The sequence below is a fragment of the Leuciscus leuciscus genome, assembly GCF_965113295.1.
Source record: "Leuciscus leuciscus genome assembly, chromosome: 21".
NCBI classification, from domain to species: Eukaryota; Metazoa; Chordata; class Actinopteri; order Cypriniformes; family Leuciscidae; genus Leuciscus; species Leuciscus leuciscus.
In genome coordinates, this window is record NC_138745.1 from 19,055,607 (window position 1) to 19,343,964 (window position 288,358).

Below are 288,358 nucleotides of genomic sequence, written 5' to 3' on the forward strand. Positions count from 1 at the left end.
TTGGCAGTAAAAATCCATTGTTTTGGTCTTGTTTGAGCTTGTGTGTAAAAGAAGTTCAAGCATTTTAAATTTGTGTTAATTGTATGCATTTTGTGTTAAAGCAACAAGAAATGTGTTAATAGTATAGCTTACACAGACGGATGTAGTGCTAACTGTGTTAAGAGTTTTGGAAAATTGTTCAAAGTATTGAAAAATCTGTCATACAGTAGCAATCGTAAAAAACTGTAAAACAGGCAACGTTATTTATTAAGTTACATGTTTAAATATACAGAGAGTAGAATGGAATATAGAAAACTTAGTTGTAACAAATAATGCACTGCTGTGCAGAAGAAGGTTACGCACCAGTGTGCGGGAGTGGCGGGGTTAAAGCCTTTCTCAAAGATCAACAGTTACCTTTCCTTCTTATACCCAGAGCAAAGCATTGTTAGACATGAGTGGAATACCAAAACCAAAACCAACTGACAGGAAACCAAAAGATGAGGCAAATGGATGGTGATCAAGAGGGGGAGAAGAACATTAACATTCTCCTCAATGTATGTTTAAGCAATGGTACCTAGATTGTACATTAGGATACTGTAATATCTCTATTAAGTTCACCACCATTCAGTTCAGTTTATAAGCTGGCAGATAAGACCAAACATGACATAGTTACATGTTACAACACACTAGTTGATAAATATGTAGAGGAAAGCACATGTGTCCTGTGAAGCAAATGGTACAGATGTATGATTGAGGTGTAAATGACTCCATTCTGTGCCTGGAGTTTCCCAACTGTCCTCAATCAGCATATTGATGAATACCTTGCACTAGATTAGCATACTGTGATGATGAAAGCCATTTTTATTTCTCTCCACATTGTAAAATCAGTCAATACATCCATGCATTTCCAAAGGTTGCATTTTGCACTGAAAATCAGCCCAGCCCTGCATCAATTAGGTCACAGGCCTTCATGGATTGAATGAAGGGTATCCTGACATAGGGCTGGAGATTGTAAACCTTCCACCGCCATGCCGAAAAAACTCCTCAATGGGGTTAAGGAAGGGAGAGTGGCAGGAGGGCCAGAGCAGATCGGTGGAAAGATATGACTATGTGGGCTGTGTTGTAAGGACCTTATTTGGAATGTCAGGTGGAGGACCCCATTCTGTGAGATTGCAGCACACATTGTGATGTTACCTCTATGTTGGCCCAGGACATTCAAAATAGCTCTGTGGCCAATTATATTTCTCCCTCTTCTTCTTACTTTTCTCAGGTTAAACCCAGCCACATATCTAAAATACATTCATGTGGAATTGAATCAGCATTGTAAAGGGATTTACAGTGAACCAGAAATGATTCATTACAGTTTTTCTCGATTGCTTAAACACTATAACCAGGCTTTTGAACTAAAATTTCAAAACCATAATGCCATTTATCAAAAAGCACACCTATTTCCCTAAACTATAAACACTATTCCCTGTTTTGACACATGAGTCAGATTTGTTGAACTGTCACTGCAAAACTCTACACACAAATCCCTTAATTTCTCATTGCCTAGACCATGTTGTCATTTAGAAAGCACTAGCATTCAATACTGTCCACTCAAGTCAGCACAGCTTCAGCTCAGTTAGCACACAATTACAAGTGGAAACACCAAGAGTCAAAATTTAACACACATCAATCAGATCCATCAAAGATAGATAAAAGGGCCCAAATCAGTTTATTGGGTTTTGGAACAATGGATCCAGAAAGACATGAAGGAAGAGATCAAGGAGGGATAAGAAGGAGGAGGAATAAGGGCAAAAAGACAAGCAGTCTCAGATGAAATTCAAGCCACTCGCCCATGTCTTTATCAATGGTATGACTATGAGGGAGGCTGGGCTACGAGTAAGGCCAAATTTGAGTCGCTTTACCGTCGCCTCGAGAACCTTCAGGGAGGTGTGGTGGCAAACAAAATTCTATCACTGAATAAGAGACAAACATTTCCAATAGTCTTTGATGAGGTTTATTTTCTTGCAAGAAAAGGCCAGCAGTCGTACAGTCACACAGAGTGGCTACAGAGTGTGACAGTGAAGGGAGGGCATCCTTTCTCCTTTATAGTCTTGACTCCCAGAATGTTATCTTTCTAGGCAAATTATGGTATTTTCAACTATATGTGGAACATTCTTAGACTTGTTCATCATATTGACAGGAGTGGAGGCCCTCCTGTCACGTACCAACATTCTTTACCATTCCAATACAATTCCATATTAGAATAAGGTTTGTGTGTGCTCTTTTACTGTCATATGATGGTCACACACATCTTACTGTAAGTACTGTAAATATAAAAAAAATTAGAGGAGAGAGTAAAAAAAAAGTAAAACAGTAAAAAAAAATTGTGTGTGCGTTGTACTGTGTAGTACATGAATGAATAAAAATGTGCCAATGTATCCATTGGTTGTGTCTTTTGTGTTCATCATGTGAAAAGGTTTGTGAGGGGGCCACAAGCAACATAACTTACCAGTTTTGGAAATGTTGTTTTGAATTTATTGCACCAGTGTGTTAGACTATGTTGTAGTGTGTGTGATTTTGAGGGATTGTGTGTCCTGTCTGAGGGCAAAGTTTGGTTTTTCAGCAAGAGTGAATGGTTTTGAGTGTAGAGCTTCATTTTGACCTGAAATAGGATGTTTGGGGAATTGGGTGAGACGTTATGGATTTGTGTTTAAAGTTTTGAGAATACGAGGCATAGTTTCAAGAAATGTGTTTAAGCAATCGAGAAAAACTGTAAGACAAAAGTCAGAATTATAATAAATTAAATAAAAGTTTTACTGAATATAGTTTGCAGTTTCATCAGCAGAAGTCAGCTTCAAGACTCAATGGTGTTCGTAGGACGTCCCGCTTACAGTTACAAAGATCACAGCAATTATTCCCTTCACCAAGGTCTAAGCTACGTCATTGCTTAGGTTGAATGATTCTCATTGGCTAAGAAATAGATAAACATAGTAATTTTCCACACATATACAGATAGACTGAAACATATCTCCATCGATTATGCAGCTGACACTCAGACTCTGAAGTTAGGCACGTCGTGACCTTCCAGGTCGCAGATCTGGGTTCCTGGGCGCCAGCACGTCCCGAACAACAACTCAGTCAAATACAATAATGCCAGTGGTTCCTTAACCTGTAACCAAGAAGACTAACACACACACCGACACACAGCTTTTCAAAGGTTGGATTTGGCCAGGCTCTAACTATAAACAGGAGAGTCGTCTCAAAACATCAAGATAATACGTTCTTTCTCTCAAGGCAATGGACACTTCAGTCAAATTGGAAAGTAAGGCTTTAACTGAGAAATGGTCCTAACGGTCCTAATGGTCCTAATGGACCTAACCCTGAGGTCTACGGTATCGCCGGCGATACCAGCTCGCTTTTTTTTTATTAGTGTAAAAGAAACTCATAAATACTCTGTTGACTTTGATTTTCCATAGGAGTTTCATACATCAATCGATTCTGTTAAATGTGTATTATTTTTGTGTATACTCACAATAAAAACAAAGTGTTGTGCTTTTTGCCAAATAAAGAAAAATAAACACGAAGCGAGTTCTGCCTTCTCTCTGCCAGTGTAGTCCATTCTGAAACGCGTCCGAAAATTAACAATAACTCAGCGAATACTCAGTCAAACAGACATTCAGACACACAGGCATGAAGATTGAATTCTCTTCTTTTAAATGAAGTAATTTATATAAAAAAACAATTATTCTCATCTTGTGAAATCTGTATTAAAAGAGAGCGATTCCAGTCGAGCTCATCTCATCTCATTACGTTATAATCGGCCCCGCCCACGGAGAGCGCGCGCTATTCAAACGCAAATGGCTGAGGCAATCCTGTGAACGCCCCCATCAGCTCGAGAAAACACACAAGTTTATTTAGATCATTGTTTACACCGTCTTGCAGCGCTGTGAGGAATAATACTAATGGAAAATGTCCCTCAGAAGTGCGGGTATATCGAGGAGCGAGCTGAGGAATACAAGTAAGTTTTTTCCTTCTCACGTGAATTTCTTCACGTGGGTTTCTGTTTATGAATGAATAAACGGCAGAGATGCGCGCTGTTTACCACAGCTGGCAAAGACAGTTTAAATTTAAATCGCGTGTGTGAATGAATGATGATGTTTTAGCAAACTGTATTGCTATACTGAGATAAGTAAACATCGACTGAATGTTGAAATAAAATGTAGGCTATTTGTATAAGCAACGTATTAAACTGCAAATTAACAATATGCCCTAATATTTCATGAAAACAACGTTACAGTCAGACGAAATATGAAAGACAACATTTTGTTGACCAGATTTGGGTACAGTTTTTACTGTAGAATATACTGCCACATCAAATAAGCTTTTGTTTAGCCATTTCTATATATAAAATACTATTTTTGTCAAAAATAAAGTCATCAACTAAGATGTTAGCTGTTCCAATGTTGGTTATATTCAAACTAATGAATACATAGATTAAATGTAGGGCCTATAATCATTTTTTTTTACAAAGAAAGAGTACACTTGAAATATTGTTGAAATTGTAATTATTGTTGTAATTGTAACCGTTTTAATAAAATAGCAAAACATATTTAAAAGATAGATGTAAGCAAAATCTTAAATGGTCAATATAAGTCTTCTTCTAAATATATCTTTTGTCCTTTCATTGTGGCTCAGTCAGTGTCACACCTGAGTGAATGGCTCATCATTATGCAGAGTGGGTGTATTCTAAGGTGTAAACCACTCCTCGTTCACGCCCCCTCGCATATTGGCTTTCCAAGCAAAACCTGTTTTACATCAATTTAAATCAATGTATGGTTTTATGTGAACGATAAAGCAAGACTATTTTCACATAATTTTGAAGAAAAAACTATAGGCGACGACATCCATAAGTCAAAAGTCTTATTGCCACATATTTAGTATGTGTTTTGTGGCCTTATTTCAAATTTTTTAATTTTTAGTTTTTTCGATAACCACGCATAAACATTATTCTCTCAAAAATGAAAACATGTACATACATGTGGCTCACATATTATTGTAGTCCTGTTTGTGCTATATAGAGTGAATTTACACCTTTGCCATTAATATGTTTATAAGCAACTGAAAAAAGCACAAATGTCAGAGCATGTCAGAACACCCCCAGGGCCCAAAAAAACGCTCAGACTCCAGAGGGTTAAACTATTATAGACTTCAATGACCATAGTTGTCAGGGTACCCTAGAAAAGCAGATGGATGTATTGACACATGTTAAAGAAGTCTATACTTCATTTCTGGAAGCCCAGCTAAATGAGCAAGCATTGTTACTGCAATCCTGACATCAGCTTCAGTCACATCTCAGATGTTTAATACAGACATTAGAGAATACATGAAAAGAACATTTCAGTAATCACACTGGTAACGTCTATAACAAAGTAAAATCTCATAAGCCTAGAGAAGTCATTCAACTCATTTGATATTTAGAAGGAAAAATATTGATTAATACCTTGATTATAATCACTAATGAGATAAACACATGATTTGTGCATTGTTTGTTTGGGAGCGGAGCATGCACAGTCAGCTCTCGAGGGGGCTGACTGTGTTCATTGAGCAGCTATTACTGCATTCGCAAATCTTCAAAGAGAGTGCCCAAGCTTGTGGGCCTCGTTTAGATTGTGGGCCTTTTCTCTGTCTTCACCTACTGGATCTAGCACTCTCTTTCTCTGGGTGTTAGTCCGGTGTAGCTGCTATCCCATGCCGGGGTCATGTTAAATGAAAAAGTCAGTTACATGTCAGTTAAAAACTGGCCGACCGAGAGGCAGGCCTACCATTTCTTCTCGATCTCCACACTGAGGTGTCGAGATCGTGGAAGAAACCCTTTTGCAGCAGGTCAGGCCGGTGCGTGTCTGCATACTATGTTTCTTTTGAAGGTGTACCAGGCCGACCTGCTTCGAGACCTGAATGAGGGCGAGTCAAAAGAGTCAAAGAGTTGCGCCGGGCCACAGATTTGTCTCTCCGGGCCGCCAAGGAGACGGCCACAGCCATCAGTCATTCTATGGCAGCCCTGGGGGCTATGGAGAGGCATTTCTGGCTCAATTTATCTGATCTGAAAATGAGAAAGATAAATCTTTTTTGTTAGATGCTCTGCTATCCTCTACCTTCTGGCCTCTTCGGTAACTCCATAAATACTGTCGTCGAGAGGTTTTAGGAGGCTAAAAAGCAAGCGGCAGCGTTTCAACGCTACTTCATTGCCAAGCTAAGCTCAGAACTCTGGGTTGCTGGTCGGGAGCAGCACCAGCCATCTCCTCGTATAGAGAACAACAAAAAGAGAGTGTTGCATGGTGCTTCGGGGCGCAGTGGTTAAAGCAAGTTCAAGTCCACCTGGGTTGAACTCACTTGAGCTGAATAATGACACTATTGGCTTGTTGCTGCTTTTCAGGAGAATTTGAATTTGTTACGGTGGCAAGCAGGGAACAGTGGGAACAAAGCGAGGCCAATGGCGTGAGTGCTAAAGTCTTTAGTCTCACAGAGGAGCTCCAGAAGGATAAAAGGAGGAGTGACGACAGTGCAAGATAAGAGAGGATCACGCCTGGACTATTTATGTTGTGTTTTATTATGTTTGTATGCAGCAGTCGTCCGTGAAGGGCTGCTGCTTTACTTTCATTCTGTTGTTTGTTTACCGTATTGTTATGAATATAAGACAATGTTTTTTTCTTGGAAATACATCTGAAAAAATGGGGGCGGTTCAGCGAAAAGAGGAGGCGTGTTCCGGCGCAAAAGTATTTTGTAGGTTTAGAAAACTATTCCGCCACTGACCAGGAAAAACCTAGTCTAAAGTCAGTGGCGCGTTGCGCATGTTATTCATATGCAATTTTAACGGTGCATGCTTGGCCATTACCAATGTGTGCCAATGCACAACGCGCATACACTTTGCTTATCTCATCTACACATAGACGCAGCAGTTCTCATTTTTAGAAAACCATACATGTCCATGAAGATGTGAAAAAATAGGCATAAATCTAGCTTACACATTTTCCCAAATTATTATACACCTGTTTAACCGAAGCTAATTTGGGTGGGTTTCTCCCATCCCCAATGTCACTTCTCTGTCTTTTACGGCCCTGACGAGAACGTCGGTCTCCTCAGCTGTGAACCGCTCCTGCCGTGCGCCTGGCAAATCTGCCGTTATAATATCAATCCGCCATGGAACAACCTGCTCTTAAAGGGAATGTGAGATGACGCTCTGATTGGTTTATTTCACGTTACGCCCAAACCACACCTATGAATAACGAACCTACTTCAGACCAACCCATTTTAGATTTGCGTCGGGCGCAAGAGTCATTTATCCTGCCGGTATAATAGCAACTGCGCCCAAGACCCGCCCACAAAGTTACTTGCGTTTTGCTCTTGATACTTGCGTTTCAGATCGTTAAAATAGGGCCCAGTGTGTCAGAGAGTAATGTTAGAAGCCCAAAAAGACAGTCTTAAAAATGCTAACAGTCAAAGAAAAGCATACCACGGTACTAAAAGCGGCTGCTTCGAAGAAACTGACAGGCAAGTGTGCCAGTATGTAGCCGAAAAAAGAAGCGAGGGGCTGCCCATAACCAGAGCTATCCAGCTGAAGGCACTGGAAATTGCCAAAGAGCTGAACATACCCACCAGCGAGGCAACTCATTTCTTATTGATTAAGAAATTTCTACACACATGCCTGTCATCTCTAGGTCGAACAATGCTACTCTCCTCGAAGGAGGCAGTGCAGCCTAATTTTCATCCCCAGAGGACCCTAGCCTGCTCTCCGATGCAGCGATCGACATCTGGTTCTCCGCGGGAACCCTGAATGAGATGCTGGGACCTCCATGAGAAAGCCCAACCCCAGCCAGAAGCTCCACAGCCTGCGATGGAAAAGAGGAGTGGGAGGGCCACAGGGATTCACTCGGCAGGGGAGCTCCCACCGTAATGGTCACCCTGTGTATTAACTGAAGTGGCCTTCTGTTGTGCAGAAGAACAAGATCGGAGCACAACAGAGGGGACTCCACCTCTTTTGAGGTATCTCAGTCTCGACCTCAACATCGCGATGGTCATCTTGCCGCAGTGGGTGCATGATTTATCAACCACCTCAGCATGCTTCCGGCCCAGACACGTCAAGCAGAGATTGTGGCCGTCAGACGGGGCCAGGAAACGACCGCATCCAGAAACACACATGTGGAATGACATATTTAAGAGATTTATTCTCTTTTAGAGAAATTGCTCTTTCGATGTTGAAGCGCTCAGGTGAACAGCCGCTGCACTTGACCATGCACACACTCAGCAACCGCGACCTCCACTGGAACACATAAACAGGCTTCCCTCTTGTTCCGTAGACACACTGAACATTGATTGAGAGCAGAGTGAAGACAAACCGAAGCGAAGGCTTAATGCGAGTATTCGCACGCTGCCTTATATACCCGAAAGCGGGGGAGCGACTTGCAATGCAAATCTCACTCTCCAATGTGCATTGGCTTGTTCTGTTACCACTCGAAGGAGACTGGGCTCTCAGGCGAGATCCCAATTTGTCAGTTCAGTTCTGACGTAACGTCGAACATGACTGACTGAAAAGGAACCTTTAAATCATGCAAAATTATGTTTTAGTTTTTTTATGTAAAAATGCTAAAAGTTTTCTGTGATGGTTAGGTTTAGGGTAGGGTTAGGATGTACAGACGCTGCTGAGAGGGATTTTGAGCCATTCCTCTTCCAGAGCAGTTCACTATGTGATGCTGGTGGAGGAAAATGTTTTCTAACTCACATTTACATTTATGCCTTTGGCAGACGCTTTTATCCAAAGCGACTTAAATTGCATTTCAAGGTACACATTTACATTGGCTTGCTCCTCCAAAATACCAAAAAGTTGGCTATGACAGTTACTCCTGTTGAATAGGTTCGTCTTACATGGTGGTAAACCGACATTACCCTGGATACCATAGCTCTCTCGCTACACCACCAAGACTTGCTGTCCTGTTCACAGATGAGCCAGAGACGCACACCAACATTTTTTTCCTCTTTTGAATTGTGATATTTCTCATTATGTTGTGTGGATTGCAATATCTTACAGCTGTGCCATTGCTCTGCTAATGCAACCTTCACACCCTGTTCTTACTGATGGAATGGAATCAGTTAAGATTGGCCAACACTATATTACAACATTATATTATTTCAGTTTCATTGTCCAACCCCTGTATAAACAGCATTTATTAGACACCACATAAAAATGGAGAACACAGCATCCAGAGCATATATTTACACACAAGATTTACTATATCCCTCTTCCCTGAAACTTACACCTGCTCTCAATGTCTGTACCTTTTGTGCCTATACTTAGTCTGCTTTACATTTGAACTCCCTTGTTTTAAGGCTTTGATTTCATCTAGGATTTAGACAAGAATGTATGCTATATACAGTAAAAAAAAAAAAAGTATAGTAATTGCAACTTAGTAAAGTGAGTATATTGTATATGTACTGCAAGTATTTTATTGAATATTGTATAGTATTGTATGTCTGTATAGTAAGCACTTGCATACTGTAAAAATACAGTAGTCCAACTGCAAAAGGCCAAAAGATCAAAGAAAACGCTAAATGAAAAGCATGTTACAGAACACTCAAAAATGTTGTGCAACTGCAAAATCAAAGTCAGTGAGAGATTCATTCTGCCTCAGCATCACGTCTTCATGTTGGGTTCGGCCTGAGGACTCTGTCCACATCACAGACAATGTTGTCTCTTGTCAAGCAAAGGGAAAACACTCTGGTGTGCCGGATCCTGCCTTGACAATACTTCACACCTTACTCTTTCTTGTCCTCATCCTTACACATACTCTTCGTTCTCTCCCTCTCAGATTGTTTATCAATTCTTGGTATCAACATTCAGTGACCTGTGCCAACATGTGCACTCTGAACTGACTTATATTTTGTACATACTGTATGGCTGAATAGACAAAATAACTATTAAATACATGTACTTGAAGTGTAGCAATGTGTAGAAATCAGAGTGTTTAGTGGCATACAGTTTGGTATGTATCCTTTATTATCCTTTCCATTGTAACATCAAAATTGTGTTTACAGATTAAGCCTAACTAAGATATGTTACACACTACGGTATACATTAAATATATAACTTGAAACCAATAGTCATACTTTTACTGTGAAAGGATATTGTTTTCTTTTTAAAATGTACCCCCAGTTACATGAGCCCACAGTACCTCAGCAAAAATGTTGCGTGTTGGTTCAGTATAACACACAAGTCCAGTGGTTACAGATATTGACAGATTATAAATGTTATATTTAAACATGTGACCTCTTGCTGAATAATATGGATAAGCTTTGTAGTATAATTGCTGTATAAGCTCTCCCATTAGGTGTATGTTAAATCTTACATGTTGGGCCAAGCAGAGTGGGATTATTTCAGTGGAGCTGATGCTATTAAGGCACATGTTTGCCTGGTTCATTTTGGTCTCTGGCTTCAGTGCAGAAAGGGGATAATCAGAAGCTAGGATTGATGCGGCATTTTCAATTCCATTGTTCTAATGGGCTAAGCGGTAACCTGAGCGGGATATCCTTGTCATTCAGTATTGAGAGGCCCTCTTCACTGAAACGTACACCTGCTCTCAACGTCTGTACCTTTTGTGCCTACTTAGTCTGCTTTACATTTGAACTCCCTTGTTTTAAGGCTTTGGTTACATCTAGGATTTAAAGGTTTATCTTTTGGAGTGAACTATATAGTATTGTATGTATATCTTGTATTGGACCAAATTATAGATAAGATGCTATGCCATCTCCATCCACACTAGTAGAACCAGATGTTTGTGAAACATTGTGAGTTCTGTTCACAAATGATTGAATATTAATTTATTCTGTTTTATTGTTTTATTTTATTACAAGTCAAAGGTTTGCTGAGAACATCACAACAGCGTAACAATCTGAAGTAAGTCAAGAAGCCTTCTTTTGGATTTTACCTATACTGAGGACATTGAAAGTATACTGTACAAACAATTATCATTCATATTTTTAAACAACAATCTTTCACGGCCCAAATCTCTATACACCACTGTAGGCATATAATTGTCATATAATTGCAAAATAGCAATGCTGAAACGTGTATGGTTAAACTTGCTTTCTGAAATGATCTGACTCAAGGAGACTATCAAGAATGACTTTACCTGGTTGTTTGTACCAATTAGTTATAAGGTTGATAAGTTCTGTTTGATGTAATAGAGCTCACTTTTTTTCAGATGCACTGTGTATATTACAAAAGTAAAAGTGCATTTTCTTTGTTTTGTGGTGCACAGATGAATAAACTGTCGGTCAAAGCTTAACATGATAAATGTCTCACAGAGTTAAAAGTTCATGCACAGTCACACGCTGATGGTTGTCTTGTATCGAAAAGTTAACTTGTAAGTGAATATCAGAATCCACAACATAAGTATATCTTAAATAAGCAGATTTAAAACACAGTAAACAAGATGCATTAGTTTAGTGACTTTATTTTATTTTCCCTGAACAGGTTTGTCATTGGTCATTTGGGGTGAATCGGACAACAAAACAGACACACGTATGCAAAAGTCAAGTACATTTATTTTATGTGCTGATTTTTATTTTTGAAAAGAAATCAAGTGTAAAAAGTCAAATGAAAGAGGAGGCTGCAGTGCTTATAGCCGAGGGCTCCAGTCATCTTTCAGGATAACACCATAGTCTGGAACTCTGTAGAGGAGGAGGAACATCAGGATTTAGATTTAGACAATTACTTTAGTTTAATTAGACAATGATATTATAATAGACTGATTTAACAGGGAATTTCCAAACTAAATCTGCATGTGTCCCTAGTTTCAGCATGACCTAAAGAGGTGATATGAACACTAATTAATGAATAAAGCTAAAACAAGAAGAATATTTTACTCTGAACTCTCTTTCTCAGTAATTTGCAATGCAAATAAATAATTTGCAATGCTGCTTTTAGACTTTGTATTGTCTCAGAGCGTGTATGACCGCTACTCAGGCTTGAAATAATAATTGGAGGTGACCCTGATCTTTGATCCTCTTATGCAATGCAGTGCTAGATTGTTTTTCACTAAATTTTCCATGATCTAACACAGTTATTCAATCTTAGCACTTGCTGTCGCAGTAATGATCTGAGATATGACATAATAGACGTCAAGCAAAGGATATAATATAACAGAAACAGATGCAATGTAAAATAAAATACTCACTTTTTCTTTTTCCATCATTTTAAAGTGCATTCAAAATGGTAAAACATGTAGATGCATAAAGCGAATTAAATCAAAGAAACAATCTTATGAGAAAACAATACCGTCTACTCCAATCTTGCCGTCGCTATCATCATCTGCAGCTGTAAGGAGGCTCTTGATCTCCTTTTCTGTAAGGGTTCGTGCCCCCGGGAAAAATCGTTGGAGAAAGAACCTGATGTGCACAAATCCATTTATGAGAAGAACAAAGTGATACGTGTAGTCACTGAACTCTGACTCTCCTACTGCAGGCAGCTCTGCATTCTAGCATTTATGCAGTCACATAGCTAAACTCATGAATCAAATGATTAAATATGATCTCTTTCACCTTTTCTGGCTAAAATGTGAGCTAAAAATGAAAGCCTCAAAGGACTGTTGTGAATGTCATCCCTCTAGCCCTGAGTTCGAGTTCTGCTGATGTCATTACATAATGCAGATAAATCACATAAAGCAGGGACAGAAAAAAAACGTAATGACAGCATCTCCATGGATTACATTAGAAAAGGACTTAGTTTAAATGGAACTCTGGTATTATCAGGTAAGACATGGTCATTTAATGTAAAGCTTAAACGAAAGTAATTCTCTTTATGCACCGGATTTCATGTCTATTGCGAGCATATTATTTTTTAGCATTAAAAGTGCTTTGTCTGATCACACGGAAAAATGAGGGAGCATATTGAAGCAATAAAACGGTGTCTCGAGTAACATAAAATAGCAACAACATTGTCTATGGCTTTGCATAGCTTTACACATGAATTCAGTACCAGCCAAAATGACATACTTGAGCTCAGCCTCCTCAATAAATCCACTGTTATCCTCATCTATGATGCGGAAGACATCCTTCACCTCTTGGGGACTTTTCTGACTCAGGCCACAAAGCTGGAAGAACTTTTTATAACAAAAGGACTCTGGAGCTGTTGGAGAAAAGCATGTGATCATCTCAACAATTTATTGTATTATTGTTCTTATTATTATGATTATTACATTATTCAGTGCATTTGGTTAATCTTTGCCATACCTTGGCAGTCTTTGACAGCATTTTCAATGGCTTCAGCCGAGAGGATGGAAGTAAGTGACATATTCAAACTGTTGGAGAGAGAAAAAAAAAGTATTCGCCTATTATTCTTATATATATTTTGTACTCTTTATGAATGTATTACTAATTTGATTATATTTATATAATTGTACAGTTTATGAACACACACACACACACACACACACACACACACACATAAATTAAATAGAATTTAAAGAATTAACTTATTCAAAATGGATAGAAATAAGAGCCTAAGAAACATAAAGGGCAAATATTTGTAACATTTTAAAATCATCATCATTCACTTTCTAAAATAGTTTGTCTAAATGCCCATTACACGACAATATCCTATTTATTGTAGTCTACTTTCTGTAAATCTCATCTATTTGCTGAAATATATCACTTGAAACCTTACATGAAATAAGTAAAAAAATAAAATAAAATAAAAATAATAATAAAAACCATATAAATAAACATAAACATATGGTCCGTTTCTATGTGCTATTTGATGGTAAGCGGAAAGCAGCATCTGACCTGTGAAGATTTCTCCTCGCGCTGATCCAGAGGTAAGGCTGTGTGTGATAGCGCCTCTCATCCACTGACAACTTATATATATATGTATATGCTAATGGGACGGACAATGAGAGATGCTTGGGTTACCTGTCCGTGTATCAAATTCGTGTTGCACTGCTCGACTTGAATTTCTTGCCTAACTAATTATCCTTTACTATTTAAATGAGCCTCAGACCGAATGCACACACTTGCACTTCGCCCTAATAGTGCATACTTGGAAAGAAACGCTCCGTGCGTGTGTGTGTGTGTGTGTGTGTGTGTGTGTGTGTCTGTTACTCACACTGTTATCACAACCGTGCCTGTTATTTTCTTTAATGAAAACAATTAAACAGTTCTTTAAACAATTACTTAAACAATTAAATGTTTTTCCCACTTTTGCTGTGACTTTTTCTGTAAACATATTACGTGTCATTCTCATTGGACACACGTAAATAAATAAATAAAAATTAATAATTTCATTAATAAAAATTAAATATATAAATATACTATATTAGGCTATATATATATATATATATATATATATTATTATTCTGTATATATAGCCTATGCATATATGTTTTTAATATTTATACTGGACCTAAAATGTATAAAGACATTAAAATATGTAAACAATGTCAATGTTAATTAAATGTTTACATCTTTTGCTGTATGTTAGACATTTTTTGTAAACACATTTACATTCATAGGCTATTGCGTATGCTATATGTATAATGGACATATCTGTCACCCTGGTTATCATGATATCATTAAAATTATGTACTTTTTTTTACTTTATAGTGACATATATTGGAATCGTGGTACACAAACATGCATTCCCTGGGATTCAAACCCATCACTTTGGTGTTGCTAGCACTGTTGAGCTACTGGAAAATTTGTCATAGTAAGTTAGGTTTTTCATTAATGGATGACTTCATATAGTCAACCCTGTTATCATTTTGTACTGTAAAAATAAAAGTATTGAACACTGGATTTTTGTATGATTTATCAGCATTCCACTGTTAAGCTGTTAAATATCACAACAACATATTTTAAAATTTTCACAATAAGCCTGAGATGGTGAATGTGATTTATTTACACTTAAATATTTATTTTTTTTTGTCTGACAGAATGTTCTTTTTTTTTACTTGAAAAATGGAAAAGGTCGCCCTTAGGAATGACCCATGCACAGGCATAGCTTATGAACTGTTTGACCTCTGTTATGTGAATCACCCTTGATCTGTTTCACAAGATTTAGTTAACATAATCACCTACTTTTTGCTACCAGTTAATTAATAACAATACTGTAAGATACAGTATTTGATGCTGATGTTTTGCTGTTTCACACTTATCACTCAGGTTCTTATGCTTGATTTATTGCCAGGTTTGTTTGGCGACTTAAATGTAGCTTTACATTTAATGAGATTAATTTTGTCTAAGCTTTAAATGAGTAGTCAGGAGTCCAATCCACTTAGGTAGACACTGAGACTAATCATCTACTCATGCAACTTGACACTTTTCTCTTACTTTCTCACTAATCGGACTGACATCCGCCAGAGTAATGATTGATCTTACAGACAAAGAATTTTCTGAGTCGTTTGCTGTTCAGGAAAATCAGTTAGAATTCAAAGTAAAAAGTATATGTACAGCAAAGATAGGCTAATTGACAACTTACTGAATCTTATATGTGAGAACTAAATAATATCAGTGTCCATATAAAACAATCTGTGTCAAAATCCACCACACTATATACCTATTTTAATGTAATGCATCAGATATAAAAAAAGAGCTTCATGCTTTTTAGCTTAAAGATGTTTTATGATAATTGGGTATAATCTACTGGAAAGTGAGGGAAAAAATGCCATTACAAAGTGACTAGCCTATGGCCTGACATGGAAATGGGAAGACAAGACATTGGAGCCACTGGGCCAACAAACCAATACACTCTAATGCACTGAACTGACTGGTAGTGTTACGGTATAGAGATCTATCCATTTACATTCTCTAATTTGTTGGTACAGTACAGCCAACATGCCTTCTGCTGTGTTTTGTTGAGTCTGCAGTTGACATTAATGACATATTAAAAATGAATCAAATTACAAATGTTAAAAAACAAATCCTAAATAAACTGCACACTTTTTGCCTTAGATCACTTTGGTGTTAAAATAAGTAAAAAAGTTGATACAGTAGTGAGGCTCTGGCGTGTGTAAGGAATATAAAATGTGGCACCAGACACCACCTAATGGCGGCCACATTGTACTACCATATGAGACATCAGTTTGGTTCACACAGTGCATGCTTTTGAAAGTCACCTAATCAAAATAGACTATTCTTATTTTTTAAGGAATATAACAGTATTTATTATAAATGCTTTATCTGTGTACTTTTATTTATTCATGTGCCCTCTAAATCTTCAATCAAATTCTATTCAATTCTCTTCTCACATGAGATAGTTATAGCAAACCACAATGATCCAATGATCCACTGAATTCATGATGGACAAAATCAAGTCCCGCCTAACATTTTTTCTGGTTTGTGAAGCTGTTCATGCGGATATAAGTCACCATAGGTAAGAAAAGACTATCGCAACTTCTGTTTCATGCCAGCTGTAAAATATGCTACACAGTACTAAATCTTTATATTCTATAGTATTTACAAATCCATCCTTTTGTTTGTCTGATCCCCACAAAGTCATTGCAGATGTGCACCTCTTATAATCGCTAAGCTAAGCTCCAATGGCAGTGAATAGAGCACTGTAGGGATGACATCAGAACATCGAAGGTTACCTCGAGATTTTCCTATGGGTTTTTATAATGGTGTTTTTCAATTTATGAGTGAAATAAAGTCTGTGGTAAACACAACTTGACAATACTTGAACGTTTTGCTCTACAATGTAAATTATTACACACCCATATCAAAAATGCGTACTTTGAAACTGTTATGTTTATTTATTTTTAAACGTATGTTTCTAATAAGTAACTAAATAAGAACGTTTGGGGTGCGAGTGTATGTTGTTCACGTTGTAGAGAACAATTTTCAAGTATCCTCAAGTTATGGGAAAAATCTCGAGGGAACCAGTGGCGAATTAGTCTTTGATGTGATTCTTGCTGCATTCTATTGTAATATATTCAAACAATAAAAAGACAAGACTCAAAATTGAAAAATAGTATTTATTTTCTCATTTTCCTTTCCCAAAAACGGGATCAAAGATTTTCCAGGAACCAACGTTCATATCTATAATGCAAAAGACCTTGTGGCGTTGACAGTCAGTTGACGGAGTGCAGCATGGGAGTGAACAGTCAGAATTGTGTATAAAAATCAGCCACCAAGATAAAAAAGTGGCGATCTCAGGCTACGATACTGGTTGTCAGCAAGATGTTGGTCAGGTGCCATTTATGCCTTGACCAAGGCGGCAAACTCTGTAAAATTAAGCAGAAACAAATAATCAGAAGATGATGTAGAGTGGCTGGTATTATATTTTACAGGGTTCATACAGATTCTGTCAAATGAAATTCCAGGACTTTCAAGTACTTTTCAAGCACTACTTTTTTGGATTTCAAGGACTTCAATCAGCACTTATCAAACAATATCTTTTTATTTTTATTTATGTTTTTACTCAAATTACATATATATGGTATCTGATGTTTCACTTCATAGAGATCAATCCATTGACCAGTGCTGTCAGATATGGGAGATCCCCTTAACCATTGAAAGGATATTGAAACTGATTTTTTTCCATGAATATATGATTGACCTAAAGAATGAAAGTTGTATTATATACTTATTATAAATTTAATATCATGCTCATAGCCATGTGAAATAGCTCTATAGCTCAGACAGACTGCAGCGTTAAATTTGCGTGAAATGATTGTATTTTCTCGAAAAAATTCAAGCACTTTTCAACCTCCTATTCAAAAATGTGGCTGTTTTCAAGGATTTTCCAGGACTTCAATTTCAAAAAGTAAAATTCAAGTACTTCAAGCACTTTAAGCATCTTGTGCGAACCCTGATTTTAGCAATTATGTTTTTATATATTCAACAAGGAGTAAATTCCTCACCATCAACTCCAATCATGCCATCACCATCAGCGTCTCCAGCTTTCAGGAAGGCCTTTGTCTCTGCATCACTGAGCGCTCTGGCACCAGCGGAGAAGTTCTGCAGGAACAGTCTGAAGGGCACAAACAATCAACCTCAAGCATTGTTCCAGGGTTTGAACCAGTAGACACCAGGTCATTTTATTATGAAAACGTGATTTAAGACTGGACTTACTTGAGCTCATCCTCCTCAATGAAGCCGCTCTTGTCCTGGTCGATGATGTAGAAGGCCTTCTTGATGTCATCAGGAGTCTTGGCGGTGAGGCCAACCTTGGCGAAGAAGCTCTTGTAGTTGAAGGAGTCAGCAGCTGAAAGGTAATTTAATCAGGTTTCTTAGCATGATGGTGGAGATAAATGGCCTACATGTAGGACTTAGAATAACATTTGATTTAAGGGTCTTAAAAAACATGACAAGCTCTAACAAATTATATTTACAACTTTAAATGAAAATACTGTCATCATTTACACACCCTCATGTTGTTTCAAATCCACACAACTTTCTTCCGTGGAGCACAGAAGGGGATGTTAGGCAGAATGACAGTCTCAGTCTTTGTCCATACATGAAAATGAATAGTGACTGAGACTTTCAGAGCATAACATTCTGCCTTTTGTTCCACGCAAAAAAAGAAAGTCAAGTGGGTTTGGGACGAGATGAAATTGATGTTCTCGCTTTAGGTTGTGGGTCAATAGGACGGTCCAGAAACATGCAGGTTACCTTGACAGGCCTGCAGGGCTGCAGTGACGTCAGCATCAGACAGAATACCAGCGAATGCCATGATTAGCCTAAAAAAAATGGCAGAGGGTTTAATTTTACTTGTATATATTAATTAGAATTTGTATAATTTCAGCCTTATAATAAGCCTACTCCAGACACCCAGGTCATCAGAAACTATTTGCTCCCACATATGCTTGGCAAATGATCAACGGCAGTCATTGCTTGTCTTTAACACTATAGTGTGTTATGATTAGGGATGCACCGATATGAAAATTTTGGCCGATACCAATAATCGATAATTCTTTACATTTGAAAGAGGATAACCAATATATTGGCCGATAAATCTAAATTCTAATTTTGATATACTTTGAGAGCCTGATTACAAAACAAAAAACTTACCATTAAAAGACATGTCCCAAACACTTCAACATAAATCATACACATTCAGTTTGAACCTGAGTAAGATTCCTTAAAGGGTTAGTTCACCCCAAAATGAAAATTCTGTCAGGAATCACTCATCCTCATGTTGTTCCAACGTAAGGCTTTCGTTCATCTTAGAAACACAAATTAAGATATTTTTGATGAAATCTGAGAGCTGTCTCACTTCTCCATAGGCTTCTTAGGGATCGAAACTTGCCGGCTCAGAAAAGTTATTAAAGACATCGTTAAAATAGTCCAAGTGACTACAGTGGCTCAACCACAAGTGTATCAAGCGACGAGAATACTTTTTGTGGGCAGAAAACAATAAAAATAAAACTTGTGGTTGAGCCACTGTAGTCACTTGGACTATTTTAACGATGTCTTTAATAACTTTTCTGAGCCGGCAAGTTTCGATCCCTAAGAAGCCTATGGAGAAGTGAGACAGCTCTCAGATTTCATCAAAAATATCTTAATTTGTGTTTCTAAGATGAACCAAAGCCTTACGGAGTTGGAACAACATGAGGGTGAGTAATTACTGACAGAATTTTCATTTTTGGGTGAACTAACCCTTTCACTTTTAAAATGTATTTTACACTGCTATGGCCAACTTTCTTTATAAAAAAAATGGTAACACTTTATAATAAGGTTTCATTTAGTTAACATTACTTAACATGAACCAAAAAAATTATTAACAATACTTCTACAGCATTTATTAATCTTAGTTAATGTTAATCTCAACATTTTCTAAGACATTTTAAGATCCAAAGTTGTATCTTTAACATTAGTTAATGCACTGTCAACTAACATGAACACAAATATTTTATTAACTAACGTTAACAAAGGTTATTGCTCTATGTTAGTTAATGTTAGTTAATGCATTAACATATGAGACCTTATTGTAAAGTGTTCCCAAAAAATCAATTGCCCAACAAAAAAAGATAAATTTAAATTAAATAAAATAATTTACTTAAATAATGCAAACAAGTCATTGGATAACATTGGCCTCCATATATAAAAAAGAAAACAAAATGCATGTGCCATGGATAAATAAAATGAAATAGTCTTAGAATGATACATTATAAATCTCACCCATCAAACCGATTAATAAAGAGAAATAGAAATAAAGAAAATAAATCTAAACACGTCCAAACTCCAAGACAAAATTATTCCCACTCCATGTGGCCGAGATTTAAGTCAACCCATCCTCTCCGGATCAGCCCGAAGTCGTATGGCCGTTGTTGCTCGTTGCAAGATATTGTGACCTGAGAAGACACTCACTCACCTCTAGTTGTCTTTAGGGTTTGGATTCGCAAAGATGAAACTGGTTCCTGCAGTGATCAACAACTCCATGGCTTCCACCTTATATACTACTACTCAACCGAAATAGGAGAAAAGGCATAATGTAATGGACACCGCATGGGGGGCAGTTGGTTGAAAAATTTGTCCAGTAGTCAGGGTATTCTATTTATATGCTCTTAAATGAAGATGCTTGAAATGTAGGCTACGTATAAGTCCTTAATATCGCGCCGGCTAATAATACGATGCCAACATAATATACGAGGACGAAAGCCCTCTGTAGTAGATATTCTGAAAATCAAGGGCAATAGTTACACCGTACCCTAACCAGACGCGATGCGATCAAATTCCAGCGACAAATAATTTGTCTGTCCACACTAGACGCGACGCGACCGCGAGATGCCTCAAAATCAATCAAAACTCACAGCCAATCAGAACAGCGTGTGGGCGGAGTCTCGCGGCAAGTGCACAGCACCAAAGAGTAATCTTGACGGCACTCGCAAGGAAATGGACAAGTATGCTATAATACATAATCAAATTAACAAATATTACACCATTTAAACAATATTAAAAATACATAGGCTAAACAATCTTTGTCAATGAATACTATTGTGTGATCACAGTTTGAACGTTCTTGTTTCCATTTGTTTAATTTCAAGATCTGAGGTGAATTATCCATTGTTGCTTTTACAGTTACAACTGGGAGCACTAAATGATATTCAAAGTCACATTGCATGCTTTTAACATTAAATAAAGCACATAGACAGTACCTAGATTATCATTGCCACACTTTGTGTTTGTTGTTCCAGCCGCGACGTCGCAGAAAAAATAGAAACCGTTTCTAAAATAGAATCGTTGCATGCGTGTAGCAGTGGCGGTTGGTTAGGACAAAAACTCTGATTAACATGGAAAAGAAACATGGAAGATAACATGGAAGGTCATTTTGCCTGAGAGAATTAAACCAAGGTTTGCTGTACAGATCGTGCAAATAGCAAATCATCTCACAAGCTTTGGAGTCTATAGGAAGCGCATGAATCACAAATGCACCATATCTGGCGGATGAGGTGGCCATCATAGTATTTTCAGTCGATACTATGTGCTTTGGAAATGTAAGTTAAATGCAAACTCACAGATCATCGTTGATCAGTGATTTCAGCTTTCGGTTCGCGTTTCTCAAGCGTCTACCGTATGGATGCTTCTCTGAGCACCTCTTAACAACGTCACGTTTGATTTTAAAGTCATAAAACATACAGCTATTGACTGAATCAGGCCTATGATAAAAATGTGACTAAAATTCGGACGTTGTTTAGAGAGAGACTTTTTATTGATGGTTAGGCTATTTGATTTGATTAAGACTATCAAGTTATAATATGCAAAAACATTTGTTCGACAATAAAGATGATTATGTAATTTTTTGCTGTTGTGTGATAATTACATGTTTCAGTTTTTGTAGAAAACGTCCATAAGCCATATCTACTTAGGCTATCCTAAATCCTCGTGACTACGGTGGCCGAGAGAGCTCAACGCGCTGCAACTGAAGAAAACGCATGCAAATAGAAAAACACCTGCAAATTAAGAAAACATCTTCATCAGTTTCACAACACATGTGTGCTCCAAATACTCACAACACAACCAAATACAGAAACGCGCTGCAAAAGTTCACAACACAACCAAATACAGAAACGCGCTACAAAAGTTCACAACACAAACAAATACAGAAACGCGAATAGAACAGAACACAACGGAAATGTTTCCGGGGAACCCAATAAGTGACGGACCCGGGGCCTGTACCATGAAGGTAGCTGAACAAACTCGGGGTTACAAGATTAGTTTTGAGTTGACAAAACCAAACCGATGCAATCAGGCTTTATTGGTACCATGATGCACCTCATCAACTTTCTTTGTCAACTCAGGCTTTGATCCTCAAGCTATGATTACTCCACGCGCGCGTGCACATAAAAGAGTGACGTCGACACTGAACAACCAATCGCGGGTAGAGCGAGAGCGATATATTTTTCCGCGGAGGAGCAAGAGATAATCATTCATAATTACGATTAATTTAAATATGTATTTCAAGCTCGAAACAATACGGTCTCTGCTGCCAAAGCAAGAGAAGACTGTTGGAGAAAGATTGTTAATGTGTAAGTTAAACAAATACGTTCTATATTTATGTAAAATTATGTATGTATGTATGTATGTGTAGCCTATTTATGTGTAATATAGCCTATAGGCTATTTTTATATTATATAAAAAATGTGCATGTATGTACTAAGAAAGATTAATATTCATTGATTTTTAGATGCAACCCCAACTCCAAATGTTCTTGGCAGCAGATAAAGACAAAATATAATTTAAAGTGGTGAGTATTTACCACAACCTTTTATTACTTTTGTGAACATTTTATCACAAACACTTGTTTGCAGCAAACAGAAATAAAGAATTAAATTCAGTAAACCAGAATACACTGTGGCGGAGGAGTTGGCTCTGAGTAGGCAATAAGGGACGGCCGATTATGGATGTGATTACAGGTGCTGTACAATCTGACCCTGGTGCTGGCTCCTCTAAGCAAGTAACACTGGGTATGTGTGCAATACATTACTACTTTTTTAAGTTGTAAATATAGCTGACTATGTTCTGCAGTAGAGGGAAATACAGTGTCCCTGTTGAAGCCAGCACACATACACACAGTCTCCCACACAGAGGTCAGTATGCAGCAGACAGAACACCAAACATAACCTGCTTTACAACAGTTATGCTTTACATTGGCCTATTTTTATTTATTAGGGTGGAGGAAATGAAGACACTCTGTGTGTTCTCAGACAGTTGCTGATGTGAATGCAATGGGCTTTTTTACTATGGCAAACATTTGAATGTGTCGCATAAAAAAGGGACTGGCCCTTACACATCTCTTTTATTGTAGGATTTTTCACAACCTGCCCCAGAAACTGAGGCCTCTACCTCAATGGCCTTCAGAAGAAATGTGTAAGAATTTAAAACCCTTGACATAAATTACAGTCAGTCCTGTGTTTGTAGGAAGTCAAGGAACTTTTTGTGATTTTGATGAGCCTCCAGAAAACTTGTAATGATCATGTTTGTGGTGGAATTATGTTTCAGGTGGAAACCGACTCAGTCAGGGCCCTGTACAAAAGGAGACTTGAACTAGACTGTTCACTAAAGGAGACTTGAACTAGACTGTTCACTAAAGGAGCTGACTGTGAGCTGAGGAGGCTCCAAACAAAATCAAACAGCTTGATAAAACTGATCTCAGTATGTATGTATATAGTTATATTTTATATATATATATTAGTATAACTTATTTAACCAAGTAACACTTTAGTATGAATATTTATTAATGCAACTTTCTCTTGCTCTTTCTCCCTCCCATCCCACAAAACCAATAAAACAGTTTGAGACCTATCTGCAGTTTCAGTGTGCTTTTATTAAGTGAAATATTGTATGGTGATTGCATCTACACTGCATACATGTTGCAATGACTTGGGAATCCTATCAAAAGATTAACAGAATAATAATAAAAAAAGATTCAAAATAATTCTTAACATGTATTATATTGTATAGCCTAGGCTACATTTGTGAAATTTGCTTTTTGAAAAAAAACAAACAAGTGTTCATGTGATGTCACCCTATCAGTATATCTTACTGGCAATTTGATAAAAGCCCTCTTTTATGGACATGGTCGATAAATGTCCGGGGAACACTATTAATGAAACTATTCATGTACTCCTGCAGGACCACCTTACGAATGGTTCGACAAACATATGTTTTCCCCGAGCTTCTGTGCGTCACCCACCGTGCAAGTATGTACCACTTGCAAAAAAACAAACAAACAAAAAAACGCAACGCAATACCATTTGCGGTACAGTAAGTGCATGAATTCGACGTGTTATTCTTTATGTGTGGCTCAAGAAGTTCGCAAAGATAAGACATTCCTTCCGCGGAAAATCTGTATCTTTCATACAAGTAACTATCAGGAAAGGCAAGGGGATTTTGTCTGGCTAAAAACTCTTTCTCTACGAAGTGCTCGTCAAACAATTTGCGCTGAGATGTCACAGGATTTGGAAGAAAAGGTGAAGTCATTGTAACAGACACTGGGAATAAGTTGCGTCACCTATATGTTTCTTTGCTCTCAGCTGATTGGTCAAACTTCAGTCTGAGATCTTGAATCCAGAACATAACCTGCCCCGGAGCAGGTTAGCCGTGCAGCGTAAGATACCATGGCAACGAACACCGATTAAAGCCAAGCTACTTTCATAGTACCTAAAACCCAGGGTTGGCGGAAACTAAGCTGAAACATAGCTGGCTAGCCACCTAATCCGGCTTCATGGTACAGGCCCCCGGCTGGGACGCGCTTACAGCTGTCTACTTTTATTATTATAATTTTTTTTTTGCAAAACATACAGAGATGACACGTTTATGACATACAACTTTGTATACGATATACAAAATGTATTTACAATATGTTCAATGTCATAAGAATACTAAAAAGAACAATGAGCTGAAGACTAAAATAAATAAATAAATAAATAAAGATAGAGAAAAAGAGGGAAAGACATTAATCTATATATCAGTTACATTGTACACATTTTGTCATGTTATGTTAAAATAAGTTTCATAAGAAATGTTAGAATGCAGCTAGGGTCCAAATATGAGACGGCAAGTTTTAAAGTTGAGACACTCACACACAGATATAACACATATTTTAAAAAATGTGTTGTATAAAATGTATATTTATTTGCAACAGTTATGTTAACAGCAATAATACTATATTTCTGGTAAGAACAGCTATTCAGCTGATGGACACGCGCTGCGTTGTCATGGGAACATCCCAGGTGAAAATAATGAGGAAATTACGTTGTCTTTCGTTGCTCCCTTCATCAACATAATGGCACACAAGTGCCCCGCTCCCTCCAAAGTGCCCAATTCAAGGGCTCTGCCGTCTGCCCTTTTAAGAGAGTAGGGCATAGGTAAAGCTCACGAGCAATAAGCACGTCCCAGCCGTCCGTCCGTCACTTATTGGGTTCCCTCGGAAACATTTCCGTTGTGTTCTGTCCTATTTGCAGCGCGTTTCTGTATTTGGTTGTGTTGTGAGTATTTGGAGCACACATGTGTTGTGAAACTGATGAAGATGTTTTCTTAATTTGCGGGTGTTTTTTCTATTTGCATGTGTTTTCTTCAGTTGCAGCGCGTTGAGCTCTCTCGGCCACCGTACGTGACAGCTCCTCCCTGGCCCATTCCTCTGAGAGAGGACCTGCTCTCTCAGAGACGTGGCACCCTATGGCACCCGCGTCCGTAAATCCTAAATCCTAAAATCAATCAGCTACGTTCATCACTTATTTCTAAATTTCACATTATTTTATTTATTTCTAATGAAATATCACTACTCATACAGTTACTTTATTTGACAAATTAAAATTACATGATCGAAACAATCATACAAAAAATACATTGAGTGTGTTAAAAAATATTTACATTGCTCTACTTGCTGCACATTGCAGTAAGCTAGATTGACATTAGAATATCATATTAATATATGCGGGATGAGTTGCTAAATGGCATGCAATTAATTTTAAAATATAGGCATATTGCATGGAAGAGCAAATGCTGTATTGCTTTTACTACAAATAAATCTCTTTGTGATTAGCCACTTGAAATGTTACACTTGTAAAAATTGCTGCCCAGTAAACAATTACCGTCTTTCAACGTTGAAATATGGTTGAAAATAAGTCGGTCCGCCTCGGACTGGTTTACGACGTGATTTCAACTGCTAGTTTAGGCTGGACTGTTTGACTACGTGTTTTCAACTGACCATGTTTTCAACTCATAATCTAAACAGCTGTTATGCTAAAACAACGGAGAAAACAAATTACCAAACCATTCATATTATCTTAAATAAATGTAAAGAGTTTTACATATTCCGTCAAAGTTATAAAAAAAATACATGCGATTGAGGTACAATGAGGATTCATACATTGCTATAATTACCCCACCCCACCAGGTGGCGGTAATGCACAATTAGAGATAGTTGCCAACCGCCACAAAACCGAATGAAGAAGAAGCGGAGAGGCTCGCGCGCGAAACTGTTTTTCCCAGCCAACCGTCAGATTACAGAAGCTCTTCACGACTCAGAAAGAAGCCGTGTAAAGTAAGTAGCTATGACAAAATAATTAGATATGATAGCAAAATAAGTGTTATAAACGTTTACCTAAGTGTTATAAGCGTTTATAATTTCAACCAAACTTGACTTTTTTATTGTAAACGTAACTTAACGAGTGTCCACAGCCACCACACCGATGGACAGTTGCTAATAAATGACCCAAATGCGGATATTAATAAGCCATGAGGTTTAACTGTTTGTGATTAATTTGTAACTTAGTTATGTTATCGAGGTAGATATCCAGATTCATTGATTTTAGCTTTGTTTAGGCTATTTATAAACTTCCTTACAACGTTTACCTCAGCTAGGTTGCCTAACTTAACTGATAGAATTTAGCTGTACGGCTAAGTGTTTAGTTTTGTGTTTTTTTCTTCAAACTAGCAAGCACAAAACCCCATTGTTAGCTAGATGGTGAAGTTCAAGATTGAGAATGGGACGTCACGCGTTTCACTCCGCGAAGGTGCCGCCATTTTAGGTGGCTATCCGTCGCCATCAGAGTCCTGCAACGGGTCGGGTAACGTTACGTTAACGTTACCCTTATAAAAGTGGATAAATCGGTGGTGACATTCCTAAAATTCACGGGCGAAGTTGCGGGCAGATAATGAACTCCTTGCAGGCGGGTAGTAGATGAAAAATATGTGCTTGAAGAGCTCTTTTCTAAAACGCCATAAAAAAACATTGTAATTTAATATAATTTTTGCTCCAACGTTTCATTCCAAATCCTTGTTTAAAATGTAGGCTACTGCAAGATTTCTTTTTAAGCCTACATGGATAAATCCTCTCAACTAATCAGAATTCGGTGAACTGTTATGTTTGTTCATATAACTTTAATTCCTCAAAATGATTCAAACAAATCTTGTCTCTTTTTCTTGTTTTCAGTGCTGATGTAGTGACGCATTCAAAAGTAATGGATATGAATAAAATATTGCAATGAGAAATTCATCATCTGTAATAGAGAATGGTCACATTATTTTCGCATTGAGGAAAAGACAAAGACATTTTTTAAAAGACAAACATATAGGCCTACATTTTTTGTAAAAACAAAAGGATTTATAGCGGGGGTTTTTTAAGTATGGATTTATAGCGTTTTGAAAAAAAAATAGGCTACTTTGATCATTTAAACGATATTGTTTGATTTAATAATCATTGTTCAACATGTTCAGACTGAGTCAACAAACAACAACAACATTTTAACTGGATAAATAAATAAAAATAGCACTTTTATTGGATTTTGTATGGGTCAGGTAACGGGTGGGTGCGGATTTAAATATCACAGGTGACGGGTTGGATCTGGTGCTGAACTTTGCGGGGGCGGGTCTCCAAAAATGGACCTGTGCAGGACTCTGGTCGCCATGGTTGTGTGACAGAGCAGCTTGATATGTGTTTGCATTTTCTCTACAGTACACACTCTAAAAAATATTCAGTGGCTTAGAAAATATCTCAGTAATAATTAACTTTATGAAATTAAGAAAATCTCTGAATATCATTTGTTTGAGTTGAACATATACATTTATCTAAAATGTAGTTATATCAAAAAATCACAAAGAAATTGTGTATTTGACTAACCAATTATTTATACAATTGATATATTTGTGAAATTTCTATCAAAATATTTGAGAATGGAGAATTAAACTTATCTCAAGAACTAGGCTACAAATATTACTTAATATTATTACAAGAAAGATATCCTTACAAAACGTTGGCAGTCCTTGAGAGAATCCAGGATTACACTATTTAAATTGAAGCAAGCATCATGATGTCTGCACATAAATGTACCTCCTATAATTAGCAAACACTATAAAACTTTGTTTATAATGTTTAAAAATCAAATCAATTTAAAAAATTTACAATGTCAACATATATTACTGTTGCAGATATGACATACTTAAGAAGTTGGAGAAAAAGAAAAGCAGAAGTAAATGCCATTGCTCAGTTGGATAGTGATGACAGCCTTGATATTCATTCGCTACCAAGTGATAGAAGTGATGGTGATGGACTTCAAGAAGTTGTAGAAGATAACGAATCTGATTATGGATACACAGAGCATGTAGAATCCTCGGACTCTGAGCCTGAAATCCTGAGTTTACACCCTGACAGTGATACACCAGATATTGCCTGTGATTTAAGGACTTGGTCAACAAGTAATTCAATCACTCAAACGTCATTGAATGAGCTACTAGGCATCCTTCGTAAACATGGGCACCAGCTGCCAAAGGATGCACGCACCCTCCTTTCAACCCCCAAAACCGTTGAATGTCTTTCTAGATGTAATGGGCAGTACATATATTATGGATTAGAACAAGGCATTAAACTAAAGATTGCACAGTGCCAATCCTTTTCACAAAACATTGAGTTGTGTGTAAACATTGATGGCGTACCACTTTTTAAATCAAACAGTGTTCAATTTTGGCCCATATTGGCACAGTTTCACAATTTTGATCCTTTCATTGTTGCACTTTTCTGTGGAACAGCAAAGCCAAGTCCTTTGGATGATTTTGTCAAAGACCTTTTGGAAGAGTTTCAGCATCTCAAAGCTGTTGGGATGGAGTATGAAGGTCAACTTTATGCTATCAGCCTTAAGGCCTTTATATGTGATGCACCAGCAAGATCATTTTTAAAGTGCATAAAAAACCACAATGGGTACTCCAGCTGTGAAAGGTGTTTGGCCAAAGGATCGTGGGAAGGTAGAGTGGTTTTTAACAGTCCTGAGACCTTTAGAGCAAGAACAGACGAGGAGTTCAGTCAAGTACTGTATGAAGATCACCAGACTATAAAAAGCCCACTTATTGATGCAGGCATACCTTGCGTGAGCTCTTTTGTGTTAGACTATATGCATTTGATTTGTTTAGGAGTAGTAAAACGTGTTCTAGTCTTTTTGTCTCGGGGTCCAAAATTGTGCCGGCTATCTGCAAGACAAAAAGATGAGATCTCAGAAAAACTAAACAAGCTGAATGGATCCATGCCAAGTGAGTTTGCAAGGCAGCCCAGGGGTTTGAGGGAACTAGATAGATGGAAAGCCACTGAATTTCGACAGTTTGTTTTATATACTGGACCAATTGTTCTTCGAAATGTAGTTTCACGTGAAGTGTATACTCACTTTTTGACATTGACAGTGGCTCTGTCAATCCTGCTGAGCTCTGATGAGAACACACGACGTTCATATATTGCATATGCCGAGGAGCTTCTAAAATACTTTGTTAAAGGGTGTGATGACCTTTATGGAAAAACATTTGCAGTCTACAATGTGCACTGCCTGTTGCATCTGCATGAAGATGCTTCTCACTTCAACTGTTCACTAAATGACATCTCATGTTTCCCATTCGAAAATCATCTGCAAGTAATTAAAAGATTGGTCAAAAATAGCCACAATCCAATCGCTCAAGTAACAAAGCGGATGACTGAGATCGAAAATGTTAAGAAAGGCATCAACAAGCCTCAAGAGACAAGGTCGTGTTTTTATATATCAACTAAAGATAAAGACTACTGCTTTATGCTTCACAATGAAAATTTTGCATTTGTGAAGGAAAAAAGGCAGGATGGAACTTTGGTATGTGATGTGCTGAGCCAAAAGGACACAAAAGACTTTTTTAAGAAGCCATGTGAGTCAAGGCTATTCAATATAGTCTATGTTCAAAGAAAACGGACAAAGACAAAGTTATTGCAAACCGAAGACCTTTACCGGAAGGTTGCTTGCCTCCCTTGTGAACAAGGGCATGTCCTTTTTCCTCTCCTCCATGGAATGGAGCACAGGAAATGAACACAAATAACGTATGTAATATTTACTATTATTCAAAATAGTAGTGCACTGTTAGCATCATGTAGAAAAGGAAATGTGTAGTTCTAAATTAAATAATCTAATTGTGTTTCAGGCAATGGTATACGCACGGGCTGTTTGGGTGGAGAATGGGAAGCAGATGGAAGGAGTTTTGCCATTGAACTGGATTGACACAGAGACCAAAGTGGTGCGATGGCCTCTAAAAAACGTGTCTGTGGCACATAAGCGCCTTTTACAACCACAAGAGGACTGGTTAAGCTTTGAATTTGTTAAAGTCAAAGTGACATCAGGTGAAACAAATATATATTTTGAATGTTATTTCTGGCTTTTTTTATTTTTTTATTTTTTTTTTAGTTAAAATACTATAATACTTGAATACGTATTACTATCGTTAGTAGTGTTTGTTTTCATTCCTGATTTTTAGTAAGCCGACAGGAGTGTGAAAAATATAATTACACCTCAGCTCAAACCGAAGAGGAGGACACAGTCTGTCAAAAGAGAATGAAGAAAAGAAGGAAATTTGAAGATTATGTTCAAGGTAATTTATTTGGTCCTATTTAAGGACATGCATTAAACAATGAGCGTATAATGTAAACAATCACATATCATAAATGACAAATATAATATTGGCAGGGTCAGATTTGTCTCCTGAGGAGGATGAGCCCTTGCCAGACAAGAAAAAGGGTGAGTACAGTTTAAGTTGTGTAAACTGTATTAGTATTCATCGTTATCTTACTGTGATTAATTTCATTGTGCATGTTCTTGCCTAGAGGATACAGTGTTGCTTCCGGTTCCTCCGCCAAAGATTAAGCTCTCACAAAAGGGTGAGTAAAATAGCTGGGCTAGTCCAGTGGTATAATTCAGTCATCAAACTTCAGGGAATGGTTGGCAATATGAGTTTTTCTGTCATTTAAGTTGCTGATGCTTCTGGTTTTGGAATTTCTTTTAGCAACCACAGGACAAAAAAAAACTATGCTGCTTGAGTTACCTGCACCCCCAGAACTGGCTAACACCACCGTTAGACAACCAGAGAGTCCTGCATATTCAGAAAGTAATTTCATGTTTTTATTTATTCTACTTGCTCACAATGCAAATTGAATATAAAGTATTTTTAAGTCTGGGTTCAAAACAAAGTATTTCACACTTCCTGTTCCTTTTTCAGTTTCTGGATGTTCTCGTCCAACGCCTCACCGTTCACCCACAAGGTCTGAATCATCAGAAGCATTTAGTCCAGAGTCAGCCAGTAAGTCAGTAAAATTTTTATTTAAATTGGCTAGTACATTGTTTTTTCATGTCCATGATCAGTTGCATTCTTCAAAGTTGTCAATTCTCCTACCTCACTTATTGACATTATTGCAGGAGCAAAAAAAATATTTCAATGAGCTTCAACGCTTTTTTTTTTTTGTTGTTGTTAAGGGTCTAGGCGTTCTCGCACACCTCAGCGTGGAGTTCGAAAGCCATCACAGTCCGGGAGCAGAAAAAGTCGAGCGTCCTCATCCAGTGAGTCTTTAAAAAGGATAGCTGTCTTTAAAAAAGATTTCAATAGCCGCGTTTCCACTGTCGGGCCAGGGCCGGGCCGTGCTAGTGCGTGCCAGGGCCAGTCGCGTTTCCACTGTCATTTCCGGGGCTTGATCGGGGCTTACTCTGGGCCAACGGCCAGGATTTCTGGCCCGTCGAATACCTTGGGCCAATGCGGGCTAGAGGAGTGGTTACCAACAGAGGCAGAGTTCACCTGAGTCGGGAGACGGCAGCGCCGGATGATTCTGTCAGCATTAAAGATTTTAAAATAATTTAACTCGCGTTCATGTTTGAATGCCTTCTGTTTGTGATACAAAAGACTATGCGCGCTAATCATTACCATAGTAAACATAGTAAACGCTTGAAGATACGCATAGTAAAAAAACATCGTGAGCGCTTGAAGAAATCAGACCAATCATAAAGGATCACAGTCATGTTTTTATTTTATCTGTCAGTAGCCTACGTCTCGTCTCTTTATACCGGACTATCATAAAATAAAGCAACTTTTTTTTCGGGAGCTTCCTCTGTTTCTCTGACTGAAAATATCTGAATGGAAGTCGAGAGAGTGCTAAAGCTCATCAGGTCGTATTTTTGTTGGCATATATTTGTAGAAATTATCATTCTTTCTAAATGTGATGTAATGTCCTGTAACTAGCCTACCATAAACAGAAACGGTACAGAAGAAGTAAGTGTGATAGACCTAACATTAGAGTGACTAATGTGCAATTTTGACATAAATTAATTCATTATGATCAATCTATCACTTTTTATTGTAAACCTGTGGTAAAACATAAATGCTTGGGTTTTAAATATTCAAGTAAACAACAAAAATGCCAGCAAACGGCTGCTTTTATCATGTTTGTTTTCAACGCTGTTTCCAGTGATTTCTGATTCGTTTTCTGATAAAACTTCCATCTGTTGGTGAAATGATGGGTTAGTGTGACGTTGTTCCAGAGAGGCGTGTTACGGGTGTGTTTTAGGGCCAATCCCAATTCACCCCTTGACCCTACCCCTCCGTTTTGCGTGTGCACGTGAAGGGGTAGGGCTGTCTCAATTCTCTTTTGGTTGGAGGGGTAGGGGTAAGGGGAAGGCCCAGATGGCCCTTGAAACGAAGATTTTTCGGGACCACACTTCAAACGAAGGGGTATGAGAAATGTACCTGCATACACCGGCTACAGAGGCAACATGACTGCCAATAATCATTTTCTTTGTCACATTAAATCTCGTGTTCATATTTACGGTCATGTTCTTCAAAGAAACGGGTTGCAAAAAAAATCATTAAAGTTCGCTTCAGCAAAAGTTTGAAGCGAAGTGGACGCGCGAATGAGGCGAATTCGCGTCCACCGCGCCGCACTAAACGCCTCATTCGTGCCGCAAGACCTCCAGACGCGCGTAAACGCATTGAAATCACTCGCGCCTGACGCGCTATTCACGTCCGGTGTGAACACACCATTAGGCGTTGAAGATATCTTCATCTCCGTTTCTTTCTGCAAACTTCACAAGAAAAATACAAAAAATAGCTGTAACTCACGCAAGACTACAGCTGACGACGGCATCTTGGAAGTTTGTGATAAACATTGGCGCGTCTCCTGTGACTTAGGCGCTAGCGACGATGTATAATGACATGTAATGGTGTAGTAGTGGTGTCCCATTTCTTAGGGGAATATTTTCACCCCTACACCTTGCCCCTCTGTTTCAAGGGGTAAGGGTTAGGGGTAGGCGAAGGGGTATAAAATAGAATTGGGATTGGGCCTTAGTGAAGCCCTGGCTCGCACTGGCCCGACAGTGGAAACGCAGGCCCGGTGCTATTAGCCCGGCACGGCCCGTTTAAAGCCCTGGCTCGCACTGGCCCGACAGTGGAAACGCGGCTAATGAGCTTCAATGCTGTTTTTTTATTTTATAATTTTTTTAGGATCTATGGGTTCTTGCACGCCTCAGCGTGGAGTTCGAAACCCATCACACTCCGAGAGCAGAAAAGGTCGGGCATCCTCATCCAGTGAGTCCATGACCAGTTGCAATCTTCATAGTTGTCAAATCTCCTACCTTATTTATTGACATCATTGCAGGAGCAGCTGTCTTTAAAAACAATTTCAATGAGCTTCAATGCTGTTTTTTATTTTTCAGGTTCTAGGCGTTCTCGCACGCCTCAGCGTGGAGTTCGAAACCCATCACACTCCGGGAGCAGAAAAGGTCGGCCATCCTCATCTAGTGAGTCCATGATCAGTTGCATTCTTCATAGTTGTCAATTCTCCTACCTCACTTATTGACATCATTGCAGGAGCAGCTGTCTTTAAAAACAATTTCAATGAGCTTCAATGCTGTTTTTTTATTTAATAATTTTTTTCAGGTTCTAGGCATTCTCGCACGCCTCAGCGTGGAGTTCGAAACCCATCACACTCCGGGAGCAGAAAAGGACGGGCATCCTCATCTAGTGAGTCCATGATCAGTTGCATTCTTCATAGTTGTCAATTCTCCTACCTCACTTACTGACATTATTGCAGGAGCAGCTGTCTTTAAAAAAGGATTTTAATGAGCTTCACCCTTTTTTCCTTTTCTTTTTTTTCAGGATCTAGGCGTTCTCGCACGCCTCAGCGTGGAGTTCGAAACCCATCACACTCCGGGAGCAGAAAAGGACGGGCATCCTCATCTAGTGAGTCCATGATCAGTTGCATTCTTCATAGTTGTCAATTCTCCTACCTCACTTACTGACATTATTGCAGGAGCAGCTGTCTTTAAAAAAGGATTTTAATGAGCTTCACCCTTTTTTCCTTTTCTTTTTTTTCAGGATCTAGGCGTTCTCGCACGCCTCAGCGTGGAGTTCGAAACCCATCACAGTCCGAGAGAGGCTTATTCCCCATGTCTCAAGCTAGTACGTCCATGGTCAATATTTATTGTATGATTCTTTAATAATCAAAGTAACAAAAATAAATGAATTAATATATTTTCTTCCACAGAATACCAGAAGTCAGTGCTTGGAAAGCTAGTTGAACTTCTTGATGAGATAAAAAGAGTCGGAAGGCACTATGAGCCGCTGAATTCTGCTGTCCATGTTGCTAGACTAGAAACCTTAGAAGATTTTGCTGAAGAAGAGGCACGTCTCAAGGACCGCAACCTCTGGAAACAAAGGGTATGATTTCTACAGAAATTGGACTAAACTGTGTCAATAAGACTAGACTAGAGGTCTGCGCGGGACTGTTTTTTAAGTCCCGCTCCCGCCCGCTCCCGCTGGGGTTATATCCCGCACCCACCCGTTCCCGCTATATATACACTATTTGTTCACCCGCTGTCTGCTTAGAATAATTTTCTTCCCGACCCGACCATCCCGCTTTAATATAGATCTCCCAGAATTTCACATGTACATTTTCACAGAGAAAATAAAAATGTAGTCTGCACAAACATTTTTTTATTATTATTTTATTCGCCTTGTCAATATACAAAATTTAACATTTTGCTGCAGACAGTAGGGGAAAAAATATCGCAGCGAAAAAAAAGAAAGAAGTGTAGGCTATTATTTTTATTCGTATTATCAAAATTCGTAACATTTTGCTGTTAAGCAAATGCAATCAATGCATGACAGAAAGAACCGTTACTGGTCCGTGCGTGCAGCGCGTGCATAACGGTCCTGAGTAGCCTACAGGGCAGACCCTGTTGGTCGATAAGATTAAGATTAGGTAAAGCGAAGATATGCTGTTCTGAAAGAACGTCGGCGTCGGGAACGTGATATTGAATGACCGACCGCTCCCGTTCAAATTACACCAGAGTTACCGACCGCTACCGTTTTTTAGTCGGAAATTTAATCCCGCGGCGCAAAATATCTGGTCGGATCCCGCGGGACAGCCGCGGGAATGCAGACCTCTAGACTAGACCTCCAAGTGTCCAAAACGTCTAAATTATCGCAGCATCTGTTAACATGCACACAGCTTTATAGAATGTGTTATTGTATGGATGAGTCAACATGACTAGTTCCGATTTAAGCCCAATCTGGCAACAATCAGTATATTTCCAACACCATTGGTTTATTCATAATGTATTGAGTGGCTTTTCATGTATCATGTACAGGTGTCCCAGCTCTCAAAGGTGGGAGGGAGGAATAACAAAGACTGCGTCCATAAAGTAATGGACAGGTATTAAACAACTGTCACATGATCAGAATATAGAATGTAATTATGCAGTTAAATTTTTACTAATTTCCTTCTATTTGCCCTCCTCTTAGCACATAGAAAAGCAAAAATGCAGAAAGAGATGATTCATTAGGAATAATGAAAGCATAAAGGAATATTTGTAGAATGTAGGTGTTGACCTCACTATATGATTTTCTGCATGTTTTCTCAGGCTTTTCACCAACAGCCTAATGGCTGCTTTCAACATGAAGGGGCGGGGTCGCAGTGAGAAAAAAGCCTTCCAGGATACCGTTTTTTACTCTGTTGTAAAAGGTAACTGCATTTTTCATGTTTATACATGTGCTTCTCAAATTAGAATAGTGGAAAAGTCAATTCATTTTAGCAATTCAACTTAAAGGTCCAAAATGTAAATTTCTTCGCCGCTAGGGCTTGCTAACCTCTTACAATAACAAAGGTGCAAATTTGATGTCGCAAAATTTGCTAAGAATTATGGAGCTTGTCGTCAACTGTAACCGATAAATCTAATGATTAAGGGTATCACGATTTCGATTTTAAATTGAAATCGATCGAAATTAATGCTCAATCTCGATCATCGAATCAAAAAATGGAATCGTCGATGCTGCCACGCCCCATATGTCAAGTCAGCTCGGCTTGCCTGTAATAGTTAAAACTCCTTTTTTCGAGAATATTGAAGCCTTTATTTTAAAATGCATTGCAGCTGCATAGCGAGAGCATCATAGCTCGTCTGAGCGAGCTGGCTCAGCTGTGCTGCGACAACTGCACAAACCTATGGCGAGTTAGCAGTGGTGTGCGGTCCAATGGGAGCGCTTGGCGCCCTGCCAACCTCGAGCGTGCCAATTTGGAAGCGGCTGAAGTAAACATTCAGAGAAAACTCGCCATAGGACTTTAGGTTTAAATCGACTGAAGCGAACCTGAAGTACCTGATATGAGCGAAATAGCACGGCAAGGCAATGCAGTACTCGTTCCCTTATCTCTAAGGGAACCGAGGTTATGCGAGGAACCAAGCGTTCCCTTACGAGAACGTTCTCTCGTACTGCGTTGCAAACGCTGTGGAAACCCAATTTAAAACGCCGTGCTATAGACCCTTTTACTGTTTGTACACAATGATGACGTATGCGTGCGCATATTGGCAACGGAAGTATGGCGAGAATCAGCAGCGTGTCAAGCTACGCGAGCGGATTAAACAACAGACGTGAGCATTTTTTATTATGTCCTCGCTCCAATCAACACGTTTAATCGCCTGCAGCCACTCTTCTGAAACGGCCGTGATCCTGTCGGAATCCTATAAATCTTAAGCCCCTTGGTGGAATATCGATTAGTGCAACCGTAAACGCAACAACCAGACATTTTGATGCTGGGAAACCGTTTTGATCAACTTTCGGAGGTGCTAACACGTTAGAGCCAGTGGGGAAAAACACCACTTCCGTTGCCAAAATGCGCACGCAACTATTTGATCACGTGGGCTGTAAAAGGGTCTAGTCAAGTCAAGTCATCTTCATTTATATAGCGCTTTTAACAATGTAGATTGTCTCAAAGCAGCTTTACAGAGATAAATGCATAATTTAACGTAAGATTGTTTTGGCTTTATAGCGGTTCTTTAATAAAGTTATTTTCCAGCTAAAGTTGGTTTTGATTGATTCGCTTCCGTCGCAATGATCATTAGTTATTAAATTAGGGGCCGCCAAGACGACACCATTCCCTCTACACAGACTTTAAACGCGATCCTGTGAGAAACGCTGATGGCATTCAGATATTTTCCAGCTAAAGTTGGTTTTGATTGATTCACTTCCGTCGCAACGATCATTTGTTATTAAATTAGGGGCCGCCAAGACGACACCATTCCCTCTACACAGACTTTAAACGCGAACATGTGAGAAACACTGATGGCGTTCAGATGCTAATTAAGAACGGGTTCAATAGTTATGTGCGTTTGAATATATGTGTGCAGCTTTGGAATTCCCTGAGCAGTTACAGTCTATTCGCCTGTAACTGCTCTGAGGAGTCCTGGGAGCCCCAGGACTGTAATAGGTTATATTGTTTAAGTTTCCAATTGACTTAAGATATAAGTTATTGTAACATTATGTTGTTAATAAACGTTTTAAATTTGACAATGTAGTGTGTGGTACATTGCGAACAAAGGTCAGATATTATTATATTGCATAAAAGTAAAAAAATGGCATAGCTTGTGCTTTCATTTTTTTTTATCGAGAATCGAATCGAGTCAAACCGTGAGTTTAGATTCGAAAATGTAATCGAATCGAGGATTTGGAGAATCATGACACCCTTACTAATGATGTTTATGGATGAGTGAATACATGGATGTTTTTATCATGACTGATATGAAGCAGGTCGTGAGTGCTAAGAGACACACGCGACGCAAGTCCCGCGAATATAAAGGAATATTGACAATTCTACCGAAATACACGGAAGTGTTGAATTACTACTCACAGGTCAGTTTATTAGACGAATGAAACTTGCAGCGCTGTTTCACTTGCTCAAACTAAACTAGTGTATTGTTAGTTATGTTATTCTATGTGTAGTTTGTCTGTATGAGATAGCAGTAATTTCAACATCAGAATACAGATCATATTCTAACATTTAATCATGTAAACTATATAACATTGATTAGTTTTACGTACATTTTCTTACTGGTGTAATAAAGTACATAAGAGCAACATCAATTGGAAGTTAGTCTCGGACATAGAGCTCTCGACATCTCGAAAACACCGCGCTGATGTTGTTCTCCTTTTTTTATTTTAAAGTCTGCTTGCCATGGTCCATAATGTTTGAACAAAACAACAAGCGTGCAGATAGACATTTCGAACTACACAGTTGTCCATGTCTGTTGCCTTGGTTACAATCAGAGGGCTCTGGTTACCATACAGCGGAAACCAGGGAGAACCGGATATTACGTCAGTGACAGGCGACAAGTGAAAAAAAATTCCGGGACGGACAATTATTTAAAATTAAAATTTCTCTGAAATTAAAAATCTTTGGGGACTTTTGGGATATTGTAAGCACACAACTGAAGGAAATATATAACACTGTTCAAGTGATTTGGGAATATTTTATTACAAAATTCCTACATATTGGACCTTTAACAGGTGAAAGTAATTTATTATATAGACTCATTACATGCAAAGTGAGAGATTTCAAGGTTTTATTTTTGTTATAATTTTGAAATCGTGCTTATTTTCTAAATAAATTATTTCCAGTTTAATTTTCTAATTTCCCATGGGCCCCCCCTCACTGGTTCTCTTGGTCCCCCCATTTATTAAATCCTGTAATCGCCCCTGCTGAGTACATATGCATGATTATACTTTTCAGAGGGCCAACATTTCTGTATTAACAATCTTTTTTTTTTTTTATGTAATATTACATTTTTCTGAGATTTTGAAATTGGGGGTTTCATAAGCTGTAAGCCAATAATCATCAAAATTATAAAGGATTGAAATATCTCACTTTGCATGTAATGAGTCTATATAATATATTAGTTTCACCTGTTAAGTTGAATTCCTGACATTGACTTTTTCATGACATTCTAATTTGAGAAGCAACTGTATATATCTAATTTAGCTTACCAATTGTATTTTTTTTGGGAAGGTATGCAAATCCATGCAATTGTTAATTGATAAAATGTAAATACAATGTGTAGTAGGGGCCTTAATGATGTAAGACGTTTATTCATGTACCATCTAATATATTTTCTTTTGCAGCCGCAGTAATGAAGTGGAGTAAAACTGCCACAGAAGTGGAAATCAGGGCTGCCATGGCTGAGACACTTAAACATGCTCCAGGGAGAGCTGGAGGTGGAGGTCGCAATAAAGTTTGACATTTAATGTACATTTTCTTTCTTAGAGTTGTTTTGACTCTTGGAAAGTGAACTGTGTTGGTTACTGGACCAACGTTTATTGCACTGACTCTTGTGAAATCTGTGTTGGTTACTGGACCGATATGCACTCTGAAATCTGTGTTGGTTACTGGACCGATATGCACTCTGAAATCTGTGTTGGTTACTGGACCGATATGCACTCTGAAATCTGTGTTGGTTACTGGAACAACCTATGTGTATTGCACTTTGAAATCTGTGTTGGTTACTGGACCGATAATGCACTCTGAAATCTGTGTTGGTTACTGGAACAACCTATGTGTATTGCACTTTGAAATCTGTGTTGGTTACTGGACCGATATGCACTTTGAAATCTGTGTTGGTTACTGGACCGATATGCACTTTGAAATCTGTGTTGGTTACTGGACCGATATGCACTCTGAAATCTGTGTTGGTTACTGGAACAACCTATGTGTATTGCACTTTGAAATCTGTGTTGGTTACTGGACCGATAATGCACTCTGAAATCTGTGTTGGTTACTGGAACAACCTATGTGTATTGCACTTTGAAATCTGTGTTGGTTACTGGACCGATATGCACTTTGAAATCTGTGTTGGTTACTGGACCGATATGCACTCTGAAATCTGTGTTGGTTACTGGAACAACCTATGTGTATTGCACTCTGAAATCTGTGTTGGTTACTGGACCGACCTATGTGTAATTTGCACTCTGAAATCTGTGTTGGTTACTGGACCAATGTTATTGCAGACTCTAATGTGAAATCTGTTGGTTACTTGACTGTTTGCACTATTTAAAATGTGCTGTTTAATTAAAGTTATTATAACCCTTTAAAGCTTTGTTTCATTCATATGTTATGGCATGTTAATGTGGACCTGTTTTCAACGTTGAAAAGTTGGACAAATTTGACGTCTTTTCAATTTTCATTTTCAACCATCAGTGGACCGAAATTAGACGTTGAAGATCGACCTGTTTTCAACGTTGAAAATTCGGACAAATTTGACGTCTTTTCAATTTTCATTTTCAACCTTCTGTGGACCGTAATTAGACGTTGAAGATTTACGTCTATTCAACGTCTAATAGACGACTTTTTGCTAGCTGGGTGATTATTCTGAATTTAAACTTTGTTTGAAACATGGGGGAAACTGCAAGTACACAAGTCAAAATATAATGTCTCGGTTACTAATGTAACCCTCCTTTGTTCCCTAAAGGAGGGAACGGGAGACAATGTAATTGGGATCGCCTTGAGAGACCAATCTACTTAGAGAGTATTAAAACGAGCCAATGCACATTGGCATGCTATAATTGCATCAGCTGCTCTGCTTGCACCGCAATAACGAGCAGCAGGTGCGTCACATTTTGTTTTACGCTGAGGAGCCGAGACGTGTTTGGCCATACAGCGATGGTCAGGAACCGTGGCGACGGGACGTTACGTCTCCCGTTCCTTCCTTCAGGGAACGAGGGTTACGTTAGTAACTGAGTCGGTCCCTTTCCGTCGCTCACGTTCAACGTAACGTCGACGTGACGACGTAATTGGGATCACATGGAAAGACTGTCAGATCCCCAACTTGCTGGGGCGGAAGGCCTGCGTAGAGGAGTTTGAACTGCCGTTCCGTTATACCCCACACAGTGGAACTCTTGGATAACGCTGGGAAAGCAAGCCTTTTCAGGGGAGAGGGACGCTGCGGAAGCCACATCCTGTCCGAAGGGGGGTACCATGTGGAGAATACACATATGAACTGGCCGAAGGGGCAGGGCAACATATGGAATGTCACTGGGGTAGCTCCAGCCTGAGAAGGGGGAGGCAGCACTGGACAATGATGGCAGAGTGGACTCTGCCAAGGGAAAGACACAGGCTCACCGCAGGGAGCTGGTCGTGGAAGAAAATGCATATGGGATCGCCGCAGGGATCACTACATATGGAACCCAGTCTAGCACAAGTTACACAAGCATATGAGCACTAGGCCTGGCGTTGGATGCTCCGCAACGTCCGACTGCCAAAGGGGTGCGGAGGAACTCACAGGGTTTGCCTGAGTGAGGAACTCGACTGGAGCAAAAAGCGTATGTATCCGTTCCAGTGGAAGGGAGTGGCGCAGCAAGCCGACACTAGAGCGGGAACTTCGGTGTTACCGGCTGGTTGAAGCGAGCACACAGGAAGAAACCATCTCAACACATAGGCTATAACACCTTGCGAACGTGTTAGGTGTCGCCCAGCCCGCAGCTCTAAAGATGTCTGTCAGCGAGGTGCCCGCTGTCAGGTTTCACTTCAACGCATAGAGGCACCTCGTAGAGGGAGCTTTAGCGGAAGTGATGGTGTCAACTACCGCTTGGGGTAGGTCACCTAGAACCTCCGCGTCCCATCCAGGGACCAGACATGGAGTTTCAAAAGGTCCGGACGCGAGTGCCATAGGGTGCCACGTCTCTGAGAGAGCAGGTCCTCTCTCAGAGGAATGGGCCAGGGAGGAGTTGTCACGAGGAGCACTAGTTCCAGGAACCAGGTCCAGTTGGGCCAATACGGCGTAACAAGCAAGACCTGCTCCTCGTCCTTCCTGACTTTGCACAAGGTCTGTGCAAGAAGGCTCAATGGGGGAAACGCATACTTGCGTAGGCCCCGGGGCCAGCTGTGTGCCAGAGCATCCGTGCCGAGGGTCCCGTCGGTCAGGGAATAGAATAACTGGCAGTGAGACGTGTCCGGGGCGGCAAACAGATCTACCTGTGTGGTCCCGAAGCGCCTGAAAATCAGCTGGACCACCTGGGGATGGAGTCGGCATTCTCCCGGCAGCACCAGGGTTGAGCAGGCCCGGAATGTAAACGGCACGAAGCGACCTCAGATGCTTCTGACTCCAGAGGAGGAGACGGCGGGTGAGTTGTGACATGCAGCGGGAGCATAGACCACCTTGGCGGTTGATATACGCAACAGTCGCAGTGCTGTCCGTACGGACCAGTAAATGCTTGCCTAGTAGCTGCGTTTTGAAGCGGCTCAGTGCAAGATGTTCTGCTAATAACTCGAGGCAGTTGATGTTCCAATGCAGTTGAGGCCCAGTTGAAGCTGCATGCCCGTTGTATGTTTCCCCCCAGCCGGTGGCAGAGGCATCCATGGAGACCACAGAATAGACCACTTGTTCTAGGGGAACACCTGCCTGCAGGAACGAAGGGTCTGACCACAAGCTGAGAGGTTGGTGATAGTGCGGGGTCACTTGGACCCGGCACAAGCTACTCTGCCACGCCCATCTCTGGGCTCGATCATAGAGCCAGTTTTGGTGCGGCCTCATATGAAGCAATCCGAGTGGCGTTACCGCGGCTGCAGATGCCATATCCCCCAGGAGCCTCTGAAACAATTTCAGTGGTGCTGCTGTCCTGCGTCTGAGCGAGCTCACGCAGTTGAACATTGTCTGGACACGGGCCTCTGTGAGGCACGCTGTCATGTTGATCGAGTCCAACTCCATATCGAGAAAAAACGTCGGGCTAACTGAATCGCATAGCCGAGTCTGATGGTACGAATGAGCCAGCGAGACGGGCTGGGAAGTGCTAGCCAGGCTCCCAGACACCGTACAAACAGACGCACCCGAGGTGGGGCAGCATGCCGGAATGCAATGTGCCGACGTGGTCATGCTTTCAGAGAGAACATAAGCCACCCACGAGCACAGTTTTGTTCTCAACCGTGTATGTTCTTTTAGGAAAAACTGCTCTCTCTGGTGCTGAAGCACCCAGGGATGACCGTGGCTACACAAACAGGACGATAGTGCAAGCCTGATGTGAGCACTCACATTCTCATTGAAGGCGCAACACTCTGAGCTTTGAAAACAGCTGTTTTGCTCGCTGTGAAATCGCGACCAGCGCTGTCTGCGCTGTGACACCAACACCAGCTTGAAGAGGCGCTCTCCTGAAGAAGCAGACTCATTTTCTTCTTAGAACCGCTCGGCTCCGAAGCAAAAGACAATATGCGATGCACCTGCTGCTCGTTATATGCTTGCGCTGCAAGCAAAGCAGCTGATGCAATTATCGCATGCCAATGTTCATCGGCTCGTTTTAATACTCTCGAAGTAGATTGGTCTCTCAAGGCGATCCCAATTACGTCGTCACGTCGATGTTACGTTGAACGTGAGTGACTGAAAGGGAACATTGTTTTAGTGTATTTTAATTGTGCCATTAAAAGAGTTATTAAAGTGCTTTAACTTTTGACTGTACTAAGGGCGCTTTCACACTAGCACTTTTGGTGCGCACTTGGGTTCGAATGACGTCAGAGTTCGGTTTGTTTGGATGATGTGAACGCTGTCTTCCAAACTCGGGTGTGCACCCGCGAACCGTACTCGAGTCCGCTTAAAAAGGGTGGTCTGGGGTACGGTTCATGTGAACTCCAGTATGGTTCGCTGCTGATATGAACGCAATCGTACCAAATCGTGGAAGTGAACCGCTATTGATGACGTATAATGTCGTGTGTGTGTATGTGTGTGTATACACTTACCTTGGCGAAAAGCGGGATTGACACACTGCAAGCAGAGAGATGATTCATAGTTCACATACTTGTTTCTCTGAAAACAATGCTACAGCCAGTTATTCTACTTTGAATTGTGTGACCCTGGACAAGGGTAATTTTTTTTAAATGAGATGTATACATAATCTGAAATCTAAACATTGAGAAAATGGCCTTTAAAGTTGTCCATTTATGTTTGCGATTTTGCTGCATAATCCTGCATTCACTCACAAAAATAATTGTTTCATATGTTTACGGTTGGAAATTTACAAAATATCTTCATGGAACATGATCTTTACTTAATTTCCTAATGATTTTTGGCATAAAAGAAAAATCGATCATTTTGACCCATACAATGTATTGTTGGCCATTGCCACAAATATACCTGTGCCACTTATGACTGGTTTTGTGGTCCAGGGTCACATATGTGTTCCGTGTCGGAATGTCCGTTTTTGTTTTGGTCTGTGTGATCCCGCCTGCTGCCAATTTACCCAATAGTATTTCGACACCTCAGGTTGCCAGCTGGCAGAAAACACAGTGTATTGCAGCCAGCAAACAAACTAGGTCAGAGATCGCAGATTCTACCTGACCTAAGCCTCGGCATCCATCTAAAAAGTTCTATGTCCAGAGGTATATTAAAATGCGGATAAATCAACTCATCAACTTACAGTGTAAGTGCTTGTTGCCTTCCGTTGTCCATTAAGCTCGTTCACAGGGCGGTGCACAGACCTTTTGATGGGCATGTGCTGAAACTGAAAAAGGTTGTTTGTTTTTTTACGGTTCAAAACGCCTCAGACAGTGCGCAAATATTGAGTTCACTTTCAAGTCTTGTGCTGGAATGGACAAATTCACACAAAAATTGTCAACATGTCTGTCTTGATGAGTATCCTTTTGCAGACATAGTCTGTTATGCCTTAAGTGAACTTATACGGTTGAGAAAGACAACGCATGTGTGCAGTAACAACTGAATCTGTGCATTATGTCTTAAAGTGACAGCAGGAATATTAGGCTCACACTCACACACAAATCTTTTTTTGCGCGAGTTCTCTTTCGCATCCCTTGAATGTTTAAATTCAAGAACCTGCTAGCCCTCTCTCTCCGGTCCCACATGTCTCCGAACTCAAATAAAATATGAGCCTTAATAGACATAGTGTTTCTTGCGTAAAGAAAATGCTGTACTTATTTAAACAAGATTTCTGTCAGGACCACTACCGTCAAGTACGATTGACAATTAGCATACAGTTTGGATTGGTTGTATGGTTCCGTTCTGGGCGAGAACTCCCTGCGTATCCATGCAGCCTAGCATGGATAAGAGCAGGGAGAGCACAGCAGCAATAACCCCCCTTGGGGTAAACAGAACAGAACCAACATGAATGTTTGCAAATATATTTAATTCAAGATTTTAAGTACAACATAATTCGAGAATTTATTCTGATTCAAAGGGAATCAGAATGCCAAATCCTGACTGGGCGAGAGGAGGAGCTGGGGATGGAGGAGGGTAATTAGCTCCTGAGAAACGCGATAGCTGCTGATAATACTGAAGAAGCTTATATATGTATACCGTGATAGGCGTCGTATTCCTATAGGTAGATGTGGATCAGCTGAGAGTCAGCTGATGCGAGCTTGACTAACGTGACCTGCCAGAACTAACGCTACGCTTGATTTTTATTTTCTCTTGGTCACCCTTTACGTCTGTCTGTTTTACAAATATTTAGACAATGAAAATAGCTTGTGACTAAATCTTGAAATAGCTTGTGACTAAATCTTGTTAGATCCTCAAACTGTTAGTAATCCTCATAACAAATTTGTTCAACTGCTCTCAGTCTGCTGCGGAACTTCAGTTTTAGTCAAGATAGAGGGGTGGAGTTATGAGGATTACTGACAGTTTGAGAATCCAACAAGATTTAGTCACGAGCTATTTTTAATAACTTTCATTGGCTAAATATTTGTAAAACAGACAGACAGACGTAAAGGTTGACCAATAGCATTGATTTATAAAAAAAATTATAAAAAAAAACACAACCAAAAAAAGGGCACTTCGGAGTGTAAGGCAAAAAGGGCATGTGCTCTGCACAGGTTGAGCCCTACCTGTGCACATGCCTGCTCGTTCATGTTGCGTGTTCTCAAACCTCAAAAAGGCAACCTGCGTCAGCATTGTGTCTGATGAGCTGGGGGTGGGAGAAACAACCCTCTCCAATATTTCGAATTTGGACTGCAGTAGGCTACCCAATTCAACCGCTAGATGTCTATATTACATATAGGTAGCCTACTGCACCTTTAAAGGGATACTCCACCGAAAAATGAAAATTCTGTCATCATATACTCACCCTCATGTTGTTTCAAACCTGTATGAATTTCTTTCTTTTGCTGAACAGAAAGGAAGATATCTAGAAGAATGTCAGTAACCAGACAGTTTTAGATACCATTGACTTCCATAGTAGGAAAAAAATATACTATGGAAGTCAATGGTATCAAAAACTGTCTGGTTACTGACATTCTTCTAGATATCTTCCTTTCTGTTCAGCAAAAGAAAGAAATTCATACAGGTTTGAAACAACATGAGGGTGAGTATATGATGACAGAATTTTCATTTTTCGGTGGAGTATCCCTTTAAAGACTAAAAAGATTTTTAGGAAATATTAGTAACACTACTATATATAGTTTGAATTCAGAATTATTACTTAGCCTACTTTTTCTATAAGATCTGATTCAGAAAAGAAGTGCATTGATGTAGGTTAGATTAGAGGATAAACTATAACTTTCTTTCTTTGGCAAAGAGAGGCAAATATTTTAATTAGTATAGTATAACAATTATACAGAACTGTGGTGTTAAAAGTACACTCAAAAAGAGAAAGTGAGATTCTCCTCCTTTGCTTCAGTCATGTTGTGTCATGTGTGATATGCCTTTGGGATCTGAGTATAAAGTGACACTCTCACTCAGTCACTTAGAGCTGTAAGTGATGACTGCGCAAGGCTCATTAGCTCACTTCCTGAATGTGTTAGACAGGAGTCACACTTACCCATTCCCTGTTTACATTCAAAAACTGCTAATTCCTCTGTCAGTTCAACTAAATGCCTATAGGCCTACTCATTCACACTGCTTGCTAAAATGTTAATGCCTGTGCTTCTTACATGTATCGGTTGTGCCAATGAACCATTGTCCAAAGACACTTTTATCTTTTCATTGTAACAGTTTTAACTCTTAAAATAAAATTAAAAAAGGATTTCTTCCCACATGCGAAATTCAGAGATATTGAGCCAAGAATGTTGTTTTACATCAAATGTATTTTTATTTCCTTAAAGTGCAAAAGAGGTTGTAAGCTTGCACACAGTAGGTTTTTACAGAAACAATACAATGCAATGAAACAATATTAATTATAAATAGCTTTTCAAGACATTGAGCGTGCGTTCTTTGCAAGGAGGAGTTCATAAATAAATATAAAAAAGATGATAGGTAAGCAGAGCTCTGGTTCCAAAGACAAGGGTCAATGAATGCTTAGGCCTTTACAAGCAAAGCAAACTCTGTGGAAAGAAAATGATAAAGATAACAATTACAGTCTGAAATTAATCATTTTAACATCTCATTCATATCAGTAAGAACTGCTTAAAGCTTAGAGGTACAACCTTATAACTTGACCAATATCATCCAAAATGTATATGAGATTATTACAGAACTAAATAGTTGAAGTTTTACTGCAGGTCTATTATTGGTTTATCTAGTTGGTTAGCCGCATATACTGTAGCAGGCCTGCTTTAAATATAAAACTAGCAACAAAGTCAAGAGCTAAAAATGTAAGATGGAAAAATATGTTTTGTAACAAAGATTTTTTTTAAGCTTCATTGGAATTCATAGGTTTAATCATGTCGTATAATGCTTTGACACCTCAGTACTGTAAAGTCATAAAAAAATTATGAATATGAGATTAAGTAACCCAGGCTTACCATCAACTCCAATCATGCCATCACCATCAGCATCTCCAGCTTTCAGGAAGGCCTTTGTCTCTGCATCACTGAGCGCTCTGGCACCAGCGGAGAAGTTCTGCAGGAACAGTCTGAAGGGCACAAACAATCAACCTCAAGCATTGTTCCAGGGTTTGAACCAGTAGACACCAGGTCATTTTATTATGAAAACGTGATTTAAGACTGGACTTACTTGAGCTCATCCTCCTCAATGAAGCCACTCTTGTCCTGGTCGATGATGTAGAAGGCCTTCTTGATGTCGTCGGGGGTCTTTGCGCTCAGGCCAACCTTGGCGAAGAAGGTCTTGTAGTTGAAGGAGTCAGCAGCTGGGATTACACATGAAAATACATAAAAAATCAGCGAATTTATCAATAGTCTATTGTTTTTCTGTGGAGAGTTATTGCAGATGTGTCTTACCAGCGCAATCCTTAAGGGCTGCAGCCACATCAGCGTCCTTGAGAATACCAGCAAATGCCATTTTGATTTTTCTGGAAATAAGACCCACATAAGATGATGATAAATTAAGATGCAAGGTTTTCGACACTCAATTTTGTCAAATCTGAAAAACCAATTATGAAAAATTAACATTTAGCCCCTTTATTCCTAAAACCCCCCACAAAGCCACCAAAACACAAATTAACCGTCAATTCTCCCATTACAGTTAAACTTCTTCCTACAGTCAAAATATGATCTCTGTTAGGTCATGCGAGAATGCCAGATAATTGGATAATTGGATAAAAAAAATGGATAATTGCAAGCTCATCCAAAATCTCAGAAAGTATAGCAGGTCCTTGGTTTGGTTAAGTAAAGAGAGTGGTGTATCATCGCGTTTTCAGTCCTGCTGCAAGTCCGTTTACATCCTCATTTTTGTTCCTCCATTTTTCGTTAATCATATTCCATGGTGATTAGAGCAATTCACAGAGCCCTGGTGTATGATCCTCATGGCCTATCATCCGGTAAACTCACCTTTGCGCTGAGCTGACAACTGTTCCACAGATGTTCGACGACTACCGACGGCACCCATGGGCCCGGCTTTTATACGTTTGTCACTGGGGTTGTAACGGACACCATTTGCTTCTGTTGGGTAAGGTTTCGAAAAAAATGTGTCCACTAGTCATTATAGCTCTATTTTTATCCTTTCAAACGGCAATGCTCTGATTCCTTATGGGAAGCATAGAAGGGACCTCCTAACACACATCAGTGTTTGCATTTGGGCAATGCCATTGAGTGCTGTAATTCTCATATTAAAAAAATTATCATTTTCTTTTATTACTTTCCAACCACTTTAATTTGGAACCACTTGTTTCGGTCGGTCAAATAGAAAATTCCTTTAGAAAGAGGCACATAAGTTCCTGCTGGATAAAATTAAATTACTATTTTGCTATCTATCTATTTATTTGTTTATAAAGTTCAGTAGCCTACATTAGGATTTAATTATTTATTCTTGTATATGTGTTGTTCTCATTTTGTGTTTTTATTTATTGCATTTTTTATTTAATTCCATTATTATTCCCTTTCAGATATGTTTCACCCTTCAGGAAATGTGTAAGAATAATTTTTAATGTTGTTTTTTTCTTTTTCTTGGGATGGGTGGGTGGGGGGTGTGACCCATTTACAGTCTCTTTACTATATTTATATTCTACATGCAAGATGATGCTTTGCAGATTCTGGGACAGCTGGGGGATTGGACAGAAGCAAACGTTTCAGAGTGTCAGATTACTTTCAAATATGATAAAACACTTAAGGTTTTATGTGTATTCAACACTGATAACCAATGCACAAAATAATGCAAAACAAGACAAACTTGCTACTCCAGTACTTTACATGTCATTGTGATTTTTTTATTGTGTTCGCTTGTTTACTCAACAGCTGCAACAAAACTATTTAAGTTTGGATGATAACAAATATTCTAATCAAAGATTCAAAATACATTTTTAGTTACTAAATGTTTGTCACCAGCATGCAAAATCACTTCTGAAGAATTCTCTTTATAGGCTATACATACACTGAACAAAATTATAAACGCAACACTTATGTTTTTGCCCCCATTTTTCATGTGCTGAACTCAAAGAATTAGGACTTTTTGTATTTACACAAATTTCTCTCAAATATTGTTCACAAATCTGTCTAAATCTGTGTTAGTGAGCACTTCTCCTTTGCCAAGATAATCCATCCACCTCACAGGTGTGGTATATCAAAATGCTGATTAGACAGCATGATTATTGCACAGGTTTGCCTTAGGCTGGCCACAATAAAAGGCCACTCTAAAATGTGCAGTTTTTCTTGTATTGGGGGGTCCGAAAATCAGTCAGTATCTGGTGTGACCACCATTTGTCTCACGCAGTGCAACACATCTCCTTCGCATAGAGTTGATCAGGTTGTTGATTGTGGCCTGTGGAATGTTGGTCCACTCCTCTTCAATGGCTGTGGGAAGTTACTGGATATGTGGAGGTTCTGGGCTGGTGTGGTTACACGTGGTCTGCGGTTGTGAGGCCGGTTGGATGTACTGCCAAATTCTCCGAAACGACTTTGGAGACAGCTTATGGTAGAGAAATGAACATTCAATTCACGGGCAACAGCTCTGGTGGAAATTCCTGCAGTCAGCATGCCAATTGCACGCTCCCTCAAAACTTGCGACATCTGTGGCATTGTGCTGTGTGATAAAACTGCACATTTTAGAGTGGCCTTTTATTGTGGCCAGCCTAAGGCACACCTGTGCATTAAACATGCTGTCTAATCTAATCTTGATATGCCACACCTATGAGGTGTGTGGATTATCTCGGCAAAGGAGAAGTGCTCACTAACACAGATTTAGACAGATTTGTGAACAATATTTGAGAGAAATCGGCCTTTTGTGTACATAGAAAAAGTCTTAGTTCAGCTCATGAAAAATGGGGGCAAAAACAAAAGTGTTGCGTTTATAATTTTGTTCAGTGAATATTCAAGATGACTTATTTACAACAAATACACAATGACTATGCAAGAAATATTGTTTAAACATGTTTATTTTGTATTAGGCTACATTTTCTTGTAGAAATTCCAAGCTCAAACAATAACAGTACAGTAAAACATACAAGACAAGCCTGCACAAATCATCTTTGAAAACTGCTATACTGACAAGATCCCAGTGGAAAAATGCAGCTTTTTTTCTTTGCCATGTTTGACCGTCACAACTGGTCTCAGGAAGCATTAACAAGGGCTGAAAATTCTACAAGAAAGGTGAAGAAGGTATAGGAGATGTAGATTAATCGCTAACATTTAGCCCACACATTACATGTCATATTTATAAAGTATCTGAGGATAGATACCAACCTTCCAAGCTGATCCTCCCATCCCCATTCATGTCTCCAGCCATGAGGAAGGCCTTGGTTTAAGCTGCTGTAAGCACACAAGCCCCTTTTGAGAAGTTCTGTAGAAACAACCTGGAAAGTGACCTGAGTCACAATATAGGGATACAAATTGAAATTGAATTGAAATGTCTTTGTTTTTTAGTTAGGGAATAAAAACGTCACATGTTATTATTACACGGCTCTTGATTCTGATTGGTTAATCATAATATTTTCTCATTTTCGCTTTCGTCCATGGCAACACTGTATATAAGTGCGCTCATCCAGGTAACTAAAAACAGTGCTACTTTCATGCATTTCAGTTATCGGTGGTATTGAAAATGAAGTCTTAGGACTATTAAAGGGATAGTTCACCCAAAAAGGGTTTGTTCCAAACCTGTATCAATTTATTTATTCTGCTGAGCACAAAAGAGGATATTTTGAAGAATATAAAGTTTCCACCCTTCCAGAGTCTCGTCCCGTCAAGACCACCCTTCTAGAGCTTCTTCACGTCATGCCTATCAAGCCAGAATGTCATCACGTCATGCCTGTCGAGCCCTCAGCAAAGATGGCTGCCGCCTCGCCGCCTGAGCCCTCGGCAAAGATGGCCGCTGCCTCGCCGCCTGAGTCTTCAGCCAGGATGGCCGCTGCCACTTCAGAGCCTGTATCGTTTCCTGAGCCTGTATCTGTTCCTGAGTCTGTTCCCAAACCTGAATCTGTTCCAGAACCTGAGCCTGAGATGGTTCCTGAGCCTGTTCCTGAACTCCCACCCAGCATCACTCTCTCACCTCCTCCTATCATAATCTCCTCCACGCCTCTGCTGCTTCCTGTCAGCCCCTCAGCTTACCCTTATTCCACCATCAGTGATGTGGGGTCGGCGCGGGTCTGCCAGTCTCCAGTTCCATCATGGTCGGTGGATCCCCGGTCTCCGCCTCCGGCCTCCACGACCAGGACTCTACCTCGGCCCGTCGGTCCATTAACTCTACCTTGGCTCCCACCTCCCTCATCTTCACCGTGGCCCATCAGTCCACCAGCTCCACCGGGCTCCTTCGTCCCTCCGGCTTCGACTTGGTCGTTCGTCGGCCTGCCCTCGCCTCGGGACTACACTCCTCTGGCTTCGCCTCATCCCTTCGTCCCTCTGGCTCCGTCGGGCTCCTCACTCCCTCCAGCTCCACCTAGGTCCTCTGTCGCTCCGGCTCCACCGCGGGCTTCTGGATCCCCGCCTGCGCCTCGGTCGCCAGAGCCGTCGGCATCGCCATGTCCCTCCAGATCCTCAGCATCGCCTTGGCTCGTCGGCTCTCTGTCTACACCCTGGTCTCCACTTCCACTTCCACCTGCTCCGCCTCCATCAGTCGGCCCCCTGGAGTCGTCAGCCCTTTCTCCACCAAGGCTCCTCCCTCCATCGGTTCTACCATGGGCTGCCTACCTGGCTGCAGTCTGGATTCCTACTTTTCCCTCCTGCTCCAAGTCCTTCCTGTGTCCTCCTTGGCTCCTCCCACCATTAGCTCCGCCCTGGCCGCCTGCACAGCCTGCTCGGCCCTGGTCTCCTGAGCTGCCGGCATCGCCCTGGAGTCTACATACCCTGCTCACCCTCTGGATTAAGACTCCAGGATGCCTCCGGGGGAGTACTGTCACGTGTCAGTGCTTGTTTGGACTTTCAGTTTGTGTTTTGATTGGTTCCTGTTTTCCTTTGTTCTTTTCCCGCCACTCCTTCGTTTCTATGGTTACTGTAATTATCAGTTCAGTTGTATCACCTGTTTAGTCAATCATCGTCATCTGTATCACCTGTGTTCTGTTAATCAGTGTCATCTGTGTTTGTATTTAAGTTCCATCTGTTTAGTCAGTCATTGTCCGATCGCCGTTGTATTTAGTGTGTGTTGCTACCTGTTCTGCTGTCCTGTGTTTAATTACATTAAATCTTCGTTTTTGGAAATATATCCTTGTCTCCGTCTGCCTTCCTGCAACCCACCGTGACAGCTGTAAACATACAGAGAGCCCTATCAGCTGGTAGTATTATTTAAGGTTAAAAATAACTAGTTTTTTTATTATAATAACTTTATTTGATATAGTTAAAATATAATATGTAATAGTACACATACTTAGCAAAATATAGCTCTTTTTTTTCTAGCCAACTAACGTGCTATATATGTGATGAATCACATGGTGAAATTTTACCTATTAGGCCTACAGATTTTGATACCATATTAAAGCTGGTTTCAAGCCCTTTCCAAATCTGTTTTTATTTATTTCATCGTTTGTCAGTAACAATATCTGAAGTCGGCTGATTGCTATGATTTTCAGGAACGGAATTTTGAGAAAAACAGGTTTAATTAATTGTCATGTCCTGCTAGCGGGACGATTGGTGCTCTTTTTTTTTTTATTGCCTTTTTTTTCATATCACATATTTTAGTAATCATCATAGATTAGGTATCATTCGAAAGCTTACGAACTCAAAATTCATCCTGTGAAAACCGTTTAGAAATTGGAGAGCAAGATCTTTTAAGTGAACAGCTAGCTACTTCAGACTCCGTTGTTGTGCTCCGCATCTCACGATACACAGGCTCTGATATTAAAGGCGTGAAAAGGTGAGAGCTGCACCATTTAAATATAATATAATTGCTGGAATTTATGTTTTTTATATTTTGTTTCACAAAAAGTCTCTCTCTGCAGATAAGTTGAGTGAGTTTCTGATATTAAAGGTGTGGTGAAAAGGTGAGAGTTGCACCATTTAAAGATAAAATAATTGCTGGAATTAGTTTTTTTACGTTTTGTTTGTCACAAAAATGTACAGATCCCTTCTCTTGTGTATATGAATAACAAGAAGGGCCAAATCATTGGTAATAGCCACAGCACCACTTTCAGTGATGCAGTTGAGTTTGCCTCCTACAACTGCCTGAACATCTCGTATCCAGCAGGCCAAGGAGCAACGCTGGAGTTCTTGAAGAGGTACGAAACCAGCAGTTATTTTCATAGATCAAAACAGTAATGAAACTCTCTAGCTACATCTACATTAATCAGACACATTTGAAAACATTGTTTTAATTTTAAGATGTTCTCAGACCACACTATTGTTCCAGCATTTTCCAAAAGTTTATCGTTCACACTGAATTCAAAAGTATCTGGATTAGTGTAGCCCCTGTCGCATACACACTACCACTCATAACATCCTCACACTGTCTCTCTTGAAAACTCCCTCCACAAACATGCTTTGTTTGTGCCAATTTCCACTATTCTGATATTTTTACTGTTTTTACTGTATTTTTTTTTTTTTTTACTGTAGCTCCTTTTACTGTAGCTCCAACCAGCTCCAACACACCTGCCTGGAAGTTTCTAGCAATCCTGAAGACATTGATTAGCTGGTTCAGGTGTTTTTAACTGGAGGGCCACTGTCCTGCAGAGTTTAGCTTCAACCCTGAGTTTGACACCTGTGTTTGTTCGAAAGGTTCTTTCTCTCTGAACCAAAATTACAGACTATGAATAGAAAGCATACATTGCAACATTCTTTCAGAAGAGAGTTCAATCTCCCTCCATTCACTTGCACAGAGATTTTCATCAGTTATATTAAGTATACTGCTGCAATTGTTTTAAAACCATTGCTAGTTTTAAAACTGTTATACTGTTTTTATTAAATACTGTAAAAACTAATAATAAATATTATTTTGTGATTAAGAGACTGGTTATTTGTTTAGCAGTGTTTAAACTTTACAGATCAGTTTATTGTTTTTATACAAGTAAATATGATCCTACATTAAAAAGCTAAAGAATTTTTGAAAAATAAAGATTTTAAAGAAAGATTTTATGTAAAATTACAGTTATAAACTGTATTTTTACAATGTCTATTTTACGGTTTTTCTCTGGCACCCTAGCTGCCGGAAAATTCAGTTTTTTTATTTTTTTATTTTGTACAGTATATTGTCGCAAAAAAATGTATTTTGGCTGAAAGAATCCTTTGCTGTGGGAGTAAAAAAGGCTGAATATCAGTGCAGAAAAATTCTGACTAAAAACAAACAACTTTGCAATAAGGAAATCTTGCAGCAATGTTAAATTCAAACAAATTCACAGAGGTGAATCTTAAGTATTGTTCACTGGAACATCATTCATACACTACCTTTACATGCATTAATGGCAGTTGAAATATCAGAGGTAGCCAAGACGTCTGTGGTGGCCATGTCCCGAAGGATCAGATGAATTTATGAGGCCTGTACTTGCAACAATGTCTTTGCTGATTATAACAGCAAAGCCTGCAGTCTGAACGTCCCAAAAACCAGCAGTGTTTGTATGTCATCTGCAGCTGTGTCCTTTACACCACCTGACCTGTCCACAACACAGAAGGACAAGCCATTGCAATAAGGTAGTTACTCGAGTAAAGCACCTCACAATCTACTGAATTAAACAAACAAACACAAAAAAACTCATGATTTATATTAGATTTATATGTCGCTTAATATCAGCAGGTTTTGGTTCATTCACTTGAAGTGAATATCTTTTGTAAGCATCCTGTTATTGCTTCACTGTCATTATTGGACGTGTGCCTACACAATATGATTTAAAGGCAGCGGCCGTATATGGAGAATTTTGCGCAGAGAAATGTTTATTTTCCACACAGATCAAAGGTCTAAGGCTCGATCACAGTGTTAAAACACAATAAGATGAAGTCCAGCTGTTTTCATGTGTTTACGCGACTCTACAGTTAGCTTTGTCTTTGTGCACGTGCTGATCTACAGTGCGCTGATGTGACGTCAGCTTCACTTCCTCCACAGGCTCTTTTCCTGAGGATGGACGTCTGCCTGCTTGTGTGTGTTGCCAACCAGGGGCCAAAGCAATGACAAAAACATCCTTCCAGCCCACTACCTGCCCTTGAGGCCTTGTCCCGTTCCATACTACCTCTTGTTTGCAGGAAGGCCATGTTTCCTGAATGACAGGGATTTGTGGGGGATCGGGGCTGGACTTTTCATATTCTCAATAACACCTTTTTTCTTTGTCCTTGCTTATACATTACATCAGGTGCATCAAGAGCGTTTGGAGCCATATCACATTAAATGCTTTTTAAAGGGACAGAGAAAAGATTTGAGCTGGTGAGTGAAGGTGATTTAGAATATAACATTATTTGGCATAATATTGATTTAAATCTGTACAATTTAACAAAAAAGAATGAAATATTAATTATTTTGCTTCTCTTTGAGTGTTTATTGTTTTAAGAACAGTGTTAATGACTATGTAACATCTATATTTAATGACAAGTTAAAGTGCTAGTGTGAGTGGACAAACCAAACTTAATGGTTGTTCATTATTGATGAGTGTTAATTGCATCTTTCTATGACTGAATGTATGGCAGCTATTTTTAGCAAAAGAACATGTTGAGCTCAGAATTTTGTTTTTGCCTCAGGGGTACAACAGCTTACCCAAAAAGGATGACTTTGTACCTTATCTACAGCTAATGTAGTAGTAATATGCATCCTTAAAGCACTATAATAGTACAATTAAATATTTAGGGGAAAATAAGGTATAACAATTTCAGTTTGAGGGTATTGCCCCAGTGACAAGCTGTTGTACCCCTAAAGTAAAATTTAAGAGTGTTGGTATTTCTGGGGGAAATGTCATGCTTTGTGATTTAAAACAGCAATTTCTTTTATAATTATTTTGCCTGCATCTCAGATTTTATGAGCTTTTATGTAATATTTGTACTTTTAAAAATGTATGTCACACGGAAGGATCATTTAATAAGGCAAAATAACGATGATGGATGCACGCTGTAAACAAAACAAAATGAAAATTATGTTATCATGTACTCAAAATAAGAACAATAAAGAAGAAATAAGGTCATAAGGTCATACAGGTTTGGAAAGACATGAGGGTTAGTAAATGATGGCAGTTTTTTTGTGTGTGTGTGAGAAATAACACTTTACAAGTTTCACATTTGTTTAGTTAACATGAACTAACAATGAATAATACTTCTATAGCATTTATTAATAGATAATGTTAATCTCAACATTTATTAATTGAGTTTTTAAGATCAAAAGTAATATTAACATTAGTTGTGTACTGTGTACATGTACTGTGAACTAGCATGAACATTTTAATAAATACGATTATCAAAGGTTATAAATGCTATAAGAATACATTGCACATTGTTAGTTCATGTTAACAAATGTTACCAATATCCTTTTTAAATCTTGATGTTGACTTTATTCATCAATTACCCATGCATTCATTCCTGTGGTTATTTTCATAAATACTTGTTACATTTTTCAGCCAGGAGGTAGTTAAAATAAATGATTAATAAGTTGATAAGTGAGAAATGTGTTGCAATTACTGTATTTAAATCATTACATGTCTGGAACACGGCCTGTTTTATTTTGAGATGCTTTTTTCCAAGCCAAGGTTCTCAGTAACAGACTGAGATTTCTCTCTAAGCCTCTCTTGATAGATTTACAACTCGTTCTGTGTATCATCAGTTGTTCTCGATCTGCCAACAGCATCGTGGACATTAAACAATTACAATAAGGGATTCTCATGATGGGAATGCCTTTCAAAAGCTGTCCCTAATTAAAGCTGATCATGTCTTTCTTAAACGAGGGCATAGAGAGATTGCGCTGTTCCCTGTCTCTCGGGTTTAGTTGCATCTATATCTATTTCCAGCTGACCAGCTGTGATGGAAGCATGCCGATGGGACTCTCAGATTTAGCCAAGACGGCCGCCTCAGTTTCAGTTCCCGCCCCTCCTCTTCCCCGACATTAATCACTCAACACCAAGTGTGTGTAGTTGGAATGTTTGTGTGTGCATGTAGGACACCCTGAAGTGACCTCGGCCCAGATCACATCATTAGCCGTAAATCTGAAGGCACACACAAAACAAACATGTTTAGAGCACATTTGGAAGAAGAAGAAGAAGAAGAAGAAGAATCTTTTCCGTACATTTCCGTAGCTCAAGGTCGCTTTACATTGTACATTACAATACATTTACACACCCGCACATACATTAAAATCACATAAGGACACATATAGTCACATTATCCAAAACACATGTTAAATATGTTTTTAGCTGAGTCTTGAATGTAGCCACAGATGAGATATTCGTAGTGTAAGGGGTAGTGAATTCCATAATTTAGGATCATTAACACTAAATGACCTTCCACCTACAGTAGACAACCGGAAACGAGGGATGGACAATAAACCAAGTTCAGCTGATGTAAGGGCAGGGCGGTAAGAGTAAAGTAGATCAGACAGATATGGTGGTGCAAGACCATTTAATGCCTTAAACGTTAGAAGTAATACCTTAAAGTGAATACGTGATGCCACGGGTAGAGAATGAAGGGCATTCTTCCTCATAGCCTGATTTACACGCTGATGAAATGAGGCCTTACGCAACACCTGTCCCACGATTCCCCCCGCACGAGAGGGATGTAGCCATAGACCGCTCCACTTCCATGTCTGTGAAATACATGAAGGCGCTAATTGAGCAGCCTATCTTGCCAGGCTGCGAATTCCCCTTGTGCTGATCGTTGATGCGCCCCTTGGGGACCTGTAAAAAGTGGCAAGAGGCCAGAGAGAGTCCTGGACCTCCACAATGAGATCACCAAAAGTTGGATCAGTTGAGTAATGCCACTCATGTGCCATGCCACAGAGTTGGACTCTTGGATCTCATGTCATGTCCAACAAAGCCTGTAAGCAGTTGATTTCGTGGTGCCCCCCAGGAGCTCCAGGTCTTTCCCAATGCCATGCTGACATGCAAAAATAGGCCTTTTCATCTGGTTTTTGTGGGCTGTGACTAACTTAAAGGTATAGTTCACTCAAAAATAAGAATTCTGTCATAATTTACTCACCCTCATGTCCTTACAAACCTGTACGACTTCCGTTTTTTGGGGGAACACAGACAAAAAAGGTGTTTTAAATTTGTCCATTTTAAAGTCAATAGTATCCAAAACAACTTTGGTCTCCATTGACTTTTATTGTATGGAAAAAAACAATTCTTCAAAATATTCCATAATATTCCATTAAGTTTAATGGTTCGGATTAGTATTCAGACTGATAATGGTTATGATGCCATAAGTGATATTCGGAAAACCTGAATTTAGTGTTACCTCTGTTTTACCTTTAAAAATGCAAAAACAAGCTTCTCAATAGCAGCTGATAAGGATTTTTAAGGCACACAAATGAGCTAACTGACTGTCAACATAACAATATTAACAATGTTTGTCTCCTTTTAGGTTCACCAAACAGACTGCATTCACGTGGCATTATGGGAATGGATGTTTGTGTGTAAAATCACACCAGCCTTTCTTGGTTTTTAATCATGCAAAGAATGCTATAGTGCTTAGCATAGCGCTAACTGTGAAATGCGCTAAAGCTCAGTGTGCATGTGCATAGCCACACATTTGATCATTCCTGCGGTCAGTCTTACAGTCCCAAGTAGTAGACCTGTCTTTCATTCAATGAGTTTTGGACCGAAATGTAGTCAGCCATGCAACAGGAGGAGGGAATGCCAGTTGCACAACGACTTGGTGACTGTCCCTCTGCTTGTACAGTACCTTTGGGGTTTCCCTGAGCCGGCACAGGCCTGGCTCTTGTTTTTATGAGTATGACAGTATCTCTTGGATGGACTTCACACTTAGCAGAATAGCAGTACACAGCCATGACACTGGATACAAACCTGGCATCGCATTTTTATAGCATTTTATATCGTAAAAGTTTTTTCCTTTCTCTATTTTGAGATCACGTACATGTTCTCAGCCTGGAACAGATCTCATGTGGCAGTTGCTCAGTGATCCAATGAGTGAGACGTCTGCCAGACTTAAAACAGGTGGCTTTTTACTTAACATCAACTCTATCTTGTAAACAGAGTAAAGAGGGGTAAATACAAGGCAAGGGGTCCCATGTAAGTAAACATGCTAGTGTTACAGTTTATAGTGCAAAGGTTGCAGATGTGTGATTCAACACTTTAGACCCACTAGACTTGCCATTAAAGTTTGTCAAATACATTTTTTTTAATCTTTATTTAAAATAATATGTTTAAAAAACTGAATTACATGAAAATTAATATGGACTTTAGTTTAGAGAAACAGACCAAAAATATTTGTATTGCTTTTAATCTCATTTCAGTTCATAAACGACATGAAACTAATGATCTGATCAGCATCATGTAGTAATGTGGGAACTGAAAGTTCTTAATGAAACTCACAAGATAAAGTTGGATCCAGATTGTTTTAAGAATTTCTGGATGCCTTCCAAAATAACTCATTTGTTTAGCAGATGGTTCTCTGTATTTACCCTCCTCTTATCTAATTTCTTGTGCATAAAAGCGGCTCAACATAATGCATAACATCTTGTATAAGTCTTCCTAAAAAACTGATTTAAGGAATATATATATAAAAAATATATAAAAAAATGTCTCTATAGAGTATGTCCTCTCACTCACAGTACCCTAAACCTGATCCATGACTGCAGAGCAAAGGCAGGCAGGCTGCCGAGACTGACAGAGCTTTTTTTATTTTTAAATTATAGTGACACAGCATACAGCAAAATCTACTGAACATCCCTGACCTTATATAGCATCCGTACAGGATTAGATTAAGGATGTAAAGCCGACAACTGAGAATAAAGAATGCTACACTTTGATATGTTCCTTGTAAAAACTAATATGGATCTTGATCTGATTGCTAATCTAACTCTCTAATAAAATATAATCATCTACTTGATGCTCACTTCAAATGAGTATTTTGGCATATCGCTAAAATAATAGGCTACTTCATTCCATTTAATTCTCAAAATCTCACCAGATCACTTGGCAATATTCTTTATAGATAAATAATAATCTAAAATAGCCTGTATCCTCAATCCACTGTCAATGTGACAGAAAAACTGAGGTTTAATGGAAACCTTTGAGCCAAATATGAAGACACTTCACCTCAGGATTCACTAGAGCAGTGGTTCTCAAAGTTTGGGGCGCGCCCCCTGGGGTGGCGCAAGGATACTGCATGGGGGGCGCGGGAGATCAGCAAAAAACAAAACAAAAAAAAACAGCCGTTGCACCGGCGTTCAAGTGCGTGAATAGCGGTTAGCGCTCTGCCTTAATAAAGCGGCATTGAGCGGCAATTACACTGAATCGTTGTTCTTCAGACCGTTGACTTGTCACCATTGGAACAAGCCTAACATAGAATAGACCGAATCACAAGCTGCTATTGCGAACGCGCAAGCAAGTTCCGGTGAGAAGACGAACTGAGCTCGTGATGTGAGGCGCTGTCAAAAGCAGTCATACATTTGCGCATTTATATAGTTATATAGTATAGGGATATAAAATCCAAAGCATCACTGAAATATTTAAATATTTTTGTTTATTTAAATTAAAAGTTCAGTTCTGTATTATTCTCTCTTATTGTTATATGAAATAATGACATTACAAAGTGAAACTATTGCAGGTGTTTTTCATCTTTCCGTTTTTATTTATTTTAGTTTTATCATCTCCTTCAAGCTGATGTTTGTCTTTATCGAGATAAGATAGGAAACATATTGCAAATTATGTAGCATTACTGTCATTGTTTTACAGTGTTTTCATCAACAGAGTCCAACTTTAGAGTCCAACTTTATTATAGAGAATATATAAAGTTTGGTGTTTTGGGTTTTGATAACATTATGTCAGATAACATGTTCATCCTTTTGCATCCTCAGTCATGTCATACCAAGTGGACTGTAAATAGTTAAGTGGAATTAGCCTCAACTGATGGCCTCTCTGTTACAGCTATCGCTAATATGGCTAACAGTCAACTTCCTGCCACTCTAATTCTGTTCAGTAGTTCACACCTAAAGCCAAACCAGCCCAGCCTCAGATCAGGGATAGCCTATTATTGGTAACTAAAACCATACAATAAACATTAAACTGAAATTAAATAAATAAATAAACCTTAACTTTTTTTATTTCAACAAGTTAACTAAATAAACAATATAAACATAAAACTGTATATGTAAAAAAAAAAAAAAAAAAACTCAACAAATTACCAAAAATGTAATAAAAACTTTAAATAAAATGAAAACAGAAAATATATAAAACATGACATTTTAACAGAAATTATAATAGTATATCAGTCTGCCGCAGATTAAACAGCCTTTCTGGCCGAACATTGCAGATGTCCAGATTCTTTCCATATATTTTATGTTTGTTTGCATAAATATTAATACAATTTTATTATTTACTTTAAAACGGGTAACACTTTATTGTACAGTGCCTGTTACATACTAACTATATTAATAACAGTCAATTATGCGTAAATACTTAAAGTACTTAAATGAATAATTACATTGTAACTAAGACACCTTAAACTAAAGTGTTACCAATAATTGTATATTATAGCATATAAAATATTTATACAATTAAAATAGTTTTATTTTTAAACAATATATATAATCCTACTAAAAATATAATTTTTAACATTAATTATAAAATAATGTAGGGGTATTCAAAGTTTACATTTCAAAAGCTTGAAATGTTATTGGCAGGTCACTGGGCTGATTTATAAACACATAAATGAATGAAGCAATGTAAAGCACCGTTTTAATTTAAGCAGAAGGTGATAATATATTTGTGTTTACAAATCCATCTTGAATTACTCTCACTATTCAGACCGTCTGTACACCAGAGCTGCTGTACGAGGCACTTCCCAACTTTTCCAAAAAAGGTTACGACAGCCAAGGCTGACATTTCATTTTTGTCCCTACCCAGAATGCAACGGGGCACCAGACGAATAGAGTTGATGTTGTAGTGGGACATGTAACTCTCAGCGCCACTGGCTCTGATTTGCATGCTCAGAATAAGCCCAAAGGTATCCAATTACACAGCTCTCATGGATTGTTCGGTGTCACTTATCGTCTGTTTGAGGGATATGATGATTCTGCTCTCCGCGTGTAAAAGGATAGCGTGAGGTTCTGGGCCCCTTTTTTTGTGAAGTGTTACCACTCAATTGGTGGGAAGATCAGCACAAACTCACTTAAAATAGTGAACCTCCTCCCTTTTTGGTGTGCTATAGGCTTCGGGACCCCTACAAGGCTATTACCATAGTGCAACTTCTTTCGGGATGAGCACATTCCCCTCAGTGATTTATAAGGCTGAGACACAGAAGCACTTTTTCTGAGAGTGAAACATGATCCCAAGGGATTTATATAAAAACTTTAGTGTCAGAACTGTACTGGTATTCATGATATTTTATATTTTATAAAAGTTGCATGAGGTAGCATAATGTTTTGATTCACAGCACTGGTCATAGTCTCTTTAAAAAAAAAACATCCTGGTTATTTTCCTCATTAGAAACATATAAACATTGAGAACCTGTGGTTTAGCAAATATACCATTCTAATCTGCTCCGATAGCGGCCCTCTCTCTACCTCAGCACTTTCAGCTGCTCATTTTAATGGTAGCTGTGGGGTCTTCTTTAGTTTCAGAAGCTTGGAGCAAAACTATGACAAGTACGAAACTCCCGGTGAAGAAACCCGAGGCTCCCTGTACCTTCTTGTCACGCATCTGATTGAACTACCAGCTGGATGTTTGCTCCTCCCCACGCTCGGGCCCGATGGAAGTGTGTGCATGCGTGTATCTGTTACCAGCTGGGAACAATATCCTGATGCTGAATGAGTGTGTTGAGTAAAACTCCAGCATCAGTGATTTTGTTGCCAGAGGAGCACCTTGGGCATCCTGTGCATGTGTCCTCAGAGATGGGGCTTCCCTTATCCTGATCTGCAGTGCAAAGAAGCCTTAGAATGTGTGGTATTAGGCTAAATTCATGTCTTGTATCTGTATAATCTAAATATTCCACTCTTATTAGTATACACCCAGACAGCAACATAGTGTCGGCCCAGATCCGGGCAACATCTGGTACATGTGGATTCAATGCGTACCAGATGTGGGCCGGATCTGGACCGACACTATGTTGCTATCTGGGCAACAATAAATGGGTGATATATTAGGCAATTGGGTTCTGCTCTGCAAGGCACGTAATATGCCTTACAACATTACTTTACTGACTCTGAAATATATTATTTATATAAATAAAGTCTTCTTATATATTTAAATATGCACAAAAATACACAAACACATCATAGAGAAAGCCAGTGTAGGACTACATTAGTATTCTTCATAAGATTGTGTTGAAGGAAAAGTTGTGTTCATGATAGGCCACTGGGTGTACTTAAGTTCAAATTGAGGTTGTGTTTTCTATAATGTCCAGCAGAGGACGCCACGCCCTGATCTGTTTTTGTCACATGTGTGAAAAAGAGCAGAAAGTCATGAGGTGAATCTGGAGTCTTTGTGGAATTTAGTTTGAGCCAATGCTGTTATTTTGTTTCTGATTGCTGTTTAGTGTTTCCTGCTTACTGGAGGTGGACCAAAAAACTTCTACACTACTACTACTACTACAGTGAGTGGTTAATTATTAGGCAAGTCCATATTCTGATCATATATATTTTGCAAACACAATTTACCAATTCCAAACCACATCAGTCTTAACAATTACTATTAGGATTGTGACTGTTAATGAGGGAAAGTGTTTCTTAAAGTGAAAAACGCCTTATAGGCTATTCAGATGTATTAGACATTTTTTTCTACAGGTAAAATTGGTCAAAAAAAGAGAGATTTTACTGTCAATGAAAAGTCCAAAATGATGAAATGCCCATGATAAGGATACACTACTCTAATTAAAGGGTTAGTTCACCCAAAAATGAATATTCTGTCAGTAATTAGGCTACTCACCCTCATGTTGTTCCAACCCCATAAGACGTTCGTTCATCTTCGGAATACAAATTAAAACATTTTTGATGAAATCTGAGAGCTGGCTCACTCCTTCAGGCTGCTAGACTGTAATTGCATCTGCCGGCCCAGAATAGTTAGTAAAAACATCGTTAAAATAGTCCAAGTGACTACAGTAGCTTAACCTTAAGCTTATCAAGCGAATAGAATACTTTTTGTGCAAAAAAATAAAATAAAATACATATTTATTCAACTATTCATTTTCTTCTGTGTGTGCCTCTGACGTGAGTTCATGAGAGCGCCACAAAGCATACGCGAGAACTGAGAAGATGATTTGACATCTTTGACAATTATGGAACTTGTCGTCATGCGGATTGATCTAATTATGTTTATGGATGAGTGAATACATTGATGTTTTTAACATGACTGTGGTATGAAGAAGCAGGCCGCGATTACTAATGAGAGACAGATATCAGCGACACACGCAAGTCCCGCGGATATAAAGGAATAAGGACATTTCATTCTCCCGAACTACCTGTAGGCCTAAGCGCTGTATTACTATTCATACAGGTCAGTTTATTAGACGAATGAAACTTGTGAGGTAACGCAGCTGTTTCACTTGGTCTACATCACACTAAACTGCAGTTGAGTGTGTTGAAAGTTATAATGTTATTCTGTGTGTTAGTTTGTTGGCTGTATGAGACTAGCAGTAAGCTAGATCAACATTAGAATAGCAGTGTCTCTGTCAAGTCGAAGTTAGTCGCGGACGTCGAGCTCTCGGCATCTCAAAAACGCCACGCTGATATTGATGCTCGTTTTAGTTCTCCTTTAGTCGCAAGGTCTGTTTGCCATGGTCCATAATGTTTTAATGAAACAACAACAGCGTGAGCGTGCCGCTAGACGTAAGTTACGCAGTTGTCCACGTCTGTCGCCATGGTTACTTTGTGGCAGCGGAAACCAGGGATAACGCGGATATTACGTCATTGACAGGCGACAATGACCAGGGACGAGCCATTATCTAAAATTGGAATTTCTCTGAAATTAAAAATCTTTGGGAACTTCTTTGGGATATTGTAAGTACACAACTGCAGGAAATATATCACACTGTGCAAGTGATTGTTGGATATTTCATTACAAAATTCTTACATATTGTACCTTTAATAACACTCAGCAGGGTCTCAAAAATAGGTTAAGAAGATAATTTGCATATTAACTCTCCAGCAGGGAATTTAGCACCACCCTTGTTCCTTCGACAAAATTCCTGCAAGATTTGTCCTACAGCTTTTGGGTTATTGCAGAAAATAAGCTCTTTTGAAAGTTTATGATTCATTTTGGTAATCTTAATCAATGATAATCTTCACAAAGAAATATAACTTGACATTTGTCCCCTTCAACCTCTGTAGTCCTATATAGCCACTTACTAAACCACCTTTTTCAAGACAAAATAAAAGGTCGTCGACATGAAACAGAAGTTGCAATAGCCTAGTCTTTTCTTCCCTATTGTGTGTGCATGTCCAAACGGCTTCTCAAACAAGAAAAGATGTAGGGTAGGACTTGATTTTGTCAATCATGAATTGTTTGGATAGTTGTGGTTTGCTACAGAGTGCAACAATTGGGTTCTGGAAGTAAAAACTCTATTCATTTTCTTCACAGGGAAATTGATTTTCAACGATAACTTATGAACATTTAATAATAGTGTTTAACAGTGGAATTCATGGTGAAAAACAACATTACCTGTATCGAAAATTCCACCAATCAGAGAGTCGAAACAAGCAAAACGAGGCAAAATAACTCTTTAGCTCCGCACACTCCCGTGAAGCACTGTAAATTACGTAATCAAGTTGGTTTCCCTATGCTCTCAAAATACTTAAACATTTGAATATATATGTATTTATTGCAATAAAACCTAAAATATATTATTTTATATACAGTATATATATATATATATATATATAATCAACATTTTTAAATGAGTAGTTTTATATTTCTCCATAGTTTTTCATCTGATTATGCTGTTCACGATGCTGTTTCCATCACTAAAGCCACACAGTCTTGTACCCTTTGTATTTTTTGTTCAGATTTTTTTTTAAATAACTTTTTTCTTTGTTATGTTATGATTCACCTCATAGCTGATTGATTTGCTTCATGGCTTATTACACTTTAATGAAGACTTTTTTGAAATCCCTATGGGAGAAGGGCACTGTTGCACTCTATTGCTGTGACATCATGTGAGAGACAGATTGTCCAGCTCTCACGTCTGTAAACACGTCATCAGAGAAGAGAAGAGATATTGCTGCAAGTGAAAGGGGAAGTTATTTTGATTAAATATTAAGAGGGCATGTGAATTATTATAAAATAAATAATTTATAATAGGCCTAAATACTGCAATATTCCATTTAAAAATATATAAATTTTGGTTTCGTAGTGACATGGTGGAATTTATGCATTTTATATCGTAGAATAAAACGTGAAATGCTAGTCTGCAGGGTTAGCCACCCTCAAAGTTTTTTGGGAAAATACATATTTTATTTAACAGCTACTTTGAAAATAATAGTTTGATTTCAGTCATTTACAATCAAAACTTGCAATGAAAATGATCTATGCATTTCTGCAATTCTTTAACTGCATGCTGATGATGAGGCGATATACATCTTTATTAAATGAGCTAAAATGCTTACCTAATTAATGTAGGATGTTTATTTGCAAAGTAATTGTTTCAACAAAGTGTTGGAGTAAGTGCATGTTTGTATTTATTTACAGGGTGTGGAGAAGGCTGGGTGGAGGCTGTCAGAAGATATCAACACAGAGGTGTTTAGCCAGTAGGTAAAGAAGCAGGGATTAGTTCTCTACCTCAACTGAGAGATTTCCTCTATGCATACAGATGGTGAGTGTATGAGTGTGTGTGTTTCTTGATTGACTTCGTCACAGTACCTATTGAGTCAGCTCTCTGAGTCATCCGTTTCAAGGTTGCCTAGTGACAGCGGCGGGGAAATGTTTCCTATTGCGCATTCGCTGATGCATGGCTTCGATATTTATTCAAGCACTGCAGTAAGAAGCCAAGAGAACATAATTGATGCATTTCACATGATTGCATGGATGTTCAGCCATCCGTAAAAAATGTTTACCTGAGGATTCTGATCTTCCCTTGTTTTTCATGCTTACCGAATCAACTTCCTAATAAAACTGATGTATGGTGGGAATCAGTGTTTCCAAAGCTTTCTTGTGTCACTTACCTCAACAGCCCAGTGAGGCTCAAGTATCTCTTAATGGACACCAAACCATAAAGGTACTGCTTTTGATTCATATTAAACTGGATATAATTCAGCATATTTTATTAATATTATTAAAATGGCCTTTTTTGAGATTATATTTTTTTCACGTTCAAGCTAAAATGATTGATAGTAGGGATGCACTGATATGAAAACTTTGGCCAATACCGATAACCGATAATTCTTTATATTTGAAAGCCGATTACCGATATATTGGCCGACAAATCTAAATCCAAATTTTTATTAATAAAAATCAGCTTAATCCCAAACCGCTTAAGATTTGTTATTTTATAACTCCATTTAGTTTGATATTGGTTTTGATTGGCTGAGGCATGAGACACGAAAATAGGAAAAAGAGATGTATTGTACACAAATAAACAAAGTATTTTCTATCATCCATTTCAAATTCACACATAGTTTGTTCTCTAATCATTTTACTTTAATCATCATTTTTATAAATATTTTAACATTTTCAAATGCAACTATTTCAGCCAGTTCGATTTTTCGACAGCCCTTTAAGTCCTAATATTTCCTAATAGTTCTAATATTAAGTAAGTTAAAAAGTTATTTTATAGGTTTAACAAGCAAATCCAAAATCTAAAGTCTCTAAAAACCGGAGTTTGCTTAAGAGGTTGGGAATGACTGCTCTAATTGAAAACATTGTTCCTTCTCAGTAATTCAAATTGAGAACAAATCTGGTTTCGAGGTTGTTTCACCCTCTACACTGAGGCATCATTTAGTAGCATCCCAGCTAAAACATTAGCCATTTTCATTTCCCCTCTGTGTCAGGAGGACAGTACGGCTTGATGCTCCTCCTACAGACCAGCACCTCCTCTCCTCTCAAAGAAGCAAGTTACCCATATTAACCTCAGATGCACTATACATTTGAATTCAGGCGTTCATGTCAAAGACGAAGCGGAAACCAACACACATTAATGTTATTTCCACTGAGCACCACTTACAACTGAACTTTAGGAATATTGTGTAAAGCCTGTTTGGTTCCAACAGTGTGCTGCATGATAGATCAAGAAGTGGTTTTACAGGTTTCCTGTGAAAAGAAGCGTCTTAACAGAGGATCTTGTGTTGCTATACAAATATTTACCGCTACCAAGTAATGCACAGAGGCTAGCGTGTGTACAGCTGAAGACAATATTTCCTGTTTTGACACCATCCACGTTAACAAGAAAACAACCAACTCTACAAAGCAGGTGGAGACACCTACTGCACAAATGCATGCCTTCTGAAGCTGTGAGGCATCCCCTTACAGCTGCAGGATTAGTCAGTGTTTAACAGCTTTTCTCTCAAAGGCATGGTTTATTATGATTCATTATTAGTGGATATTAATGGTTTGCATGGTCGGCAAAATTTGCAAGTGATCTTCATCGGAAAAGTGAAAATAATTTATTAAAGCATTATTTGCTTTGTTATTAAGTTATTTAAGAAATTATTATTATATACTAATGATTTATTATGTATTAATTATATACTAATATAGATAGATAGATAGATAGATAGATAGATAGATAGATAGATATATGTGCATTATAAAGATGTGGACTGATGCAGCATTTCCTTAGCATCTGCTCAAGCCAAAAACGGACATAACAGGCTGTACTTTTCCCCCTCTCTTGTCTGACCGGCTTTTGGGTCATGGAAAAACTGACTTGTCCCCCAATCTACCCTTTTATGATGCTGCGTGAGTCAGGCTTTAATGCGTTGGTTCCTGGCTGCTATTCTGGCCAGTCAGATCACGTGTGATGACATAAGTATGACATCAATGGGTGATAGATAAAAAAAACCCTATTTATTTGCTCACATTTCAGAGGAGATTAGGATATCAAAAATGTGTTTAAGCACTGAAAGTGGTCTGTTTTTTTAATAGTAATGGAATTGTGAGGAAGCAAAACAAAGAACATTATTAGCACAATGTAATTAGATGAAGCACGCCAGATAATTTTTGGAATAGTTCACACCATCAATTTCAATTCTGTCATTATGTGCTCACCCTCGTGTTGTTCCAAACTCCTGTGATGCAGTAGATACAGTATAGGATGAATGTTCACGTTGCTCTTTTCAATACAATGAAAGTGAATGGTGACCAAGTCTTTAGGTCTTTTTTCCTCACAGATATCTATATGTAATATAGCCTATTTTAATGTTGTGTTTTGCCATTTAATAATTAACAGTAATTACCATTCATTTTTGTTATATGATAAAGAGCAGTGTTAACATTCAGCTAAATATCTCCTTTTGTGATCTACGAGTAGATGAAAACAACATCATACATATGGAAACAACATGAGGGTGAGTAAATGACAAAACTTTCATTTTGATGAAGGGTCCCTTTAATTAATCAGTAGTTTTCAGAGCTAACATCATATAACCCTTCAAATCAGCATTCATTCAGAGCAAAAATGTACCTTTGGCTTCATTTAAACACGTTCTGTGTGAAGAAACATCAGGTGTGCAGAGCAGCAGAGAAAGCCTCCATGTTTAAACAGCTATTTTTACATTTAGCCTTGAAGTCAGCCAGCTGTAAGCTTTGGGCCTTGGTTGAGCAATGAAACATTTGTTTACTAATCAAAATAGTTTGTGTGCATGGTTCCTTATCACCTTAAGTTCTCATCAAACACCCCATTAGGTTTTTGACAATGTTTTCATTTGTCATTTACATCTCACAAGCTCCCCTGACTAGAATGTAGCGCTTAGCATGTGGTTGCTAATGAGTGACTTATTTACTCAAGGGAAATGTGAGCAGGACTTTAAAGTTACCTCTGTGTGGAGTATGCAAATCAAAGAGTTATCTTGAAATATAACACAATGGTGTACAGTTGTAAACTATACAAGTTGCGGTATATATATCAGTACTACCAAGTGCTGATAAACCAACCTACTACTAAAGTGAATACCTGGGTGGATTTGCATGAATGAATGTTCAGGTGTTCTTTAGTTGTGTTTATATAGCCTAGTTTTTATGCCTTGTTGTGAGCATGGTTTTGTATGAGGCTGTCTCCTAAGCTCTTTGCTTTCAGGCAGATTGTTATCAGTGTAAGTGGCGTATACCGGAGGTTCCACACTAAATAAACTGAGGGTTGGGATAGAAACTGTTTCCATAGCCTCGGCATTGAGCCCTTAGACCGAAGCAGGGAGTCAGTCTTGCCCAGCCTGTGTCCAAACGCTGCTTGACCAAGGCCATCAGTGATGTGGGGGAGGGATCATTTGAGCTGATAGCTGCTGTGAGTTAAACAGGTGTCAAATGTACTTGTTCCCAGAAACTGTGAGAATGTCCTGTTTGCTCCACACCACGTGTAATACTGTATGTTTAGAATGTCTTTATATTATGTGACAAGATCAACAGTCCATATCCTATAATCAAAATGGTGACTGGTTTCTATTTGTGCTTCATGCAACTCCGGAAAAACAATTAAAAACACAATCTATGATTTGAATAAGAGCAAAATGGACTGATCTTAATGCTGATGCACTTAGAACAGGTTTGCTGTACTCAGGTACAAAATAAACAAGTCTATGTTTGATCTGTCTGATGCTACAGTTTATGAAAAGGGTGGTTCTCTGCACACATCTACACTTGTACAAATAAAGGAGTTTATAAGTTTCACAAAGGACTTCATTTTCAAACATTTTGTTCTTTAAATAACAATGGTTCTGGTGCTTTAAACCAGTTTATTTCTTGTTATTTATCCTCAAAAAATAATATATATATATATATATATATATAGAGAGAGAGAGAGAGAGAGAGAGAGAGAGAGAGAGAGCTAAGTAAGATTAATCAAATCAATTTATAATCTATAATTTTTCTGCCAAAAAAAAAAAAAAAAGTACAAGCGACTCCTGTAATATATGTTCCCTTGGTTTAGAATAATTGAATTGAATAAAATAATGCAAAAACCTATACTGGATGTTAAGATGTTCCCAAAAAGGGAAATAAATACAAGAAAAGTACAATGATATAATAATATTAATAGTCTCCAAATAGCACAAGAAGACATCGCAGTAAAATAAAGCTCTGAAAAGTGCCTAATGATATGTATGCAAGGCCCGTTTGACATGCAAATGTTTAGGCAAATATTACACTGTGTTTTAACTTGATAAAGTGCCATGGAAATAGCAAAACCTATCAATTCAACCATGTGCAGGAAACACACCATTGCAATGTCTCCATTATTTCTTTCTTGCAAAATAATATCATAATATAAGCTAAATGTATTAATGTTTATAAATAGAAAGTCTCCTAATGCAATGCACCAGAGTATGTGATTTGCATTGGCTTTAAAATAAAAGCATGCAGTGCATATAGCACCTGCAGTATCACAGACCGCTTTTATCATCATCTGAAAGCGTGAACTCAGTTTCAGATCGCTACTTCCGATGCTTGTGCCAGCTCATGGGTGAATCGAGAAGAAACAGATCCCTCCTTTGATTGGCCACAAAAGCGCTACGTGGACATCGAGCAGCAACAGGTAGAGCGCGTGACCGTTATCATTTCATTCTGACTGCGGCTGCCAGGACGACAACAGCGCTTCACATCAACGATTTATCGCTCTTCGCAAGGCTCTTATCGCGCAAACATCATCTCGAGTTTGGTGGAAATTTATTTTGAGGTAAGCAAAACTTTTTTTCTCCACCCGAAAGCAGGGATGATTGATTGACAGCTTATAAGACAGCAGCGACAACGTGTAGTGACGATGATGTTGCTCACTTGATGAATCTAGTATACCAGCATGGCTTAATATGATCAATTTAATTTTCAGTTTATATTTTTTTAACTATTGAACAGAGCTTGTATGAATAATATGCTATCAATAGGGATAAATATTACACATTATCCAAAAGTATATCTTCAAATCTCATGCTAAAACAATTTTAAGCTTATCAACAGAGAGCACTTGAGACATTATTCTTCATATAGGCTAGCAGCATATCATTTTCAGTGTCCACATTATTCAAGCCATTTATTCTGATAAATGATTTTATTTTTTTGCATGTTCATTTCCTCAAATCAAATGTGAATTATAATATTCTAGGGCCTACACCAGGGTGTGGGGGAGTCAAGCATGAAGTCCAAAGGAAAGGGGTCAAAGCGGGGCAGACAGTCTTGGGAAGAGCAGGACGACCCAGACTTTACACTGGAAACAGAGCCAGGTTCCAGCGAGCAGGAGGGTTCAGAGGCGTCCGTGAGGCTGGGTGGGACGTGGAGAACATTGAGGGACGAGGGGCATGGTCGTACCCGCGTGGGCACGCGCCGCAGGCGGCAGCACGGCAACGCTAAGGAACGCAACGTCCGCAGACTGGAGAGTAACGAGAGAGAGAGGCAGAGGATGCACAAACTCAACAACGCCTTTCAGGCCCTACGGGAGACCATTCCTCATGTCAAAACAGACAAGAAACTTTCCAAGATCGAGACTCTCACGCTGGCCAAGAATTACATCAAGGCCTTAACCACCATCATCTTGGGCATGTCGAATGCCTGCATGCCTCACGCCGAGAGTCACATGGAGACTAACGCCTCCCGGATCCTCCAGTGCTATCAGCAGCATCTACAAGAGGAGGGAGAGGAAGACCTGTCCAACTATCTGAGCCAAATCCACAGCTTCAGTCAGGGCAGCTAACACACACTGCCACAGAACAGACTCAGTGAGCACTAAATGACAGGTGTAAATTTGTGCACGCTACATGGATGATGATGAATACCAGCTCTTTAGACTCACGAAAAGGTCCATTCGAGTTTACAAGCTAAAGCTGGCCCATAAATAGACTCATTTATGTATAAAATATGCAGAGTTTATAACAACATGTTGCCCACAAACAATGTGGATGTTATTTGCCATCATCTAGCTTTATTGTTAGCTAGTGACCCTTTGGATTATGAAGAGACATAATCTACTGGTTCTTAATGTAGTTCACCCAAAATGACACAAAAGATGTCCATAGTGAAATTGAATGGGGTCCAAAACAACACCGGACCCCCTGATTTTCATTGTATGGACAAATATCTTCTTTTGTGTTCTGCAAAATAGTCATAAAGCTCCAACAGCTTTGAAACAGATGACATAATTTTCATTTTGGGGTGAACTATCCTTTTAAAAGGGTAAGCTTTTCATATTAAAAATGCAAAGCTGTGGAACAGATTTCATATTTATTGAGAGGACACGAACCATGCACATATGACACTGAGAGGACTCCACTGTCCTTACCCTGTTATTTGTCTACATTTAATAATTTAAAACTATATTATCATTTTCTTTTTCCAGTAGTTTCTCTCATGTCTGCATATCATTTCTTTATCTGTACAGAAGCAACCTTAAATAATGCCCATAAAGGATGTCACACAACTGACGCAGTTTCACATTAGGACCATTATTACTCATAAATAATCCAAATTTATACATCTACATAATACAACATAACAGTAGAATTGGAATAAAACTAACTATTCATCCTGATAAAAACCATTTGGAAAGATTTAGTATAAATACTGTTACTTTCTGAAATTTGTGCTGCCTTTTAACAGAATTATACCACATACACGTCTATGAATGAAATATGCAGACATCCTGAGAAAAGAAATGTTTCACAAAAATGACTTCACATTGCCAAGCCAAAACTAAATACAGCTAAAGTGTCCGAACTTGCACTACCATTCAAAACTTTGGGGTGGGTAGAATTTGTTTTCTATTTTAATATATTTTAAAATGTAATTTATTCCTGTGATGGTGAAAATGAAGCAGCCTTCAGATCCAGTCTTCAGTGTCACAAGATCTTTCAGAAATCATTCTTAAAATGCTGATTTGGTGCTCAAGTGACATTGTTTCATATTATCAATGTTGTGCTGCTTAATGTTTTGTAGAAACCCTGAAACATATTTCTTTCAGGATTCTTCAATGAAGAGCATTTATTTGAAATAGAAATCTTTAGAAAGTCTTTACTCTCTCCTTTGGCCAATTTAATGCATCCTTGCTGAATGAAAGCATATATTTATTTCCCCAAAAAAATTCTTACTGACCCCGAACTTTGGAAATGTGGTGTATGTGTACAGTATCACTTGTGCTGTCTCAGCTTTGAGTAAGAACCATAAATAACCAATAACCTGATACAAGCAGCTGATGAAAGTATTACAGAATCTTTACGACACTGGAGCCGAGCTGCAAAATCCCAGACGCAGCTGTTTGTTTAAAACTGTTTTGTGTGTGATGTTCAATATAAAATGCTTGTAGATGACCTTCAGCAGCTTACACTGTGACATTTTTGTATTTAATGCCCCTGATTTCAAATAAAGAATTAAAAAAATAAAAGCTAATGGGCATTCTTGATGTGACCACAGACAAACATTATATTGAGATCATCTGACCAAAAGTGCCATGTAATAAAACCTAATGACGAATGATGGGAGTTTTAAAAAGGAGAGGGCATTAATGGAAGTGGCCTCATTATCCAAGAGAGCCCTCAAAACAAGAAAAACAAATTGCTCAAGCTAACTGGAGAATGTGAATTCAAAATACACAGTCATCTACATGTGCGGGTACTTGAGACGAATGATTTTTTTTTGAGTGGAAATAATTAACTCCGCTCTATACAACAGAAGCGCTACAGCAAGGAAACAATTTATGGCTACAGTAGAGACACGTTTGCATGAAGAGCTCAGCTGTTTGACTAACAGCCCACTGGGTTTCCGTTCATCTCTGACCGGTCACTGGTTTGCAGTGGACTGCGTGTGGCCGTTCGGTTGCTTCCATTGTCAGTCAGGGATGGCATCAGGATACGAGGTGCCTCCATGGCATTTCCTCTAACTGTTATGTGATCCCATCCACCCTGATAGAAACAGATCATTTCTTATTTTCTATCCGTTCTGTTCTACTTAGAGAACATAAACATGACATCAGCAGTGCTCACCCCAATGCCATAGTCCCACGAGTGTCCTTTTGGTTCCATCGGCAGCACCCCCAGCCGGCGACACACAGTGCCACAGCTCAAACTGTGACTGCCCTGCACTTTATCTGCAATGATCCACACCTTAGGAAAGACACACACATCTGGCATTTAGCGGAGCAGAAAACCTAGAATAGTTAGGCTGCAACAACTAGTTACAAGGAAATGGTCAAGACCTGGTCCAGAGGTCCAACGGACACTTTGCGCACGTTATTGGAGATGTGCTCCCATGATGATCCCTGAGGGTAACTGGGGGTCACACCATGTCTGTACCACAGGTTACCTGCTCATACAAAACCACACATATAATAACTACTATAGCAATTATTGCCATTTTTATTTGACAGTTTTAAATAAAGATCATGTATAGCACTGCCAATTGCTTTAGACTGCACAGTAAGCATGGTTTCTTCTAGATTATTATTATTATAATTTTTTGGCAATGATGATTATCTATGTCCTAATATTTTCAGTATTATATTATATTATCATAATAACTATATGCATTACTATTTAAAAGTACATTTAAAAAAAAAAAAACTCACCAAGGCTACATTAATTTTGATGAAAAAACAGTAAAAACAGTAATAATGTGAAATATTACTTATCATTTAAAGAAGTCAATTTATATTAATATATATTAAAAAAAATAATGTATTCCTCTAATGGCATAGAAACCATGATACAATTCTTTCAAGATTATTTGATGAATAGAACATTAAAATGAACAGCATTTATTTGAAATATAAATCTTTTGTAACATTATAAATGTTGTTGCTGTCAGTTTGGATAAATTGAATGCGTCCTTGCTGAATAAAAGTAAAAAAAATTAAATGTGTGTGTGTGTATATATATATATAAAGCCTTTATGTATAATGCATAATAAAGGTTTTCATTATGTATATCTATCATATATGACTTAACCAAAGTTTCCTTGTTACATCAGAAATTAATTGTTCGTGTTTTAATGCATTATATTCTCTAAAGGTGTAAATAGATAAGTATTAAAAGCCTGGTTTAACAGACAGGGCTTAGATTAAGCCAGGATTAGGCCTTAGTTTAACCAGGACATTTAAGTAGCTTTTATAAACCTGCCTTAGAAACAAAACAATGGCACTGACATATTTTAAGATAGACAGACACAGACATGCCTTGTCAGTGAAACCGGGGGATAATGTTTTATATCTGTGGTTACAATTATTCATAGACCATTCAATAAGATGCATTAAAAGGCATAATTACGCATTAAAAATACTTTTATGATAAAGTGTTACCACTATATTCCAGTCGCCACTATAGTATTAACACCTTTTTATCAGTATGATGTGTATAGGTATACCATTTTCATCCACTGTGTATACAGACGTCCTGCCCACTGACACCTGTTTAAGCTTCTGTCCGGTTGGAGAGGGGATGTGGTACCAGCAATCTCCTGCAAACAGATCAAACCTTTCTAATGCTGCTGCAGAAATACCACAGGCAATGCTGTGAAATCAGCATGACAGGAATGACTTGCATTTAAATGTTGTATATTGCATATTCATGGGGTTTGTGATAGGTTATTCCCTCACCTGCCAGGTTCTGAGCGGACACAGAGCCCCTATAGAACGCAGAGCCATCCTTAGCGATGGCCCAAACCTGGTGAACGCCACCTATGGAAATCGACTTGAAAGGCTGGTCAGTTCCCACATGCAACCACGAGGACCCCTGCGAGCAAGCCACATCATCAGTCAGGATTACATCATTCCAGGAAACTTCTCACAGTGATAATGCTAAATAAGTTTGTACAGTATTTGTACAACATTTGCATGGAAATTACTGAGTGCTAAACCAAATAGCGGTTGTCTAGAAAATCAGGAACTTGGCCCTTACCCCAGGTGTCAGTGAGGTGACACCCAAGCGGCACAAGACGTCTCCTTTGTTGCTGATGGCCCATAATGGCACCTGTTCCACTGTGCTCTTCGGCCCACAAGGCAGGATTGTTATGTCACTCAACGCTATAGGCGGGACTTCCTGCCAGGGGCCGGTTGTTGTGAGTTTACACTTTCTAAGGTGAAAGAAGAACTTATGAGATTTGGCGATGGGAATTGAATTTAACCAAGACAAAAATTGTTCCTTTACGATTACAAAAAAACTATCTTTTAGTAATTTTGAGGAAGTGCACCAAACCATATTTTTGGTTATTTATTTATTTATTGTCTGTTTCTTTTTTTTACCACTTATTATATAACATTTTTACTAAAGAATAACTAAATTAATTCTTCCAAATTTGAGTACGCTGGTACTGCACAGGCAAAACGCAGATGTTCAAAAACCTTTAACAGAATCGTATGTCATAAAAATCCTTCACTTATAGTACTTAAAATAACAATAAATAACAAAAGTTGCACAATTAACAAAAAACTATGTAAGACATTTAAATCGATACATAAAAAAAAAAAAAAGATAAAATTCCCAACACTAAGGACAATAGATACCATGATGAACAGAGCTGGAGAGAGCTGACTAAAAAATCTAAATGGACAAATCTTGTTTTTTAATGGAACATTGCAATATTTATTATAAATGATTTATCCGTGCACATAATATATATATTTTTTTATTCATGTGCCCACGCAATCTTTAGTCAAAATAACTTCCTGCGATCACATCTTTTCTCTTCTCTGATGATGCGTTCACTGGCATGAGGGCGGGACAACCTGTCACTCACATGATGTCACATGATGTTCGTGAAGCCATTTCACTTGGATATACAGTACATCATAGTAGGGAAGAAAAGACTATCGCAACTTCTGTTTTATGTCATTCACTTAAACAGCGCTACATACCTTGCCCAACGCCTGCGGCGAACAAAGTCCTTCAATGTTTTATTTCCGTGGTATGACCTAGAACGGCGAATGTTACATTCACAAAAAAAAAAAAAAAGGAGTTAGCTCGCTAATATTACGTGGTAATACTAAACCTGCTGCGTTTACATGCCTAGGTAATAAAAGAGACCAGCAATGCTTATGGCCAACATAACTTACGCAGGAAAGTCAGCTGCATACTGCCAGCCCTCTCTGTCTGTCCCTCCTGCCACAGCATAGTCAACAGTCCAGTCTGACACCTGCAACGTATCAACACATACAAACATTTGCTGCTATAAAGCAACTAGACAACATTCCTTGTCAATTTCAATGACAACTTATTTATGTTTTGGGAGAAAATGGATAATGGCACAAACCCAAGTCCAGTGGGGGGAGGGTGGTTTAGTGTTGTTTTTAGTGCACTCCTTCAGACCGGAGGCATCGCTCCACATGTAACGGTCAGTAGGGAGACCCCTGGAGGAGAAACAGTGAGGCACAGCACTGAGCATACTGAACATTTCTGGATTACAAACATGCTTTAGTCTATATTAACCTGTTAGTGTAACCAGAGACAGGATTCCAGCGCTGGTTCTCATAGATGTAAACACTCTTCATGTCAGTCTGTGTGTAGATGTTATCTGTGCTGCTTGTCAAACCTGTATGTGTGAGATAAACATGTAATATTACTAAAATACACGAAAAATTATTGGTTTAGAAAGAGAAGTGATGCATTTACCCTGAAAGAAGCCTCCTCCATAGCCTCCTGTGTGGACCCAGGCGGTGTGGTCATAGCCGATCCCCCACACCACACCAAGACTGTTGGACTCAATAACACGCAAATGTCCTCCGACTTGACGCCAGAACCTGTCCATGATAACTAAGATTTTGATTTCCTTTTTTTCTGAGAGCAGTCTTTTTTGCCTATTCATGAATTCATTGCTATATGGCAACAGCGAGACAATGGACAGACGTAACAGGTTGATGAATATACACTATTGTTCAAAAGTTTGGAGTTAGTAATTTTTTTTTTTAAAGCACACTTTTATTCGGTAAGGATGTATTAAATTAAGTGTGTCAGACTTTTACATTGTGACAAAGGATTTCTACTTAAAATAAATGCTTTTTAACTTTTTATTCATCAAATAATACTGGAAAAAAATATTTTTGATAAGAATGATAAGAAAGAATTAACTGATAAGAATGATAAGATGCGTTTCATGAGCACCAAATAGACTAATTGATTTCTGAAGGATCATGTGACACTAAAGACTGGAGTAATGATGCTGAAAATTCAGCTATGCCATCACAGGAATAGATAACGTTTTAAGATATATATTAATATAAAAATCTTTTAAATTGTAAATGCATAACTGGTGAGCATTAGAGACTTTAAAAACATCTCACAGATCCCAAACTTTTGAATGGTAGTGTATGATTAATTCTCTTTTGACAACTTCAAAATATGTTTCATCTATGTTCAACATTTAGCAAATGGCTTTTTGTCAAACTCTAAGTGCTGTATGATGTTGTATGATGGTAATTATTATTATTATTTTTCCATTTGTCATAAATTTGGCTTGGTGTGCTGGTAATAACAGCAGTATTAGTGACAATATTCTTAGGAAAAAGTGCATTAGAGATTTGCTTGATTTTAACACTTCTTAGATAGATAAATAGTTAAAAGTTTACATTGGAGACAAGCCCAAAAAATTTAATTCTGGCAATGGAACATTTGAAGACTTTAAAATTAAGTTTAAAGCTATTGTAATCCTTTAAAGTAGGAAGTTTGTTAAAAACAAAACAAAACAAAAACATACAGATGTGGTCCTCTATTTGAAGAATCTCGCATATACACTTCTTCACATACACTCAATCCATCATTTGATTCTTACATCTGATCACATGGTGTAGGGTAGGGAGATGCCTCTAGTTCTTTCGTTGGTTCGCTCACAAAGATGTCACCTTTACAGGTGACTGACCAGATGGCTTGTTTCGAGGGAGGGCCCAGAACACCTCTAGAGTCACAGCAGGACACACTGAGCAGAGCCAGCTGATAGGATGAACAAACTGTCAGTCAAACAGCAAGGAAATCACAAGTTGTTGGAATTACATTTTTTTCCAATGATTCATGCTCTCTCCTCACCCAGTCATACATCTCCAGCTCTGTGGCAGCAGCCAGGCGGATGGGCCATCTCTGTTTGGTTCGCTCTGCTGTATAGATAGCAAATGTGTGTTTGGAGTCATTCAATACTGGCACCAGGATTGTCACTTCGTTTATGAACACGTGGAGATACTGGACAAAGAATCAAAGCAAAATAGAGGTTGAATTGATCAAATGTGTCAATCTATACTACATGAAATCACTTTACAAGCACAGCTATCTTTCCTGTGTAGATGCACCACTGTTCAAAAGTTTGAGGTTGGTAAGATTCTTTAATGTTTTCGAAAGAAGTGAAGTACAGCAGGGGGCGCAGGAGATCAGCAGAATAAATAAATAAACAGAAAATAGTGCGTGAATAGCGGTTGGAACTCTGGCTTTATAAAGCGGCCCGAACGCCAATTCCACTACATAGTTCATCTTCAGACCGTTGACTTGTCACCGTCTGAGAAAGCTCGACATAGAAGCTCCTCGCCATAAGCACCTCTTCAGCGGACGGAAGACGAACAAGAATGAGGCGGCGTCAGAAGAGCTCACTGCAGCCACTGATTATATATTGTTCATCTAAAGCATCACTGAAATATTGATTTGTTATTTCAATTAAAAATTATGTTCTGGTCTATTATTCTTTATTACTGTTATATTTTTCAACAATTCAACAACATTACAAAGTGAAACTATTGCAGGCTTTTTTTTATTTAAAAAATCTTTCTGGTATATTCCATATGATTTTCAGTGAAATTAGTTAGAAATTTGTCATTTTTAAAAGTTTATAAGGGGGTGTGACCAAAAAACTTAAGAACCACTTGTTTAATGCATCCATACTGAATAAAAGTGTTACTGTCTTTAATTTTTTTTATAAAATATAAAACCCCACATTTTTTAACAGTGGTATATTTCCCATTGAAACATGAAGATGGGTGGGACATATCAAGGGCTTGTACCTTTGTGGCATTCATATTTTTTTTGTACGTTTTCTCAGAAGAGAAAAAGCATATGTACATTTTAAATAACTATGTGCTAAAATAGATCTTTTAGTCAGAATGAATGCCATCAAAATGAATAAACATGGATTTTTATTCCATAAGTGTCTTCTCCTGTATGTAAGATTACCTTCTTCTCATCATTAAAGGTGTAGTAGATAAACAGAATTCCATCCTTGTTGCCCTCTGCTCCAGAGAACTGCTCCAATGCAAACTGAACATCCACCCATTTATGAGGCTTCCAGTCTCTCCACCACTGCATGGTGCCTTTCTTCACCCACACAGACTAGAAAGGACAGGAATCAGGGTGAATTATTAAAATGATACATTTTCTAGGGGTAACTATTCAGTTCTACCTAGCTGAGGGCCACTGTGACAGTAACTGACTGCTTTGACTACTATCAACTATTTTTACTATTCCGATTTCCGACTAACTCTCGGAGCACTTGTATGAACACTTACTGTTGCTATATCAATGACGGTCTGGATATAATAAAAAAAGATACATGACAAAACTGGTTAGTATTGATGCAAAGTTCAGATGAGGTGAACCGTTTGGTGTGTGAGCACTACCTGTTCAATGGCCTGCTCATAATGCATGAAATTCTCCATTTCTCTCTTGGAGCGCTCGCTGAGCTGCTCGAATATCTGTTTACGCCATGCTGCAGTTTGAGCAGGTGTGATGGAGAGAGACATGGCCTGCATGGAGGAGTTCAGGGCTGAGGAGAAAATCACATTTGACACGGTCAGGGACAAAGTGAATCATCCAATTCCATTACACAGATTATACACAAATGACCAAGCTGACCTGTGGATGTAGATGAGTGGAACCAGTTGAGCTGTAAGTGACAGTCGACCAAACATCCCCCGCCACTGACCCAGGCCCATTTTGGATGCTCATCTGGCCCATAAGGCTCCTCTAGGGCCAAGTTATAGGTTGCTACAGAGGACAGGCTGCAGGTATCAGCTGCGTCTACTCCAGGTCCAGGTGAGAGGTGCGTCTGGGCTTCCTCCAGGTCCACATTGCTCCATTGAGGGTTCAGCCCACCCGATTGGCTAGGAGACAGAACCTGGGCTGGGGAAGCCCTGTCCTCTACCTCTTTTTCTGGGTGATCCTCCTCGGGAATAGATGGGCCAGCTGGGGGGACGTCACGACGACTGATCTGGCCTTCACGATCAGACACAAGCTCAGAGATGAAGCTGTCACTGGTCACTTTGGGGATGCGTGGTTTAGGGCTGTCTCCCATTTCAGGAGTTGGGACAACTGCACCCACAGCTTTTTCAGTCTCAGGGTCCGCATCACTCAACACTGATGCCTGGGACTCCAAACGCACCTCACCACCAAAGAAACAACCAGCGCTGCGAGGTGTAGTGTCACAGAATGTTAACATGTACAGTACCATAAGTTTGGAATTATTGAGACACGTTTATATAACTGATACTTTTGTATCATTTGATTGATCAAAAATAGTCAAAAGCATTCAATAATTGTACATTTTAACCTGTGATGCCAAAGCCCTTTTCAATATCCATCAATCCAGTTTAGAGTCCAGAGAACATCTAATGAAATGATCTAATCCTTCTTAATAAATAAATAAATATGTAAATAAATCTTTCTAGCCCCTCTAATAAGAAATCAATGGAAAAAAAATGTCATTATAACACTTTTAAAAATACCTATCATTTAATGAAAAAATGTAAATATTATTTTCTATTTAAAAAAAGAATACCTGACATGTAATGACAAATATAAATATTATTTCTGTCACATATGACAATACATTTAGTGAAATGTCACATACTGTCACATACTGCATGACAACGCATACTTAATACATTGTCTTTTTCAATTACTGAATTATTGGACTGTAGTTGCATTACTGAAGTCCACTTTTGGTGGTAAAAGACCAAAAAGAAACATCTTTCTCAAGAAATTTGTCAGTTTATTGTTATTTTCAGAGATAAAGGCTGGTCAGTGCTTAAGTGTGCAGTACTGTTTTAAAGAAAGAAAGCAAACTGCAAAGTGTACTAACTGCAAATAGTCCTCCTTGAATGATTTACACCACCTGGTGGTGACTTTTTTTAAATGCAACACATTTTGCACATTATACACATGTCTATTCTACACAGGCAAAAGACTGAAGCTAACTAACCTCTGAAGGCTGCTAGCGCTGGCGCTTGAATGGGAACGGTCACTATCTCTGGGTACAGACACAACCTTCCAGGCCTTCCCGCTCAGCTCGCTGGCAGTCACACCCTGACGGAAATACACCGCCCGGTCTTCAAAACCAATACCCCACACCTGAACACAGAGACACATCGGCCTTCAGAGATCTCAGTGTAATAACTGCTGAAATGGGTTCAGCACTTATAATTCTCACTAGAAACACATATTCAGATGAATACATGAATATAGCAGAATATCTGTTATTTTAACAGACCAATATTTGTACATTTTTGAGTTTCCATTTTCATATAATGTTTTCATTTAATCAATACATTGACCCATATGAAAGTTTTTTATTCTGTTATTTTCTGGCTACGATTTTTCATGACATGAACCCAATTTACCTTGGTCTTTGAACCATTAAAACATCCTGCAGGTTTCATAGCTTAAAACTCCAGTGCAAGACATTGATGCACCGTATGCCTCTCCCACTGGCATTCAGTCGCTTAACGGCTGACGCCTGCCTACACTGGATGCGAGTGTCATGTCAAAAACAAATAGAACCCATTATAATCACTGTCGCCGTCTACACGGAATACAGTATACAGATGTGTGTTTCTGACATACTCCATGCACTTGAGTCTGCCGACAACAGGACAAATGGATGAGTGAAAGAACGTTCGTTTTGACGTGTCCAGTTTAAACGCCCGTTTGTGTCTCTGTACAGACTTCAGAAGGATCCCAGCGTTGAAAACAAGTGGATGTTTGATTTTAATGGCATAGAAACATTTGTTGAAAAATTAAGCAGCCAACTGTACTGGATCTGACAGCAGCTGCATCACAAACCATAAGTAAATTATTCATAATACTTTATGTGTAAATTATGGTTTTATATGGATAAAAACGTACTCATGTGCAGTAGCGAGTGGGCATTGATACTGTTTCCTATGCAATGACGTTAACCAATCATAACAGTGGCCGTTTACTGATAAGCCTTAAAGTGCCTCTGTGGTGAACATCAAGCTTTTAATGATGTTTATATGTCTGTGTGGTGTTTTTAATATGTTTTAAGACAAACCATGTACAAATGCAAGTCAACACGATTGCTGAGTATTTTCTCCTAAAAACTGCAGTGAACCAAAGACAGTCTCAAAAAAGAGGTTTGAAATCACTGGTGTTTCTGAAGTCACAAACTACCTTGTAATGTAACCAATCACGTCAACGTTAAATATGTCATTTTGGTGATGAGTTTTAAGGGATACAATTACGGGCTACAGGGGGGCTTTAAAAGGAGCCGCCCCTTAAAAACGGATCTTTTCAGATGGTCAGAATGAGGGTTGAAAATAATACAAAAATAATTCTGCATAATATATACATATATATAGCTGACAACGGGCAATGCATCTAAAGCGACTACCTCAAAATTGTTTGAATATGCCACATTTACTGCAGCAGCTGGTGCCACTTTGACCATAAACTACAACAGCCACATCCATGACATCACTTACATTTAGATGAATTTTTTAAGTTATCTTTTGCAGCTCAAAATTGTGTAAGTTCATAAGTATTTATCTCTTTATTTTAATTGTAAGTTTTTTAAAAATATTTTTATTAACCTTATTATTAAACTAGGATCTGTTTCTATCAGTTTTAATTACAAAAATAAAGGCATTGAACCAGATTATTTGTAGTGCACTGACAATATAGTTTTATATAATTAGTTTAATAATAAGGTTAATAAAAAATCAAATTAAAATAAAAACTTCAGATAAATAATGACCGATGATTCCACTGTGTGTGCAAAGTTTCAAGAGTTGAGCATGTTAAGGGCCCTAAAAGTTCCTGAAAATTTGAACATATTTTTTTTTACCTTAGGAAAACAATTAAGCCGTTTGCCCTGATGGCATGGGCACTAGTAAAAAAAAAAATCCATGTCATGACCCCTTTAAGGGTGAACCACCCATATGCTTATTCAATGGAAAAAGTACATTAGAGTCAGGAATTAATGAGGTAAACCATAGACAGAACATTACTAATCTCTGACCTGGTCATTGAGACCCACGTTGATCATGACCATCTCTCCAACCATACCTATCCAACCAGAGCCACAAGGATTATGGGAATTCACACCCCGTCTAAACCAGACCTATTAGAAATGAGAAGATGAGGAAAAACAAACTAAGTAACAACAAAAGAAATAATCAAAACAAAAAAATATGTCCAAACCAGTTCAAAATTTGAGGTTGGTGAGATTTTTTTAAAGTTTTTGAAAGAAGTCTCTTATGCTCACCACGGCTGCATTTATTTGATCAAAAATACAGCAAAAACACTAATATGGTGAAATATTATTACAACTGTTTCTATTTTTATATGCATTTAAAAATTGATTTATTCCTGTGATGGCAAAGCTAATTTTTCAGGAACTATATCTGCAGTCTTCAGTGTCACATGATCCATCAGAAATAATGAGAAACCTTATTATCATCAATGCTGAAATATTTCTGTGGAAACAGTCATTTTTATTTCAGGATTCTTTGGTGGATAAAACAATTAAAAAGAACAGCATTTATTTGACCCACAAATCTTTCGTAACATTTCGTATAAATGTATTTACTGTCACTCTAGATATTTAATCTTGATATCTAATTTGATATCTAATATTTAAGATTTTGCTAAATTTCTAGTATGGATAACACAATATGAATGAATAATATACTTTTTATAATACAAAAAAAAAAACTAAGTTGGAAAAGTGGTCTCAGATTTTGGACCCAACTCTATGTGCAAGGACTTACTTTATGATCTTTAGTGACAGCCCACACTACATTCACACCAACAGCTACGTGTACGGCTCCCGCTTCAGGGCTTGGCGGCTCCACTGTGACCCATGATGACCCTTTGATTATAATATTATTAAATTTAGACAGGGGATAGAAATACTTTATCTACTCAAAAACATTTATTAAGGTTACAAATAGTAACTTGGCAAAAGTGAATATACTGCACCACAGCACTCACCATTGAGGCAATCTCTGCCGATGCCCTCTCTGACCATCAGATTACCCTCCCACAGGACGGCCCACACCAGGTCACCCGGCCCACAGCTGATCTGCACCACCTCCCCTGGTACGGGCACCTCCTCCCAAAAGGAGCCCTCAGGATTATGGTGGTTGATGTCACACCGGAACCACACCTGCTCGAATGTACAAACAAACATTTTGGATCACCTTTTTGTGGATAAATGGATTCAACTTTTTATCGTTGTTCCAAGAACCAATAATGCATACTGTACCCTCTGTATGGAATTGAAAAATGAATAAATTACAGGAGCACAGGGTGTTGTTGGACATGATACAGTATGTAAGCCTGGAATGAACTGAATTCTGACCTTTCCCTGCAGAGAGACCGCCCACAGTGCCAAACAACCTCTGGGCTCCTCGGTGATCTCCCAACCACCACAAGTGATGTCATTAAACGGGTCAGGAAGAGACTCCGTCTGCTCCGAGGGGATCTGCTCTCACATATAAAATTCACAGACACATAGAGACAAGTTTTTCATCAACGTTAAAGACAGCCAATGAAGATAAGATATATAATTGCTCTTTGTACTGGTACACACCTTGACCCATGTTTCCTGTGCCTTGTACCTTCTGTATCGTATCCATCTGCGGCGACGCACGCAAGAGTTCCACTTTTTGTCTTTTGTATAAGTGGCTGGAAAATCAATGGCATATGTCCATCCCTGAAAACACACAGAAGATCAGTTATGGCTTAAAGCAAGTGAGAGCTCTCTTTTAGGTTTAAGGGGGCTTTCAGACTGCCAGTTTAGTTCGAAACACAGTGAAAGCTGTCATGCACATTGTGGTACCGAACCTGAGACTACCTGAAGTTGTTCAGCAAGAAAAATAACATGTGCATGTTTTTTAGACAATTTTAATACATTAATTTTAGTGCTGTAAAAGCAATGTATGAATAAATTATATAAAAGTATATATATATATATATATATATGTGTGTGTGTGTGTGCGTGAAGTATATACACACACACACACATATATATATATATATATATAATATAAAAATATATCTACACAAACATATATAATGTAAACAAAAACTTTTATGTTAGATATCGCTTTGACAGCACTAATTAATTTACAATTCCACCTTATACTGTCAGTGAGAGAGCACTCAACCCATATATTGGCTATCCAATCATGTTTAAAGCATCAATAAAGAAGAAAAAAGAAAAGAAAGAAAAGTTAAAAGGACGGGGAAAAGAAAAAGGAGTAGCAATAGGAAAAGGAAGGAGAGGGAAAGAAAGAAAAAGTAAAAAAGGAAGATGAAAAAAGAAAGGGAGGGGAAAAAGGAGGAAAAGAAAGAAAAAATATTTTCAAGAACTGACTGACTACCCTAAAACACTCCAAACTGACATCATTTTGTTTGTCTGTATGTGTGATTTGTATACTCTTTGTAAGAATACCACATTTGTAATAATAATAATAATAAAATAAAAATAAATATATATATATATATATATATATATTGTTATGTATGTATATATATATTATGAATGCATTTTCTTCATAAATTAAATTAAATCGACAAGGGGGAAGACAGTGGTGACAAGTTTAGTCATTCTGCTGAACATAATAGCACTAAATTAATAATAATAATAATTTAAAAAAACAATATATTGACCCCAAAACCCTCTTAAAGGCATCAATACTGACCCCTTTTTCAGTGGTCTCTCCTCCAAAGTTTTCATCCACGTACCAGTCCGCCTCCCACTCCCAGTTGTCAGAGGGCAGCTGAAAGTCACCCAGAGGCTGGTGCTTCAGCCCTGTGACATCACTCCACTGCCAGCGGTCACTGGGCAACAGCCGGTCCGAGAATCCATCCACAGGGTTCCACCTCTGAGAGGGAACAGGAAACACAGTGAGTCTTATTCACTATCAGGTGCTCTAGGGTCAGTGACAAATAAAAAGTGTTTACAATAAAGTCTAGTTTAAAACATGTGCAAAGTTCGGTTACACTTAATATATTTAAGTACTGAGTAATATTAAGTAACTCCATGTACTTACTATAGGGTTAGGGTAGGATTAGGATTTGGTTGAGGGTTAGTTGCATGTAATTATGCATAATTTACTGTTATTACTACGCCTACGGTAAGTAAAGTGTTACCCAAAGTTCAAAGAATATACTCTTTGTATTCATGTTGGTTTCGAGAAACATTTTTCAATTGAATGACTTAAAGACTGTAATGTGGCGTAAACATCAAATAAAAAGTAACAACATTTTCATATACCTTGAGTGAACAAATCGTAATATTTAAAAAATATAATATATATATTTTTTCAACATATACTTTAATTCAGTAAGGACACTGGTCAAAAAGTGACAGTAAAAACATTAGAAATGTTACAAAAGATTTCTACTTCAAATAAATGCTTTTCTTTTGAACTTTCTAGTCATCAAAGTTTCCTAAAGTTTCTACAAAATTATTAGGCAGCACAACTGTTTTCAATGTTTCTTGAGCACCAAATCAGAATGATTAGAATAATTTCTGAGGAATTTCATAATATTACAACTTTTTCCTGTATTTCTGATCAAATAAATGCAGCCTTTGGGAGCATAAGACACTTCTTTCAAAAAACATTTTTAAAACTCTTACTGACCCCAAACTTTTGAATGGTAGTATGTGTGTACATATTGACCTACATGTCAGTCTGTATATTGCTATTGAGCACACCTGGTTTTCAAACGTCTCCTCTTGGTAGCGGGTGGGCACATCACTGGCATGGACATTCAGGTAGATGTTGTTGTCACATGCGATGCTCCAGCAGCACTGCTGCACAGCTGTGATGCGCTTGAACTCCAAGTGGGCATCGCGGCAATGTTCCCACTGCTGTCCAGCTGTGGAAAGGCAATAAACCCTCCCGTACACATCAACAGCCCACAGGAGGGAGCTCGGCATGATGCACCCTGCTGCAACAGACAAGAGAAAGAGATCTGCAGATAAACAAACGCCTCAGCATCAGTTTGTGGCTACAAAAAGTGTTTAGAATGAAACAAGGGCTCTAAGTTAATTACTCTCAAATGAAGCAGAATTTCCTCCCTACTCTTTCCTCTGCTTTGAAAGCAGATCTGCAGTCTGCTGATTCTCATTACTGATCCGCAAGCTGCCAAAACACTGAAGGAGACCTGTTGAACACTGTTATTTTGTTCCCTCCTAAGCTATAAATGAAACCCACGATCCCAAAAATACACAATAAACTCCATAAATCTCGAATTAAATCACAGACCAATCTTACAAGCCAATGTGGTGGTTATAGTATTATATTGTAATACCATGGAACTGAATGATTGATTGCCATATTCAATTACTACATCAACATAGCACTACAAGGTACTTCAAAAAATACAATCATTCTGTAAAATACAAATACAATCAAACTGTAACTGAGCAAGTAGTAATTTGACAGATCCTATAGTATAAATTTAATTAATATGGTACCATGTAAAAAATGGTAAAACCATTGTATTTTTGTACTTTGTTAGTTTAGTTCAATATGTTGAAAAAAAAAAAAAAAAACGTTACTGAAGCAAATTATCTAATAAGGAACAATAAGATATTGAGAGTTCATGTTGTTGATGCAGGTAAGTTAACGTTAACGTAATACCGGTTACTAGCACGCTAGCTAGCAATGACAGCACGTAAGAGATAAACATGTAGAGTAACGTTACTTCACAGCAACATATTATATGGGGGGGAAAAGAATACGATTAGGATACAGTAAGAATAGAAACATATTAAAATGAACGACTGCACCTGCCTGTCTTCCGCAGTGACAGGTCCATGTACATTAGAATAGGAAATGTACATATCCTAACAGTTTTGCATTCACAGTGTAGTGACAGCTGCTGTCCAGCGTAACGTTACATACCTTATCTATGTCAGGGTGTAAGCACTGTGCTTATGTTGTCATTTTGAGACCATTCTGCTTTGCAAAATCGGGTTTGTGATTTGCCCGATGTAGACTCAGAGATCCCAAACAGGAAGTGGTAAGAATGGTGTTGTGTTGCACTGGCTTATTGGCCCGGCAGAGGATGCCATTAACTCATGTTCAAAGATGATGGGATGGTTAAGGTTGTTACTGTGGTTCCCTTAAAGCGTAACGTTACACCACTTCACATTGTTTCGCTTTCCCACCCAATGAACCTCTAAATGTAAACACGTACTTAAAAGATATAGTCCCTGTCACAACAGAATGTTGCGAGGAAACAAAAGTTCTATCGGTTGGTGCGCAATAATATAAAAGCTATTAGGCCTTAAATATATATTTTTTAAAATCATATATATACATGCATACATATACACACATATATATCCTAGAGTTAAAATCTGAATCTGAATAAATAGGCCTATTTATATTGTATTCATATTTTAACTCTAGGACGTGTGTGTGTGTGTGTGTGTGTGTGTGTGTGTGTGTGTGTGTGTAGGTGAATGTCTGATTAACAGAAACATCCAACACAAATGTGGCTGTACTCTTTTTAGTCTCAGCCTTGACTACAGCACTGAAGGAAAAGGGCAAAATTAAGTAACTGTTCTGCCATGTTATATGGTCACCGTATCTTTGCAAGATACACACACCTCATATAAACCAATTTATGACAGATTCAGACCATCATAAAAACACCTAAGTTTTACAAGGTGAACAGTGCTTTGGATAGTAGCCACTGTAGCCAATACTGTAGAGCTGTAATAAAAATCCAAGGCATTTTCATACATATATGCATATATCTTTATTTCTGAGTAATATGATATGACAGGAAATGGGGCAATGAATCAATATCGCAACACAAAAAAGAAAAAGGTCTGAAATAAACTGTTTCCCCTACATAAAAACATGCTTGCAAAGGCATAACATGGTACATGACCTTACAAGACTTATTTTTTTATTTTTTTTGAATAAATAAAAAAAAATTGTATTTATTTAGTTAGGACCAAAGCATTTCTATTCCATGGTGAAAAATGCTCAAGTCTGAGATGATGTCCAGATAAAGCCTATAAGCCAACAATCAGCTGTGCAGCTAGTAGGAATGTTATCACCACACATTGCACTCATCTTTAACATGAGGAATACACAATTTAACTAAGTGTCTTTACATTTCTCTCTTTTAAACGTGGAAAAGGTGTGAAGGATAAGGAACATATCAGAATTTTAAAACAATGAAATCATGATATTATATAACAAAAAACAGGCTAAAATTAATAAATTCCAACCAGAACAATTTGGCAACTGGCAAATCTAACACTACTTCACTGGATTTTGAAATGAAATATGATTTGGGCATGTGTCCTGTTTCTAATTAGGGGCTCCAATACTTAAAATATACATTTGGGATTTCAGTTTACCTTCACAAGTCCCCAGACACAGGACCAATATGGTCAGAAAATATCTATTTAAGAGTCTGTTTGGTGCTGTGCGTTTTCTTGGAAACACAAGTGTATGAATCCAGAAACAATTTAAAATAATAATTTAATCAAAGTCTAAAATTCTTATAAATAATGCCTCCTGTAGATATGCTGGTTTGTATTTTTAGAAAATGTAAGGATTAAAATTGTTGCTGTAACAGAATCCTTTCATTTGGTTCTTCTGCCATAACTGCAATGCATCAATATAGACACAACTTCACATCGGGGCAGGGGCTGAATGAACTATTATCATATGAGCGGTGCAGATCTGTCATTTGTGATGGTGGGTCGTAGTCTGACCGTGGAAAATGGATTCCCACCCCTGAGGAGGAAAACAAGCATTGTGATTGCAGAGAATGCGTTAAATTCTAGAGTGCTGTAGTAATATAGGGAATTAATTCTGTTATAAGACACTCACCCAAGGAACGGAGGCACTGAATTACCATTTGGCAAAGACACCTGTTGCAAACACAGAAATAAGAATTAAAAGTGATTCCATTCTTTAGAACATGCAAGAGCAGAGTTGATTTTCCCTGTCAGACTGGTTCGATTAGGACGTCAACACATAATTCTGTTGTTTCACCAGCCGACTAAGTACCTGGAACAATCAATGTGTCCTATGACCTCAGCATATGCGTCAGGAATCTTGATAATCTTGAAAAGCTTCCTTTCTCTGCCTTAGTGTTGACAATCTGATCATAACTACTTTAAGAGACAATGAACTGTAAACAATCAGGGAAGATGCACATAACTTTATATGAGAGAAGGATGGAGTATCTTGGAGTTCAAATCTGATGAGTTTTGATCAAGGCAAGCCTTATTCAATATTAATAGAGTAGTTCACTCAAAAATGAACATTGTCACAATTTACTCATGTCATTCCAATGTCATTTTTCTGAACAACAAAGCAACCACAGGCTGTCAAGCTAAACAAAAAGATGACATCTGTTCAGTATCAGTAGATACTGCTATCTGCTAATTCTGTTACATGACACAGGTCACATTTAATGCCAGATATCAAACTTCACCTAACTATTAAATCAGTCTACATGACACAGGTCCATGACATTTACAAAACTATAAACATACATAGCTTAACGTTATAGGCTAGTGTGCAGAAAACTGTTCATGCAATCCAGGCTTTCAAGTTTAATCTAACAGAAAGGGATGATAAAGGATGACTTCACCTGATATGAAATGAGCACTACAAACACAAGCCTCTTTGATCGTAGCATTGTCCCAGTCTGCCCGTTTATAAAACAAAACAAAACGATTAACAGTTTTCTGTACACTAGCCAATAACGTTAAGCTATGCAGGTTAATAGTTTTGTAAATGTCATGGACCTGTGTCATGCTACAGACGTAGCCAGCTGCTAATAGTTAGCCACAGGCTAGAGCCAACTGTGACAACAACAGTAGAGTTAAGCCATGGTAAGTAAACAAATGTTTCCTGTAAACTGTATACTGATTTAATAGTTAGGTGAAGTTTGATATCTGGCATTAATTGAGACCCGAGTCATGCTACAGACTTAGCAGATAGCAGTATCTATCTGAATTGATAGCAGTACCAGTGAATATCTGGCCACTTGCTAACGTTGTCTACCCATTCTGTCAGGAGCTCGGGATCAAGCAGACAATCGCCATTAGCTAAAACAAGTTCATTATGGTACTGTTCCCGTTCCTGTGGTGGCAAAGACAGTGCATACCATGACACAATATGCCAGTCTATTAGCCGCGCCAATTTTCTGACCCCATGCTGCGCGCGCACCCAACATAGGCTTTCGATGTTTACAAACATTGAAGGGGTCTATAGGCTGTCAAACTTCAAAAAGGAAAAAAAAAAGGGAAAAAAAAGACCATTCATTTTAAGCCATACCATGGTTTTAGGGAACAGATTGACAGAATTTTTGTTTTATGGAAAGTTGAACGAAAATCCTTAAAAAGAATGTCCTGTAGTGTTCCATAGCAAAAAGTAAAATGAAGTAGAACAGTGGTTTTCAATCCTGGTCCTGGGGACCCACTGCTCTGCACATTTTATATGAGCCAGATACTCACATACAGTTTGCCATCAGTTAATATAGTGCAATAGTCTCCACTCTCCCTCACAATGAGAAAACCAGGTAGGGAGCATTTTTCAGATGTCTTTTTAGTTTTCAAACTGATAGCAATGCAGAGCATTCATGTACCACTCCCTAGGCCCCCTGGCAAAGAACAAAGGTTACATTATTGCAGGTCTTATAAGTAACTTGTAACTTATGTAGATCTAATTTGTACAATTTAAAGCCTATTGTATAACTGAACAAATACAGTGGGGTCCAAAATAAACTACTAGAGAAAATACTTGCAAATAAATTGAATTGTAAATTGAATCGATTTTTTCTTTACAAATTATATTAGCAGCAAAAATGTTATAGAAAAGTTTAATTTGAAAATTGTACATGCATTTCTGAATATCTTAAAATTAGTTAAGCAATTTTGCTTTAATGACAGCAGCACTCAAGCTGCACAAACTCCATATATAACCATGTTCTTCAGCATGATGAGATGATCCAAAGAGTATCTTGAGCTTCAATGGAAGAACATCTGACTGTATGTACGAAGAGTTCCCAAGGTCAGTGTCACAAATTTACTTGTGTCTCAGAAATGGTAGAGTCTTAATTTGAACTTTTATGGGCATGTTTACACCTGGTCACTTCATGCGTTTTCTCTGATTGCACAGCTATCCGATCTTGAAAAGACCAGGTGTAAATGCCCTCCGAAACGTATTTGAGAGTGATTTAAATCGATCATTCAAACCACTTACGGAGGTGGTTTGAGACGCATTCCAAATGAAACTGGGCAAGTGTAAATGCATCTGTATTTACTCCTCCCAAAATGAAAAAATAAAAATAAAACGCAAATAAACTGCCGAAAATTAAAGTTCGCCGTTGCATCCTGAAGCTCAACACACAGTGATCTTCATTAATAGTGTGACTAAATCAAACTAACTTAGACTAAATTATCACACTAGTGTTAGCGCTGCTCTCTCTCCTATTGCGGTCTTTGAGCTTTAAACTAGCTGATGATAAATAAAATGCAGCGCATATCTGTTGCTTTCGTCTTGAAGATCGGATTTATATTCATTTTGCAGAGACACATTAATGTAGCCAATTGTAAATGGAACAGTTTTAACAAATTTGATGGTCATCCGATCAGTAAAAATGCATAAAGTGAACAGGTGTAAAGAGACATATGTTGTACAGTTTAATACAATACTACTTACAAAAAATTTTTTTTAAATTAATTTTAAAATGTAATTTATTCATGTGATGGCAATGCTTAATTTTCAGTAGCCATTTTGCCAGTGTCACATGATCCTTTCTTATCAATGTTAAAAACATGTTCTGCTTGAAAAACATGTCTGGGAGCACAAAAACCGGTCACCGTGATTTTGCCATAAGCCTCAACTTGACAAACTGTAAACTTGCCCCTTAAATCTTATTGGTTGACTGGAAAGTTGTTCCAGAATCAACAAAGATGTTTTATTTTTGCCCAAGAAGAAAACCTGACTCAATCAGGTGACAACCTCCCAGAATGACTTTGCCTTCTTTATTTCATCCACAAAAGGATAAGACGCTCATATATTTCCCTGTGTCTCTCGTTCCAGAAAATGGCTCCTTTTCAAACTAACTTTGCTCTCGGCATTCCTATTTGCCACCGCACTGTGTTTACCGTGTTCTGTGGAGAGGGGGTGGAGTGCTTGATGGGTCTGTCCCTAGATGAGTCACTGTAGTCAGGCGGGGGCAGCAGCACGGGTTCCTCCACCTCCTCGTCTTCCTCCGGCTGCTCTGGAAGATCAGTCACACTCTCGACTCTGCTGAACAAAGTACATAAATTGATTTGGTCATTTGTTAATGGTTAGATAAGCATTATTTTCAGTGGAAAATCCCATCATTTTTTCTCTCAAATGAAAGAAATAGCAGACTCACCTGTTTGCGATTACTGGCTCGTTGTACGTCCGGCAATAAGATGAGGGAAACCAGCCCCGCCTGCAATTGAAAGCAAAAAAATATCCATAATGTGCATCATGATTTTCTAACAAAAATGGGTGCCAGCCCCATTTCCATATGCATTAAGACAATTTTTTGTTCTCTGCCGTTGTATGACTAATCAGAAACCACTGTAGTGGTACAAATGTACAGCGAAACACCATGTAGTATGAAGAGTTCATTTGGTTTCGGTTGCTTAGGAACTGTCACACCGCCAGCTGTGGATAACTTTGAACTGAGCCTTCAAGAGTGCGTCAGTGCATTAAGACATTTTTAACTCTCAAAATAGTGGTGACAGCATAATGGGTAGTGAGAGAAAATCTGTGGACCTCAGACCTCTGAAATGGCAGATCTGGTCAGGGATAACAGAGCTGCTCATTAAATTATACAAAATAAACAAGTGTAAGACCACACAAAGCACAGACACTGATGCTTTCACTGCAGTAGGATCATTTTGCTTTGGTTTGTATGTCACTATGAATAAATGATTGCATGTAAATATTGATATAACAAACAGATTCACCTGTTAGTTTTAAAATTATGTTTTTAATAAGCCACCAGCATCACCCAATCAAATTGCAACAACTGTCGTTTTCAAAAAGGCAAAGAAAAACAATCAGATAGATTAACTCAGGGGTTCCCAAACTTTTCCATGACAAGGCCCCCCAAATACTACTAGGTTCTGGCCAAGGCCCCCCTTTTGCAGGATGTGTTATTGAACCCATCGACAATACTGCGGCAAATGTAGAAATAAATAAACAAAACAAGGTGAACATCAGATTATGTGATGGTGTTTGATACCAGCCAATCAGAAAGATTATAGAGATGAACCGATTACAATTTTCAAGACCGATTCCGATTTGTCATTGAGTTTGACCTGCCGATACAGATTTTAGCCGATTCTGATTTCATTTTTTCTAACCACTTTACAGCACACACAAATATTTATTTTCTATAAATATATATTTTTTTTAATAAAACACCACTTTTACCCAAACTGATTAATAAAAACAAGTTTAAATGGGTACATTTTCTATAAATATTTTTGAGTCTTCATTTTCTTTTCTGACATAGCCTACTCCAGTTCTTGTTAAAACACACTATAGCCTACATGCAAATGATGTGCATTTTTGGTACTTTTTGTGTGAAATCATATTTATTTTGTCCATCAAAAGTGTGCTTTCGCTTTAATTGAGCGTGAGCAGCGCAGCAAAAATAGACAGCGCCGAAACCCTCCGCTTCATACTGCTCACGGCACGCGACGCTCCTGCTTGACGCTCACGCGCTGCTCCTGCTCGCGGTGTGAATGCACTCACATGCACGCCGAAAAAATTTTTGCGCCGCTCGCGGTCTGAAACGGCCGTAATTCACAAGGTTTCCTACATGTGCGTTCTGTGTGCACGTGTGATGCTGATGTTACGCAATGTTAATCATGCGGCGCCCGAGTGCATTTGAATCGGCATATGTCAGACTGAAAATCGCCCGAAAATCTGCCAATTCTGGTCACCAGCCGATCAATCAGTTAATCTCTAAAAGATTAGCATTAAAAGTATAATGTTCAGATAGGCTATGCAACAAATTTATTATAATGTTATTTCATAACAATATTCATATTAACACTTTTTTTTGTGTGACGTTTTTTAACTTTTTTTTCCGCTTTTTTTTTCCAACTTGCTGCGGCCCCCCTGGCGCCCCCTGGCGGCCCCCCAGGGGGCCGCGGCCCCCAGTTTGAAAACCCCTGGATTAACTAATCTAATCAAAAATCGGCTTCACCCTAAAGAACAGTTCAACATAAATTTAGAACTTTATAAAATGTGCATCAAGAAATCGATCGAGTTTTTTATGATAAAGCAGAGCTGTGTGACATTTTTCTGTGGATTAACCTCCATGAAATAATTCTTCAAGACTAGTACTATTCGCTTACAAACTAAATAGTGTCCATTTTGATTTCATGCAAACTTTAAAAACTACTTAATGTAAAAACAAAACTCAATTCATTTGAAGTTTCATGCCAAAACTGAAAAGCTTAATCAACTCTTGTCTGTGTCGCATCTCGCTAAGCGAGAATCTACATTCTCATTTACAAATAATTCCTTACTCAAACTCACTCTAAACGTGTCAGGTCAAATGTCAAATCGCCCCGTTGTTACACCACCCAAATTGGAAGCACATTGCCAGGTCAAGAAAACTTTCATTTGGAAATAATAAAAGACTGTGATAAGAGGAGAAAGAATGCCCCTTATCATGTCTAACTGAAGGAACCACTTTTGTTTGGGCCAATAAACCTACTGCCCTGCAAAGGTTTACGCCAGTATGCTTGATCCCTCGTGATGACTTATGTAAGCATCTCGAACATGTTTGACATGTTGAACATGCCTTAGCAAATTGTGCAAATTAGGACAGTAAATCTGACAAACAGAATCATGGAGCCAGTATTTCCAGCTCAGAAAAGCTAATGCTGCTATCACCCAAGTGCCAAAGGGGTACCATGGACAAAGGAAATATAAATGAAAAGTTGCAGTGTCTTTAATGAGCCTCATATTGTTCCAAACCTATATCAGTGTTTCCCCTACCATTGTTTTGAGGGGACAACACGTAGTTTAATTTACCTCACACACACACACACACACACACACACACACACACACACACACACACACACACACACACACACACACACTGAAGCGCATCGCACTGTTTTTTGCCTATATGAGGACACGAATGCTTGAACTTTATCTCCAGACTCTAGATCCACTCTGAAAGTCACTCTGTGAGCATTTAACCGCTTCATTTGAGAAAGACTATGGTCATGTCATAAACACACAGAAACTCAAAAGGTCTTCACGGCAACCTGTCAAAATAAAAGTTTGTTTTAACTTGACAGAAATATATTACTGTTGTACATTAGAATTTAGATATGTCTCAATGTAATAATAATACTAACACTAATACAAATAAATTATCATCAAAACTTTATTAAACTTTATTTATAAGGAATAATCACAAGTTTTCTTCCATGTTTTAATTTTAACAGTAAAGCTCATTGTGCAGCAAGTTGTTTGAAAAAATTTTGTTTACTTTCATATGATTCAAATAAATTAAATTAATGTTTTATGTCTTCATTTGATGAACAGAAAAACAACAAGACAAAACTTGTGTGAAAAAAAACCCATTTCATTTTGTTGTGTAAAAAATTTGTGTTTATATTTATTTACCAAATTTCAGCTCACTCTAGAAATGCACCGATACAAACAACCGCCTACTGCACTGCGTCTATGACAGCACCACGTGTTCATAACATGCCCGCTCTGCGACACTAGTAGTTTTGGGGTCTACCAACCCCCTGAAAAAAATCCTAGGGGAAACACTGTATATGACTTACTTATTAAGCAGAACAGAAAATATATTTTAAAGAATGTTTTAACTTGTTTGTTCCTATTTAAAGTCCATGGAAACTTTTTTTTGTTTTCCACAGAAAAAAGAAAGTCATTTAGGTTTGGAACATCATGAGGGTGAGGGTGAGTAGTATCCTTTAAAGGATGAAAAGCAATTTTGAATTGAATGAATGTCTTTTTTAGCACTTACTGTCCAGTATGTTCTAGTTCTCCATATAGCCATCCATCTCGCTCCTCTTGGATAAGCAGCGTGATAATGTCTCCATCATCAAAGCTCAGCAGGGTCTCGTTATTTCCCGCGGTGTGGGGGAAGATAGTTTGCACCCTGTTCTTTTTGGCCACATCCATCCCGCTAGACACAGACGTAGACCTAGAAAGGCTGTGTCCATCTAGACTGTCTAGATCTGTTGATTTCAAAGCAAGAACAACTTAAGTGACATTAACTAAAGATATTTAGAGGCAGTAATCAACTAAATTAGTAATCACAGTGATGTTTCAAGGACTGCCTCATCAACACAAAGACTACTGCACTTGATTGTTGAGAGCAGAAGTGATGAAGTCTGATTAGATCGAAGTGCGAGGGAGCCGTCAGCTTGCCTGAGTACTGCTCTGATGAGATGGGGGTTTTGGGAATGTCCTGGGAGAACATGCTGGCCAGTGGGCTTGTGTGGGCTTTGAGTGAAGGGGCTGGGGGTGGAACAATCGAACTGGAATTGGTCTGAAAAAAAAAAAAGTCAGTATGCCTTTTTTCAATAAAAGTTAACAACTCAACACGTTGATGTTCTGGCTTAAACATGTGAATGCTATGTGGTTCTCAAACAAACAAACAAAAAGAAAATAGCATTTAAGCAGTCATATGTAAATTTAATGGTGGTACACCATGTTCTAACATTAGACTAACCCTCTCACGGTGTTCCAATGTAGGCGAGGACTCGGGTATGACTGACATTGAAGTCTGCAGACCCTCAATCATGGATATCACCGTGTCTGGTACCTTGGTGACATCGGTACACTTATCTTGCCAGCTGGGCAGTTTGACGGTCAGTATCTCCTTGGCCTGTGGGTGCAAGTGCACATACAGTTTGAAGAAAGAAATGCAAACATGGTACACTACCATTCAAAATGTTAGGGTCATTTTTTTTTTTTTTTACTTACAGTTAAGGCATTTATAATGTTACAAAAGATTTCTATTTCAAATTAATCATGTTCTTTTCATCAACTAATCCTAAAAAAAATAATTTAAAAAAGTATCATGGATTTGATTTTTTCTCTCTAAATCAGCATACTAGAATGATTTCTGAAGGATCATGTGACACAGAAGACTGGAGTAATGGCTACTGAAAAAATCAGCTTTGCATCACAGGAATGAATTACATTTTATAATACTTTTTTTTAAATGTTTTTTTTTTTTAAAGGCATTTAAATGTTTTTTTTTAAAAGGCATTAAAACTATTGTACTAAACCAAAACTCTTCAAAAGTAGTGAACTTGTACCATTTTCATTTCTTGTTGTTCCCAAAGTCTAACAACAATATTAACTGGAAAATTAGCAAGTTTAAAATTTGACTCTAAAAAGCTGAATATTTTCAGTGGGTCACCTTGTCATGGAAGGCTGCTAGCTGATAGGAGAAGGCACAGTGTTTGTCCACTAGGAAACAGAACCTCCTTTTCTCTTCCATCAGAGCCTCCTTACATCCTTCAGCAATAAAGCTCTGCATGTCTGTCTGCCGGGATGAGATGGTCTCCATACACTAGAGATGAAATCAATCATATGATATAGGCTGCATCACATGATACACTCATAATATTCAGCTAGAGTGGGACAGATATCCTTGATTTCTTGCTTGAAATGCATATTTTTGGGACATATTACATTGAGAAATAAACATCACATTTAACAAAATGAGATACATCAACATATTTAAGAAGTCCACACAGTCAACACCTCATGCTAATGTTGTCATTTTCTTATGAGTAACTCTTTTTCCAGACTGATGAGTCTATGCTTTTATAGAACAGAGCTGTTACCCAGCAGACCTGTGAAAATGACACTAGAAACAGAGCTCTGTTCTTCTTCACAGGAATCCCCTCGCTATTATACAGTAGTTCTGTGCAAGTTGTCATAGTGACCGTGAACGTTGCTTGTTTCCTTGGAGTTGTTTTCAGAATCGTTCGCAGATCATGCCTGGACACGCAAGTCCCACACAACAAGTATTGTCTCTGAGTGCAATATGAATGTATGATGACGACTTCATCGCTATATGAAAATGATTCGGTTGGTTTTTGTCAGGGACATGATCTAACATGTTTTTGGATAAGATTCTAGTCACTACTGAGGTGAATGACATTTCATCAACTCAAGATGTACATACTTGCATGATACAAGTTTTTAAATATGTACTGCCCCCACACAAAAATATTTTTTGCTTTTATGTAATATAGGACAGGAGGAGGACAGAAAGGAAATCACGGGAGAGGGGAATTGGACAAGGAAAGGACCTCAAGTCAGGACTCAAACTCTGGTTGCCCGAAGTACAACCACACCAAATGTCTTAGCTTTAAGTTTGATACTGTGTTTACAATGGCAATTTCAAGTTTCAGATTTATTGTGACTAAAAAGCATTTTAATGCTAATGTTTAACTCAATTAAAACAATTTACATGATTGTGGGTGATGCTTTGTTAAACTCAGCAGCAGCTTAGTTCAATTTTCCTTCAGACATCTGTCAAAAAAGACACTCAGAAGCAAACACATTACATAGAAAAAAGGTTTCCATTGCTAACCGTTCAAAGAAACAGTACGGCTTTGATAGGAGGAACACAATGGTGAGCTATTAAAACTGCAAATTAATAGAGCCCACCCAAGTAGATTGTATTAAGTGTCAAATCATGTTCCTGATATTGAGTCAGAAACTGAATTGAATAGAGCCGTTCCCTTTGTCATGTAGAGCCAGCCCTTTGTCATTGGTTCCCTTGAGAAATTCCTTTTGGCTTTTAGATTTTGGATTTATAAGTAAAATATTGTCTGAAATGAATACTACTTGAAAATATGTGGTTGACTGTTTGAAGTAAAATTTAATCTGTTTTCTAAATGCATATTTTAGATATTGTGAACAAATCCCACAGTAAAGGCACAGTAGCTGCAAAATTCATGATTGATGTATGACTCTGTAATTTTTCTCGAGAGCATGTCTATTCAAGTAATATTAAATCACAGACATTATTAATCATAAATTGTTGCCACTAGCCTAAAAACCCAGAGGGAAACCATGGCTCAAAAATGCTAATTCTCATCCATATATCAGGACTACAAAAGGAACAGCTTTGTTGTATGATCAGACAGAAAAGACTGCCAGATAGATAGATTTCATAGCAAAAATACAATAAATGCTTACCTCATTTTCTTTGATCTCATACTTGGACAAATGCTTCCCTTGACTTTTCCGGCGCAGTTTCTTCAGGTCAGCCTGTGATTTGTCCAAGAAGTCTTGCTTAACTTTGTGTTCTGACTGGTATCTTTTGAATGTGGCCTAGAGGGAATGTAATACCACAGTATTATGTTAAGTGCAATATGGGAAGTATGACGAGGAGAAAAACACACAATACTCACATTCATGTACTTGATATCCATATCAGTTTTCTTTTCAAGTTCAGCAATGAGCTCTCTGTGGAACTTCATGAACTGTAACAACAATGTTAATGGCAATAAATCATCATCACACAGCGATAAAAAATCAATATCAGTGAAATTGCATGAAATCATTCCAATACTATGATAACATGACTATGTAGAAAATTCTAACAAAAAAGGGTTTTCATATCAGCTTCAGTGGTTAAATATCCATAACGCTGCGAGTTTGAATACCTAAGATCATTTGATAAAAAACGGTTTTGGAGGAAGAAATGCTCTGAAAGTCAAGAGACCAAAAGGTCAGCAGCCCTCAATACAGTCACATACCACAGATAAGTTCAGCACACACTATCCCTAAGGCAAAATATGACTGTATGATTTATAATGTCAAATCATGTGACTACAAAAATGTTTGAAGTTACAAATTCACAAAGCTCATGCCCTAAAGGTTTCCTCCAATTGCATTGCCTGCTACAGTTCTGCTCATAGGTTTGAACACTTGAAGATGCCTTTCATAAAATTTTTATTTTTTTATTTTTTTTATTACAGCCCTACAACACTGTAACATTTACATTTAATTGATTTAAAATTCCTGTTTTTATTTAATATATTATATAATGTATTTTATTCCTGTGATGGCAAAGCTGTATTTTCAGCAGCCATAACTCCAGTCTTCAGTGTCACATGATCCTTTAGAAATCATTCTAAAATGCTGATTTAGTGCTCAAGAAACATTTACTATCATCAGTGTTGTACAGGTGATACATTTTTTTAGGATTCTTTGATGAATAGAAAATTCAAAAGTTAAAAACTTTTGTGACATTATAAATGTCTTTACACTCACTTTTGATCAACTTAATGAATCCTTGTTGAACAAAAGTATTAATAAGATCTTATTGACCCCAAACTTTTGAACAGTAGTGTATACATTCCACAAGGCAATATAATAATAATTCTGAATTTACAAAAATTATCCTGTTGAAAAAACACAAAAGGCTCCAAGCAGTCACTAATGAAGGCAACACACAATAAGAAGAATCATGGGTATGCTAAATTTTGAAAAGAAAAATGTATTAATTTATCATTTTAACTTGTGGAATATCCAGAATATGTGTTCTTCAGTTTCTTCTGGAGTTGGAGAGGAATAAAAAAAAAAAAAGTGATATATCAAGATCATAAACCATATGAAGAACCTTGCATACTTACAGACTCCTCCAGCTCCAGTTGGACCTTCTTGTGCACTTCTGAAATCTCCATCAACACCACGCCTGAGAAGAAAAATGAAACATTATTGCTACATTACTGATTTTTTACATTACAGAGTTTTGTTTCCATTTCAACTGGATAAACAGTTCAAAGTTGCCTTCAGAGAGGTATCAAGTTGTATTTTAGACTTGAACTTCTCTTTTCATGTGTATTCTTTTATGACTACACCTTTAGCATGCATCTCTCCTACTCTGTATGCACAGTATCATTTCATCTTGCTAGGGCTCCATTAGTGCTGCTCATAAAAACAAACCCCAGAACAAACAAACTGAGGTGAGCAGCATCATTATTACTCATCTAGCAGTTATAAAAGCATCATTAGCATGGTGAGGTCAGTGGAGTGAGTCAGTAAATGTAGTCTTTGTGCTGAGAGTGTCAGCACCTGCTCTGTGTTTTCACAACCCCAGAGATGTAGCAAAAAGCTACTCAACCTTACAGAGGTTACAGGGCATCCCTGCCAATGGAAATAGTCTAAATGGAGAATTTTTATCAGTAAAATCAACTTTTAAATGTATAAAAGCTAAATTATCAAAATGTACCCCTTGTAAATGTAATTTCTGCCTCCCCAACTTTTTTCTTGATCAAATCAGTTCCCATCCTGCAATTTTTTACAAAGATTATACCATTTCACAAATATGTCATATTACAGATAAAATGAGATTTGAAAGATGCATCATGTTGATTTAAGATTATTTACAATGCGGGCTTGACATGAACTTTTTTGCTCACCACCCACTGTGGCTAGTGGTTTTCCAAAGTTAGCCACTAAGTATTTTCACTGGCAACAATTTTGACATCGATACCATGGGGCAAAATTGCCATTAGATATTTATATCATCTCATATTTTGGCAGCAGGTATATTAGGCTGCTGTCACTTTAAGACCTGATGCACTGATCCATTATAGGATATATACATGTGGGTTTTTTTTTTTCAACTGTTTAGATTCACTTAAAACATAAAGGACTGTGTTTACATGAATACCATTTTTACATTATTTTGTGTGTATTTGACTGTTTAAGCAAAGTTAGCAATGAGAACTCAGCAGAACAACAAAAATAACTCAGTTTAGTACTGAGAGGAGGCTTTATGTGCGCACGCTGTAGGTGTGAGATCAAAATCTGAGAAAAATTATGCCACTTTGAGCCCTGTAACACGAAAATATTAATCAGGAGCAAATTAAGAGAGAGAGAGAGAGAGAGAGAGAGAGAGAGAGAGAGAGAGAGAGAGAGAGAGAGAGAGAGAGAGAGAGAGAGAGAGAGAGAGAGAGAGAGAGGCGCAGCTGGTATCTAGCGTGTATCTTTTCTGTGGAAAATTAGTATTGGAAGCGTTTCAGATATTTCAGTATCAATATGTATCGGAAAATTTATATTTTTAACACTACAAAAGTCTGCTAAATGAATAAATGTAAATGTACAACATTGCATTTAGTTTATTATTTTAGATGCCTTTTTAAAAGACAATTGAAAAATGTCAATATAAAATTCAACCCGCCAAAGTGGCTAGTAGGAATGACTACATTACACGCCACTGCTGAAATCCACCCGCATTTGGCGGGTGTTAAAGGGATAGTTCACTCAAAAATTTAAATTGTGTCATCCCTTACTCAACCTCGTGTTGTTCTAAACCTGTATGGGTCTCTCTGTTCTGTTGAACACAAAAGAAGATATTTTGAAGAATGCCGGTAACCAAACAGTTGATGGACCTAAACTTCACAAATGCATTCTGGGGACACCCAAGAAGACCAATATTACATCTTGTAAAAAGGGGCATAATAGGTGCCCTTTAAAGCTATTAAAGAGCAGTGAATCCTTTTCTCTTTTTCTTTTGTTTTTTGATTAATATTAAGGGCAGACGGCATTAGGTTTATTACGCAATGACACTTTAAGACATTGGATCATGTCCAATGACATGCGGATCCAATTGCACTGATGCACATGTGATATTCTTCTCACAACTGTTTACGTTCTGTAAAGACATAACCGACTGCGTTTATGTGAATACTCTCCAAAACAGGACATTTAGACATAATTGTGTGTATTTGTCCATGTAGACGCGAAAGAGAGCTCAGTTCAGTACTCGTGTGATGTACAGATTTATGTCCATGGCTGCATGCTTTGGGTGTAAAAAAAAAAGAAAAAAAGCCAATGACAACAAAGGTGAAAAAAGGCGACAAAGGTGAAAAGAGTGACCAAAACTCCATCAGGTGACAGAATGGGGAGAAACCAGTCTCGGTTGGGGGGCCAGTTCTCCTCTGGCCAACAAACGAACAGTGTATGATGATAATGATTCAGGCAGCATTATAGGTCAGAACAGAAGTCAGATTGGATTGGAACAATCAGAATATTATCCAGTTCCATCTGTTCCATTCCTTACATGTAAGAGTATAGAATATCGGAATATCAACGTTTAGTGTTGATGCGATTTTAACGTACATGTTGCCGCATACTCATAATAAAAGATCATTACGACTGCCAGTCTGCCACTAGGTGGCGAATTTCCGAGAGTCCGAATGTCATGTGCAGTGGAAAGGCGGCTTTACATTGATTTAAAGGGATAGTTCACCCAAAAAATTTAATTAGCCCATGATTTACTCACTCTGAAGCCATCCTAGGTGTATATGACATTCTTCTTTCAGACGAATACAATCGGAGTTATATAAAAAAATATCCTGGCTCTTCCAAGCTTTATAATGGGAGTGAATTTGTGTATGTCTTTGGAAGTCCATCAAAGCACATCCATTCATGATTAAAGTGCTCCATGCGTCTCCAGGGGTTAATAAAGGCCTTATGAAGTGAAGCGATGCATTCGTGTAAGAAAAATATCCATATTTAAAACTTTATCGACAAAAATTATAGCTTCCGGCAGATGGCCGTATGCATCGATTTACGCCAAAAGAGTAACCCTTGAATTTGACGCACAACGTAATGACGAACACGGTTGACCAGCCCTGTTTGTTTGAACGGCAAGAGGCGTCAAAGCTCACGCTACTCCTACATCGTCAAGTGTTACTCTTTTGGCGCAAGTCAACTTGCGTATGGCCGTCTGCCGGAAGCTAGTTATTTTAGTCTACTGAGAATCACTGCACACCTCTCATATACCTGCATACAAGCAGGTGTTGACCTAGAGTATTTCTGTCAATCCTAGGGCTGGGCAAAAAAATCGATTTTTCGATTAATCGTTTTTTAAAATGTGGTCGATTCAAAATCGATTCTCAAACGCCAAGAATCGATTTTTTTCCATCTTTATGTATTAGTTTTCCTCCACTGTTCATAGGCTTGCAAACTCAATTTTATAGCTAATGCTGTGAGATTTTATGGTAGTTTTATCTAAATCATAAAATAACCTCAATTAGTGCTGCACGTTTAATCATATCGCAATCGCTATGACAAGCCTATACGGAATTAGGCTATATGACCAAAATGCTGCCAAAATGCTGTCGTGACTGTGACAGAAAAACTTGCGATGATATCGTGCGTGCGCACAAGACAGCACAGAATAGAATTATCTTTCGCGCTTGAACGAAGAACACACACAATTATGCCAAAATGTATTTTTGTCGAGTATCTTTATAACATAAGAGCAGTCTTATGACGAACGTGAAGAGTTGTGCCTCGTGAGAGAATGAGTCCGCGTGTGAGTTCCGCGTCTCTGTCAACAGCGGCTGGTCTTAAAGGGACAGTACACTGTAGCCACTAATTATCTCTGTCATTTAAGTTAATCAAAGAACAAAGAGAACAGAGAAAAACACTCACTGCTCTTGAATAAAGAACTTTTGTAACTTTGATTAGTCAATATATAATTTATAATTAATGCAACACAGACTGTTTGATAATTTTATTCAATTTCTGTATGGCCTAGCTGTTAGACAGGAAGGGCACATATTATATTATATGCAACGTTTTTATATGTGGGTTTATGTGAGGATTGTTAACCTGTTTGATCAAGACATGCGACTGTTCTGACTTGTCCAATTTTCAGCATAAATTTTTCATCTTGCATCAAAATCCTGTCTATTCATTGTATGCATTTGAAATATAGAGTTGGGTTCTGTTTTAATGTACCCAAGTGTACCTAAAATAAAAAGAGTTTAATATACAGGTTTGTAGCTCTTAATTTCTTTTTATTAATTAAACACTTGAAAACTTGTTCACTTTTTTTTCTTTTCTTTTTCTTTTTTTAATAAATATAGGATTTGTATTTAATATTCATTGAGTGAGTCGAATCAAAATTAATTTAGAATCGAAATTGGAAAAATCGAATCGAGAATCGAAATCGAAAATCGAATCGAGAATCGAAATCGAATCGAATTAGAGCTTGCGAATCGAAATCGAATCGAATTGTAACATCTGAATCGATACCCAGCCCTAGTCAATCCCCACATGGCACGCAGAAATCGCGGCAAGATAACCCTTTATTGTAGAAAAGAATCAAGGGCAGTCTAAAAGCTCCAGCAGAAAGCATAACACATCCGCAACAGATAAAAGGCACGATGTGTCTGTCTGTGGTACTATTAAGCCTGGTGATGAAAGTTAATATATGCGAAATAAAATGATATATTTAAATAAGTATTTTAAATACAAATTACAGTCCCTAAAAGTATTTAATTACAAATTACATAATACTCAAAAAGTTATTAAATACGTATTTCAAATACATTTAATTAAGCTAGTACTGCCCATCTCTGCATGCATAAAGTGCATGCCAACTCATGTACAGGTATGTCCTGCCTGGTAGATCAGCACGTTACAATTCAAATGTGTGTATCTAACACTAACGCAGGATATCAGTTCTGACTGGAACTCTTCCCAAATCGTCCCTAACTAACATTTTCGTCTAGTTTTTATAAAGGTAGCATGAGATGTCAAATTCTCCATACAAATTTTTAACATGCATGTTATTCATCTTATTTTGAAATATATAATATATACACCACTCTCTGGTGGTGTATGCCAGACTCCATCCAATCAACAACCGGTAGATTGAACCAAGACCCTGCCCCCTATTTCTTTCGATAATCCATTTCACTCGAATGTACGTCACAATATGGAGGAAAAAAGATCTGTCACTCACTACTTCTGTTACTTCGCAACCCTAAATATCATCTAATTTATGGCAACTGGTTGTGTTTGTTGTCCTCTAATGTCTAAGTGCTTTCCTAGAGTTCATATGAAAACTACTAGAAGCATCAAAGTGACTAACAGAAAAATAAATATTTAAACTACATTAGAGGAAAAATCCAGACAATTGTTTAAAGCCTTAATGCTTTTTGAGAAGGCTGAAAGAGTTTAAAAGGCATTAATGTGCGACAGCGGTATTCTATTGCCAACCACTGTAAAGATCTCAAATCGCTAGTACCAATGCTGTAGGTGTTGATAAATAGACCTATTCTCACCAAATACAGCCAAAAAAACATGTTCAAGTTCACATCATCAAGCACCTAAACCAAACAGTTTTTGACAAGTTAGAAATTCACTATGATCTTACCAAACATTCTGGTTTCTATTTGTGCAGTGAGATAATGTCTGTCACACACAATTCCACCATAAGATGACAAACATCTTGACACTAAGGAACTTGTTTTGTTAAAACAAAAGAACTCCTGCAGTTGAATGTTCATGGTCTAAATTTTAGAAGAGTGTCAGCAAGAGAAAAAGGGAGGGTGACTAAACTGAGCACTTCTTACATTCCAGTCATACAGCCTCAATTGGATGTTTAAATTCCCTAGATCAATGTTTAAGAACTAAATGGAGAGTTACAATGGTTATTCACTATATAGCTTCATTTGATGGCACGTGTGGCCCAGACATGCAGTCTAGAGTTCTAATTAAGTTTAATTAATAAGTCATTAATTCAATTGTGTTAACCTACATTTATTTGGAACTATTCTGGAACTTTCTTGCAGGTGTGTTGATGTTGACACAATGCTCACTTAATCAAGTCCTTGTGTCAATCAGGTGCCACAAGCAATCCATTCCATATACGGAACAGGTTGACATAGAAGGCAGCACCAGTAATCACTACAGCATTAGATGTTGATATGATGCATCGTCTTATGACTGCACTAAATGTTAATATAGATGGAAAGCACTTTGAGTTTGCATGTTCCTTTGGAACATTTGAGCTATGATCCTTTTTGGAAGGGGTTCAGGGGCGGAAAGGTTTGCAGAAAAAGTCTCAAAGAGTAACTGTTTGCTTTGTGTGTTTGCTGCCGGCATGTGCAGAGAATTCACACTGTCTGGTGGTCATCCGAGCTGTCTGAAAGGGATTCCAGCAAGAACAAGGAATGACAAAGCCAAAGGAGCTCAGTCATTCACAAAAGCACACACCACTGAAGAGCAAAACCTCATTTACAGTAAGTAGAAAAGTTAGGGATGCACAGATATAAAAAATTTGGCCGATACGTCTTTATTTTTGAAAGCCGATAACCGATATATTGGCCAATAAATGTAAATTCAAGTTTTTATATAATTTGAGAGCCTGATTACAAAAACAAAAGTCTCACCGTTAAAATCCATGTCCCAAGCACACAATTATAATGATGTTCTCATTATAATTGTATGTAGCCTATATGACAGACTTGCGCTGCACGTTAACTGTACTTATACTTAAACTGTACGGTCGCTGCAGCCCTTGTGTGAAGCCCTCATCATGTGAAGACCGAAGAGTGTAAAGAGTGCCTTTGACACAGTTAACCACCAGATCCTCCTGTCAATCCTAAAGACAAAGGGCATCTAGAGAACCGCACTCCAATGGTTCAAGTCTTACCTCTCAGGTAGGTCCCTTTAGCGTGTCGTGGAGGGGTGAGGTATCTAAGACCCAACATCTAGCTACTGGGGTGCCTCAGGGCTCAGTGCCTGGACCAGTTCTCTTCTCCATCTACATGACATCACTAGGATCTGTGATTCAGAAACATGTCTTTTCCTATCACTGCTACGCTGATGACACACAACTCTACCTCTCATTCCAGTCTGATGATCCGACGGTAACTGCTCGCATCTCAGCCTGCCTGACAGACATTTCTGGCTGGATGAAGGACCACCACCTTCAACTTAACCTTGCGAAGACAGAGCTGCTCGTGGTCCCGGCCAACCCAACACTACACCACAACTTCTTGTGATTCCAATCATACTTCAAGCAATACAAAACCACCATGGTGAACAGTGAGCATCTGAAGGGTGTCAGCTGAAGGAAATAGGCTAATCCATTATTTATCAGCTTTAATATACCTGTGAGCCGATAACGATAAAATGAAAACATACCGAACATATATCGGCAGATACCGATATGGTGGCCGATATATCGTGCATCCCTAAAAATGTATTTGCAATAAGGACATTGTGTACAATTTTTTTATTAAATTAAAAGATGAATGTGAAGGCAAAGCCATTAATCTTTGTAATTTGCACAAAAAACCCCAAACCTGCAGTGGTGGTGAGTATGAAAACTTGGCATGAAACAGATGGTAATTTATGAATCACAGTAAAGCTCTGTCATTATTTCCAGACAATATGAATTAAACTGATGCTGAGTCACAAAAAGTCAACAAGAACCAAACCTGTCTGCGGCTTAAAGCAGATGCAAACGTAGAACTGCCTTTTGACAAAATGAGGAAATAACTGCCATTGGATATTCAAAGACATGTTGAGTGCAATGAATCATCTACAAGGAAATGTTAAGCCGCTCTGAGCACATAGCACATCCATTGAGGCGAAGACCAGATTAGGACCTCTGGGTGATGATTTAAAGAGTAATACTCACCCAGCTCCCTAGAAACCGGCGATACGGCAGCATTTTCCCCAATCTTTGAGACTGCATCGAAATATGCCTTTCCAGCAAAGGTCATTGCTGCAGGAGAGTGAATAACTCATATTGATTAAAAGGAACTGAAATCCAAGCTGCGTGTATGATCACAACAATTTTTTGAGAAATATTGAGTTTATTTGAGCAGAAATGCCTAAGTATGGTGCATATTTATTTTTATGTAAATTAAGTGATGTGATTACCTGTCACTGATTTCTCATAGCTCTTTCCCAGGTTAACCAGATTCCGCAGTCCTGGGTTGAACTGCTCCATCACATTCTGGGAGAGCAGAACAAAGCTCATGTTTCAAAGTTACATGGAAAACAGCTTGCTGCTGAATGAAACTTAAGATCTTCAAAAACTGACTCAAATGAATGTGCCTACAACTGGGCAGACATTTTTAAAAATGTCTGGGGGGGGGGTTCTTTCTTTTTTTTCTCGATAGAAGTCAGTGGGGTTAAAGGTTTGGAACATGATGATGGTATATAAATGGTATTTTCATTTGCACTATCCCTTTTTCCACATTTCAAAGACAAATTTTTCCCATTCAATGTTAACCACATTTTATTGTCCATGCAATAAAAAGAGATTTACAGTAACTTTACTTTCTAAAAATACCTCTACTGTAGTTAAATATAGCATTGTTTAAACATTGACTTATAATTATATTGCCTGTGAGATCAAAGTCCTGCCTATCTCAAGGGCCCTCCTCTAGGTCTCTATTGAAATGCCCTTCTGTAATGTAATTCTAGTCAGTTCCTCTGCTCATTCCCAGGAACACACCCTTGGCAAAACAATGAACAGTCAAGTATGCAATAACAGAAACAGTCCAGCACAAACAGGTTTCTTAACTCAACCCAGAAACCCAACTGAAGCACTTTAAAATGCACTCATGACTCATTGCACAACTTAGACGTACCTTGATGACAAAAAATGTAAGAGTGCCATAAAATAGCACTTCATTATTTAACTTAGCAACACAACTTTCAAGAGGCTGTATGTAGCCTACTGGGTTTAATAACAGGTGGTCCGTGACAAATACGATACATACACGCAGTTTAAAGCGACTTTTACCTTATATGTGCTCTCGGTGAGTTTGTTCACCTCCTCCGGAGCTCGATACATTTTAGCAGGTATTCCTCAAACGTCCTTGGTGACAATGTGTTTGTTTTAACTTTCCCCGTTCAAATCGTAAATCTGTGTTTTCGTCCCACCTGTTAACGCGTGTGAAGCGGCAGAGAAGAGAACAGAGCGCTCGGGCGCTCTTGAGGAGAACACGATACTGCACTGATGTATCGAAGGAGGATGAAACCTTTCCGCGCGACCTCATGCCACACGTGGAAAGGTGGGATCCGTGACGTCATATATTTCTAAGCTCAAACAGAAATGTCTAATTATCTATCCTTTTTTTCGGTTTCATTTTTGTTTCTCATTGTTGTTGCTTGTTGCTTTTGTATATTGTTTTGAGCATTTTATTTTTTACACACACACACACTTACACTTTTACAATTAGCCTACACACTTCATTTCCAAAGTACGGATTTTTTTTTAAAGAAAAAAAAAATACAATAGCCTACATTAGGCTAATAGTCGTAAAGTTGTTAAGTCAAAGGCGAAATAATGTAATAGCCTTGTAAAAAAAAAGTCTTTATCATTAGGTCTATTATTTTGGCCTAGCCTATATTATGCAGACTGTCAGTTTTCGTTTGTGGATTGAGCAAAAACAAAAACTCTTAAAATCTTGATATTTGAGTAATTTAAGCTCATTTCTGTGACAGGTAGAATCTGTGATAAACATTTCAGTTTTTACAGCGCCGCTTTGTGGACGTTTGTGTTGTAGCCTACTATATTTAGAGTGGCCTACCTGAGAAATACATAGTGAAAGGTGTGACTCGGCCTAGGCTGTCACTAGCCTACATAATATTAAAGATTTGGGATAATATAGAGACTTTTGCACGTTCTCTAGAAATCCATCCAGAGAAATGGGCTTGTGAATTCGTCACGTTTCTGCATGAATTATGTTCTCTTTGGCAGCACAACGCACATCATTATTCAAATAAGCATAAGGATTCAACACGCGAATATGATTTCAAGCCTTTACCAAACAGCCGGAAAGACATAAAAGCTTGAAAGTCTCAGTCTACTCTCACAAGTCACAAGCTGCACAGATTTGGAGGCCACATGAACTGGTAAATATAGTTCTAAATAATAGATATAAACATATATTTCTCTCAGTTTGTTATCTAATCATTTAGTTTTATGTTGAATGTTTATTTCAAACTGTGAACTGATTTCCATCAGGATCCGGAGTGTTCTGGTTCACACTTTTCTCTCGCTGATTTCCTCTCTTGCTTTTGGGATACCAGACGAGTTATCCCATCAGTTATCTGGTAAGCTGACTAGTCCTCTTATCCATTTTGACTTGGTTGTCACTGGTGTAGGTTTTGATGATACATAGTTTCTATTTCACCATAGGAAATGTCAGAGGAAAGATCATTTTTCATCAAATGGAAGGGAATTCAACATACTTGCGGGATAGTGGGAAGCTGGCATCTTGCATACCCACCATGGTTTCATTTGAGCTGTCTGACCCGAGACATAACCTGCACTCTGTCACATTTATATACACATGGGACTTGGGCAATGGGTAATTTTTATTTGATCATCCATTTCAATAAATATATATTTGAACTATAAAATGGTTTTCTTTACAGTTGTCTTTGTTTTTTAGGGAAGTGCGTAAAGGCTCGGCACCTTTTCTGAAGTATTACTACACCTTACCAGGGAACTACACGTTTAAATTGAGCATTGGAACCAATAACCCCCAACATTCCAGAATGACTGGGCTGTACTCTGTAGATTTGACTGTGTTAGGTGGGCGCATAGTCATTATCGCTTATCATCAATGTTCTGATTTGACTATTTATATATTACCAGTGGTGTTAACATGTCAAAGATTCTTTTGTTTTTCAGATGCCGTAAGGAGCATTGAATTGAGAGGACCTTTAATTTATAACGTGGACGAAAGCAGCAGTCTGTCCTTTCTTGTTGGAGGAAGGTAAACATGTACTTCAACAAAGTTTAAAAAAAATATATTTGGAAAGTCAATTGATTTCTTCATATAGTGTTTTAATTCTAAAATAATCCTTTAAAAAATTCCATTATTTCTTTTCTATCACATGTGATGTGTGTAGTCCTCCTGTTTGGATGTGCTGGAGAGTTTTGTCTGACTGCCAAACTCCTAGTCCAGCTTCCTGCAATTTAGTCAGGCTCTACGGGAACATATTCAATCTGAACTACACCTTCACATCAGTAGGAACATATTGCTTAGACCTGAGTGTGAGGAATAATATCAGCAACCTCCAGACATCCTACGACATCTATGTCCAGAGCAGCCGTAAGTATAGTACAATTCTCTACAACATTTTTTTTAATCAACTGGAAACTATAAGTAGTGAATAATTCCTATAAGTGGAAATCCTTGTTTATAGAGTGGCATAATTGGAACATTGTGGCACAAATGAAAATTCTGTTATCATTTTCTTACCCTTATGTCGTTCCAAACCTCTGTGACTTGTGGAACACAATATGATTTAGCATAATGTCCAAGCTTTTCCTTTGCATTCAGTGAAAGTGAATGAGGACCAGAGACACTATCAAACATAATGATGACAGAATTTTTTATTTTGGGTGAACTGTCCCTTTTAATACATGGAAAGCTTAGCCACGTGAATGAGCATGACCCATTAAAAATCAGTTTGCATCCAGATACTGTGACTGACCACATTTGACGCACAACAGCATGGTCTCCAGCATATACCTTCAGGCCACTTATTGTCCATTCATGATTCATTCATCTTCAGCATAGAGAAGTCTGAATTACCCAATATTACAACACAATGACATTCATGTTTTAAAGAAAGCTTTATGACTTTTTAACTTGTTGAAAATGAAAATGATAGCCTGAAAATTAAGTAATCATTTACTCTCCCTGGTGTTGTTCTAATGCCGTATGCTCTTCTTTCTTTTATCGACCACAAAAGGATCATTTTTTGTCCTGCGAATAGCGACCAGCACCAATATTTTTTTTAAAAAAAGAAGCAAAAGTATCACAGAATGATCCCATGCGACACATGCCTTATATTCCAAGTGTTCTGGGGGTATACGATAAGGTTTAGTAAATGCCTAGAAATCTCTCTCTAGCTTGAGGCTAGCCTCTTTTCACTGTCATAATATGGACAGTTATATTTAAATTTTTGTGGTCCATAAAAGAACAAAGGGCATACAGTAATAGAACAACACCAGGGTGAGTAAATTATTTTTAGGGTGAACTATCCTTTTAAAGTGGCATGCATTAATTAGCTCTAAAACAACATAGAAACAACATCTTTGTTCCAGAAATCGAATCTGATTGGTCGAGCAGCATTCCAGCAACACTGGGACTTTTTACTGTTTGTGTCACTAAGCTTATCTGTGTTTGCATATTCCAGACAGACTGTCACTTTATGTATCAGTTGTGGGGATTTAGGTGCGTTCATGCTATGTTGGAATAACCGTAATTACGAGATTCTGACATGTAAAACGCAATCACTTCCTCGTAGAACTTGACCACTGCAATATTCTATTCTAAAAAACAAAACAAAAAAACAATTTTGATTTCATGGTGGCATTGCATCGTTAAGACATGCTGCATTCACGCCATGTCATAATTACCATTATTAGGAGATGACAACCCATGATGTTCTACTCTGAGCTTTTCACGTCCTCGGACTCAGAATTATGTGTTTCTAAGTGCAACACTATTAATGCCACAATGGCTGTGTCCGAAAACGTAAAAATTCTGCCTTCAGAGATTGCATTCCAAGTCCAGAGACTGCAATCCGTATCCAATGTTAGCTTCACTTCTTGTCTCCTGAGATACCTTCATCTGATCGATTTTTGAAGGCTGCATAGATGTATCCTTCGCTGCCTTTGATGTCCCACAACCTTGTGTTTTCCATTATGTCACAATTGAGCTAAAAAAAAAAAGATTGCATCTGAAAGTTGCAATTGCTGGTCAGTTTGTGTGTAAATGTAAGTTTTTTTAGCTGAGGCTGACACAGTCACTCCTCTTGTTTACTGGATAACGGGTGAGCCAGGGGATAGCACTAGCTCGATATTATAGCCTACATAAACATCTAAAATCTCTATGCAGTAATGAGTGTGAAGTCAATGAGTGAGAGTAAACACTATGAATGAAACGAGTGCAAATCAAAGCCGCATTGGTATTATTGTTTTAATTAGAAGATAATTAAACATTTATTTATCAGATCACAAAAGGTCCTCAAGCCAGGACTCGAACTTGTCGCCCGGAGTACAACGGCATTACACCTCAATTACTCAGCATTGCACTCCATTTAAAAGTGACAGTTAGAAGATATTTAAATAAATGTTATAATCATAATTTTTTAAAAATCAGTGAGCGAGAGCTGCAGCGGACCGCTCACTGCTCATGTGGAGAGTTGCCGTGCATGTACAATACACCCTTGGGTTTTATCCACAATAAAATGGGGTTATTGTCTGCAGTTGCTGTAAAACGACTACTTTTCAAACCAACAGTGTGTTAATGTCAGCAGCAGAAGGGGGAGTCACTTCATATTTTATAGGAAGAAATAGCCTCTTTATTGAGCAAATGAGCAATTTGCATTGTGCCGCCAGAGGACAGCCATCATTTTACTCCCGTTACTTTGTCATTCCCAAAAGAGGAGGGGGTCTCCAGCCCATTCTGGATTTATGGAACCTCAACAAACACCTCAGAAAATACAAGTTCAAAATGTTGACGTTAAAGATGTTATCACAATTTATTTGTCCCAAAGACTGGCTTACGACTGCAAGGATGTGAAGGATGCATATTTTCATATAGGCAATCTACCTGGCACACAGAAAATTCCTCAGGTTTGCCTATCGGGGCACAGCCTATGAAGTTTTGAAAGTTCCCTTCGGGCTGTCATTTGCCCCGAGGGTGTTCAGCAAGTGTGTGGAAGCAGTGCTCACACTCCTGAGAAGTGTCAGCATATTTAGACAATCTACTGCTGTGCGCTCCATCATGGCAGCAGGCAGAGAGAGAGAGAGAGAGAGAGAGAGAGAGAGAGAGAGACACAAAAATGCTTGTGTCTCTTGTAGAGAACTTAGGGTTCAAAATAAACGGGACGAAGAGCTTCTTGGTGCCCACTCAAGAGATAATCTACCTGGGACTCCGACTTAACTCAGACCTGTTTCAAGCGTTTCTGTTAGAGGGGCACATCAGGTCAATTCGCGACTGTTTATCCCTTTTTCAGAAAGGGAAGAAGATCCCATTCAGACTACGTTTATGTCTGCTAGGACTGATGGCCTCCACTGTCTTGGTTATTCCACTGGGACTGTTGTGAATGAGAGAGTTTCACCACTGGACAATGGTGCAGCACTTGTGTCCAAAACTCCAGCTCAACCGCAAAGTGATAGTGACGCCACTCTGCATGCCCGCTCTCTGTCACTGGAGGGATCACGCGTTTCTTGACTCGGGGACTCTGTTGGGGTCAGTTTCTCTGAGGAAGGTGGTTACAACGGATGTGTCACTCACAGGTTGAGGTGCAGTGTGCGAGGGCAGAATAGCGAAAGGGAAAGAAAGGGCCTGTCTTGCTAGAGAACGCACACATAAACTTCCTAGAATTGTTAATTGTGTTTCTGGAATTGAAATATTTTGTGCAGTTCCTAAGGAACCACCACATTTTGATCAGAACACAACGGCGGTGGCATACATAAATCGCCAGGGAGGCACATGTTCTTCTCAGCTTCTCAGTCTGGCACGAAAGCTGATTGTGTGGGGCATGAAGCATTTTCATTCATTACGGTCAATGCATGTCCTGGGAATAATGAATGTGGGGGTGGATCTCTTGTCAAGGGGAAACCCCCTGTACGGAGTGGACTCTCCACCCTCAGGTAGTGAGCCAGTTGTGGGAGTGGTTCGGCTGAGCTGCCGTAGATCTCTCCGCCTTGCATGAAAATGTTCATTGCCCTCTATTCTTCTCTCTGGCGAGAGACAGTGCACCAATGGGTGTGGATGCTCTGGCGCACACGTAGCCAAACGCACTACTGTTTCCTCCATAGTCTGATCGTACCAACACTAAAAAGAGAAAGGAAATGCAGTCACTCAGTCACACTAATCTCCCCGAACCGAAGTTGTGGCTGACGGAGATAGTACGGAGAATTCAACTCCTATGCGACCAGCCCTGGCCTCTCCCGCTGTGCAGGGACTTCTTCTTTCCAGCCCGCGGGGAGATTATGGAGTGTTACGGGTTTGCCTGTGAAGGCGATTGAGACTATTCAGAATGCGAGAGCGGCCTCAGCGTACCCTGCATATGATTGGAAATGGAATGTGTTTGAGCGATGGTGCGCACACAGGCACATCGTCCCTTTTCTCTGTTCTCTGGAACTTTTGGATGAGGGTTTATCTTGCCGCAATTTCTGCGTGTCATGTGTGGATTGACAGAAATAACATAGGTCAACACCCCCTCGTATGTAGGTTTATGAGAGGTGCGCGGCGTTTGCAAAGGGTTTCAAAGCCATTGATTCTGCTATGGAACCTGTCTGTGGTCCTTAATGCACAATCTCAACCCCCTTTTAAACCTATAGATAGTATTGATTTAAAGCTCCTTTTGCTAAAGACTGCTTTATTATTGGCTCTTTTGACCACAAAGCGGGTTAGTGAAATGTATGCTTTGTCGGTTCATAACTCCTGCATGCGGTTTGCTATGGATTATTCGAGGGTGATTCTTACAACTAATCCAGCGTTTGTGCCTAAAGTAAGCGAGTCAGCTCTCCCCTGTAAACAGGTGGATTTACTGGCTTTCCATCCGCAGCCTTTTTCCTCATCAAAAGATGAGCGGCTTCATTGCTTGTGCCCTGTCTGTGTATTATATTGGGTTATAATAGCATGGGTCTCTGTCCTCTGGTCCGGAAGGGCTAAGGGCTCATTCTACCAGAGGTATGGTTACCTCATGGGCACTATTTAAGAGCGTTTCGGTTCAGGACATATGTGCGGCAGCAATAATAAGACATTTCTGTCTTGAGAACAGCTGATGGACACCAAGCTGCGTTGTCATGGGAACATCCCAGGTTAAGATAATGAGGACATTTTATTGTCTTTCATTGCTCCCTTCCCCAAGTGCGTTCCAAACGGCTACATAATGGCACGCAAGTGCCGTGCTCGCTCCAAAGTCCCCAATTCAAGGGCTCTGCCCTCCTTCAAAGGGAGTAAGACATAGGGATGATCACTTTCTTTTTGGAATTTGCCCAAATGTCAGCTGCTTAAGTTTTCAGATGTAGCCAATGGATCTGCAGAGGTCAGGTGGTATTGTAGTCACAAGTCAGTGAATGAACCTCCAGTAGTGATTGGATCATTGAATCATTAATCAACTGGTGTTGTGGGACATCAAAGGCAGCGAAGGATACATCTACGCTGCCTTCAAAAATCGATCAGATGAAGGTTTTTTATTTTTTTATTTAACCTTTATTTATCCAGGTAAACTGTTTGAGAACCACTTCTCATTTACAAACATGACCTTTGTTCAAAAAACCCATTTATTCAATAATGAAACACTTTTGTTGGTTGGAAACATATTGACTGTTTCAAATTCTTTAACTTTGTTTAGAACTTAGTACAGCACATACAACGTAACTGGCAATATTGTGTCTAAAATGTAAGTTACAAAATATTAGCTTCTTGTTTATTTGACTATTTGCTGTATACAAGTGTTATCACTATTGATTTTGCTGTTGGCTGAATAGGCTGTGACTCGGCCGTCCAGTCCCATTTACTGCATATATTGTTTGTTATTTTTCTGTTCTACATTCAATCTCACATGTAAATATATTTTCCCCCTCAGCTGTGAGTCTTCTCTTCATTTTGCCCTGCGCTGCAGTGATTGTTGCTACCCTCATATTCATCTCTGTGTCAGTGTGTCGTCCACGGCAGCAATCCCTCATGTCTAAAGCACTGGTGAGTGATTCACATCAGGAAAGAGAACAAGAACAGAGAATAATGTGAAGATGTTTATATTTTTTGCACTTTTTTTGTGTAAATAGCTTTAATTAAGTGTAACATTCAGGTTTGTCCACTAGAGGTTGTCATACACCAGAAAGTATGTAAGCCTTTGTTAGAGGATGCTAAATTATCCTTCAAGTAACTAGTCCATGCTTCTTTCTTCCTTTTGTGGGGGTGAAGTTGTATAATGTGTTCTCTTAAAAATAAGCTATGAGTTAAAATATTATTTTTAAATTAGAAAAACATTTCTGTCTCCTAGGAGTTTTTAAAAAACATTTATAAATTAATTTAGTTTTAAAGGTTAGATTAAATAGTTGTGGTTTTTTTTATTATAATTTCTCTATTAGTTACCTTTACTTAATTAGTTCAAATAAGTGTTAAGAAATAATTAAGACTGATTACCCCTTGACTAACTGCTAGTTGTTCAGACTAGTTCTTACACACTCTTAAAAATAAAGTTCCAAAAGTGGGTTTTCCACAGAGATGCCATACAAGAACCATTTTGGGTTCCCCAAAGAACCTTTCGGTGAACAGTTTTTAAGAGAATTATTGTTTTCTTAGTGTAAAGACCATTTTAATAAAGAACCTCTTTCCATAATATAATCCAATGGAAAGGTTCCATGGATATTAAAGGTTCTTTGTGGAACCATTGTTGCCAAATTTTTAAGAATGTAAGACACATAGTGGCTGTTCATGCAACTGGCCAGGAACAAAAAACCTAATTGACACTGTTCAGAATCATATTTTCATATTTTAAAAAATATAATCATATTTACTTTTAGTAGTTTTTATTATTATTTTATACTTTTCCAATGAAGGTTTTTGTTATGCAGGTCAGGAAATAAAAAGTGACAGGTGAGCACAGCCAAAACAGCAGAGTGATAGTTTGTAATTATGCGATTTTTAGAGTAGATGTATTTAGGTGTTGTTAGCAAATATAATAATTGTAATTTTTCTTTTTGTCTGTCTTCAGGTGGCAGATAGGAATTATCTCTCCTTCACAGACATCGAGCTGCGTGTCAAGGATGCAACCATCCCTTTATAGGGCAATTCTCCTGCTTCTAAGACAAATGAAGCCCTGCCCCTTCTTCATCAGCCTGGGGCTTCCCACAACACCCAACCCTGTTAGTCTCACTGTGACCGCCCCAAACTGAAATTACATTTGAAGTATTCCTTTCCTTTTGATCCATCTTTCATTGTATGAATTTCATTATTTTGCTACATTGTCAATCTATTTACATTTGAAGCTAAGATCCTATGAATAACCCAAAACAGAACCCATGAAAGCTTTTCATTTTGCTCATCTGAATCACTCTTCTGTAGCGACGTGAACACACTATTTATCCTTCCTGTTTTCTCTGCTCTTTTAGTTACTTGAGTAGGTTTCAAAGTTCCACTTCATGAAGGTTCCATTTGTTAATGCAAAACTCCTCAAGATCCTAATGGATGTTGACATTGGTGATGAACCTTTTAAAGTAGGAAAGTACATAAGGTTAGAGGTACATCATATTTCTATGAGTGAGAGTTTCCTTGTATAAGACCTAGAGCTCTTTCTGCTGGAATGAATGAGTCTGACCTGTATATTCCTGCTGTGATGATCAATGACATTTGCCATCTGCACTGTGTGGTACCAGGAAGACAAGAATTACAGCTCCACAAGGGACTGCACAATATCTCTGTAGGTTAAAGGCTACAGATGAGCAATGCATCATACGTCTAGTAATAACTGTGCCCTTCAGCTCAAAAGTAGCCAAGGCATTATTCTTGCCCTTGGAAGTGTAACGGGAGTCATATGTATGTGGAAGGACTTGAAAATGTTTCTTTACAAAAGTTGTCTCATTTTATTTATTTTTTCATGAGGACACAATCGACCAATTAGTACAACCTGTCGCCTACACACTGATTTATCATAACTTGCACTACGGTTCAAAATATTAGGGTCAGTAAGATTTTTTTATATATATTGAAAGAAGTCTATTATGTTCACAAAGGCTTTATTTATTGGAAAACTGCAATACTGTAAAAACAGTAATCCAGTGAAAGCAGTAATTTATTTAAATACAAAAATACAGTAAAAGTAATATTGTGAAATATTATTACTATTTTAAATAACTTTTCAATATTTTAAAATGCAATTTATTTCTGTGCTGGCAAAGCTCAATTTTCAGAAGCCATTCTTCCTTCAGTCTTTGTGTCACGTGAGCCTTGAGACATGATTCTGTTGTGGTGATCAAGAAACATTTTCTTTTTCAAAAGAGTTCAAATTTGTTGAATTTTTGCAGGATTGTTTGATTAATAGAGAGTTCCAAAGACGACTATTTATTTAAAATGTTGAAAAAGGTTGTCGCATTATTAAATGTCTTTCACTTTTGATAAATTGAATGCATCTTTGCTGAATATAAGTATTAATTTCTTAAGTAAAAAAATGTCTGAACGAGTGTAATTATCTTGAGGTGTGCTGTATTTTAGGAAATGAGACCGTTGTGGAACGCTTTAGATCTAGCTATTGGAGATAATAAAGTCATCAATAAATTCAAACCTTTGATGTGTCATAATTTTACCTCTTTTTTTTTTTTTTTCTCAGAGAATGAATTTATTTTTAACCAAGGTGCTTCTAACATATATGTTTTGTATTATTAATAATTTATGACTGAATTTTAAAATTATTGAATTTTACATTTTAAATAGATTTTAAACAGCTACGCCTTTGAGACCTCATCAGTATTTTCACATAAAACCAATAATTAAATGTAGAAAATTCAATAAACACAGTGTCCACCTTTATGTTATTAAAAAATCTAATAGTGACAACCACAAACTGTGCCTCTCAAAAAAACAAACAAAAAAAAACATTTACAATCCTTTGAAATTATTATTATAATACTTTTAGCGGTAATGTTTTAAATGATCCAATTATGTGTTTATAATTCTAAACAAATACTAAATATGTCACTCTTCCTTATTCAGATTAATGCTGTTTTGCTAATTATAAATCACGCAGCCAGTAGTATAATCCGTTATCTACTTCCCTTCAAAGCTCATAATGTTGATGTGTGACTGAAATGCATTTGGCAGAGCATGAGTAAACAGAATTATTTAAAGTGTTAATCATCTCAGGGATGAGAGCTGTGAGGAAGCTGGAGATTTTCTCTCCCTATAGGTGAAGGTCACAGAGATGCAGCTGTTTTCTTTCTAGAACCCAGAGACCTTCTCAATATCCCCGGATAAAAACTGTATGCGCTGACCTCTTACACCACCCATTAACTTTTTAATGTTATGTCCACCTCTCTAAAGGTCATTTTCTTTTTTGAAATAGTTTTGTTTGTCCAGTCTTGTGAAATGTCCCTCTGTGACACGAGCTTTGGCTTGGGACTGATCTTATCCCTTAAGACAGGCTAATGCCCTCTGAGCCACCTGTCCATCAGAACGGTGTGATTACATGCTTTCCTTCCACTTTTTGACCTCAACCACAGCTATATCTTCAGAGGTTTGATTCTCATTACATACTTTTCTACAGTATATTTGGGTAAATTTGGTAAAAACAAATTTGCCACTGGCACAAACAAGCAGGGCTAATGAACAATGTCTGTTGTATAGAAAATTGCTGCCTATTCCAATATTATATGTATTTATTGGTGTTGAGAAAAAAAGAGATTAAACCACAATAGAAAATATAGCAGAAGAACAAAAAGATTTCAACGCTATTTTATTTTTCATTGGCAATTACAGGTTAGCAGTGTCAAGCAAACCTTGAATAATTGGCACAGTAAACAAAAAAGGCTTTTCATTAAACAAAATATGTGTATCTTGACATTGCATAAACAAAACAACACTAAATGACATATCTGATATAAAAGCAGGGTATAAAAATATGACAATATATTCAAAGAAACAGACCTTGCAACATAATTCACAGTTCATTCATTGTCTTCAAAATATCTGACAGTGATAAAGCATTTATAATCTTCTTTGGACGATGGGTAATTCACTCAGCGAAAATGGAGATGGGCTTTAGACTCTAAAAAGATAAATATGTATTTATAAGAACCTATGACAGATTTTAAAAAGATTGATGGTGCTTTAACCACATTATTTGCTCTGATGGTTTGTGCTAATGCTAAACAGGCTAACTGTAAAAGTAATCTCAAATGTGGTCTCCCTCACCAAAGTCTAAATTTCAGTGTAAAGCACTAGATCTTCTAATACGTGACCTTGTTCTTCAAATCAAAAACTTAGTAATGAAACGTGACTTAGGCTTAACGCAGCTATATTCTAACAGGATAAGCAAGTGTGTGTGCTTTTCTGTAAACCAACAAGGTGACATGGTAATTTACCATGGAGTATTATGTAAATACATGGTTCATAAACATGATGATCATTCATTTAAATGGTATTTATCATAGTGCCATGGTAGTACCATCTGATACAATACTTTCTGTAATGCCAATTTCCTTTAGCCACAAATTTGTCAACTGAATATATTAACTGAATCTTTATCTGTATGTTGCAATCTCTCCAAAAATATTTTAATATATTATTGATTATTCTTAGAACTATTAGCTCCTTCTTGTTTGAGAGATGAAGATAAATCTTTTTGAGGATGAAAAGGATATCATATTGCTCACAAATATCCACAAACACTTTTAATTGTCAAACAGCCGGTCTTCACATAGCTCCAGCGGCCACTTAGAGGCTCCTCCGAACACCTCGATGTTACTGTCGGTCCAGGCCACCACATTCCCAGGCATGTAGGATGAGCAGTTTGACATGGCGATGATATCCGCGGAGCGCAGGACCCGATCCCAGATATTAAAGTGGCTCAGCTCCCCCACAAAGGCCTGGGTGGCATCAAAGCGCCCCCCTACTACATCCTGTTGAGGCCATAAACGACAGGCCTCGTTAAGACAACAACAATATCCCCTTTTATTCACTCTTAGAGCATGTGCATGCTAACTCTATGACATTGTTTGCTGCCTGAGGTCAAGTTTTATTTAAAATGTAAAGTTCATGAGTCAGTAACACTATTGTGCAGGGATGGCATAATATTACAGCTACAGTGCGGCTGGGTCTGGGAACTGCTGTATCAGCTCTGCTTATGTTCTCACCTGCTCTTGGCCCAGGATGAGGACTCCTCCAGGCTTGATAGGGTGCCAGGGGGCCAGATTGTCTCCTGAACCCAATCTTTGGCCATCCTGGTAGGCTTCCCAAAGCCCATCCCTGGTAGTCCAAGTGATGCAGACATGGTGCCACCTCCCATCGCTCAGTGATAGAGGTAGTTGCACAACCTATTTGACAACAGGAGGTAATAAAAATAGTAATAGTTTATCAATAATAGAGTATCAATAGATCTTATGTTTCTGTTTTCCACACAAGGAAAATGGATGGTGATTTACACTGTCAAGCAACAAAAGTAGTCATATGAAGCTGTACAATTGCTTTTTTTGGCAAACAGACTGAAATGTAAAAGGATAGTTCAACCAAAAATTTAATTCTTTCATCATTTACTACTCTTAAGTCATTCTACTGTAGAACGCAAAAAAAAAAAGAAGATATTTTGAAGAATGTTGGTAAACAAACCATGTTGCCATGTAACCAGACCAAGAATGTTGTTTTTTAAACTTCTAAAAAAAAAGAGAGAGAGAGATTTTTTCAAAATAATCTTCTTTTATGTTTTACAGAAGAAAGTCAGTCATATATGACATATATATATATGACATATGTCATATGAATGCCAAGAGAGTAAGTAAATGATGATACTTTAAGTCATTGTACACGGATAATCTTCCTCTCAAATCGCATTTGCAGTAGTGTTTTTTAAACTTTCCATGTCTTGTTTCCAAGTCACGTGGCTCCACCTCATGCAACACATCTAGACAGTACTTTTTTTTACACAATTGGGAATGGGATAGAGAGATTAACAGTAAAACTTTATTTGAATTTAATCTGTTTTTCAAACTAAGCTCATCTGGCTTCAGAATAACAACTTTAATTATATGCTTTTTTTTTTTTTGGAGCTTGGCGATATAAATCACCATCCACTTTCATCAAATCTTTTGTGTTTCACAGAAAAACGAAATGATGAATGAGCAAATTATAACAAGATATTAATTTTCAGTGAACTGATTGTACAAAATAAGAAATAAATTTCTATTTTTCATTTTTCATATTTACATTATAGCACTTATCTATGCTGATGATTAAATGATGACTAATAATCTGCAATCATCAGTGTCCTCACAACATTCAATGCCAAGCTTTCTTTTCTTAATACGTCATTTCTTTACCTTGTCATTGATGAGCAGTTCTATGGGGTTATGGCCCCATTCGATCAGTACGATCTCATTTGCCTGTCCAGGCACTCCATAGGAAAACGGGGTTCCAATGCCCGGGCTCGAACCGGACTTGAGCCACATGCAGACAGTGAAGGCGTACATTTCTGGTAGGCTTTTCTTTACTTGTCCAAAAAGGTAATTTGTGCGAAGAGGAAGAGAGATTTTGAAATCCTCTGGTGATTTGAAACCAGCTCCTCCTAAAAGCCAAAAAGAGTGATTTATTATTGCATCATCTCTGGAATAATGCAGAAATATGCTGACTGACCACAAAACAACCTGATTACCCCTCGGCCCTCACTCTTTCAGATCAAACATTAAGAAAAATGATGTGGCCAGCTATTATCAAGACTAGATTTTAATGTAGAAGAAATAAAGAAGCGAACTGTATCACTATACCATATAAATATGGTTATATACAGTAGCCAACATTTGAAGTGGATCAAAAAAGTGAATCAAAGTTGTCCTAAGACAAGAACAGGTATTGTTAAAAATTCATGTATAACTTTGATAAAAGGTTTTGATCCACTTCAAATGTTGACTACTGTATATCGGATATATATATATATTATTGGATAGAACAGTGTAGAGATCAGACAGGAAAGCATGGGGTGGAGAAAGAGGAACGCGATCGGCAAAGGACCTCGAGCCGGGATAAAACTCAGGTCGCTGGATATGTATGTCTCTATATGTCGGACGTATAGACCCACAAGGCTATCAGGCTTGAATTTTAGCCATTTTTGAAGCACAAGCACACAGTGCTAAACAGTTTTAAACATTTGAAATAAAATGTTACAACACTTTCCAGTCTCTTGTCCTTTGGAAATAAGAGTAGAGAACGTTGGAGTGTTTTGTGCAAACCTTTCTCCAGTTCAGAGATCCTGTTCATGAGAGAGTTGAGGGTATTGTCCGTGCGCTGGCGATGAGCGACCGTCTCATTGTATAGCTGGGACTTCTCATCCTCAAGCTCATTGACCTTCTTCAGCAGTTGATTCTCCAAGTCCTCCAGTCTACGCTGCAGAAGATTTCTCAGCTCATTAGGGAAAGAGACACCAGAGATGTTGGCTCGCATTTGCTGTTGCTTTGGAAAGAAAAGACAAAAAACGACAAGCATTGGATTTCTATTATTCAAAGTTTCTGTATTCTGTACAATTATATAGAATTATACAAAGGCTTTTTCTTTGCTTGATAGAACCTATTCCGTTCAGAACTAAGAACAATACAAGGAAGTAAAACTCTTTTGTACATAATCCAGTTCATTTTCTTTCTTTTTTTGTACGCATTATTCTTCTTCTTTTTTTTTTTACATCAATATAATATTTTATGTCCAGGACCTTGGCCTGGAAAAAAATGTATTTATGAATTATCATGTTTTTCCATTCACAAATCAAATTCAAAGAAATCAAAGAAATCAATGTCATTCTTGGAAGAAAAGTCATACTGTGCTTTGTAATCTCACAAATTTTTTGTTTCTTAAAATTAATTAAATGCTCATGATAATTACAAAAAAAATTTACCTATTATTACTCTTTTCATATTTTTTTAAAACAAAAAGAAGATGCTTTCATGGCCACACCATCACATTTTTTGCATCTCTGTAAATGCCTTCTTGAAGATACACCATGTAGGATAAATACAAATAAACAATAAAAACATGTACAAATTGGACAAAAATAAATTGCTAGGTGTCGTGAGCATATATCTGTATGGTTTTGGATATTTTTAGTGACACAGGGAAACTGTAAAAAGATCTAACCTGTCCTGCAATTGTTACTTTAAAGAGATATTTTGGTCACTCTTTAGATTAGGGGTAAAATTCTCACTATAACTAACTATTAACTATGACTTTTGACTCAATAAACTTCTAATTACTGCTTATTAATAGTTAGTAAGGTAGTTGTTAAGTTTAGGTATTGGGTAGGAATAGGGATGTAGAATATGGTCTTGCAGAATTTAAGGCATTAATATGTGCTTTATAATTACTAAACAGCCAATACACTAGTAATATATATGCTAATAAGCAACTGGTTAATAGTGAGAATTGGACCCTAACTAAAGTGTTACTGCTAGGCCATTTCTACCTGATTTAATTAGTTCTGTTGATATTTATATAAATTAATATTGGTTCATTTAATTATATGTTGGTACAGTGATGTTAAATAATAGTTTTAACTTGATAACTTGAATAAAACCAGTTAATTGAGATGTAACCATTAGTAGGTTACCATTTATTCAGTGTAAGTAAATACAAATATTTTTAAGTAATTTTAAGGCATTTTAATGGAAATGGAATACATAGTTTTGCTAATTTCTGCCTTATATCAAAAATGGCTTCACAGGTAAAAGATTTGATTAAGCAATTAACCCTAAAACACAAACTAACTAAATTAGTTAGGGAATTACTTCCCCCAAAACTGCAGTTTGTTAACAAAAACTCATTCAGTGCCAGATAAGACCACTTCATGTGAAAAAATATCGAGTTAGGGTTAGCTCCATCATTTCACACAGTCAGATTAACACCTAACATTTAAGTGGCATTGACACGTTCCAGACATTTTGTCGCGTGGGGCATCATAAGTAACTTTGCCGTTTGTGGTTAAGGGATAGATGCGTACTAACTAATGAGATAATCCCTGTAAATCTTCAACGCCTCCACATAATTACCAAAATAGTCGTGGCAGAGAAACATCCAGCACAACTGCTTTTAGTCATTTAATCTCGTTGTTTACACATTTATAACACGGCAAAGCGTCAAATGTACATGTTCCTTAAACTTATATATGATTCTCTTACCTCTAGGTTTTCCAGTCGATCCTTCAGACCTTGCATGGTTTTTCCAAGAACGTCAATGGTGTCATTTGGATCTTTAGGCACATCATCCATTGTGTCCTTATTAATTTTCCTAAATGTTTCAGAGTCAGACTCGCATCGTGACAGTTTAGACGTCAACTCTTTAATTGTTCCTAACTGATTGACAATTGTCTCCTTCTGTTGTAAAATGATCTCGCGAAGTTGCATGACCGTGTTTCTCAATTCCTCCTCTTGGACCGATGAGCTTTGAAAAGGCAGAGACTGCACGGGGCAACTTGTATCCTTGTCAATGGGGACTGCAGTGCATAGAAAACGCTCACCTTTTTCATTTTGTCCATAGACAATTTTTACACACGTCAGTGCATAGACGCATATGAGTCCGGCGATCAGATGAAGCATTTTGTAGTGATGTAACAGGCGCGCGGAGAGGTTTAATAATCTGTATAAGAACGTATTGTATTGAATCGCAAAACTTACCTTAAACTACACATACCGAGTAAAAGATTTCCATCGGTGGATATTATTAATGATCCCCTGCCCTTTGAACTACTGACTCCGCGCTTCAAGCGCTGGTGCTGCTGACAAGAAGAGCGACACAGTCAACAAATGAACTTCAGCGATTGGAGGAATCGGATTGGCTGTAGTATTAACGTCACTGGCTCGTGTAGCTATAAAATAACCTTCTTAAAAAAATAAAAACAAATCAAGCAGCTTTAATCCAACAAGTTAGCGAGAGAGTTTCTTAACAAAGGGCACATCTCTCTCCAAAAGTCCTCTTTAATCGGTGGCCAGTAGCAAAGATAAAAGGTCTTAAATATAAGTCTGTTTAACACATGGATAATTTGAGTAGCCTATTACTTAGGGCTTTGTGTAGCCCAATATACTAGCCTACTCTATAACCTTTAAGTTATAAATTGTATTTATAGGGGGATGGTGACCGTGCACAGTTGATTGTTTTAACGTCTGTCATGTTAATATAATATGTGCATATAAATTGCTTGTCTAAAATAAATTAAAGTAGGTGAATTTTAAAAATTGTCCTTAAACTGTGTAAATTATTTTCATATGGGCTACAAAAAGTGGCATTGTTAGAGCGTAGCCCACAACCTGTTGTAAAACTAATTGAAAACATGGACATTTAACATTTTGAGCATGAATTAACTGCAGTAATAAAATTATGTTTGATATAATAATTACCATTTAACACCCCATGCTAAATTTTTTTGTCCCCTTGAGGAAAACAGCTTATAAATCATACTAAATTATGTTTTTTTTAGAAAATGTAAAAATGCAGAAAGTTTTCTGTTTGGGTTGTATTTAGGGTTAAGGGATAGAATTAAAGTAATGTTATGCTTGAAATAGAAAATTACATTTCTATATATATATATATATATATATATATATATATATTTGACATTTAGATTAAAATCTTGTGTGAATAATATATATCAAATTATATTGCAAATTACAACAATAATGAGGATGGCTGATGCCTGTTCTGTTATTTAAAATCCATAAACGCAAATCAGATTTGACTTTCTTGCACAAAAATTAGGCTATTTTTTTACTGTAAATGTTTTTTGTTTTTTTATAGCCTACTTATACAACTTCTACTGTCTAGGGTGATGGTGGTCATGTATGATTGCACCTCTGCTCATTTCTAATTGGTTAAACTAATTTTAATCTGAACACTTTCCGGTGTCCCCTTTTGCTTACATATGTTCTGTAACTACGGATGTGGACAAGATGAAGTTAAATGAGATTAAGATTAGTTTTACAGGTCACTGTGAGGGGTCAGGTGCCATCTGCAGTAAAATGGAAATCAAAACAGCCAGTGCTTCATTATAAGCTTATAAGCAGGTCACAATAGCTTTTGTGTTAGCTTTTGCCAGGTTACTCAATGGTCATCACTGTCAAACTATTAAAATAATTTATTTTCAAATGTATAGCCTACAAATATTCATAATTATATAAACAATAAAACTAAAATACTATAATTATATTATACTATAATTCTATAGCTATACATAGAAGAAAAAATATTAGGCTATAATGTTTTATGTAGTAGGCTACTTTATGAAGTACTTTCAAGGCTTTTCATCAAGAGCATGGCGCTAGCAAGGTCATTGGTAAATCACTTTGGATAAAAATAATCTGCCAAATGCATAATGTATAAGAATAAAATGCAAAGATATATGTGTGTGTGTGTGTGTGTGTGTGTGTGTGTGTGTGTGTGTGTGTGTGTGTGTGTGTGTGTGTGTGTGTGTGTGTGTGTGTGTGTGTGTGTGTGTGTGTGTGTGTGTGTGTGTGTGTGTGTGTGTGTGTGTGTGTGTGTGTGTGTGTGTGTGTGTGTGTGTGTGTGTGTGTGTGTGTGTGTGTGTGTGTGTGTGTGTGTGTGTGTGTGTGTGTGTGTGTGTGTGTGTGTGTGTGTGTGTGTGTGTGTAACTAAACGTGCTGTGCCTTTGGACTGGATCAGAGGTTTAACAGGATCATGATCAGAACTTGGCTTTTCACCAGAGCCACTGCAGAGAAAACTGATGCCGGGAGCAGCCCAACCAAGCGTATTGCTGAGCCTGGCAGAACTTTGACACCTCCCCAACGGTGGTAAGAACATACTGACAAACGGACACTGCACAATTAATAGTACTATGTGTTAGAATGTGTTTGTGTGCAATCAGGACAAGTTACTATCAAGACAGAGATCTTGAGTGGTATTGGAAATAAAGCAAATACCAGTCAAAAATTAATAATTTAGTAATTTTTTTATAATTTTTAAAACTGACCATTTTAATAAAGGGTTAGTTCACCCATGAAATGAAATTTCTGTCATTAATTTGGTTACTCACCCTAATTTCCTTCCAAACCCGTAAGACCTTCGTTCATCATCGGAACACAAATGACGATATTTTTTTATGAAATCTGAGAGATTTCTGAATGAATTGATAATGAATGTATACATGGCTCACTTACTGAACGGCAAGTCCCATAATTGTTTGGGTACAATGGGCCATTATTGAAAAATGTTTAACCTGCTATTGTAATATACTAATATTTGTAATAAACTAACTATATTTCTATCTGGTTTAACCCATAAAAATAAATAAGTGAATGTATATTCCGGTAGTTTAGTATAAGGTTAAATTATATTTTGAACCTGAATAAAAACAGTTAATAATAATTAAAAAAAATTAGGTTACCATTTTTGTCAATGTACTTTCAAGGCTTTTCATCAAGAGCATGGCGCTAGCAAGGTCATTGGTAAATCACTTTGGATAAAAAAAATCTGCCATACACATAATGTATATGTGTAATTCACTGAATGAACTCCAATAAAAACATTACTGGAAAGTTCAATATCATAATTTCTTCACTATATCCATTAAGCTCATCAGATCATTAGAGTTCACATGTATTAAACAAGGTATCCTATGCAGTGTTGAGGGCCCTCTGTATGACCAGGGTTGGGAACCACTGCTTAGGTGATTTACCCAAAAGTAGCAGGACATCACCCCATGGTACACAAATATAACTGAAAAGTGAATCAATAACATTTCAGTAAGAAACACATTAGTCCTTGCCCTTGAATAGAGCACTTATATGACTAATAACATCTCATTCAATCATGTTTCTGAGAGATGGAAAGCCAGTGAATAAACAAGGCCCTTCACAAAACTAAATGAGTTGATGCACTCTGGAGAGAAAAATGTTATCCAGATATTGTGTTTTGAGCCTGATACCCTACACTCATTAAACAGAATAGATGAGAGCTCTGTTTACAGTGGCAACACATTTGCGCTGTGAACCTGTGACCCTCTTTACAGCAGAATGTGAGTCATCAGGTGTTCAGGGAACATCGCTGTGTTCTTACCGCCTCACACATTAAATACTCTAAATTTTAGATTTCAATTTATTTTCTAGTTTGAATTTCTTTCCTTAGGCTACTTACCATAATTATGCATAGTCATTTTTAAAGTATAATTTACCCTATTTATTTCTAAATGCATGTTATTGGTCTTAGAGAGAATGATTAATCCATGCATATTATTTTCTTTATTTGTTTTGACCTTATAATATTTCATCTTTAATCAAAACCTTTCATTCTTTCATTTCACTTTGTATGTCAAAATATGGGAAGCATATGTTAAAGTTGCAACTTTAATATTTAAACTGGTCAAAAAAACAATCAGGACCCTATATTCACAAACTGTGATAATGTTTTAACATTGTAAATCTAGCAACATCTTTATTTTAATGTTTTTAATTTAAAATAGGTTTATAACACTATGTTGTGTTTTATTACCTTGGCATTAAATTACAGAAAACTGGTTAGCACTGCTGTGTGAGTGTTTCTAATACAACAGCCGAGGAAGTGACTGCAAATTTAACATTTAACTTGTTTGACCAACGTAATTGTCACAATTTCCCCTGTGTTTTGTGTGTTCTGTGTTCTAGGACTCTTATTTTGAAGTGCATTTTATGTCTCCATTGTTTCCTGTGTCCTCTTCCTGTGGTTTGTTCCTGTTTACCTTTGTTTCTATAGCTACCTTGTTTGTTACCATGCCAATACGCTGATTTCACGCAGCCGTTATTTTGAAATCGAAAGCGAGGCTCCGGTGGGAAGAAAACCGGAAGTGTCGCCTTTAATCACAGGAGAGTCGTGAATGCGATGGCATATTGCTGTGTTTAATGATGTTGTGTCAATTCTAAAAATGTACATACATTTCTTTCATACTTTAGACTATATACAGTGAAATTCATTGATAAAGAAAATATTTTTTTTATACATAATTCAGAAGGTAAAAAAAGAAGCAGGAATGAACTATATACATATCCTATATTGAATATTAACATCCAATAGTGTAAATCGCGGCAGCAGCTTCAGGTTGGTAATCCAAGGCATTGTTGTTTATCTTTACTTCCGGGGTTCTTCCCACCGGAGCCTCACTTTCGATTTCAAAATGGCGGCTGCGTGAAATCAGCGTATTCATTGCACATCTGTTCCTTGTTAGCCACTTGTTTTCCAGTGTATACACTTAAAGTCCCTGTAAAGTCCAAATTAAGTATGTATTCTGAGTTTGTCACACCACAGAAAAATGTGTTATTAGCCACCCAGCCAAATTTGAATGAAAAAAAAAGCCGGCAAGTACATCAAATAAGCTATCAAAATCTTGAAAAAATGAGCAGGAGTCTCTGCTCTCAAACGCTGGGGGCGTGTCCGCTGGCTGCGCTGAAACCACGCCCACTCGCTACAGCCGGAATGGATGCTCCTAGCAGCTTAATTGTTTTTACAAAGCCATACATGTTCGAGCCTGGACTACCTACTATAATTATAACATAAGCACACAAGGCAACAACTTACACTTTGGTGGGCACGCACTGCCAACGATGGCACCAGTTGTCGGCGCGACGGGATGATGAAGGCCGAGGCGAGAGATAGTCGGCTCGGCCCCATTCACCAGTAACAGCGGACTATCAGTGAATCCCAGTTGTCTCCGACGAAAGTTTATAAAACTATCCCGTGTAAAATGATCACTACAGAGGCAGGTTTTGGCGGTGATCCTCAGCTCTCCATCAAGGTGGCTCTTCACAAAATGAATCCACCTCTTGTTGATGTGATACGTTCGTTTTTCGGAAATTTAAATAAGGACACTGATCTGTTTTGTACGTGATCGCATCCAGGTTATATGCATTTCCGTGATGAGGCATAGCTAGCTAGCAAACTGTAGGCTGTAGTAACCATAGATATCATATAAACTCGCGATCGGCAAACTGATTGTGAATGTGCTCTATTTATATTGTTAGGGGAGGGGACAGCGTCAGGGGCTCCAGTGCGTCATCAAGTAGGGGCGTGTCCAGGAGCTCAGGGGCTTCAGTGCGTCATCGAGCCCCCGTTTTAGCCCCGCCCAAAAAATCCGGAACACAGCAATGGTGAAAAACTGTTTAACGGTCTAACTCCACAATTCAGTACTTCACAGTTCACAGTCTTTGTAATATGTTTTAGCAAAACATTTCTAACAATTCTAATGTGTTTAGATTTTTTTTTTAGAATTGCCTTTACAGGGACTTTAAAAATAAAACTTCCAAAAGGGTTTGTTTTGCAACGATGCCATAGAAGATCCAATTTGGGTTCCCCAAAGAACCTTTCAGTGAACTGTTCTGAGTGTAAAGAACATTTAAATGATCTACAGAACCTTTTTCTACTATAAAGAACCCGTTTGACCAATGGAAAGATTCCATTGATGGTTCTTCATGGAACCATCAATGCCAATAAAGAACCTTTATTTTTAAGAGTCAGTCGATGTATTTACATCCCTACTGTAAATCTTTTGCGGTTTCGTTTACCGTTAGGTTTTATGTTTCTTGTCTGGACCTCGCCATACCTTTTTGGATTTGGATTTTTCATGTTTGTATTATCTTTGTTTGTGTGAATTCATCAATAAACTGCTAAAAATATCATCACCTCTCCTCTCCCCTGTGTTACCGTAACAGTAATAATTCTTACAATATTTTTTTTCCTCTATTGGAAAGTTAAGGAAATGCTATTGTGGATTTTCTCTTTTGCTATTGGGGCAAACGGGAGTGCAAAAATTATATTAGTTGTGTCTGTTCGCCTGACAGCTTCTGCTTCTGTATTACTTACATTACTTTTATATTTTATTTTAGGTGTGATATATATATTTTTTAGTTCATGTAAAACTATTACATGAATCACAGGTTCAGTGAGAGCAGGGTCCTGTTCCTGCTTTTATACGCCCAGTACAACAGAGGGGCTATTGAAATGATAATGTGACCTTTCTCCATCTGGGCTGTTGAAGCTCCACCAGGATTACATCTGCTACCACCGCTGTGATTGTACTCAATTAGTATGATTGGTAATAGACAGCTGTAACGAAGCGAAAAATTAAAAAAACATAAATATTTGTGGATTTCTTATTAATGTCAAATCATAAGTCTCAACATGCTGTCTACTGCTTTCATTGTCATGTAATTTATAGTGACCCCAAAAGCATTTGAACACATATATGAATGTCATTACATTTCAGAAAATATTCAACCAACTGACATTTATCACAATAAATGTTATTAGCACATTTTTAATGCAAAATATTGTTCATTGAAATTAAAACAAAAGTATTCTGGTTGTTAAATATGACAGAAAGATGTCCATTGTGATAAACAGCTACATAGGACATCTGTGTGAACTTGAGGGGAACTGATTTTTATACATCCACTATTTCAGTCCTTAAGGTCAGTTGTCAAAATCAAAACAGAATCCCAAACATGGGAAATGAAAATAGAAAGAAAATAGAAAGTTCTTAAATTAGAATGTGTTTGTTTTAAAATGTGTTTGTTTGACATGCCGTTATCTCTACCAGTGCCACGAAATTCTGATGTTTTATGAGTGACTTTAATGGTCGTTTTGGATATTAATACACCTGGATGAGTTTCGATGAGGATCCAGCTTGTCTGTCGCCTCCAAGTGGTCACATATGTACCTGCATGTTATTTGCCGTTAGATATTTATTTAGCATCCTTATCAATGTCATAATTATTATGGATCCAGTAAAAAGCAGCACATCAGTGCAGCTGATCTATGAAGCATTTATCCAATAATATTATCTATAAATGTGATTCAACCTAAACGTATCGATAAATAATGTATAAATAAATGTGTTATTTCGAAATCTCCCTGAATCGATTATTAAAATGATTATTATTTTGTTTACTGGGGTGCAGTAACGTTAAATTAAACATTTTATATACCAGTTTATTGAAAACTGGAAGACCATCGCTTTCGATGGTCTTCACACGCCTGCCTTCTCTGTTGTATCCGTCCGCGTGGAACTATATTACTGTCTAAATTTGAAAATCACTGCTTGAAACACACCTCGGACACCCAAATCCACTTGAGAAACACTAGTAGAAAAGCATACAATTCGCTTTATACGGTTTACAAAATATAATAATTTACAAAATTAGTAAACAGAACAACGGCGGATTGTTTTCAGCCCTTACACTAAATTTCATTCGGTGTAACGGAAGTTCATTTACAACTCCTTCCGGTCCCCTTGCTGGTAAGTTGGTGCTGTTTTTTGGGAGTAATTTTGTAATTTATATACATAACGAGTGCAGAAGTCTCTCATTAGCATTTGTCTGAAAGAAATTCGCACCAGATATTTGCACCAATTAAGGTAAAAAGTGAAAATCTTGAGTTCTGCATGTGAAAAATGTCTTGGACTTGGTATTGGGTTAGCAGCCGGCTAGCCAGTTAGCGACAGTAGGCTCTTTCTTCTGTAAATGGCCTGGTTGTGTTGCTAGCTTATTCTATACTATTATAAACAAAATAATTTTCAGAAAGCGTAAAAGTGTCTGTGTTCGAGGCAGCTCTGTGATAGACAGTTCGTTTAGTTTTTAATATTAGCGCATCATGTCATGTCAGTGAGCGTGACTGCAGTAGGCGTGTTGTTGCAGTTTGGCGCGCCCATCGCTTCCCCTAAACTAGAGGTGAACTTCACTAAAACACTTCTAAGTAATTATGCTGGATGAGATGTTATTTTTGTTTTAGATTATTATTGTTTGCATTTGACAGTTGATATAAATACATCGTCACGTCACGTTTGTTTGTATGTTTACATAGCGCTTTAAACAACAGATTTCTTCAAAGCAGCCTTGCAGTAATAAACAGGAAAAAGCGTCAATGTTGGAAAATTATAAAACTATAAAACTGTTCTGCAGAAGACGATGTAGTATCATTATTCAGCTCAAACTCAAACCCCAATTTTAAAATTTAAAAGGCAGCTGTTTTATTTTCATATACAAACCCAATTTTGTTCTGAAAAATGACCATTAAAATGTGTAAAAGAAATGTACAAATATTTTCTATTAAGTTAAATTATTATTATTTTTCTACTCACTGTTGTACTGTACTGTTGGATGTGTTTATTTATATAAAATGTATATTACTTCATTTTAAAATCACTATGTAATATTTTTGGATTTAAAATATCCAAAAACCACTAGAACAATGTTATATTTTGTTGGCTTGTGTAACATTATCCCAAGTGTTTCAAACAAAGTTTAAATCCAGAGAAATCAGCTATTTTAATCAGTGTAACAGGCCGTGTCATTACGTCGCCTTTCAATGAAATCATATCTGCGCTACCCTTTCCTTCAGTAGAAACCATGGAAACACCAAATCTTTCATATATTATGTGCTTTATTAGACAGGAGAGCAACTGTTTGGATATGTTTATCGACAGAAAACTGATAATTGTTATAGTCTTATTGTTTGAATCTCTAATTTACTGTGAGTAACATGTTTGTACCATGCTTCAGAGGCAACACTATTTTGTCAAGTGGATAACAAAGCATAATCAGAAAGATCTAGCCTCTATTTTTTAGAAAATAGGAAGTAGCATTTTCTCCACCATACAATATGTTTTAAAATGTACTGCATGCCATTTAGCAACACGTCGAGTCATCCAGCTTTTATTTATTTGATATTCTAATATTGATCTAGCTCACTGCAATGTGCAACACGTAGAGTAACGTTATAACATAACTTTCAGTTCAACACACTCAAATGCATTTTTACTATGATTGTTTTGACCAAGTCAAACAGCGCTGCATTACCCCACGATTTTTATACGTCAGATAAAGTGACCTGTATGAGTAGTGATTCAGCACTTGCTGCTGTTTTATTAGAATGAAATGTGAATTTAAGTGATCACACATAACTAACAAAGTTCAGGGAAGAGGGAAGCAGACGTTAAACGTAACTTAAACATAAACAACAAAGGGAAGGGAGTGTCAGTGGCTGACTGCGGGATAATAAAAACAGCAGCGTAAAATGTCCTTCTTCATACCACAGGAACGTTAATAAAACCTGAATACATTAGCTCAGCCATGAACATGATTCCCGTCAGATTGCTTTCCATCAGCTGTGGAGGTGAAGACGACAACTCCCATGATTCCACGCTTATTCACAGCGTCATCATCAAGATACACCTTAGTTATTGTTATAAGCGACCTCTAGCAGTGAAACTTACATAATGTGCCTTTAATGTTTCTTATTTATTTTAATCAAGTTTATTTACTTATTTATTTTATAATTTTATTTATTCTATTTTATTATTATTTTAATAACTTTTTTTATAGACCCCCTAGAACCCCATTTTGCTGTAGAAAAGGTGTTTACTTACAAAGCACCATGGTAATACTGTTTTCTGTGTGTAGATACTATATGCTTTTTTGACCTGTAGTATCTTGTAAATACCATGGTACGTGAATTTGGTAATAATTCAATACCACTGCATTTGTAGAATACTGATTTTGTGCTAAAGTATCATTACTGTTCTTGATTGTGCAAGGCTGTATAGTAAAACTGACCGTTCCTCTTGTTTACTCACCTAAAGATTACATGAACTTCTACTGAGACGAGCGCAGACACTAGTCTGCCCCTTTACAGCGCAATCCTGTCTATCCCGGCCGCCACCATGTCTTTCGTCCCCACCCCTAGCCCCACCGTGGTGGATCAGACCACCCTCATGAAGAAATACCTGCAGTTTGTGGCAGCACTCACTGACAACAACACGCGTGAGTCTATTTCCTTCTGCTTCAGTTGTTACTATGTTAGATGAAAGCGCTGTCTCTGCTTACTGGTGTGTTTTTCCTTCATTTAAACATCAGCGGATGAAACCAAACTGAAGATGATGCAGGAAGTCAGTGAGAATTTCGAGGTAAACTCTTCTATTTTGCTTCTGAAAAGCTTGAAATGAAAGTTGCTTTCACGTAGTAATTGATGTTAGTCTCTTCCTTCGCAGAATGTCACATCCTCACCACAGTATTCTACTTTCTTGGAGCATATCATCCCTCGTTTCCTAACATTTCTGCAGGATGGAGAAGTGCAATTCCTTCAGGAGAAACCAACACAGGTGTGCTTTTTGATAAAAATCATTTTGCTCTAGTCATCATAAATGCCTCGTTCCTGGCATTGAAGTAAACTTGGGGTGTCTTTGAATTTTATTATAGCAATTAAGGAAACTCGTCCTGGAGATCATCCACCGAATCCCAACTAATGAACATCTGCGGCCCCATGCCAAAAACATCCTCTCTGTCATGTTCCGCTTCCTTGAGGTCAGTCTTTACCTGAATGTCACACTTCAACTGATATAATGAGATTCTATAAAATAGCTGTAGAATTCTCATTTTACAGAGCATTTTATTGGACAAAAGTTTGTAAATGCCACTACCTGCAAGAGGGACATCATTTTTGTTCTGTTTTTACATAAACATGATCAGCAGAGACACAATGATGAGAGCGATGTGCTTTAGTCCGGGGAATGGTACTGTGTGTGTGTGAGTGTGTGAGTGAGTGTGTGTGTCTGTCTGTGTGTGAACTGTAAAGTACCAATAAGCCTGGGCGCTGAAAGTAAAACTGATAAGATCTGAGTGTCCAAATGCTGATCTGTGTGGATTTTGAATTAGAATACACTAACATATAGAATACAGTTCAGTTTGGGGTCCGTAATTTTTTTTAAAGGGAAATTAATATGTTTATTCAACAAGGATGCACTAAATTGATAAAGTGTCAATACAGGCTTACATTGTTTAGATTTATTGTTCCAAACAAATGCTGTTCTTTTGAATATTGAAAGAGTATATCTTGATTTCCACAAAATTAAAAGCAGCACAACTGATTTCAATATTGATACTAATGAAAAATGCTTCTTGAGCAGCAAATCAGCATATTAAAATGATTTCTGAAGGATCATGTGACACTAAAGACTGGAGTAATGACGCTGAATATTCAGCTTTGTCATCACAACTTTGTGAAAATAGAATATAGTTCTTTATAATATCATGATATTTTACAATATTCATGTTTTACTGTATAGTTGATTAAATAAATGGTGAGCCTAAGGGGCTCCTTTCAAAAACATAAAAAACGTACTGACCCAAACTTTTGAACGGGATTTTAGATGGTATCAAAGCTTTTATAAATGCACTAAAAGCCACACAACTCTATATTTGATTTTATTAAGTCATTAAAGGGTAATTACTTTAAAGTGGATTATTTCACTTAATTCATTTAGCAGGCACTTTTGTCTAAAGTTACTTAGAAATGAATCAGTGGTTATAGTAAACAGTTTATTTTACATTTGTTTACAATGCATCATATTGTGGGTATTTTTTTAATATTGACTCTGACTGGTTCTTGCCTCTGTGTTTCATCATTTAGATTGAAAGTGAAGAGAATGTGCTCATTTGTTTACGCATCATCATTGAACTGCATAAACAGTTTCGCCCGCCGATCTCTCAAGAGGTGAGATGCAGCCTTCTGGCACTCTGATGTTGACTAGCATTTGCATTTCCTGTGTTTCAATAAATGTTATTAAATAAACATCTCTCTGCCCACTCTTACAGATTCATCATTTTTTGGACTTTGTGAAGCAAATTTACAAAGAACTGCCAAAAGTTGTGGTAAGCTGTAACAAGAATCGGATTTGTAGTATTTGTTTGTGTGAAAGTATCTGTTTTCTAAACCTGTGTCTCTGTCTGTCAGACAAGGTATTTTGAGAATCCTCAGGTTATAGCAGAAAACACTGTGCCTTCTCCAGAAATGGTGGGCATGATTACCTCAGTATTGGTGAAGACCGCACCGGAGCGTGAGGACAGCGAGACCCGGACGGTCAGTACACATGCTCTCTAACTGCAGCAGACCTCTACACAATCCTCATTATCTCAATAGTTTTGACAAATATGATCAGCAGAGACACAATGATGTGAGCGATATGCTTTAGTCCAGAGAATGGTACTGTATGTAAGAGTGTGTGTGTGTGTGTGTGTGTGAGAGAGAGAGAGAAATGTAAAGTACCAATGGGCGCTGAAAGTAAAACTGATAAGATCTGAGTGTCCAACTGCTGATCTGTGTAGATTTTGACTTGATCACTAATGCTGGGTTAAATGGATCAAGTGTTTCTGATAGTTCAAATTGTAATAATTCTCACACCGATCTGATTGAAATACATTGGAATACATCACATCTGGTCAGCGTGCCGCATATGTAGTAGCACAAGTAAAAAAAAAAGTAATGCATCCAAAGCTTAAATCGGATCCGAAAATTCTGGTCGGCACCCCACACAGTCCCTGTGTGACTCTCCATAGCAAATGAATGACTTCTGGTTAGGGATGCACAATATATCAGCCGATATATGTTCATTTTTAATGCTATCGTTATCGGTCCGATAAGAAAATTTGGCCAATATATTTAAGCCGATAATTAATGGATTATTTCCTTCAGCTGAGACACTTCAGATGCTCACTGTTCGCCATGATGGTTTTGAATTGCTTGAAATATGATTGGAATCACTTCAAAAAAGGAAAATACAGTTTAGTGCAACATGTTCTGTCATATAGGCTGTCATATAGGCTACATACATTTATAATGGTAACATTATAATTATGTGCTTGAGACATGGCTTTTAATGGTGAGACTTTTGTTCTTGTAATCAGGCTCTCCAACAATTTGGATTTAGATTTATCGGTCAATATATTGGTTATCGGCTTTCAAATATAAAGAATTATAGGTTATCGGTACAGGCCAAAAAATTAAAATCGGTGCATCCCTACTTCCGGTCTATTGGCTGTCGTTTGTGGTGTGCAGTGGAAAGGCGGCTTTAGAGTTAGATACTACAAATACAATGTTGCCACATGCGTTTGTGACCACCACAATATGTGCATTCAGTCACAAAATGTTTTGAACCCTGATTGCACATGTATTTTTAGCCAAGTCTGCCAACATTTGTAAAGTGTTTACATTCCTGGAGTTCCTAATCATAGACTGATTCTAATGCGAATGATAGTTTGTTTATGTTGACACTAGAGGGCACCAAATTCCTGCTTATGAACTGTGCAAAGAGGTGCTAAAATGCAGTTGCAGTTCAGCTCTTCTGAAACAAACATTTTCTGCAAAGCCGCTTTGATACAATATGTATTGTGAAAAGTGCTATACAAATAAGTTGAATTGAATTGACTTTTACTATCAACAAAGACAACTCCATATAGGTGTTCAAAAGTTTTATCGCAACACCTTGTGTAGTCTCTCACTGGCCTCATCTGTCTTCTCTGTGTCCTCCAGCATACCATAATCCCCCGGGGATCGCTGTCACTCAAAGTGTTGGCAGAGCTTCCCATCATCGTAGTCCTCATGTATCAGGTGAGAGCCCATAAAAAACACTCATTCAATATTGACTTTATGCCAGCCCTCTTCAATTAGGTATTTGGCTCCTTTATAAAAGGTGTCGTCAATCATCTGAAACACATACTTGCTAGCTAAATCCATTGTTTACTCAAACCTGGCACGCTTATCAAAAGGGTGGTTGTGATTAGATACATTTTTTTGTGTGCTTTTTTTGTCTTTGTCAATATGAGCTTTAATAGCAAAGAAAATCAATTTTGATTCATAAAATGGCGGTCTGCAGCTGTCAGGAAGCACGACTTTTGGTTTACCTTCTCTGCACGTTATCATTTTACATTTGACCAGCAGGTGTAGTCCTATTTTCTGCCTAAATACTAGAACCCACAAACATCGCAGATCCTGGTTCAGAACTTATTGTTTGTCGTTGTGTCTTAAAATCCTCAGGCAGCTCTAAATCTCTGATTTTGCATTTGAGTCAGACTCTTCTGCTGTAAATGCATGAATCTTATAAATGGTGTAAATTGCACTGCAATTCTGAGGTCTGCTTTCTGTCTGTGTCCCACTGTACTTTGATACATTAACTGCTTTTCTGTATGATGTTTCTCCTAGCTGTACAAACTGAACATTCACAACGTGGTGTCAGAGTTCGTGCCTCTTATCATGAACACCATCATGCTGCAGGTCTCTCCTCAGGCTCGGTCAGTGACCTCTCTCGTTTCGTTGAGCGTGTGGCGTTACATCACCGTTAATGCACTGAAATGGATGCAATTTAACACAGTGACATTTAAAGCATTTTCTGGTTTCTCTCCATGACAGGCAACACAAGCTGTTCAACAAGGAGCTTTATGCGGATTTTATCGCCGCTCAGATCAAGACCTTGTCGTTCCTTGCTTACATTATCCGGATCTACCAGGTAGCGTGGCTCTGGAAAACATAGCTTGACCACCTGTTAATTAAACTTTTCTAAACTTGTTGTAATACTCAAACAGTGACTAATGTGGAAATGTGTGTGTATCAGGACTTGGTTGGGAAGTATTCCCAGCAGATGGTGAAGGGGATGTTACAGCTGCTGACTAACTGCCCGCCTGAGACGGCTCACCTGCGGAAAGAGCTGCTGATCGCTGCCAAGCACATCCTCACCACAGATCTACGCAGCCGTGAGTCATCCACCGCTAAACACTTCGCAGGTTGTTGGCAGATATTCCCAAATAAGATATGCAAAGCGTTCGCTATTGTAGGAGAGCTCGCATCTGGTGTTAATTACGCCACTGAGCTTCATGGGGTACCGCTTTGATATGTTACGGCTGCTTTCTTTTTGAGCTTCACCCCTCAATCAATAGCGTTTGTGAGAGGAATCTGATACACTCTTCTAAATCATTAATCCTGTAGAGAAGGTTAAATGAATCGATAAGAAACTCTCACTGTTGAGACCCGACATTGATGTATCTCAGGGTTCATGGGCCCTTGAGCCGTTTTGGTTGGGCTTTAGAGCCTGCAATGGCATCTGATAAAAGCTGTTTGTGTTGCAGAATTCATTCCATGCATGGACAAGCTTTTCGATGAGTCGATACTCATTGGCTCAGGATACACAGCGAGAGAGACGCTAAGGTAAGAACGCAGATTAACCACCTCCAAATTTATATGGTATTGTCCAATATAAGCAATCTGTGCAATATGCAGGGCACACATTTAACTTCCAAAGCATAGTTAGGTGCCTGCGTAGGCAGTTTCAAGGAATTGTAGATGCCCTCATGATGCAAAAGCTCTTTTCTAAAGCCAAATGCTGTGCTCTGCAGAGAAGACAATCTCAGAATGCATTGCGACAAGCAAGGTGAAAAAATTAATCAAGAGTGTCGGCAAAGGAATATTGGTAACACAATAAGGTCTCATTTTTTAACATTGGTTAATGTATTAACTAACATGAAATAACTATAAGCAATACATTTGTTACAGGATTTATTCATCTTTGTTAATGTTAAGAGAAAACTCTCTCTATGTGTATATATGTGTATGTACACACCATACCTCAAAATATTATAATCTTATTATGGGGTCCATACATTTTGAAAAGTTTGTTAATAGACATATATTTTAAGACATATATATTTCAACAGAAGCATTCAATTAATTTATTACTGAAACTGTATTAATAAAAATATTAGAGAAAATTATTGGCTGATACAAATAAGCTGATCATTTTTTTCATGTGATGGATGATAATTGATAAATTGATATTAAACTCTTTAATGAATAAATAAAAAAATTAAACATTAAAAACTTAAATTTTAAAGTGATTTTAGGCATCACAACATTATAATGTACAGTGTGAAAAGTGAAATCATTTTGAACTATTATTAAATTATTTGTGTTTTTAAAGATTAACTTTAAGTTTTAGATGATGGCAAAGATATCTCATAAAAAAGATTGTTTAATAAAAAAAAAAAGGCCAATATTTGTAAATGCTATGCATTTTACTTACAAGAGTACCACATTGCTAGCTTAAAAACATGCCGACACCAAACTCCAGTGATTAGTTGTAAGTTCTGAAAAACACTATTTAGATGACACATGTTCATACTTTATGATTGCCTACTTGGAGAATTGCATCACTTATGAGGTTTTATTTCGGTTGTGTTGCTCTCTTAGAAGGTGGCCACAAGGTAGCTGATTTTGGAACGTTTTGGAATGAGCTGTAAGGGTTCTTTTTATTGTAATTTCTTCAGTGTGGCTTGAGGCCATAATCCCTTTCCTCCCAAGTTTCTTGGGGGAAAAAATTAAGTTAGATTTCATCAAGTGCAACGGATCAGAATTGATATTTAATGGTGCTTGACTGAGCTGAGAAGCCCCACTGGGCAGAGGAGATACAGGTGCCCATCTTCATGTGCCAGGCTGTCCTGGCATTGCCTACTCTCTGTCTCCCTGCCCCAGATGTCGTATGCCTGCCAACACCACCTCTCTCTCATCCACGGCTTCCATCAGCCTTCAGCAGGCAAATTTGGCAGGACTCACAATCTGTCAAAGCCATTAGTGTCGTTTATTCTAAACTTTGCCTGAAATCTCCCAAGTATCGATCAAAGATATTATTATGAGCCGGGGTTCGAGAGCTATTTGCTCTTTGAGGGTTGATTTTGATAAATTTTAGGCTGGAGGTTCTACACCACAAGAGTAGGGATGTCTGTAATGAGTCAATAGTACTTTAAAATTACGCTACCGTTCAAAGGTTTGGGGTTAGTACAAGTTTTTTTAAGAACTAATACTTTTATTCAAGGGCTCATTAAATTGATCAAACTGACAGTAAAGACTTTTATAATGTTACAAAAGATTCATATTTCAAATAAATGCTGTTCTTTTGACCTTTCTTTTCATCAAAAGAAAAAAAAATGATCATGGTTTCCACAAAAATATTAAGCAGCTTCATATTAAACTGTTTTAATTATGATGATAATGAGAAATGTTTCTCGAGCCAAATCAGCATATTGGAATGATTTGTGAAGGTGACACTGAAAACTGGAGTAATGGCTTCAGCTTTGCCATCACAAGAATCAATTACATTTTAAAATATACTAAAATAGAAAACAGTTCTTTTGAATTGTAATAATATTTCACAATATAATTGTATTTTTGATCAAATAAATGCAGCTTTGAGCTTTTGAATGGTAGTGTATGTTTTTGAATAATCAAAAGCAGTTAAACATGGCTGTTTTAGCAAGGTCTGTAAACACTGTCATGTCTTTTGTAAACAGACAAAGTTGAGGCCATCAATGAACATCAACATGGTATTAAAATTGCTATCAAAATTGAGAATCGTGAAATTGGTATAAACAGAACAGAAATCCTCTAGAAAGCATGAATGTTGTTGTCTAATAGCGAGTCTGTTGATGTTTCAGGCCCTTGGCATACAGCACACTAGCAGACCTAGTACACCATGTAAGACAGAACCTCCCGTTGACGGACCTCTCCCTGGCGGTGCAACTGTTTGCTAAGAACATTGATGACGAGTCCCTTCCCAGCAGTATCCAGACCATGTCCTGTAAGCTGTTGCTAAACCTCGTAGACTGCATCCGATCCAAGAGCGAACAGGAGAATGGCAATGGCAGAGACATTCTCATGAGAATGCTGGAGGTGAGAGAGACCACATTAGCCTAAACCATGCTGTGATCGTGATTACAATGGGCTACAAAATGCCACTGTCTGGCCATATGCAAATGCATTTGTAAAGCACAAAATCATTGATCTGACATTGCACAATTTCTATATCCTCAGGTTTTTGTGTTGAAGTTCCACACCATTGCACGGTACCAACTGGTATCCATCTTTAAGAAGTGTAAGCCCCAATCAGAGATGGGTGTGGTAGACTCTGCCGCATTACAAGGAGTCCCAGCAACTCCTACTGTAGCTACGCCCGCCTTACCTCCATCTGCGCCCCCAACACCCGTCACCCCTGCACCACCTCCATCCACATCTTTTGATAGACCCGGCGAGAAGGAGGACAAACAGACCTTCCAGGTGTCCGACTGTCGCAGTCTGGTGAAGACCCTTGTATGTGGAGTGAAAACAATCACATGGGGCATCACTTCTTGTAAAGCTCCTGGAGGTGAGATGGATGGACATTCTTGGCTTTAGATTGTCCCAAGTCATTAAATATTAGCTCTGTTTAACATTTTCTTTTTGTCTGGACTATATTGATCTTTTTAATGTCTTTGTGGGGCATCTCAAAGTCATTGAAGGGTTAGTTCTGCTCAGTATTTCCATTTAAATAATTAATTTTGGTATTAAATGTTGGTATTGTTGTATTTCAGAGGCTCAGTTCATTCCCAATAAGCAACTCCAGCCCAAAGAGACACAGATCTACATCAAGCTGGTCAAATATGCCATGCAGGCCTTGGACATCTACCAGGTACGACCGTCCACTGATTAGTGCAGATTACCACAGCAAAATCCTCAAACAGTCTCCTAAACTTTATGATATAACAATAGAGGTGTGTTCAGTTATGTTGCCGCATCTCAGAGTGTAATACAGTCGCTTTCCTCAAATTCACATGATCTTGAGAGCTGAAGTTTACAGCTTATCACAGAGCCAACCCCCTTTTGGCTAGGTACAGATTGCCGGCAATGGACAGACGTACATCCGTGTGGCTAACTGTCAGACGGTGCGGATGAAGGAAGAGAAGGAGGTTTTGGAGCACTTTGCCGGAGTTTTCACCATGATGAATCCTCTCACTTTCAAAGAGATCTTCCAGACCACCGTTCCATACATGGTGGAACGCATATCCAAGAACTATGCCCTACAGGTACTGGTGCTTTTTCGTTCACTGCAGAATTGAATTGGCTTTTTCTTTCTGCAAAAGTTATTGACCATTGATATGACATGGCTGTCCAATCCTTCAACAGATTGTGGCAAATTCCTTCCTGGCCAACCTAACCACCTCTGCACTGTTTGCCACCATCCTCGTGGAGTATCTGTTGGAGCGTCTTCCTGAGATGGGCTCTAATGTGGAGTTATCAAACCTCTATCTCAAACTCTTCAAACTGGTCTTCGGCTCAGTGTCTCTCTTCGCTGCTGAAAATGAGCAAATGCTCAAGGTGAGCGTTGTGTCTTATGCACATGAAGGTTTTTAAAGTAAATTGTTGCCTCTTTTGTCTTTTAGTTGGCTACGGTGCTTATTTAGATTATAGAGTAGGTAATTCACAATTTTTTCAGAGCGATTGGATAGAGGGATCGCTCACACCCTCAAAGCTCTGATGACACTGTGCTGTCTAACGCCTCAGCGCCAGTAACCGCGCTGCATTAATTTTAATGCATTCTGTCAGCTCCTCTGATGAGAAATGACACTTGTGCCTCAGATTGACAGGAAAGACCAAAGTGAAGGTCACTGTGAAATAGTGGAAAGGAAGAAGCTTCTGTATCTCACTTCCCATCAATCCTGTTGTCCGCTGAAATTATCATCTTATTTTCAGTGTCACTGTTTTGAAATGGTCTATTTTTTAAGTTGGTTGCAGTTTGCTTTTCACATTTCTTTCACACACACGTTTGTTTTACTGTATTAGGAAATTTGGCCCTTACAAGTATAGCTGTTCAAAAGTTTGGGGTTAGTACGATTTTTTTTAAAGGATGCATTAAATGTAAAATATTTTCATTTAAAATAAATGCTATAATAAGAAATGTTTTTGAGAACTAAATGAAAATAATGAAATGATTTCTGAAGGATCATATAAAACTGGAGTAATGGCTGCAAAAATTATAGCTTTGCCATCACAGAAAAAAAAAAAAAAAATTAGATTTAGAATCAAGTTACTTTAAGTTCTATTGATAATTCACAATATAATTTTATTATATTTTTGATCAAATAAATGATGCCTTATGAGCATGATGTAGCATAATGTAAGTGGGTGTCAAATGCATATATAGTAATAGATATAATTATCACCAAATCATCAAATATATGCCAATCAATCAGCCTGACAAATTTATCAGAAAAGCATATTTATTCACTCTTATATACAATGACAATGACATATAGAAGTTTTGTTTACTTAGGATGTATTGAATCTATTTCTTTCACAGCCTCACCTTCATAAAATAGTGAACAGTTCCATGGAGTTGGCTCAATCTGCCAAGGAGCCCTATAACTACTTCCTGTTGCTGAGAGCCCTGTTCCGCTCAATAGGAGGGGGCAGCCATGACCTCTTGTACCAGGAGTTTCTGCCTTTGCTGCCTAATTTGCTGCAAGGTGAGTGAGATCACTAACCGTAGGGTTTTTCAGTCCTCAACTGTTGGCTTACAACCTTTCTGAAAAGGTCACAGACAGTAGGTAAAAAAAAAGCTGCTTAATGCAAAAACAAAATACAGCTAACCTTATAAGTAAATGAGTATCATCAAACTCACCAAAACCAGTTTAGAACCACTGAGATGTGTTTTTTACCATGACATTCAATAAAACATTAAAAACAACTATGTTACTGCCTTGTGTATTGATTCGTTGTGGCTTCTTTTTAGGTTTGAACATGTTGCAGAGTGGCCTCCATAAGCAGCACATGAAGGATCTGTTTGTTGAACTGTGCCTCACTGTCCCAGTGCGGCTGAGCTCTCTTCTACCCTACCTGCCCATGCTCATGGACCCACTGGTGTCTGCCCTCAACGGTTCCCAGACTCTGGTCAGCCAGGGCCTGCGCACACTGGAGCTCTGCGTGGACAACCTGCAGCCTGACTTCCTCTATGACCACATCCAGCCAGTCCGAGCCGAACTTATGCAGGTAAAGCCTTTGAGCCGTCACCTTTGACCTGACCGACACCTGAGGGATGATTCAAATGTTTTCTTAATGCCTTTATGAACAGGCATTGTGGCGAACGCTCCGTAACCCTGCAGAGACCATCTCCCATGTTGCTTACCGGGTGCTGGGAAAGTTTGGAGGAAGTAACCGGAAAATGCTGAAGGAGTCACAGAAGCTGCAGTATGTGGTGACTGAGGTTCAAGGCCCCAGCATCAAGGCAGAGTTCACCGACTGCAAAGCCTCCATTCAACTGCCTATGGAGAAGGTGATGCTTTTATCATTTTCATACAGGCATCTCATTGCAATGTCACTGCGTCATGTACGTAGTAGGGGTGTGACGGTTATTATATAACCGTGAGACAGACCGTTATATTTGAACACCGTTCGGCGATTAATTTTCCATAGTGACATAGGAGGTGCCGGATCCAATAAAAAAGGAAACTTTATCACATTATTTTAGCATTTGCTTTACTTTTATTTATTAATAATCACAAAAACACACACACTCTTTCTCTCCTCTCTCCTCTCTCCTCTCTCCTCTCTCCTCTCTCTCTCTTTATATATAGTTTTTCTGCTCAAATGTTATCATGTCAGTTTTCCCCCAGTATAGTGCAGCCCTAGTACCTTGTCATATACTCATCTTTTCACACACTTCATCTATTTTTATTTTATTTTGGAGCTTGTCAGCAGGGGATTCAAATTGTTTTCATTTTAATGGAAAAGAATGGCCAGAACATTCTTCAACATTATGTCCTATGGCCTTGAAGTGATATTTTCATTTAAGGTTGAATTATTCCTTTAATCAGAAATGTATAAATATATTCATATTAAATAGCCTTTTCAATGCTGAAGAGATTTGAATTTGAGGTTGATTTGAGATTAATCCACTTGTGTTGGTTGTTATTAAGAACTCTCACAGAACCGTAAGAGGCTATGTCATGTTTTTGAAAACAACGAACCACCGTGGCATACCTAAGCACCAATTTTGGTTTCTGGCTTGGTTCTCACTAAAACCGTAACAAATTCACTTCCTTTTATGTGTCAGTTTGCCCTCAATATGTGTGTGAGAGGGATGGGGGTGGTTCAGGGGTTGGAAGAGGGATTCTCGTCATGTAATGAATCCTTGTCAAAGTGTAGTGTGTGCAGAAAGACATCGTCTTCCCCAGGTAATTAAATAGATCATCAGGCTGTAAGCTGTGCTCATCTCTTCCCTCCTGCCCACCCCCCTCTAATCAATCTCTCCCTGCTGTGCAGACGGGATTATTTACTCCAGCTAAATGGCCTTTCCTGCTGCTCGTCGCTGCTTGGGAAAACGCAAACTGTCATTTCTGTAATTGTGTTCACTCCACAAAGATGGATGCTACCGCTGTTGTGCCGTTGCTGATAATTTCATTTGCATGCGTCCTGTGGTTGCCGCAGGCGGCAGCTGCTGTTTGCAGCCGCCTTCAGCCCAGCGACGTGTTTGGATCGAGACAGACAACAACTCATTCTGTCCCCCATAGGACCGGCCTTCACTCTCGAAGCATCCGCGCTTGTTTCAATATGTGTGGGAATCAGTTCACAAGCGCAGTTTGATTTGGACGCCAGCCAAGCTGAGCCATCTTCCCATTTAATATGAAGCCGTACTTCGTTCCTCCTATCAAGGAACCCAGACGTTTGTAAATGAGAGCTAATGCTGCGTAGTTCAAGGAAGTTCTCTACGTATCTTCTCTTAGCCAGAGACAGATTGTCTCCCATCAGCGCTGATGGTCTCTCTGCATGACTGCTTGAGTAATCCTGCCCATATTTATCTGATTTCCAAGCATCATGGTATTAAACTAAATGTAAACATTCGACATGGTGTCAGAGTTCATTACAAGGGGTTCCTAGGCTCATTTTCTTGATGCCACTGAAGAGGAGCAATGATTTAATGTGGGGGGGGGAAGAACTCCCAGAGTTTTAAAGAAAAACTAATGCTTTTATATATAACACGCACACATTTTTAGGGGCCAGGCCTCCACTGTAGAGGCCATGAGATTTTGAAAAATGACATGGTTTGTGTAGAGGGACCTTCTGGGAATAAAACATGTGTACAAGGTTATGTGACATTTATAATAATGTCTCAACAAGCCAGAACAGCTCAGGACCCTCAGGAATTGTAAAACAGTGCTGTACTGAGAAGTGTGGCCCTCTTTTCCTCAACTCTTGTGCCATTTATTTTACCTTTTCCCAGAGCACATCAGTATTAAGAGCTGGTTTTGGGGATTCTGTCTTGAAATGACTTGCATGGCTGTCAGTGGTAGGGCTGTCAACGAATATTCTAAATTCGAATATATATTCGAATAGTTTTAAAAAATAGAAATTCGAACGTGAAAATTAATATTCGAATGTGAATTTCGAATATGGAAAAACACGCCCGCGGAAGCAGAGGCGCGGCTGTCTGCTTTGCGAGTGGGCGCGCGCGCTGCCTGAAGCCTTGTTTATACTTTCGCCTCTCCGCAGACTGCGCGCGCACCTCCCCAAACGGACGAGGCGTTTATACTCGACGCGCTCGCCGTTGTACTATTCTTTGAAACGATAGGGGGCGATTCGCGCTCGTGCGGACGCGTCGAGTATAAACAAGACTTGAGGGACAGGTCACACGAGTCGCACTGTCTAGCACAGCGTCACTGCTGAAAGTTGACAGTGCACTAAAAGACAATGGAATAAATTGCAGTCAGTTTTTCCTTTTTTTAATACAAGCACCAATAATGTAAGTAGCCTTTTTCTTTTTTAATAGCACTTTATTTTTTATGAACCTCAGGGTAAAAGTTCTTTGTTGTCACATTTCTCGGAATTGTGTGCCTCATTTTATTTAAAGTTAAACAGAAAAGTTCCATGTTTACCACAGCTCGCTCGGAGCGTTCAATGTCGGTTCTATACTGTAAAACTTCAATTAATGTTAATACATTTGTTTCAATCACTGAATGAAGCCTGCTATATTTGGGGCAAGAGTCGCGACCTTAAATTGCTTGCACAAAACTCTTGATCAGCACTCAACATGTGCTTATTGTTGTTCATTTAAACCGTTATTATGAGCAGAGAGAGCGTGAGCACGAGGGCGCGCGAGAGAGAGAGAGAGAGAGAGAGTGCCTGCGAGTGAGCGAGACTGAGGTCTGCGGTCTTGGCCATTAGTTTATTTACTTGGTTTTGTGTTGGTAATACATTGTCAAATATGTTTAAACTTAAATTAACTACCTATACAAGTTATGTATGTCTCTTTGTATTAATTTGTCCTGTTATTGACGTAATGCGCGTCATTGAAAAAATGCACAACCAGATGTTCGAATAGTTCGAATATTCGTGTGTTTTTTAGAGGGAATATTCGAACGTCATTTTTGAGCAATTTTGACAGCCCTAGTCAGTGGTCACACTGTCTTGAGCGATAATTCGTTCAGACAACCCTTTCTGTGGCAAGCTGCCTTCTCTATTTTTGAATCTTATTAATTAGCTCATCTTCTCCCTCGACATGTCTTACCACTTTAGCTTGTCTCTTTATAATTTAAGGGTTTAAGAGGCATCTAATCACTGCAGAATGTTTTAATGTTTGATGGGTCTTTAAGTGTCATCATAGAAAATTTCACTCAGGCGAGGAAGATTAGTGTCTTATATGTGCAATGAAACTTGAATAAAAATGTCAAGTGTGCAATCATATGTAATTTTGTGATGAGATTTTTATCACTTTAACTAAATTTTTGTGTTTATAATGGGATGTATTAAGCTGTTTAATGCAATTTTTTGATGCGTACGTTTGGTCCACTAAGGCTTAATGCTGTTCTCCTGATGTATTTAGGCTATAGAGACTGCACTGGATTGCCTAAAGAGTGCCAATACGGAGCCGTATTACAGACGACAGGCCTGGGAGGTGATCAAATGCTTCCTGGTGGCCATGACCAGCCTGGAGGACAACAAACATGCCCTTTACCAGCTCCTTGCCCATCCCAAGTAAGACAACCACTCAATTTATCATTCGATGGCACCCTTGTGACTAGCTCAATATGAAATCATTATTTTCTATTAAAAATCTCGGATTGGTTACTGTTATATCTTTATCAGTAAATGTTAGAACGCCTTGTGTTTATTACCATTTTGAATAATGGCTCATTCTGAGAGCAAGAGAGTCTCCGTTAAACTTAAAACAAAACAAACCAAAAAACAGACTAAATGGTATCATGTTAATGTAGTGACTTTTTTTTGTGGCAAATATAGCATAGCTTAAATAGTTAATTGTATTTTTATATATATATATATATATATGTATATATATATATATATATGTATGTATATTTATATATATGTATATATGTGTATATAATATGTGAATATAATATGTATATATATATATATATATATGTATATGTGTTAAAGTCTACCTGTAGTCAATAATTATATCCCTTAACTCATCTTTGAACACCAAAATACATATTTAAATGTTTTTTCCTTGAAAAGGGTCTTCATGCCTTAAAATATCTTGAATGTAACTCTACACCCTTGCCTCATTTAGTATACGCAGTTCTATGAATATGCAAATTAACACCGCCTCCATTCACTCGCACCAGCTCAGAGATCCACTCGTTGACGATCACACATTGACGTGATTGGTTACACATTGGTTTGTGACGTCTTTCAGAAACGTCTTTGGTTCATTGCAGTTTTAAGGAAAATAAAAATACTCAGCAATTGTTTTGAATTATGCAAAACACCACTATGCCTTATAAACAACATTAAGAGCTTGATTTTCACCACAGGGGGGGACTTTTTTTAATTCTTAAAATAAAAAAATTGAAAGTTAAATTAGGCTTTTTAAAAAACCAAATTAATCAGAATATCATTATCAAAATAACTATTAATTGTAGCCCTATTCTTGTGCACTATGAGGCTGAAACGTGCCTCTGCATTTTTCGCTGTTTTTGCTATGTTTGCAACTCCTCTGGGCCTCATCCAGCCTGGCCGCCACTGTCTACAGTGTTCAAAGGGCTAATTACTCAGAGCCGTTTCTACTGGCTGGGCAAGAGGGTCACATAACATTGTCATTGATCTCCACGCTGAGGCTAATTGACTGTACTTTATCTGTTTACCCCAAAAGCCAGTCATACGGGCCCCTTTCTGAAGTAACCGAGTGTCAGTTAAATGGGAAGAGAGCTGCTGTCAGATGTCTTGATTCATGACATCTTCTCTCCCTCTTTCAGTGTGGCACACTGTGCTGGTCATCATGAAAAGGGCCTTTTTCAGGAGGCGGAATGCCCTCTTAATATCTCAAATGCCAGGCCGGATAATTGAGTCCCATTCAAGTGGCAGCGTTATGAATTTGAATTGATCTGACCGCTCTCTTCGGCTCAGTCCTTTCCCTAAGCCAAGCCTTTTAAATAGCGATAATGAAATGGAGCGATCCATCACCACTGCTACCGGCTTTGGCATTATAGAATGCAAGCTTGAGGAAGGATAAAACACTCACTCCATCACTGTGCTGCTATCAGCTGGGGTAAATAACCAAACATGAGACAAAATGTCAGCCAGACACAAAGCCAGACTCCCATGGGGCTCAGCTGTCTAAACACAAAAAGCCTTTTATACTCTGTAATCAAATCAAATTGCCTGATTGGGTTATTCAACCTCAGGCTCTTGTAATGGAGCGAGTTCATGGATGCAATGCGAATTATGAGCTAAATCCCTTTGCTGGTTTTCAACAGCTTCACAGAGAAGTGGATCCCTAACGTGATCATCTCCCACCGGTACAAAGCCCAGGATACCCCAGCGCGCAGGACGTTCGAGCAGGCCCTAACGGGGGCGTTCATGTCTGCGGTCATCAAGGATCTCAGGCCCAGCGCTCTGCCTTTCGTTGCCAGCTTGATCCGCCATTACACCATGGTGGCAGTGGCTCAGCAGTGTGGTGAGGAATCTTTTTGCCTATGTGCTAATTTCATCCGTATTGAAATTCAATCTTAACATGACTTGAGATTGGAAATACATGGACTCTGGGGCATCTGGATTATTTAAAACTGTAATTAGTATTCCTTTTAGACCACAAACTTGTCTTAAATATCTACCTGTTACAGTATGTGATCCTTATCCCACAAAATTTAATCAGGACTGTAAGACTGTAAGCTTACGCTGCTATTTTGAACCAATAATTGGAACAAAAGGCAGTTGAAATTTCGCATAATTTAGTTATTTATCTGACTCCAATATAAATAATCTGACTCAATTAAAGTTGTTGTTATTCTTTAACCTCTTATTCTTTAAAGGTAAAAGTCTTTCTTAGAACTGATAACCTGAACGTTTAGATAACGAAAGTTATTATCACTTTAGCTTTCAACATCATCAGTGATAAAAGGAAAGATTCTCAAAGCCTTTAGAGCAGGCAGAGTTATTGTTTATCATACTGAAAATAGTGGACATAAAGATTCATCATAGTTGTCCATTCGTTGACCTACATTATAGATTTGAATTTGATTACCGTTGCACAATTAAAGTAGTGATTATGGCTTAGATTTATTCAATTTAATGAATGTTAAAATGGGGATTACTTTTTGTACTATAAAATAAATCAAATTGATTATTATTTTATTATCTTGGCCACTGAAGTGTATCAGAATATACCCAAGTGTCCCAACACCCTTAAACAGTAACTGTTTCTATTGGCCGCAGAAACATTGGAGAGAATTTCTTGGCTTTTAGTAAGTCCTATTTTAATACAGTGTAACAATGTTTATGTTCAGGGTAGGAGGAGGCAGGAACCGGTGAGCGTTCAACGTAACTTTAATAACAAAATAAACATAAACAACAAAAGGAAAGTCAGAAGCAGCCCCTCACATGACTGCCGCATATAAACATAATAAATAAAGCAACATTAAGTCCCAGGCCTTTTTCTCTCACCTTCCACTGTCATCACTCCTTCTTGTATCCTTCTGGAGCTCCTCCATGGGATTTGACACCAGTGTGTGGCACAGGTGGCGCTCATTAACATTCACTCCACCGGCCTCGCTCCGCTCTCACGGCTTTTGGCCCCCGCTCTGCTTCATGCCACATATAGTTTTATGACTTTTTGCTAAGCAGCAAAAATATAAGATTTGATTTTCTGTCTGTGTGGCCGAAACATCAGAAGTGCACTCAGGTCATTACATAACATAACATTTTCTGCCCTAGGCCCTTTCTTGCTACCATGCTACCAGTCAGGAAGCCAGCCCAGCACAGCCATGTTCCACAGTGAAGAGAACGGCTCCAAAGGCATGGACCCTCTCGTGCTGATCGACGCCATCGCCATCTGCATGGCATATGAGGAGAAAGAGCTGTGCAAGATTGGGGAAGTGGCACTTGCTGTCATCTTTGATGTTGCCAGCATTATTCTGGGCTCCAAAGAAAGGGTGAGGTCTCCCACAAACCCTTTATAGAAAATATTTTCCACTTGAAGGCTTTTCTGTTGAAACTCAATCTGTTTTTTTTTTTCAGGCGTGCCAGCTTCCACTGTTCTCCTACATAGTGGAGCGACTGTGCGCATGCTGCTATGAGCAGGCCTGGTATGCTAAGCTAGGTGGAGTGGTGTCCATTAAGTTCCTGATGGAGAGGCTTCCTCTGATCTGGGTGTTGCAGAACCAGCTCACTTTCCTCAAAGCTCTGCTTTTTGTCATGATGGACCTCACAGGAGAGGTACAAACACTTTCTAATGTCATTGGAAATCATTTATCTTTGGGTTACCTGCATGAACTTCTGTATCCCATAATGTCTCTCTCAGGTGTCTAATGGTGCAGTTGCCATGGCAAAGACCACGCTGGAGCAGCTGTTGATACGCTGTGCCACTCCTCTAAAGGATGAGGAGAAGACTGAGGAGCTTCTGTCTGCCCAGGACAAATCCTTCCACCTGGTGACCCATGACCTGGTACGAGAAGTGACCTCCCCTAATTCCACTGTCCGCAAGCAGGCCATGCACTCCCTGCAGGTGCTGGCTCAAGTCACAGGAAAGAGCGTCACCATCATCATGGAGCCTCATAAAGAAGTGAGTATGACACTCAATACGATTATGACAGAAGTTGCTTTGCCTGCTCAGTCAGATTTTGACTTGCCTTGCCAACATTTTCACTGGCCCCAACATTAAAAAGGGTACATTATATTATTAAAAACATTTTTATGTGTTAGAAAAAAATAATTTATTCATGAAGTTTTCTCTAAAATAGAAATTACAATTATTCAAATTAAATAACTATTAACATTTTCTCAAAAAGGGTTGACATATAACAGTATAAATTATTAGGTTTTGTAACAATAGATGTGAAATATACTACTAGAATTTAACTCTAATTCGCGAAGCAATTTTTAGATCTGTTAGACTGCTAAATAGTTATATTAATGAGGTATAATTCATGGCCACAATTTTCAATATTTCACAGAAAAGCAAATGTTTTTATTTTACAAGACAACACATGTTTATTCTAATAAGTTTAGATAACTCTAGACTGTCCAAGTGACTGTTCCATCAACTCTTTTAACACAGGGCCAGGGCTATCTCACAATTCTTATTGTTAACTCCTGCAAGGAAGGAACATTAGGTCAACTTCCTTCCTCTATTTAGGGAAAGTTTAAAACTCTCCTTATTTCCTCCAGGTGCTGCAGGATATGGTTCCTCCAAAGAAACACTTGCTGCGGCATCAGCCTGCTAACGCTCAGATTGGCCTGATGGAGGGCAACACCTTCTGCACCACCCTACAGCCCCGCCTCTTCACCATGGACCTCAATGTGGTGGAGCACAAAGTCTTCTACACAGAGGTCGGTCTGAAACTCTCTGCACTAAAGTGGGAAATATGAATACATCAATGTGTTTATGCTCTGTGAACTTCCTTTCTGATTTGACACAGTTGCTGAACCTGTGTGAAGCCGAAGATGCTGCCCTGATGAAGCTGCCATGTTATAAAAGCCTTTCTTCACTGGTACCGCTACGCATTGCCGCTCTTAGTACGTGCTACTTTTTAATTCGTATATACAAGGAACTTTATAAGCTCTGTTCCAAAACATGGTAGGCTGCCTTGCTGTTTTATGCCTACACAGACTGCTGCCTTTTATGGCAGAATCGTAACTGAAGTGGAACCTTAGAACCTGGTACCTTACATTGATTTGAACAGAGGCGGCAGCTCTGTATGTCATACAAATAAAACTCCTCGCACAAAGCGCATGGGAGGCTTCGCTCTCAGCTGATTGGAAAAGTTTGTTGTTAGCATGTTGCTAAAGTAAAGTAGTCCATGTTTAATTAGATTTACCTTGTTTTATTGATACTTTGTGTACTTGCAGTACCATTCAAAGTTTGGGGTCAGTAAGATATTTTTTTATGTTTTTGAAAGGAGTCTCTTATACCCAGCAAAGCTGCATTTATTTGATCAAATATACAGTAAAAACAGAAATATTATTACAATATTAAAATCAATATTTTAAGATATTTTTAAATGTAATTTATTCCTCTTATGGCTAAACTGAATTTTCAGCAGCCATTACTCCAGTCTTTAGTGCCACGTGATCCTTCAGAAATCATTCTAATATGCCAAATTGATGCTCAAAAAAGAAACATTTCTTATTTTTAATGCTCAAAACAGTTGTGCTGCTTAACTTTTTTTTGTAGAAACTGTGGGACGTTTTGTTTAGGATTCTTTGATGAATAGAAAGTTCAATAGAACAGCATTTGTTTGAAATAGATTTTTGTTGGAACATTATAAATGTCTTTACTGTCACTTTTGATGAATTTAATGCATCCTTGTTGAATAATAGTATTAATTTGTTTCATTTGTAGTATTCAAATGTTTGATGTGTGCCACGTAACTGAAAGAAAATAATAAAGGTGTGCTGGATTTTAGGGCCTGTAATCTTGTCAGTCTTTAGGATTTTGCTGTTTAACCCTTCCTCGTGTGTTTGTCCAGACGCTCTGGCGGCCTGTAACTACCTTCCCCAGTCCCGAGAGAAGATCATAGCTGCCCTCTTCAAGGCCCTCAACTCCACTAACAGTGAGCTCCAGGAGGCCGGAGAGGCCTGCATGAGAAAGGTCAGTCCTCTCCCTCCACCAGCCTCATTTCCTTTCTCCAATCTCTCTGTCTCTTCCGCACTCTCTTCCTCTGTCCTGCTGCCTCTAATGAGTCCTGCCTAAAAAGATCAATACAGGATGGAGTGAAACAGGCTAAGAGGAAAATGAATTTGGCCGTGATACATCGTCTCATTGCGAAAGGCTGGCGTGGCCTTTCTTTTGCGCTGGTCTAGAGTTTTTCTGCTTCTGTGAGTTGATAGGACAGTAGTGAAAAACGGGGTTTTAAGATGCTATTATCATGTAGTCTCCCCTGTAGGGCATGTAAAAACAGCTGTCTCTATTAAGCACCCAATAGCTGTTTAATGGCCATATATATGTGTTAAAGTCTGAGTGTGTATTCATGTTCCTATGCATTTCTCAGTTCTTAGAGGGGGCTACTATCGAGGTGGATCAGATCCATACGCATATGCGTCCCCTGCTGATGATGCTCGGAGACTATCGCAGTCTGACCCTCAATGTGGTCAACAGACTGACGTCTGTCACACGACTCTTCCCCAACTCCTTCAACGACAAATTCTGTGACCAGATGATGGTAAGTCAATTCTGTAAATTTACCAGTTTGGGTTAAAAACATTTTAATATGTATTTTAACCAGAATGTTCCTTTAATAAAGGTATTGATGATTATTGGTTAGGGCTAGGTAAAAAAAATATTGATTTCTTGATTTGAATTGAATATCATTTTTAAGAACCGATATCGATTTTTAAATCCCAAGATCAATCTTTCAGTCTGTGCAGTTTTCAGTTGATGGATGAAAAAACTTTGTAGCGCGCCTCCCATCCAATAAATCGCAAAAAGCTTTGATCTTTGTTACTTCTGATATGAAACAAAGTAGCAGCTTTCAAATTCTGTCAATTTTATAACAAAATGTAAAAAATAAATACCGTCTTGTCGCTCTCCAATGTGGCATGTGGAGCACACGTGAATTGATAATCTCTTCCGCTTTACTAGTAGTTATAGCATGAAATAAACATGAATGAACATCGGAAGGTATGTTGAAAGAAACAGTTCAACTTATCCAAATCCGTGTCATGTCTCATGTAATCAAAACTGTGGAAAAGCGTCAATAAAACAGCTTGTAAACAATGTCACTTAATGTTACATTTATCCCAGAAAAGGCATTCAGTGTCAAAACACTTGTTAGTTAGCTAGACAAATAAACTCTATAGAGGAGCATTTTGCTAAACGTATGCAATATATTGCATATTCATAGTATAGATATATAGATTTTTAGACAAAGATTTTTCTTTAGACTTAGATATTTTTAAACTCCATTTTTCAAAGGGATCAAGAGTTCAGCAGATAATGGTAGAATACACTACATTATTTAAAGAATTTAAACAGTCAAGAGAACAGATTCAATGTTTTTCCTGCTCTTGCAGCAACATCTGCGTAAATGGATGGAGGTGGTGGTGATCACGCATAAAGGAGGCCAGCGTAGTGACGGCAGTGTGAGTATAAGCTTGTTTTGATACCTCTGTTGCATATACTGGGGTTTGTTGGTCTTTGCTGCCAACAAAGGCCAGTATTTAGCTTTTACTTGAATTATTTGTCAAACTTCACAAGGGTGGCAGCCTCGTAATGTATCTGTTAGCGGAAGGGATTTGTGGATATGGAGAGCTGAGATGAGCGCTCTGGACTGGACTCCCCCCTCCAGCCCAGATCCCCCCTCTCAGACTCTGTGAGTGGCCATATTACAATCAATGATTAATTAGGCGCCATCCACCCCCGCCTAAGTAACGAGCCTCAGAGTTCTGGATCCTCGTTATCTTGTTGGACAGATAACCTTGTAGAGTAAGAAAAGGTGAGGGGGAAAAAGCCTAGCTGTTTCCACGTTTCAAAACGAGCTGCCATTCTTTTTCGGTCTCGTTCACGCCCTGCCTTTCTCTAAAATGTATTATAATTACATGCAAATTGGCCCTCTGTTCCTGCAGTTCTTAATATTCTTACAACAATGACAGAATGACCAGCCATACATGACAATGAGGTGGGGTCAGCCAGGTTCGGGGGTGGGGGGGCATTCAGAAAACTAGTTCCAGAAGATTAGTTTAGTCATACAGAGAAAAAGAAGGTCGATTCAGGGAGAGCATACAGATTTAGGCTACATAAGAGCGCATACTCAGATTAGCCCATGCCGGGGTGCTAGTTCTGTAAAGGGATTGTTCCTCATTGCTTGTTTTTCAATGTTTCTTCGGTGTAAAAATATCTTGACAGTGTCCCCAAAATAACGAGAAGATGCACTCAGGGATTATGAAGACTGTCATTGTTTGCCTGTTCCATTCTTTACGAAAGGAAATTTTAATTCATATTTATCTAAAAAAATGTGTGAAGTTCATACTTACGAAAAAAAATATGATTTTGGCATTATGACAGTTATACTCATTTTACAACCTGAATTATTCTTGCTGTAGTGCGAAAAAAAAAAAAAGTAATGTTTTTGACATTACAACTAGGCTTGCTGCGATAGTCGATGTTACCGGTGTTTACGTGGTGTTCAGCCGCACACCGATTACATCACTTGCCCACCGCTGTACCATCGTTTTGATTTTTTTATAGTAATAAAAATTCCATTTCATTTATCAGCATGGAGCATGCCATGCTTATTCGTTTTGTTAATAAAGCTGTCTTATTCGTTTTGTTAATAAAAGTTCTGTTTATTATAAGCGAGATTGTAATTGTACTGTTTTGTTGTTGTGTTTTTTATTAATAATAATAATAATAAAGCCACCATTCAAGCAATTGCACCCCCGAAAGTAGCTAAATTAAAATGCGCATGGCCATTCATAAGCGATGTAAAAGCGAGGTGGAAAAGAGGGAAGAACTCCAACCCATCCGCATATACTTGTTCTCATTAAAAGAGACAGGAAAACCGTGATAAAATAGGAACAAACAAATTTAATTACAAGCAATAGGACAAAAACTTCAATAGGACAAAAACTACAATAGAACAAAGACACATATGAAATAGACCTAACTGAAAAACTTCAAGAACTAGAAATTTAAAAAAAAATACAATAAAACAGATACAACTGAAATAGACCTACCTGAAAAACTTCAAACACTAGATAGGCCTATAAATGGGCTACTACAGAAATTGTATATAGTAATCAAATATCCAAAAAACTCTGCTGCCTTCACTGAGTAAATGTATTATTCTTAAAGTTATGAAAGCATTTTAGTCAGGAGCAATGAGATTGCTTGATTAACATTAATGGCACAGACGGCAGCAGATATATTAGGCTGCTGTCACTTTAAGACCGAATGCACTGATCTAATATACTGATACACATGCACTTTCTTTCTCAATTTTTTATGTTCACTTAGACATAAACGACTGTGTTTACGAGGATACTCGCAAAGATGGGCATTTTGACACATTAAGTTTGTGTATTTGACTATTCAAGCCCAATAAGGTGCCAAAAAGAACTGTTCAGCACTCACAAGCTGTATGAGCAGCTGCTTTATTATGCTGAAATGAGTCCTCTTTCGCTGCTTATTGTGATTTGAACATTTTAAAATCACTTGTTTTTAAACCGCAAGGCTTAAAAGCGCATTCAAATTATACGTTTTCGGCACATGACGGCACAGCACGGCAACGTCACATGAGCATAACCATGACACAGACAATAGTCCAAAATCTCTACCGTTTGTTCGTGTCTACCGGTATATCGCCCACTACTAATCTAGTTAATTGAATATTAAACATGAATTCAATAATCATATCTGTATAACCTTTGTTCATGAGCTGAAAAAGTGAAGCACATTTAGTGGATTGAGTGCACAGTGGCATAGACGTGAGCGTTTCAGGAAAACGTCATGTGATTTCTGTGCTGCAATGGAGCAGCTCTAAATGTGTGCCATTAAATAAAAGATGAAATACAAGAGAATGGTAAAATGAACAGTGAAATTAACAGAAGCCTGTGCGTGTTAATAGGCATAATTACAAATGCAATGAATGTACAGGGATCGGCATCACAAAGGACCAAAAATGAAAGTACCAGTGTGATATTCTTCGGAAAGTCCTTTGTGTTAATACACTAAAAAACTGTTATGAGTAATTTTTCATTTAAAAAACAATAGAAAAGACAATACTAGATGGATTAAAGTAATAAAATGTGCTTAATTGTCCTGAAAATAATCTCAAAACAAAAAATTATAATATCTGATCTTAATAGTAGATTGTTTTCTTCATGCAGTTTCTTTTTTTCTGTCAAGATAATTAAAATGCGTTTAAATGTTTAGAAACGATCATTGGTTTTGCGGTTATGCGTTATTTAGCACTATGATCTTAATCCCTATACCTTTGTAGGATGCCCTATTACCGCACAAGATTTCTCCCACTTTGAGTTTTCACACTGAAAATCAATAGACCTGTGGATTGAGTCCAGCTGAAATGCTGCCTGTTCCAATAATAATAATAAAATACTTTTTTGCGACTTGAGTTGGCAACAAGTGCGCAGCCCAGAAGGAAGATTCCTCTGCACAGAAATACACACACACACCCCACCATTCACCTGAACCCATCCCCTCAATCCATACAGTGCTCATTACCCACACTGCTTTGCTGATTGTTTGTTGTCTCCTGTTCTGGCGCAGCCTGCCATGGAGGGTGTAGAGGTGAGATGGCGGCCTGCTGTGGGGTCTTCACTGGCTCCGCTCTCATTGTGCTCGTGATTTATCTGTGCTAGTGGAGTCTTTGTAACTGTAACTCTGTGTCTGTGGTGTTGTGTTTGATCCTTACGTTTTACATTTCTGAGGTGGTCCCTCTCAAACCTGATATCTTATGATGCCCCAATGGTTCTGTGATGTTTTTTCAGGAACTAACCTGCCACTTTGACTTTCCCGCAAATGTTCCCCAACTTGTCACTATTGATTATATATTACAGGAGGTAGGCTTGGTTTTCCACTGCTGGTTATCACTAACAATCATTGTGATGCATTCCTCTGTTCACCTCTGCAGGAAATGAGGATCTGTTCGGCCATTATAAACCTCTTCCATCTGATACCAGCTGCTCCACAGACCCTGGTCAAACCTTTGCTGGAAGTGGTCATGAAGACGGAGAGGGCAATGCTCATAGAGGTACAAGACTTTTGCTCTAATCTGCAGCTAAAGGGAATGCTGGTTCAGTTTGTTGGAACTGGGCCTGTTAATTGATCAAATATTCAAGTGACTTGAATAATAAACTCACTAAATAATCAAATGTCAAAGATAATCACATATCAATATTTATATCAGCCCACAAATGAAGATTGTTCAAACACTAATATGGCATATTTGTAAATCATTGAATGGACTTCATTGAAACATACTACTGTTGAATTTTTTTTTTTAAATGAATACTTTTATTCACCAAGGATGCATTAAATTGATCTAACATGACAGTAAAGACATTTGCAATGTGACAAAAGATTTCATTTCATGTCAGTTCTTTTCTTTTGAATTTCCTATTCTTTAAAGAATCCTGAAAAAAGTATCAGTTTCTATAAAAATATTAAGCAGCACAACTGTTTCCAACATAATAAGTTAAGTGAAAGTGAACCATACATGGCCTTTGTATTCAACCCATCAAAGTTAGTGCACACTCATTAGAAGTAGTGAGTAGTGAACACACACACTGCAAACCCTGGACACACACGCCCGGAGCAGTGGGCAGCCATTTTGCTGTGTCGCCTGAGGAGTGATTGGGGGTTAGGTGCCTTGCTCAAGGGCACCTCAGTCGTTTTCTGTCGGTATTGAGAATCGAACGCAACCTTTGGGTTACCAGTCTGACTCTAACCATTAGGCCACGACTGCCCCAAACAAGAAAGTGTTTCTTGAGCACCAGATCAGTGTGTTAGAATGATTTCTAAAGGATTATGTGACATTGAAGACTGGAATACTGGCTTTGCCATCACAGAAATTGCATTTTAAAAATATATTGAAATCGAAAAGTTATCTTTAATTGTAATAATATTTCATAACATTGCTTTTTTTTGATCACATGAATGCAGCCTTGGTGAGCTTACTAATTTGTAGGCTATTTTGTGCAATGTGAATATTGTGGTTTTATGCAATTATTTTGTTTTCGTCTTGTTACTCCACAGGCAGGCAGTCCTTTTAGAGAGCCGCTGATCAAGTTCCTGACGCGTCATCCATCTCAAACAGTGGAGCTATTCATGATGGAGGCCACTCTCAACGACCCACAGTGGAGCCGCATGTTTATGGTGTGTTTTTTATTGTCGTTGTTCTCTTTACCTCATACTGTATTTTGTGCCTTTGTTAAAAAACAAAACAAATTCCTTCATAAATTTCCTTTTGACCATTTTATCATTATTAATTTGCAGAGCTTCTTGAAGCATAAAGATGCCAAGCCACTTCGAGATGTCTTGGCTTCTAACCCAAATCGGTTTGTCCCTCTGCTGGTTCCAGCTGGGCCTGCTGCAACTGTGAGACCTGGGTCTCCCTCCACCAGCACTGCCCGCCTTGATCTGCAGTTCCAGGCCATCAAGGTGGGCCACACTCTCATAATTTACTGTTAGATTTGATTTAATGTGCTTGTTTGTAGAGCTTGAATATTAATGATCATTCACACACCACCTCAGATCATAAGCATCATTGTGAAAAATGATGAAGGCTGGTTGGCCGGTCAGCACTCTCTAGTGAGTCAACTCAGACGAGTATGGGTCAGCGAGGCCTTCCAGGAACGCCACCGCAAAGACAACATGGCTGCAACCAACTGGAAAGAGCCCAAACTTCTAGCGTTCTGTCTGCTTAGCTACTGCAAGTAAGTGTTGTCGGTTTGGTGGTGCAGAAATGACACACTTCACTAATGTTGTTGCAAATATTTTAAGTGTTATTAGCTTGGAAAATGGAAAAACAACATGTTTTCACTTTGCCCAAACACTTTGACACTAAAGTTGTGCATTTTCCTTCAGACGCAACTACTCTGAGATTGAGCTGCTCTTTCAACTGTTGAGAGCCTTCACTGGCCGCTTCCTGTGCAATATGACCTTCCTGAAGGAGTACATGGAGGAGGAGATCCCCAAGAACTACAGCATCACGCACAAACGAGCACTCTTCTTCCGCTTTGTGGAGTTCAATGACCCACACTTCAACGATGAGCTTAAGGCAAAGGTGAGGTTATACCATTTATACTGCTGTGAGTTTTAACATGCGAGGAGAAATAATGAATTTTGCCTTTGTGAAGACCTCTCATTTTGGGCTAGCATGACTGTGTCTAATGTTATGACATGGACCTCTGTGGCCAACATTATAAATTCCACCTTTCTGTTCAGAGTGGCTCAGCGTCACGCTCTCTTAGCGCTGACCATCTAATGCGGATAACAACCAGCCCCTTCTGAATATGTATGTTTGAAAAGGGGAAGGTGACAGAGACTGGCCGTGCATGACACACTTGGCTCTCAAAGGCACGTCTTCACCCTTAACCGAAGTCTTTGAAGAACGCTAATGAATATTTATCTGCAGATTACTCTAATAGCCATTACTATTAGAACTTTGCCTTTAATCATCCCTGTTGAAGATGAGAACTTTTTCTTTAGCTCACATGCACCAGTAACTTGTTTTGGTGACATCTTCCCCATCACTAGCTGCGTTTCCATTACAGATTTGCGCAAACATTTTGCGATTTATTTTCTAAATGTCGATAAAAAACTATTGCGAAATGACAACGTTTCCATTAACCGATGTAATGTGACTAAAACTTCTTTTTTTTCCCTCTCGCGATAAGTAATTCCAAAAATCATGGCAACGGATGTTGGTAGGTTTACATATATTCCAGCCACCGCACTAGCCATTATTTTTAATCAAATGAGATGTAGGCTTGTTATCCAAGCATTAATGGCAAGGAAAACCCCTTATACTTTGTAGTGTCACGTAGGACTATGAGGTGTTTCTGGGTGTTTCTCCCCTTCTATCTGTTTCAAGGTCTTGATAAATTGTGGCTTTTCTTTTTTGTTGTTTAGAATCCATTATTCCCGTAATCCTTTTTGTCTTCTATGATTTTAATAAAGAACTCTGTCTCGTCTTCGGTCCAAACATACTGCGTCATCTTTAAAGAATGATCAACATGATTTTAATAAAGAACTCTGTCTCGTCTTCGGTCCAAACATACCGCGTCATCTTTAAAGAATGATCAACTTTTACGTACGCCAGATGACCTGTAAATGAGGAAAAACTGTTTCCATTGAGGTTTTGCGAAATATTCCTTTTTCGAATTGCCTGAAAAACCACCTCATGCGAGCGTGTACATTTTTTTTTTTTTTTTGAAATTGACGTGTTCCCATTAGGCGTATTTTCAATTCGCAATTTCAGTTTGCGCAATTTGAAGGGTAATGGAAACGCGGCTACTGAGGCAAAATCAAAAAGAATCTTGACTTTTGTTTTAAAGACAAAATATCACATACTTTAATGCAGCATTTTTGACAATGGTTCCTTCTGTTTTGATTCTGTGAGCATCCTTATTGTCTAACCATATGAAGGGGTTTTTATAGTGGGAGAGCACTACCGGGAGTACATGGACCCACTGGTAAACGGGTCATTGTGGTATTCAAGGCTGTTCTTCTTATTCCCACTTCATGTTTATTCATGTGAAAGAATTCCATCAAGTTTGAGAAAAAGATCAAATGCCAGTTGATTAAAATGATCTGGATGTTCTCCTCCAAATGCCACCCTCTACAATGACATTGAGAAACGGTAGCAGTTCATTGGCAGATCGTCCTCACAGTTTTGATGGCTGAGACCGTTCCTGCTCTGCTATATCACCTCTCACAGCCAAACAGACGTTGCATCCCAAACATTCCCCAGGAGAGCTCAGCAGCTGCACGCTCTTAACAGAATACACGTTTAAGGTGATGTTTTCAGGCAGCTGGAGTCTCGGTGGTTTGGGCTGTGATGGATTGTGTAGAAAAGGATTTGTTGTGATCCATCATTCATGCGAACGGTAGAGGGGCTCATTAGGACGAGGGATAATGAAGGAACACCTGCAGCCCTACGGCACCAATGTTTGAATAAATGCACACGCTGATGCACACTCCAGCTACCAACCAAACAACACAATCATTGTGTGACTAGACAAACTATCGTCTCTTCTAAGTACAAAGCTTGTATTATCCCATAGCTTAAATTAGTGTTCAAAGACACTAATTATATAACACATAAGAGGTGACATCTGGGAAGTCAAGGTAGGAGGAATTAGGGTTTTTGAACATCTAAAAACATGGTAACAATTAGCTGATGATGGTAATATGATGATCATTAGAGTGGTTAATAACAGTGAGCTTTCAAATGAATTGAATCTGGGCTGCCACATTGTGCCTGTCTCTGTCTCTTCTGCTCTCTTCATACATTTAAATGGCTTTATTTATGCCGGAGCTTCCAAAGCAGCCCTGGTGTTGATCATTTAAGCAAATTCAATCAATTTAGTAAATACGATGCATAAAACAATGTGGTTTATTTGTAGATTATCAATAATAATGATAATAATAATAATAATAATTATTATTATTATTATTATTATTATATAAATATGATTAGGTTATTTATTATCATATTTTAACGATAAGTATATCTAAACAAAACGTAAACCAAACTATATTAAAGCAAACTTAAATATGCATTTCAATTAAAAGCCAAGTCTGGGTCAATATGGACAGCTAAAAAAAAAAAAAAACATAATTTGTCTCCAACAATAGTAATATGGCTCTTTTGAGAATATCAAAGCACTAGGAATGTGTCTGTTTATTGATGTAAATAAATAAATGCTGCTTGTATATTATTGTTGTCCATTGTCCAGGTGTTGCAGCACATCCTGAACCCAGCCTTCCTGCACAGCTTTGAGAAAGGGGAAGGCGAGCAACTCCTTGGGCCGCCCAATCCAGAGGGTGACAACCCTGAGAGCATCACTAGTGTCTTCATCACCAAGGTAAACCCTATCCAGCAGCTCCAGACCAGCTGCAGTGGCAGCGCTGTCACACTCTCTTTATCGAGTCACTATTTCATCTACGATGACCTCTGGCTGTTATTATGGCCGAAATTTCAAGGCATCACTAAAGGTCATAGTGTTTGTTTTTCAAACTAACCCAATGAGACACAGAGGTGAAGGTTAATAGCCTTCATTAATTTCATGCTTAAATTGATTGTCTCTCCCCTGCTGGTAATCATTGCAAAGAGCAAACCAATCAGTCTGTTTGTTTCCAGGGTCTGTTTTCAACACCTCAAGCAGGAGAGGAACCTGTTGAAGTTGAAATAAAATTTTAAATCTGCTGTACATCACAGCTGTGGCATCACGGCACTGAAGACAATGCATCTTTTAATGTCTTTTGACACATGCCTATCGTTCTTGCAGGTACTTGACCCTGAGAAGCAGGCAGATCTGGCTGACTCATTGAGGATTTACCTGCTTCAGTTCTCGACCCTGCTGGTAGAGCACGCCCCCCACCACATCCATGACAACAACAAGAGCAGGAACAGCAAGCTGAGGCGTCTCATGACCTTTGCTTGGCCGTGCCTGCTCCCCAAAACCTGCGTGGATCCGGCCTGCAAGTACAGCGGCCACCTCTTGCTGGCTCACATTATTGCCAAGTTTGCCATTCACAAGAAGATTGTTTTACAGGTGAGCATGCACCAAAATTTCAGCTGCCAAAAATACTATGAAATGCCTTTATCTGATTCTGTCCGATTGAACAGAGGCAGAAAGTATTGGTCCAAAAAAAGCAATAGAAATAATTTATTTAACAGTTGGTAACTCTGTCTTTGACGTGGAGAAAAAACAGCAAGCCTGTGAAAATTATCCAGGTTTAATCATATTTAGTATAATCAACAGCAGATGATATCAAATATGATATTGGAAAATATATAAGTGTGTATAATATATAATATACAAATATAAGTACAGATAGGTTGTAGAGTACAGATTTTAATTGTATTACCTAAAATCAGTTTTTTTTGTGCATAAAAAAAAAAAAAGTCATTTAAAATGTACACTACCATTCAAAGGTTTGGGGTCTGGAAGATGACTATATATATATAGTCATCTTCCAGACCCCAAACTTTTGAATGGTAGTGTGAAGTTTATTGGTAAATGCAGCCTTGGTACGAAACACTTTAAAAAATATATAATATTTATGTGTTTTATTTATTTGTTGTTTATTTGAATAGGGACAGATACAAAAAACATAGATTATTACATAAAGAACAATCCGATGCCTGTATCACAGTGTTTATAGCCATGGCTAATTCGCAACACCTTTATATATTTTTGTTTTGTTTTTTTAAAGTATGTTTCGTACCAAGGCTGCATTTATCAATAAACTTTCATAGCATTTCACAATATTGCAATTTTGACTATTTAAGCAGTTTTATTTTTATTTTATTTTTAAATGTAATTTATTCCTCTGATGACAAAGGTGAACTTTCAGCAAACATGACTTCAGTCTTCAGTGTCACATGATTTACATTTACGCATTTGGCAGACGCTTTTATCCAAAGCGACTTACATTGCATTCAAGGTACACATTTTACATTTTGTCAGTTCTTGCTTTCCCTGGGAATCGAACCCATGACCTTGGCGTGGCTAGCGCCAACGCTCTACTGTTTGAGCTACGGGAAAGCCTGTAGAGAATCTCCTTCAGAGATCATTCCAAATTTCTGATTTTGGTAATACGAATAGTTGTGCATGTTTATATTTTTATGAAATATTTATATTTCAAATAGAGCTGTTTTGTAACATTATACATGCATTTACAGTCACTTTTGATCAATTTAAAGCATCTGTGGTGAATAAAACTATTCATCTATTTTAAAAAAACATGCTTACCACAAACTTTTGAATGTTAATAAAGCAATTGTTTTTCTATTTTCTCATTTTATTAAAACAGTTTATAAGTCTTTAGATTCTATATGTTATTGTGTAGTCATACCTATTGAAGGAAATCAGGATTATAACTGAAATGCTAAATTAGAGGTTTACATTTTCTGCCTGTTTGTCTAGAATTTCTTGGCTTGGGCCATGATGAAATTAAAAAAAACTCAGTGTTTTTTTCTTTCTGAAATAATTAACCCATAACATATGACATATAACGTAACATATAACACATTTACAAACAAATATATTTTCAGACCTTTGCTGATAAAATGCATTTCTCAAACCCAAATTCCTCACTTACCTCATTATTTCAAAGGATAGAGTTTTTAAAGTTTTTTGGGAAGTCACTTCAGTCAACTTCAACTGTGAACTACTTCTATGCAGGTTTTCCACAGTCTGCTAAAGGCTCATACTATGGAGGCACGTGCCATTGTTCGGCAGGCCATGGCAATTCTCACACCTGCTGTACCTGCACGGATGGAGGACGGTCATCAAATGCTCACGCACTGGACCCGCAAGATCATTGTGGAGGAGGGCCACACAGTTCCCCAACTTGTTCATATACTTCATCTCATTGTACAGCACTTCAGAGTATGTAACATTACTTAAAGATACTCCGATATTCACAATGTTCAATTTATATTGCATAGCTTTAGTTATTAGTTCGTTTGGTGGATCATATAACATTTCGTTTGATAGAGTGTATGTGTCTCTGTTTACAGGTATATTACCCAGTGAGACATCACCTGGTTCAGCACATGATCAGTGCAATGCAGCGATTGGGCTTCACCCCTAGTGTGACTATCGAACAGAGGAAGTTGGCAGTGGATTTAGCTGAGGTGGTCATCAAATGGGAGCTCCAGAGAATCAAAGATCAACAGGTCTGTCGCCAGAAAATAAAATGGCAAAATCAGTTTTGAAAAAAAAGTTTTGGTTTTCTGTGATTTTAAAAAGTGTTGTGCTTTTGATTCCAGCCGTTTATTGGGTATGAATTTCTTTTTGCAGCCGGAATCGGAGGCTGATACAGTAAGTGTTGGCGAGGGCACGAGCGGAGCCTCTGCTGCTATGAAGAGAGGAATATCTGTTGATTCGGCACAAGACGTGAAGAGATTCCGCACTGCTGCTGGTACTGTCGGCACGGTGAGGAAACCTTAAACCGATCGCTGACGCCTGAGTGTGACCACTGTAATCAGTCTTTTGCGCTCTGTACCTTGATGGACTCTGCCATGTTTAAGCACATTGGCTGTATTATGTTTGTGTTGGTATGTGCAGGTCTTTAGCCGCAGTCAGTCGATGCCAGGCACTGAGGCTTTACTTACCAAACCTGTGGAGAAGCAGCACACAGATACCGTCGTCAACTTCCTCATCCGCATCGCCTGCCAGGTAGTTATTTCATACCTGATTAGTGAATCTTACTGAGGCGTTCACTAATACTTACACAGGCTTAATCCTGCTCTGTGTTTGCAGGTGAATGATAGCACTAATGTAGCAGGATCGCCCGGTGAGCTGCTGTCCCGTCGCTGTGTGAACCTCATGAAGACTGCCCTCAGGCCGGATATGTGGCCCCGTGCCGAACTTAAACTGCAGTGGTTCGACAAGCTCCTCATGACTGTGGTAAGTTTGAAGTGTCTGAGATTTATATGTTTTTTATTATTTATGAATGAGACTGGCAACAATAGGGAGAAGGAATGAAGTGGGATCAGGGTTATGGATTTTAAGTCTTGTTGCCAGGAAGAGCATTGCTGTTCAATGTATTATGTGTATAATCGCTAGGCCATGACTAAATTTGAGTCTGAATGTGAGTTTTATTAGTTCTTGTCTCATTGAAAAAAAAAAAAAAAAACTCTTAAGAGTTTGACAAATGTAAGTCTGTGCAAACCAACAGGAATGTTTGCAACGGAAATTTAGTCTTTTTTTCGCATGTGATTTGTCTGTTCAGACTAGTGCGTAAACAGGCTGAAGGAAAATGCTAATTCATTCTCTGACTGGAGGTTGCGCATTTAGAAAAGCAGAAATACCCTGGTTACTCTAGACACAAAGCACTACGTAACTTTGTTTTTGACACCTGCTTGTCATGGAGAAGAAAATAAGTCAAACAGTATTTGCATGTTTTCATGTTATTTCGCAATGGTCCTAATCAGAGAACGCCAAATACAAGAGTACAGAGACGAGAGTTCCTGGTTCTTTAAATGCCATTAGTAAAATATCTTTTTGCAAAAATACTCTGCTTGTGAGTGCCACCATGTTGTGTGGTTTTATATAACAGCTGCAGCTCTGGGCATGTGATCAAAACCGTGAATCCTATTGGTCGGGTGGTTTTCTTTGCAGTGTCATAGAAAAGAGATTAGGACTGATCAATGAAAAATTGATGGCGCATTGATGGCTTTCGAATGTTTTTGTCAATCTGAACAGACTCATTAACAGCCGGCCGTTCAAATTAAAATGTTTATTGGAAATTTTCATCTTGGTGTGAACAAGACTTGAAGTGTTCGTCTTGGAGATGAAGACCGCCATATCCTGTTCCTCTCACATCCCTCTTCATTATTTCCAGTGCCTTTCCAAGAGCAGTTTTGATGCCAGCAAAATCGATATCCTCCCTCTTATGAATGATTTTTCTTTCTTTGGAGTTCACTGGTGTGACTAACTCAGCTGTCATCTGAGAGAACATCTCTCAGTTAGTGAGCGTCTGCCACCTGCACTATTATTACTGTAACCTCCCATCCCTCTCTCACTCCACCTGTTAAGAAGCAATGGGCTTCCTGTTGTCTGGACACACACCACACTATCGATTCTTTTTTAGGGCAGACAGTTATGCGACTCCCTATGCTCATATAGGCCAATGATTGAAATGCTCTGATATGGCAGAGAGATGACACAGATGGTGGCACCAGCGCCTGATTTGGTAGCCCCAAATATAAGAATTAATAATATTAATTATTAGTATTACATGTTTTGTTTCTTGGAAATGCACATTTGAGTTGACAGTAGCTTTAGATGCGGATGTACATTTATTTTCATTAACAAAAACATTAACATCTATAAAAGTTGTAGCAACCTAATCTTTGTAGGGTGAACTCTTAAGTATTCTGACTGTGTTAGAACTCTACTCTTAAAATTGGTCTTCCGTAATGTCATATATTTGTAGATTATAACCACGCATAGCACCTCACTACCATGCAAAAAGTAACTTTATGGTTTTATGTTTGTTATATTAGCCGAAACACATGAAGTACAAATACAAATGCAAAAAAAAAAATATATAGCCTATATATACAAATACTGCAATTATATTCAATTGCTTCTTTAATACATGTCTATGTTATAACAATAATATGGCACTTTTCCACTGCATGGTACGGTACGGCTCGGTTCGGTACGGCATGCTTTGGCGCTTTTCCACTGCATGGTACGGTACGGCTCGGTTCAGTACGGCTCACTTATGACGCGTTTCCACTGCATGGTACGGTATGGTACGGCTCGCTTTAAATGGTACCACCTCTGTTGAGGTTCCAAGCGTACCGTACCGATACTAAAATGTGACGTGAAAACACTGCAGATCACTGATTGGTCAGACAGAATCATCACTACCAGTGTCATTGTATTTACAACACGAGACACTAAACCCGCTAGATTTAAATAGCCAGTAGACAACAGCCAACGCTGTAGCGCCTGTTTTAAAAGTATTTGCTTAAAAAAAATAGTATAAACTTCAAAAAAAGAAATGGCTGAATCGTGGTCAGTGGACAAGGTGCAGACGTTCCTCTCGTTGGTTGCCGAGGAGCGGATGGGGAAACACGGAATGAAAAATTCGAATTTAATATGATGATGTCATGGCAGTAGAGACGGCAACTATAACGATCAGTCCCACCCACTTTGAAGCGGTACTAACTGCAGTGGAAAAGCAACCGAGCTAAAGCGAACCGAACCGTGCCGTACCGAGCCGAGTCGTACCACGCAGTGGAAAAGCGAAGCGAGCCGAACCGTTCCGCGCCGAGTCGAACCGTACCGAGCCGAACCGAGCCGTACCATGCAGTGGAAAAGCGCCAATAGTTGGTGATTTGTGGATTGGAAAAGCCTTCTAACTTGATTGTTGTGACACAATGTTTCTCTTGTTTTCCGCGTCAGTGTTTTTGAATGTCAGCACTGTTTCATCTGGCTTTAAACTAGTTTAAATCACCGAGATATTAGTGGTTCCCAAAGAAGAACTCTGTGCTGAACTCAAACATGTTTCACTGTATCTCACATTGCTGTTTAGTGGCCACATGATGGAGATGGTCAGCGAGTAGCTCGCGCTGCAGAGTTGATAAATCGTCCATGTGGAACGGTTCAAATGAGTAGCGCTGTTTCTTTCCACTTGCTGCATTTAATGTATATCATACACAACAGAAATGGCAGCGCTCATCAGTTTGAAATTGGTAGAGGCACCAGTGTGACCTCTAACAAAATTAGTCGCACAGGCAGGAATAAAGGTCACAAAATGCGCCCATTTAGTCAGTCTAGAGCCCTGCATCCTTTCCATCTTTATTTTCAGAGTGGGTCAATGACACTTCCTGTGGCTTGAGTTTGACAAACAGGTCACTCATCGGCTGTGCCCCAGAGCCCTGTTGAGTGAGTGAGGTGATCTTTTCAGGTGCTCTTATCCAAACTAATGAACAGTGCTGCAAATCTTAGGGGCTTTTATCATCTCATTGTGCCGGCTTGTCAGTGATTAAAGAATCCCCTCAGACCATAGTTGTCAATATTCAGTGGCCCCGGAAACTTAATCAGCACTGGTTTTTACTCATTGTGACAAGCCTGTGCATTACTTGACATAAATGAGAGAATAAAGAGATTTACGTGTTTATTCATTTTAAAACTTTGTGTGACCCCAGAAGTTTCAATAGTCCAGTAAGATGTCATTATTTATTAACTTTTGGGTTACTCATTGAATTGATCAAAAGTGACAGTAAAGACATTTATAATGTTATGAAAACATTCTATTTAAAATAAATGCTGGTTTTAACTTGCTATTCATTAAAGAATCCTGAAAAAAATGTATCGCGGTTTCCACAAAAATATTAAGTTTTCAGCATTAATTATAAGAAATGTTTCTTGAGCACCAAATCACCATATTAGCATGATTTCTGAAGAATCATGTGACACTGAAGACTGGAGTAATGATGCTGAAAATTAAGCCTCGCCAACACAGTTATAAATATGTTATTTTAATGGTTCCTAATTAAATTTTGTTTTGGAGGTCTCCCACAATAAGTTTACATCCATCAAAAGTAAAAAATAAAAAATAAACTTTTATTTTCTCATAATATCTGAAACGGCTCTATCAAGGATCCAGTCCCTCTAATCTCCCCTTCTTGCAGCTTTCTAGTAATCCTGAAGATCTTGATTAGCTTGTTCAGGTGTGTTTTATTAGGGTTGTAAGTAAGCTCTGCAGGTAAGCATGTCAGGGCCCGAGTTGCCCTAAACCACCTCGGAAATGAATCGCTATTGCCATATTTGAATTTCCTTTGGAAATGGATGCATATTGGATTTGCTTTTGTAGCACAGACAACAGCGTCTTTTCAACATGTCAACAACACAAAACAAACCCTTCCAGGCCTGAGCTACAACTGTAGTGTTTGAGGGCGAGTCAGAGTAAAAGTTGTTTGCGGGCAGCCATTGAAGATCATAGGTTGGCATTATGCAAATTTTTACAAACTGATGTAGGTTCATGCAGTAAGTAAGACTGAAATTACTGACCACTCGTTTCAGACAGTTCAGAACCGGTTCTTTTGGGAGACAATAACTCTATTTATCGTTCACTTTGATCTTTGAAACTTTGCACATCTTTTACATTCACAAACAGCTATATTACACACTGCATGAAAGCATAAGAGACTTTTCTCAAAATATTAATAAATATCACAGACCTCAAACTTTTGAACAGTAGTGTCAGATCCTGTTTACTCTTATTAATCAGTGCATCCTCTTCTGTTTTTCAGGAGCAGCCAAATCAGGCGAACTTCTCCAATATCTGCACAGGACTGGAGATTCTCAGCTTTCTCCTGTCAGTGCTGCAGCCTCCAGCCATCCTCGCACATTTCAAGCCCCTGCAGCGTGGCATTGCAGCTTGCATGACCTGTGGCAACACCAAAGTGTTGAGAGCGGTCCACTCCCTCCTGTCCAGACTCATGAGCACCTTCCCCACAGAACCCAGTGAGTAGATCAAGCTCTGATCGATGATGTCTTTTCATTTATTACTTAAAGCTCACTTGAAGTTTTTTCAATAGCTACCTACATCAAAAACTACTATCCTAACTGATAAAGTGATAACTCTCTCTCTCTCTCTCTCTCTCTCTCTCTCTCTCTCTCTCTCTCTCTCTCTCTCTCTCTCTCTCTCTCTCTCTCTCTCTCTCTCTCTCTCTCTCTCTCTCTCTCTCTCTCTCTCTCTCTCTCGTCCAATGGGAATTGATTGGATTGTTGTCATTTGAAAACTATAGGGTAACCATTTACATTTTTCTTCCAATATTTTGGTTTTTCTTTAGGCACATCTTCCGTTGCTTCCAAATATGAGGAGCTGGAGTGCTTGTACGCTGCTGTAGGAAAAGTCATTTATGAAGGCCTCACCAACTACGAGAAAGCCAGCAGCGCTAACCCAACTCAATTGTTCGGTGAGAATTGAATAGCTCTACTACCTGACCAAACACTAAATAGATAAAGGTTTTAACTTTTTTTTGTCTGTTATATAGTTGGTATTGAATGCAAACCAGATATGTAAATACTTAATTATAAATTGGTCACACTTATTAGGTGTCTTTAACTACTATGTACTTAACATAAAAAATGTTTTGGTACAATGTACTTGTCTTCATGATGTATTGCAAAACACTTTTGCTGCTATTGAGGTGGGATATGGGTAAGGTTAGGGACAGGTTTTGTGTTTGGTTAGGTTTAAAAATGGGTTAAAGGGTAAGGTAAAGGTTAAAAGTGTAATTCTAGATGTAATTACAGAAATGAATTACAGCTGTAATAACATGCAGGTAATATTTTTTAAATGCAAGTCAAATATAAAAGCTTGTATGGAAACAATGTGCATTTTATTTAAGTGTTATTACATAGTAAAGACACTTAATATAAAGTGGGACCTATAATTGTATACTTATTATTGAGTTTTGTACATTACCATTCAAAAGTTTGGGTTCAGTATGATTTGAAAAAACATTAATGCTCTTTTGGCAAGGATGCAATAAATTGATTAAAAGGGACAATAAATGCTATGCTTTTGAACTTTCCATTCATTAAATAATCCTGAAAAAATATATCACCATTTCCATTACAAAAAATTAAGCAGCACAACAGTTTTTAACATTGACAATAATAAAAAATGTTCTTGAGCATGAAATCAGTATATTAGAATGATTTCTGAAGGATCATGTGACACTGAAGACTGGATTAATAGCTGCTAAAAATCCTCTTTTTAAATTGTGATAATATTTCACAATATAACTCTTATCAAATAAATTCATCTTTCTAAAACATTCAAAAAAACGTCCCAACCCCAAACGTTTGGATAGTGGTGTACTTGTATATGGATCCCTTTCAGATGAGATATTTTACAAAAGAATACTCCTCTTTAATTATTTTATAATTGAAAACCAAAAAGTGATAACTCTATTGAATAACATTCTAAAGTTACCAGTGTTTCATTTCAGCCCAAAATGGCATCATTGGTCAATAAATGCCTCCTGATTCCTCTCTGGCAGTGCTCTAGAGTTACATTTACCACTGATGCACTGTATGTGTCTCCATCGAGGGTGACTTTTTACATTTATCTTTTCTCCCCAGAGCTGTGATCTAAGAAATGCATTACTCATAGAATTTTTTTTTTGTGTGTCCCTGTCCTTACCCGGTAACTCGGTTAGATTTCTTCAGAAACGTCCTTGTAATACAACTACAGGGACAAAGAAGCTGCACCCAAAGTCATTAGCAGGCTCGTGTCGCTTGCTGTCCCTGACAGTGTCGTGAGGGCAGCGGGGCTTCATGTTACCAGCTTCTCTCTCCTCTGCTTCCAGGAACGCTGATGATCCTGAAGTCCGCCTGCAGCAACAATTCCAGCTACATCGACCGCCTCATTTCCGTTTTCATGCGCTCCCTGCAGAAGATGGTGAGGGAGCACCTGAGCCCGCAACCCAACCCCGGAACCGCTGAAACCAGCACAGGTGATCATTCTTTAGACACTTGGGTCAAGGAGGGTTTTTTTTTGTAGTAATTTGCCATAATTATTATAAATTTTTTAAAACGTTTTTTTTTTATTTTTTTACTACAATTACTTATTACTTTGATATTGAAAAAAATAATATGTTGCAACCAGCATGCAGGAAACAGAAAATTATATCATAGAGAGGACCCGTGCAGACCCTCATCACTGGGTGTCACAATCAATAAGTATCTTAAAATATCATATATTTTTACACTTATGATTTATTAGTCAAAGTTAGTTCTAGGGATGCACGATATATCGGCCACCATATCGGTATCGGCCGATAGATGTTTGTTTTTAATGTTAACGTTATCGGCCTAATAAGAAAATCTGGCCGATATACTAAATAATGGATTATTTCCTTGAGCTGTGACACTTCAGATGCGCACTGTTCACCATGATGGTTTTGAATTTGCTTGAAATATGATTGGAATCACTTAAAAAAATGAAAATACAGTTAAGTGCAATGTGCAGTGCAAATCTGTCATATATGCTACATAAAATTATAATGAGAACATTATAATTGTGTGCTTGAGACATGGCTTTTAATGGTGAGACTTTTGTTTTTGTAATCAGGCTCTCAAAAATTATATTAAAAATTTTGGATTTAGATTTATCGGCCAATACATGGTTATCGGCTTTCAAATATAAAGAATGATCATTATCGGTATAGGCCAACATTGGTGCAACCCTAGTTCAGATTGTAAAATGCCATGTAATGCGGCGACTCAAAAACTGAATGATATTTATAAATTAACAAATATAAAAAAGTTATTGCTTTATGGCTACTCATTATTACAATGTAAAGTTTTCTAAACCGAAATGAACGTTTTTCAAAACCATATAAAACATGATTTTTAAACTTTGGATTTTACATTTATTGTGTAGACTCTTATGACATTGACCCACTAAGTAAATTTAAACCGAACAGGCAACACCGAGGTCAGATCAGTTCTTATTTTGATGGCATTCAGAGGACTGCTAAATCATCTGAATCAATCCTAATTGGCTAACTGTCTAGAGGCAACCATGTAAAGTTAATGCAATATAGTATGCTCTGCTCAATTTAAACAATTTTGTGCTTTAGCACTGGCCTCTTTCTGTCATTAGCCCATCTGCACTTGGTTAAGATCACTTCCTCCCTTCCAGGAGGCCGTTTTCAAGCCTTTAAAGATTTCAAGCTTGACTTTATTTTGGATAGTATATGGAAGCCAGCTGAGGTAGGTTAAGATCTATTGCTTTGTCTGACAGAATGGGTTTTCTTCCTCTTGGCCCAGAAATGACAGTCTGTCTTAAATTTTGGCTTTTGACAGTATGATGGAAAAATATACACTCTTACTGGGACAGCTTTAATCCTGTTGTCTGCATTCATCTGGAGGAGTTTAAAAATTGGGCAGAAAGACAAAAAGACACGTTGTCACCTTGGAGCAGAGTGTGAGAGAGGGAACCGTTAGACTCCGGCGTGTGCTGTCCATATTTGACCACTGGGTGCTGCAGGAGGGCCAATCAAATGCTCTGAGACCAGCCCACAAATCCATCCATACTGAGAAACATCTTCTGTGATTGAAGTAAAAAATCTCCAACTGTGTCCACTGGAATATAAAATCCAGACAATCCCATCTGCTCTGTGCCTTCTAAATGCTATTATGGTTTTTAAATGGTACATTGAGATGGGATTGAACAGACACGCGCACATTCACACACTTTCGGCCCTGCCTGTCCTGTGCTGTCTGAATGGCCTCACACTGCAATGTCACCATGACAGCGTCGCCCAAAGACCTCCTCACAGCATGAGTCAGTGGCGAACTGGAAATCAGCCTCTAACATATTCTCCCCCAAGGCTTCGACTCATCAGAACAATCACATTTTACCTTGAGCAAATCAAGCAGAAAATACATTCAGAGGCCAAACTAAACTCATAACCCGTCTCCGTTCTGCTACGACTCTCCATGCTAAAACTCAATCACGTTTCCCCCATTTTCAGCTGGCAGAATTTCGAATTTTGTGGTTCATATCCTCAGCCGTCTTTGACCATTTTTGATATATGTTCATTGCTTGCCTTTGAGATGTATGCAATATTTGGCTGTATAGGTGAGCTTGGTGTAGTTTTTCCTCTTTGTTAAGTTTTGAAAATGATACAAGGCCTGTGAACCTAAAGAAAAGGGAAAATAGTGTTCAACTGTATCACAAATTTCTGTTGAATATCACTCATATAATCATGTGCTCACATTCTTCTTTGTTTCGTTTGTAGTGACAAGTGAGTTGGTCATGCTCAGTCTGGATCTGGTGAAGACGAGACTGTCGGTCATGAATATGGAAATGAGAAAAAACTTCATCCAGGTCATTATCACCTCCCTCATTGAGAAATCTCCAGACCCAAAGATTCTTCGCGCTGTGGTGAAGATTGTGGAGGAATGGGTCAAAAACTCTGGCAACTCCATGGCCACCAACCAGGTAAACTCTGTCAGGCTGATGTCTCAAAATATTGAATCTGTCAGAGCCTGGTGTCGTATGAGAAATACAATTTTCCTTGGTATTTTGAGTTTAGACTTCAGTGAACTATGAAAACATACTGCAACAACTTTCAGAACTTAAAACTTTGCCAGTCCAGAAAGACTATTTATTCAAATTAAGCAGCAAAGATTAAATTTACATGTCAATTGGGTGATTAGAATCATGGCTGCTCGGACGGTAGAGTAACATGGAGGATAAAGGATTGGTGCTATTATTCCTACTGTGTGGACCATTGGTTCTCAACATTTTTGACTCCAAATACCCCATTTGTTTGCTGAGGACCCCAGCCTCCCGGTTTAAAACCAGTGGTGTAGATGGTTTAAACTATATGCTGTTCCAAATTATCACAAATTTAGAAACGTGCAGCAGAAATTGTCTTTTATAAGATCTCTAATCATTTTAATCTGACCTTGATAGTTTATGTGGTACATTTTTGGCTTGGATTGTTTTGTGGTCCTGTCACAATGTAATGCAGAATTTGCAAAGAGACTATTGAATGATGGGGCAGTAAAAATGATAGTCGACAGCAAGGTCAGAAAGAGGATGGAAAGTGGTCATTATAACTGGACCTCAGGGAAAAGCGTTAAATAATAAAAAATGTATGACAAGACACCTTAAAAGGGTTTTTAAATGGATTTATTTTTCATTTATTTATGCATTTATTTTTCTTTTATTCTTTTATTTATTTACACATTTTGGACATTAAAAAAAATGTGATTTGTCAATTTGGACAGGATGTGGTCTAAGAGGAAGAAAAGAGATGAGTGTTATTTCTGTGCCACCAAACAGAATTGCAAAAACAACGACAAAACAAGATTTGCCTTTTGTCTGTTATTGGTCTGACCAGTGACCACCCCAAACTCATGTCACTGCTCAGTGTTGTTAATTGAGATGCAGAAAACGAGCAGGGCTGTGTTTTGATAGCGCCACAGTTCTTGCTATTTTTAGGGAAATCAACTACAAATGGCTTAACCTGGATCATGCTTCATGTATTATTGGTTTAACATGGTGTAACTAGGATTTCCAGTTCTGTAGACTTTCTAACCTCGCAATAGTAAACCAACCTTGTGTCGACTCTGAATAGACCTGTGTTAAACACTTGAGCTCAAAGCCTACCCTGCTGTAAATGAGGCATTGTGTATTCAGCGCGCTGTGGCCTGGACAGCTGAACTCGGGTGTCTGTTCTGTTAGCCCAAGGCGAGAGAGCAGACAGGGAGAAAAAGGAGCCGAGCAAAGGTGCTGCACAGCTCTCCTGATAGATGAAAGATAAATGGACTGTATCAATCTATTGCCCCCTCCTCCTTTCTCCTCTCCTCTCCTCTTGCGATCCCTTTCTATTCTGCTGTCTTACTCTCTCTCTTTGTCTTCGTTTCTTTCCTAGGTGCCTAATCCAAGAGAGAAGTCCATTCTGCTGGTGAAAATGATGACCTACATTGAGAAACGCTTTCCTGATGACCTTGAATTGAATGCCCAGTTCCTGGACCTCGTTAATTACGTCTACAGGTAATTACGCCGATTAATCACAGGGTCTGCTGTCCGCGCTGGCCCTCCGTCTATTGCTATTAGCAACAAGACTGAGGCTGCTGGGTGGTAGGCCCGATTTTTATTACTAAAGTTGGGGCTGTGGGTGTTTGTCTGAAGCACTTCGGTATTTGTTTTTTTTGTTTTTGTTTTCAGAGATGAGAACCTTTCAGGAAGTGACATCACGTCCAAGCTGGAGCCAGCGTTCTTGTCAGGGCTGCGCTGCACCCAGCCACTGATCAGAGCAAAGTTTTTTGAGGTGTTTGATTCATCAATGAAGCGACGAGTCTATGAGAGGCTTCTGTATATTTGCTGCTCGCAGAACTGGGAGGCCATGGGCAGCCACTTCTGGATCAAACAGTGCACAGAGGTACAGGCATATTTTGGGGGGGGGGAATAGGAAAACGCATAAAAGATGTGAAAATTTATTTAAAAAAAATCTTGCTGGTTAGAGATGCACCAATATAAAAATTATCAATTATGCTAATTGTGTTTGACTAGTAGATCCAATATAAGTAAGTGACGTGAAGGCCAAGTATGGTAACCCATACTCAGAATCTGTCCTCTGCACTACCCATCCAAGTTAGTGCACACATTAGGGGTAGTGAGTAGTGAACACACACACTCACACACACTGCAAACCATGGGCACACACACCCGGAGCAGTGGGTAGCCATTTTTGCTGTGGCCTCCGTGAGAATCGAACCCATGACCGTTTGTATATACATTCTTGTATGTGTATACTGCCTATATATGTATTAGACTTTTTTATATTTTTTATAGTAAATATTATACATAAAGTATTAAATGAAACCTTAACAGTTGATTGATACAAACAAATATTTGAAAATAAATATAAAAGCGTAAAAGAATATATTATATAAAAAATATATATTTATAAATAGATATACTATTTCTTTCTTTCTTTCTTTAAATCAACATTTTTGGTTTCATTTAGTATTTTAGGAATACAATTTCTGATATAACATTGCATGGCACCACAACAGGATATGTCTAAATTCTAAAAAAACAAAACTATATATTGTATTATCTCCAATCATTATGCAAGCTCTATGCAGAATTGATATGCAGAATTGATAATAGTTCATAATAATGCACATGCTTAAATTACACAGAAGCTAAATGCACTTAAATGCATACTGACAACGTCACCATTTTCACCTTAATTTGTAATAATTTTTCTTTTGATTGTTAATGCATTCACCATAATGTAACAGCTCTGGTTTTTGGCTGCTCCTGCACACGTCAGTTCACAATCCATCCGTCTCAGCCACAATCAATGCTACTCTGGCTCTTGAATTATTAATGCTGTCCTACACATGGCGGCTGTGTGCGCGATTCATCCTGCCGTGATGGAGTAGAAGAACATTCACTGTTGGAGCTCTACAGATGGTGTCAAGCATTTAGATGTATGTACGCTAGTGGTTAAAATTGGCAGCTGTTAAACAATGCTGGCTCATGCAGGTGTCATTTATGCGTGAATGTTAGCTACTTTCTTCCATGTGATGTGTTCCTCTTAGCGAGAGCAGCTGTTTGCGTGTGTGTTTGAGCAATCGTGGCAGTTCAGAGTTTGATTCTGTCGTCTCTGCTTCACAGCTGCTGCTGGCGGTCTGTGAGAGGAACACCACCATTGGTACCAGCTGCCAGGGCTCCATGCTCCCCTCCATCACCAACGTCATAAACCTGGCTGACAGCCATGACCGTGCAGCTTTCGCCATGGCGACGCATATCAAACAGGAACCTCGAGAGAGAGAAAACAGCGAGACCAAGGAGGAGGTCAGCTGAGCCATTCTGTGTATACAAACATCTTTACAGAAAAGCTTGTTTCGTGCCTTTATGGCCTAATTTAGCTCTACTATCAAATTCTGATATACAGAGAAAGTTTTAATTAAAACCAAAATGATGCATTCATCAGAATTGAGAAATGTACTACTTTTTAATGAGTTGTTTATTGTATGATTCTATGTTGATGTTTGACTACATTTTGAGTTGGGGAGATATTAGAGCAGGAGATAAAAAAAAAGGGGATTCGTGAGGGAACTGCTTAGAGGTTCTTGCAATTATGTATGAAACATAATTACAAAAAAATGATAATAATTTAAGAAATATATTAGGGCTGCCCTCTAATAGTCGACTAAATGTTTGTCGAAGGGAAGAGGATTGGTCGACTACATTTTAATAATTCGGTTAGTCGTAAAAGTTCACTAACACGGCTAGTCCATGCGTTAATATGTTGGACAAAAAAAATCCAAAGTGTTGGAGCATTTTGAGAGTGTAAAGACTGTTTGGTAGTAGTTGGTGGTAGCCTAATATTAGGCACTTAACATGACCGCTCTCTCTATCGTTAATGTTAACCTATATAAATGTGCATTAATATTAGGCACATATCTAATCATGCGGAATATCGTGCAAATATGAGAAGACTGAGTTCAAAGGAAGAAAAATAGTGACTGTGAGGCAGGTATACCCTATTGTCCATACTGTTGTAGGGTTTCAGTTTGCTGCTATATATTTTATTTATTTGGGTTTATATAATGTATATATTTTTTTGTTTGTGTGTGGACCTCTGAAGGCCCCGATATACTCACGCCGAAGTTCTTTTTCGTTCTTCGCTTAGGGGTAAAACAAAGTTTTAAATACACGACCAGCGAAATACTGTTTGAGAACATGAAAATCAGTGTCTCATTTCATCAGAAGTACAACTTCAGTGATATAAGGCAGCTCTCCAGTGTGTTCATGTTTTCACTCGTGGACGTCTGAACTGGACGGACTGAACAGGAATACAAATATATTTCCACGTGAAAGAAGGTGGAGCCTCCACGAGTCACTGCACACCTACCTATGAACCAATGGTAGTACAAAAGTGTTTACCAGCCGAAGCGAACTTTTCCGGAAAGTTCTCTTTGGCCAGTTGTTTCATACTTCCAAAACGAACTCCAAACCAAGTTTGTTTTTGCCTGATTTTGTTTGCCTGACAACGTCACTTCAGTTCGTTCTTCGATTTCTCTTGAAATATATTGGGGCCTTGAGTTGAATTCAATGTTAAAGCTATTTTCTGTTGGCCTGAATATGTTTGCTCTGATATTTCTCTTTAAAGTTTTTCTGTTGGCTGTATAATTTATTTGTTTGTTTGTTTATAATACAATTGTTATTTCTATTATAGGTTATTTATTTATTTTGTGTTCTGATCTCAGAAAGGTTTGTGTGATGTTTGCTGGTGTCACTGCAGGAGCTCTTTGTTTCTGTTTTAAATAATCATTATTTTTGTTTAGTAGTATTTCTCCCTCGACTAATCAACTAATGGCTTAAATGAACAACTAACAGTAGACAAGGACAATCTTTAGTCGGGGGTAGCCCTATTAAAATAATATACAAATTACAAATGTATTACATAAATTTTTCATAAATATAAAAAATATGAATAAATATATTGTTGTATTGCGCATTTATTATTACACATTACACATTTCTATGTATCTGGCATTGATCAGAAGTTGATTATTTACATCATCTAATGGTGATAATTCTTACTTGAAATGCATTATTGAAAATATCACTTACACCAGCTGTATGAAATTTCATTATTTTATTCTATTTAAAGCTGCAGTGCGTAACTTTCTTGGGTTAAAAATTATCCAAAATAAATTTGAGCAGGTACATAACCAGCCAGTGTTCAAAACCAACTGCTTGCCTTAGCTCGATTCAAAATGGTAAGCTTGTAATATATTTTTTTTTAATTCCAGTGGTACTGGTGGATTTCCGCGGGAAATTCGAGCATGTCTTTGCATCTTTATGTCACATCTGCACATAAAGAAGGTGTCTCGGCTAGTAGGCTATATTGCCTGTTAGGATGTTGGAGGTGGAGGTTTATAGCCTTTTCTCACAGCACTTGATATAGTTAAACTTATCATTTTGATGGCAGATCCAGAAAGGTTCAAACGACAATTACTGGTGACAACTGGAGATTCACCCGTTGTAAAATGCGAAACACTTCCGACTTCGGAGTGGCTACAGAAAAAAAGAGACTGCAACTGGGCCTGTGCGAAAACAAAGATAAATATCAGAAGGGCATTAAATGTAGTCACGTAATGCTGATGTTGTTAACAATTTGAGAACAAAGTATAATTTGCACGGTTTGACGTGATATGATAAGCGATTTAATCGGCGCAATTTACTGCAATGCTTTTTCCCTTAGTTGGTCAGAACAAAAGTGGATTTTACTTACTTGTTCAGATGACATTTTCCAGTGAAAATTCTTATGTTGGTCTTACTTCCAAAAAGTAGAATCTGAGATTGCGAATGACAGTATCCACACCGGCGCGGTGACTGACAGCCACGCATTCTCCTCAAAACATTAATTAATCTGCGCTGTGCCGAGGCATAACCGACGTAAAGTTGATAATTCTGCGAATAACTGCAATTGCAGATTTCGAACAGAGATGGCGACAAAAAGTAAAAACTACGGACTGCAGCTTTAAATTCTACTTCCTTAAATTCAAATTTCAGATTTTCAAATCTGTATCCTGCATCTGAGCTCAATTCAATTTCAGTAATTTATTTCAGGAATTCAGAGACATTCTCAGTTCAGTTCCAAATGGTGCTGACCTCGAGTTCATAGTGGCCTGCTGTAAGTGTAGAAAGTAAACAAATGTTCTTCCAATATTTAATGTTTTTGTGACCTTTTCATCTGTAGGATGTGGAGATAGACATTGAACTGGCACCTGGAGACCAGACCAGCCTCCCCAAGACCAAGGAGCAGGCGGAGAGAGACACAGGCAACCAGCTGCACATGCTCACCAACCGCCACGACAAGTTCCTGGACTCCCTGAGAGAGGTCAAGGTGAGCAATCACCTCAACATATGTCGCCCTCATGAGTGCAACCCCTTAATCAGTGGGAAAAGCCAAGCAAAACTTAAAAAAAGGACACTGGTTACATAAAGGACATATGTAGGAATGAGTCACATGCAGAAGCCATACAAGCTTCACAACAGTGAGATTTTAATATGCACCTTTGGTTCTTGCTACTTTCATCTCTAGCCTGCTCTTCCTCATTTGGCTTCTCCCTCATAAGTGTCTCTGTTAAAGAGAGTTTGATCAGGGCAACATGGGATTCTGTCTCTGAGCGCTTTGAGGTCACAACGTCATTGATTTCTATTTAATCCTGGACACGGTTCTGCTTTATATGCACCTCTCAAGCAGGCTTTAGATAAATGATGAAGTAAGGAGTTCAAAGACCTGACCTGCCTGCTTTGCCCACCGGAGCCGCTGTCAGGAACCACAGCACACATTTGAGTTCTGACTTATGCTAACATCTCTATTCTTCTTGTGGCCAGAGGTCCAAACCTTTTTCGTGCAATTATGCCCTAAGAATTATTCAGTGGCAAGATGTGATTGACCGGTCATGCATTTTAAAGTACACTGATCCCTTATGAAAAGTAATTTTTTGAGAAGGAATAGTCTCTTTTGCCCTTGAATGTTTGGTGCCATAAGTGAAGATTAAACTGTAAGTATCATTTTCTGCTTTGCAGAATGTTAGTTTAACTTGATATACTAAAACTGAAAGAAAACGAATAAAAATTATATAAATACACAACAAAATGACAAAATACTTTAACTTGTTATTACGGTATGGATCCAGTTTATTTAAAAAAAAATTAATATTTAAAAAAAGAAAATGGTTATTGTAACATTGACAAAGGTTTCCTAGTGGATTTTGGAACTGAAACAAGGTGCACTTCTGTTAATCGGCTGAGCTGGCACTGTTATCAGCCAATGCGATAATCTCAAGTGGCTAAATGTGGGTTGATTAATGGCCGATATATTGCCTATCAGTAAATGAGTCTCTTGTGTGTGTAATCAGACGGGAGCACTGCTGAATGCTCTGGTTCAGTTGTGCCACATCTCCACCCCACTGGCCGAGAAGACCTGGGTCCAGCTCTTCCCCCGCCTCTGGAAGATTCTGTCAGACCGCCAGCAGCATGTGAGTACTTCACTGTCCCAGTTCTCCAAAGAGCTGAGCTGACAGTTGGCCGTTTTTTAATCTAAACATTTTCCATCTAAATGCAGCATATGACTTCTGATGGCTTTAAACTGACCTTTGTTGTGGTTAAAGTGTAGACTGACTGTTTTACTAATAATAATGCATATGACTGCTGAATCGGCATGCAAAATGTGTGTTAATGGTGTCAGAGGTTGTGCCTATCCGCTCATCTTGGAGACCTTTGCATGGGTGGGGGTCCGACGGGCTGTCTTTCTGCCCCTGCCGCTGAACTTAAACAAGCAGCATTTGCTAATGAGCAGAAATTAAACCTTTTATGCAAATTTCTGAGTTTAATGGACCAGATGTCTTAAGTATTAGAAATCTCATTAAAGAGCTTTAATTTAGAGTGACTGAGGCTGTAGACTGTTAGAACAAATATTCAGAATAGAAATCTTCAGCTTTATGGCTTTTGTTTGTAGGAGGTATATAAAAAATAAAATAAAAAATAAAATAAAAACCTAGGACATATTTACTGCGCCAGTCTTTTCTATAATAATAATGCAAAACTCTTTGTGTAACATGGGCTATTTTTCTTTAGAGTTGTCATGCCTATTGAATATTTATGGCAAATTCTGATTGTTTGGTGTGATGTTAGATGAGTGAGGAACTACTTAAAGGAGTTTTTTGCATTTTATTTGAAATGTTATTATAAAGTTATCAAACTTATACTATTCTATTGATTAGGGTAAAGCATTATTAAAATTCAGGCCGATGCCATTAAGCCATAAAATATTTTGTTTTGTTTGTTTTATAAAAAAAAATATATATATTTTATTGAATGGATATAAATTGAGAATTTCTGTAGATTACATTTAACAGTGTTAATAAATTCTTAGAACTAAAGGTAATCTAAATGTAAAAGTGGGGAAAATGAACATGGCCGATACACATTAATAACAATTCAGCCAATGACCAATATTGCACAAATATATCATGCATTTCTAATTTTGAACTTTTGTATCCCTTTTTTTTTTAGGCACTGTCAGGCGAGATGGGTCCGTTCCTGTGTAGTGGTAGTCATCAAGCTCAGAGAGATTGTCAGCCCAGTGCTTTAAACTGCTTTGTGGAGGCCATGTCTCAGTGCGTGCCGCCCATACCCATCAGGCCCTGCGTACTGAAGTACTTAGGCAAGACCCACAATCTTTGGTTACGCTCCACCCTGATGCTGGAGCAGCAAGCCTTTGAGAAAGGCCTTAGCTTGCACATCAAACCCAAACAGAGCACAGAGTTCTACGAGCAGGAAAGCATCACTCCTCCACAGCAGGTACAGTGATTCCTGAGCTCTTCTTCAATCTCTGTTGCTATTGATATTCTTGGCAGAGGAAGTTTTGTGTTCTGAAGGTTCCCCAGTGTCACTCGAAATGAACTTGTGTGCTGATTTTCCAGTTGGCTTTGTTTTGACCTGTCAGTGAGTTCAGTTTGAAGTATCCCAGCATTCAAGCTGCTTATGCTAAGCAGTCATCTCATTGGAACACCTCTGAATATGGATGTGTTTGTCCCCTATATTCTTTGAAGATGTGTTTTCGTATTCCCTCAGGAGATCCTTGACTCGCTGGCAGAGCTATACTCCCTTCTGCAGGAGGAGGACATGTGGGCAGGGCTGTGGCAGAAGAGATGCAAGTTTCCCGAATCAAGCACCGCCATCGCGTACGAGCAGCATGGCTTCTTTGAACAGGTGAGAGAGACTGAAACGATCGTATCTGCATGTATTTATTTAGGGCCATATGATTTCCGCATTGCAAAACATGCAGATTGGATTGTGGAACACAGTCAAAAAAATGGCGGAATGTCATGGAATTTGGCCAAATTCGGATGAAAAAAATAAAAAAAGGGTTGTACACTTAATCAAATCACTAATGATAGAATCATTAATTTGATTAACACTTTTTTAATAAGAAATTATATAATCATAAAACAGCATCCAGAAAAGTAAAAAAAACAGACAACACAGAGTTTCAGAGGACCTATGTATTGTCGCTCTTATATTTTAAGATGTTAACAATTCTGGTTCCATCATCATTAGGCTCAAGAAACCTATGAGAAGGCAATGGAGAAAGCTCGCAAAGAGCACAATGTTTCGCCTGCCATCTTCCCTGAATACCAGCTGTGGGAGGATCACTGGATCCGGTGAGTTGAAAAAGCACAGCTCAGACTCAACACTTGATATGTCCACCGTCAAGAAAGTTTTCCATCCTTATTGAAAGGAAAATACTGCAGATAAGACAAACCACCAACAAAACCACAGCCAATAAGACACATTATTTTTAATATACCCAAAAAGAGTGTGGCGACCTAGCACAATGCAAATATATCCAAATGACTAACATAGATTGACCAAAATTATGCTCTCAAAAACTCAGTGTCAAATAATTAATTGTCACACATGGAAATTGTCAGCTGTCAAAACACTAATATGATCAAAAACCCTGTTTTAAGAACATTCTGGACCATCAGTTATACTCCAATATATAATGTAAAATGGAATATAATAAATCTAAATTGTATGTTGATTTCCAGCTGTTCTAAAGAGCTGAACCAGTGGGAGCCTCTGACTGAGTACGGGCAATCTAAAGGCCATAACAACCCATACCTGGTGCTGGAGTGTGCCTGGAGAGTGTCCAACTGGGCCGCCATGAAAGATGCTCTGGTGCAGGTAAACTCAGTACCACATTGCAATCAACACACATAGGGATTTAAGATTTGTGAGTAATTGTCTGTTTTATTTAAGGTCTTTACTTTATCTATCTTGTCTGAATACTTGCCCTGTTACTCAACACAAACCTAAAGCAATATGTTTTAGTAAGTTCACAATCAGTCTGTAGATACACACTACCTGTAAAGTCGGTAAGATTATTTTAATGCCTTTGAAAGAAGGCTCCTATGTTCACCAAGGTCATTTTTTGATGGAAAATACAGTTAAAACATGAATATTATTACAGTTTACTGTTTTCTATTTTAATATATTTTAAAATACCATTTATGCCTGAATTTTTTGCATCTGTACTCCAGTCTTCAGTGTGACAAGGTTCTTCAGAAATATTACAAATATGCTGATTTGCTGCTCAAGAAACATTTCTTATTTTTTTCAGTGGAGAAATGGTTTTGTGGAAACAGTGATATTTTCCCCTTTTTTTTATGAAATAGATTTGTGATTGTTTTTTGTAACTGTATTTAGTGTTTATTTTGATCCATTTAATGTGCCCTTTCTGAATAACTTTATTAATTTCTTTAAAAAAAAAAGTATTTGCTGTGTATATAAGGGGCTGTAAGAGTTTTCATTAAAGTATGTTTTTTGGCTAGATACTCTGCATTTTGGAGTGAAATTTGCACACACACTTCCAGTCCAGTAAGATAACGTAAAACCATAGTTATGACTTCACTGACACCTCAAATTATTATTGGAGTTTCACCATATTGCCAAATGTAAAAAGCGCACCACTTTTTATGCAGAAAGTCACTCTCAACTACTCTTGCCGAATTGTTTATGACTTCAGAATTGTAGCCTTGCCGTCGGTGGGTAATTTATGGGCTTCACTTCTAAAACAAAGTAGAAAAAGTGTGCGATAGAGTCTGGGAACATTATAAATACTCTTGGCTCTTGTTCAAGGAGACTTGGAACGAATCCATTCAGGTTTCTGTCCTAAGGTGACACCTAATTAAATTGTCCAGCCCAGCAACCCTCCCACTCCTCCTCCTCCTCCTCTTCCCTCTCCGTTCGCTTTGCATCTAATATTTACGGATACGTGCTTGAATAATTGCTCAAACATCTGCTGGGAAGTGATTTGTTTTCTCCGTTCCAGGGCAGGCTGCTTGGCAGCAGCAGTTGCTCTCGGGAAGTTTAAATGTCCCCTCTTTCAATTAAAGGCAGGTGGATAAGGCCAGCCCTGACGCAGGGTTATTTATCAAATGCTGGCCATGATAAGCGCACACTGACCAAAGAGTGTAAATCCCTCCAAATCGTCATACTGCACAATGCCAGCAACCTGTACCGACTTTTTATTCTCCCTACGACCACCTATTTAGCTCCAATTGCAGTGTGCACTTTGGAATAGGGGGACCAGATGACCATGAACAAAAACTAGGACACACATGCTGCTCAGGGATTCAAGTTCAAAATCATTATTTATAGCAATCAAACTAAAGCTTTGGTTAGCGTCCCATCTCTAACCCCATCAGGATGTGGCTTGTAAAAACAAAACTAGTCAATCTAACTGTGCAAGTACACTACTGTTAAAAAGTCTGGGGTCAGTAAATACATTTTTTAGGAAGGACACATTAAATTGATCAAAAGTAACAGACATTTATAAAGTTACAAAAGATTTCTATTTCAAATAAATGATATTAAGCAGCTCTATTAACCAGCACAACTGTTGTCAACATTGATAATAATAAGAAATGTTTCTTGCAAATCTGCATATTAGAATTAGTTATTTTGAATTTGTAGTAATATTTCACAACATTACTGTTTTTACTGTGTTTTCGATCAAATAAATGCAGTCTCGGTGAGCATAAACCATTAAAAAAAATCTTACCACCCCAAACTTTTGAACGGTAGTGTATGCTGATACAGCTGTGTTTCCTGTTTGCATCAGGTGGAGCTGAGCTGTCCAAAGGAAATGGCCTGGAAGGTGAACATGCATCGTGGCTACCTCGCCATCTGTCACCCGGAGGAACAGCAGCTCAACTTCATCGAGCGGCTGGTGGAGATGGCCAGCAGTCTGGCCATCAGAGAATGGAGGAGACTGCCACACATCGTTTCTCACGTTCACACGCCCCTGCTGCAGGTTAGGAGCGTCAGTGTGTGAGCTGACAAACACCCTTTAACCAGACGTTCTCCAGCTCTAATTTAATGTTCTTGATGGTGTTCTTCACTTTTTCAAGCAGTGTAGCTCAATCAGAGCACCACAAGCGATCTGATCTAAATTGATTGTCAATTTTAAATAATGATATCTCAAAAGCAGAACATCTGCTCCGATATCACCGCTGACAAGCTAGAGACTCTGGCAATCTCATTTCATGTGCGAGCGCGTGACTTTCTACAAACCCTTGTAGCAGAGAGAGTGGTTAAAGAAGACACTTTTCTTATAATTGCCTTCACTCTGCATTTTTGCACAATATCACTTTTTCCTTTGTCAGACCTGGTCCCTCCCTCCCTCTTTTTGGCCCTTTGGCCCTTTCTAAAATGCCTGAGATAGTGTTGACTGCACCATTGTGGTGCTCAATAGGCAGCTTGTATTAATATTCAGCAGAAAGAACAGCCTCCTGACTGCCACACGCATAATCAGGCAGAGCACACAATGGGACGGAGCCGAGGTGATGTGTGCCTGTAGATTAGGGTAATGTGTGAGAGCTGTCCACGCACCGCGTCCTCTGGGGACCGTTAGAGACTAGAAGCACTCTTCTTGAGCACGGCTGTGGTGTGATGGCAAATATGACAGCCAAATTGAGGAAATGAGGTGTTGTTGTTGGAGAATGTGAATACACCACACAGGGTGTTATGGGTAATGGCTGATAGTTCTGTGGTCCGCATGATTGAAGAGTTGGATATAGTAGATGTAATCAGAACATCTTGAATATTTTTTAGAATTTTTGAAATAATATCTTGAAGGGATTTTTGTTGCTTGATTCTATTAGTAAATCAAAACTGTATTCTGCAATGTATCAGTGTTTTATTATGATTATTAATACTAAAATTCAAAATTATTGTTTTAAATAATTTTAATCTATAATTATTATTATTATTACTTGATTATTGATTCTTTAATTTCTTATTTTCTCTGTTAAAATGGAAGAAACCAAGAGAACATGCTATGAAACAATTATTCACTAAATAATTGTATTAGCATTTTCTGAAAAGTGCTTGAAATGGCGGGAAAAAAGTGTTAATGTCATCTGTAGACGAGACGTGCCCAAAAAATTATACTTGATTGTAGGCTGTGTGCCGAAGAGAAAATGTTGCATTATATTGAGCAATATTATTTATATATTTTTTAATTATCAAATTTATTTAATGCAAAAAATAGAAATGAAAATATGCTTATGAAAATAAGTGTAATAAGCATTATAAATATGAGATATTTAATAGCATGTTTTTTTTTTCATATTTTTTCCTCTTGATATGGCATATATGAATTTAGTTTGCAGAATGTACAATAAAATACCAAATCATGAATCACAATTAATTATGCAAATGTGACGTCAGCACTGACGGTTACATTTTTAGTCATTCAAAATTGGAGATTTTATTCTTTCATTTATGCTCAAAGCGAATAAAGTCTATACATTTAAGCGATTTAGATTGAAGTTTAATATTACTAATTAGTGTACAGAACCAGCTGTTATTAACCTATGGTAATGGGCACATTTTTGTGGCTGTTTTACTTAGGCCTTCAAAAATTCAGTCTTTGCCCCAGAGCCATTGACTTCAGGGATAATTGAATTTACTGATAATTGAATCTGTTTACGCCTGCACTCCTTAATGCAACCATACAGAAGTCCAATAAGAGCGATTGGAATGGACGAGAGAGGCAGACAGGAGCCATGAGACAGAGAGAGTGAGAACGCCACCAAGTTTAAAATGACTCGTAATTACTTTTCCCCATCAGATAGTGTTTGATTAAATATCTGCAAGAAAATTAAATTTACATGATGAATGGGCACTCAGAATGAAGGTTATAATGTGCCATCAGCTGATATTAACAGATAATTGTGAAAAATATTGTATTGCTTAATTTATTTTGTTGTGTGGGGATTTGATTTGGCAAGTCCATGGACTGATTTGAGGCATTTATCTTGTAAAGCAGGCATTACTATTGAACGGATTGTTTTTGGATGCATGTATGTGTGTTCACGGGCATAATTCATTATCGCGGCTCAGGCTACTCATCGTGTGTGTAGTAAACCGTCATGTTGTAAATCACCTTGTAAGTGCCAGACTCCCTTCCTCATGTCTTTTCCAAAGGAGATTAAAGATCCATGTGGCATTTTGGTTAAGAGTGCAGGGTGTGTGTTTACTGTCTGATATGTTAAGGTCATGCATCGATAGTTCGTGAGGAATGAGTATCATTTTTTGGGTCACCGTGGTCTGTGTCCTCTGCTGGTGTGGTCTAAGTGTCGTCTGAGAGCGCGATTAGGCATTAGGGGAATAGACGCTTCACTTGTGCGCTTCCCTCTCTCTGCCCGTTCTCTGAGTAAATGGCTTTTAAGATACTTTGATCCATCCATTCGTTCAGCCACCTCAAGACTTCGTTTCTATATTTCTTTTTCTTTCTCAATAGGAATCATAAGCCTGTAATACATTTGCAGTAATGGATTTCGGAGTGCTCTGTGTGTGTGTGTGTGTGTGTGTGTGTGTGTGTGTGTGTACCTGATATTCCCAATGTTATGGGGACATTTCTTGGTCCCCATCAGGAAAACAGCTTATAAATCATACAAAAATGTTTTTTGAAAATGTAAAAATGCACAAAGTTTCCTGTGATGGGTAGATTTTAGGGAATAGACTACAGTTTGTACAGTATAAAAATCATTGTCTATGGAATGTCCCCATAAAACATGGAAACCAGTGTTTGTGTGAGTGAGTGTGATGAATGGATTCTTGTGTGACTGTAGCCCTCTGATTTAAACTGAGCAGGAGCTTTGAAGAGAACGTGAGTTGTTACATCTTCCTGATGTTTATTAATAAGTACAATGAGATTCTCATCTGTTTATTCCTGGTTTGTTCTCATTCAGGCGGCTCAGCAGATTATTGAGCTACAGGAAGCTGCTCAGATTAATGCAGGACTCCAGCCTGCCAACTTGGGCCGCAACACCAGCCTCCATGACATGAAGACCGTGGTGAAGACTTGGAGAAACAGGCTGCCAATTGTCTCAGATGACCTTTCCCATTGGAGCAGCATCTTTATGTGGCGGCAGCACCACTATCAAGGTATGCAAGGATATGGCAATGAATTCTAGTGACATTCTGATTCATCATTTTATATACAATTGTAATCTTTTTTTTCCTTTTTTTCTCTCTTCTGCAGCCATTGTGACTGCTTATGAAACTAACACGCAACATGACCCAAACACTAACAATGCCATGCTTGGAGTGCATGCCTCCGCATCAGCCATTATTCAGTATGGGAAGATCGGCCGGAAGCAAGGTCTGGTCAATGTGGCTTTGGACATTCTGAGCCGCATCCACACCATCCCCACCGTGCCTATCGTAGACTGCTTCCAGAAGATCCGTCAGCAGGTTAAATGCTACCTGCAGTTGGCTGGAGTCATGGGCAAGAATGAATGCATGCAGGTGAGTGAACTTTAAGCATGACTACACATTTTCAAAAGTCGTTGTGTTCCCTGAATAACTAGTCAACTAATACTCTTAAGGAAGACATGTATAATTACCTGTTTTGTGTTCCCCTGACCCTGATCAGATGGATTTCATACATAGCATTCTGTATTCAAAAGCATAAGGTGCGGTTGCATTTACCGCAGTTTTAAGTTTGGTGAAATGATAATTTATTTATTTTTTTTCATATTTTATGTAAAGCTTTTGTTTGGTGAATTTTTGTGGGCGAAATTGTCATTTTAATGGGAATTCTGCGTGATTGGGAATTTCACATAAGGGTGAAAGATTTCCCCATGCAGATTTTGCTGCTCATTCAAGTTGGTTCACACTGTCTGTCCAAATCTGATTATTTGTGTATCGGATTAGAATCTGATCCGTCCACACTGTATCGCAACTGTTCAGATCCGATTTGTCCATGCAGCTCTTTCGTTTTCTGGAATATCTGCATTGGTTTCTATGGCAATGACGTTGCGTTGGTAGGAATACACCAAATACAACAACAACCGCAACATGGAGTGGTTTGCAATATAGATATTGTCTTATTTAAATTTTACAACATGACAATGTGTAGCCGCCTCTCTGGTCTACTGCGTCTTCTGAGGCGGCGGCAGAACCGTAGGAGGCTGGTATGAGCGACTTTATTCCGTGCTGTCGTCTCCGTCGGTTTACAAACATGTCTCTGTTATATCTTCATTTTCTGCTCATCTGGCACTTTGCAACAACACAGCCTTGTTTCAGCAGGGACTTTCAGCATGTTTCCTATAACAACGTCTGCCGTTTACGTTTTACGTGGCGTGAAAGTCACATAAACCACTCGAAATCCGATCAGAGCGGTCAAACTGAAACGGATTTCCAGAAATGCGATTTGAATAAGGATTTTTTTTTTTTGTCGTTGTGACACTTGCTAAATCTGATTGGATTTCAATTGGATAGGCACAAAAATCGGACCTGACAGTCTGAACGTAGCCATAGATTTGCCATGTTAACCAACATAGACTGGCTTGGTTTGAAAGTGACTTCAATAGTGAATTGCTGGAAATTTTTACCTGATATATTTTGCAAATGCGACCACCTTAAATTCAGCATTTTCATCAGAAGTTGGGATAATCTTTTCTTGCACTATTGTGATGTATATCTAAGTGAAACAGCTTCTCGAATGAGAAAAAAAGTTAAGGACAGGACTTGATTTTGAGGACCTGTGCAGAGATTATCTGAGAAGATATGTGATGTAAGGAAGAGGGGAAGATATTGTTTTTGATTAAAGATTACGAGGACACATGAATAAATAAAATAAAAAAAGTGCATGGATAAATCATTTAAAATAAACTTTGTTACATTCCATAAAAAAATAAGAATTGTCCATTTTGATTCCATGGTGACTTCAGTACAACAAAAGGTAAAGATGTCCATCTGAATGTCATTTTGGCTGTAGCTGTTTGAAGGAGATGAATTTAAATACAGTGAATTTCACTTCTCCAAGCAGGTTTTGGCAAATATGAAAAACTGGATAACTAGTCATCCTTTGTGACCTACCCGTAAGGTTAATAAGTTAATATTTTTTCAAAATGTATTACCATATTTTCTATAGTACTTAAAATAAATGTATATTTTCTTAGCATTTACGTATTTTTTTACACTCTAACAGAATATATATATATATACATATATATATACATACATACATACATACATACATACATACATACATATTTATTTATGGTGCTGTCAAGATTACTTCCTCTATACCTAATCTACTTTACTTTGTCAACTCACCTGCTGATTTTGCTGTTAGCCGGACTCTCTTAATCCAAATAACGCTGCTCTCATTACGGTGAGAATGACTGTGGTGCTGTCACAGTAAGAAATGCATTCCAAACAGTGTAAGGAATGGGCTGCTTGCTGCAGCATTCGCTTAAGCCTGATTAATGGAGCTGCCTCAACTGAGCTCAAGTCATTAAAGTACCATTGGATTTAATAAGTCTCTCTCTCTCTCTCTCTCTCTCTCTCTCTCTCTCTCTCTCTCTCTCTCTCTCTCTCTCTCTCTCTCTCTCTCTCTCTCTCTCTCTCTCTCTCTCTCTCTCTCTCTCTCTCTCTCTCTCTCTCTCTCTCTCTCTCAGCTATCACTTGGACCTGTTCTGTTCTCTTTATCATTTCTCTGGCACACTTTAAGCCACTGGCTCTCACCTGGGAGTCTTAGGTGGAGCTACAGAGATGTCTACAGCAGATATATAACGTTACTCTATTGTCAGTGGTGTTGACTTTTGATGTATAGGAATTCTAGGTCAGAAAACTACACGTTGGCTGAGTCCGACAAATTAAACCCATCGTTTTTGTGAACTGCTTTTTAGAAAATGAAAAAGTCATACCTGTGAAATACTTTGATTAATTGTAAATGCAATCATTGTTATTGTATTTTCAGGGTCTGGAGGTGATTGAGTCCACTAACCTGAAGTACTTCACCAAGGAGATGACCGCCGAGTTCTACGCTCTCAAGGGCATGTTCTTAGCCCAGATCAATAAGTAAGAGTTGATCCCTAGCTTTGTTCATCTTCTCTCCTTTTCTGCCTGTCACTTTGAGTCTTCTCCTTATCACCCTCATTCACTCTTTCTTTGTCTTTAATTGACACTGCTCTCGTTATCTTTTGTTTTGTGCACAAGTCTGATTTGCTCTGACAATAAAGAGTCTGAATTGGCGAGATCATGAGCTCACTTTTTAAAACAAACCATTCTGACAAAGAATCATTATGGAGAGGAAAGATAAACATCTGTCCGTGTGCTTGTGTTTGTGCCACTAATCATCACTTCTAAAACTTTATTCCAATAATGAGGTCAGAACAGTCGTTAACAGTCAATATGAGAGTATGATGAGTAATTAACCTTATACAGTATGTCTGCGGCAGAGGATAATGACACTGAACTCATGATGAGTGATTTATCTCCTGTCATATTTCTATTGACTGGCATTTTCACGAGTCACTCTGATGAAAATCTGTCATGTAATTGTTTTACATCTCTGAATACTGTAATTAATTTTGTAGTGCAATCAAGCCAGGTGTTTTAACCGTCTACAAGCTATTTAAACAAACAAATGGGTCAGTGACCTATAAGGATCTCAAGATAATAAACAGGAGAAATCTTTTAAAACATCTCATTTAAAATGTGTGTGCTAAGTTCTACATGACTGTATTAGGAGTGTAATGGTACACAAGTCATGGTTTGGTACGTACCTCGGTTTTGAGGTCACAGTTCGATAAACAGCCAATATCCTAGTAATATGCATGTATTAAGCAACTAGTTAATAGTGAGAAATGGACCCTAAACTAAAGTGTTACTGGAAAAAGCAACAAATCCACAATGCTAGGTTTATTTTATTTTAAACAGACAGTGGTGCAAATTACAGTTTGTTCCACCTAGTGGCATTTAGTCCCCCCTGAGGTTGCTGGTACAGTACAGCCTCCTTTAGTGTATTAAGCACTAAGCAGTAAACAGATGCACTCTTACTTTTTATTTTTTTATTTTCTTAGGGCTGATAAAAAAAACAAGGTATTTTATAACAATCAGCTACAAAACTGAGAAGCATCTTGTGTTATAAAAGTACAAAATAAAAAGAATAATGGATGATAACAGGATGAATACAAAAAAAGTTTTCTTTAATTATATAATTAAATTATAGTTATAACATCATATAATTATAATTGTTCTTTGTAATTATTTTGTAATATAATTATATTATTACAAAACCGCTTGCTTGTTAAGGATATTAAGGTAAGTATTATATAGCAAATTGAATTAATTGTGTTTTTTCATTGTTGAGGTAAATTCAAATGATTGTCAGTATGAATTGCATTTTATTGATAATTCAATATCCAGACCAAAACAGACCTTTATGTCATTATCTAATAAACAGATGTTGATTATAACCGTCTTTTTTTGCAACATCATAGCTTTATATAGGCCTTGCTCTTTTCCTCATCATGGGTGAATTGATGGTGAGCCCAGAGCCTGGCACTGGATTGAAATAGCTTATTAAATACACATGCTGAATAATTAACTCAATAGCAATTTGTGAAATCTCTGTGATCAGCAGAAGTTTCCCCCAGCCTCAGCAGGGCCTAATGTAATCATTACATTTTCACTCTCTATGAATATTAACGTAGGGATTTGATAAAGCAGCAGAGCTGTCGGAGGAAGATGTTTGACACTTGACTGGGTGTGGGGACTTATGTGCGACTCTCAGCAAAGGCCATGAGCAGAAACATATTATACATGTCCACGACTGACGAGACGCTTCAGTGGATTTGGCCTCCCCAGACTCCCATTGCAATCAAGTGTAATTCTGTTGCTTGCCACATACTCATTAAAAGTTCCCATTATATGTGATTGGTTTAGTAGGTGTGTCGTAGGGTAACATTTAGAGATGGTGATGGTAAGGACAGAGGCTTCAAGCACAGATTATGTGTCCCATCCAGTTCTTTCAGTCCCTTATAAAGCCCTTTACGAACCTTTCTCAACTTCTATTCTTAAACTGCTTCTATAAAAGGGCCCTAGAAAAGATGCTCTTGGGGGACAAATTCTCAAAGCTCTAAAACTGCTGATGAAACAAAAATGTTGGACCCAGTCAGCTAATTTCAGTTAGGTGCTGGCCAGCTGGATAGTTCTTTGAAGTAATAGTGTTTCTCATCAAGATTTTTTTCCATCAGATATCCTCAAACTGGGCATGTAATCATGATAAATTTTGCATGGCTTCTGTTTACCAGTGTATCATTTGCATATATTTTACTGACTCAAGCTTAATCCTCCAAATGACTCGGATTCTTTACATTCTTGAGATATCAAGATTGTGATGATCAGAACTGATATGTTCCCCGCTCATTCAGTGTGTCGTCTTTTCTCTTCCACCAGGTCAGAGGAAGCAAATAAGGCATTCTCTGCTGCAGTGCAGATGCATGATGTTCTGGTGAAAGCCTGGGCTATGTGGGGAGACTACTTGGAGAACATTTTTGTCAAAGACCGCCAGCCCCACCTTGGCGTCTCCGCCATTACATGTTACCTACACGCCTGCCGCCATCAGAATGAGAGCAAGTCACGCAAATACCTGGCCAAGGTAAGATCTTCTCTCTCTTGCTGACCTCATTGAATTGTCCAGGTTTCTTCCGCCAATGAGGACCATGTCAGTATAAAATCATTCACCCAAATGTTTGTTAACCCTTTCGCATGTACAATCACACCGGTGTGATCAGTCTTGGCTGGTCCCTGGAGCGTACGATCACACCGATGTGATTAGAACGGTCAGTACATCACGTGATCAACTGCTAAATTCAAATGCGCTTTCGCGCGTTGGCTGGCGCAGAGAAAAACTCATGCTGGGGGGTCAGTTAGAATATTTTAAAATGGGTAAACAGCAGTCTATCATTGTTCTCTATTATTATCTTGTGGTTGAGAACCTATGGAGAGAAGCATCTCTTGTCTCTGCAGAAGCATTCAGTTGCACCAAGTCTTGCTTTAATTTTTTGTCGTCTTCTTACCTTTTTAGCTTATTTACCTTATTTTAAGGCTAACCAACAGTTAATGCACCAAATAGCATAATTGAAAAATTCTCTGTAAAGTCACAGTTAGTGTTATTTTCAATAAATAAAGACATTTTTGTTTTTGTTTTCATTAATTATAATAACACTGGTAGCCTAACTCTTTACAACAATGAGGCAGCTGCATAAACCAATCAATAAAACGTCAAGAACTACTGATCAATGGCCTATCATACTGCGTGATCTAGATGACAACATGCGCTTAGTGATTTACTTGACAAAACTGGCAAAAATGGTTGGCGGAGACACACAAAGCATGTCATAATAGGATAGCTTGTTTTTTGACAGGTCTGTAATTAGTTTTACCATTAAACCCATTTACCATAAAACACAGGAAAACTCGGTGCTCATTTGTGGTCCAGTAAACCCATTCTGCTCTGATGGCTTTGTTAAATGGGGGCATATCCGTCACCGTGTGCCATTTCTGAATTAATGCAGCTGTGGCGAGGGGATGCACTGCATTCAGACTGATGAACCTCCAATGATGGATGTAATTATATTATTAGACTAGATGATGGGTTTTGTATGGATACTATGCACATGGCAGTCTGCTCTCTGTCGAGTACTGTACGCTAGATCAAACAGCTCCATTTGGCTTTTTCCTTTTTTCCAGCATGGGATTGAATGCAAGGAGCACTTTAGATTGTGTCTGGAGTGCTGCTGGCCATTGAAGCTTTAGAGACTGTCGCGTGGTTTACACGTGATTAATGAGAGTAGCTGCTCGCTGATTATCAGTAATTATCCGTAAGCCGTGTGGTCCGTGCTGTCCAGTGCTTAATGTCTCCATCAGGCCTCAGAGGAGATGACTGTTTATCTGTTACCGGCCACCGTACGAGAGCCCCACCAACAATAGCAAGAAAAGGCAGCAGCTGGTGGGAGTGAAGCGGCCGAGATGATTTTACAAGCCATTAAGCCCTTGAGTAGCTATTTCAAGGAGCTGATGGCCTCATCTTCAATCACTGACATAGTTTTAGTTTAAAATGAAAACATTACCTGTTCAGTCCTACAGGTTGATGAACATTTTCATCCAAACCTACTATTTATGAATGTTTGTGCCAGAGATCAAAAAAAAAAAATTTACTTGGAGACTTGACTTTTTAAATTACTCTTGTGAACAACCGTATGTCTACATGAAGAGAACTTCTCATTTGAGTGAGTTTTTACAGTGTTTATCCCTCCTTTGCTGATTTGACTGATGTGCATTATAAATATTTTAAATATAAAATTATTTAAAATGTATTATTCATTTTAAATATCCATGGTATTAAATATGAAATGAATTTTGGTTCAAGTAAAATGTCAATGTAATTTTTCTTAATTTTACATAAATCCTAGCTGTTTCTAGGAGTGTCTACGAGTGAAAATGTCTAGACATAATATGTATTTTTAAATATATGATATGAATTGTTCTGCAGTAGAGTTTATAAAATCAAAACTATTACCTAAAGAGACTGTCTCTCTTCTTCTTCAGGTGCTGTGGCTGTTGAGTTTTGACGATAAGAACACCTTGGCCGACGCTGTGGACAAATACTGCATTGGAGTGCCGCCCATCCAGTGGCTGGCTTGGATCCCTCAGCTCCTCACGTGTCTGGTGGGCTCAGAGGGGAAACCACTCCTCAACCTCATAAGCCAGGTTGGATTCCACACTACATTACCTTTTCTTAGCAGAACATTCATGCTTGATATATCCATCTAATCAAGATTAATTTCTTCTGCTGTCTTTAATAAGAGAAAGTCTTCAGCCAGTCCCCTCTTTGTCAAATTCTACCGGTTCCCTTTTTAATTTATTATGCAAAGCATTGTTATTGGGTTAATATCAAACACTCTCCAACTGTGGGAACAGAACCACCAATTAAACAAGAGACTAATTTGCCCTCCTTGATGGAGTATTATTTCCAAGCCATTTAAAAAGCTCCTGAACTTCAAACAGGAAACAGCTGCTCCAAGGGGCTCAAAGAGAGAGGGAGAAAAAAAGAGATGGAGGAGAGAGTTCTGTGTTCTTAACCCACGTAAAATGACGGCTAAATCCCCCTCTCGTTCACTGACACGTTCCAAGCGGGTTTTGCATGCAGCTCGACCACCTCTTTTCTCACGTACACATACCAGACCAGCGACTTCTAATCTCTCCATTTCAGCGCAGCGTGCAGTGGAAATGCTTCACTTTGAGATTAAGTACACTTGAGTCCCTGATAAGCACCCAATGAAATGGATATGTTTGCACACCATAATCTCAATTAATGGAGTTGTCAAGGCTGTTTTAGGGATGACAAGTTTCCTTGTTGAAGGATCTTTGGGGTCTGATCTAAGGAAGGGATGACGAGTGAAAGGTAGATGTTTTGTAAAACTCTCGATTTTCAAGTGAAATCTCCAGCGGATGAAGCACCTTTATCTCGGGCTCTGAATTATTTAGCTGTGCTCCAGTTGGCGGGATGTTTTAAAAACGTTTAATGAAATATTGATGAAGGTGAGCTGTTGGGTGCCTTGAGATGAAACTGAGGCGAGGAAAACTCAAAACCTTTATGCAAACAGACACCCATCACATGCCAGCACTCGCACACCCTAAAATATGATGAGAATTCTCTCCAATTTTAGGGGTGATCTCTTCCCCTTTTGCCTCGTTCATTTTTAATGCGATACTTAACAAGCTCTTAACAGGAGGTCTTGGCCGTGGCTGCTTTTCATGTAAAAGCCCATCTGGACTCAGAGGTGTCTCTTTACACCTAAAGGCCAGCCTGTTTTCCGCCGTCTGCTTGACAAAGATCGTGTTTCCACTCTAATGGCCTGCTTGAGCTGGCTGCTGTGAGACCTGAGAGGGGCTGCGGGTGGTTTGAGAAGGAACGCTGTCTGCCGCCTTCATATTTGTCTTCATCCCCCCTCACACTGATGCGGACAACATTCACACCCCTCACGGATATTGCAGTGCCGGGAGAGAAAGAAGAGAGGAACAAGTTGATGAGCATGTTTTTGGGACTATTACATAACAATAAAAGGATCCAAAGATTGGGTTATGAGTCAGACTCCTCTGTTGGTTGGATTTAAAGTATATAGCCTGGGGGCAGGCATTTTTCTTTCTTCATATGTGAAATAGACCTCACAACTTAGTGCTTTGATTACAGCTTACAGTTTTCAAACAGGTTTCCCAAACATTCTGCCTATCTACAAGTGATTGTTCAAAAACATACCATTTGTACCATTCATACTGATTTCATTTGATTGGTTACAGCCCTATTGTGTCTTAATATTCTAATAGAATTAATTGATTAAATGTAAGAATTTGACACACAAGATGATGCAAACATTTAATTAGGTTACAAAAATGTGTTAAAGCCCATTAAAGGTAAAAATCCATTTAAACTTGTTGGAAAAGATAATTTCTGTCACTGCTATGAACTGACCATCACACAGAATGTGAGAAATATAAAAAACTTTGAGTCAGCTGTCAACGGCAAACCTGCCAACACAATAAACGCACTCAGCAAAATATCGTCTAATTATCATTATCGATAAAATCCCAGAAAATATCGAGATTACATATTATAATTTTTTTCAATATCGCACAGCCCTAACTGCCATAAATATTTTTTACCGGCCATGAAACTGACTACTAACAGTAGTTTTCAGGTACAGAAATTTAATAAAGTAATCAAATGTTAAATAGCACTTTATAAATTAAACGACATGAAACAGAGCTAATTTGAGGCGCACAAGTAATAAATTGGCGAGGCTTAAACTTGCCGATGCTGCACTGGCCCATCAACTGTCAAGAGGGTCATGTTCTCACATTGCATTGTTAGAATTCATAAAAATGTTACCGGACAACTGGCAATTGACAGTTTCGTTTTTCCCGACAACGCAGATTTTTACTCCCATTTGGTGCTTGGTGAGTGTTAATTTTAGGCATGTATGTATGTATGTATGTGTAAATGTTTATGTATATTAGAGATGCATGGATCAGCTCTAACAACATTCGAATCTGCTGTTAAAAATAAATCATCCACCCGCCACCCACCTGAACCTTTGGTTTTAGGCTTTATGAGTTTATTGTCATATACATACAGCGCTTCAGAGCCGTTATATATCACTGTCACATACCCAGCACTTGATTCGTCCTTGTTAACTACTCCACTATAACGCTCCCACACGGTACTTTTCTTTCTTTCTTTCCTTCCTTTTGTTTTGTTTTGAAATCTCCTTTTTGAAATTTCTCTCGGATCTGTTTTGCCTCCATTGCTGCTTAAACAAATGGACCCTGCAACTGCATTGCATATTTCCATCATTAATAAATTTGATTTTTACAACTATACCTTTATCGCTATACTATAGCTATCGTCCTTCCTGTGAATGGGCCTTTACTGTGATATTACGCATGATCAACCCTGCGCTAACGTTAATTAAAAAAGACTTTTGTTCTTCGTGCCAATGTATCATTGCCATTTTGATAAATACATGAGCTTTTGGGCTAAAACATGAAACATCCTGAGCCTTCTTTTTGTGATGCTGTTCAAGGACACAGCAGATCTCCGAAAGGGGGAAAGTGTACACTCGGGTTTGACAAGCTTTTAGCGAGTGTCATATTGAGCCATGGTTTTAATCTGCCCTTGATGTTTGTCCATCTCATTGCTTTCCCCCTACGGTTTCGTTTTCAAAAGCCTGCACTATCACAGAGAAGTTTCAAAACATGTCAGCACAACGTTTCTCACTCTCGCTCTGACCCAAGCCCACAGGGACGATCTGAAATGTAATCTGCAACTGTTTCTCTCAGGTGGGACGTGTCTACCCTCAAGCAGTGTACTTTCCGATCCGAACCCTGTACCTGACGCTGAAAATCGAGCAGAGGGAGCGCTACAAGAGCGGTATGACTGGAGTTTTTTCAGAACATTCATATCCAACAATATAAAGTCCTACAAAAGTCAACTTTTTTTCCCTTCATGTGCTGTTGTTTCTCACTTTTCCTCAGACTCTGGCCAGCAGCAGCCCAGTTCAGCGGCTGCCCAGACCCACTCTGCGTCTGACCCAGGTCCCATCCGTGCCACCGCTCCCATGTGGCGCTGCAGCCGGATCATGCACATGCAGCGTGAGCTCCACCCCACCCTTCTTTCCTCTCTGGAGGGCATCGTGGACCAGATGGTCTGGTTCAGGGAGAACTGGCATGAGGAGGTGAGTGGTTTTGTGTTAAAGAGTGTTTTTGTATTCCAAAGGTGAGTGGCTACCTCTTAAAGCACATCAGCCCCAAGCGCAAGTTAAACATGACATGAATGCGTTTTCTGTCCGGTTTGCTTACGTTCTTTAGTCTCATGCCGCATGCTCTCGTACACGTAGCTGTTTTCAGAGGGCCGCCTGACTAGATGAAACCTGACAGAGGGGAACGATTGGGGCTCACTGAGGCTGAAAAGTGGTTTTGCAGTGCAGGTGGACATTGGCGCTTCAGTGCTAATCGGGCTTTGGCGAAGGGCTCGTCGTGATTGATGGGTGAGGGATTGCTGAGATTGGATTGCTGTGACAGGGCTGATGCGGTGATGCGTCGAGACTGGACAGGGATTCAAGGGCCCCACTCTTGTGGGGACGCTCGGCGACAAGCGGCCGAAGAAGAGGAGAGCAAAAGGGCGAGGAATGAAAGTTTAGCAAGGAGAACTGGAGGATGAAATAAATTGGCATTGAGAGAGCTCAGTGAAGTAAAACATGGGTTTAATTTTCCAGACATTGATGAAGTGTAGTCCCAGACTAAATTAGTCTGTTAATGGTGATCTTCTTCACTTGAAGTCTAAGCTTAATCTCTGCAGCAGAGACCAGTAGAGGCAGGCTTTTACTGATCTCTCTGGTGAACATATTCGCCTCTGAAGGATTTTTAGTATTATCAAAATGGCAAATTGGATTGAATATGTAGGAATGGTGTTATCCTTCATGGTAAATTGATGATAACTGGTTAACCATTCATCCTTGTCTCTTGGTTTCTCATCTTTCCCTCATTTTCTTCCCCAGGTTTTGCGGCAGCTACAGCAGGGCTTGGCGAAATGCTACTCTGTGGCATTCGAAAAGAGCGGAGCTGTGTCCGATGCTAAAATCACTCCACATACACTCAACTTTGTGAAAAAGTTGGTCAGCACGTTTGGCGTGGGCCTGGAGAATGTCTCTAATGTGTCCACCATGTTCTCCAGCGCCGCCTCAGAGTCCCTGGCCCGCCGAGCTCAAGCCACCGCTCAAGACCCTGTGTTTCAGAAGATGAAGGGCCAGTTCACCACAGGTCAGGAAACACAATTCAATTCTTGTGCATGTTATTTTACATAGAAAAATATCTTTCAGCAAAGTGCCATTTTTCCACCTCCAAGTTAAAAAATGCAATTTTCTTGCATCTGAATCTGACATGACAAAGAGTTTGTAGGCAGTTTGAAAGATTATACAGGGTCTTCCTACAGTAGCGGTTTTCAAACGAGGGGTCGCGAGACTTAAAAAATGGGTCGCCAGGATGATTTAAGGAAAACATTAAAAAATGTATTAAACTAAATTTGTTTTCATTAAATCATAGCCTATATAAAAGAAACACGCGAAATATGGCTATTTAAATAATTAACAGATTAATAAAATGAAAGAAAAAACTGCGACAGTATGCTGCTGAGTTTGGTTCCTTTCTGTGAGGCGCGGCGCTCCACAAACAAGTTGATAGAAAGGAAACCGGAAACATTTTGATTCGAATGAGAGAGTTACGTGAGACCAACGCCACTTACTTACACTTTCGCTTTAAATTATTTCGTTTTGGCTTGTTTATAGTTTTTTTTAGTTTTTTGTTTAGTTTTTTAATTCTTGTTCTGTTCTGAATATCATTCAATTTAAAGGATTTGTTGTGGAATATTCTAAGTGTATTTTTTAAGCATGCAGCAAATGATAGGCTATTAATTGGGTAAAATTCTTACGATCAGTTAACCGGTTAAGTAGCATTCCTGTATAAATAGTTAGATCAGATTAGTGCAGAATCAACTGTACATTGTGATCGCGTCAAGGATCAGCAAGTGCACGTGCATCATCAAAAGCGGTTGTTAAGAAAAGTGCTGAGCGGAATTTTTGTGCCATCTGTGCACAACAGTGTTTTAAATGAGAATAAAGTCAAATGCACCTTTAGCCCCATTGTATTCTGTATGCTTGGCTTAAGAATAGACCTGTATAGGCCAATGGGCCTTTCTTGAAAAAGTTTGAAAACCACTGTCCTACAGTCATGAAAAATTTTGAAACATCAGGTAATTTCAAAAGTGAGATTTAAAATTCTTAAATTTAACTCTTAATTCTTTAAAAAGTCATGGAAATTGATTTAGTCAAAATCAGTGTTATTTTCATATATTGCTATGGTATTTATTAATATTTTGAATTCGCTTATATAATTGTTTATAATTTTGTGCTATTTGTCACTTTTATTCGTTTTTGGATTTTTAAAAAATTATATAATATAAAATATTTCTATAAAAAAATTGTTTTAGTATTTTTTTTAGTAAGTTAAACTTGAACTTATTTCAGTTAGTTCTTAATTTTAATTAAACATTTTAATTAAAATTTTTCTTTTTGCTTAAGCTTATCTAATATTTATATTTTATTTCAGCTTTATATAAATTACCGAAAAATTTATTAGTTTTACTTTAACAACAACACTTCATAGTATAAACTTGTCTTGTGATTCTAATCTCTATAAAATAAATTTAAGATTCGTATCCAATGAAAAATCATGGAAATTAATTGGTCATGGTCTGGGAACCCTCATTATAGCTGGATTTTCTTGATCCAATCAAATCTCAATCTCGATATCAACCCCAACCTTTATTCTGTTTCACTTTGAAATGGCATATTACAGAAGTTTAGTGCGTTCTGAATGCTGTTTTTTTTCAAATGTAGTTCAATGTCATTGACACAGATAAAATAATTCAAGTCAGCTGACTCTTTGAGAATGAGCTGTCACACGTGGACTTCTCACAGAAGTGTCGGCAGAAGTCTAAACTGTAGGCAAGCGCACTTAAAGGATCACGTCCCCTGTGCACAATTACACATGCTTTCGTTCTTGTCTCTGTTCTGCATAAGCACTTCTGCTCAGAGTTAACCACAGGCCTCTCCACCAGACCGACTCAGAGAATAATTGGCTCTGTGAACCATGTGATTAGATTTAATGGGAAGATGACTATGGGCAGAACTGTGTGTGTATAAAGGTGCTGTTGACTGTAAAGAAATTACACAGCTTTAAGTCAACATGCTCACCAAAAAACAAAACAAAACACTATACATGCCAAATATGTGTGGATTGTTTTGGAGGAAAAAAGTACAAAACTTTTTTTTTGTAATTTGCTAAATGTTTTTTATTTTGTAATATTACTTTTATTTATTTAAAATTTGATTGTTGTTTAGTTTCATTAGGTTAAGGGGAAGTGTATAATTTTTCACTTTTCACAATTTGAACAATTGTCAAATGCTCCACCTGTCTTCCATTTTTCAACAATACGTTTTTTCCCCAAACTCATCCCACAGGTTGAGCTTGTTACTCAATTATCTGGCCCACTTTTACAAGTGTACTTTTAAATCATAGTCTCCTTTTGTTTTGTTTGTGTGTTTGTTTTACTTTTACTTTTAGTAAGAAACCAAATGCTGAATTTTTTTCTGTGACTTTTACCTTTAAATCCCAAATGTCCTTCACCCCCCTCGAGATGTTTGTTTTTAAAATCTCTCTGAGTACGGAAGAAGTTGCCACGGCTCTTTCCTGAGGCCAGTTTTGTACACATTGCCCGACAATAACCTTCCAGTGCCCCCAGAGCATGTGTGATCCGAGGCGTATGTTAAAACAAACTCCCCCTCAGCTGTCCTCTGCTCAGGAGAGCAGAATATGTTTATACTTTCCTTCCATGTCCACCTACAGTCTCTCCACCTCAGTAAACCTTGAATCCTGGAGCTACTGTTCTTGTTTGCCTCATATTGAGTTCTATCCGGAGGCCTGTGTGTGTGTGTGTGTGTGTGTTCATGGCCTTAGAGGACTGTTAAGAGTGTAAGGGTGTAAAACAGATGTTGTGGTGCCAGCTGTCTCTGGGCAGTGAGGCGTGGCCAGCGCGCCCTGAGCCTTCTTTACTCACCCGACACCGCATTCTACTGGGAATGAGTTTTTGGAGGGGAACCAGCAAAGCACACAGCCTCTTCAATCTCTGTATCCTTCTCTCCTTTTCCCTAGAAGTTTCTCCTCCCAATCTCTCCCTTCCAACACGTGTCCAAACAAACACTCAGCACCATTTTTTAAGAGTCTTTTAAACCAATCACATGCAAGCCAGGTGTATGTTATTTTATCATAATGTGGGCTTTTCTTTTTCTTTTTTTTCTTTTCTTTTTTGCTACCAATATAATTACATTTTTAACTTTTGATGAGATCTCATTTAAATGTTTTTTGCACTCAATTGCACGCAAATTAAGAAAATGTCATACTTGTATTAAAGACATAAACATGTTCAAACTAAACTATACAAAATTATTATATAAAAAATTATTTTTAATGAAAATGTAAAAATATAAAATGTATAAATTTGCTTATATTTTAAGTAACATTTATATTTTATATATAAAAAATGGGTGTGTACTATGCACATTGGGACATTTTCCTGAGGTAAATGTAATGTTGTTAGATGACAAGTTGTTTACAAGCTATTTTATTGACATCTTCCTGTGGTTTAATACTGATTGGGTGATGGCATAACACTTTGTCTACACCGAACGAGAGTGGCACAATGCAACACGGAAAAAGAAAAGAGTCCATTAATGATGATGATAATAATAATAATGTTACATGTATATAGCGCTTTTCTGGGTACTCAAAGCACTTCACTGGAAGGGGGGAATCTCCTCAACCATCACCAATGTGCAGCATCCACCTGGATTATGCGACGGCAGCCATACTGCGCCAGAACACCTCCACACACCAGCTTATTGGTGTGGAGGAGACGGAGTGATAAATCCAATCAGTAGCCTATATAAATGGGGATGATTAGCCAGGATGCCGGGGTTACACCCCTACAGGTTTTTCCCAGGAGGTCTCCCATCCAGGTACTGACCAGGCTCAGCCCTGCTTAGCTTCAGTGGGTGGCCAGTCTTGGGCTTAAGGGTGAAATGGCTGCTGGCATTAGAATCAGTGTTACTGTCTACACTGAAAACTGAGTTACATTTGCTCCATACGAGACTCTGCGCTATTTTTGTTTCAAATATATGGGAGTCATAATGCCATTTCATAACATTTTAAAGGATAATTTTCTCAAATATCCTTTTGGAGATTTTTGTAGTTTTTCTTTACAAACACCAATATACAGATACATTTTTAAATAAATGCTTAAATTGTGTACCTTTAATTTTGTATTTAAAGTAATAATGTAGTGCTGGGTAAAAAATACTAGTAAAAGTACTGTGATAGAATACTAGTGGTGTTTATATTTCTGAAATGCTTGTTTTACCTTCGCGGGGTTATGCTATTCTCGAGCGATGCGGTCTACATTGATCTAAAGCGGGAGCGTGTCTGCGGGGCCGAGGCTGTTTCAGGGCTCCTGTTGTGCTGTACACTGTGTTCACTCAGGCATTTCTGTGATGGAATTTAAAGTAGAGAATTCACCAGAGACTGCTGCACAGCGAGCAGCGCAGGCAGACGGCCGATGAGGGGGGGGGTATTTTTAGCGCTTGGCCACCTCCACCGCCCGAGCATTATTAGGTGCAGAAAACTTCCGCCTACTGTGTATCTCATTCACAGGTCAGAGAGCACACAGCAGCAGGGAGCTCAAATCCCCCTAGAGTAGAACTGATCCCGGGTCAGTGAGAAGGCTGAAACTGAGCGCACCGTACACCCCATCCATGCTCAAAGATGCAACATTTATCAGAAAAGAACCCGTGCTGCCCAGGAGGTGCCGTTATCTGAAAAACCCCTCGCTTCGGGCCACTGTCACTGCAGGGGATTGTCTGTTCATTTTTTTTCTAAATTGATTGCACCAAGTCGACCGCTGCGCGTAGCTGTGCTTTTCAAGTCAAATCTCTTTCTTAATGCTCACTGGTCATTAAGCACCTAAACAGTCTTAAAGTCTCTCAGAAAGAGTCAGATTGGCGGAGATTACAGAGCGTGTCTGATTTCATAAGACATCATCTAATTTGGGGCATGGAAATGGGCGGGAGCCGCAGTGCTTATGGCAGTTTACTGCTGAACAAAATGTCACACAGGACGTTGACGATATTGCAAGTGTCATGCGAGCAGTAAGAGTTTCTTAAATGGCCTTTCATTATGTGTGGCAGCCACATCTCTCTGGCTTTGACATGAGTGGCAGCTCAATGCAAGATGCTTTTGAATTAAAGCCTCTTTTGCCAAAGCGTTAATTATACAAAGATATTTTTTCTGCTGGGTGTTTTTCCTCTTAAATGTCTAAAATTAAATGCCAAGCCATTTCAGTATCTGCGGTGTGTGGTTTTATTAATGTGGCGCAACAGAAGTATGAAAGTGGAGCAGTTTTTAGCCTATTTGATAAAGACGTTCTGGCCTGGAGGTTGTCTCTAAAATTGGGAACGTGGCTTGCATTCCGACCATACCTTTTGTGCGTGTTCTCCAACTTAATGCACAATGTCATTTAGAAGTTGCATTGAGCAGTTAATCCTTTTTTTTTCTTCTTATGAACCTTGATGTTATCAGCACCATCACGTCGCAAGGGGAACCTGGGAGGAAGTGCACTACTTCTGTTTCCCTGATCCAAAGATAACGTCTCCTCCTGTCTCAGTCTCTTTCTCACACTCTCTGCCACTTTTGCGCTGCCACGTGTACCTATTTCACACATCCAGAGTCTTTTCCTCCACCTGTTTTTATTCCATCTTCTTTTGCAGTTTTTTTTTCTTAGCAACCTATCTGTTCCTCTGTTTTACCGTGCCCCGTCACTCTTTCCGTACACAGATTTTGACTTCAGTGTTCCCGGCTCCATGAAGCTGCACAATCTCATTTCAAAGCTGAAGAAGTGGATCAAGATCCTGGAAGCCAAGACGAAGCAGCTGCCTAAGTTCTTCCTGATAGAGGAGAAATGCCGTTTCCTTAGCAACTTCTCGGCCCAGACTGCCGAAGTGGAGATCCCGGGAGAGTTCCTCATGCCTAAGCCCACACACTATTACATCAAGATTGCCAGGTAACAATTAATACACACCAGGGATGGGTTTGTGCTGGTCGACTGACCATTTAGTCATCCAATAACTGACTATTTGATCTGTCTTAAGGAAGTCATAAATAATTAGCCTAGTTTCAACAATACCTGATGAATTTTGCCGCATAAAATATATCAACCCTCAAAATCACAAAAATAAGCTAGTCAGCCTCACTAATCTATTCACCCAAGTAGTTAGATTTATTTTTGCAAATTGCATCTGTGTAGGGGCCAGCAAAAAACAAATCTATCCTAATTATTCAGGACTGGCTTTAGACAAATAAGTTGACTAGTGATTTTTAAATGTAGCTTCATGTTCTTAGTACACACTTGGACTCGTAGGTGGTTTTTGATTTAAAAAAAAAATATTCTCCCGTCGGAGTTCTAAGCTAGACTCCAGCTGAGACCTTAATTCTTTATGATTACTTCATCACTTACCCATCATTCTCTCTCTCACCCTCTTACGCTACCTCCTAAGGTTCATGCCCAGGGTTGAGATTGTTCAAAAGCACAACACAGCTGCTCGACGCCTCTACATCCGCGGGCACAACGGCAAGATCTATCCATACTTGGTGATGAATGACGCATGTCTGACGGAGTCCCGCAGAGAGGAGCGTGTGTTGCAGCTCTTGCGGCTACTCAACCCCTGCTTGGAGAAGAGGAAAGAGACCACCAAGAGACACCTCTTCTTCACAGGTACTGCGGTAACCACAGATCACACAGAAACGGTCCCTTCCCCATGATTACATCTATTTATGTCAGCACTTTGGACATGACCTTTCGTTTCAATGACCAGGTTCAAGCCTGAAGTTTATTTGTAATAAATAAATAATCAAAATAAAATCATGAAGAAGTATACTTAAAACATTATAAAGAATAAAGAATAAAATTTAATAAATTATTTTAAATACATGAACATTTTAAAATACATTTTTACTTCTCTAGTGACACATATTTTAAATTGTGGCATACATGTTCAGATCTGCCCCATTTGAATGCTGTACATTTGCGCTCAGTGCTGGACTCAATGGCCTAGTTGCTCTCAGACAGATTGGGGGAGGTAGAAGAGAAGAAAAAGAGGCAAGATTGAGGTGAAAATGACCAGAAAAGCTGCGTAGTTGTAACAGAAGAAAGAGAGGGGACTTGAGCAGAAGGAATGAAAATGAGGTTGCTCTTCTCCCTGTGGAGACTAAGGGAGGAAGATCTAAATTGTCTTTTTTGTGACAGACACATTAAAGATGAAACTCTCTCAGGTCAAAGGTCCAGGGTGCCAAGTTTTAGCTTTTCGCTGGAACATTTTGTCTTTACTTTTTTTAAATGAAAAGAAAAGAGATTGATTTTGATGCTGTAACGTAATTAATAATCTTAGTGATGGTTAAATGCACATTATATTTTATCATGAATTAATGCATTTCACTAAAGTTATTTATTAGATTGGGTTTATGAGGTATGAGATGTCCCAGTGGTCATGTGACATGCTTACCAGCAGAGTACATCCTCCTTAAATCTGTTCTCTTCCCAGTCCCAAGGGTGGTGGCGGTGTCTCCTCAAATGCGGTTAGTGGAGGACAATCCATCGTCTCTGTCTCTGGTGGAAATATACAAGCAACGATGTGCTAAGAAGGGCATTGAGCACGACAACCCCATTTCCCGCTATTATGACCGGCTTGCGACTGTTCAGGCTAGAGGAACTCAAGCCAGCCATCAGGTATGTCATGAATAATGTAAAAACTATATCAATTAAAAAGGTATGAAAATTTCATGAAATTGCCAAGGACATGTCAAATATATTTTTTCCTATATTTATATTTTATATACAGATCTGGATGCCTAATGGAAGTGAGAATAGTAATAATAATATATAATAGAATAACAATAGATTTGACTTGGGGAATAATAAAAAAACAATACCCTTACTTTTTGACTTTGGGTGGAAATGAACTGGACATTTACCCTAATATGCGGTTAAGTAAATGAACCAATAAAATAGCTTTTCAAATAATCTTTTTTGTCCATGTTTTAAGGTCCTGCGTGACATTCTAAAGGAGGTCCAGGGCAACATGGTTCCTCGTAACATGTTGAAGGAGTGGGCTCTGCACACCTTCCCCAACGCCACAGACTACTGGACTTTCCGCAAAATGTTCACCATCCAGCTTGCTCTAATCGGCCTGGCTGAGTTCATGCTGCACCTGAACCGTCTCAACCCAGAGATGCTGCAGATCGCACAGGTACCTGAATGACTTGACGTAATGGAACTGATCTCATACGTGATACTAGCTTTCTTTCATCAAATATAAATGCATCCAGTAAGTCCAAAGCAGTGTGTTGGGTCATCACACATGCTTCAGTTTTTGTTGGCCACTCTCTAGCTGTCCTGCAACATTTGCGATATGGTATCGGGTCAGTGCAGGTCCGCAGAGTGCATTTGAAAGTCTTTTATTAGATATGTGCGTCAAACAAGCACCTCATCCTATGATTCTTATCTGCAGTTTTCTGACAGGCGGACGAATGGGCGGCTAAGTGGGTATAGTAAGCCCCCTTGCTGCCGGTTCCACTCTACAGATCTCATTAGGCATTTGGGAGATTACCACGGCAGGCAGAGCGGACAAGCAGATATGTGCTGTCTTTGTCTCTCTCTCAATAACACACAAACCATCATGCATTTCACTGGTGTATCACTTCCAGAGTAGCTCTCCGTTTCACTTCAGATATTGAGATTGGTCCTGTGCAGAGTCTAAATACTGAACTTGAATCACGTTTGAACATGTTCTTATTGTGCTTGGAGTTTCACAATATTTGAGTGACACTTCATCATTATTAAACAAAAAATGTAGACAATTATTCAGATTATTAAATGAAATGTAATATTAAGCATGTTATCTGTGAAATACTTTATTGGTGATGACGACGCTCTACGTCAAGGGCATCAGAAGGCAAACGGAGACTTTTGTTCATATGCTGAAATGCTGATGCAGACCACAGTGGGTGTAGGATCGATACTTCCTCACATTTTTGTGGTCGGATGTCTACAACGCTATCCATTTTTTCCCAGAGTGCTATAGATTAGCTGTTTTCTGATGTTGGTCCCACCTGAGTCCCACATGAGCAAATGGGCTCCTTTCCCAAATTTGCTTTATTCCTCTGGATGGAAACTAATGACTTGGCGCCACATGATATTTATCTCTCAAAGTTAGCTGACGTCTGCAAATTGTACTTTCGGTTTGACAAGGTCAGATTCTCCAAGATTAATTAAATGACACCACCCTAATGTGTTGTTCCCTCAACAGGACACTGGAAAACTCAATGTATCATACTTCCGCTTCGATATTAATGATGCCACTGGTGATCTGGATGCCAACCGGCCCGTCCCCTTCAGGCTGACGCCCAACATCTCTGAGTTCCTGACCACCATCGGTGTATCCGGACCCCTCACGGCTTCGATGATAGCAGTAGCACGTTGCTTTGCTCAGCCTAACTTCAAGGTACGCTTTACGAAGGTCAAGAATAATGAAGAATGAGACTACACTTTCAGTCTCTAGGATTCTTGACCCACTCTCAATCTGTGTTTCCTCTCAATCAGGTCGATGGCATCTTGAAAGCAGTTCTTCGGGACGAAATCATCGCTTGGCATAAGAAAACGCAGGAGGATACATCCATGCCTCTGTCCCCAGCTGGACAACCTGAGAACATGGACAGCCAGCAGCTGGTGTCTCTGGTTCAGAAAGCTGTGACAGCCATCATGACCCGCCTTCACAACTTGGCCCAGTTTGAGGGTGGTGAGAGTAAAGTAAACACGTTAGTGGCAGCCGCCAACAGCCTGGACAACCTGTGCCGCATGGATCCTGCCTGGCACCCCTGGTTGTAGGTTGTGTAAAGAAAGAAACCCTGGCAGATCTCAGAGAAATGCAATACTGTGAAAGAGAATGTCAGAGTGGATGAATTTGTCCTGCACATGTTTTTTTTTTAAATGTCTTGGTTTGAATTCACGTATTTGGAAGGGGTTATAAAATGTGCAAACTGTAATTTAAAAAAGAACATGATATTACCTAAGATCTTTAGTATTCACTGTTATATCCACAGGTAAGAGATACATGCAGCTTTGTTTGGTTGTACAGAGACTATTGTAAAACTGATGAGCTTTGTAAAGTGCTTTTGTTGAGACTGTCATGTCAGCGAAGAAGTGTGACGGTACAATACAGCCTACTGTTTCCACCGCCTTTTCTTGGCTCCACACTGGAAGAGGGTGCAGCAGCTATCCCAGCAGATTTTATGCAACTCCCATCAAGCTCTCCTTTTACGCCTCTGCCATTTCTCTCTGACTGACGGCAGCCTTTTAATTTACATGAATCAACACTCAGAAATGTTCAGCATGTTGTTGTGTATGTCATTATTTAAAATTGTATGTGGGCATTTTCTTTTTTTTTTCTTTTTTTTTACCTTTGTACATGTAAAAATGACATTGCATCCTTTAATTGCTTGTACTTTTCTACAGGTTTGTGCAATTTAAAGCCACCATGTTACTGTCAAACATTCGACCATAGATACATTTTTTTTTCCAAAATATTCTGGAAAGGCAAAGACTTATGAGCGTTAAGACTGGGGTAGGTTTATATTTAGCTCATTTTTAGTTACTCATAGCACATACAATTATTTTATCCGTTATTACAGCTCAAAGGTTTTCAACTTTGCCTTTTTAGGAGTGTCCCAAAGCGTTTGTATCTCAATGATGCACCTAAAAGCATTTTTGTATACATTCCCCTCTTTTGTATAGGTACAGGATATTGTGCCAACATATGGAAAGTTACCTCTGCAATGTAAATATGCATTTTGTTTTAATAAAATGCTCTTTTTCAAAAAAAAAAAAAAAAAAATCCATTGGTGTTTTCATAAGAACGTCTGTGGATGTGTAGCCCGGCTGTGATATGTATCTCTGTGGGTGGTTGATTGAAGGACACTTTCAGAAAGAATAACCTTGTCTCTCGCTGATTGCCTGAAGGAGAAGAGAGGACCTGAGTGAGAGCACACCGTGGAGTCATTCGCATCAGGTCAGATCTCAGTCTGCTTTTCCTTCTTTATTACACCCCGTCAATATATCTCACCGAGCGCCGTCTTCTCAGAGTTACACATGCTGTCAGCGCTGGCTTCAATCCCATAAACCATTGCTTCAACCCTGTATGCTTGCACAGCTCAGGTGCTTATCCTTCTTCCTCTGATCTCTCTCCAGCCCGTTTCTACCATCAGTCAGGGACCATACACTCCCATTTTTGTCCTCCTTTTGAGGTCCTTTGCCACCAAACAGTCCTGGGGGCTGATGTAGAACTACACTGTCTGAACTTGAAAGCACTGCAATATTTAACTCTGAATGTGAGAGATGTGTCGTGCCCCCCACCCCCCGCTGCATTGCCCGGTGATGTCTAGACTGATAGGAGGAGGATGTGGGCTAACTGATTGATGGAGCCCCCTCTGGGAGAGCTGTGATTGGCAGACACATGGAGGACAAACAAACCACCATTTCTTCACAATGAGAGAAAAGAAAAGAAGAAAATCTTGATCTTCATCTACCTGCTAAAATTCAGTAATTATTCCTTCACTGTTATTAATCTTAAAGGTGGAATATGTAATTGTTTGATATATCTTTTATCAGTTTAATTTGCAGACTACAAGTTACTCCTTAAGAGGATGATTTGAATTTTAACACTGGTGCTCAAAACATTGCGTTTGCGCTCACTTTAAAAGTAAAAAAAAAAAAATATTTAAAGCAGTGTTTTTTCTAAGATGGAGCTGAGGTAGCGACACATCTTTTCTTCTGTGTTGTGATGTACATCCGAGTGAAACAGGTTTCCCTACGGAAAAAAAAGCAGGGAAGGAACTTTGTTCTATTCATTGGTTGTTGATTGGATGGAGGCAATTGGAATAAGATTGTGCAGTCAATTGTAAGAAAGATACATGATTTAAGCGGACTAAATAATTGTGAAGACATGACCAAAGAGAAGAACATCAATTTTTAAAAAAGCCGGACTAACAGACTTTTATTCTGCATGTTTGGAATCGGTCATCTTTTACAGTGATTTTTCAGATTAATTTGGGGCTAAATTGGGATTAATAATGTGGCCAAATACTAGAATGGAAGCAGTATGTCTGGATTAAACAATTTATTCATTCATGTCTTCATATGGTGTATAATTCCAGCAAAAGCCAGTTTGAGTTGGTTTTACCCAAGGTTATTGACAAGTCCAGTTGTTTTTCAATTAAACCAGATTGTTACAGATCCCTTCCAGTCATTAGTGTGAAATCAAAATATCCAAATAAATGGATGTTGAAGTGTCTTACAGATTGTGACCTTGCTTCCCATTATGAGCTGACAGCTGCAGGCTTACGATAAAATGTGTAAACGCTAAGCTGACATGAGCAAATGTGTCCGTAGGATGTCACCTATAAACCACAAACATTACCTCTTTTTTCACACCCTAGACAAATTACAGCATCCAGTGTGACTCTTATCCGCGATCTTACCGAGCGTGCCTTGAACCGAAGAAAATGTCATTTAACGCCTCTACACAGGATTTGAATTGGGATTGTTTTTGCTGAATAGCAGAATTCTCATACAGTTGAGCAACCATTATTTTCTGCTGTTACAAATTAATGGCAAAAGTTTTCAAGGTGATGCTCTGTGGTGCATTACCAAGTAAAAGTCATTTGAAGGAGTGCCTCATGCTAGTACTGGGAACAGTTGAGCTGATTAAGGATAGGTTTTGCACCTGCCTCTTTGGAGGACCCCTCTTGAAAGATGTCCAAAAAAGCAAGATATAAAGTTGTAAACACAAGGGGAGGCCTGGTTTACTTTGGTCTTTATAAATCATGGGTGTCCAATCCTACAGAGTTCAGCCTCAACACATCTGCCTGTGAGTTTCTAGTAACCCTGAAGACCTTGATTAGCTGGTTCAGATGTGTTTCATTTGGGTTCAGACTAAACTCTTCAGGAAGGTGGCCTTTCAGGAGTAGGTTTGGACACCCTTGATATAGACAGACCAGATAATAATCATCAGGATTTTCCTTGTATTTGCAATTTTTTTTTTGTTGTTCTCCAAAAAGGCTGGTGCCTGTGAAGGAATTTTTTTAATGAATCATAATTAACTTATTTTCCTCGCAGGATTAAAATTTATATGCTTTTGAGACCTAAAGTTCCCCAACACTTTGGCGTCAGTGTGTCTGACACATGTGAATATAACAAAAGGGGAAATGAAACTAGACATAAACTCTAAATCTAAATATATAAAATTATGACTTTGAGTAACAAAGTGAAGTAATCAAGAAATCCAGATTTGCTTTTACGTAGTAGCAGAAGTTTGCTGAATTATATATTTGTAGAACCAATCATATTAGATAAAAATTATGTAATGATGAGTAATGTCATGTTACCTTTGCTATGCTCCTGTTCTATAAAAACTGTTGTTCTCTTTTTACTGGTTGGATTCTCTCTGAAAATGGTCTGAGGTCCTCCTGGCCGAATAAAGCATATTCCAAGGCATTGTCTGGAGTCTGTCTAATTGCTGTGCAGCAGGTTAGTGGAACACTAGAGATCTTATTCCCAAGTGTCAGTGTGCATATAGGGGGCAAGACGTTGTCCGGCTCAGAGTGAGGCTCTTAGATGGGGTTCTGATGTGGTCAGGTAGCTAAAATTCTTAGGCTGTTAGTGAAAGTTCTAGAAAACTGAGACGCTTACACGGAGGTGTAATGTGTCGTCCATTCATTCATTCAAATCAATAACAACGATATCAGCTTACTTAGTATGTACTTGAAGTATATCAGGGTGGGGTGCACATCATTGCAATCTTTCAAAATAAACACAAAACACAACAAAAGTAAAAAAGTTTTTTCAAAAACAAAAGTTACAACATAGGCATCTAATGCAGTCAGAGTGGGAGTCACCTGAGGATAATATTGCAGGTGTCAGGGATACCTGGTTTAACTTAAGTGCGTAGGGGAAAATCTACCACATGCCCGAGGCCACCACAGTCTGTCCTCGATTCGCTCAGCTGTAGCACGTGGCGCTCCTTCAAATGACTTTTACTTGGTAATGCGCCACAGTGCATCACCTTGAAATTATGCATCTCCATTGGCTTGTTTCTGGGTATTGGTCCTCTTAGCTTAAGGCCCCGGGCAATCAGAGGCCCCGGGCATTTTGCCCCATTACTCCTGTCCATAATCTGTCCATAGCTTATTTAGTCAAGGTATCACCGTTTAAGTGCCTTGCAGTAAAATTCATTCTTCCTGAACCAATAACCACTGATTTCATTGATTAGCTGGTTGGAGAGGTACATAGTGTCATTTTGTTTGGTGAGGCTAAATTACTCATTGCAACGCTTCTCTAAAATGAACCTCTGCTGAAGTATTAGCTTCATTACCTGAACTTTCCCAGCACTCCTCCTGAGATCATTCTCTGCAGTTCCTCTGTCTTTGGGTGCTTGTCAGAAACACTTCACGTCCTAAACCAATTAACCAAGCTGTTCTCAGAGTGCCCTGATCTCCTGACAGGCTGGGAGGAGAGGCTGTTGTGCGTCTAACAGGATCTCTCCCCGCTTCTCCTCCCAGTTCGCTGATTTAATTTGTTTGGTAATATGAGGATTGGCGTGTTCAGCCCAGATTCACTGCAAAGTGAAATTGGACAAGGGCATTGGAGCTTCAACATGTAAAACTGTCTCACCTTGACAGCTGGCTGAGTGGACTGGGGATTGCCTGCAGAGATACCTGAAAGGACCACACACACACTCACACACACACCAATTCAGTCTCCATCATATGGGTTCAGGGTACATCATGATGAAGGAGAAAACCTATGTTGTGTTTTTTAAAGGGAGGAATAGAGACACTTTGTTAATCTCTTGATCATTTTGGTTGCTGAACAGTGAACTTTTCCCGAATTGTCCGAAACACGGTTAATACACACTTCCTCTTGTCCATCAGCCTATAGACAAACGAAATGGAAACTGTTATTCACTGTGTTTTACTTATCTCACTTTCTACTCCATAACTATGTTTAGATGGAGAAACACTGACACTGACACTGCAGCTACAGAAGATAATCAACTTTATCCAAATGTCAGTGAACATTACTTGGGTTGATTCCAGCCCGTCAGATCCTCTGCTCTTCATCATAGATCATACAACTTTGACTGACATTAATGGATTCCTGTGGGATTTTGCAGAATGCTGAGTATTTAAAGTTAACGTGTGTACATTGGAAATTGTATTTCCCCAGAAGGTGTAAACACTGTGCCACTTCCAGAACATAGCTGTTTGTTTGACCATTCTGACCAGCCCAGCAACACCGATTCAACCAATGGTGTGAGTTTGGGGCAGGCCGGGCTATCTGTTAGATACTCAAAAGCAGATAGCTTAAGTATTCTGCAAACCTGTTTGAAAACAGTTGTTATTTTTGCTACTTTGCAGGTGGCATTAGAGGCTCAAATTACACACGTCACTTTTAAAAGACCCAATAAATTGGCTTAATGAGTGCAACTTTGTTTTCTATTCAAACAGGAGGTTTGGGCAAATTAGCTAAAAAAAAATAGCTAATATGCTTGAAGGGACAGTTCACCCAAAAATTCAAATTGTCATAATTTACTCACCATCATGTTGTTTTGAACCTGTATGTGTTTCTTTGTTCTGTTGAACGCAAAATAATATATTTTGAAGAATGTTGGTTACAAAAGTTTTTTATTTTTATTTTTTATACTATGGAAGTTTCAAACGGCAAATTTTTGGTTACCCATAGGCCTATCTTCTTTTGAATTCAGAAAAATAAAGAAACTCATACGGGTTTAAAACAACATGATGGTGAGTAAATGATTACAGAATTTGGGTGAACTATGCCTTTAATTTATGTTACAGCTATGAATCATGATTTGCTACTTGCTAGTCGATGGTATCTCATTCTAGAGAGTGTTTGATTGGATAAAAATATATGTAGCGCAGGGTGAGTCATCAATATTCTTGGTCTGTTTTCCTGCAAGAGAAAGACTGTATGTTTTAAATGGATCAAATGGATCAAAAAGCACAACTATTTATATAGTAGCCTATATAAAGAGCTGATAAGTTAAGTAACAAGAATCAGCCTACAAATGTTTTTAGTGTTATATTATTGGCAAATTAAACTGAAATGACTGAATAAAATGATAATATCCAGCTGGTGGGTTAATTAGATAAAGTACATTAAACCGTGCACTGCCATGTTCTTTTGCACTGCAGACATTATTCCCAGACTCTCTGCCTAGTTGTCCTGAGAGACCGACACCAGGAGCATCTTAAGTCCGGCTCATTTCCACCTCCAGTGAAGGGAGACGGCTCCTTAAGGTGTGTGTATGAGGTGTAGCCCTCAGGGAAGATAGCCAATCTCAGCCAATCCCAGCGCCCTGCAGACAGACATGATCCTTTTGTGGACTCAGTTTGGAGACTTGCTTTATTTTATTAATGCCTTGGTCAGAGAATATAAATTATGGTGGTTCAACATTTTTCTCTATTCAGTCTGCCATGTATTCATACTATTCAATATAATATGCTTTATTCATAATAAGATCATAACATAACCATTTTGTGACCAGGCCCACATTAAATCTGTATGCGCAGAATCCACATAAAGTTCTGCTAATTTCCATAATCAGAATTCCCATCATTTAAAATGTTCTACATGTCCCCATTATCTTGTTTATTATAATTCTGTCAAATTACTTCTTCTTTTTTTAGCTACCAAAAAAAATTGTGTATGCTTCATTTAACAGATTTTACCATTTTTAAACAAATTCCATAGATTTTCCTCCCAAACCAATGCTGAAAATCATCAAAATCAAAACCCTGGGTTCTATCTATCTAACATATATCTGGGCCTGCTTATGAGTTTGGTTGAAATTCTAATATCATCAATAATATCATCAATGGCTGATCTTAAGTACATTGTTTCCAAACCAGATATTTAACTTGGTTTGCTATGATGAAATCCTGCTCTATTCTCTCTTAATGTTTTATGATAATCACTGGAGCAGCTCTGGAGGGGGCCAAATGGCTCTTTTCTGACATCCTGCTGTATCAGCAGCACAGCAGCGTGTCGTCACCCGACCGACTGACGCTTCGGTATCCTGGGATTACAGTCTTAATGAAACATTCCCTGCACCATTTCTCTTTATGGCCTATAATGATTATTAAACAGGGCCGTGGCGCTATCAGGAAAGCACAATAAAAGCTAATGATGTAGCCAATGCTTTAGCCAAGCTTCATCAAAACACCTGATATTTCTGCATTGGGAATCCCTGATTAAATATATAATTACATATTTCATACTTCAATTCACTGAGGACATTCATGTGGATTTGAGTGTTTGTACAAATGCTCTGGCGAGGTTCTTTATAGTATTTTAGAGATGCATTGGGTCAGTGTGGTTGCTTATACCTTGATTGCTCAGGTTGGGTATGTGTTTTTATGTATTTTATTAATCATGTAAAAATATTTTAAAGGGCTGCCTAGTTTTTTCTGAATCAACCAATTTGTCATGCAGAGAAATGATTCAAATTATAGAACAACACACAGCCGGCCCGTATTGTATGCTCTGTTAGTGTCTATGCATAAAGAAGACCTCGATTTATCCTGCTATTTGATTTCCATAAAACAAACATCACACTACATCATAGCAGCACTTGCTGATTTCTCCATATGCATAAACCATTAGCTTCCATTACAAGCAATGTGTTCAAGCTAATGAGCAAAGTATCGCTCCCTAGAGAGAAAAACAAACAAAAGGAAAATCAACTAAATCTAGTTTACAAAGCAAATCCTCCTCCTCACATAGACCGGCTGCTCTTTACAATCCGACAGACGCGGCTGAATACTGCCAACATTTGTATGTAATGGGATCATGAGTTCAACTGTCTCAAATGAGATTTTAGAGGCTGTAACACCTAAAAATGATGTTTAATGGTGTTTAACCCTATAAAGCCTAAATCATGATGCATGAAATTTTAAGGTCTCTAAATGATCAATATGATCATAACTTTGCTGAAAATCCTGTTGTCCACCATCTACTACATGCCCGAGGAGTAACTTTTATATTGTTAGTAATATTTGAAAATGAACATTTACATTACAAACTATCAGAATTTCATCTTACCTTCCATCCAAAGTTTTTATATAAATAACAGCATCTGCACCAAATTGCACATTTTTACTTCTAAATAAAACTGAGGTGTTTTTTTTTTCTCACTCTAAGCCATTAAAGCCTGATGCATATATGATGCAAAACTCATATGCATTACTTTTTTTTCATATATATTTTGTCTGAAGGTTCAATAAACTGTTTCACTAAAAAAACAATGTGCCAGGCTTTACAGGGTTAATAATTCAGGTGGTTTGAAATAATGTTTATGCTTTCTTAAACTCTGAAATTTCTAATAAAAATTCATCAGCTGTTACAGAACACAATGTCATATCAAATTCTGTATTCTTTTTTAAAACCATTTGCCTTGTAATTTATTAGCGCATACGATTATTATGTTCAATAAAGCAGAGGAACAATAGAGCATACATGAATGCCTAAACAATTGGCGAATCTCTTTCCAGTGCTCCGGTTGAATTGGAAAGTACGTCTGCTTCTATTTTCATCAGCAGGCTAATGTAATGTCATGACTAATATTATCCCCATTGACATGACAGGCACAATTTATTTCTTAATACTCTCAGAGGGAAGCTATACTCAGCGGTGCTTTTCCATCTCACTGATAGCCATCAAACTGCGGCCCTCATTTCAAACAGGGCTCAGCCGTCGCACTGCTATGAGAAAAGGAGGCCTTTCATTCACACTATTTCTCTCTTCTGTCTGTCCACCCAATCGCCTGGAGAAAAGTCAAACAAAACCATTTAACTTTGTTGTCCATTACAGCGGCATGATCTATTAACAAGAAGGCAGATGCATCCCAATGACAAATTCCAAATGTAATAGGATTCTGACTGATCATGATCCTAAATTATCTCTGAGGCGAATAGTGATTATTGCATGTTCCAACACCTTGAGCCATAGAGCTCATACAGCTATGAGATCATGGAGTCTAATTTTTTTTGCATGATGATGATTTTTATTATTACATTCAGTAGTTCGAGGCTAATTTAATCTATTAGGAAATAAATTAGGAATTAAAAAGTGTGAAGAGTCATCTAAATCTACTTTTACATAAATAAAGATAAAGACTGTACTTAGTAATTTTCTATAAAAGTGTTTGTATGTGTTTGTGTGTGGCATGCAGTGGTGTTCTGAAATTAAGAGGCAAAGGTTTTTTTTTTTTAAATCAAATGTAAATTCATCCATTAGTTTCAAAACAGAAAACAAAGCAAATACAATTCTATTTTGTATTTTCACATTAACAATGTAATGTTATATTTATTAAAACCAAGTATACATGTCATCAAGTTAGTGTTTTTAAGCATTTTTACATTTATTCCAAAATAATAACTCAAGGCAATAACAATTAAAACAATATATTTGGTCACACTTTAGGTTAAGGGTCCAATTCTCACTATTAACTAACTATTAACAATGACTTTTGCCTCAGTAAACTCCTAATGACTTACTAAGTACTAATAAACAGCCAATATTCTAGTAATATGCATGCTAATACCGGCTAATAAAATGCATACAATTCGTAGACACTTTTTCTCTTGCGGCAATGAATGGCTGAAACCGTAGCTCACCCATAGATGAGCTCACCACACATATACACCTGAAAGTGCGCATGCGCAGAAAGCTAAAACTACCAAGGGACGAGCACGTACGAAGGCCTTACGTAAACATATCACCAGAATGATTGACAATTAGGAGGACCAATAGTCTTGATGATCCACCCGGAAAAAGAAAATCCTCCACTATACCTTTAATAGTGAGAATTGGACCCTAAACTAGTGTTACCATATATTATATATTATTGTGAACTGATGTTCAGCTGTTCTTTTTAAGTCAACTTATTTTCATATCATCAGTCATCAAGCTCGGTAAACATTGGTCACAGAAACAGAGATGTACCTGTAATTTAACAAAGCTGATTGCAAAGGGATTTGTCACGAACTGCTCTGACAGACAGGTTGAAGATCCAAATGCAGTTTTATTGAGGCAATCCAAAATCATAATCCATGTAACAGGCAGAGGGTCTAAACCAAGGCAAACAATAACAGAGTCCAGGACACAGGGAAAACCAGGAAAAAACGGGCAGGAGATCAAGACCATAAACCATGACAAAGGAAACAAGAGAGAGTAGAAATGCAGTGTAACTTTAGCAAGACTTCACAAAGACTGAGAGAAAACACAGGGCTTATATACACAGACATTAACAAGCTAATGACATACAGGTAGATGTAATCACACAATAATGAGTCTAGGCAAAGGTTTAAACGCTTTTGAAAGTGGATCGGACCAAGCACCACAACCCATTTGTAGCCAATCAGCATTGAGGGCGTATACACACCTGACGGGGGAGGAGAGAGAGTGAGCAAGAGGGAGATTTGAAGAAAGACTGTAGAAAGAGAGTTTACTGAGAGACATTACAAAAGAGAAAAGGTCTGAGGAATATCACTGGAAAAAGAAGAAAGAGCAAGAGGCAAGAGCTTTAGAACCCACATTAATATTATAAAGCTTTCCAGCGCTGGAGAGACCTAAGCGAGAAGGCCTGAAAACGGATGGCAAGGTTGCGTCGTTTCTGCTCCGTACGTGATTAACATTGTTTTGCTATGTTTCACAGAACCAAGATATGCTGTTGTTGTAATGTTAGCTATAGTAACAGGACAGTTTTGAGTGTTATTGTTTTCTACTGGTGTGCTGCTACCGACTAACAATGAACTCTTGCTTGTATATACTCTTGTGAACTGTATGTACATTTTTTTTGTTATACCTTGTTGTTTGTTCATCTTTGCTTTATTTTTCATGAAGCATTATTTTGCTTTGCTTCAGCTAAGGTAAAGAGACTCTTGCATTGCATGTTCCTGCATTTTGGGGGCGGGGCAATGAAGAGAGGTGTGTGTTTGTTTTGGTTGATTTCAAATATCAAAGGCGTGTTCGACTTGAAGTGGTGCTGCAGGCCGATCGGTGTATGACATCAAAGTACCGCGAGAGCGGTAGCATACGGAGCATGCGGTAGTATACGGAGCATACAGAACCGTCTGCTCTTTAATCACTTTCGCAATACTTTTATGTCATACACAGATTGGTCTGCACAGTGCCGCTTCAAGTTGAACACACCTTAACAGTGTTTTGCTTACTGCACCTTTAACTTGTCAGTGATGGCAATTGCCCATGCCATAAGTTGGATTATCCAATAGTTTTGGCTGTGTCTTTGTGACAGTGATGCTGTTGTTGTGTTCTCTTCTTTAGAGACCCACCTAATTGTGGAATTTATAGATAAACCTGACTTTAAAGAACCAATAACTGATGATTACATAAAAACAAATATTTGGTCAAACAGATAATACTTTTATCCTTGTTCACCCCATTTTTGTAACTATCCAATTAACATCTACTATAAAACCAAATTCAGTCCCACACAGCTTTTCTATGCTGAGGCAGGCACTTTGAAGAATGGTAGGACTAAGAGCTTAAGAGAGATAAAGAAGACCCATCAAGTCTGCTGTGTTCTGTCACATTGATCTAAAACTTCTTTCCATTAAGTGTGCTGTTCTAATGCTAATTAGCTGGTATAATTGCTTTTCAGTTCTTCAGCTGTGATTATCACCTGAGCTGTGTTCTTACTGTTTTGTCCTATGCTGCGTCTCAATTCGCCTACTTATACTACGCACTAAAAGTATGTACTCTTTTTGTGAAGAAAAAGTGCATACTTTTGAGTGTGTAGCAGAAGAGTAGACAAGCTTTGGGACATACTATCACATCATAAAATAGGAGTAAGGGGAGGCTGCAGACCTGGAGCCGGTAGATATACGCCCCAAGCAGTTTTACGCCCCTGGCAGTTTTACGCCCCTGCTGTTCCTGATGCGTCCAGTAGGGGGAGGCTGTACATTGACACGAATTGATTGAGGTATAATAAATAATCCGCTAAAGTTATTGTTGTTTAGCAATGATGCAACATTTATTATTTATAAACGAATAGCTTGATAGAGCTAGGTAGATATCAATTCATTTCTTTATATCAATGGATAGGTCTATATCATTTATTTCGAGAGACAAAAAGTTCTGGACGGTCAGGTTGATGTTCTGTCTGGCTTAAATTTATAAGTTATAGCTTACCACGTGTAAGTTTAGCTGCCCCTAGTCTTCTCTACTCACTTTCAAAATTAATTTTCTTTTTATAGTTTATCTCAGTTGCTTTGGTGCATTTCTCAGATCACACCTGAAATCACATCATCTTTCACTTGTGCACATCATAAAAGCAATTTCTCATTATATACAAATTGCAAATGCTTTGGTACATTCATGCAATTCATAATGTACAACTGTCTGCTGTTTCCTACATTATCAACTCTTTATGTCATGTTGATCAAAATATAGGCCTATTATACTATTTCTCTGTTGAATTGTCATACTCCTCAAAACATCTAGGCATTAGTTCCTTGCATAAGTCATTAAATGCAAAATGGCTGACTAGTTGTCATAAACTGTTAAGCATGTTTTCAATACATTTCTATTACACTTTATTTTGTAAATGTGTCCTGAATTGATGAATTGCGGAGGTGTATTTAGAATTTCACTAATGAAGGAAAAAATGAATTGATAATGAATAATGATGAAATGTACAAAAGCAACTGTGATAAAAAATAAAGGATTCAGGAATTTTATACAAAATTTAACAGTGAGTCCTGCTGCTTTTGAATTTGACAAAATAAAATTCACCATGGATGTCCTTTTTACATTTGTTTGTTTAATTTAATTTAAATTTTTTATCAGTGAGCAGAAGCACTTTGACAGGAGGATAGAAAAACAGTTAAAGCAGAGTGGCAAGCCATAGGGGAGTCATCATAATTCATAAATGGAGTTGATAAATAATGTTTTTGTGAACAAAAATATTGTCTCTTTCTTATAAATGGCCCTTGGAATTTTAGAAAAGGGATAAATTGTGTTTGTCTTCATAAAATGCTATGAAGGACACTGTTTTGTAGCTGTATGATGACTAAGTGAATAGTACAGCAGATATTTAATCCAGGATCCATATGATTACACGGTGCTGTATGTCTAATGGGCTAAATATGTTTAATATCTAATTGTAACTTTATATAAATTCACAACAACATATTTCACTCAGTCTCCTGTATAAAAACATACAGTGAATATTCTATTATTATTAATTAGTATTATTATTATTACTATTTATTCAATATTAATGTATTCAATATTCAATTAACTATTCTATAGTAGGTCATATATCATTACTTGTCATCTGATCCAACTATGTGTGTTATTTTTTAATTCATGAAAACAAATAGTCTTCTGTATAGGGTGAGTGAAGCCCAATAATATCTAGAGATATTTTAATCCATAGTGCAGTGCAGATTTATACTAAAACGTTTAATATTTAAATTAACAAAAACCACAAATTCGGGCAAAATCTATGAACTGGACGGTTATTATTGTGTAAGTTTTGAGCATCGATTTAATGGTGTTATTTCGCAGCATATCCCCCTACTGGACGCATCAGGAACAGCAGGGGCGTAAAACTGCCAGGGGCGTAAAACTGCTAGGGGCGTATATCTACCGGCTCCAGGTCTGCAGCCTCCCCATATAGTAAAATAGCGTCTTTAACGGTTGCTCTCTGTCGCTTAGATACACATCCTGTCATGTAAACTGACCTGACTAATTTAATTTAATTTAATTTCCTACTGTATCAGAGAGAAATGCAGTAGCATATATCATGCATAACGATGCATTTTAGTTAATGGCCAAGTTAATGGCCAAACGGATCTTTATAAAAGCATTTGCGAACAGCAACGTGCGTCAGCATCTGCGAACTCAAGTATTAGAATGTGATTGGATATGAGAAGGTAAGTGACGTAACAATTGAGTCTTCCCGGCAGAACTTATGCTAAAGCTTTCATTTCTAAACTGGATTCTCCTCCAAAGCGCAATGGGTTATAGGCAATATTAGCTGTTAGTGTGAGCACGGATCCACACTTCGAAAATCCACCAGAAATTTGTAGACCATCCGGGGACATCCGGTATACTCTTTTCAACATACTATGCTTTGGGACACACTTATTTTAATCTCACATACTGTTTAGGATGGACATTGAGACACAGGGCTAGTCTGAGCAGACAAAAGGTTACGCCTGAAATTTGCCCTTCAGTTTTCATCAACAAGCAAGTAATTCAAGTCCTTCAATGGTGTTCATTATTATTTTGTCATAGGAATGAGAGGAAAAACTCGTCAATTGTTACCAGGCACAAAAAGTCATTCTTGTCAAAGGACACTTGCCAATGCCTTCAGTGTGGATTTTTTTCATAGACGGCCAACACCATGTAAATGTCTGCAGCATTATGATTAATGGACTAAATGCCCTTACTGTATCCTTCACTGAAGCTACTGTACCCTCACCAGTCCTGTTCCCTACGGTGACAAATTCCTATAATTTACACATTGATTGGAAAGCCCACAGGAACGGACCATGCAGCTGGGCTAAAGCGGACTAATGACTAATGCTAGATCCTAATTGTACATTTACACAAAAGTGCTTGTGAAGGATCAACCCGTTCTCATCTCAGGGCGTCATATAAGGCCGTTTTGTCACGTCCTTCGGCGTTTTCTGCCCACGCATATAGCACCCTTTTGCGTATAGATGACACGCACATGGCTTTCAACCAACTTCAATGTAAAACCATCCGCGATGTAATTACACGCTCAGGGCTTCGCCAGTCGTCAATTCACCTCAACATTGATCGACTGCACAGACTAAAGACGTTTTCAGCAACGACTTATGTTTGCTCTATGATTAGGATTGCCTACACCTAATATAGGAGGTCATTGTTTTCCATTATTTATCTTTTGAGAGGAGATATTCGCCATTTTCAACACCCTTATCGTCTGTGAGAGACGCTCGCGGCTTAACCACCTCCAATGCAACCCACCCGCGTTTTACAGGACGCAGTTGGACTTTGCTAGCCAATCCAAGTGCGTGATATCAGACGCTTTCAGCAACAGTAGCATGCGTAGGCTACAATTTCGTTAAGTTTTAAATAAGCCTGTGGTAGCCTACTCAATTTAAACGTGAATGTGTGCTAGGTATCCTAACTAAAAACACGACAATATAGGTTCCATCATCCCTTAATTGCCCGCAGGAGTATATTGGCCGAATTCAACACACACCCTTTATCGTGTGTGAGAGACGCTCATGGCTTTCAACCATCAATGCAACCCACGGGCGTTTTACAGGACGCAGTTGGACTCGTTAAATATGGACGCTTGGCCAGGACCCCTTGGCGTCACACTTTAACGCACTGGGTATACCTTTGGCGTCATTTTTCAACGTGTAGGGTAGTCTTGTTTGACTTCTATAGAACTCTGAACCGGAGCCTGCGGCGTTGAAATTTGACGTCTTGGGTAACACCGCAACCCGTCTGCTGTGCTGTGTATGGGTCGAGGCTACAATAAATAAAAATAAAAAGGAATAGACTACAATGAATGATCTATGCCAGGGCTAGTAAAATGGCGGCCCCCAGATGATATTTATCTGGCCCTCCAACTGGTTTTTGATGTTTAAAAACCCTCGCAATCTGATATCAAAGTGCCCTCTCTGCGCAAAGGTTTAGCGCGTTCGGCAACCGCATTCAGCGGTGAGTTTAACAACGCACATGGTGTGCAACCGCATTCAACGGAGTTTAACAACGCTCAACTGCAGGTAAAACGGCATTCAGAGGTGAGTTTAACCAAAACAACGCTCAACTGCAGGTAAAACTGCATTCAAAGGTGAGTTTAACAACGCTCCACGGCGTGCAAGTAAGCAGTTTAAGCGTTTTCTTGTCATAGGAACTGGTACATAGGTAGGCTACACTGCTTTAACTAGAGCATGCTGGGTAACGTATTTTTATCGGAGGTTTGTTGATGTTAATAAATATATAATATGCTACGATTGTGTTCAATTAATATTTTATTTTTTATTTTATTTTTTATTGATTAAATCCTCTAAATTAATAACGCTGACGTCACTGTATGGGGCGATCCCAAGGTCCATTGCGATTTCCCACTTGGTAAGTAGAAGAGTTAATTAATAGAGATGGATACTATTCTTAAATTTACACATCTAAAAACTGTTGAATCAGGACAAGAAGTTGTGTTTAGAACCTTTAGATGTGTAAGGTGGCAATTTCGTATGACGGTAAATAATAGAAGGCATTATAAAAATATAGTTTGCTGCACCAAATGTGCAGGCTAGCAAAGTTAGCTAATTGAATTCAAGTTCATTTTTGTCGCATATAATCATGTATCATACTGGGGAATGTAATATTTTCAGTATTACATTAGCCCACAACTATTATCCAATATTAGAAATGTTCAGATGAAGAACAGTTGCCAGATTGGTTTGTTTTACAGCCTAATTGTTTAAAATCCACGCAAAATTATATAATTAACACCCAAATAAATCTATAATTAACAATACAAATTAATTTATAACTACAACATTATTGTGGCTCATCATAATATGAAATGATAAATAATTTGTGTGTTCTTTCAGAGGCTATTTAAGGCTACTACAGTGAACAGTGCAACTGTAAAATTATTTTCCATTTCTGTCCTTTGCCTTAAAATAAAAAAAAATTCCACTTTCCCAAGCCTTTTTTTATCACACATAGATCAACCCAAAACCAACCAAATGGCTGGGAAACTATCCAATCTGGCAACATGAAGAATACTGGTGTAAAATATAAGGTGTTTGATTCTGAATTGCTGAATTGCAGGTCCTTCAATTTTGCCTGCTCTTTATTCTAATCCCCCACCACACATACACACACAGAAACACACACAATAAAGGCACTTTTAAGAGCCACGTCTGTCTTGTGTTTTTCTGTCAAGTATTACTGTAAGTCATGATGGCAATGGCAGAAACTGCAGAGTACCTCTGGCCTTATCTGAAACTGGCCATTGATTGCATACAGTTGAAGAGGAATGTTTCTTGCATTGTACTCTTGCATTGCATTGATGTTTCTAATAATTCAGTGGATTTAACTAATGTCTGATAACTGCTTTTGTTCATTTCAGGTGAGTAAACTTGAAGCTGTATGATACAAGCCAATTTTATTTATTGGCAAGCCAGATAAAAGGGCTTCGAATAAATGGATTGCAGAAATAATAACCCATCTGCACCCCACTCCTGTCACTAAAATTATTTTGGAGAAGATGCGGAGGGCCTATGAATTTATCTTGACAAAATGTAAGTAATGTTTTGATTTAGAAATTATGAATGTTTAAAATGTATATTTCTTTGTTAATATGTAAAGATTTTAAATGAAAGTAAACTTGTATTATAGCAACCTCCACAGCACAGCAACCGGAGAGTCAAATGGTGCAGCAGGCGGAGAGTCAAGCGGCGGCGGAGAGTCAAACCAAGGAGTCTGAGACTGTATTTGTTCTTAACCTTGTTCCTCTGTCTTCCCCACTCTCTCCAACCTCTCTCTTCTACTTCTTCTACTTGTACAACTATTCTTCCTTCACTTTCTTCCAAACTTCCACTGCCATGCTCTAAGTCTTTGCAACAAATGAAAAGGACAAACACCTCTGCCTCTTCACACTATTCTCCCTCTGTCTCTCTTCCATCTCCGTCTGCCTCTTACATTTCCACGTCTTTGTGTCAGGAAGGGCCACGTGTGAAGAACAGAAGAAAAGGTAACCTTTTGCATGGTACATCTTACCCCACACTGGTAATAAATTTGCTCCCAGTCAGAGTTGACTTCATGTAAATTTGATTCATTGGGCTAACCGGGTCATTGGTAGCCAGTTCACAGTATTTAGTTATTTAGCTGTGGCCAATGTCCAAGGCCTGTGGTTAATGTCAGTCCCTGACTTAAGGTCCTTCCACACTGAGTCTGAAATTTTCGTATGCGTTTTTCCGTATTCGTCATTCGGTGGCTCTGAATTGTCAAAACACCATTCCAAATTCTTGCTACTGATCCGAAAAACGCAGAAAATCGAACCCGATCCTATTTTTTTATGACGGCAGTGTGTAAACGTGATTGACAAAACATATTTATTCGTCGATTTCAGAGTCAGTGTGCAAGGACCATTAAGCTAAGAGGACTTTGGGAAAGCCAATCCTGTACATTTTGCTTTCAAAAACAGGGACAAATTTACTTTGACATAAATGAAAAGTACTGCATATTACCTCACATGTGAAATTATAAATTTGAACTGATTTAGCTACAAAGCATGGCATCATGGCTTAATAAACTTTCCGTGTCTTTTCATCATTTCAGGTTGCCGAAAATGTAGTAGGCAGAAGGTTTTCCTCTTTGATCGAATAACTGGGGAACGGATAAATGAGGTAAAATGTGTTCTGTTAGGCTGCTTTCTTGTCTAAATTACTGATTCTGACCTTTCAAAGATAATAAAACAATATGTTATGCCCTAATCAGTGATTGCTAAAACAGTTCAAATAATTATTATTCGTGTTTTTGTGTGTAGGGGAAAGCCGAGTTGAAAGTCCACTGGTTGCCATGCACTGTGTGGTAAGTCATATTTTATTTATTATTTAATTCTCAGTACTCAAGCAAATAGCGATGAGGTGGAGGCATTTGGAAGAGCTAGATCCGGCAGGTAGGCCCTTGTAACCTTTAGGACATGCATTCCGATGATGAAAAATTATGGAATAGTCTTCCGAGCATTCCAAAATCAGACACACTCTCTCAGTCCAGACTAAAGACAAATATCTGGACTGTCTTTAGTCTGGACTGAGAGAGTGTGTCTGAATTTGGAATGCTCGGAAGACTATTCCATAATTTTAAAGACAAATGGGCGAATGATCTACCTCCTTGTCTTTATTTAGAATATTCTGTTTGTAAGATCCTGGAATTTTGTGATTAACACAATGGATTGTAGGTAATGAGGAGCTGAACCATTCAGTACTTGCTGAGTAATTAATAGAACTCTAAAATTAGCTGACAGACAGCCAATGTATGGACAATAAAATGGTCCTGATGTGATCTGGTTTTACTGTTTCTAGTAAGTTCTCTAGTGGCTAGCTCTAGCTCTGAAATATCTTATTTATTGAGCCTGCAGCAGGACATCCACTTGGTAATGCATTACAAAAGTAGCAGTGTTTCATGCACACATAAATTAATCTTTCAGCATCTGAAACACTTATGTGTCATAATTTAGTTGTTTCCTGTTGTACATGTGTTGGAAATGTGATTTTCCTCTTCCCACTAATGACAACTTCATCCCTCAGTTTATCAGAAACATTTTGAAATCCGTAAATTGAGATACATGGCTTTCAATGTACAGGAACTGTGTGGAACATTGTGTAACTAGAGCTGCCAGACAATTGTAGTTTAGTAAAAAGTACAATAGTTTCCTGTGAGATGCAATGTTGTATAAAAATGTGTAAAATGAAAAAACACCGTAAATTGAGTGAATGTACTCAGTTGCATTCCACCACTGGGCTTAACCAGGGTTAATGCTACTTTAACAAACATAAATACATTTCAATGAACTCTCTAAATTTAACCCAACAGGTTTTTTTTTCTTTTTTTTTTCTTTTTTTTTTCTCTGTGTTCTAATTAATTTTTTTGCACTTATGATATTTTACAGTGGCAAAACCTGGGATGACACATGGGAGCCTGCCAGTGAATTCCTGCATGTTATGCCTAATTCCCCACATCCCAACCAGCTTTCAGCATGACAGCCTAGTCACCTGGACTCAAGCACCCTTAATTTCTTTTCTTTTTTTTTGTGAGTTTTTTCTTTTCTTTTCTTTTTCTTTTTCTCTTGCTTTTGTTCATTAAAGTTTTTTGCACAATACCCAGTCTCTTTTTGTGTTTATTTTCTTAATGGTGTGTAAAAAAAAAAAAAACTTTTGCATTTTCAATAACTGCACAACAGCCAGGAAGTGTGCCATGGAGATCATAAGGGAGAAAATGAGTGCTGTTTGGCATAATGGCATTCCCAAAGGCATTATTTGTACTTAAAAAAAAAAAAAATTATATAGTTTAGGTAAGTCTACTTGAACTATTTGTTTGGTATGCCAGCCATGAATACATACCACAGAATACTCCTAAAGATATTAAAATGTTGTAATCCTACAATTTCCGATATTAATTCCTTTAACATTTATAATTGTAATTACCTATTTATATTTGCCTTTTTACAAAATAATGTAAAATTAATCATGTAAATATATATATTGTTTTTATTTTGGGGGGCAAAGTGTTCTTCAAAGGGAAGAAAATAATGTATTTTCTGGTGGCAGCCTTGCATCTCCTGGGTTTTTTTTTTTTTTTTTTTAAGAAAAGAAAAATTAAAGTCTTTAAATAGTTTGGCATATCAATACATTTTGGGAAATTAGTACAAAGTGTGAGCGCAATCATCTTTAAATGTTACAGACGCATTTTATTTGATTAAGAGATTAACTTACATCTGTTTAAAACAAATACTGCATGCTAGAATAACTATCAAGAGTAATTTTCTTTCTGTAAGATCCCTGTAGGGTTACATAACATAGGTTACATAGCCTATCTTCAGTCAGAACTGGGAAGAGTCTGTTTTTTAATTTTTTTATTTTTATTGCAGAACTTATACATAAATGATCATGGAAATAAAGCGTTGTTGTATATCTTTCAATGAAAAATAACAACAAAATAAATAAATATCCTGGATTTGCGTACATCAAAAGTCGGAAGAGCCTGTAAATACCATATATGGACAAGTGTGACGAGGCTTTGACGTTTCCATGGCCCCAGAAGGACAAGCTGTGGTTGGACTAACGTTTAGGTCAGAATAAAAAGCGCTCCATATCGCAAACTATGTTTTGCTTGCGTTATGTTGTCAGTAATACTGTCAGTTAACAATAAGGTATTGCTATATTGAAAGAAATTACACGTTTACCGAGATCCTAACCCTAACCCTATAGTGTAACTACACACTTCAATGAACTTCAATGAACTACAATTTACAGCGCCCGTCCCATGGACACAATGATAGAGGCTTATGGGTAATGTAGTTTAAAAACGTTTAGTAATGGAATTAAATAAATACAATCTTTAATGAACAAAGGGACATCCAAATATGTTCATTATACATACCTCTTTGACATATTTGAGAGCCAGACTGAAATTTGGTATTTTACTGTGAGCACTTTTTAAAATGCTTTTTTAACACCTTTCCATGTATGCCAGACATCTCTGTCCAACATTATGTATTAAACATAGCATAAATAATTGTCCTACCAATTTTCACTTTTATACACTTATCAGACTTTGCATTTGCAGACTTTGTAGAATGTGCATTTTTTTGCTCTTCCAGGGGTGCTACGGGACCCCTGGGGGAGGAAGGGCAGTAAAACCTACACATATGTACTCTCTTCATCATGGACAACAAACTGTATTGAGTCACATTTATATCTGAACATTATTTTGCTTTCCCGCCTTTTCTATATTTACATCATGCTTGTGTTAGGTTTTGATTATATTGCAAGACTCTGAACTCGGAATACAAAAATACAGTAATATTTTACAAATGTTGTAAAATAGACCTTTTCTGAATTGCTAAAACACTAAACCTCCCAAATTCTCAATAGCCTAATCGAATTTGTCGAGTAAATCACTCTTTCTGTAAAACATTAAACAAGTTCAGGTATAAAACACTGTTTGCAAATCTCATGCACTCTTTTGGCAAAACTCTAAACACATTCTCACTCACTAAAACACATTTCGCACTGACACATTTATGTTTCAAAACACTAAACACGGGCAGGCAAAAGTTAAACAACTACAACACAGTGTCATCATTAACACACAACTACTCAAAATTGTTCACTTATTTCTAATGATGAGACCAAACCAACTGTACATCATACAAGTCAGTTCAGAGTGCCAAAACTGACTCAAAATGTTGCACTGAATGTTACCAACAATGGATGGAAACAATATAAGAGGGAGAGGAGGAAGAGTATGTGAAATAGGTGATGAACAAAGAGGAAGAGGAGGAGGATGAGAAAGAGCAAGGTGTGAAGAATGTTGTCAAGGCTGGATCTGCTTTAGGGATTTTCCCTTTTCCTGAGATGACATTGTTATGTGGAAGAAGTCATCAGGCCGGACCAACATGAAGACATGATGCTGAAGCAGAATAAAATCTCTCTCACTGACCTTGATTCCTCTAGTTGCACAACTCTTCTGAGTGACTGTAACGCTTTTTATTTAGAATTTTTTACTGTAACCTTTTTGTCTTTTGCAGTTGGGTCACTGTATTTTCACAGTATAAAAAGTGCTGAATATACAGACCTTCAATACTATACAATATTCAGTACAATACTATACTTGCAGTGCATACAGTATACAATTTATTCACCTTACTACTGTAAGTTGTCATTACTATACTTTTTTTACGCAATTGCAAAATTTGTTTACTTAGTTACGATATACTTTTATTTCGGTAACTGCGTGTTTCGGATTCTGCTCTTCGTTTTTCTCTGTAGTGTCTAACGGTTGATCTGTAGTGTTTATAATATTGACTGATGTGTGTATGATCTGAAAGCATTGTTTGATTTGAGCACAGATAAAATGGTTTTGAGGCAATTGTTTGATTTTGCCATAAGAGTCAGATGTTCTCTGAATGTGGTTTGAAAATTTGGTTTTGTGTTTAAGGTTTTGAGAATGTGAGTTTCAAGAAATGTTTTAGCAATCCAGAAAACTGTAACATTATACTGTTAATCAGGTCACAGCTGATAAATCTACACAATTGAGTGGTGAAATGTTTTGAGTACCACAGAATCACATCAGTTGACTATGAAACCTGTACTAGATTACACAGAAAGCACATTGAATATTATGTTGGGGAGAAAATTATTCCTCATCATTATGGTGTTCTTCCTTATAATCTGCTTCTTCCATGTCTCTTAACAGGTTTCAATTGTTATACAGCACCCTACAGTTCAACTAATGAAAGTTACTGTACCACACAGTGCATGCATGCATGCACACATTTCTATGTATGTGAAAGAAGAGGTAACACTTTGGTTATATTTATGGTGATAAAAAGCAGATTTTATTACATGCTTTATATTCATAGTTAAGGTCATTGTCCAGAAGTATGAAAGGTGTTACTGTCTTGTAGATTACAGTCCATCATCAGATATTTCGTAGTCACTGTCGTACTCATCAGCTGAAGCACTGTACAAGAAGTTGATGTCCTCTGCTCCAGACAAAACTTGCAGGTAACAGTCTCTTGCTTGCACCTTCATTTCTCTGATTTGATGTCGCTTTCTGAGGATGATGCTCTGCAGACCTTTCAAACCTTCTTCACTTAGGCCACATTGCGAATCTTAAAAGAGGAACACAAGAATATAAGACCAGCATTAGAAACTTTATAAACAGTCATCATTGTTGTGTATATTTATTAGGGCTGCCCCCTAATAGTAATCTTTGGTCGGGGCAACCCTATGTTTATGTAATTTATTACAAATACATACTTTTCATTGTCTCACTGGAAAACAAGCAGGACAGCTCTCTGAGGGTATCGGAACGAGTTGAAAGAGATTTCCAATGGTGGTCCATCTCTGCAACAAGAATCTTCTGCTCCTCCTCAAGTCTCCTTACTGACATGATGATGTCAAACGCCTTTCTCTTTGTCCTTAGATCGACAGAGTCTGGAATGCATTTATGATAAATAAATAAATAATTTGTATTAAACATCAACCTTCAAAGAATCTCTGAAATAGTATGGGGTTACAGAATGACATTTGAAGCATTGTGGGTTATGTGTCATAATGTATCAGATTTGTCAGAAGCAGTCAACAAACAGTAACAATTACAATTATTTGTGACTAAATGTATTACAAGTAATCATTTCCTCACCGTCAGCCCAATCCTTTACATCATTCTTCCAATTGGCTCGCTGTCACTGTCAATTGCGCTTTCATGGACTCTAGGTTTTGTAACTGGCTTTGCAGAGCTTTTGTGGTCTACAATAACAAACAGTGGTAAGAAACAAAAAACAAATGCTCAATGCACAGCTTCATACACTGCTAACATGCAGTACTGAACATCTAAAATTAATTCTACTGATGTCATTACCTTTCGATATCGGCAGGTCAGTGAGATAGCCAAATTGTTGAACTTTTGCTGATTCCAGCGCATGGCCATGAGAGTCAGCAAGTCTGTGCATCCTGAAAAACAAAGAAAATATGATGTTACCATATTCCTCCTACGTATTATGTAAGGATGTAACTAGTGCAGTATGTGGTCATCTTACCTGCTTTTGACATATGCTTACTGGTTACTGCAATCCTAGATAGGAAGGCATTGCACTGTTCCACCTCCTCCCCTAGTGTTAAACCAGCACCGTCCTGATATGCCCCACTCCATTTTACCTGGTTAAGAATAAAAAAAATAAAAAAAAACCAGATGTTTGCAGATGTTCAGTTTAGATAATACGATTCTATCACATAGCAACACTTCCTTACCTCGCATTTAAAATCATGGGCTTTGGCATGAAAAACCGAAAGGAATGGCTTCATGTTAAGAAGGTGCTGGAGCTCTGGAGCAGGACTCCGTGCCGACACACCACAAGCTCCAATCCCTCCTCGTCTACCTTGCTGGCAGATCTTTATGAGGTATCTCTGGCTGCTGACCACTCCCCTCCACAAACACTTCTTCCAATGAACTACAATATGGAAAATTGTTGATGAAAATAAGACTCTCCTAAACAAACTCTTCAGAAAGAGGTTATTATAGTGCTGTAGTCTAATTATCATCTAGAATTTTACATGTTTGGTTGTGTTGTGAATGTGGTCTACAAATCTTTTTACGTCTTCATCCTTGGCTATGAAGACGCCTTCAAAGATGGCCTGTTCCTCAGATCTAAAAAAAAAACAAAAAAACAATTGATGATTGACAACAATTTATAACTTAAAATCTGAGATTTCTTAGTTCACATTAAAGAGCTATGTTTTCTTATTAATACAAACACTGTGATACACAGTTTGGAGTAGCTAGCAGCATTCTTGAAACGGTAATGCTTGCGGTTTCCATCAACTGAAACTGCAAGCATATCTAGGGTGCATGCAGGACAGTTGAAGGGCTCTTCCTTGCATATGTTGTCCACCTCAAATCTCACAGCCTCCCACTCAAAAAAACTTTTCAGAAAACTGTCTGCTGAGATCTTGCTTATCAACCAACAACTCAAAGATATCAACAACACTGCAGGATAGATCAATTCAATACTCACACGACCAAAGCGGACCGTTGGCTGATTCAGTATTCTTAAAAATGCTTGGCAGGACAGTCCTGGTGCCGCCATCTTCATTTCTTCAAATGAAAAAAAGACATCTGTGGCATAAACTGTGGCAAATTGAAGGGTTGCAGGCCAGTAGTCACTTCTGTTTAGGGCATCGACTCAGCAGTCCAAGTGAATTGGCATGCCTCACAAATTAACTCGGGCATGGTTCGATCATGTCATCCTGGAAATATCAAAAACACATCCACTGTAATGTAAACCAGGGTTTGGGTTCTTTGTACTATTTATATATTACTTTGTATACTTCATATATTTTTATATCTATGTCAAACTTGTAGGGAGTCGCGTATGGATATATATTTATTTTAAAGATGCTTCTCAAACAGGACAAAATAAAGTTCTTCACATTCTTACCATTCATTGTGACCACAGCAACAATCTTTCCTGGACTAACCCTCAATAACTCTGGTGAACAACCACAGATTTTGTCAGGCATCTCTACAGGTACAAGCCGGACTGAAAAAGAGCATACAGTACACTTGAATTATGTTAAGGGGGTAAGGCTAAAAATAATTTTTGAAGCTGCCGAAGAGGGACCTAAAGAAAAAACACAAAAAAAAACAGAATTGAACATTTTACACCAGTATTCTCTTCATCTGTGTTGCCAGAATGGGCTAAATTGTATGTGATATTCCTTTTCAATAAACAAGAAGTGAATATTGTTAATTACATTTTAGATAGAAATTAGACAAAAATTGTCAATAAATGTAAGTTTTGCTCTATTTCAAAAAAAATATATAAAATATATATATATATATATAAATCAGTCAATAAGTTATGACAGCATTACTTGTTACATTAATTATACACATTGTTTTATTTCATATTGAAAAATTGTGATGAGCCACAATTTAGTAGTTATGAATTAATTTGTATTGTTAATTATAGATTTATTTGGGTGTTAATTATATAATTTTGCGTGGATTTTAAACAATTAGGCTGTAAAACAAACCAATCTGGCAACTGTTCTTCATCTGAACATTTCTAATATTGGATAATAGTTGTGGGCTAATGTAATACTGAAAATATTACATTCCCCTACGATACATGATGATTATATGCGACAAAAATGAACTTGAATTCAATTAGCTAACTTTGCTAGCCTGCACATTTGGTGCAGCAAGATATTTTTATAATGCCTTCTATTATTTACCGTCATACGAAATTGCCACCTTACACATCTAAAGGTTCTAAACACAACTTCTTGTCCTGATTCAACAGTTTTTAGATGTGTAAATTTAAGAATAGTATCCATCTCTATTAATTAACTCTTCTACTTACCAAGTGGGAAATCGCAATGGACCCTGGGATCGCCCCATACAGTGACGTCAGCGTTATTCATTTAGAGGATTTAATCAATAAAAAATAAAATAAAAAATAAAATATTAATTGAACACAATCGTAGCATATTATATATATATTTATTAACATCAACAAACCTCCGATAAAAATACGTTACCCAGCATGCTCTAGTTAAAGCAGTGTACCTATGTACCAGTACCTATGACAAGAAAACGATTAAACTAATTACTTGCACGCCGTGGAGCGTTGTTAAACTCACCTTTGAATGCAGTTTTACCTGCAGTTGAGCGTTGTTTTGGTTAAACTCACCTCTGAATGCCGTTTTACCTGCAGTTGAGCGTTGTTAAACTCACCGCTGAATGCGGTTGCACACCATGTGCGTTGTTAAACTCACCGCTGAATGCGGTTGCCGAACGCGCTAAACCTTTGCGCTAGAGAGGGCACTTTGATATCAGATTGCGAGGGTTTTTAAACATCAAAAACCAGTTGGAGGGCCAGATAAATATCATCTGGGGGCCGCCATTTGACTAGCCCTGGCATAGATCATTTATTGTAGTCTATTCCTTTTTATTTGTATTTATTGTAGCCTCGACCCATACACAGCAGACGGGTTGCGGTGTTACCCAAGACGTCAAATTTCAACGCCGCAGGCTCCGGTTCAGAGTTCTATAGAAGTCAAACAGACTATACCCTGCACGTTGAAAAATGACGCCAAAGGTATACCCAGTGCGTTAAAAACTGACGCCAAGGGGTCCTGGCCAAGCGTCCATATTCAACGAGTCCAACTGCGTCCTGTAAAACGCCCGTGGGTTGCATTGATGGTTGAAAGCCATGAGCGTCTCTCACACACGATAAAGGGTGTGTGTTGAATTCGGCCAATATACTCCTGCGGGCAATTAAGGGATGATGGAACCTATATTGTCGTGTTTTTAGTTAGGATACCTAGCACACATTCACGTTTAAATTGAGTAGGCTACCACAGGCTTATTTAAAACTAAACGAAATTGTAGCCTACGCATGCTACTGTTGCTGAAAGCGTCTGATATCACGCACTTGGATTGGCTAGCAAAGTCCAACTGCGTCCTGTAAAACGCGGATGGGTTCCATTGGAGGTGGTTAAGCCGCGAGCGTCTCTCACAGACGATAAGGGTGTTGAAAATGGCGAATATCTCCTCTCGAAAGATAAATAATGGAAAACTATGACCTCCTATATTAGGTGTAGGCAATCCTAATCATAGAGCAAACATAAGTCGTTGCTGAAAACGTCTTTAGTCTGTGCAGTCGATCAATGTTGAGGTGAATTGACGACTGTCGAAGCCCTGAGCGTGTAATTACATCGCGGATGGTTTTACATTGAAGTTGGTTGAAAGCCATGTGCGTGTCATCTATACGCAAAAGGGTGCTATATGCGTGGGCAGAAAACGCCGAAGGACGTGACAAAACGGCCTTATATGACGCCCTGAGATGAGAACGGGTTGGAAGGATTTGATGCTTATTTCAACATAAGCCATTAATATTCATTTTGTTCCAGAGATGCTTTTTCTCATCAAACACCACAATTTGTGCACATATAGATATAAGGTAGTGTATATAGTGCAATCGTTGTTAGTATTTTTATTTTTAAAGAAAGACTACCCAAATACATTTTCAAAAGAGACCCTATCATTTATACATGTGCAATACAAAGCACAACTGTGGGCAAGCTACTCAAAAATTAAGACAAAAGTAGCTAGCACAGTACACTATAAGCTACATGGAAAAGGTACATTATCTTTATGCTACATAATAATTTTTGTGATATATTAAAATAAAAAGCTGTAATTATAAAAAAAAGAGGTGTAAAACAAAATTATACATACATTTTTTATGCATATGTTTGAGAAGAAAATAATAATGTGACATTACATGACCGCATTCTATCAAGACAACTTTTCAAAGCAACTTTAACAGGAGTACAATGTACACTGAACAAAATTATAAATGCAACACTTTTGTTTTTGCCCCCATTTTTTCATGAGCTGAACTCAAAGATCTAAGACTTTTTCTATGTACACAAAAGGCCTATTTCTCTCAAATATTGTTCAGAAATCTGTCTAAATCTGTATTAGTGAGCACTTCTCCTTTGCCGAGATAATCCATCCAGCTCACAGGTGTGGCATATCAAGATTAGACAGCATGATTATTGCACAGGTGTGCCTTATGCTGCATTCACACCAAACGCGAATAGAGCGTCTGGCGCGAGTGATTTCAATGTTAAGTCAATGTAAAGGCGCGTTTACGCGAGTCTGGAGGTCTTGCGGCGCGAATGAGGCGTTTAGCGCGGTTCGGTGGACGCGAATTCACCTCATTCGCGCAAATGACACGAATTGAGCGTCTGGCGCGATAGGCGCGTTACACGCAAATTATTTTATTTGGTGCTTTTTGTACATTCACGCGTTTGACGTGAATTCGCGTCTTACGCCCGAGTTGAAAAATCTGAACTTTGGCGTCTGTTCGCGCCGCGTTAACCAATCAGGAGCCTGCTTGCTGCTGTCACATGGTGAAGTGACGGGATAAACTCCCGCCCGGACCCGGAGTTTTACTCATTCAAAATGGAGTATAGCAATATAGCAATATAAGTTAGCAGAATATAATATTCAATATAGCAGTTAACTGTATCACTAGAAAGTGAGGATAGTGAGTATCACTAGAAAGAGCACCAAAAGTAGTATCCGTACCACAGTTTGAAAAACATTGATAGTTTTTCAATAGTTAACATACTGTATTTAAAATTTCATATACAATTTCTAACCGAAGACAGATGGACAGGCGCTCTGCAGCTGGGATAGAGCGCCTCTAGTTGATGTCCTGAAGGTTGATCCTCGCTCCGATGTGGTAACTCTCTCGATGAATGCTTGATCAACATCAGCCATCTTGCAAACAGACAAGCGGATTTCGCCTCAGATGCGCGTCAATTTTCGCTCTGGACGCGCGAATGGATTCAAAATGTTCAAGCGTCGAACTAGACGCGAATTTGACGCGCTATTCGCGTTTGGTGTGAATGCACAGTTAGGCTGGCCACAATAAAAGGCCAATTTTAGTTTGAAACTAAAATGTGCAGTTTTATCACACAGCACAATGCCACAGATGTCGCAAGTTTTGAGGGAGCGTGCAATTGGCATGCTGACTGCAGGAATGTCCACCAGAGCTGTTGCCCGTGAATTGAATGTTCATTTCTCTCCAAAGGCGTTTCAGAGAATTTGGCAGTAAATCCAACCGGCCTTACAAGCGCAGGCCACGTGTAACCACACCAGCCCAGGTCCTCCACATCCAGCATCTTCACCTCCAAGATCGTCTGAGACCAGCCACCCGGACAGCTGCTGCAACAATCGGTTTGCATAGCCAAAGAATTGCTGCACAAACTGTCAGAAACCGTCTCAGGGAAGCTCATCTGCATGCTCGTTGTCCTCATCGGGTTCTCGACCTGAATGCAGTTCGTCGTCGTGACCGACTTGAGTGGACGAATGCTTACATTCGATAGTGTCTGGCACTTTGGAGAGGTGTTCTCTTCACGGATGAATCCCGGTTTTCACTGTACTGGGCAGATGGCAGACAGTGTGTATGGCATGGTGTGGGTGAGCGGGTTTGCTGATGTCAACGTTGTGGATCGAATGGCCCATGGTGGCGGTGGGGATATGGTATGGGCAGGCGTATATTATGGACAACGAACACAGGTGCATTTCATTGATGGCATTTTGAATGCACAGAGATACCGTGACGAGATTGTGAGGCCCATTGTTGTGCCATTCATGACCATGACCACGACCATCACCTCATGTTGCAGCATGATAATGTACGGCCCCATGTTGCAAGGATGCCCCATGTACACAATTCCTGGAAGCTGAAAACATCCCAGTTCTTGCATGGCCAGCATACTCACCGGACATGTCACCCATTGAGCCATGTTTGGGATGCTCTGGATCGGCGTGTACGACAGCATGTTCCAGGTCTTGCTAATATCCATCCAGCAACTTCGCACAGCCATTGAAGAGGAGTGGACCAACATTCCACAGGCCACAATCAACAACCTGATCAACTCTATGCGAAGGAGATGTGTTGCACTGTGTGAGGCAAATGGTGGTCACACCAGACACTGACTAGTTTTCGGACTATTTTTGAGAGAGATAGGCCTTTTGTGTACATAGAAAAAGTCTTAGATCTTTGAGTTCAGCTCATGAAAAATGGGGGCAAAAACAAGAGTGGTGCGTTTATAATTTTGTTCAGTGTAAAACAGAATTTAAAGGAATAGTTCACCCAAAAATGAAAATTCACAATTCTCTATTCCAATTTCGAAATCACAGCTAAAACTACTAGCTAAATATAATATTTAAAACATTATTAAAGACAAGTAACAGTAGTTATGGTTCATTCCTCCTGACCGCCAGAGGCAGTGCTTAAGCACTAGTGGATTATTGCAGCGCGTTAAGCGAAGGGTCCCCCTCTCCAGTTCAGGCGGAGCTCGATCTACTCTATGTTCCAGAGGGGAGTGGCGAAACTCTCTATAGACTCGCCATCACAGCAGACAGACCAGGGGATGGAGAGAAATCTCTATGACGGCAAGAGACTTCTGTCACGTGCCCCACCCATAAAACAGCTCAGTCCATTTGTTTTTTAGAAATGAAACATTTCTGGGATAAGCCTGTTTCACACAGGGTTCTTGTAAAAGGATTTTCTAGGCCCGGTGTTAACAGCATGGAGGAGATAGGGATGTAAAATGCCCATCCTGTTGAGCTGTCAGTGGCACATCACTACTACGATCTACTGCTGTGCGCTCCATCATGGCAGCAGGCAGAGACAGAGAGAGAGACAAAAATGCACAAGTCTCATTTGTAGAGTTAGGCTTCAAGATAAACAAGGCAAAAAGCTGCTTGGTGCCCACTAGATAATTTACCTGGGTCTCAGAATGAACTCAGACCTGTATCAAGCGTTTCTGTCGGAGGACTCTCTTCAGCTGGGCCCACAACCATCTGGCTGCCTTCATCTCAGCGCACAGTCTGCACCTTCAAGTCTGTCTTGGCCTGCCCACTCTTCTCTTTCCTTGTGGGTTCCACTCCAGTGCCTGTTTGGTGACATTTTCAGGGCTCTTGCGGAGGGTGTGGCCTATCCAGCCCCATTTCCTCTTGCATATTTCTAGATCTTTTCTGGCCATGTGATGTGTAGGATGTAGCTGAGGCATTTGTTGATGAAGGTCTGGAGTTTGTTGGTGGCTGTCTTTGTCAGTCTCCAGGTTTCAGATCCGTACAACAAGACTGCTTTCACGTTGGTACTGAAGAAGCAGACCTTGGTCTGCTTGGAGAGCGCTGCTAAGTTCCAGATGGGGCGTAAGGTGTTGAAAGCATGTATGGCTTTGTTGATGCGGCCCCTGATGTTCTCATCTGCTCTTCCGTCCTTGCTGACCACACTGCCCAGGTAGGTGAACTTGTCAACATCGCTGATGTCCACACCATGTAGTTGGATTTGGTCCTGTTGTTTGTTTTTAATCCTCATGGTTTCTGTTTTCTTGGTGTTTATTTTGAGGCCAATTTTCTCTGCTTCCTCCGAGAGCTGGTTGAGCTCCTGCTTTACGTATTGTTGCCTGTGTGACTGTAGGCTCATATTGTGCGAAATTGAGGTACTCCAGCTGTTTGGTGAAGGACCAACAAATCCCTGTGTTGGCATTTTCTGTGGATATTTTCAATATCCAGTCCACTACCAGCAGAAAGATGGTCGGTGACAACAAGCAGCCCTGTCTCACTCCGCACTTCAAAGGGTTCTGTACGTTTTCCTTTGAAGTTTTCCATCCAATAGGCTGTCTGCTGGAAATATAGGTGGGGGTTGCTCTGGAGGAGGTCTGTTGAGAGTTTCTTTAAAATGTTCAGCCCATCTTGCTCTTTCTTGGCATTCGTTTGTGATGATTCTGCCTTCTTTATCCTTGACTAAGCATGTTGGCTGGGTGCTCCTGCCTGCAAGAGTTCTGGTGATCTCATACAACCTTTTCAAGTCCCTTTTCCCTGCTGCTGTTTCTGCCTCTGTCAGGTAGTGAATACATTTCCTCTTATCTGCCCTGGTGCTCTTCGTCAATCTTTGGTTGGTTTTCCAATACTTTGCTTGCAGGTTTTCTCTTGCTGGTCTTGGCAGTGGTTGATCTGCTGTTTCAGTTCTTTCCTTTCTGTGATGAGGCCCCAGGTGTCTGCTGTTAGCCACTACTTGTGCTCTCTGGTCTTCTTTCCCAAAACTTATTTGCAAGCTTCTGTCCATCTTCTTTAGCTCTTGCTAATTGTCTTCTACAGTCTCCTCTGCCTAACTTCCCAATGCCTCGAAGCGGTTTCTCAGGCTGCACTGATATCCCATGTTTTCCCTGGTTGTCTTTCAGGCTTTTGATGTTATATTTGAATGATGACCTTTGTGCACGGTCTCTGTGCACTTTCCGCTTCAGTTTCAGTGTTGCCTGCACTAGGTGGTGGTCTGATGCAGCATCCGCTACTCTCTTCACTCTTACATCTAGAAGATTTCTGCGCCATTTTCGACTGATGGTGATGTGGTCAATCTGGTTTTCTGTTTTTCTTCTTGTGGATGTCCTTGTGTGGAAAAAAGTGCCCCCTATGACAAGGTCGTTGAACGCACAGAAGTTCTACATTTTTGTTCTTGCCCCCGAAACCATGCTTGCCCATAGTAAGCTCTTTGTTGCTGTTGTCATTTCCTACTTAGGCATTTAGGCCTCCCATTAGAATCTTTCAGTCTCTTCTGTGTAGCCTGTCGATGGTAGCCTGTAGTGCCCTGTAGAAGTCTTCTTTCTCGTTTTTCTCTGCGACATTGGTGGGTGCATAACACTGGATGATGCCAATGTTTGTTCCCTTAAAGTTTAATCTTGCTGTGAGGATTCTTGCAGAGACAGGTTCCCATTCCAGGAGTGCCTTGGCTGTGTTTAGTATCATGAGTAACCCAACTCCATGTGCATGTGCTTCTTCTGGGCCTGAATATATTATAGTCTCTCCGCTTGCCATTTTTGTCAGTCCATTTTTTTTTTATGGGAATGGGTTGTTAGCCCAGAGCCCAACCCTCAACCTGGAGGACCAGGGACCGCTCTTTGTCTAGTCTCTACCTTTCAACCACAAAGTGAGAGTGACGTCACTCTGCATGCAACTCGAGTCAGGGACTCTGCTTGGGGCAGTTTCACTGAGAAAGGTGTATACAATGGATGTGTCACTCACAGGTTAGGGTGCAGTGTGCGGGGGCAAGAGAGAGAAAGAAAATGGCCCGTAACTGTTTCTAGCATTGAAACATTTTGTGCAGTTCCTAAGGAACCACCACGTTTTGATCAGATCAGACAACACATCGGATGTGGCATCACCAGGAAGCCACATGCTCACCTCAGCTTCACAGTCTGGCATGGAAACTGATTGTGTGGGGCGTGAAGCATTTTCATACACTACGGACAATGTATGTCTCAGGAATAATGAATGTGGGGGTGGATCTCCTGTCTAGAGGAAATCCTCTGTATGGAGAATGGACTCTCCACCCTCAGGTAGTGAGCCAGTTGTGGGAGAGGTTCGGCTGAGCTGCCTTAGATCTCTTTGCCTTGCACGAAAATGTTCATTGCCCTCTATTCTTCTCTCAAGCAAGAGGCGGTGCGCCTATGGGTGTGGATGCTCTGGCTCAACCGCAGTCAAACAGAGTCTGATTGTGCCAACTTTAAGAAGGTGTTGGGAACTTTTTCCTTCTTCAAAGCAGACCAGGAGACGTAGGGATCGCGTTCAAACAGAAGTTATTCTTTATTGAGAACTTCGCTGTACGTGGCTGCAGTCATCCAACAATCTAAAAAATACAGTATGCATTGTAGTTATATACATTCCAAGGGGGAGGGATTACATAGAGGCGGAGACTCTGAACAAAGCATGCAAATGAAGTAGGAACACACCCTGCTCTGAGAGCGCTACCAGTCCAATTGAATCAGCGTAACTATTCAAATGCTGATACTGGCCAGGAACTCCGGTTCCAAGAGCCATCCCAGAGCCATTAAAGACAAAAGGTGAAAGTCTCCCCTACAGCTAATCCAGTCAACCTAACGATTCTTGGGCTCCGAACGCCATTTGCAGAACAAAAGGTGAGAGTCTCAGTGAAAACAGGAATTGCAACTTTGCTGAGCAGAATCATTCGTGTGATAGCATCATCTTAACCTTAAAAGCTAAATACAATATTCTTTACCATGATGTTATGTATGGAAGCATATTTGAAATAGATAAATAGATTCTTAAAATTTGTTATCCTTCAAAGGGTAAGATGGTCACTCAGTAATGCTGATTGTCCTGAACTGACCAGGGAAGTTGTGGCTGATGGAGATAAATCAACTCCTATGCGACCAGCCTTGGCCTCTCACATTGTGCAGGGGCCTCCTCTCACAAGCGAGCCCGTGGGGATAATTTTTTACCCAGCCCATGACAAAGTAGCTCTCTGGTCCTGGCCCGTGAAAGGTTAAACTTGAGTTTTTATGAGTTTACATCCGAGGGTGATTGAAAAAATTCAGAACGTACAAGCAGCTTCAATGCGCTCTGCATATGCTCGGAAATGGAATGTGTTTGAGCGATGGTGCGCACACAGACACATCGTCCCTTTTCTCTGTTCTGTTTACCTTGCGGGGTCAAGCAAACAGGTGGTGCATGCTCTTTCGAAGGATCTTCTGCATCCAGGGGAATGGAGGCTTCACCCGGACATGGTGCAGAGTATATGGCAACAGTTCAGCGAAGCAGAAGTGGATCTTTTTGCAATGGAGATGACCACCCTCTATCACTTGTGGTTTGCAAGAACAGAGACATCTAGCCCATTGGGATAGGATGCTCTATCTTCAGAGTGGTCAAACCGTCTACTGTATGCATTCCCACCTCTTCTGTAGCACCCCGATGGCCAGCCAGGCCTTGGTTTCCCATGCTTCTGTCACTATTGGTGGGCAGGCTGTGGCAGCTTCTGCTTCGAAAGGATCAAAGATGGACAGAGCTGTTTGGCACCCGGATCCAGCCAGTCTACAGCTTTGGGTTTGGCCTCTAGGTCTGACTGTCTTTTAACCTATTGTGAACCCACTTTTGTACGTATATACCATAAATACAAAGTTCTGGAATGAAACTCTAGATGGTGCAGACTAATAGGCCTTTTACTCACCTGTTCATAATCACATCGTTATCTACAGTTCCTGCCGTATTAGTAGTCAATGGGCTCGCTGCTCAACCTTCAAATACTTGGGTAGCATTTACCTTAGCAGTGCAGCGTGCTTCAGAAATCCTCCACCTTCCCCAGCTCCTCCTGTATAGATCTGCTACGGGTAATTCATGTACACTATATTGTACAGAAGCAGCTTGTCTTACTTGCTCACAGCAGCGTGTCGTGTATGTATTGGCAGTAGCAAGTCCCGTACTTGCTCTGCCGCAGCAGCAGCAATAACCTACAGCAGCAGCAGCAGCGTAGCAGATCTATTCCACCAAGACCAAACATACAACATTATTGTCATACCCATTACCATGCCAATCACTCCGAGAGTTGTCATGACAGAACTAGTGCTAGAGCTGTATCCACAAGTCTGCTCTATGCAACACGTTGGAATTTCTACTCTTCATGGTACAAGAATCGTGGGTTGGATTCTACATTCTGTGAAGTTCCAAGAGTTCAAATTTTTTTTGCAACATGTTTTGGATTCTCACAAAGCAGCTTCCACGTTGAAGGTATGTGGCTGCAACCATTTGCCTTAGGCACACAGATCAGCTTTTAGTTATGTTGGTGCCCGGAAATACCCTGGAAATCCAGAGTTCTCACGAGAGCACAAGTTGAATTTGCTCAGTGAGTTTACTCTGGCGTTGAGTATGGATGCTCATTAAAAATGCCCTTGTATCCGAGCTGCACCAATCACATCGGGTTATCTGATATAGGCGGGCCAGAGGCGAGCTAAACAGATGATGACAGCGATGTGACGTCAAAGTCATTAGTAAACATTGTAAGATGGCTATGGATGAACACCAGTTGTTTGAAACGGCTTTGGCCGCTACAATGAACCAGTTACACTTGGCTTTTTATCTAAAAGAGGAACAGAAGACGGCGCTCTAATCGTTCCTTTGCAAGAAGGGCATTTTTGCTGTTTTGCCCACCGGATACGGCAAGAGTCTAATCTGCCAGTTAGATCCGCTGGTAGCTAAGCGTATGGTGCTTGTTGTGATTGGTCGTAGTGTTATCCAATTGCGTGCAGTGAGATTTTAAATGCATGCTTGGTGCCGCCCCTCGAGCTGGCCGATTTTTTTTAGTCGATTCCACACCATTAATCTTTCAGATTTAGGTCTGGATTTTCAGGCTAGCCCGGAAAGGGGTCGCTATATCAAAGCAGAGGTCATCACGATGGCATTCAAGAAAGCCCAAGGCCTCTGCCAGAAGGTATCTCTTGTCATCCCACTAGGGCTGTGTCTACATCTTGGGCTGCTTTCAGAGGATTCTGTATGGTGGATATTTGTGCAGCTGCTACTTGGGCTTCTCCATGTACCTTTGCCCGCTTCTAAAAGCTCAATGTTGCTATCCCTTATGCTGTCAGTTCAGCAGTTCTCCAGGACCAACATTGAATTTTTTCAGGTGAGTGGCATTCCTCATGTTGGTAGGAGTCATCCACTAGTGCTTAAGCACCACCTCTAGTGGCCAGGAGGAATGAAACAGAACGCTAGTTACGTAAGTAACTGTGGTTTTGTGAATTCTGGATGACCGCCAGAGTTATTTGTCACTCTGAATGCACTCTGAAAGGCGTATCGAGACTAAATGCTGAGCTAGTGTGTCTATTATACTCGAGGCTCCGGCTACGTTACCATGTGACTTTTTTAGTATATTATCTCGAACTATCGAGCCGGCTGCAATAATCCACTAGTGCTTAAGCACCGCCTCTGGATGCCTTTTGGATGCCTGAAATATGGTCTGTGGTTAATAACATTTTCACTTTTTATTATATAACATAAAATACATCAGTAATACCTCCTTGTGACTTTTTTAAAATCTTCTACAGTACTTATCTTGAATTATCTTGATGAACAAAACACGTAAGAATCATAAACTTGTTGGTCACAGAGCTTATTTTTGTCAAAGAAACCAGGGTGATGCTAATTTCCAGCTTGACCTAACTTCAGAGGTTGACTTACGGTATCAGTTGTGTTGCTTCACTGCATTCATACATTGGATGTACACTTAGGAATCTCTTCGGAAGTAGTAGGTCATACTTTCGCCTACTATTTTATTATCCTTTTCACAAACCGTTTTTCAACTACTATATACGTATAAAGTTTTAAAAATTATAATTCCGTGAGAATAGGGAAGTCCACACCACAACTATAATGATAATGCCACAGAGGAACTTTATCATTGGAATCACTTTCAGAATGTTATTATTTTTCAGCTGATGAACGACAAAAAACTAGAGAGCTAATCAGAATTCACCAACTTTAAAGAGCTTAAGCATTTAAAGTGGCAGGTGAAATATCTGCAGCGTGCACTTATAATAAACAGAGCGTTATCGTGTGTTAGTGTGGACAATAATATATTTAGCGTTATAGTTATTTTTTAGTTAGGCCTATTGTTCATGGTGTGAAATGTCCTTAAGGGCTGTGTAAATCCATTAGGCAAGAGACAAGCTATTTTACAATATATTTGGCAAAACTTAATTGCATGGACTACAACGCATTCATCAACAAAGATTCATCACTGTGATTCTGCCTATATATCCTGCTGGATGTCCTCTTCATGTACTTCACAAAGGTCAGTCCCTCCATATGCCTTATTGTGACGAGGAATGAAGATTAAAGTAAGAAGAGAGACTGAAGCTCTTAATATGTACAGTGTGCTCTTGCCTCAAAGGGTCAGAGCCATATAACCATTCGCAATAACATTCTTATCTACCTAGAACTGTAGTTACACTAGACACTGGGAACAATTGTCAAATTAATCAAGGTGTCAGGTTATGGTAGAACAAATAACCTCATTCGGCTTGTATGTGATTGGTAGATTGTACCTGGACTTTCTACTGTAGCTATAATTAAAAGCAGTAATACAGTTGTCAATGTCAATAAATCAATTCTCCCTCTCTGCAGGAAACAAGAGGAATGGCCTTGTCCCTGACTTTTAGTTGTAAACATATATTTTCATTCAGTTCTCACGAGAGATCTGCCCTTAAAATAGCTGAAACAACCTTACTAATTGCTAAATATCTTGTTATTTTCTGTCATGTTAGCCCATGTTTTTGGCTGACCTTGGTTTAGACCTGACGATTGCGGCTAAAAACTCACTCAAACTGTAGCTTTTTATACTCCATTTACAATAGCGCAAAAGTTTAGCATTTATAAAGCCTGGCTATCTGCTTTATAATCTCATTTAGAGTGAAAACAGAGATAACATCCAAAACTTTCCTCCCTGCAAATTTGACAAAAAAAATATTTTTGCATAATTTTTGGGAGCCTGAAACTGTCAAGGTAAGCCATAAATGTTCCATCTGCTTCTGCCGTTGCAGTGTCTCATTTAAATGAACACACTTGACACACCCTGGCAATTGAGACAAATGAACAGCACAGAAAGTATGCAAGCGTGTTTGTGAAATGCACAAGTACAGATGGAGAGAGTTTCTGTACTGTTTTCCCAAAGTCCTCTGTGAGTGGGTGGTAAATTGACAGCCTGTAGTAATTACTGATTATGGCAGTGATAACCCTGTAGATTAAATCCCAGATTGTTTTCAATCAGCTATTTGTGAATACGCCTTGTCTCATCGGATCTGGAAGGATGCCAGATAATTGGAATTAGAGCTTCGGAGGTGTGTTGCGCCATTAAACGGCAGAATCAATCATTGGGATTGGGACACTCGACTCACACTTCAATTGTTCACATGCGGCATGTTTCATGGATTAAATATGAGAGCAGCTTTCATAACAGCTTTGGCAAGAAACAATATTCACGATTGTCTGCTGTGCGTGAAAAATTATTTCTTTACAGTGTTTTATATTGTCTGCTCATTATCTCTTTATTATATGGCTTGCTCATTATCTTTATCCTATTTTATCACACAACTTAATCATTACAGTCAGAAACCTCAGCTGGAAAGATGCTGAGCAGCGGTGCTGTTTGCTCATGCTGTCTTGGCCCCAGACATAGAGTTGTATCAGGTTAGTGTTAAACAGGAAGAGTGATGAGGTTTTGCTGAGAGACAGCATCTCTATCATGCCAAGAAAGTGTGGGCTCCGAGTCTACATCAGTGTCAGCGAGAAAAGTAACACACCATCAGGGAAACAGAATGTCTGATGGATGAGACTCGAATACTTCTAGTTCACATTAATGGGCCTGCTCTACATTAATTGATGTGAAGGAAATTGTTTTCCATTTAAGAAGTACTATTAATGTTGTAATGATAGTTAGTGTGGATACATTATGGAGGGGAATTTATTTTTTATTTATTTTTGTTTTTGCATAAATTTGGTCCAATTAATAGGAAACAATGCAACAATTTTGGGATGATCTGGAGATAATGAGTTTTTATTTATTTTTTATTTGTTTATAAATACCGTAATTTATACCCTTACAACTTGGATTGTATAATTACAGAAAACCAGGATTATGACTGCCTTTAACATTTTTACAGGAAGGCATTATGTTAAAGGTATAGGGTAGGCAATGTTTTTAACCTTTTGTTATACTGGTTGAAACTCTCTTCACATCCTAATAGCAATCAATAATAGAAGTGATCTAAATATTAAAAAACGACCAAAAATGTTCTTCCAATCACTGCATTCGGCGCAAATGCAATGGGATGCCCTACCTGCTCTTCAACCTATGCATGTATTCCTACCTCTGCGCACCCTGCTCGTGCAGACATCCGTGCATTCCATGAGGCTATTCAGCGTTGTAGACACGGCCTCATTTATAAAACAGATTTGATCTTAGAGTGTGTGTATGCTAAAATCCACTGCAACGTTCATATTAATATCTAAGACTTAAACAAGATGGAGATCTGAAACCATTCAGCTGAGCACAGTTTCACGATCATGTACGATTTATAAATTTCACATCTGGAAGAGAGGCGTACGTGTTTGTTTGATAATTTGAGAAATGATTGTAAGATCAAATGTAGGAGTAGGACAGTTTCTATGTAACACTTTATAAATGAGGCCCACAGTCACAAGGCGCTGCAAAAAACAACAGCCACAATTTACAGTTCCTTCTGAACCAAAGCAACGAGCTTATGCTGTGGTACGCCTTAATTACCGTAATTAAGAGATGGCAATTTGTGACATTCTACTCCTGTTCACGTCCTCCGACCCGGAATTATGTGTTTTTATGGCAACACTATAACGGTGAAATGAATCTGCAGCAGTCAGGAGGTAAAAGAGCTCTTTAAGTTGTTTACATTCATTATTATTGTAATGTTATGTGCTTTTAGACATGAGGTTATTTGCACGTTCATGTGTTTTGGGGAATGCGTGGTTTTAAGAGCTCTGAATGGAGTTTTATATTATATTATATTATATTGTATTATATTATATTATATTATATTGTAAACTACCATTAAAGGTGCGTTTTTTAGGCCTAACATTTTTTTGACACAATCAGCAAACATCTCCTCACTATCCGCTAGCTGCCTGTCCCCTGAACACACTGTAAAAAAAATGCGGTCTCTGTAGACAGCCCAGGCTCCACAAACGGCAACAAAAACAAACTGGGCCAACCTGCACCACGAAACATAACAAACAGTGTTCCAGCCATTAACTGACAAGATTGATTTGGGGGTGGGGGGTTAGTGTGCATGCACATGAAGGGGGGTGTGGGGAGTGGAGGAGAGAGAAGCATGAAGAGGGAAGTTAGCTAGAGGAGAGATGTCCTACCTAGACAACGACTAACGTTAGAATTATAATCTCTTGAATTTTGATATGGCCGACACACGACCAAAGAGACGACGTTCTGATGAACAAATAGCAAAGAAGTGTTAGAAGGAAGCACGGAAGGGATGGGGAGGGGAGGGGATGGGATGAGGAGGGGGGAGGGGACGGGATGAGGAGGAGGGAGGGTCCAGCTATCCTCCGTTTTGTTTGACAATACTTTGAACGTCAACAAGAAGTGACATCACCCAACATCGCTTAGAGCACCTTTAAAGTTTGACAATAAAAATGTATATTATATAACAATGTTCTACACTAACAGAGCTAGGCAATGTCAATGGTATTCTTGAAAGCTAAAGTATAATTAATTAAAGGGAAGATCGTTAAAAAAGATCAAACATAAAAATAATTTGGTTACCTGAAAGTTATGCATGACTTGACTTTATGCTATTGTGCTAATGCTAACAGTGTTATAGACCAACTTCAATTGCGGTTTCTAATACAATAACCCTTTATTTCAAATAAATTATTTCATAACATTAATAATGCAATTAGAAATCAATGATTTATTATTTCCTTTCTATCTGTTGTTGTAAAAAAAACATTGATATAAATGTAGGTGTGGTGAGAGTATTGAAAAGTTTTAGGTGGATAAAAAGTAGTTCATTGACAAGCTGACCGTGGTTATTAATTCTTCAGTATGTTGATAGATTTTCTTAGATATTTTCAAATGAATTAGCTTTGCCTCGGTGCCCTGTAAAAGTGCCTAATACTGTAATGAGTTTGATTTTATAACAACACTTCACTGCACCGATCCCAAGGCCTGGGGCGCTAATTAAAACATTGAGCTATTAGCAATAATTCAAAAGGCAAGTTACAAAGAGATGAAAGCTCATAGAGGTTTAATAAAACATGTTAGCTTAAGAAATGTTCAATTATGTTGAAGTGAGCTGTCAAAAATACTAAACAGGCTACTGGGTGTGATATATGGTTTATATTTACAAAATTATTCTGTTGCAGTTTTGCTCAAGGGTGTAGAGAAACAATGACATGAAAAGTGACTTTCAATATCAAGTGAGGAACCGAGACAGTCTAATTGTCCGAAATAACAAATACTGATGTCTTCTGTTGGGAGTATAATTAATTTTGTGTTTATAATTTGTTTTATGCAGCTTTTTTCTTAACTCATTTCCTACTTTAAAACCGTTGTATTTTGCAATACTTGTGGTGAAGAGGGTTTACAATATGTGAATCTAATAAGACATCATCTCAAAGAGGAAAATAAAACGCAGTTAAAGAGTGATGAAGTTCTTTCATGTGGAATAATAAGGCATGTACCGTTATGTCTTATATTGACTACTGGTTAACTCCGCTGCAGTTTACATAAAGAAGATGTTTCTGTTAATATTCTTCCCACGCCATTAACAGATCATAAGGCAGTGTCTATCAACATTTCTTTACATTCCTCTATTTCCTCCAACTACCATAACTCTTATTGGAAGCTCAATGAGTCATTATTGGAACATACATTTTTAAAGATGACCATTCGCAGTTTGATTGCACAATATTGGAACACAGCTCAGATTACTTTAGTAATAACTATTGCACTAATTGGAAGTCATATAAATTTGAGGCTTGTAAATTTCTTAGAAAATTTGGCAGTTCATCATCTAAAGCTAAAAAACTTGAAGAGGAGATGATAATTTCTAAAATCACGTCTTTTACTCATAAATCTCCTCCAAATTTGTTGTATAATGAATATCTTGAGTTATTCACACTTCAAAGCCAATTAGATATAAAAGGAGGGCAGAGGGGGCCTTCACTAGATCTAGATGGTTGGAAAAAGGTGAACAGAATTCGGCATATTTCTTTCAATTAGAAAAATTCCATGCAAGAACAAATACAATTTTGCATTTGAATATTAATGGTACGATAACACATGACTCAAATGACATTGCAGATTACTGTTCAACCTTTTTTAGCACTCTTTACAATTGAGGGTTTAATGAAAATAATTCCTCTGTTTTTTATAGATAGTCCTACTAATTCGAAAACTATAAATGAAGATCAAAAAGAACATTGTGATAGTTCTATGTATAAAGGAAGTCCTTCAAGCTATTACAGAGCTTAAGTTTAATAAATGCCATGGTGTAGATGCACTTTCTCAGAAGAACTTTCTCCTTTACTTCCTTCTTTTCTTACAATGTATTGAGTGTGGTAAACTCCCGCCTACCCTGACACAAGGCTTAATTAGGTTAAATCCCAAACCAAAAAAATACACTTTAATTTTCGACAATTTTCGAAAGTTTCCCTAATGATTATACAATTTTAGCCTCTATATTAGCTTCTAGGATTAAGAAAACTTTGGATTTTATTATCGATGGCACACAGTCAGGTTTTATGTGTGATAGACATATTAGACACAATAGACTTGGTATTAGACCTCGTTGATTACCCACATCTATACCCAGACGAGAGTTTAATTCTTTTCTTAGACTTCCATAAGGCCTTCGACACTGTTGAACATCATTGAGCAAAATTATTAACTCTACACTTTTGTTTTTGCCCCCCATTTTTCATGAGCTGAACTCAAAGATCTAAGACTTTTTCTATGTACACAAAAGGCCGATTTCTCTCAAATATTGTTCACAAATCTGTCTAAATCTGTGTTAGTGAGCACTTCTCCTTTGCCAACATAATCCATCCACCTCACAGGTGTAGCATATCAAAGAATAAAATCGCGCTGCGCACAAGGCAGCATGGGGAAACCCAGGCTAGTTAAAAACAGTAATCTTCTGACAATTTGTAATATTCCCATTAAAGATGAATTCACATATTTAGGTATTAAGATTGTAAAGAATGAAGAGGAACGATGTAAGCTTAATTTTTCATCAGTCATTGACAAAACAAAGAAAAAATTAAATCGGTGGTTACTGAGAGGCCTACCCTTAAGGGGAGAGTATTGATCACAAAGGCAGAGGGCATCTCGAGACTTACATATGCAGCGCTCTCCTTAGCAGTTAATACTTGTAAAATTATTGATAAAATGCTGTTCAACTTCTTATGGAAAAATAAAAACCCATTATATAAAGAAATCTGTGGTTATGAACTGAACTGAAAATGGAGGCCTGAACTTCTTAGATTTGACCACCCTTAATCACACCTTCAAAGTTAACTGGCTTAAGCAATTTATTTTGGAGTTGTCCTCATTCAGTTTGTTTTTGGTCAGATTTCTGTTCCTTTATTAGGGCTCATATCATGCCCAGCTTTCAACTGTGCTTTAAAAATATTTTAAAAAAAATCTCATGACAAATCTTATCATAAGGAATATTACTTAATTTATCTGCTTCTTCTGTTAGCTAAATTTAGTATTCATAAATGTAAATTTGGAGGAAACAAGTGTTTCAATCTGTAAACATTTTCACATTTTTGTTTAACTTTTAAGTTTGTCACTGTTTCTGTATGTCTTTTTGGGCCCTATTTTAACGATCTGAAATGCAAGTATCAAGCGCAAAACGCAAGTAACTTTGTGGGCGGGTCTCGGGCGCTGTTGCTATTATACCGGCGGGATAAATGACTCTTGCACCCGACGCAAATCTAAAATGGGTTGGTCTGAAGTAGCTTCATTATTCATAGGTGTGGTTTGGGCGTAACGTGAAATAAACCAATCAGAGCGACATCTCACATTCCCTTTAAGAGCAGATGCGCTTTTTCCATGGCGGATTGCTATTGTAACGGCAGATTTGCCAGGCGCACGCCAGGAGCGGTTCACAGCCGAGGAGACCAACGTTCTCATCAGGGCCGTAAAAGACAGAGAAGTTACATTGGGGATGGAGAAACACACCCAAATGAACTTCGGTTAAACAGGCGCATGATAATTTGGGTAAATGTGTAAGCTAGATGTATGCTTTTATAATAAATTGTCTATCTATCTATCTATCTATCTATTGTAATAATGTATGATTTGCAAAAATTAAAACTGATGCTTCTGTGTAGATGAGAGAATCAAAGTGTATGCGCGTTGTGCACACGCTACATTGATTGTGGCCAAGCATGCGCCCTTAAAATAGCATATGAATAACATGCGCAACGCGCCACTGACTTTAAACTAGGTTTTTCCTGGTCAGTGGCGGAATTGTTTTCTAAACCTGCAAAATAGCATCAGGGAACGTTTGCGCCGGAACACGCCTCCTCTTTGCACTGAACCGCCCCCGGGAGCGCAAATGCATTTGCTAGTTTACCGACGTGCGTCTGTGGGGGGAAAAGTCTGCTGTGAGTGGGTGAAAATAAAATGATACATGCGTCGGTGTACAAAGTCAATTGCGCTGGATGCAAGATAGGGCCCTTTATGTTTGTTTATTTGGTTTACTCATTGTATCCCCCTGACTGTAGTTGTAATTCTTAAGGTGTAATTAAAAAGGTGTCTGTCCAGTGATAGACATTTACACGTAAAATAATAAAATAAAATAAAGTTAAAGAGTGATGAGAGTGAGACATGGGCCTGTGTGCACAACATGATACTTCTGAAACATAATTATCAGACAAAATAATAATATTGTGTATTACACCTTGTTAAATATAAGTATACAGTACTAGTTAGCTTAATTTTGCAGCCATTAGCACTGAAACAAAGGTGAATATACGAACATACACTGCTGCTGAACACGTAGTTTGCCACGTTTACAGTGAGAGCGGTTTAATGGAGGTTCCTGTCCCATGTCAGCTGGCTGCACTTCATCAGAGGATACAATTTAATATGGGCTGTAATGAGGGCTGACAGGAAATAAATATTAATTAAATGAGATCAAAAAGTGCTCCAGCACATGCCTTGATTAAACTTTTAGCGAATGCGTAATTTGGGGAGTACTGCAATTCGGAAAGGGGCCGCATGTTGTTCTCCGAGTGTCTTCTAATCTGTTTGTGTACGTAAAATGGTGTTACTACAGGCTAATGGCCCAGCAGTCAAGCGTCAAATATCAGCTTTCATAGCTTTTATGAATTTTAAATTTCGAAATTAGCTCCAGCAGTCACATGAGTGATATCTATTTCATCTGTTTCACGAGCGGTATCCATTTCATAGGAATGGATCCGCATTTTTCTTTTGATGTTCCCAGCGGTTTTCTGATTACCATTCGCTGTGTGGATTTTCCATTGTTTATTGATTAGGTGTTCATAAATTGTGAAAGAATATCGCAATGATGAAGTTGTTAAAAGCATTCTTAAATCGATTACTGTTGGCAAGTGGGAAAGTGCTAAAGCAGAGGAGAACTTTAAAATGAGTGAGGGCTTACTGCAAACCCCAGAGTCACATTGAGAGATTACAGGCAGAGCAGCACTGGAGCAGTCAGGATTTATTTCCTGTCCCCTTTGGTTGCAATATTGTGTTTTTAAATTGAATATGGTTATGGTAATGTTTTTGATCAAGGATGGTGGGGCTACAGATAATTGAGTTGTTTAGATTAGAAAAAGCATTTCTCCACGCCATTATGACATGCACTGCCTGGACGGCTAGCGCACAACGTGGCTCGGTCGGCTGTTGCTATAGCCGTATAGAAAATAATGTTTGAATTGTAATGCTGTTCTCGTGTGTCAGAGTCATTTGTCTTTGTTCTGTGCGCTTGTGTCTCGCTGTGTATCACAGGAAAGATGAATGCGGCTAATAGACTGTGACACAACCATTAACTACAGCTGTAATGAAAGTGTAATAGAATCAAACAGTCATTTCTCTGCAGAGCCCCAGAAGATACAGGTAAACGTCTGAAGACCGGACACAAAGGCCTATGCTTTGCCTCCACATTTCGCCCTTGAACTCCCATCAGCCTCACTGGAAACATCAAACACCTGGGGAAAAAATTGGCTGACTGATCAGCTCCTTTACATATGAAACAAATCCACTGACTGCATTATTCTTTCAGTCTTCAACAAAGGAATAAGGTGTTCTTTCATGTGTGATCTCAGCTTTTGTGAGCTTTTGTCCTTGCTCTGTAGGAAATATTGACTTTAGAGATATTCACTCATTTTATGGAAATGTTACGCATAAGGGACAATAATAAGCTCTTGTTATTAAAGGCTGCTGGCCCTCTTCTTTGGACCTGCAATAATGGAGGCACGAGTTTGTCTGGTGAACAATTGTCTTGTCAATGGGGAAATAATTCCCAGAACTAATTTTAATGTTTTTCATATCATTTACATAATATCAATATTTGTAATTACCCCTGGGTTACATCTATGTTTCATGCGATAAAATAAAACCACTTAAGCAGTGCCTTCAGTGTCCAACTGTAATAGTGAAGTGATTTTCACATTGGCTGGACAGACATACAAATGCTTATCAAATTATTAAACTATTATTATTAAAGTCCTAAAGTGATCTTCACACTTTAATCAAACAAAATATAATAAGTAACTTATTAAAGATACATTACCAGTTACAATTCAGTCTCCAGAAAATGTTGCTAGACCATATCTCAATATAATTGTCAGGTGTGTTTCGATCACTTGTTATTTGTCATGGTTAGCACTGGAGTTGTGCACCTGTTTCTTGTGCAGTTAATCCTGAGTGTGTATTTACTCAGTTCTTTCTGTTCATTGTTCGTTGTTGTTTGTAGGTATTATGTAATGCTGTATTTTACTGACGCGATCCTTCTCCTCATTGCCTTCTTCGTTCGGCGTAATCTTGTGACTGTCAGAGCAGAAACGAAAGCTGATGCTCTCCGTATGTTTTCCCGTCATCTCCGTGTGTTTTCATATGTAAATTGCGCAAGCTTATTTTGTCCATTACATCAAAAGATCTGAAAAAAAACATACATTTACCCATCCATAAACTCTCCCCTCAAAGAAATTAGGACAGAAGTGGTTGAAAGTGAGACGGATTAAAACACCGGGTGAATATGGGCATGTGTCTCCCTCGTCTACTTGTGATTCGATCCACCAAAACGCATCTTATTACCAGGTGTAAACAGGGCCTAAGTTATTGTGTGCCCTGGAACAATAACACAATGAAGAGTTGCTTCAGAAGTGGGCTGGACAACCACCTCCTGATAGTAATGCTGGCAAGGAACCCCAGCTGCACGCTGCAGCAGTACATTTGATTATGCACTGTGTCTATAAGGTTTCTCCATGATGGTGGGGGTATTTGAAGATTAATTTAATATCACCACCTGCTTGCCCACTCCTCATGTTCCAGGGCCCATCCACCCAGAGGACGTCCTCACACCGGAGCCCACCACAGAGCCCAACAAGCATTCAGCCACGGCCACCATGGACCATCAACCAGAGCCCACTGCTGACTTAGAGCCCGTGCCCACCACAAAGCCATAGCAAACGCCAGAGGCCATCTTCGTCCCGGAGCCCGAGCCCAGCTCAGAGTCTGACCATGTGTGAGAGCTGGCAACAAATGATGTTTTATTAACAAAGTTCGGGAGGAACACGTTCTAATGATCAAACAATCAAGTCATTCCAACCAGCTGTCAGCAATCAGTAATCAACAGGTCCACTCAATCAGCATGATTAAAGGCCTATAAATACTCACAGTCGACTCACCCATTATCCTTGACAGTTTTCAGCATTTGGTTCTCCGCTTGCTACGATGTCTCAAATGCAACTCTCACCATCCGATGACGAGCTCAACCATGCTCCGGTTCCTTCGCCGCCATCAGCTGGCCCCAGGACCACTTCGTCTCCGCCTGATACCGCCTCCGTGCCCCAGGCTTCATCTCGCGGGCGCCGGTCTGCGCAAGCAACACCCCGCACACCAAGACGCCGAGGCCTGCCTTCACCTCCACCGGCGAGGACTCCAGCTTTCTCCCCGGCATCCTCCTATCATTCGGCCATACCAACGATTCCGCCCATTGGAAAGTGGACAGTTTTGAGTCTAAGACAAGCGCTGATGAATTCCGATATTCAGCCCTCACGTAGGATGAACAAAGCACAATTATACAAATTGTACGTTACCTTGCAATCATCCAATCTCTCTCCTAAGTCCACCCCAGCTTCCAAGGCGGCCAGCAGGCTAGGCAAAACTCGGGAGGCCCCGAATTCGCCTCGCCCGACACCGCCACCTTCTTCTCGTACAAGATCCGGTTTTCTGCGTGCATCAGCCCACGGTGCCAGGCCTTCAGCGAGCCTGGGCCGCGCCCCAGATTCCACCGCTGCAAGACCTCACTCGCCTCCCACTTCAGCTCAGCACTTCAGCGCGGCACTTCCGGCCGTAGCGCCATACACAGCTGGGCCCGCCGACCCACCCTCAGTCTCCCAGTTGTTTCCTCCTGCCGTTTCCAGCTCATTTCCTCTGCAGTGGCCTCCGGCTCCTGTAGCAGACGCTAGCGTGAGGCTGCCTCCGCTAGCGGCGCAGGCCCAGTCATTCCATCATCTTCCTGTGACTTCCACTAACCCCTCCCCTTTTCAGTGGCCTGCAGCACAAGCAAGCGCGAGGCTGCCTCCGCTTGTAACACAGGCTCACGCATCTCATTCTTATCCTCCTTTTCCCCCTCATGTTTCTCTTAATTTCCCTCCTCAAGCCCCTCAGGCCGATTTAAGCGTGAGGTTGCCTCCGCCGTCAGTCGCAGCCCCAGCTTCTCTCCCTTACAGCTCTCTCTTAAATGCAAAATCACATTTTTCTCTCTTCACAGCTACACCATTGCCCGTCCCATCAAACGCCGTCGCTCTGGAGCCTCCCCCAGTGGCCCACAACATCCGAGCACAGATCCTGGCAGGTGCGGACATAGACCTTTCAAATTTACTTTCTCTGCTTCCCGTGTCCGATTCTAACCGCCAGTTAGACTGCGGGGATTTTTCAGTCACGTTAAAAAATCAAAACACACATACATCACGTTTACTTTCTTTTTCTGAATTTTCTATCGCTTTCAGCCACTTCACAGAAGTCATTTGTTCAGCCTTCCCTCATAGGCGGCGCGAACTGAACGACTATTTAGCGCTCATAGCTGAGCTTGCGTTGTCTTATGGGGGAGGGCACTTTTACACATACCACAAGCTCTTCTCAGCAAAATGCGCTGTTAGAGTTTCACAGTGGAACCAGTGCCCTTACTGGGGAGCACTCGACACCGACCTTCACAGCAGAGTATTCCTTGGCTGCAGGAACATTTCTTGCGCGGTCTGCAGGTCAGTAACACATTCCACAATATCGTGCCCACAAGTTAACCCCTCCATTCCCCCCGGCCCGGAAACTGCACCAGTTAAATCCACCAGCTACGTTCCAAGACCGGCAACCATCAACTCAAATCCCCACGATGCCAATTTCAGCTCCAGAGCATCTACGGACAGCAAACAGCCTTGCAACAATTTTAACATTGGAAAATGCACCAGGCAGCGTTGTCGGTACTTGCACATATGCAGTTTCTGCGGCGGTGCTCATGCCCGTCCTGTATGCCCCGTGTTTAAAGATGTCAATAAAAAATCAAAAAATTATTTATCGACTCCCGTGGATATTTCTCGCCTTTCTATCGAACTAGCTCACCACCCGGACTCCGACTTCACTGAATATCTGCTGTCCGGCCTCCAACACGGTTTTAAACCTGGAGTGGTATGCCCGCTCTCCCAAAACATCATCTGCCATAATCTCCAATCGGCTCTCGCCGAGCCCGACGTAGTAGACAACCTGATTAAAAAAGAAGTCGATTCAGGCTTTATGATTGGTCCTTTTGACGATCCTCCATTCAAAGTTTTTCGCATTAGCCCCATTGGAGTGGCTACGAGAAAGTTTTCAGGTAAGAAACGTCTCATAGTCGATCTGTCAGCTCCGCATAATTCCCTGTTCCCAAGCATTAACAGCCTGATCCCACTTGACGAATTTTCTCTCAAATACCACGACGTGGATCAAGCAGTCGACCTGATAAAAATCGTGGGTCGGGGCGCTTGGCTCGCAAAAATTGACATCACCTCGGCTTTCAAAGTGATGCCCATCCACCCGGATTCATGGCACTTATTCGGAGTGCGCTGGCATGGGAAATTTTATTTCGCTGTACGCTTAACTTTCGGATGCAAAAGCAGCCCCAAAATTTTCGACATGCTATCCGAAGCTGTTTGCTGGATCTTGTCAAACAATTACGCAATTCCTCACCTCATTCACCTGCTAGACGATTTTCTAATCATTTCGCCTCCCGGCGCCATTCCAGCCGCCCATATTCTCACAGTTCAAAGAGTTTTCTCCGAGCTCGGAATCCCCATCGCCCAAGAGAAAACCATGGGTCCCGCCACATCCATCGAGTTCCTTGGCATTAACTTAGATTCAGTTAAATACCAGGCATCCCTGCCCAAGGAAAAAATCGATAGAATAATCCTCATCTCATCTACCCTTGTAAACCAGTCAAAGTGCTCCAAACGCGAACTCCTATCCCTGCTCGGCCACTTAAACTTCGCCATGCGCATCATTCCACAAGGCCGCCCTTTCATTTCTCATCTCCTCTCTCTCGCGTCTTCAGTTCACGCGCTAGAGGATCTTATTTCCCTAACCGCAGCGTGCCGCGACGAACTCAGGCTATGGATAACATTCCTTAATCAGTGGAACGGCCTATCTTTTTTTTATAAGAACCTAATATCATCCCCCATCGACATCCAGCTATTCACAGATGCAGCCCCCTCAGTCGGCTTCGGGGGGTTTTGCCAAGGACGCTGGTTCGCGTCTACATGGCCCCCTCAAATCCAGGACACGCTTCAGTCCTCCGCATTCTTCGAACTTTACCCTCTCGTAGTAGCAGCCTTCCTGTGGGGAAAAGAATGGACTGCTAGCAGTATCATAGTGCATTGTGACAACGAAGCTACAGTTCAGTGCATTAATAAAGGCCGTTCCCATTCACCCGCGTTGATGCCACTTTTAAGACGTCTAATCTGGATTTCAGCGTGCGATCAATTTATCTTAATCGCTAAACATATCCCCGGGTCAAAAAACCAAATTGCTGACTCTCTGTCACGCTTTATGTTTCAGAAATTCAGGACGCTGGCTCCAGAGGCGGACAAATTCCCAACTCCAGTACCTCATTATTCGGAATTAATATTTCCGTAACCCACCCGTTTAAATCCCTCCTCGACACAACGCTCGACACCATTCTCCAAGCAGTTTCTCCCAGGACTCTCCAATCCTACGTGACCGCATGGAGATGTTTTAAAGCCTTCCACCTTTCCTACAACACACCATTCCCTGATTTTTCTCTCCTTTCAATTACCTCCTTCATCTCTTACCTTAACAGCATTAAGGGCCTCCAAGTCGGGTCCATCAAAGGCTACCTGAGCGGCATCCAATTTTTTCACAAATTGATACACGGCACCCCCTCCACGGAAATAAATAATTCTCAAACCTCCCTCCTAATTAAAGGCATCCAACGATCCCAGCCCACCCGTCCGGACTCAAGACATCCCATCACGTTAGACATTCTTACTAAATGTATTCATACCCTCCGCACAGGCTATCAATCCCTTAACACCTCTCGCACACTCGACGCCATGTTTATTCTAGCCTTTTTTGGTTTTCTCAGATGCTCGGAACTGGCTATCACTTCCAGATTTGACCCAAAAGTCCACCCAAGCATCTCAGACCTATCAGTACTTGACAGTGAAACAATCTCTTTTCTGATTAAACAAAGCAAAACAGACCAAACCAAAAAAGGTCATTTTATATACATTTTCAACCTTTCATCACCAATTCAACCATACCAAACTATACTGGCATACCTCCAACTGAGAAACTCTCATGCTAAATCCCATCTCGAACCCCTATTCGTAGACGACTCCAACAAACCTGTGACGCGCTTTTGGTTCCAAAAGCACCTCAAATCTGTTCTCCAACATTCAGGCATCCCAGCAGAGAATTTCTCCAGCCATTCCTTCCGCATCGGGGCAGCAACCTCAGCAGCCCAAAAAGGCCTCTCCCAGCAGCAGATCCAAGCTCTCGGAAGATGGTCCTCAGATGCTTATCAAAGCTACATCAGGACCAACCGATTCCATAACAAAAAAGCCCACCAAACCCTTGTCGGATAAAAAAAAAAAAAAAAAAAAAAAAAAAAAAAAAATTAAATTAATTACATAGATAATCTTCTCTGTCTTCTCTTTCCCCGTCCAGCGAGTATTGATCTCCCAGCGGACGCAATGAGAGCCTTCTCGGTGGAGCATCTATGTCTTTTTTCTACGTCCAGCGAGTATTGATCTCCCAGCGGACACAACAAGAGTTTCCAGGCTAAGCATCTTCGTCTCCTCCTTCTCTGTCCAGCGAGTATTGATCTCCCAGCGGATACTCAGAGAGTTCCCGAGGTCAAGCATCTTCGTGTCCTCCTTCTCCGTCCAGCGAGTATTGAGCTCCCAGCGGACACAACGAGAGGTTTCCCGGTCGAGCATCCATGTCTTCTCTTTTTCCATCCAGCGAGTATTGATCTCCCAGCGGATGTAACAAAAAAAAAAAAAAAAATAAAAAAAAAACCTTCCGGTCATTCACGTTTTCTCTTTCCTGACTGACGAGGTTTACCTGTTCCGATGCCGTGACTATTGCCGAACATCCATAATTACCCGTCCGGACGTGGCGAGAGCTCCTTGCCAAACATCCAGGCTTCTCCTTGAAATGCCAGCCCGCCAATCTCTGCGCTCTTTTCGGGGGGGTTCTTTAAGCTGGCGGCTGTCCTTTGCTCACTTAGCTTTTTGGGGAGTACTCTGGGTTCGGGCCCAATTTCCGAGCTCGGAGCCCTCCCCCCGGACAGCACGCCAAATACGCATAACTATTTATTCTCTGATCATTTGTAAGTGTGAACTCGTGAAATGATGTTTTATTAACAAAGTTCGGGAGGAACACGTTCTAATGATCAAACAATCAAGTCATTCCAACCAGCTGTCAGCAATCAGTAATCAACAGGTCCACTCAATCAGCATGATTAAAGGCCTATAAATACTCACAGTCGACTCACCCATTATCCTTGACAGTTTTCAGCATCCCTCCACCACCCAATCTCCTCACACTTACCTGGTTATCTTCCTAACCAAGAGATACGGGGGGAGTACTCTGGGTTCGGGCCCAATTTCCGAGCTCGGAGCCCTCCCCCCGGACAGCACGCCAAATACGCATAACTATTTATTCTCTGATCATTTGTAAGTGTGAACTCGTGAACGTTCTTTATGAAGGATAGTTAGTGGAGTTTGAGGGCATGGGGTGGAGTCCCGTCCATCCTCCCGCCACTGAAGTGAGTGTGCTGAGCTGGGTCCCCACTGAGGTACTATTAGATGAGTTGGATGATGTAGTATTTTATGGTCTACAGTCTCCGCTGGTCCCGTCCAGTCCCAAGTTGTATTCGTCGTCACTGCTTCAGCCCAGTCCCAAGTCATCTTTATCTCTGCTGGTTTAGCCCAGTCCCAAGTCATTTTGTATCTGCTGGTTTAGCCCAGCTCCAAGTCTCCTGGTCGCCACTGGTTCCGCCCAACTCCACGTCTCCTTTGTCACTGTTGGCAGTGCTTAATTTGAGCCAGATCCTGCCGGATCCTGTTCTGGAAAATGTCCGATTTTGGATTTTTGTGCTACAGCATTTGTTTTTGAACGATTCGGCATAAACAAGTGCATTACATGGTGACAGTGCGTGCGTGTGAGAGACAGAGCGAGACAGAGCGAGACAGAGCGAGCCAGAGCCAGCGTGGGTTAATGCAGATGTATTTGGAGGTTATATTTTGCTGGCCTTAGCGTATATATTTTTATCAGCTTCAAAATCATTCTCGTTGGTTGGTTCTTGCTGCTTATTGTTTTGCATGCAGTAAAGCGTAAAGTTTGTAGAGTAACATAAAGTTTGGAGGGATTGAAAATACCTGCTGAATTATTCTAATAAAAATTAAGCGTAGCGTCAGTTCTGGCAGGTCACGTTAGTCAATCTCGCATCAGCTGACTCTCAGCTGATCCACATATACTATAGGAATATGACGCCTATCACGGTATACATATATAAGCTCCTTCAGTATTATCAGCAGCTATCGCGTGCTCAGGAGCTAATTACTCCCCCATTCCCAGCTCCTCCTCTCGTCAGTCAGTATTCAGCCTTCTGAGTACCCTTTGAATCAGAATAAATTCTCGAATTATGTTGTACTTTACAATCTTGAATTAATGATATCTGTAATACATTCATGTTGGTTCTGTTCTGTTTACCCTAAGGGGGATTATTGCTGCTCTCCCTGCTCTTATCCATACTAGGCTGCATGGATGCGCAGGGAGTTCTTGCCCAGAACAGAACCATACCGCCAATCCTAACTATATGCTAATTGTCAATCGTATTTGATGATAGTGGTCCTGACAGAAATAAGTTAATATCACCAAAATGTCAATAAGACAGTCAAGCATATTTCAGTTTTCCATATCCATAAGTTTTTACTCCATGAGTAAAGCTGATGGTTTTTCTGATCAAAAGAGATCCCGAAGATGGAACTGCTAGTACTAATTAGGATGGCGGGAGACACAAGCAATGGGAGTTAGATCAGTCGGAATCAGAAATTGATGTAGTTGAAAAGGCAACTATGTCATCGGTGAGAGAATATCACTGATCAACTGAATGGTTTTTGGTCTCAACATAGCTATTTATGTGACAGAATAATACACCAGGCTGTAGTTAGGGCCCTGCAGAAACTTGTGAATGATGCTCTTACAGTTGTGCCATCACCGTTTAATGACCTAATTTTATGTGGTGGGAAAACTAAAGTAGGGCAGTGTCGGTCACAGCTCCTTTTAATTGCTGTTTTTGATCTGGCATTTTTCATGTACAATTTAAACATTGGTTGTTGGTCCCGTCCAGCCTCCCACTCCCTCCTCCTCTGCCAATGCCATCCAGTTCCTCGGCCCCACCTCTGCTGCTTCCCTTCCTCCTTCACTGGCTCCGCCCTGCTGCTCAGATCTGCCTTGAGACCTCAAGGTCTCAAGCTCCGCTCTGGTTTGTCGATCCCCTAGCTCAACCTCAGGCCTCCGAGCTCTGGACTCAACCTCTTCAAGTTGACCCATCAGCTCCACCTTGGCTCCACGCTCCCTCTGCTCCACAATGGTACGTCATCCCTCAGGCTACGCTAGGCTCTTTCAACCCTCGGGCTCCGACCTTGGTCAGTTATCACCCTGTTTGCCTCATGGACTTCCGGGTCCCAGGCTACACTTCGTCCCTCCAACCCTGTCATCCTTATGGTTCTTCTCTGGGTCACTCCTTGGCTCTTACCTCTGTCGTCTCCTCCCTGGCTCCTCCCTGCATAGTCTCCTCCCTGGCTCTTCCTCCAATTTTCTCCCATAGACTCTTCCTCTGGTCCTCCCTTGGACTATTCCTCCTGCCCCCCTCTGATGGACCTTTTTTTCTGTTTCTCCCTCCTCCCACTATTAAGGTGTAGTTTCTGTTTACGGCACCAGGAGGCTCCTACCGGGAGAGGGGAGTTATATCAGATGTTTCGTTTTCATGGTGTTTGTTTCATGGTTTTCCTCTGTTTTAATCACTTGTTAGTTGTCATGGTTACTAAGCAAGTTGTGCACTTGCTTCTTGTTCAGTTAATCACGAGTGTGTATTTAAGCCCTCAGTTCTTTCTGTTCATTGTTCGATGTTGTCTTTATGTGTTATGTGAAGCCGTTGCGCTTGAGATTTGGGTTTTCTCTTTTGTAGATTACTTGTTTTTATTTTATTTTTGTTAAATAAAATTAGAAGTCTGCTGCAGCGATCTCTCTCCTCACTGCCTTTATCCTCCTCATTCACTAAACCTGACTATAATATAATTTATTATGTTTTTTTATAATTTTATCACCAGCTCTTTGGAATACTCGATTCTGATTTGTCATTCACTGCAGTCAGCAGTCTGATATTTCCTGATGATATTTCTTCTGATATTTCTGATACGTCTTCCATAGTAACGCTCTGTAAAACCAGTGTCACACTAGAGACTTTTGACTCCATTGACCTCCATTCATATGAATTTGAACATGGCAGACTTCACTCTGAAAGGTTTTGTGAACTGACCAATAAAATATCTAAACATCACACCTCTTGGCTAAATACAAATAACAAAATCCTCTGTAAAGTTCTGTATTTTTAATGTATTGTTTCATTTTTTATCATAAAAAAAACAAGCCCTAGGACATGACATCATTTCCTGTTTGGTGTTGTGTCTAAAGTGATTTTGCAAGTCATGGCTTAAAGTCTGCATGAAACGGAAGTTGCATATCCAAGTGAAATAGCTTCTCAAATGTGAGAAAATGTTGGGTGGGACTTGATTTTGTCTACTGGGAATTGATAGTTGGATCGTTGTCATTTGCTGGATCATTGAAGTTAATGGTTTTGAACAAAGAGGGCACATGAATAAAAAATAAATGTATGTGCTCGGATAAATCATTGATAATAAACACAACAACATTCCATAAAAAAACTGAAAAAGAAAAACAAACAAAACTGGCAACTAACTGAAACCCGCAGCTGCTTTCCTGCCTCTCATATACAAACATAATTTTGGATTTTAGATTGTATTGACAATGACCTGTCAGGGTTTATTTTGTGGACAGTCTAACTGGATCCCTTACTTATTATAGTCCTAAAGTTATCCTCACATCTTAATCAAACAAAATCTAAATCATTATTTAGTATCTTAATTTAGTAATTGTCTAAAATCTAATGTAATAATTTGAAATCTTATTAAAGGTGCATATACTAGTTCAACTCAACCTTCAGGGGTATTGATGGACTATATTTAAACTTTAGTCATCTTGGATGAAAACATTGATTTAAAATTTTTTCCATTTAATTGCATTTAATAATTGTTGAGAAGAAAAACATGTTTTCCTGCATTATCACCTTTCCAGTATTATGGATTGCTCAGTTCACACACATTCGTGTGACACATGCAGATGAAGACACATGATTCATGATTAGCATGAAAGAAGAGTGACTTGTCACTCATAAGTCGTGAAACACTCGAGTGGCTGTTAGAGAAAAGTTTTTTTTTCTCTCTCTCTCTATAGCTATGAGAGCAATAGACAGCAAATTACAAATATCCGGCTTACTAATGTCATGCAACCCCAACATACTTATATTGATCTTGCCTTCGCACCGAACCCTCATGACAGACAAGTTATAATAAACATATTTACCTTCAAATGATTATCTCTCTGCTTGAACACACAAACACGCAATTGGACAGATCCAGCAATATATCAAAGAAGGGTCTGGTGATGAAATTCCAGCTTGATGATGAATCTCTCATGGTTGTATATCTGGGGAAATAAAACAACCGAATTTAGTCTGATGAAGAAGCTCGATACACTCCACAATCTAATGATTTAATAATAAAAGATATATAGTGTGCAAACGCAAAGTGCTTCAAAAGCTCAGATTCATTTCCTTTGTTTAAAATGCTAGATGATGCACCATTAAAACAAAACCATAGCAGGTGACTAATTAATCATAAAGCTTCATTACAACTGAATGATAATCTCCACTGAGAGACAGTATTTCTCATTTAAATCATGAAAAGCAAAATACATGAAAACAGAAAAAACATGATAATACACAATCCAAGTGTATCAATTTCTTTGAAGGAAAGCAACATTTTAAGGAAAGTAGACTTTATAACTGAAGGACCATGTATCATATATCATTATAAATATACAGTTCAGTCCAGTATATAGTTATTTTCAGTTTATGGAGCTGTAAGATAGATGTGTCACATCTTTTCAAGTATTGTGGGGTCTGCTCGTCGATACCAATCCAATGTGCCAAAAATGTCTGAATTAGAGAATCTTTCTCTGGTTCTTCAAAGGTATTCTAACAATTTTCAAGACCAGCAACTTTAAAGTCTATAAAAATTGATTTGTTTGCCATGGGAGCAGACCCATTTAGACTCTTTGGGGCGTGAAATCTTTGTGAGAAATGGGTTTATCAATCAGAAACATGAAGAGATAGAAAGAAATAGAGGTTTGAGTTAAATATAGACATTGTTTGATGTACCGAGTCCCTGCAGTATAAAACAAAGAAAAGAAAAACTGCGACTCCACAGAGGTAGGTCTGTCCACACTTATGAAATCCAGTAGAAGAGGTTTCCTTAGCAGGGCTAATTATCAGAAATTATTCTAGCGTAGACTGCACTTTTATTACATCTACAATAAGAATTGGAAATATATGTTTCATTCAAACAGAAATATTTTAAATAACATTATTATAAAATACATCCCCAGGACACATGCTCTCTATTGTTTAACATGTTGAAATTGCACATCAGGTTCAGGCATCCTTATGACCCGGAGCTCTGAATTCTCATTCCATCCATCATGTTAAAGAAGAACCCGGGAGAGATGTGAACAGATAGCACATCGCAGACAACTGAAGCTGAAAATATAATTACATTTTATTGTCTTGCTATTTATAACTAATTTAAATTGTGATGGTAAAAAATGAGACAATGTTTTGATCTGCCATTATAGGGTGGCATTGAGGTGGCATACAGTAGAGGCTACACTTGAATATAGTTGCTGAGTGAATATATTTTTGCTATACTATATACCGTCCATCACTCTAATCTCACTCAGGGTGACAGTATCAAATTTAAAGAAGGGCATTAATGCTAAATATCTAAAAATCACTCTAATTTATTCTACAGTATGTCAAATCAGTGAAGCATTTTTGTGAATTTGTTCATAGCATAGGTCCATCCCTAAATTTAACCCTCAGTGTTGCATTGTACAAAACATAAAATTCTTACAAATTGCCATGGCCACTTTTGGAACGAACCAATTCATAGAATGAATCGAACTTTCTGCTACATATGACCCCTTACGGAAATTAAGCGTAGCGTTAGTTCTGGCAGGTCACATTAGTCAAGCTCGCATCAGCTGACCCTCAGTAGAAGAGCCTATAGGAATACGACGCCTATCACCGTATATACATATATAAGCTCCTTCAGTATTATCAGCAGCTATCGCGTTCTCAGGAGCTAATTACCCTCCCTATTCAGCTCCTCCTCTCGTCAGTCAGTATTCAGCCTTCTGAGTACCCTTTGAATCAGAATAAATTCTCGAATTATGTTGTACTTTAAAATCTTGAATTAATGATATCTGTTATACATTCATGTTGATTCTGTTCTGTTTACCCTAAGGGGGGTTATTGTTGCTCTCCCTGCTCTTATCCATGCTAGGCTGGAGTGCATGGATAAGAGCCATGCTATCCAGTTTTAGAGTTCTTGCCCAGAACAGAACTATACCGCCAATCCTAACTGTATGCTAAGAATTGTAAGTCGTATTTGAAGATATGGTCCTGACATAACAAAAATATATGGGAATATACTGCAAAATATAATGCGATATATTACATTATACATTTCCATATACACTCACCTAAAGGATTATTAGGAACACCATACTAATACTGTGTTTGACCCCATTTCGCCTTCAGAACTGCCTTAATTCTACGTGGCATTGATTCAACAAGGTGCTGAAAGCATTCTTTAGAAATGTTGGCCCATATTGATAGGATAGCATCTTGCAGTTGATGGAGATTTGTGGGATGCACATCCAGGACACGAAGCTCCCGTTCCACCACATCCCAAAGATGCTCTATTGGGTTGAGATCTGGTGACTGTGGGGGCCATTTTAGTACAATGAACTCATTGTCATGTTCAAGAAACCAATTTGAAATGATTCGAGCTTTGTGACATGGTGCATTATCCTGCTGGAAGTAGTCATCAGAGGATGGGTACATGGTGGTCATAAAGGGATGGACATGGTCAGAAACAATGCTCAGGTAGGCCGTGGCATTTAAACGATGCCCAATTGGCACTAAGGGGCCTAAAGTGTGCCAAGAAAACATCCCCCACAGCATTACACCACCACCACCAGCCTGCACAGTGGTAACAAGGCATGATGGATCCATGTTCTCATTCTGTTTACGCCTAATTCTGACTCTACCATCTGAATGTCTCAACAGAAATCGAGACTCATCAGACCAGGCAACATTTTTCCAGTCTTCAACTGTCCAATTTTGGTGAGCTCGTGCAAATTGTAGCCTCTTTTTCCTATTTGTAGTGGAGATGAGTGGTACCCGGTGGGGTCTTCTGCTGTTGTAGCCCATCCGCCTCAAGGTTGTGCGTGTTGTGGCTTCACAAATGCTTTGCTGCATACATTGGTTGTAACGCTCTTCTATCAGCTTGAATCAGTCGGCCCATTCTCCTCTGACCTCTAGCATCAACAAGGCATTTTCGCCCACAGGACTGCCGCATACTGGATGTTTTTCCCTTTTCACACCATTCTTTGTAAACCCTAGAAATGGTTGTGCATGAAAATCCCAGTAACTGAGCAGATTGTGAAATACTCAGACCGGCCCGTCTGGCACCAACAACCATGCCACGCTCAAAATTGCTTAAATCACCTTTCTTTCCCATTCTGACATTCAGTTTGGAGTTCAGGAGATTGTCTTGACCATGACCACACCCCTAAATGCATTGAAGCAACTGCCATGTGATTGGTTGATTAGATAATTGCATTAATGAGAAATTTAACAGGTGTTCCTAATAATCCTTTAGGTGAGTGTATATGGGAATCTCCTCGTTGGATTGCAACCTTGTAGTGGTCGGGGAGCTTGTGTGTCTCAATGACCCCTAGAGCTATACCAGCGGGAGATTTAACTCCTGGTAGGGCCACCCATGCTGGACAGGTCAAAGGGTAGAGGCCAGACAAAGAGCAATCCACTGGTCCTCCAGGTTGGAGGTTTAGCACAGGGCTAACAACTCTGTCTTGTAAAAAAACAAGCACGTTACGGAAACAGCAACAGAAGGAATCGACACTACTGGGCGTGATGGACTTCCAGGGCTATCGTCAGATGCTAGGATGAATGCCATTGGTGAAAGCCGAAAGGAAGCCAGTGACAGGAAGTTGGAAATTCTGAACGCCAAACTTAAGACTAGGATAGGATTTTGGAATGTAAGAACAATGTACGATACAGGCAAATTAGCACAAGTGACATCAGAGATGAGAAGATACAACATAGATATATTTGGAGTAAGTGAAAGCAGATGGACAGGATCAGGGAGACTCACAACAAGCACAGGGGAAACAGTGCTGTACTCAGGACGAGATGACCACCAACATAGGGAAGGAGTAGCCATCATTCTAAAGAAAGGAGTAGAGAAGAGCTTGATAGAGTGGATACCTGTCAACAGTAGGCTCATGAAGATTAGGCTGAGGGGGAAGCAAATTAACACAACTATTATCCAGTGCTATGCTCCAACAAATGACAGTGATGACACCTGGAAGGATGAATTCTACGAACAACTGCAGGCTATATTGGAAACTACACCCAGACACGACATGAGGATAGTGATGGGGGACCTAAACGCCAAGATGGGAAACAGCAACACAGACCACGATAGGGCGATGGGAAGGGAAGGTTGCGGTGTCATGAATGAGAATGGGGAAAGGTTAGCAGAGTTTTGCACCATGCATGACCTCGTCATTGGGGGAACCCTGTTCCAACACAAGGTCATTCACAAGCTAACATGGTACTCTCCAAATGGAAAGGATCAAAATCAAATAGATCATCTCATGATAAATGGCACATGGAGACGCTCTTTACTTGATGTTAAGGTCAAACGAGGGGCAGACGTTGGTAGCGATCATCACCTGGTAACAGCTGTGCTGAGAATAAAGCTTAGGAAAACAGGAAGCAGAAAGACAGCCAGAAAGCAATTTGATGTCGGAAAGCTACATGATACCAAGGTCAGAGGTTATTTTGTGCTACAACTAAAGAAAGGATTCCAGGCATTAGCAGATATGTTGGATCATACAGAGCCAAAATCAGACGATATCAACACTATGTGGGAACAGACCAAAACAGCCTATGTGAAGACCAGTGAAGCCTGTCTTGGATACAAGCACAAGGAAAAGAAGGAATGGTTAAGCGATGACACATGGCAAACTGTAGAAAATAGAAGGGTCTTAAAGAAGAAAGTAAATGAGACAAAGTCTGAACGGCTTAAAGAAAAATACAGGAAACAGTACCAAGAAACAAACAAAGCAGTGCGAAGGAAAGCCAGAGCAGACAAGCGAGCATATCTAGAAGATCTTGCAAGTCAAGCAGAAGAGGCAGCTAAGAAAGGGGAGCAAGGAAAAGTCTACAAGATCACCAAAATAGTGAGTGGCAAACACAGACGAACAACTGAGGCACAAATAATAGACAAAAAGGGTCAGCTATTGACAACTGAGTCGCAACAAGAAGCTCGATGGGCAGAGCACTTTCATGAAGTTCTAAATAGACCACCACCTACAACAGAACCAGATGTCCAACATGCAGAGAATGACCTGGACATTAGCATTGAACCACCAACAAAGGAAGAAATTGTCTCAGCCATTAAATCCCTAAAAAATGGAAAAGCCCCTGGCCAAGATAACCTGAATGCAGAGCTTTTCAAAGCAGACCCAGACCTCGCCTCCAAAATACTTCAACCACTATTCAAAACTATCTGGGAGGAAAAGGAAATACCTGATGACTGGTCGGAAGGAATTATCATAAAGATACCAAAGAAGGGCAACTTGAGAGATTGTAACAAATGGCGCGGAATCACACTCCTATCGATACCAAGCAAAATCATGGCAAAAATTATTGAGCAGCGTCTTACAGAGGCAGTGGATAAGAAACTCAGGAATGAACAGGCAGGATTCCGTAAGGGGAGAGGGTGCATTGACCAGATATTTGCACTTCGCAATATCATAGAACAATGCACAGAATGGCAGAGGCAAATGTACATCAATTTTATATACTTTGAAAAGGCATTCGATAGTATACACCGAGACGGCCTCTGGAACATCTTAAGGATGTATGGAATTCCACAACACATAGTGGACCTCATCAAGACCTTCTATGCCAACTTCAAATGTCGGGTGGGAAACAGTAGTCTGGCATTCCAGGTAAAGACAGGAGTCAGACAAGGATGTGTGATGTCAGCATTGCTCTTCAACATCGTTATCGACTGGGTGATGCGCCGCACAACAGAAGACAAAACGAGAGGTATACGATGGACCCTCTTCTCAACATTAGAAGACCTTGATTTTGCTGATGATCTGGCTCTAGTCTCACACACTCACCAACACATGCAAGAGAAAACATCACGTCTCAGCTACTATGCACAGCAAGTTGGCCTGAAAATAAATCAGAGGAAATCTGAAGTGATGGTGCTAAACATCTCAGATCCATTACCAATACATGTGAATGGAGAAGCTCTACTAACAACAAATGAGTTCACCTATCTTGGGAGTACTGTAAGATATGATGGGGGTGCACACAATGACATTAAAAATAGAATCAACAAAGCCAGAAATGCATTCAGAATGCTAAACAACATATGGAAGTCTCAGCAGTATAGAACCAAGACAAAACTCAAATTATATCAGAGCTGCGTTCTATCCACCCATACTGTATGGCGCAGAATGCTGGAGAATGACAGCAAGT

The 288,358-nt window shown here is 38.8% G+C and overlaps 11 protein-coding genes and 3 long non-coding RNA genes across 26 annotated transcripts; 5 read left to right on the forward strand and 9 right to left on the reverse strand.

Annotated features, from left to right (window-relative positions):
- Positions 1-11,455: 11,455 nt before the first annotated feature.
- On the reverse strand, positions 11,456-13,991 carry pvalb9 (parvalbumin 9). Its single transcript, XM_082152902.1, has 5 exons — positions 13,801-13,991; positions 13,249-13,316; positions 13,012-13,144; positions 12,296-12,405; positions 11,456-11,688 (listed from the first exon to the last, which is right to left on the reverse strand). Exons 2-5 carry the CDS (start codon positions 13,307-13,309, stop codon positions 11,663-11,665), a joined length of 330 nt encoding a protein of 109 aa, XP_082009028.1. The 5' UTR covers positions 13,310-13,316; positions 13,801-13,991; the 3' UTR covers positions 11,456-11,662.
- A 2,980-nt stretch (positions 13,992-16,971) lies between these two features.
- Positions 16,972-20,417, reverse strand: pvalb3 (parvalbumin 3). The gene is made up of 5 exons (XM_082152900.1): positions 20,327-20,417; positions 18,625-18,692; positions 18,085-18,217; positions 17,874-17,983; positions 16,972-17,234 (listed from the first exon to the last, which is right to left on the reverse strand). Exons 2-5 carry the CDS (start codon positions 18,683-18,685, stop codon positions 17,209-17,211), a joined length of 330 nt encoding a protein of 109 aa, XP_082009026.1. The 5' UTR covers positions 18,686-18,692; positions 20,327-20,417; the 3' UTR covers positions 16,972-17,208.
- Positions 20,418-28,139: 7,722 nt separating this feature from the next.
- LOC309485759 (uncharacterized protein) lies at positions 28,140-40,884 on the forward strand. 6 transcript variants are annotated; one of them, XM_082152778.1, is made up of 17 exons: positions 28,140-30,280; positions 30,382-30,577; positions 30,712-30,825; positions 30,921-30,971; positions 31,058-31,111; positions 31,237-31,338; positions 31,450-31,530; positions 31,704-31,787; positions 33,718-33,801; positions 33,930-34,013; positions 34,153-34,236; positions 34,372-34,455; positions 34,591-34,674; positions 34,760-34,932; positions 35,865-35,929; positions 36,138-36,238; positions 39,664-40,884. In XM_082152778.1, the coding sequence occupies exons 1-17, from the start codon at positions 30,266-30,268 to the stop codon at positions 39,777-39,779; spliced, it is 1,572 nt and encodes a 523-aa protein (XP_082008904.1). In that variant the 5' UTR covers positions 28,140-30,265; the 3' UTR covers positions 39,780-40,884. The 6 variants fall into 6 exon arrangements, with proteins under 6 accessions (XP_082008904.1, XP_082008903.1, XP_082008907.1 ...); XM_082152777.1 differs by having other exon boundaries at positions 28,140-30,577; XM_082152781.1 differs by lacking the exon at positions 35,865-35,929 and having other exon boundaries at positions 28,140-30,577.
- A 6,652-nt stretch (positions 40,885-47,536) lies between these two features.
- LOC309485843 (parvalbumin-2) lies at positions 47,537-49,283 on the reverse strand. The gene is made up of 5 exons (XM_082152901.1): positions 49,196-49,283; positions 48,647-48,717; positions 48,423-48,555; positions 48,212-48,321; positions 47,537-47,791 (listed from the first exon to the last, which is right to left on the reverse strand). The coding sequence occupies exons 2-5, from the start codon at positions 48,705-48,707 to the stop codon at positions 47,766-47,768; spliced, it is 330 nt and encodes a 109-aa protein (XP_082009027.1). The 5' UTR covers positions 48,708-48,717; positions 49,196-49,283; the 3' UTR covers positions 47,537-47,765.
- A 14,538-nt stretch (positions 49,284-63,821) lies between these two features.
- Positions 63,822-68,172, reverse strand: LOC309485909. Its single transcript, XR_014201329.1, has 2 exons — positions 68,042-68,172; positions 63,822-64,946 (listed from the first exon to the last, which is right to left on the reverse strand). It is a non-coding gene; the product is annotated as an uncharacterized lncRNA (long non-coding RNA).
- Positions 68,173-72,380: 4,208 nt separating this feature from the next.
- bhlha15 (basic helix-loop-helix family, member a15) lies at positions 72,381-75,652 on the forward strand. The gene is made up of 2 exons (XM_082152883.1): positions 72,381-73,174; positions 73,598-75,652. Exon 2 carries the CDS (start codon positions 73,628-73,630, stop codon positions 74,180-74,182), a length of 555 nt encoding a protein of 184 aa, XP_082009009.1. The 5' UTR covers positions 72,381-73,174; positions 73,598-73,627; the 3' UTR covers positions 74,183-75,652.
- On the reverse strand, positions 74,691-91,749 carry tecpr1a (tectonin beta-propeller repeat containing 1a). Of its 3 annotated transcripts, none has more exons than XM_082152688.1 (25): positions 91,601-91,749; positions 90,406-90,641; positions 89,387-89,569; positions 88,273-88,395; positions 88,042-88,164; positions 87,672-87,846; positions 87,449-87,549; positions 86,698-86,799; positions 84,640-84,788; positions 83,295-83,845; positions 83,060-83,205; positions 82,617-82,772; positions 81,489-81,638; positions 81,238-81,395; positions 80,082-80,209; positions 79,899-80,001; positions 79,723-79,819; positions 79,526-79,605; positions 79,328-79,384; positions 78,372-78,546; positions 78,071-78,206; positions 77,839-77,931; positions 76,676-76,782; positions 76,464-76,583; positions 74,691-76,382 (listed from the first exon to the last, which is right to left on the reverse strand). In XM_082152688.1, the coding sequence occupies exons 2-25, from the start codon at positions 90,628-90,630 to the stop codon at positions 76,224-76,226; spliced, it is 3,597 nt and encodes a 1,198-aa protein (XP_082008814.1). In that variant the 5' UTR covers positions 90,631-90,641; positions 91,601-91,749; the 3' UTR covers positions 74,691-76,223. The 3 variants fall into 3 exon arrangements, with proteins under 3 accessions (XP_082008814.1, XP_082008816.1, XP_082008815.1); XM_082152690.1 differs by having other exon boundaries at positions 90,406-90,638; positions 91,601-91,726; XM_082152689.1 differs by having other exon boundaries at positions 90,406-90,665; positions 91,601-91,717.
- Positions 91,750-92,447: 698 nt separating this feature from the next.
- baiap2l1a (BAR/IMD domain containing adaptor protein 2 like 1a) lies at positions 92,448-114,525 on the reverse strand. 2 transcript variants are annotated; one of them, XM_082152798.1, is made up of 14 exons: positions 114,330-114,525; positions 113,459-113,534; positions 113,214-113,300; positions 105,394-105,455; positions 104,167-104,238; positions 103,952-104,086; positions 102,156-102,308; positions 101,460-101,615; positions 101,156-101,276; positions 100,749-100,962; positions 97,104-97,163; positions 96,847-96,988; positions 93,554-93,594; positions 92,448-93,457 (listed from the first exon to the last, which is right to left on the reverse strand). In XM_082152798.1, the coding sequence occupies exons 1-14, from the start codon at positions 114,378-114,380 to the stop codon at positions 93,385-93,387; spliced, it is 1,443 nt and encodes a 480-aa protein (XP_082008924.1). In that variant the 5' UTR covers positions 114,381-114,525; the 3' UTR covers positions 92,448-93,384. The 2 variants fall into 2 exon arrangements, with proteins under 2 accessions (XP_082008924.1, XP_082008923.1); XM_082152797.1 differs by having other exon boundaries at positions 96,847-96,991.
- Positions 114,486-124,844, forward strand: tmem130 (transmembrane protein 130). The gene is made up of 9 exons (XM_082152867.1): positions 114,486-114,600; positions 115,290-115,444; positions 115,557-115,645; positions 115,731-115,902; positions 115,987-116,129; positions 116,229-116,313; positions 116,450-116,652; positions 122,159-122,271; positions 123,290-124,844. Exons 2-9 carry the CDS (start codon positions 115,437-115,439, stop codon positions 123,359-123,361), a joined length of 885 nt encoding a protein of 294 aa, XP_082008993.1. The 5' UTR covers positions 114,486-114,600; positions 115,290-115,436; the 3' UTR covers positions 123,362-124,844.
- A 1,174-nt stretch (positions 124,845-126,018) lies between these two features.
- nptx2b (neuronal pentraxin IIb) lies at positions 126,019-132,021 on the reverse strand. Of its 2 annotated transcripts, XM_082152824.1 has the most exons (6): positions 131,934-131,987; positions 131,439-131,752; positions 129,507-129,726; positions 128,601-128,845; positions 127,422-127,601; positions 126,019-127,187 (listed from the first exon to the last, which is right to left on the reverse strand). In XM_082152824.1, the coding sequence occupies exons 2-6, from the start codon at positions 131,661-131,663 to the stop codon at positions 126,960-126,962; spliced, it is 1,098 nt and encodes a 365-aa protein (XP_082008950.1). In that variant the 5' UTR covers positions 131,664-131,752; positions 131,934-131,987; the 3' UTR covers positions 126,019-126,959. The 2 variants fall into 2 exon arrangements, with proteins under 2 accessions (XP_082008950.1, XP_082008949.1); XM_082152823.1 differs by having other exon boundaries at positions 131,439-132,021.
- A 9,122-nt stretch (positions 132,022-141,143) lies between these two features.
- Positions 141,144-223,237, forward strand: trrap (transformation/transcription domain-associated protein). Of its 4 annotated transcripts, none has more exons than XM_082152649.1 (70): positions 141,144-142,052; positions 142,146-142,195; positions 142,280-142,390; positions 142,488-142,592; positions 143,698-143,781; positions 143,883-143,939; positions 144,022-144,147; positions 145,597-145,674; positions 146,266-146,354; positions 146,473-146,569; positions 146,675-146,813; positions 147,186-147,264; positions 149,544-149,778; positions 149,920-150,250; positions 150,456-150,553; positions 150,753-150,947; positions 151,048-151,239; positions 152,222-152,387; positions 152,654-152,910; positions 152,993-153,193; positions 156,740-156,891; positions 158,637-158,836; positions 160,093-160,310; positions 160,396-160,593; positions 160,679-160,939; positions 161,545-161,706; positions 161,796-161,892; positions 162,846-162,967; positions 163,368-163,538; positions 164,389-164,457; positions 167,967-168,086; positions 169,091-169,210; positions 169,331-169,495; positions 169,589-169,770; positions 169,922-170,120; positions 172,798-172,926; positions 173,350-173,616; positions 175,252-175,458; positions 175,590-175,748; positions 175,873-176,007; positions 176,140-176,250; positions 176,335-176,481; positions 180,846-181,059; positions 181,377-181,514; positions 182,916-183,062; positions 185,355-185,557; positions 186,999-187,120; positions 187,295-187,508; positions 188,756-188,935; positions 191,853-191,999; positions 193,021-193,140; positions 194,177-194,464; positions 194,738-194,875; positions 195,224-195,327; positions 195,718-195,853; positions 197,793-197,984; positions 200,929-201,124; positions 201,222-201,487; positions 203,949-204,049; positions 206,432-206,633; positions 208,586-208,747; positions 211,877-211,967; positions 212,072-212,271; positions 213,094-213,355; positions 219,038-219,263; positions 219,757-219,974; positions 220,801-220,985; positions 221,302-221,505; positions 222,565-222,759; positions 222,858-223,237. In XM_082152649.1, the coding sequence occupies exons 1-70, from the start codon at positions 141,953-141,955 to the stop codon at positions 223,140-223,142; spliced, it is 11,517 nt and encodes a 3,838-aa protein (XP_082008775.1). In that variant the 5' UTR covers positions 141,144-141,952; the 3' UTR covers positions 223,143-223,237. The 4 variants fall into 4 exon arrangements, with proteins under 4 accessions (XP_082008775.1, XP_082008777.1, XP_082008776.1 ...); XM_082152651.1 differs by having other exon boundaries at positions 181,389-181,514; XM_082152650.1 differs by having other exon boundaries at positions 150,759-150,947.
- Positions 223,238-239,978: 16,741 nt separating this feature from the next.
- On the forward strand, positions 239,979-243,255 carry LOC309485846 (uncharacterized protein). Its single transcript, XM_082152904.1, has 5 exons — positions 239,979-240,673; positions 240,771-241,125; positions 241,713-241,780; positions 241,921-241,964; positions 243,046-243,255. Exons 2-5 carry the CDS (start codon positions 240,999-241,001, stop codon positions 243,134-243,136), a joined length of 330 nt encoding a protein of 109 aa, XP_082009030.1. The 5' UTR covers positions 239,979-240,673; positions 240,771-240,998; the 3' UTR covers positions 243,137-243,255.
- A 3,193-nt stretch (positions 243,256-246,448) lies between these two features.
- On the reverse strand, positions 246,449-247,428 carry LOC309485866. The gene is made up of 3 exons (XR_014201282.1): positions 247,305-247,428; positions 246,920-247,096; positions 246,449-246,771 (listed from the first exon to the last, which is right to left on the reverse strand). It is a non-coding gene; the product is annotated as an uncharacterized lncRNA (long non-coding RNA).
- A 100-nt stretch (positions 247,429-247,528) lies between these two features.
- LOC309485872 lies at positions 247,529-249,309 on the reverse strand. The gene is made up of 5 exons (XR_014201290.1): positions 249,100-249,309; positions 248,677-248,908; positions 247,913-248,309; positions 247,702-247,819; positions 247,529-247,615 (listed from the first exon to the last, which is right to left on the reverse strand). It is a non-coding gene; the product is annotated as an uncharacterized lncRNA (long non-coding RNA).
- Positions 249,310-288,358: the final 39,049 nt, after the last annotated feature.

Excerpts from the sequence above, each read along its gene's own strand:
- pvalb9 (XM_082152902.1), bottom strand. The coding sequence starts at position 13,309 with ATGTCACTTACTTCCATCCTCTCGGCTGAAGCCATTGAAAATGCTGTC. Across the intron at positions 13,145-13,248 it reads TGCTGTCAAAGACTGCCAAG|CTCCAGAGTCCTTTTGTTAT; the intron begins GTATGGCAAAGA and ends TTTCTCCAACAG. Across the intron at positions 12,406-13,011 it reads ATTGAGGAGGCTGAGCTCAA|GTTCTTTCTCCAACGATTTT; the intron begins GTATGTCATTTT and ends TGTGCACATCAG.
- LOC309485846 (XM_082152904.1), top strand. The coding sequence starts at position 240,999 with ATGAAAAGGACAAACACCTCTGCCTCTTCACACTATTCTCCCTCTGTC. Across the intron at positions 241,781-241,920 it reads CTGGGGAACGGATAAATGAG|GGGAAAGCCGAGTTGAAAGT; the intron begins GTAAAATGTGTT and ends TTTTGTGTGTAG. Across the intron at positions 241,965-243,045 it reads TGGTTGCCATGCACTGTGTG|TGGCAAAACCTGGGATGACA; the intron begins GTAAGTCATATT and ends GATATTTTACAG.
- nptx2b (XM_082152823.1), bottom strand. The coding sequence starts at position 131,855 with ATGCTTCATCTGATCGCCGGACTCATATGCGTCTATGCACTGACGTGT. Across the intron at positions 128,846-129,506 it reads GATCTCTGAACTGGAGAAAG|GAGGAGCTGGTTTCAAATCA; the intron begins GTTTGCACAAAA and ends TTTGGCTTTTAG. Across the intron at positions 127,602-128,600 it reads AACTGCTCATCAATGACAAG|GTTGTGCAACTACCTCTATC; the intron begins GTAAAGAAATGA and ends GTTGTCAAATAG.
- bhlha15 (XM_082152883.1), top strand. The coding sequence starts at position 73,628 with ATGAAGTCCAAAGGAAAGGGGTCAAAGCGGGGCAGACAGTCTTGGGAA.
- LOC309485843 (XM_082152901.1), bottom strand. The coding sequence starts at position 48,707 with ATGGCATTTGCTGGTATTCTCAAGGACGCTGATGTGGCTGCAGCCCTT. Across the intron at positions 48,556-48,646 it reads AGCCCTTAAGGATTGCGCTG|CTGCTGACTCCTTCAACTAC; the intron begins GTAAGACACATC and ends GTGTAATCCCAG. Across the intron at positions 47,792-48,211 it reads TGGCATGATTGGAGTTGATG|AGTTTGCTTTGCTTGTAAAG; the intron begins GTAAGCCTGGGT and ends TTCTTTCCACAG.
- LOC309485759 (XM_082152777.1), top strand. The coding sequence starts at position 30,343 with ATGTGTAGTTCTAAATTAAATAATCTAATTGTGTTTCAGGCAATGGTA. Across the intron at positions 30,826-30,920 it reads ATTTGAAGATTATGTTCAAG|GGTCAGATTTGTCTCCTGAG; the intron begins GTAATTTATTTG and ends TAATATTGGCAG. Across the intron at positions 36,239-39,663 it reads TTTTTACTCTGTTGTAAAAG|CCGCAGTAATGAAGTGGAGT; the intron begins GTAACTGCATTT and ends TTTCTTTTGCAG.
- tmem130 (XM_082152867.1), top strand. Across the intron at positions 115,903-115,986 it reads ACATGGGACTTGGGCAATGG|GGAAGTGCGTAAAGGCTCGG; the intron begins GTAATTTTTATT and ends TTTGTTTTTTAG. Across the intron at positions 122,272-123,289 it reads CCCTCATGTCTAAAGCACTG|GTGGCAGATAGGAATTATCT; the intron begins GTGAGTGATTCA and ends GTCTGTCTTCAG.
- pvalb3 (XM_082152900.1), bottom strand. The coding sequence starts at position 18,685 with ATGGCATTCGCTGGTATTCTGTCTGATGCTGACGTCACTGCAGCCCTG. Across the intron at positions 18,218-18,624 it reads AGCCCTGCAGGCCTGTCAAG|CTGCTGACTCCTTCAACTAC; the intron begins GTAACCTGCATG and ends ATTACCTTTCAG. Across the intron at positions 17,984-18,084 it reads ATTGAGGAGGATGAGCTCAA|ACTGTTCCTGCAGAACTTCT; the intron begins GTAAGTCCAGTC and ends TGTGCCCTTCAG.
- baiap2l1a (XM_082152797.1), bottom strand. The coding sequence starts at position 114,380 with ATGTATCGAGCTCCGGAGGAGGTGAACAAACTCACCGAGAGCACATAT. Across the intron at positions 104,087-104,166 it reads TGGATATCAAGTACATGAAT|GCCACATTCAAAAGATACCA; the intron begins GTGAGTATTGTG and ends CATTCCCTCTAG. Across the intron at positions 96,992-97,103 it reads GAGCCAGTAATCGCAAACAG|CAGAGTCGAGAGTGTGACTG; the intron begins GTGAGTCTGCTA and ends TACTTTGTTCAG.
- tecpr1a (XM_082152688.1), bottom strand. The coding sequence starts at position 90,630 with ATGCCGAGCTCCCTCCTGTGGGCTGTTGATGTGTACGGGAGGGTTTAT. Across the intron at positions 80,210-81,237 it reads CCTACACCATGTGATCAGAT|GTTCTGGCGTCAAGTCGGAG; the intron begins GTAAGAATCAAA and ends TATCATGGACAG. Across the intron at positions 78,547-79,327 it reads CGCCGCAGGCGTTGGGCAAG|AAAGTGTAAACTCACAACAA; the intron begins GTATGTAGCGCT and ends CTTTCACCTTAG.
- trrap (XM_082152649.1), top strand. The coding sequence starts at position 141,953 with ATGTCTTTCGTCCCCACCCCTAGCCCCACCGTGGTGGATCAGACCACC. Across the intron at positions 175,459-175,589 it reads TCATTGTACAGCACTTCAGA|GTATATTACCCAGTGAGACA; the intron begins GTATGTAACATT and ends CTCTGTTTACAG. Across the intron at positions 176,008-176,139 it reads CTGCTGGTACTGTCGGCACG|GTCTTTAGCCGCAGTCAGTC; the intron begins GTGAGGAAACCT and ends TGGTATGTGCAG.